The sequence below is a fragment of the Pygocentrus nattereri genome, chromosome 23, assembly GCF_015220715.1.
Source record: "Pygocentrus nattereri isolate fPygNat1 chromosome 23, fPygNat1.pri, whole genome shotgun sequence".
Taxonomy (NCBI): Eukaryota; Metazoa; Chordata; class Actinopteri; order Characiformes; family Serrasalmidae; genus Pygocentrus; species Pygocentrus nattereri.
This window is the reverse complement of record NC_051233.1, coordinates 9,550,440-9,838,797: the sequence shown is the minus strand read 5'-3', so window position 1 is coordinate 9,838,797 and position 288,358 is coordinate 9,550,440. Positions and strand designations below refer to the sequence as shown.

Sequence of the window (288,358 nt, the reverse complement as noted above, 5' to 3'; positions counted from 1 at the left end):
ATGCTTCATTTTAGAGAAACTTACCAAGTTATAATTGTTTAGAGTGGTGGTGAAAGGAAACAGATGTCCAAAATGTTTAACACCTCTAAAAGCTTCATCACAGAAAGTTTTATGCAGTGAATATGAATACAAAGCCTGATGCCTGAGTTTTTTAATTCACTTGTGGTGGAGAGTCACATCCAGGGCGTTGTAACGTAACATAGTTCTTATAGATTCAATTTAGATTCATCACTATTTCTCCTTTATCAACATGGACATGTGTAGGGTTGCTGGACATTTTGGATAATAAACATTTTGGCCCCTGGTTCCTATGAGCACCACTGTACAGATCAGTTATATCAGTAAATTTTTCTACAATTAACCATTTCACATCAAACCACTCTGAATGACTTTGTTTACATGTTACCAACTGAGTTGTATTGAAAATTTGTAAAATCGTTGCAATTCCTTTAAGACAAGGAGATGCATAACCAAGTATGATTCATGCAACTAATTTTTTGTCCAATGAGCTTATCAAAATGTATCATTTGATAAGTGTTGTTACAAAAAACAAGACAGTTACATATATTTACCTACTGCTTACAGGATTATTAAAAACATCACAGATGATCCTAGATCAGATATTGGCGCTTGATGTCCATGTTCTCAACTGTACCTGCATCAGCTTTGTCCCTCATACAGGAGTAGACGCTGCACTGGAAGTCTCCCAGGGCCGCTCCAACAGGGGTGTCAGCAGGGATTCCATGCCATGCTGAGCAGGTGCGTCCAGCTATAGATCCAGATTCCACAGGCACAGGCAATAAGTGCACAGGGAAGCCAGCACCTTTCAGTCTAATATTAAAAGATCAGACACAGATCAGAATCATCCGGCCTCTAAACCATCTGTTCAATATCAGTATGCGCATGAATCTTATATAAATGTAGCTATAATTAGTCAGCGTGTAACAATTTTAAGTACATTATTAAAAAATCTAAGAAATTTGAAACGGTATAAGTGTTGCACCAATCGAGTGTCTCATTTACCATCTTCCATGGAAGCCATGAAACATGAAAAAACACAAAAAACCCATTAACTAATATATTTCATTCTCAGTGCACATATTTTGCTTTTGTGGCATGTTTAATTTGACAGAAGGGCTATTTAAGGTATAGTTCAGATTTCTGTATTTCTAAAAGCCCATTTGCACTGATTTATAAGATTATGGGGGAGATTACTAACATTTTGTGCCATCACAACCATTTTCTAATTAAAAATGACTTTCCTATATAGGCGCTATGGGCCTTTAGTAAACCATAATAAGATCAAATTGGTGGACAATACTGTTTTTTTTGCCTCACTGCATATCATAGTACAGAATACTCATCAGAGATTATTGTACATATACATTAGACATATGTATTATAATAACAGGTTATTACCAGCCACTCATACTAATTTACCAGGATTGCTGCTGACTGGGTGCTCCTATGCCTGTGAAAAGCTTGTATTATTTTTGGTGCCAACAATGGCTGCTCTTGTTTTTGCTCAGAAATGGCAATCGAACTACATGGAAGCCACGAACCATGTCTCCACCAGATGAAAAAGTTGCCTGTTGTTTTTTTCCCTCATTTCTGGCAACAGTAAGTTAAATTCTGGCTTATGTCTGAAACCTTAATATTTTAATTATTGTGTCTCATATTCTCAATATTTGGACGTAGTTTGTTGAAATGACTTATTTTAAACAAAAAAGCATACCAATTCAAACCACTGAGAAGACAAAGCAATATTTTTTGGATGAAAAGACATGCTGCTACCAAAAAGGGAGGAAAAAATGAAATTGTGATTAAACAGATTTTTTCCTTCCTGGCAGAAACAGGCTTCCATAAAAAAAGAGCGTAAACACAACAGGATTTATACTGCATAATACTGGTCACGCCCACCAGCACAAACTGTATGTAGACCATTAGCAAGTACCATTTATTTGTAAATTTGCCCCAAAAAAGGTTAAAAGGGTTAAATGTTTAATAGCAAAAATATTGAAAAATATAAGGGTTTGTTTTTTTTGTTTTGAAATGAATTTGTATTTTTCTGAGCCAAACCAGTCTGTGTAGTTTACACATTCACATGCAAACGTTTAAACACCTCTTGAGAAATTACGTCCTGTTGATTTTCTAAGTGTTAACACGTCGTCTACAGAGAACACACCCCTGCATACTTTAATACACAGTTGCTGTTTACTTTTGTACTGAAACAGAAAGATAAAACATAAAACCTGGCCTGTGCGTAAGTTATATTTTATATATTAAACCTGGCAGATTTTGCACAAACTGTGCACTAAAGTTTGGGGAAAATGCCATATTTAAGTCTGTAGAGGATGTGTTAACTCCTGTTCACTTTGAAAATTCACCAAACTTTCACAAACAACTGCAATCAGAGCCCCGTAGAATCAAGAGAGTCAAACATAAACTTGAATAAAAAATAGAATCTAATTTTTAAAAATGTATTACACCCTAATAATTTGGTGAAAAGCACCAGAGTGTAATGATGAGCACCTTTTGATGAAGCTGTACTCCTTCATCTCTACAGCATATGTGCCTCATATATATTAACTGTGTTCCTTGCAAAATAATGCAATTGCAGTCTTACATCTCCATGTTCCATTGGTTGTTGGTGGTGTTGAAGTAGCCCCAGCTAGCAGCGTTCTGCCCAGTCATGACACAGTCCTCAGAGCCGCACAGCATAGAGACTACATAATCCTGGATGGTCCCTGCCACGCTGAACTCTGAAAGCAACGCTGGCCTGTATTGAGAAGGTGTAAATCATGCAGCCCAAAGACATGTAGTCAGGCCAAATGGAGATGCTAAATTGCCCCTAGTTGTGAAGATGTGTGCTAATGTCTGTGTGTCTGCCCTGTGATGGGCTGGCGACCTGTCCAGGCTGTTTCGTGCCTTCTGCCCAATGACTGCTGAGATAGCATCCTACTACTGCTTTCATAGCACAATTACTGCTTCCATCTGCTTCAAATCATTCCTGACAACACGGTGAAACAGTACAGAGCATCTCACCTGTGCTTGGTGTACCAGAAGATGGAGGCACAGCCAAATCCAGTGGCCACACTCAGGTGAGACTCCGGTTTGGGCAGCGATGAGAGGAAGTCACTGCTACATCGTCCATCCTGCCATGTGATCAGACGACTCACGTCTTGAGGTATGAACGTGTGACCTGCATCACCACTGGACCATTTACAACCTAATGGTGCAACAGAAGACAATACAATGAACACCTGAATAGATTTATCTATAGGAATGCTGTCTAAATGAAGTGTGCAAAAGCTTTATAGACACCATGTCCAAAAGTATCCAGACGCCCCATGTATTTAGTGAGTTCCTCTACTTTAAGCTGCTCCTATTGCTAACACAGGTGTTCAACTGCTCAAACACAGCCTATGTAATATCTATAGAAAAGCATCAACCAATAGAATTGGACGCCCTGGTTTAGCCACACAAGTCAAAGCTCGTCATGGCCAATGGCAAATATTGGCTAGTGTAGGAATGGGAATTCTAGTCACCTCCAGATTGATACTCATGCGGTTCAAAGATCATAACATGATTACAGCATGGTTCTCAATGCATCCTATTTGTTTTCATATATTTATGAACAAGTTGTGTTTACTATGATTTTTTACTATGACCTTTTATTTCATTTGTGAGTGTAAGCATGCCTATGTACATCTTCTCATCCAAAACAGGCAGTGCCAAAGTATTCTACTTTATATTGGCTCTTGGTAAGCACATGTTTGCTTTACAGAAGAAGAAATGCAGAGCCTATAAAAAAATCACTTATGAGGTTTTGTTAATTGATTCAGAACTGAAAAGTCTCTAAGACTCAATTTATTCTCCCATCCCTAGTATAAAACCCTCCAGTACTGGAACTGCATTCTCCCCAAGGACTCCTACTAGTGTATATACACCAAACAGCCATGAAATTAACACCATCTCTTTGTTTCTACACTCACTGTCCATTTTATCAGCTCCACTTACCAAATAGGAACACATGTATTTTCAATAACAGACTGTAGTCCATCTGTTTCTCTGCATACTTTGTTGGAGCCCTATTACCCATTAGACATGGTGGTGGTGTGTTAGTGTGTGCTGTGCTGGTATGAGTGGATCAGACGCAGCAGTGCTGCTGGAGGTTTTAAACACTGTGTCCACTCACTGTCCACTCTATTAGACATTCTGTCAGAGACTAATCTGTTACTGCATATTTTGTGTTGGTCATCCTTTAGTCCTTCATCAGTGGTCACAGGACGCTGCCTATCAGAGGCTGTTGGCTGGATATTTTTGGTTGGTGGATTATTCTCAGTCCAGCAGTGACACCGAGGGGTTTAAAAACTCCAGCAGCACTGCTGTCTGATCCACTCAGACCAGCGCAACACACACTAACACACCACCACCACATCAGTGTCACTGCAGTGCTGAGAATGATCCATCACCCACATAATACCCGCTCTGAGGTGGTCCTGTGGGGGTCCTGACCACTGAAGAACAGGGTAAAAGGGGGCTAACAAAGTATGCAGAGATACAGATGGACAGTCTGTAATTGTAGAAATACAAAGTGCTCGTATTTGGTAAGTGGAGCCAATAAATAAACAATGAGTGTAGATACAAGGAGATGCTTTTAATGTTATGGCTCATCAGTGTATATACCCCTATTTTCATTTCAGAAGAAACCTTCTTTGAGCAAGTGTCTACAAACCTTTGGACATATAGTTTATACTGACTTAGCACCTGTTCTAGACTTCCAGAACACGACCCCATGCATCTGTCCCGATACCCCAATACATATGACCTTATTCAGCTTCTCCTTGGGAAGGGCAGCCATGCACTGGTCAAGAGCGGAGACTATCCGTGCAGGGTCCTGCTCCTTGGCCTGAACGGGAGAGCTTGGGTCATTTTCAACACGAATACGGAAAGAATAATAAAGCTTTAGTCATCAGTGTCATAGCGGCAGCTGAAACGTACGTGTTCAGCGTCTTCGTTGCTGACATCTGAGCTGGCGGGGAAAGCGCGGCTGTCCGTTACGGTCTTTGACTGCGAATCAAGCAGCACTACCTTGATGGAGGTGGTTCCCAGATCCATGCCCAAAACATACTGAGCAGCCATGGTTGTTTACGCTACTAAACTGATCAAAGTACTTGAGTCAAAAATACTAAGTATTATTAGTTTTTTTTTCATGCAGTGTTTTTGTTAAAATAAAGACTGAGGACGGTTAAAAACCGGTTTGGCCACATCACTAGCTTCCAAAGTCCGCATTACGCGCGCATTGAGCCTTTGTGGCTGCCGTCGTGACGTAATTAACAACAACCGTCAAGTTCATTTTGTAGTTTTAACCAGAGCCGGTTCTCCGGTTCTCCGGTTCCAGCAGAGAACTAGTTTTACTTGGATTAGTGTTTAACTTATTTTAAAATGTCGTTTCACTTTTTTTTGTCTCCTTTTCGCTATTGTTATTTATTTAATTCTTTATCCTATTTTATTAATTTTACTCCCTCTCGTTTTAATTGCATTTTATTGCTGTGTCGCAACTACATTTCATATTTGAACAGCTTTATTATTATTATTATTAGTAGTAGTATATTTACATACATCTGTATTATTATTATTATTATTATTATTATTATTTCGCTTATTATATAGCTATTTAAATACAAAAATGCACAAGAAATTCTCAATAAATAAAGGTATGCTTTATAACTAAATATTTTATCAGCGGACAAGCGAACTATTTGATTCGGAAGGCGACTTTTATTGATTAACCGTTTCCCGGTAGGCAATGCGAGAGAACATGGTTGCAGAGGAGTGACGTGAGAGTCGTTTTGTGTGGGATGTGATTTTCTGTGAGAAATACATTCGGCAAAAACACACAGTTCTTCACTTAATTACTGTTACCGACGGCCAGAGGTGTGATGGGATTAATGGTGGTGTAACTTTGTAGTTGGAGCGATTGTTACGTGGCGTTTTCTCTGAAACGGCGCTCAGCGTCGGTAAGTCTGAGCGAGCTAACCGACGTTAGCAGAGCTGGTCGCTGGGCTGAATGGCGGCAGGAGGCTGTATTGCTTGCGTGTAAATGGGTTGAACGGCGCTATTAGCGCGTCTGATTCTGTCTCCTTTTCTCCCCGTAGCGGTAAAGCAGGGTCGTTCTTGCTGAGGAAGAAGGATGGCCACTCTGGCAGCTAAACGCGAGGGACCGCAGTTCATCAGCGAGGTGGCCGTGAGGGGCAACGCGGCGGTGCTGGAGTACTGCCGGACCTCGGTGTCCGCTCTGTCCGGGGCCACCGCGGGTATCCTCGGTCTCACTGGCTTGTACGGTTTCATCTTCTATTTCCTGGCTTCCTTCCTCTTGTCGGTGCTCCTCATCCTCAAAGCTGGTCGCCGGTGGAACAAATGCTTCAAGTCGCGACGGCTGCTGTTTACCGGGGGCCTCGTCGGGGGCCTCTTCACCTACGTTTTGTTCTGGACTTTCCTCTACGGCATGGTGCATGTGTACTGAGAAAGGAAAGGACTCTGCAGTCCACGGGCTTTCGGGGTCGAGCAGCCACGTTGTAGTGCAGTGGTCTCCAAACCTGCCCAGCACATTTTAGTGTTTTCCTTGATCTTATCATACCTGATCCAAATAATCTGCACATTAACAAGCCTTGCCTGAGTAAAAGGGTGTGTTTGAGCAAGAAAACACAAAAATAGGCAGGACAAGGCTGCATTCAGAACCACATACGACAGGGGTTCCCTATCCCAGTCCTGGGGACCCCACACTATGCACATTTGTGATTTCCCCTGTCTAGCACACCTGATTCAGCTTTTTAATGAAATGGTAATAGTTCCTTTTGTGATGGGTTTAGGTGTGTTCCTAGGACTGACTTTGGGAACCCTTGGCGTACTATTACGTCTGGATAGTACATCACCATTAGTATAATGCATATAGTAGTATGTTGTTTTGGTTGAAGACGAGGATCAGGGCCGGAAAACTAGTATAGCTTTAATGAAATAGAGATTTGCAAGTGCGTAGATTGGGACAGTGCTAAATGTAAGAATGTGTTGGCTACTAAATGTATAGGCATTTAATCTAAAGTTTTTTTTTTTCCCTGTTGATATCCAGAGTGTAGTCAAATCTACACTTCTCTGTTGGTATCTAATTGCACTGAACTTTTCTGAAATGCTGCCCAATCCTGAACTGCCTCAGTACATGGGCTTGGAGGCCAGGGGTGAAGCTCACAGCCCTGAACCATGTCCTTTCCCCTTTGGAAACTGTGAGAGCTGTGTAGGTCAGTTTGGAGTTTAGCATACTGGTTGAGGGAACTAACAAACTTTGAGTTTTGTGAGCGACTATCTGTCATGTTCTCATTCCACTGAGGGGAAATATACAAACCATGCACCATGTAAGACCTGAATTATGTAACTACAGATAATGTGTTCAAGTATTTCTTCTACAATAAATTAATCCCTCAACACAATTGGTGTAAATGTTTGCTTTTGCATTTTGGTGTTTTCTCTGTGTTTATAATATTCATATTTAAAGATATGTTACAGGTGCTGATCTTTCATTAGAAAATACTTTGCACAGTTCTACTTCTCCATTGCGCAAAATATGTAAGTCCAGATTGCAAATGCAGTGACCAACTGGTTATTGGAGCAGGCCCCAGGTTACATGTTTTCAGAAGGTTAGACTGTGAAGAGATACAACTTGTGAACACGGATAAATGACATGGAACTAAATGGATGTACTACACTTTAGCTTCAAGTGATGCACATTGCACTTGAACAGCATGAGTTTTATTTTGTAACCTTGACCTTTATATATTGCTCATGTACACTATGTCCAAAAGTATCCAGACACCCCTCCAACCACCAGAGCACTTATTGTTGAATTGTTGACACAGGCGTTCAGTTGACAAACGCCTTAATTTTCATAGACAAGCAAAAACTGAGGAGATGCTCTAGAGCACCTCTAAATGAGGTCTTCAAGCCCAGTGCCTAGCCTCGGCTAGAGGGATATAAAGCCCCCCAGCATTGGGCTGTGGAGCAGTGGAACTGTGTTCTCTGGAGTGATGGAGCTCCATTTAATATCTTTGCGATCTTCCAACATGAGTAACTGACCTCACTAATGCTCTTGTGGCTGAATGCCTCAAACGCTCACAGCAATGTTCCAATTAAAGGAGGAACAAACTCTTAACCTCAGAAGATACACTAGATGAGCAGGTGTCTAGAAACTTTGGGACTTTTTTCAGTGCATTCAACATCACATATTTCACATTCGTGAACTGTTTTTTCAGTTTTCAGACAGCACAATGTATGCGTAAAGCAACAGGTTTAAAGTCTATCCCTTCCATTGCTATTAATATTTCCACTGAATTGTCCAATTTTGATGGTGTCCTTGGACACAAAGCCTGAAACAGACTGACTCTTTGGTGTGAGTACATCTTAGGCAAAGCTTCACGTAATACCTGATGTCCACGTAGAAATAACTTATTTCTGTCCACTCCCTCACTTTCCAGTCACAAGTGCAGAAAACTCTTGGTTCAGGGTGTCTGCAGGCTCTTAATAAGTCATTTGTCTCACATTACGTTTTACAAATTAAAAGCCATTAAATTGTTCAATTTGAAAACGTAGCTTCTGATTTTAGGATGCTTTTGACAACGTATCGCACACATATCAAATAATACTGGGTCGCAGGGATGTGCATTAAATAATGTTACCTGCTACTGAGCTAGCATACACATATCCATAAATATAGATATGAATTACTTCAATGAGTGCTTTTATACCTGGTTTACGTTATGGCAAAATTTGGTCTTAAATTACATGTGAGGTGGCATTAAAAAACAAAAACTTAAAGGCCCATATCTTACATTCTTGTATACTTTTTCCCCTTCTGAAGTCTTCTTTTTTGTATTTTGTATTTTTTGAGGTTTTATGTAAATTAAATAATCATAATTCAACTTCAAATATCTTGGGTCAACCATCCAGAGCAATGGACAGTGTAGAAAAGAGGTGAAGAAGAGGGTGCAGGCAGGATGGAGTGGGTGGAGACGGGTGTCAGGGCTGATGTGTGACAGAAGGATAGCAGCGAGAGTGAAAGGGAAGGTTTACAAGACAGTAGTGCGTCCTGCTATGATGTATGGTTTGGAGACTGTGGCCCTGTCTAAAAGACAGGAGGCTGAGCTGGAGGTGGCGGAGATGAAGAGGCTGAGATTATCGTTGGGAGTGACAAGGATGGACAAGATTAGAAATGAGCAGATCAGAGGGACAGAGAAGGTGGAGCAGTTTGGAGATAAAGCCAGAGAGGCCAGGCTGAGATGGTTTGGACATGTGTTGAGGAGGAATAGTGGATATATTGGGCAAAGAATGTTGGAGATGGAGCTGCCGGGCAGAAGGAGAAGAGGTAGACCTCAGAGAAGGTTTATGGACGTAGTGAAGGTGGACATGGAGATGGTTGGTGTGAAAGTAAAGGAGGCGGTGGATAGGGCAAGATGGAGGCAGATGATCTGCTGTGGCGACCCCTAAAGGGAGCAGCCGAAAGAAGAAGAAATAATTATAATTCACCTAGATAACCACTTTCCAATCTCTCTTTTGGAATTAAACAGGACTTTAAGACTGATGCACATAAATGATCTTTGTTATGATTGGCATAACAGGCAAAGCACTCAAAGCTGAAACACTCCTTATAACTAGTGCAAATAGGCAGAGCTAAAGTGCTGTAGGCTGAATTTTGAATAAGAATTGATTCAAAATGGACTGTCCTTGCAGTTTAGTTTCCATATATGCACTGGATTGGGGGATGTTACGTTTTTTAAAATCAACAATGTTTATATACTACATCAAATTCTTTATTTAAAAAAGTGAGGAAGTTTTAGTTTTCCATAATATGGGCCCTTTAGAAAGCATCAAACTGAACTGCCAGCAGACAACCTGTTGTTTCCCAATGGTTCTGAAAGCTGATTGACAGGTGGAAGGACCTGCACGTGAGCTCAATTTTTCCTTCATTTCCTCCTATAAAGACAATCCTGAGGGTGGTGGCGACCGTCTCTTTGCTTTGTCCCTTCATTTCAAAGGGCTGCGTGGGGTTGTGGAAGACCAGACTGGAGACATGGCCTTTCTCTCAGGATTGCGGTGGAGTTTGACCGTGGGCTGTTCTCTTGTTTCAAGACTGTGAGGTTTCAGTGAAGAGTCTACAGCCACAGGCTGCCTCACTGGACTGTGAGCCGATGGGGACGACACTGGTGTGAGTGGTTGTTCCTCTGCAGCCGACTTGTCCTCTTTCCTGTGGTGTCCATCCTGGGTGTGTCGGTGGTGTCTGCCATGCTTCATGTCTCTGGGCCTTTGCTCCCTATTTCTACAGTGGGTGACATAAGCACATGTGACAGTATGGGTGGATGCCATTTACGCTTTACAGTCGCCCTCAAAAATACCTTTAAGTGAGGCTTACCTTCCAATAGGCTCAAATTTCCTCTCTCTGTAGAAAGAGCTTGTGCTCGTCATGTAGAGCAGGATCATGTCACAGATGAACACGCCCTAGTGAGAAATATAGAATTAACAGAAGAGTACAGCACATACACGCTCTTCTGTCAAGCTGTCTCCATTCCTATTGTTGTTCTATACCAAGTTTCACTAAAGGTGTGATATTCTGAAGCAACAGAAAATACTGAGACACTTCCTGTTGCTTACAAAGTGGTGTGAGGCAGGTGGGAAAACAGCAGATGGCACTGGCTGCCATTCTCTTGTTGATGGTGAAGAATGATAAAAGAGTGCCCTCTTGTGGTAAAAGCTTTAGTCAGCTTTTTGACTTCTGTAAGTATTTGGGTACCAGTGGGCAACTAGTATTTTATTGCCCTTTAGCAAAAAAGCATTTGTGTGAAAATTACCTACTCAAACTTTACTTCTGTTAATAATTATTTGAATTTCTGGCATCAAAAAACTGTGGATTAAAAGTTAAACATGTGAATAGATGAGCTACAACACACCCCCTCCTGCATAATCAAAGGAAAACATGGAAAAAAAGTACCCAAAACTGGACCTCCAAAAATTCTTAAAAGATTTCGTGAAAATGAGACTCCAAACAGCCGTATAAGACCTGGTAGACAATCAAAACTATGCCCATCATCTTTGAGACAGGAGAAAATCAAGCTCTAACAGCTTTCACTCTTCTGGGAAGCTTTCTACAAGATTTTGGAGTCAACAGCAATTTTTGCCCATCCATCCAGAAGAGCATTTGTGAGGTCAGATACTGATGTTGGACCAGAGGGCCTGGCTCAATCAATCTCTGTTCTAGTTCATCCCATAGGTGTTTGACGGGGTTGAGGTCAAAGCTCTGTGAGGGTCAGTCAAGTTCTTCCACACCAAACTCACCCAACCATGCCTTTATGGAGTTTGCTTTGTGCACTGTGGCTTAGTCAAGCTGGAACAGAAAATGGGTGTGACAGAAACACCTGAACTCAGTAATTAGGAGGTGTGTCCCAATACATTTGTCTATATAGTATATGTAGACAAAAAAGGAAAATTTGCAAATCAAACAAAGAAGCTGTAAACTATGAACTGACCACCCCAGAGTCCAGAACTCAACTTCATTGAATTGTAAAAAGCAGGAAATGGAACCACGTTCTAAGACTGAACTATAGAGGTGCGGAATAATATCCCTGCAGATTCTTGGCAAATCTGAAAACAAGTCGCCTGCGAAGAATGGAAGCTGTAATAAAGGCAAAGAGTGGACACACTGAATACTGAAAAAATACATATTAAATTTGGCTGTTGAGGCTTCTGTGCAATATTCTGTTAAATAAATTTATTCTGTTTTTTTCCTGACACTGAAAAGCGAGTAACTTGTACATCATGGCAATTTTGACTGGAAATGAAACAAATGAAGGGTGGCCTCTGATTTACTGTATGTCTTCAAGTTTAGTGCCAGTCTCAAGCTGTTTGATCACATATATGGTTTCCAATGTTGGAATCAAAAATTACCAACAGCTCCTTTGGTTCAACAAAATAATCCTAGCTTTTCTCTCAGGAAATGACTAGAGAAATGGTTTGCTGTAAAGTGTGAGACAAAAAAAAGGAAAAAGTAAGAAGCAAGCAAAAAAAAAAGTAGCAATTTTACAGTCAACTGACAAGTTACACTTACAGCACCCAATAAGGCAAGTCCAGATCCAATGTTCACCACCGTGGGAATAATATTAAACTTCCCTGCCTGGAAAGTAACCAAATAAGATAAGTAAGGACTGGAATAATATATTAATAGTATTATAGGTCATGAATAGCAGCCGCCTTCCTTACTTGCCCATTGACCATTATATCAAATCGAATGCCGTAGACTTTATACAGAGAGCGATACGTCCGTTCGTCTGCATCTCTGTAATATCGAGCAAATCTGCAAGACAAACAGCTGTGATCAATCAAAGGTGAACTGTCAATGTATAGATATGAATATTACAGGTTCTCTGTTCTTTCATCCAGAAAAGAAAACTGTCATCATTATTTGGACAAAACCTGCTCATCTTACCAAAAGGCACTGAAGCCGAGTGTTTTATGAAATATATCCATAATACTAGTAAGTAGCTGTGTTGTGATAGAGGAGCATTCTGGCCTAAAACTGAAGTTTAATGTTATTTGTCATGTCATGCAGTGTTCTGTAGCGCAGCATTGTGTTTCTCAGCCTCAGCGTTTTCACAGAATTCACAACTTTATATTCCTTTCATGTTCTCTCACTACAAATCCCAGCATGCATTATGCATAGAACTATTGTGTGTGTGTCTGTGGTGTCAACCATTCCTGACTAGCAGTCTCACCACAGTAAATACAACCAAGTTAGAATTAGCGGAACTCCTCCCTCAGTCATCGAACAAAACCACTAACACCAGAGACATTGCTTTTACCCTTTCAGCTAGAGAAGAGAAGCCAAACTGAGGTGCATTATCTAGACTTGTTGTCCACCTGATGAGTTATGTCTATTGTCCCAGGAATATATTCTTTGCCATAATGATTTAAAGAGGGTTACTACAGTTTATACGTCACAAACTAATGAAAAAGCAAACTTTTAAAACAGCCTGTGCCCAAATATCCACCCTAAAGCAGTTGTAGGTATTCAAAAGGTCTTCCCACCTTCAACATACATCATCAGAGAGCGGGGTTTCTATTCTTTAAACATGAAAATCTCACTCGAGAGACTGCTGCAGCGCTAAAGAGAGAAGCGAATATGCACATTTACAACAGATATCTTTTACATGCTACATAGCATTAGGTAAGCTAAGACTGAGGCGTTTGTATTTCATGTGCATGGGTGTCCTTGCTTGAAATATTATGCTGTATGTTGCTGCGAACTGATAGAAAAAAGCAGGGGGGGTTGTGGCTCCTTGTCAATTTTTTTTGGCCAACTCGGCATGTTAAAGCAAGCAGAGTTTTAAAGTATTTGAATATTAAAGAGAAAACAATTTTTTCAAAGGTTTTAGCTAAAATGGCGCACAAAGAGTTCATTAAACTAAGTAATGCAGAAGGAAATCGGAAGAGTAGCCTCTAGTAGTAGTATTGGCTAGTTAAGTGAACTTTGGTTCTAATGGTAGTTAATGCTGCATTCCCTGGTCACTTTAGTACCACCCAGTGGCCAGCTAATGGGTTTTACTTTCATTTTCTCGCTCTGGATTTGGCTTATGAGACGCCTTTAAAATGATGTGAGATTGGTTGTTTAAGATTGGTGCAGATTAGTTTGGGGTTTAGAAAAGAACATAGATGTAATGCCTTGCCACAATAAATGCAACCAAGCTAGCATTAGTGTAACTCCTCCCTGAGACTACGTTTTCCAGGGAAGTAATAAGCAAAGTGACCCCATTAGAGTTTGAGAGAAGTAGTCATTTGTAATGGAATATTTGATGGGTCAGCTTCTTGCTTTGGCGTTTAACCAAAGTTTTCTATTCTTGAAGCAGGTCATGTGTTTAGCTAAAAACTTTGAAAGGCTAATTTTGGACTTTATAATTCTGAGCTTGGTAACTTTCCTGTGGGGTGTGTTTGTTTATTGCTGCTCCAAGCACATATTGTTTTAACTGTAAAAATGCACATACTGCTACAAGCTAAACCTACAAGTGTGGGGTGTGGGGTTTCAGGGGTGGTATATACTGACAACTTGTGCCCCCCTCACTTTTAAAATGGCTGCTACACCCCTGGTATTATTTACAAAGTTGCAGAGGAGACAGTGTGTGGCCTACGCTTGCCCGGTCTTATTTAGCAAATATATGACACTGAACTGACTACTAAACTTTTACTTGAAATTGAAAGGTAACTACAAAAGACAAATATTACTAAAAGATGCCAAAGAAAACTTCTGATATTTGTTATTCAGTTCTCTAAATAAGACAAGCTTTCACTGGCAAGTAAGCACACCTGAAGTTGTATCCGGAGGTGACCGAATTGGTTGAGTCTTTGGAAGCGTCCAGGCGGGTGAAGCTGTACTCAGGGTTGCATTTGGAGTAATCTTTATCTAAATCACAGCTCCAGTTAATCACCACTCCAATAGATCCACCCTGTGCATGTGAAAGATAAAGAAAGAGAAGAAATTCATTGTTTATTCTTCTCCATACATTGTTAAAGAGCAAGACCATTTCATGGAAATGGCATTAGAGTGAACCTAATGTAAATTGACTGTAATGGGCTGTATACTGCTCAAGAGTTCTTCTGTGGACGTAACACAGGCCAAGTAATAAATGAGCAAGAGGAACTCATAATGAAATCACTTCCGTACTAATCGACCCTTGTATCCTCCCTCAAAGCCTCTCCCATCCTCTGCTTTGGTGTTAAGTTCACTGTTGTGATACTTTATCTCCATTTGTTCCAAACTGTAGCACACTGACGTCTAATGACATTCAAACACATTAGAACTGTACAGGGACACTTGCCTTGACAGCCATTTCTTGGAAGTTGTGACCAGTCCAGTGTACCACATCTCCAATGCGAAAGATGGGGCAGTAAGGGTTGTGGTCCTTGTTGTAGTAACATGTCTTTAGATATGTCTTGTTGGTGGTGGATAGAACATTGGATCTTAAGGGTGAAAGAGGAAGAAAAATAGTAAGTGTCACATTTCTGCTAGAGAAAGGATTCAAGACTATGTTCAAAACCATGCTCTAGTGTTTATACAGTATACAGCACTGATTTGGAAGTCTGCCAGTAGTTAATTGTGTCTGAAAGCATGTAGGCACAAACAATGTACTCCACAGAATATACAAAGTGCACTGTCTGGTTTAAAGATTCGCCACCAAGTTTCAACAGCATAATGTAAGTAAATTATTCTGTTTACTTGAATTCACAAATTCAACAATAGTGTTCTACACAATACGTCCAAAAGTATCCAGACACCCTGTCTGGTAAATTCGACTACCAGGCAGTCAATTGCACACATACATAAGTAAAAGTATTGACCAATAAAATGGAAAGCTCTTGAGCAGCCACTTAGGAGCCTAAGCGTTGGCTTGACATTTGTGATCCAGAACTAATCATCCAGCACCAGTACCTATCCTCACTAATGCTCTTGTGGCTGATTCCAATCAAATCCTCACAGCAATGTTCTAACATCTAGTGTAAAGCCTTAACAGAATAATAGAGAGACTCGTAACAATGCCTTAATATGCATTAAACAATAGCAGTAAACAGTACTTTTTTCGATCACAAATTCATTATAAAAGAACAGGAATACACAACAAAAGACATTTATATCATACACAATTAATTTTGGTCGCACCACATGAGGTTTTCAAATTCACTGAAATTTAACAGGCACAGCACTGACTGCCTAAACAAAAGAGGTCTTCATCCCACCAACGTTCACAATAAAAGTTATAATCCAAACGTAGATTTACAGATGCAATTTCACACCACATGACCTCCATATCTGGCAACTCCACAGCCCTACTTAAAATTTTTCCCCCCTAATTTGAGTCTTACAAACCTTTCAAATATTTCATATATTTCTAAGGATGATTGGCATTTTGGTGTATGATGTCATGTCCTGACATTGAAGTCTCAGAATGGTCTTGATGGTTGCACCAGATAATATTTTTAAAAAATGAACAATTATGGACAATTATGCTAGCATATCATGACAAAATTTCAAATACAAGTGCTTTGCAGTTCTGCTCAGTAACACTTCTGAAGGTATGCCAAACAGGGCAAAATAAAAATATGAAGAGGTTTTCAGTAATTTCAAACAAATTTTCAAAATTGCACTGATAGTAAGACAGTCACACCACATGATATTTTGACTCTTTCAATTTGTGAAAAATGAATAAACACACAGAAAGGTTTGGAAAAGATAAAGTGGCTATGTATGACAGATGTAGTAGATGTGATTAATGTTTGTTTTAACATATTATTTTATTAATTTTCTAAAAAACAAGCAAAAAAAAGGCCAAAAGATCCATGACATGCCACTGACCCACATTGTTCTCCTGATTTTCCAATTTAGGAAATAGTGTTAAGGGTACCATTTCAAACGTTTGTAGACTATCCCTCCCCAGGGGGCTGTATTAGCAGCTGCTGTCTAAGTGGTTATCTCAGCAGTGGCAGGACGAAATGCCTGCCCTGTAATCCCAGCTGCTCACACTGACCTTCTTCTACGTGAGTGCTGGGATTTGAAACACCAGTGCTTTGGACAGTAGCAGAGCTCTTTGATCACTACTGACCTTAATAGTGCAAATCACAAGATTATTGTAATTACTACAGATTTGTACACTACATCTACATCAATTACTACATCTCTTAGTGTTCTCCTCCAAGCGTGTTGAGCTGTACAGTGACACTACATATGCAGCACGTCTCGGAGGAAGCACATGCTAATCTTCACCCTCCCATACCTAGCTAGTGAGTGGGAACTGGTCACAACTAAATTGTGGTGTCACCACAATTTAATGCATCAATAACTAGATACCCCTTCTTAACCCTAATGTTAACCCTAATTTGACCCTTTGAACCATCCATGGTTCCAGCTTTAAGCCCAGTTCCCATGACTGACTATGACTGTAGGCCTCTTGTTCAAATCCATCTTTTAAATGGACTTTTCTCTTTTCATTGAGGCTCCCTAGATAAAACCAGTTATTTCCAGCTACTGTCATGCTGTGAATTTATCACCAAAGTACTTTGAATATGAATTATATTTTACATGGAAAACACAATTCTGATGTTGCCATACCAGTAATATCAATATAATGTCAACACTTACAAATATTTTATCAATTTTTTCCACTCCTAGTCCTTATGCAAAGTAATTCAAACCGAATAATATGAACATGACTGGAGGTGTCATGTAGGCTACTATTTGAGAGGAGACAAGGACAGCATTCAGAGAAGAAGACAATTGTTTAAATCACAAGAAGAATGCATGATTAACAGTACAAGAGGCCATGAAAGCTGAGTGTGAACAGTAAAGGAGGTCTTGTAGGTCTTTCAACAGTGACACCTGTCCTGGAGTGCACCAGGAGTTGCTGTCATAGCATCCCAAACAACAGAGAAGCAGCCTTGGTGATCCCATAACTGACGCTTTGTGTATAAATAGAGCGGGGTAAAGGCGATACATGCAGAGCGGTCTTATCTGCAGAGTCATCTGAGTCCAAACACAGCACTGTGTTTCCAGAAATCCCCCCTATAACAAGATCACATCATACACATACACACTTCACTGCTGCTACTTTGTATTTTTAAAATGGTAACTTTACGGGAGAAAAAACCATACTCTTCTTTTAATGTAAGTCAATGGAACCAGACTTTTCTCAAAGTAATTTTAGGCCAATTCTTTTGGTCCATTCATCGTAAAATTTACACACAATGTAAAGAGCAACAGGCATTTTCAAATTATGTCAAAAACTGAAAAACGGCAAAAATGGACATACAAGGTTTTATTCAGACAGCAGCGATTTCCATACACTAAGAGGGTAAACCTGCACTCTCTCACACATATGATCAAAACACAAGTCAGCTTGCCCAATGTTTTTTCTGAAACTAGGGGCATTGATAGGAAGTTACACCACCCCCTGTGCTGCAATAACTGCCTCTACTCTACTTTTTGTTTTCAAACAGTGCCACTGGGATTTGATTCCATTCAGCCACAAGAGCATTCAGGCACTGACGTAAGACCGATTAGATGTGAACTGCAAATGGTGTCCCAGTTAATCCCAGACCTCAACTGTTCCACAGAACGTGATTCTGCTTCTCCAGGGCTCAGTGGCAGGGAGCTTGATGCAACTCCGGCTGATGCTTATCATTCACACATATTGGTGCAGCCGCTCCAGAGCTCCATATTCTTTATTTCTTATATTGCAGCTTTTGCGCCAAATAGACAATCATGTGTGACTAACTATTCACTGTTAGCTTACAGTTGTAAGCAAATGTTTGGGACCCTGGCCAAATCACATATTTTGTTAATTTATGATGTGAAAGGTAAACACAACCTTTTTAAAAAGTAACTAAAATATAATATTTTTTCTGCAAATTTGGCACGTTATTTTATTTGATGATTATAAAAACAGAAAATGTTTGGACATCCAGTCAGTACCTCATTTGGTAGACAATTCTAGTTCTAGTCTTGAAGGCACAGCATGTTTAACCCCTGAAAATCCCAGGCCTATTACATTTTAAGGCTTATTATTCAGTAACTACAGGGATTTCAGTGCAAACCTGGTGAGCTAATCTAAGGTTACCGACATGTGTAACAGACATTGGGCCTGCTGAAGGGCCCTGGCCATGGTAGGGGTTAAGATTTACCCACACATTTTCAGAGATCAAGTCAGGGGATGGGAGGGGGCATTCCAAAAGCTTCAACCTGCATTTTTGAAGTAGGTACTGGTGGTTTTTGAGGTATGTTTTGGATCATAGTCCTGCTGTACAATCCAGACTCTTTTCAGCTGCAGTTTCTTCAGTGTACTTCCAGAAATTATTGATATTTAGTGAAATCCATTCTACTATCTTTATGTATGTATGTATATATATATATATATATATATATATATATATATATATATATATCCTTCCCTGCATCAATTAGTGTTATTTTCAGATTCTCAGCCAGCTGCTAGGACAAGCCCATGGTTGTTGAATGTTGAGCCCATAGTTATTTGATGACTCAAAGAATTAATTGCACTTTGGAATTGTCATCAGTTGAATATTTCTGCTTTTAACCAGTCCCGAGAAGTCAATTGAGGCCTTACGAGTTAAGTTTCGAGACTTTACATCTGGACGGAAGACCACATTTTTACTGCTATTACTACTTTATTTTTTATGTCCAAATATAAAGTAAATGTACATTAATATCAACAGGTTGTGTTTACTTCTTTCTACTTAAAAAAAACAACCAAATATGTAATTATTAGAAATTCAAATTAATTTCTTACTGGATAAAAACTGAATTACCACTTAAATTTCAAGTAAAACTTACACCATTCATTAAAATTACCTGTAAAAAACACGAACTCTTGCTAGTAAGAACTGAAATCAAACATATTAAATATATGTTACAATTTCATTTTTTACTTCTCAATCATATTTTTTTAACTATTAATAACTTTTGTTCAATTAGTTTTGTTCAAATAGAATTTATAAGGCAAAATTTTTGAATAAAAACAGCTTTTCTACAGACACTGATTCATCCTCCTAATATATAAACATATGGAATTTCTAATAGTGAAATATATGGGATTTTTATGAGTATCTTAGTGCAAAGCTAATGGTGGAGCACATGGACATATTTTGTAAGTCTAATTACACTCAGATGTCATCTGCCTACACACCTTTACACCTGCCTACCCAACAAGCGCATACGTGTCAGACTTACTTGGAGAAGTCAAACTTTGGAAATCTTATGAAGTTCTTGATGTAAATGGTGAAGTTTTCTGATTTTCCCAGCAAGGGCTTCCTAAACGATAAAAACAAAAGCTTCAGACACTTTTCAGAGGACTCCCATATCAGGCTGTAAGATGTCAGGTGTTGAGAGAATGTAAGCTGAGATCTTGCATAAATAATAAAAAAAGGCAGGTCATGTGACAGTTTAAAATGCCATTTTACTTACGAGGGTGTGTGACTGTGCTCGACAGGACACCAGCCATGAATCTCACACGTACCCGTCTCGTTCATACATCGCCCCGTCTTCACACCTGAGCCAGAACACGAGAAAAGACGGGCTTATTACTGAAATACAGACATAGTAACAAAGTTTGGAATCATCTGTTTTATTAAAGATTATACAGGGTGATTCAAAAAGATTCGTCCAATTTCGAGATGATTTATATCACTTGTAAGTCATTACAGAACAATGCAGTAAATTGTAAATGATTTAATTGAGCATAAAGTTTATTATGTAAATTTAAGCTGGCACTTTGTAATCCAATTAATCTTTTTTAATCACCCTGTATGTACAACAATGATGTCTATATACATATTAGTATTATAACATAGGCAGAAAAAGGTACTTTCGAGAGTTCTTATTAAATATTTCAAGTATCTTGAGAACAAGAAGGCCTAAAATCCTAAAACAATAAATACCATTTTGTTTTGATCTATTTACAGTCATCATTATGATTATCTGCCTGGGGATCTGGAAATTGAATGCATTGTAGATGTGTAATTTATTCTAACTTACAGCTTTCTCAGTTTTTCAATGATTGAAAAACAAATGACTGAACACATCTGAAAATCTTAATTAAGGCTTTTATCAAACAATATACAGTATTGCTCAAAACTCAGTAAGCAACCTTTCATTTATTTAAGTGCCAGGCAAAAAAACAGCAAACAGGAAATTCAACAGAACCTTAGCATGTCCTCCTGTTATTAATGCTAATAATAATTTTACTAATAATATTAATATAAAATTGTTATTGTTACAGCTTTTATTCTTTTCCTTAGACCTGTTTTCAGTTTTGCAAAGAAATCTAAAGAGATATTTTTCCACACCTCAAAAGTTCAGTCTTAGATGTTGGTTGCATTTCCTGCTTCTCATGAACTGAGAGTAATCCTCCAGATTCAACAGTCCTTAAAACTTTACTCCACATCTCAGTCCATTTTCAACACCCTAGTGTGAAGTTTCTTTGCTCATTCTTTCAGACTCATAACACGGACTTAAATGGGCAAAATGTGGCAGTAAGGTGCTCAAAAGTAAATGAAATTAAATACTGATTTAAATTGAATAAATTAAAGGCTGGTCTCTGGAGAGTAAATCCAGAGGGCATTTAGCTCCATTCCAGCAACATTTTACAATTATTTTACATGTATTTGCAATGCAAATGGATTTATAATACAGAAAACACCTATGCCAAGATAGAATATTTCAATTTAAACATTATAACATTAACATTAACATTATAGACTTCCCAAAACATTTGGTTTCCCAGACACGAATGGCCTAGTCTGGACTGCATTTTCCTCTAAATGGAGAATCTCTGTGTTGTGTAGTCTAGGACACCTTATATAGCTTATCAGATAATTAGCAAGCTAGCGAGATCTTTGAGTTAAAACTCTGACTTTTAAAGCTGGACGTTACACAGATGATAAAATAGTTCTAGAATGTCTTTTTACTAAATCTCTTTTTTACAAGCTTTTCTAACTTGTTGATGTAATTTGAAGTATATGAAGATACTGGCATGTCTTTGTTGAGACAGTTTTGGTGACTATTTACTTCCAGTGTTTTTTAGCACTGTTAGCCTAGCAGTCCCAGTTCTAAACTAAAAAAAAACAAAAAAAAAAAACTTGAAACTTAATACGTCTTAAGTGATTGAATGCATTTGGGGTAAGTGGAAAATCATGCAAATGTGATTTTTCACCAGACAATTCCCTTAATACTACACCTTAAACATTACAGAAGTTACGAGTCTGAGGCTGGTAAGACTGACCTGAAAAAGATTAAGCCACATCCTGCTCACTGTTTCTGAGGTGTGATTTTAGGTTATTGATGATCCACTGCAGGTTATGTGGGCTGTTAGGAACTTATTTACTCTTGTCATTTCATGCATCTCATGTCCAGATCACGTCCAGATATGATTTATCTACATTCTACATGTACATTTCATTAGCATCTGCGTCTTGGTTATGCAGTTTAAATTCCAAACAATCTTCTTCTGAAATTCTGGATTTCCCAGAAACAGATACATTTTATAAGAAGTAAAACCTGAAAAAACAGTTCCATGAGGTGAGAGGAGGTGTGAGGAGCTGACGCTTGCACCTTTTGTTTTGCTCTCCATGATAAATTTGGCTAAAAGAGCTCTACATGCAGTACATATTACATTACATACGCGGCTTGAAGAAACGGATAGATTTACATCTGGGACAGTTGCGTCTCCAGAAGTTGTTTAAGTAATCAGATGGCAATATTTCTCCAGTATATCCTGCTTGAGGCCACAAACTTACCTGGATCATTTTATTAGAGTGCTTAAAAAATCCCTCTATTGTTATCTCTCATACTTCTTATTCTTCTTCCACACTTTTCTGCGATTAATACAGACCGAACTGCTTAACGTACAGACTCCGTTCAAACTGCGTTTCGAAGGTCTAGGCGCTGTGACTTGTGCTGTGTATTTTTGGAGTTGATTGGATTGCTAGTTTTTAATAAAATTAAGTTTAAAAATTAAAACCTCCCATAAGAATGAATGGCAGAATGCTCTAGAACTTCAGATTCTAACTGACATCGATGATGTCGCAGCAGGCCACTCAGTCTCACAGACACAGCGGTCACACAGGGAATCTGCTTTAAAATCCTTAAACTTTCACCTAGAAACTCAGTTTCAGAAAAAACAATTCAGGTTTAAATGGTAGAGCAACTTGTCCTTTCTGAAACCTCAAAATATCTCATCATTTTATCAATTAGCTTTAGAGTTATGAGCATTTGTTTGGCACTAGGCACAGAAAACTGCCCGATTCACTCGCCTGTAAATTTCTCAAAATCAGAACCAGCTTATTTCAAGACCCCCCCCCCCTCCACACACACAGACACATACCTAAGGAGGTGTTGTTCACCTACACAGAAACACACAGAAACATACACACAATTGCAGCTCTTTTCAAGCACTCTTGCAGTTCCTTCAGAAAATGCACATCTAGTTTTTTATGCAATACTGGAAAGAAATAAGACTTCAGTCATTTTGATCAGGGACAAAAATATAAACGTTCTAAGGTAAACGGAATAAAACAATTTTTAACTACATCTTTAACAAAGATTTAGATTTAGAACCAGAACCATTTCATGCTTAAATAGTTCTTTGCATGGTGAAATGGCTCTTCAGGCTCTTCAGGAAATGGGATAGGATTATATAACAGAGGGAACACAGTGATCCACGCTTCTGTTTGTGTGATGTGTATTGTCTGTGGGATGGATGGACGGATGGATGGATGGATGGATGGATGGATGGATGGACAGATAGATAGTTGGTCTGCAGACTTTCAAGCCCCCTGACCGTCCATCCATCCATCCATCATCTGACATCTAAAGGCATCACAGACCTGTTATTGTTCCATCTCATGTGACTGAACACCACTTATCCCTATAAGAAGTTGGTGGTTGGGCGGGGGGGGGCTGTGTAACTATTTAGCATGAGAGAGTCTCGTTCATTACCGGAATTAACCAGACAAATCACTCCACCAACTAAGAATGGCCAAGCACCACCACCCACAGAATCGAGAAAGAGCTATCGATCTGTCAATCCTTTCCATGTCTGGGTCAGGTGAGGTTTCCCGTGTTGAGCCAAATGAAGCCACAGGCTCCACTCCTGGTGGTGCCATCAAGTCCATTAAGTTTCAGCTTTGCAACCATACTCCCCCAGGAACCCAAGGACCCATGGTTTCCTGCAACGTTGCCCAGCAGGTCTTTGTTGTAATGCCACCACATTGCGGGTTGGCAAGGTTTACAGTTGGAACTACAGCAGTATCTGATTGTCTTCGAACCTCCGACTTTCATTCCCGATTATTGAAAATATTCTTGGTAAAAGCTTTCGCTTTCGCCCCTCTTGTGCAGTCCCCCTGGTGCGAGCGACCCCACTGAGCTCACAACATCCGTGTGATTGGACAGATTGAGCAGATCAAGACCAGCTTTCTGAGCCTTTCTCAGATAGGTTCGGTTGGGCTTCGCCATTGTTGAAACCCTCCCTGGAAGCTGACCCGCAAAGATGGAGAGGAGCACACACGCCCATAGTGGAGTGTATTTAGCACTGGACGGTGTCCTAACCCCTGGTGGGTCGGGTATGTCATTCAATCTGAAGGGGCGGTGGCAGTGATCACGGAGCTCGTTACAGAAAAACCAAACCCTGCTGGGAAGGGACACTTGGCCACCACACCCAATGTCTTTCAGGTCGCTTGCACCGAGTATTCGCTTAAGCCAATCTTACCAAACAAACGGTCAGTGATCCATTCAGATTGTCTTTGACTTGTTAACATCTGCCGTGTACATGTCCATGTTGCTCAGAGTAAACAGATCAGCAGGTGGAATTGAGCTTTCTGTGTGCTACCGTTTTCTATTGCTGTATAAAAGAAGCTCCATACTGGCTTTGTTGTTGGACGTCTTGGTTTAGTTTCTGAGCAAAACTACACAATCATTCAGAATGCAATTCACACTGATGGGGAAACGTGCATTATTGATTTGCTTTATCAGAGTAGCATAAAAGGCCACTAAAGCGTGAAGTATATTCCAAATTTATAGCTCTGGCAACTTATCGCTATTGTTGGAGCAAAACCTCATAGGTTTTCAGTTTTTGGCACAATTTGGAAATGCCCTTTACACTGTGTGTGAATTTCATGATGAATGGATCAAAACAAATGGCCCAAAGTGACTTGGATAGAAGTCTGGTTCAATTGACTTACATTGAAAGTAAAGTGTGTTTTTCTTTCTCCTGTAAAGTTTTTGTTTTGAAGATATGAGGTTTTGTTCCGACAGCAGTGATATGTTCTCTACATATTAAAATAAATGTGACAACAGCAGTGGGAATCATGTTAATGCAGGTGAATAGTATGTACTAAAGCAGAAATATGCTTTAAAGGGTTTAAAGAACCATTTATTGAACGGTTCAATAATAAACCAAAGGTGGATCTTCTATAGTATCACTCATCACTCATCACAGAAATTCTAGGTTACCTTTACCTTTAAGTGCGTACATTTTTTGGAGTCTAGTTTCTTTGTTTCACTTTTGGTCTGAGTAGTTCAGAGCAAGCATCCATTTACTGTAAACCACATGATAAACAGAACTGTGTGTGGGTTTTTTTCCAATCTTCTGTTCAGTCATTTTTCTTACCGTGACCTGCTATGACTGTTTCTCCCTCCACACAATCAGCACTGCTTGAACAAAGACCATCTGGTACCTTTTGACTCTGAAATCATTCAAATCAACAAGACAGTAACCACAAAGTAGATCATGTGAACTGTAATGCATGCAAGAATAGCTGAAATGACACCAGCCAGAATCAAAATCATCCTACAAATCTTTAATGCTGGTTAGTCATCTTTTCATACAGTGACATACAGTAATTCAGCACACCTGATCTCAGTGTCACTGCTGGACTCAGAATAGTCCACCAGCCAAAAATATCCAACCAACAACATCCTTTGGCCACTGATGAAGGTCTAAAGGGTGACCAACACAAACTGTGCAGCTGCAGATGAGGTACTGTCTCTGACAAGGAGAACCACTACAGTAGGAATGTGTAATAGAGTGAACAGTGAGTGGATGCAGTACCTAAAAACACCAGCTGCACTACTGTATCTGACCCACTCGCACCAGCGTAGCACCCGCTAAAACACCACCTCCACGTCAGGATCACTGCAGTGCTGAGAATGATCCACCACCTGAATAATACCTGCTCTTTTGGGGGTCCTGACCATTAAAGAACAGGGTAAAAGGGGGCTAAAAAAGTATGCAGAGGAACAGATGGACAGTCTCTAACTGTGGAACTACTAAGTGCTCCTATATGGTATGTAGAACTTAAAAAATGGACAGTGAGTGCAGATACATAGAGGTGTACTGAAGTGGCTGGTGTGTGTATACTTCACATTATACTTGGAGATTCTATACTGAAAAAAGCTCACACAGTGTCCATCTTTCCAAGTAATGAAAGTAATCCTTGCCTTTATACTTAAAGGGGAATCCGACTGATCTTTAAAAAAGTCTGTATGATTAAACAATTAACACATAAAACAAAATCATTCAGAGTGGTTTGAAGTGAAATGCTCAATTTTAGAGAAATGTATAGATTCAGAATTGTTCAGAGTGGTGGTGATAGGAACCATATGTCTGAAATGTTTAACGCTTCCAAATGTTATCACTGTTTTATCTTTATTAACATTACATATAACAACTCAGAAGATGTGTAGGTTCACTGGTGGTTTTGGAGAGTAAATGAATCGGCTATATTAGTGTTGTAGCCATGGTGACCCCAGCCATGGTTCCTATCACTACCATTGTAAAGAAAGCTTAGTCTGTAAGTTTCTCTACAAAGAACAACTTCACATTAAACTACTCCGAATAACTCTGTTTACATCTCAGTGACTGGATCATGCAGAAATGTTTAAACATCTGTGGAACTCAGTTTTAAGCTTCTATTAAGCTTGTGTCCGTGTAAAATAACTTTTTGCATTTTTCGTGTATTTACCTCAGCACAGAAGCCCAGCCTTTGGTTCGGAGTCTCGAGGTAATTGGTCACTATAAAGAAGACTCTATCCCCCTTGCAAAGGAAACAAATACAGAGATATAAGTTTTAAAAATGACCAAACAATGCAAGGCTAGCTATATAATGGAAAACTTGAAAATGACCATTATCTTAACCTCTAAACTGTCTTAACCTCATGAATAGCTTATGATTTTACTCTGCTGAGTGCCTTCATCAGTATTTATCCTGAATATTTTAAACTCTGAAATTTTAGAAGTTTTAAATAAACATTAACCTTGTGGCCATGAAATATTCCCTTACACATTTAATTCAACAGTATTAAATTAAATAATATTACTTTGGCAAACGCCTCTGAACTCCAAGTGCCTGCAGCCTTTAGATTCCGCAGCCTGCTCATGAGAGACTTTTCAGATAAATCTAATTGTCAGTGCCTGCCAGAAATGAAATGAATTTCGTCCATTAAAAGCAAAGCCTCGGCAACAGTATGTAAGGTAGTGCAGGAGACGTTCTAGCTTCCAATTCAAGGACGAATTTACTAGTCGATTACAAAGACACTCCACACCATATCATCATATTGTGAAAACTCTCAATTATTACAGTTACATGTCTCATTTACAAACCTCCATTTCAGAAAAGTTGGTACAGTATGTGAAATACAAATAAAATAAAAAGCTGTGAATCACTGAACTCTGATCTGTATTAACTTGGAAACAGTTTAAAAACATCATATTTTTACCTCAACTTTTTTTGTGAATATATCTTTATTCCATATTTGAAGCTGGAACATGTTTATTATTGTGAGTCATCACTTTTTTCTTTTAACAACGCATAACAATCAAATAGGGACTGAAGACACCAACTGATCCAGTCTTGAAAGTGGATTTTTTCCTTCATATTTTGTGCTTCATAATGCAGCACACCTTTTTATTGAGAGTCAGACCAGTCCAGCTTCCGCATTCTCTAATTATGCAGCCATGCTGCTGTATCGAGTGCAAAATGTATTACAGATATCATTATAATTATTAATTATAGATCATTTGTCCACATGCCCTACTACGGCCTAACATCTGTTGAACATGAATGTTGCTGAATGACATTAACAGTGTGAGTCAGTGGTAAGGTTCACATAACTTTGGAAAACTCAAAGCGCCGAAGGTTCTAGTGTGTGCGTATGTAGAGATGACTGCACGTGAAACTTGCACTTAAACACACACACACACACACACACACACACACACACACACACACACACACACACACACACACACACACACACACAAAGCTCCCTTGTGGTTAGCACACTAGTAAATGATGCAGTTAATAATGATCCAAAGTTAATATTATTGCTGGTGGAATGTACATTTGGTGCCATGCTTAAAGAAATACTCCAGAGTTTTGCAGCATAGTCTGTATCTGTTGCATCTGTAGCTTATTTTTCATTACCAGTTACCATGCATTTTAATGCTATGCATAGACATTGACTGCTCCAATATTCCTTAATTATGTTATCATTATTCTCAAAATGTATAAAAGAGGCCAGGTCTGATTAAAATCAATACTTTCAGTTGTGTCTAGATTTTTGTCTTTGGCTGAGTTTGTGCTAACCACAAGATAGCAGGGTGTGGGTGTTCACCTTGCACAGAGGCCAAAGGAAGTTTACCTTGGGCCTGTGCAAAAAGATTTGCAGGTTTCACATGCAGTCATCTTTAAAATCACACACAGAAAAGACCAAACAATGTTTATGTGTATCCCAGTTAGCTTTATGCTAACATACTACTAGAATCCCATATGAACACTAACTATCCCCCCACCACTTTTTTAAAGTACATTTATGGCCTGAACTGAAGGTCTAGCTCTTACAGTCGAGGTTTGTCAGTATAAAGTCAGCTCAGGAATTGCACTCACCTGAGAAGGTATAACGTAGTCTTCGGCGCCCCATACCTGGATGCCTAGATCTGTGCTGTTGGTGAAGGCAACACCTTTAAGCTTAGTAAACACAGAGCTCTGGATGGCCTCTTCTCTCTCTTGGTACCCTTTCTTCCATAAGAAGACCCACCTAGAGAATAAACCCAACAATTCTGCAGATTAAAGGAAACAGAAAGATGTACATAAGAGGTTCTCAACCTTTTACACCTCAAGGTCCACCTATTTGTCACCAGAAAGCATGAAGGCCCACAGGAAAACAATTTTTTTTGCTTTAAAAACACACACACACACACACACACACACACACACACACACACACACACACACACACACACACACACATCTTCTAAGCCGTTTCTCCTTCTGGGTCGTGGTGGGTGCTGGAGCCTATCCCAGCTGTCACTGGGCAAAAGGTAGGACATACCCTGGACAGATCGGCAGTCCACTTTAAAAACTATTTTTTGGAAATTTTCAACACAGAATTTTTCCTGTGTCATGTGTACCCCTGAAGATTTAATATCAACAGATTAGGCAAACTAGTATAAGCTTGTTTTATACCTGAAATCAGGCAGAGAGGTGGCAAATTTAGCTACGATTTCACTTGCGAGTGGACAATTGATACTTCGGGGCAGCATTTCTTGTTTCTAGAGGCAAGAGGGGCAAAAAATAAATGAAGTTGCTTTGTGCACCATTGTTGGCATTAATATTCTTTTCTGTTTGAGACCATTTTACCATTTATTTAAGTACCATTGCTGGCCCACTATGGACCAGACCATTTGCTCCTCCTTAGTCTTGGCCCCAGACCACCTGAGGGGGATGATCTAGTGCAACCTTGAGAAACCCTCGTCTAGAGTCTTTACATAGTGCAACACTACTACACATTAAAGGAAAAGTATCATGTAAATGCTGTTAGATGCAAAAGTTATTAGTAACATGGCTTCAACAATTTTCTCGGATGGCATGAGAGATCAGAAATTCTCAGAAAATCGTTTGCATGAATTTGAATGAAGTGGTGTTTCAGCCAAAAAAATGAATTAACATAATTCCTCCTTCATCAAGGCACCTGATCAAACAAGACATGACTGGTGTCTGAATGTGGTTCTTTCTGCACTGGATCTAAGGCTAATGTTGCTAACAAGTAATGGAAGCTTATAGACACCTGCTAGCTTTATGAAAACTTCACAAAATCACACACCTGAAACCACACTGAGCTTTTAAATACTCTCAAACAGATGCAGATTCTAGATGTAGACATAGATGTAGACACTGTGACCACTACAAAAAGGGACAAAAGTACAGTGCCTGGCTAAAAACAGTACTGGCAGCCTAGCTAACAACAATAATAGCAGCCTAACTAACAGCAGTACTAACAGCCTGGCTAACAGCAGTACTTGAAGCCTGAACTTTGTCTGTAGTTTTGGACTTTTGGAGAAAATAGTGTAAATTTGGCCGCAGCACCACTTTAAAAGTTTTCAATGACACTACAAAGCATAAGGACACGGGAATGATGAGTGTGACTCAGCTGGCATCTGTACAGTGATGTAATGAGCACTAGTGTAATAGTAGAGAAAGGCTGGTGTCACATTCTAATAAATCTCTGCAGCACTTAATGGACTACAAGAACACAAATGTTTCCCTCTCCATGACAGAAGTATAACAAAAGTGTGACTAACCACCAGCAGTAAGATTACTCCTTACATTTGGTGAATGTAATGCATCCTTTAATCCATCCATATAGGTTTTGTAATTGAATACTAATCATACAGTTCAATATAGTCTATAAAGTAACATTGGGTGGGCTTGGCTGTATTATGTCATTGATTTTCTAGGTGAAAATAAATGAACTCTTCCTCTATAGAGAAGACATTGAAATATGACTCTTTTTTGCAAATATGAGTGCAAAATTTCTATTTATTCATTTAGAGTTTAACGGTTTAATATGTTTTTTGCTCAATATTGTATATCCACCAAGAAAGTAATAACTGTACATTAAAATGTGCAGAACTGTGTTCTCATTAGATAATATGTTTAATTTCATTAGACATGGAGTGCCCAAACTTTTGCATACAACTTTAAAGTTGTATACAAAATCTGCATTTGCTTTCATACAAGCATGCTTTAAAAAAATTGCACCCAATTTTTTCTTTGAAGGCTGGGAATCCACAGGATTTTGGAGCGTATTTGTGGAAATTGAGCCCACATGGGTAAATTGCTAATTGTGTCTAAAATGTCTTTGTATGCTGTAGCATTAATATAACACTCTGCTGGAACTAACAGGCCCATCGCAAACCCCGAATAGTAGCCTCAGACCATTATTCCTCCTCAACCAAACTTTACTGTTGACACAATGCAGTCTAGTAGGTAGTATTCTCCTGGCATTCTCTTAACCCAAATTCACCCATCAGACAACCAGATAGTGAAGCATGATTCATCACTTCTGAAAAGACACTTCTACTGCTCCAAAGTCTAATGGCAAAATGCTTTACACCACTCTAGTCAATGCATAGCGAACTTAAGCTTATATGCAGCTGCTTGGCCTTGGAAACCCATTTCATGACGGTCTCAGTGCATAGTATTTGTGCTGATGTTGCTTTCAGAGGGAATCAGCACTTGACAGCCCCATTCGGTGAGTTTGTGTGGTCTACCATTGTGTGACCAAGCTGTTGTTGCTTCTAGATGCATTCCATTTATAGCACTAGCACTTACAGTTGCCCAGGGCAGATCTAGCAGGGCAGAAATTTCATGGACTGACTTGTGGCAAAGGTGGCAATCTACGACAGTGCAATATTTAAAGTCACTGAATTCTTTAGTACAACCCATTCTACTGCCAGTGTTTGTATATGGAGATTGTGTGGTTATATGCTTGATTTCATACACCTGTTGGCAATGGGTGTGGCTGAAACACTTCGTAACCAATAATTAGGAGGGGTGTCCCAATGCTGTATATATATATATATATATATATATATATATATATATATATATATATATATCTTAATCTATTCTTCTTTAAATTAAATCAAGTGTTGCTGACAGAATTGAACAAATCCATGCAACAGCTGGAGTGTCAGAGAAATCAGGAATGAAAACTGCATTTTTCAAACTGTATTCTTCTAACTAACATAACAACCTTTTAAATTAAAGATTCTTCAATTTTTTAATTTATGTTCATTTGCATTTATTACAAAGCTATATAGTATTTTTACTATATAGTACTTTTGTTTCAGTGCTTGACTGTGAATCATGCAGGTCTAAGTCATTTGTTGAGTTCTTTTGTTTTTTGGTGTTAACCTTGTTACCGGTTTTGCCGGTTTCTGAGTGATGGATATGCTTGTGATAAGAATGTCTTCCTTCTATTTGACCCTGCCATCTGTGATGAAGACTTAAAGAAATGCCCTAAAAAATAATAAAGACTGCACAAATGTTTACAGCCTGCCACATGCTATCCAGACACTAACATTTATAAAAGCAACTACACAAACTCACCTCAGCTGCCTTACACATTCCTTTCTCATGAGCATTTAAATGGGCTAAATGAGATTTCTGAGAACAGATAAGATAATCCACCTGCGTAACGAAGGGTGAAGAAGTCAAAGGAAAGGTGATTTCCAAAAATATTAAAACATATTGTCATATTATGTTACTCCTCCTGTGGACCACCAGCTGGGCCAGTCCACTTCAGAATGGCTCTTTCCAGTTTAGGAAATGCCCTTTCCTTTGGTTTTCCCCTTCATTACAAGTGGATCATAGGTGGCCCTATGAGTCTGAAAGGATGTGCTTAAAAAAAAAAAGCTCTTAAAAAAGAAAATAGACAAAAACTGTACTAGAACTTTGTTATTGGGATTACTTGGAAGGTGAGAAGCAGAAACTACAACCAACTTCTAAGACTGAACTTTGAAGGTGTGGAAAAACATTCCTGCAGATTTCTTTGAAAACCCGAAAAGCAAGTCTCCTGAAAAGAACAGAGGCTGTAATAAAGGCAAAGCATGAGGACACCAAATTTAGTATTGATACATTTAGTGCATCCATCCAGTATTGAATGTTTTCCATTAAACCTTTTCTTGTTGTTGTCCAAAAAGATCATAATTTCATAGATATAAATACACATATTGCAATTATGTCATTGTTATACATTTTGCCATGTGTAATGTCACATATGTTGCAATGTAACACATTATATACAAAGAGAGAGCAGGAGCGAGGCCACCTTTTCATTCAGGTTTCTTGATTAATTACAAATAAGTTACAAACTTATGTTGTTTTTTTTTCCTGCTAATTTTAGTGCTCAGTGTCTATTTATTTGCTTGATCATAACTTGTACAGACAAAAATAAAACACAAAATGTGCCATAACTTTTGCAGTAGCTACATTTTAGATTTGTTTTGCTCAGGTATGTTGAGTTCAGCATATAAATATGACAGTAATTGCGTTTTAAAAGATCAAAATCTTTAGAGTTCAGTTTCAGTTTTTATTATTACAGCTTACATTCGTTTGAGACTTGCTTTCAGTTTTTAAAAGGAAGCTGCATAAGTATTTTTCCACACCTTTAAAGTTCAGTCTTAGAAGTTGGTTGCATTTTCTCTTGATCTGTATATTACATCTGTGTAGCCTATATTATAATATGTACTGAGTAAATGAATAAATATAAAAGTACAAACATTTTACATTCTGTACTAAAGCTAATAGACAAATAGGCAAATCAAACGCAAATGTGCACTCTGCATTAAAGTGCTTTGGCTTGTATTTGCATGTCGTAGTCACAGCTTAATCTTAAAGGGGAACCATTTTTTCAACATTTCTGGACAAATCAGTCCTTTAGACGTAAACAGATTCATTCAGGGTGGCTTATTGTGAAAGATTATGAAGAAACTCTTTACGGTTTTGGTGATAGGAACCAGAGGCCACCATGTCTACAACACAAATATAGCCATTTTATGCACTATCCAAAACCACCAGTGAACCTAGATGTCTTCTGAGGCTGTATACGTGACAATGATGATAAAATAAGCATGATTTTTAAAAAAATACGTTTTCTTTGGGTACTTTATTTACCTCACAGCGTCCTACATCTATCCCTCCACCATGAATGGATTCAAACACATTTTAAGCCATATATTAATCACAAAACTATCATAAAACAAAGTGTCAGTCATGAGCCATCATAAATCTAACCTTTAATGTAATAGCTATCTGTGAGGGAGCTTTTAGAGGTGGTCGTCTGGTTCCTATCAGCACCAACACTGTGAACAACTCTGACTCTTCAAGTTTCTCTAGAACAGAGCATTTCAGACCAAACCCCTCTGAATGGATTTGTTTACGTCTCAACCATTTAACTATGTAGAACTTTTGAAAAATTGGTGGAGTTCCCCTTTAACACCCAGTGCCTCGGGCAGACCCGCAGCCTGGGCTCCTTCATGGGCTGCACGGAGCAGCTGGCTAACCCTGGTCTACAAATAGCCCTACACGGTTATGGGCAGCAGGACGAGCAAGGCAGGCTGCTTTCGGCCAGAAACCGGACTAACAGAACAGCAGCAGGTATTACAGTGTTCAGGGTGTGCTGGTTGAGAAAGCAGCAGGAGGACTTACCCAATCAGGTATCCAATCACTCCCAGCTGGAAAAGCCTGAAAATTACCCCTACTTTCTTGTTCTTTGCGATCATGAACTTCTCGGTCTTGTAATCGAGAAGGGAGTAGAAGAAGCTGCCCCAGCTCTGTGCCATTCCCGCGGCTGCTCTGTGGCCGGTCACCTCTAGCGAGTCCGCGCGTTGGATCAGCTGTCATGAGCTCGCCTCAGCGCGCGTGCAGGCGGTGAAATAGGAAACACGTTCCTTTTTTCGTCCCCTCAGCTTTATATCTACGTCTTTTTCAGATAACGCTGTTTTTTTTATCTCAGTGACACGATCTATTCTGGGAAATGTCGAGAAAAAGCACGAAGATGAAATCAGCTTCTTATTCGCCAGCTTTCTTTTTTTTTTTTTAATTTTCCGTTCCATCTTAAATGGTGCAGCAGTTACGTTCTGATGCCTCAGGCTGCACCATTTAAGGTGGAACGGCGAGTTCGAATTCTAAAAAATAAGACGCTAACTATGAATAAGAAACTAACTTTAGCCTCGTCGGAGACTTTACATGATAAATACCCCCCTCCCCCAAGCGAGTCCAGGCGCTGTAGCTGAGTAGGTGCATCTAATCTGAGAGAAGAAAGCAGATTGAAGGCTGAACTACAGGTTGGATTATATTGCTCTTATCAGATAACATGTTTCTCCCTGCGTGGAGAAGAGCAATGGAAGTGCATGAGATAAAAATATACAGTTATTTGACACCTTATTCCTCCTCCTCTGGATGACTATGTGGCATAAACTCCTTTAAGGTGGTGACACCTGCCTGCTATGTAAATAAGATTTGAATGCAATTGCACTTGCAAATTGTGCATCTCTGTGCTTCTGTTTTAGCAGAGTTCAGCAAAGATTTGTGTGGAGCCTAGAAACAGGGTGATCATGGTATTCATCATAAAAGACCTTGCCTTTGGGTGCAAATGTCATGCAACATGGGGAAGGTGAAGACGTAAAAGTGAAGAAGCTTCCTAATGTTCATAAAGCTGCAGAACCACAGCAAACACATTAGCATCTCTGTCAGCATATTTGGTTCAATAATATACAAGTAGAAAGTTCACAGAACCGCAGCTTATCTTTTCCCGACAGGTGAGCCACGCAAGATTTCATAGCATGCTCTTAGAATAACGATAAGAAAGGTGAGCGAGAAGCCAGTGGTCACTCCAAAGGAGTTGTTGGATGATCTGAAAGGCAGGAACAATAATTCAGCTTATCATGTTTGGAGAAAGAAGAACTGCGCACAATGTCTCAAGTAAACCAGACCAACAGTGAAGTATGAAGGTGGGAGCATCATGATGTGCCCAAGGCCCAATCCTATTTCATCCCTTGCACTTACCACTTTGCCCTACCACTTAGCAAAGTATTAGGGCTACATAGCCCTCCAAATGGACATTTTTAAGAATCACACTCCAAACAGAGTGTTAGGACAAAAAAGAAAACCTGGCAAGATGGCTGAAACCCACAAATGTGAGTATTTTCTTGGTTAAGAAATTAGGATAACAACTCTATTATCTCAGTTTAATGACATTTCAAGCTATTATGGTCCTTCTCTTCATAACAAGCATGAAAAATCGCTTGTAGCATGCCAGTGTCTCGCTCGTACCATGCCGATGTCTCTAAATTTCCTGTTCCACCTTAAACTTGGTTGGTTAGTGTAGTGGTTAACACCTCTGCCTTCTACACTGTAGACTGGGGTTCAATCCCCACCTGGGTAAGTACCCTACACTATACCAATAAGAGTCCTTGGGCAAGACTCCTAACACCACCTTCGCCTACCTGTGTAAAAATGATCAAACTGTAAGTCGCTCTGGATAAGAGCGTCAGCCAAATGCCGTAAATGTAAATGTAAATAGTCCAGCAGTTCTGACGCCTGAAGCGTCAGAGCTGTGTTGCTCCATTGAAGGTGGAACAGGAAAATTAGCACAAGAAGCTGGTGAATATCTGACTTCAGCTTCATATCACCAAAGAACTGGCGGTGGGCGATCGTAAATAATTGCCTCAGCCCAACTCTTTGAAGCCATGTGATGCCCTAATTGTGACTAAAGCACAGCAGTGAGGAGCTGAACTTTACCCTCCTCTGCCATCAATGCAGGCTGGCAGGGTCATCTACAGAGCAGCCCAAGTAGCTGTTAATGAAGCAATGTTCTTTTATTTGAGGGTCCTGTTTCATAGGGGAAGATTTCAACCACTGCCTCTTGTAAATCAGCTCCAAGGGGCAAGGTGACCCTCGAAAACAAGGGGTAGGGATTGAACCAAAGACTGGTAAGACTACCAAGAGGAAAGTGCCTGAACTTCTTACCGTAGACATCTTGAAGCTGCCGAACTGCCAAAAACAGCTTTTCAAAGTGATAATTTTATTAATTTGTGGTGTCGAATACTAATCTATCAGTGAAATTTTATACACATGCTCATGCTTATATACACAAGTATATACACAAGTACACACACACACACACACATTTTCTAAACCGCTTATCGTTCTGGGCCGCAGGGGGGGTGCTGGAGCCTATCCCAGCGGATCATTGGGCGGAAAGCAGGAAACACCCTGGACAGGTCGCCAGTTCATCACAGGACAGGCACACAGACATATACATTCACTCACACATTCACACCTTGGGGCAATTTAGTGTCTTCAGTTGGCCTGAATGCATGTCTTTGGTCTGTGGGAGGAAACTGACGCAGACATGGGGAAAACAAACACGGTCCACACAGAAAGGATTCTGGTTGCATTGATACTAGGCCCTTTTTGCTGCGAGGCAACAGCGCTGCCCACCGCGCCACCCACCACATCAGGTAAAATGACTTTATTTTTGTCAGTGAGTAAGTTGGTGTGAAGTGGGAAAGCTGAAATCAACACAGACAAATTATTATACGGGTGTTACAGGAATGCAGGAAGTGGTTTCAAGACCGAAACCATTAAAAATAGTAATAATAATAAAAATAGTTCTAATAATGCTTGTTAAATTTATAATAATTTGATCGTAGTAAAGAGCCACATGTGCTTGTTTCAGAGTGAAGGTTGTATTTTTATATTTGAAATAAAATACATACTGCAGTCATACATTGTTTGAGCAAATGCTGGATTTTCATTATAGTGAACGGACAGCTGTTGGCTGCTTTGGAGCCACGTCGCTAAAACACACACTATTTGAGGTGCAAAGAGAAAAGCTGCAGAGTTATATGCCACTTCTAAGCCCAACACAGCCTAATAATGCTTTTTAATTAATTTAAAAAATAAATGAGAAAAAATAAAAATAAAAAATTAAATAAAAAGCAAAATCAATTTGCATGACACCACTGGTTACGTCACACATATTTACTGCTGAAAATGTCAGAGTTCGATTCCCCAGCCAGGTGAACAGGGTGCTTTCTGTGTGGAGCGTGCATGTTCTCCCCATGTCTGTATCAGTTTCCTCCCACAGGCCGACGACATGCAGTCAGGCCAATTCGAAATGCTAAACTGCCCCTTGGTGTGAATGTGAAGCACTGGTTTTTGTTATTTAAATTTTCCCTCCTTTTTAAATTGGCTTTAGGAATTGTCTGATCATAGAACAGCGGGGTACAGGGTTGTGGATTTTGGGAAACTGATGTAACCTTTAAGACCTGCCATGTTGTAACATTTTAAGTACATGAATTAATGTGCGAAATAGGGAAGGGAAGCCTGCTTCTGCTTAACAAAGGACAGCGTTGTCCCTGGAGCACACACACACTGTTGTGCTTTACATAGTATGTAAATTACATGGACCCATAGAAATTGCCCAAAATACTTGGAAAAAAAGTCTGGTTCCATTGACTTACATTGAAAGTGAAGTTTTTTTCCTTCCCCTTGTATACACTGCTCAAAAAACATAAAGGGAACACTTAAACAACACAATATAACTCCAAGTAAATCAAACTTCTGTGAAATCAAACTGTCCACTTAGGAAGCAACACTGATTGACAATCAATTTCACAGCTGTTGTGCAAATGGAATAGACAACAGGTGGAAATTATTGGCAATTAGCAAGACACACTCAATAAAGGAGTGGTTCTGCAGGTGGGGACCACAGACCACTTCTCAGTACCTTTCTGCTTTCTGGCTGATGTTTTGATCACTTTTGAATGTTGGTGGTGCTTTCACACTCGTGGTAGCAGGAGACGGACTCTACAACCCACACAAGAGGCTCATCCAGCTCATCCAGGATGGTACATCAATACGAGCTGTGGCAAGAAGGTTTGCTGTGATTGTCAGCGTAGTGTCCAGAGGCTGGAGGCGCTACCAGGAGACAGGCCAGTACACCAGGAGACGTGGAGGAGGCCGTAGGAGGGCAACAACCCAGCAGCAGGACCGCTACCTCCGCCTTTGTGCAAGGAGGAACAGGAGGAGCACTGCCAGAGCCCTGCAAAATGACCTCCAGCAGGCCACAAATGTGCATGTGTCTGCACAAACGGTTAGAAACCGACTCCATGAGGATGGTATGAGGGCTCGACGTCCACAGATGGGGGTTGTGATCACAGCCCAACACCGTGCAGGATGCTTGGCATTTGCCAGAGAACACCAGGATTGGCAAATTTGCCACTGGCGCCCTGTGCTCTTCACAGATGAAAGCAGGTTCACACTGAGCACATGTGACAGACGTGACAGAGTCTGGAGACGCCGTGGAGAGCGATCTGCTGCCTGCAACATCCTTCAGCATGACCGGTTTGGCAGTGAGTCAGTAATGGTGTGGGGTGGCATTTCCTTGGAGGGCCGCACAGCCCTCCATGTGCTCGCCAGAGGTAGCCTGACTGCCATTAGTTACCGAGATGAGATCCTCAGACCCCTTGTGAGACCATATGCTGGTGCGGTTGGCCCTGGGTTCCTCCTAATGCAGGACAATACTAGACCTCATGTGGCTGGAGTGTGTCAGCAGTACCTGCAAGATGAAGGCATTGAAGCTATAGACTGGCCCGCCCGTTCCCCAGACCTGAATCCGAATGAGCACATCTGGGACATCATGTCTCGCTCCATCCACCAACGCCACGTTACACCACAGACTGTCCAGGAGTTGGCGAATGCTTTAGTCGAGGTCTGGGAGGAGATCCCTCAGGAGACCATCCGCCACCTCATCAGGAGCATGCCCAGGCGTTGTAGGCAGGTCATACAGGTACATGGAGGCCACACACAATACGGAGCCTCATTCTGACTTGTTTTAAGGACATTACATCAAAGTTGGATCAGCCTGTAGTGTGTTTCCACTTTAATTTTGTGTGTGACTCCAAATCCAGGCCTCCACTGGTGTGATTTTGTTGTCAGCACATTCAACTTTGTACAGAACAGAAGTATTCAATGAGAATATTTCATTCATTCAGATCTAGGATGTGTTTTTTGAGTGTTCCTTTATTTTTTTTGAGCAGTGTATGTATGTGTGTGTGTGTGTGTGTGTGTGTGTGTGTGTGTATATATATACATATACCAACTGGCCACTTCAGGAGATCATATCACAGCAGCTGCTGAAGTTTTTAAACTGTGTCTACTTACAGTGTCTATTAAACAGAACTACCTTGTCTTAAGTTTTATTTGAGATGCCAATACACTCACACACTGTAGATCAGATTTGCAGAGATAATTATACTCATGATCATCTGCAGTTCATCTCTCATATCTCCTTTACCTGTCTGGTATTTCAAGTCTCTTTTTTATATAATTCTATTTTGCTATGAAGAGTTTTAGAAGAATCACCACAAGTCTCCTGAGACATCAAAGAGTAAATTTGAGCAATAAAAATGTTCTCTGGTTGACAATTACCTGATGAGCTGAATCAGGTGTTTTGGGGTGAAAATGAACATCAGCTATGAAAGTATCGGTGGCAAGGGGTCTGGAAGATTCAAATTGACCCCATTGATTATAATAGAAGGAAAGGGGCCATCAATACTGCTAAAATATTTACTTGGAAGAGTTTGCTTCAAAACTGGCTTAGATGTAAGCAATTCAAGTATGTCATTCAGAGAGGTTTGATGTGAAACTTCAGTATAGAGAAATTTAGACTTCTTTATAGTGGTGGTGAAAGGAACCAGGGCTCACAATGTCTATACCACAAATCTAGCCATTTTACTTACTATTCACTGAACCTAGTCTTCTGAGTTTTCTTTGGGGACTATTTTGCTGTAGAACACCGTGCACTTACCTCCACCATGAATAGATTAAAATACATTTATTATGTTTTAAGCCAAAACGTTAATTACAAAACTACTGTTAACCAATGTCTCACACATTAGACTGAGTATCCACACCCATTTCATCTAATGACCTTCTGTGAGGGGGCTTTTAGAGGTGGATGTCTGGTTCCCCATCACCACCACTGTGAACAATTCTAACTATCTGACAATTTCTCTAGAACTAAGCATTTTACACCAAAACCCTCTGAATGACTTTGTTTACATCTTAATTCAAATATGTATAAATTCTGAAAAAGCAGTGGAGGCCACTTTCAAGTTGTGCACAAATGCTTGATTGAACAAATGAGCAACGTCCATGAAACGTCACACTATGAGGAGCCATCAGAGGTTAACGTGAGCTAGCAGTACTCAAAATCTTGAGTTAGTAGTTATCTAGAACATGTCACTGTTCAGCTGTTTAACAAGAATTCCGCTGTGCATTTGCACTTTCTGTGCGACGTGAAGCTCCAGCACCCCCTACCCCACCGTGACCCTGGGAGAGAAGCGGCTTAGAAAATGTGTGTGTGTGTGTGTGTGAGTGTGACGTGAAGTCAGTGACACCAGAGAAGTTGTAGAGGAAACTGGCTGTGGTGAAGCTTTCCACAGCAAAACCTGTAGTGCTGTTTTCAAAATAAAAGTATATGTTCCACTTTACTTGAAAAGCTCCCTACAGATCTTCAGATGTTAAAACTATTACAGGTGAAATTTTGTTGACTATTAACAGCATTGGCGTCAATTAGGACTAGATTTAGACTTTTGACTAAATCAACTTTTAAGTTGAACTTAATATTTTGTCGCATGCAAGTCAAATACTAAAATTACAGAAGGCACCTGAAGTGGTAATCTAAATAGTTCTACTAGAATCTAAACTGTGTGCTGAATAAATGACAGAAAACAAAGTTGTGTTTTTGTATTGAATAAAATTACTGTAATTCATAGTATTTTATATATTCACTTAAACAATGTATTAAGAGCAAGTAAAATCAGTTTCTATTGCAGTCTCTCCACAAGTGCTAATTAAAATGAATTCCACAGACGCCCCTCTATTATAATAAAAACTCAAAAATACAGCTCATATATGTGACATTAAATATGGATATGGATGTACATTCCCTACCCTGTTGCACATCTCTGAAAAATTTCACTGTTTCCAGTTCATGGTGATCATGTTTGATATCACCCAACATTTGCACAGGCACGATCATTAAGAATATGGAAAATATTTTTTTTTCAGTGGAGAAATGAGTATCTCATCTTTTACACCATACACAAAGATCACATTTAATGAGGGATTGGTTTGTGCTGTAAAGTGATTGTAATGCTCAGGCACAAAGCCCATAAAATCTCCAATACTGGACTGTTTTATACTCCCAACATGGTTATTGGTGTTCGAATTTCAATTCAGCTCTAGCTTAATTTGTAAAGTAGTGACCCCCCCACCCCCACAAACACCTGTAATGCTCAGAATCTCCCACATGCTTACATTATATCTCTACATTTTGATTAGCAAGATTGACAAATATATATGAATTAATCAGTGATGCCTGTTATTATTACAGCACATATTAATAGATCATATTAAGAAAGCTTAGTCAGCTGTTCTAAAGTAAAGCCATGCACGTAAATAGAGGTTTGTAGTTTTTAGTCAGTACTATGAACGTATAGGTTTCCGTTTTTCACTTTCTTTATGCATCACTAATATGAGAAGTACAGAGAAAGCCTTTGATTACCCAGATTCACTTTCACAATGTAAGTAAAGGATTCTAATTAAAATCTTCCCTGCTGATGTAATAACCACATGAGATTCAATTAATGCTTCTGAACACTTTATTATGTCTTTATGGTTCAACATAAAAAAAAGTGGAAAAAGGATTGGAAACTTAAAAAAAGTGGGGTATAGGGAAAGTCAAAGAATTGGTAATGGGGTTGGCTAAAGCAAGGGCAACAGGACATTTACTGTCCGCCCCTGAGACGCAGCACCAGGTGGAGGGTGGACTCCTTCTGGATGTTGTAGTCAGATAGGGTGCGACCATCTTCCAGCTGCTTGCCAGCGAAGATCAGCCTCTGCTGGTCAGGAGGAATGCCTTCTTTGTCCTGGATCTTGGCCTTCACGTTCTCAATGGTGTCGCTTGGCTCAACCTCAAGGGTGATGGTCTTGCCAGTGAGGGTCTTCACGAAGATCTGCATGCCGCCCCTGAGACGCAGCACCAGGTGGAGGGTGGACTCCTTCTGGATGTTGTAGTCGGACAGGGTGCGACCATCTTCCAGCTGCTTGCCAGCGAAGATCAGCCTCTGCTGGTCAGGAGGAATGCCTTCTTTGTCCTGGATCTTGGCCTTCACGTTCTCAATGGTGTCACTTGGCTCAACCTCAAGGGTGATGGTCTTGCCAGTGAGGGTCTTCACGAAGATCTGCATGCCGCCCCTGAGACGCAGCACCAGGTGGAGGGTGGACTCCTTCTGGATGTTGTAGTCGGACAGGGTGCGACCATCTTCCAGCTGCTTGCCAGCGAAGATCAGCCTCTGCTGGTCAGGAGGAATGCCTTCTTTGTCCTGGATCTTGGCCTTCACGTTCTCAATGGTGTCACTTGGCTCAACCTCAAGGGTGATGGTCTTGCCAGTGAGGGTCTTCACGAAGATCTGCATGCCGCCCCTGAGACGCAGCACCAGGTGGAGGGTGGACTCCTTCTGGATGTTGTAGTCGGACAGGGTGCGACCATCTTCCAGCTGCTTGCCAGCGAAGATCAGCCTCTGCTGGTCAGGAGGAATGCCTTCTTTGTCCTGGATCTTGGCCTTCACGTTCTCAATGGTGTCACTTGGCTCAACCTCAAGGGTGATGGTCTTGCCAGTGAGGGTCTTCACGAAGATCTGCATGCCGCCCCTGAGACGCAGCACCAGGTGGAGGGTGGACTCCTTCTGGATGTTGTAGTCGGACAGGGTGCGACCATCTTCCAGCTGCTTGCCAGCGAAGATCAGCCTCTGCTGGTCAGGAGGAATGCCTTCCTTGTCCTGGATCTTGGCCTTCACGTTCTCAATGGTGTCGCTTGGCTCAACCTCAAGGGTGATGGTCTTGCCAGTGAGGGTCTTCACGAAGATCTGCATGCCGCCCCTGAGACGCAGCACCAGGTGGAGGGTGGACTCCTTCTGGATGTTGTAGTCGGACAGGGTGCGACCATCTTCCAGCTGCTTGCCAGCGAAGATCAGCCTCTGCTGGTCAGGAGGAATGCCTTCCTTGTCCTGGATCTTGGCCTTCACGTTCTCAATGGTGTCGCTTGGCTCAACCTCAAGGGTGATGGTCTTGCCAGTGAGGGTCTTCACGAAGATCTGCATGCCGCCCCTGAGACGCAGCACCAGGTGGAGGGTGGACTCCTTCTGGATGTTGTAGTCGGACAGGGTGCGACCATCTTCCAGCTGCTTGCCAGCGAAGATCAGCCTCTGCTGGTCAGGAGGAATGCCTTCCTTGTCCTGGATCTTGGCCTTCACGTTCTCAATGGTGTCGCTTGGCTCAACCTCAAGGGTGATGGTCTTGCCAGTGAGGGTCTTCACGAAGATCTGCATGCCGCCCCTGAGACGCAGCACCAGGTGGAGGGTGGACTCCTTCTGGATGTTGTAGTCGGACAGGGTGCGACCATCTTCCAGCTGCTTGCCAGCGAAGATCAGCCTCTGCTGGTCAGGAGGAATGCCTTCTTTGTCCTGGATCTTGGCCTTCACGTTCTCAATGGTGTCGCTTGGCTCAACCTCAAGGGTGATGGTCTTGCCAGTGAGGGTCTTCACGAAGATCTGCATGCCGCCCCTGAGACGCAGCACCAGGTGGAGGGTGGACTCCTTCTGGATGTTGTAGTCGGACAGGGTGCGACCATCTTCCAGCTGCTTGCCAGCGAAGATCAGCCTCTGCTGGTCAGGAGGAATGCCTTCTTTGTCCTGGATCTTGGCCTTGACATTCTCAATGGTGTCACTTGGCTCAACCTCAAGGGTGATGGTCTTGCCAGTGAGGGTCTTCACGAAGATCTGCATTGTTTAATCTGCATTAAAAAATTAAATTGGCTTATTTAATAAGTAATTGTAATCTAGATGCACATAAACACTTCTAACACTACTACTGAAAAACTAAAAGGCATGCTAGTTTAATGAGGACTCTAAATATATTAGGCAATATTAATAACAGATAAAATAAAAACATAACCTGAAATATTCTATACATATGCGAAGTAACGCTAGTCCAATGTTAGATGTCAATAAAACAGAAATAACCTTTATAAATTTAGGAGACATAAAAAAAATTAAGTCGTTATGGATTCATAATCTGACATGACGCATTTGCGAGCCTTTCAAACGGTTCCTCTCCCTCGCTCAGACGCCATTTCAGAACATCCGGGTTCTTTGTTCGAGAAGCGAAAATGATTCAGCAAAAATGACTCACAAAAAGAGAACTAACGTCACGGTTTCAACGAACAAGAAACGGGGGTGCGTCAAAAAAAGTATCCGAAACATGAGAAGCCGTTCGCGATACTAAAACAAAATTAATATCTTAAACATTTTTGTAAAACAGCGGCAAATGACAATGTAATTATAATAGGTTAGCCAGCGAGCTAACGCTAGCCTAGTCAGCTACATTAACCTAGCTCAGAGAGAACCGCGGTTTGTACATCACGTTAGAAAACAAAACCCGAGTTACAAAACACGCCACGCTTTTCTATTAGTTTGCATCGAAATCCTCAGGAAAAAGGACTTAAGTTACCTTTCGATGAGAGAGTTCTTGTAAAAATGTCTTCTCGTATACCTGCCGTATCTTCTCTCTGTGCTTACTGTAATGCGGCAAAATGGTGCGGCAACTGTATATATAGAAACCCTGCGCTGTGACGTGTATCAGCGTCACAAGCCAAGTCTCTTCCGCGCTTGAAACTAGTCCGTATTTGTGTTCGGCCAAAATGGACGTGTACAAAGAGCAAAGAGTTTTATCGGCGATTAAAACGGCATTTTTAAAGCGACGCGACGAGTTAACAGCGACCATTAAAATGTATTTTTCTGACAGTGTGGAATAACACAGTCGTTGTGAGAACAGAAGTCTCTGGAACATGCGAGATATGCCGGGTCTCTGCGGGACACATCTCGGATGGTGATTGGACGGTTGGGTTGTTTTTCTGCATTGCCATTGGTGATTCGCGTCTGTGGCACGAGCCTGGGGCGGAAGCAACAGCACACAGGCAGCAGCCCGGTATCGTTGCCAAGGGGGAAATATGACAAAGAAATAACGAGAAGGGACTGGATTCGGTTTCTAAATCGTGAAATGTTTAACTGTATTCGTTTAAGACACCCCAAAACGGTTAATCAGCTAGTGTGTGGGCATGTAGTCGAAGTGGTGTTAATTCGATCTGCTTATTTTTTATTTCTGTGTTTATTTTTGACTGATATGAGTCACCAGATTCTCGTGACGCTGTGTAACGGTGCGGAGAGGCATTTGCGAAGTTAGCTCGCAAATCTTTTGTATTTTTAAGTTATATGTAGCCTTGTGGGACTGTGCACTGAAAATAGGACGCAGTCTGACACCAATAGCCTGAAATTGTGTCGACCCTCCCCCCTCAAAACTGTGCTGTAATGTAGGTCACTGCAGCAGGCTGCCCGACGGCCTTATCATCAGTTAGCCTGAGACAGCCCAGTTAGCCTTCAGCGATGCAGTGCTTAGCCACAAAATGTGTTCAAAGTCGTACTCCCTTGTACAATTTACAGTAATATCTTTAGAAAAGCTGTTTTGGAAATTACGCAGTTCCACAGTAATTCCCCTAATCTGCTGCAGGGTGTATCCTACAATCCTTCCTGCTGAGAACAGTTGCTGGAACAGAACAGAAGGTTGACCAATGTATTGGCAGCCATGACCAGGGTTGGGAAAATACTTTGAAAATTGACGACTGAATACATTGTCCTGAATGTATTCAGTAGTGTATTCTGTTACAATACATTAAAAGTAAAATATAGAGAATACATTTAGACAAGCCACATGAGAAAATCTCTCTTGTCATGCTGTTCCCAGTTTGCAGTTTTCTTTCGTGTGATTTTTCTGTTAATGCGTTTAATAAACCGTTCACTTTTTAAGTTTGAAATGAAGGTACAAAATTCTTAACTTTTTTATTTTCCCTTCCTGCTTGAGTCCACTGCTACTCCCATAATCCCTCAAAGCAGGAGTCCAGTACAACACTGTTGAGGAGATTATTAATTTAATCATCCTTCAAAGGATCTTAGTAGTACTGAGGTAAATAAGTCTCTCGTCACATTGATTTATCAGTCTACTCAGGCTTTAGCAGAACTCGGTATCGCTGAGATTAGTAACTGATCATCACATTGATTTATCAGTCTACTCAGGTTTTAGCAGAACTCGGTATCACTGAGATTAGTAACTGATCATCACATTGATTTATCAGTCTACTCAGGTTTTAGCAGGAACTTCAGCGTTTATAAAGAAGCTGTTAATTTAATCTTTGTTTGTCTTATGGTGTTTTCTTTAAAGATTGTATGTTTTTTTTTTTAGTATAGTGGGTAAGAATTCTAAAAGTATCTTCCATAAATGTAAAACGCAACTCTGTTCTGAATATTGTCTTTACAAAATGTAACCTGGACTGAATACAGATACTTAATTTCTGTATTCTGAATACATATTCCCCAAACTTGCATTCTGTTACATCCCAACCCTGGCCATGACTTACTGTAATTAACTTAACATTTTGAATATTACCAAACCAAAGTCTTGTAAACATTTACAGTTTGTCTGAGACCTACACTGTCTCCATGTTACAAACCAACACCAACATTAAACTGGTCTAACCTGCTCTAAGGTTTCTTCATTGCTGCCTGGTCTATGAATTATTCATTACGTCAGACTGTATTCCCAGTCTTCACGTGTAAAGGTCTGAGCATTTATAAAAGAGTAAATGCTTAATAGGGAATTGTCTTGAGAAAACGTGGCTGTACTCTTTTCCACTGATTGGATTACTGTAATCAAGTGTTCAAACTGCTGTTCCATTCTTCAGCAGTAACAGCTGCTAGATCATCCTAATCACCAGCTGGAACCGGTATGACTAAGTGTTGTGGGGGAAGTGTGCCATTTTAACAGCGAGTTTCAGTCTCTCCTTCTCTATGCACACGCACAAAGTCTATTTAACCTACACTTATGTACATTTTCATGCTGATTTTAATCTGGTCAATGTAGCGTTCTAGTTCACAGAGCTAAGCAGGAGCTGCAAGGTTTGGTCTGAATTAGGCCTGGTCACATTTTTCTATTTTTAGGGTTACGGATAAGGCTCAAGATGGTTGCAAGATGAATTTCAGTGTTCATAATGACCTCAGGAGACTCAGCAGTCAGTACTGGAAGCGTTCTAATAATAATACCATCACTCAGTCTATTTTGTGCCCGCCTGATATATTTTGTAATCTGTCATGTGCTCACTTGTGCAGTGGTGGATGAAGTATACAAATCATGTAGTTGAATAAAGTATAAAGAATTAATATACCCAAGGTAAAATATTACTCCAGTAAAAATAGAAGTTCCTCCCTTTAGACCTCCACTTGAGTAAAAGTACAAAAGTATTTGCCTTCAAATGGACTTAAGTATCGAAAGTAAAAGTTTTACACTGCTGCACTGATGTTAATCTGTGTACTTGAACTGGGTCAGACAGTCCAACAGGTCAGAACAAGCTCAAAACAAAGTGTGCGCTGTGCCCTGATTGTTGTTCTTGCTTCACATTTTCATTTTGACATGTTATGTTTTTTATGTATGCATAAACCAAAAGGAACGACAGATTTCGCAAAATGTAGAGGAGCAAAAAGTAAGATATTTGTCTTTGAAATGAGTGGAGTGAAAGTAAAAGTTCACCAAAAGTGAAAATACTTCAGTACAGATACATGAAAAAACTACTTAAGTACAGTAAGTAATTACATTTCCTTAGCTACTGTCCACCACTGTCACTGCGTGTCAAGAAGTAATGGTGGACTGGAAAATGAATGAGCTCAAAATCAACATGGGGGTTTGCAGCACCTTACTCAGTTATACTTTGTTTGCCATGAGTCTTTCCAAGACATGATATATGATCACAATTGTTAGGTCAGTTTACTTATATAAGGATAATCATGCTAATGAAATTCAATGGAAGTCATTTTGAAACATATATACTTTTTTTTTTAGCATTTAGCAATTGATTCTATGATTGGGGTGCCATTTAGCCAGTGTAACTATTGAATATAAACTTATTTTAAAATAATTAAATCTAAGTCTAAGAAAACATGCACTTAACCGTTCAAAAAATGTTTTAACCCAGGAACCTCTCAAGTCATGGCAATAACTCAAATGAGTAACAGGGTGGAGTAATTCTAACATAAAACTAGCAAATGTGACTAACTAGCATTCATGCTGATTGTGTAAGGACATTTAGGACATTTAGTAATTTACTTAAAATGATTTTTTTTTAATTAATTAATTTACTTTCTATAATTTAGGTTTAACTTTCAAAGTGACCTTGCCAATCATTATCACAATGAAGACAAACAAAGAAGAACATTTACTTTCCTTCCTCCAAAGATCTACTGGAGATCAGGATGAGGCAAATCCCTGCTGAATATGTATTTACATTTATGGCATTTGGCAGACGCTCTTATCCAGAGCAACTTACAATTTGATCATTTCACACAAGTAGACAAAGGTAGTGTTAGGAATCTTGCCCAAGGACTCTTATTGATATAGTCTAGGGCACTTACCCAGGTGGGGGATTGAACCCCAGTCTACAGCGTAGAAGTCAGAGGTGTTAACCACTACACTATCCTAACCATATGTGTCTCGTGGAATATTCTATATATTTCATGGGGGTGAATATGTTCAGGTAACAGCACTGAGTGAATGTTGTGGGAAAAAAAACTATAATGGATGGCTCTTGAAAAAGGGCCAAAAAAAGTACAATATACTAAATAGATTCACATATTAATGCAGAAATTAATTTATTGATTATATTTCAGGATAAAGTTTAGTTATAATGGGCTGAGACTGGCTGTTTTATTAATGTTTTAAGTTATTTACCAGACACATGCACATAGGTTGTTGTGATGGTACCCCAATTGTGAAACCACCTTTTTAAATGTGAAAAACACTCCAATTCAGTAACTGTACCACTGGTCATGCTAGAGTTACAATACTATTCAGGTCATTTAGGCCTTATCCCATTAGATTTATCACCTTAACTTCCTCATATGACTTGTATTACAAGACCTGTCACGTTACTCTCCTTTCAGAAAGCTGTTTGTTCAGCATTGGACGTCCTGTACCTTGAACTGGGTGTTTACCCTTGTGAGCGATTTCGTGTATGTATGTGTTTGCTCCAGGAACCAATGCATCGCTTGTTTGTCAACATCCTTCTGTAATGGAATACTGGACCCTAAAAACAGAACATGGAAACATGTTACAAGGACTTTTTTTTTATCTGAGAAAATTGCTGTGTGACTCTGAGAAATGCCGTATAATTATTTATTTATTTATTTATTGCTGAGTCATTCAAATGACCTTTCACCAACATTCAGTGACCTATTATGAAGCCTTGTTGCATAAACTGTACTCATTCTTGGCTGCCACTTCTCACCACTTTAAGCCTAAAGCTGTAGCCTAAGCCTGAGACTGTAGTTCCTTTTTAACCTCTTCAACTCCTTGAGACCACCGGTGGTTCCAAAATGTCATCCACCCATCCATCCATTTTCTAAGCCGCTTCTCCGTCAGGGTTGCGGGGGGGTGCTGGAGCCTATCCCAGCAGTCTCCGGGCGAAAGGCTCCAAAATGTCATATTCTTTATAATTTTCATGTTTCATAAGCTCCATTCAAAAGGTGGGTTTCGAATGAGAGTTGGAACTGTGTTCTTTCCAGTCAAATAGATGGTGATGTAATTTGAAACCCTTATAATAAAGGGTTTTTTTTCTACTGAAAGTCGACCCATTTTTTCCCACAAAACTGGGCTATAAACTATAAACAGATGGCGTCTCTTCAGTGATCTGCTCTGTAAAAATAATTTTTATAAAATAATACAAAGTGTTTCTGAGATTTTTGGCTTTCAGCAGTAAATTGTAAGCATATAGTAATATGTGTAGATCATAAAGCACATTCTGTTAATTTGAGGGGAGCTTTTACAAACAAATAAATAAATAAATAAAATAGAAATGTGCATTTATTTTTACTGAATAATTTGCCTAATGATTTGACAATGTAAATTCAGACAGATAAACCAAAATATACCCTGGAGAATAAGAGGAATTAATCTCGCTAACTGTTTTCTTTACTCCTACAGCCAAAATGGCTTGATGATTCCCTCATGTAAAAATGATAGATTATTTCTGCCCTATTTGAAAAGGAAAACTGAAGTATTATGGCAAAAATATAAGCCGGCCTTTTTCTAGGCCTACCAGATTACTAACATGTTTGTTGAAAGTAGCGCTGGTATGTCCGGGTTTGTTTTATCAGCCTGAGCTCAGTGTCAGCCCCGTGATGTTCAATGACGTGTTGGAAAATTCAAACCAGTTCTTTCAAACCTATGATTCGTTTTGTTCTGCTATTACTGAAGTCAAGACAGCTTTCTTAGCAGAGCTTTCTTCTGCACAATTTGGGGGCCTTAAAGGATAACTTGAATCATTTTTTTAATTATACACAACTAAATGGCTAAGATGTAGACAGTTATTCAGAGTGGTTTGATGTGATATGCTCCGTTCTAGAGAAACTTGTTGAGTCCGAATTGTTCACGATGGTGGTGATAGGAACCGAACATCCAAAGAGTTTAATGCCTCTGAAAGCTCCTTGCAGAAAGTTATTAAATGAAATGGTTAGATATATGCTCTCTGATATCTGACACATTGGTTTATGATAGTTTTGTGATCATGTTTAGGCTTAAAATGTATTTTAATCCATTTATTTTAGCTCATTAATGGAGGAGAGGTTCTTGCCGGGTGTTGTAAGACAAAGTAGTCCCTAAAGAAAACATATTTTTTCAGGTTTATAACCATTTTACCATGATCAACATCAAAGATATTAACTCCGAATACACATGTTCAGTTCAATGGTGGTTTTGGATGGTAAATAAAATAGCTAGATTTGTGTTGTAGACATTGTGACCCCTGGTTTCAATCACCACCACTGAAATCTGAACCCGTAGGTAAAATTAACTTTCACATTAAACCGCTCTGAATGTTGTCATCTCGAGGACTATCTTATGCAGAAATTTTATTGGAATTCCCCTTTAAACAACAATGCCACTTCAGTTGATTTATTTAATGTGAGAATGAAAAATAATCAATACTTCATTCATTCATGGTAATGTAAATACAACAAAACAATAATGAATTATATACACAGGAAACAAAACTATTAGATAACTAAGTGATAAAAAAAAAGAAATCAACAGATTTCACAATTACACTATAACCTGATCACACTGAATGGAGCTGTTTGCCGTTGTTTTCCCCACCAGTTCGTTTTTCACACTCAATAAAATGCATTTATTGAGAATCATACTAAGTATCGATAGCCAGCAAAATGGCTAACCAGTTAATTTGGACACTTCAGTCTTGTTCTTTATTAGCTGCATTCAGTGAACAAAATGAGACGATTACTGTTAATCACAATTATTTATTAATCATCAGCTAAAATTTCGACTGTGGAAGGCCTAAAACCAACCACAGTGTATTTTGGTGTGATGTGTGTCACTTCTGCTCTCTTGATTCTTTATGTAATATCAGTCACAAATAATGTTTTATGAGACTTTTTTTGTGGATATGAATTAAAGCATAGACGTTATACAGTCGCGTTCAGCATTGCGTCTGTTTACCGAGAAAGCCCCGCCCTTCAGTTAAATAATAAACAAACACAAACAAACAAACAAATAAATAACAGCCAATTAGGTCGCTGTTACGCCACAACTGGGAAAGCCCCACCCCCATTTGTCGACATCTGCGCAAGCGCAGTAGCCAGAGCAAATCAATACGCTGTTTTTTTGTGCATTATTGAGCCAAACCCTACAAACTGTTCGTTTTTTTTGTCATATTTTACCAGTTAAAAATTCCTTCAGTTTCGAGTTTGTAGGTCTCTCCCCATTCAAAGAGATAGGAGTGTAGTTTTGCCTAAACACATGCTATGAAAATATTCATCAAAACACTACATAGATGCTAGCAATAGCGACTACGCACAACACCAGCTCTGTTGTTTTTAGACAGTATGTGGACGGGTTTCTAACGCAGGCTATTATACAAAGGATTTATAACAGACGACACGTTTAAGAAGTGGTGAAGACAAAACGACAGCGACACGTAGTCCTATTATTCAGCCAATAACTGAGGTAAACAGCAAGCAACTGCCACTGAAACGTCGATTCAGCTGAGCTTGTGAATCGGTTCAGCTGTTTACTGAACAGATTCGGTTGAAATTAATGATTCATTCGCGAGTGAGTCAGAGTTACACGTGACTCAGCTGTTCTAGATAATAGTGACTTCGACCTTTCGCAACTACAATCTGTAGATGTTTCTGGATGCCACGTCTTATCTGTCTATCCTGCCCTGTTGTTAATAAACCTAGACTCCAACCTTTACGCCTTTACTTTCTGTCCTTCTCCCCTGTTTGTAATAAAAGCAGCCATGGCGGGAGCTGGTGAAGAGCTAAGGTAGGGAGTGTGACTCACAGACGACGATTCACAAGTTTTTAACTCGCCTACAGCGTTTAAGATTAAGCAGAAATGCGCCCTTCTGAAATACTTTGATTTGAGAAAAAAAAACTCAGTGATTAAATGTGAATATGCAGCAGTTAAAATCCACATTTTAAATGACCAGCTTTTCTGTCCCTAAAAGTCACACTTAAACATGACTGTAGGCCTAAATAAGAAAACCAAATTGTTCCTGAATGATTATTATTCATTTCCAAACTCTACCTTTTTGACAACTGTCAAGAATCAAGCTATGAATTAATATGTCAACGTGTACAGTAATAAACAGTGGAACCTACCTTGCCTACTCTCAGTCAATGCAGTGGACATGAATGGGCATAAATCAGTTATCATTAAAGAGAAATTGCACTGATTTTGCAACATGTCTGTATAATTAAATGGTAAAGATGTGAACAAAGTCATACAGTGTGGTTGGATATGAAAAGCACAGTGTTGGAGAAACTCACCAAGTCAGAATTGTTCACAATGGTGGTGACAGGAACCAGACGTCGACCTCTAAAAGCTCCCTCACATAAAGTTATTACATTCAGTGGTTAGAGAGAGACTGATTCATAACTGATACTTTGAATAATTGATATTTTAAGATGTTAAGTCATTCAGAGTAGATTGATGTAAAATTTAGAGAAACCTACAGATTCAGGGTTGTACACAGTGATGGTAATAGGAACCAAATGTCGACAGCATTTAATGGCTGTAAAAGCTCCCTCACATAAGTCTATCAAACAAAACAGTTGTGATTATGTTACCTGATCCTTAATACATGGGTTTCCGTTAGATTTGGTGTAAGGTTTTGGCCTGAAGCATATTTCTTAAAATCCATTCATGGTAGAGAAGTACATGCAGGGTGCTGTAAGGCAAAATAGTACTTACTTCTTTACTATTATCAACATTACATATAAAACCACAGTAGATTTAGGTCACTGGTGATTTTGGATAGTAAATAAAATGGCTATATTCACATTGTAGACATCCCAACCCCTGGTTCCTATAACATGCACTATGAAGAAATCTGAGGTGGTAAGTTTCTCTATAATGCACTATTTAATGTCAAACCACTCTGAATGATTGTTTACATCTTGGCGATTGAATTATGCATACATTTTGGAATTGTCCCTAAATAATTCGAAACAGCATTATAATTAGACAGTCGTTAAGACTTCTGTTAAAGGTGCAGTGTGTAAGATTTAGGGGGACCTATTAGTAGAAATTGAATATAGTATACAAAACCATATTTTCATCAGTGTATAATAACCTGTAACTATCAATCATTGTGCTTTTCTTAGCTTAGAATGAGCCCTTCATATCTAAATAGGGAGCAGGTCCTCTTTTAACTGAAGCTGACACTTTGTGCTACTTATTATTTAGGACAGGAAAAAGCAAGGACGGCTCAATCTTCATCGTCAAAGGAGCGAAAACGTGAAGGCATAATGGCTATTTTAGACTGCACTATGCTAGGAAAAGGAGGTATGAGGGAGGGGTACTCAGATATTCACTCACTGCCAGATGCCCCTAAATCTTACACACTGCACCTTAACAACACTTTATTTATACATCTGTTTGTTTACTGTGGGGCAATGAAGAACATGCAGACGTTGCTTGTGTTGCAATCTGTTGCTGCAGTTGTCTGTCTTGTGGTGACCTCGGGATCATCTCTCTCTCAGGAAACAGGGGGACCTGGTGAGACACAGAGGTGGCTGCCACTGTGGTGCCGTTCGCTTCGAGGTGTGGAGTGCCCCAGATTTGCACGTATTCAATTGCAAGTATGGGCCTTTTGTCAAGAGGTGCAACTTTTAACACGCTCCCACTAAAGCTGGAAAGAGGAGGCAGCTCTGCACTCAGACCTTATTGAAGCCGTTCTCACATCATATGTATTGTGGAAATAGTTGGACATTAGGAAACACTTAATGCGATAAAAGCTTAGTGTAACTTAATGTCTTAAGCCAACTACCACATTTCTTTTCCACATTACTGGGCATAAGCACTGTCTGCTGCTAAAAGGATGAGACTGGAATGCAGAGATATTTGGTGCCACATTAACACTTTTCCATATTATTGATTTCAATGAGTTGAAGAGGAAAAACGTGATGCAGAAAATATTGTTTTATCTTTGTGGATTTCTGTATTCTGTCTCAGTTATTTCTGTATTGGGAAAGTGTTCATAATCAGAAAGTTGTGAGAGAAGTTTTGTGTGGCTTCAAAATGTCACTATTAAAGGATGACTTTCCACCAATTTTCAGCATTTTTTAAACAAAGCCTATATAATTAAATCATTGAGATTTATTATCCAGAGTTGCTTGATTAAATCCTACTAAGATTTTCTTTACAACAGAGGTGGGATGTCTACAGCACATATTGCTGTCCAAAATAGCATCTCCAAAATAGTAACTTTACAGGAGAAGGCAAAACACTCTTACCTTTCAGTGTAAGTTAATGTAAAGTGATTTTATTTCAAGTGATTTTTGAGTATTTTTATTTGTCCATTTAGCATGAAATTTTGCAATGATGTAGAAACATGAAAATGGGCAAAAATGGAGATACACTGTTTTCTTTGGACAGTGAGAAAATCTAGCTTTTTTATGTGCTATACAGAATCACCAGTGCATTTTTATATGCAATGTCAACAATGGTAAAATCCAAAATAATACACTTTTCTGGGGGTACATTTTTTTTTACCATTTTGGGTACAGTTCATAAACATTTCATATAAAAACTGTCTGTGAGGGAGCTTTTAGAGGCATTTAACTCTTTAGACGTCTGGCCTATCCCCACCACTGTGAAGAATTAAGATTAAGAGACCCTTATTAGTCCCACGACAGGGAAATTTCACCTCCGCATTTAACCCATCTGTGAAGTGAAACACCACATACACACTAGTGAGCACACATACACTAGGGGGCAGTGGGCAGCCTTATCCGCAGTGCCTGGGGAGTTGGGTGTCTTGCTCAGTCATGTACTGTCGGTGCTGGGGATCGAACCGGCGACCTTCCAGTCACAGGGCTGGTACCCAAACCTCCAGCCCATGACTGCCCCATTCTGACTTAGCAAACCACCAAACCACTGTGAAGGACCTCCTTTTACACCTTAACCATTTAATTATATATAAAGTTGACAAAGTGTGAAATTGCCTTTTAATGCCTTTTTCCTCAGTTGCAGCATCTGTACCAAGAAGCAAAACCGCCACTTCATTGTCCCTAAGTCCCACTTCACTTTGCTTCAGGTATGTTTCCCTCGTAAAATTCATAGACAGATGCTAAAATTTATAGTCATTAAAGCTAAAGTAGCATGTTTTGAGGATAAATTGCATATAATGAAGAGTTAGTTTAACTAAATGCATTCTGGAGATACACAATATGTCCAAAAGTATCCAGACACCCCTTCTAGTGAATTGAGCTACTTTAAGGTGCAGTCTTTGTTGGTGTTCAGTTGTGCACACACACTTTGTATAAAGCATTGACCAATCTAATGGGACACTTTGGAGTAGCTTCATATATTAACCATGTTCTATGCCAAACATCAACTAGAGGGGTTCAAAGCAGTGGAACTGCGTTCTCTGGAGTGATTGAGCTCCTTCCAGTACTTTTAGGATAAGTTGGAGTGATCTAGAACTGATCATCCAACATCAGTACCTGACCTCACTAATGCTCTTGTGGCTGAGTGCAATAAAATCCTCACAGCAATGTTCCAACATCTAGTGTAAAGCCTTCCCAGAAAGGTAGAAGCTGTTACTGCAGGAAATGGAGAGCAAACTGTTTATTACTACCATTGATTTAAGAAGAAAGGCTTGATGAGCAGGATGACTAAACTTTTGGGCGTATAGTTTAGTTACTGATGAAAACACCTGTGGGGAAAAAACACACTGTGGCAAGTCGGCTTTTAAGCTGAACAAGCTTGAGCAGAGACCTTTATCTGCCTTTCCAGGGCAGGCAGTAGGTGGAGATTTCTAGAACATTCTAAAGGAAGTTGAGCTGAGTTCAGATTGTTTCTGGTTCAGGAGTTCACTAGACTGTTGTGCATGTATTAATGAGAAACTTTATTGACATGACTGCCTGATGTCTTTCAGGGGTCAGAGAACATCACCACATATACGTTCAATACACAGACAGCCAAGCACACGTTTTGCAAGACATGTGGGGTGCAAAGTTTCTACACACCGAGATCTAATCCTGACGGATTTGGTAGGTCAGCCTTAGACATCGATGGCTTCTAACTAGGAAAATCACATGGTTGTCAGCAAGTCTGCTGTTTACACAGAGCACTTTTGTTTGTGGACCAACATGAAGTAGAGCACGGCAAAAAAAGTCTGAAAACACCCTTAATTCATTAATTTTATTATTTCCAGTTAAAATGACCATTAAGTACAAGGTACAATATGATTTATACACTTATATAAGGAAGGGTAAAGTCATAGGAATAAACAATATTTCAATCTTTGGGAGACTGGAAAACATCAATGTTCATTCTTGCTTCAGATCTGAAAAAAATCAGGTGTTCTGTCCATCGTTCCACATTGAGAAGACAACTGAGTTTGACAGAATGTGTAGCTGAAGCAAGAAAAAAAGGAAATGGAAACAAATAAAAGAAAGAAGCAGCTGGTCTTCTTAGAATAATGGACTGACCACTCCAGAGTCCTGACCTCAACATCACTGAATGTATTTTCTTGTGTGGGATTATGAGGATTGTGAGAACCTTAACTTCTAAGACTGAACTTTCAAGGTGTGGAAAAAACATCCCTGTCGATTTCTTTGAAAAACTGAAGACAAGTCTCTAGAATAGAATGGAAGCTGAGATAAAGGCAGTCGGAGTACCATCTGTGTAATTTTCTGTTAAATAGGTTTTATATTTTTTCTGACACTCAAAAATAAATAACTTATTCTTGATGTTTTTTTTAATTAAATAAACAAAATGAGATCTCTAACTTAGGCACAGTACAGTAATTGTGAGTGCTAGGTGATTTAACCACTTGGCTAATTATGTGAGATGTATAACAGATAGTGTTATTTCTGATATTTCAGTTAAGGTCATTTCCAATTGTTCATTTCCATACTGTGTTGTGCAACATGCCTGACGTATAATCATCACTATGCACCTTCCGACGTGTTTATTCCAGGTGTGGCTCCACATTGCCTGGACCCTGGAACCATTAAGAGTGTGACGGTTGAGGACTTTTGTGGGGAGAACTGGGAGGAGAGCATGCAAAAACACAAGACTATCAGGAGTATGTCCAATCCAACACCAGAGAACAACTGACCCACTATAGACCTCTGAGGTGTTGTGTCATTTTGTAGTCACCAAATTGTTCACATAATTGAAATTTTAAGATGTAAATAGTAATTCAGGCTGGTTTGATGTGAAATGTAAAGAAACGTAATTGTCATAATTGTTCACAGTGGTGGTGAATGGAACCAGACGTCCAGAGCATTTAATGGCTTTGAAAGCTACATCACAGAAAGCTATTATTGTATGGAATGGTTAAAAACACTTTTCCTGATAATGGAGACATAGTTTCATTATTTTTTAATTAAGCAAATAAAATCTAGCTACCTCTATCTACCTACAATGTAGGCATTGTAACACCTGGTTCCTGTCACCACCACTGTGCTTTAACATTGTTTTAAGGCAGTTTTACGACAAACTTTTGGCCTAAAACACATTTTCACACCACTTCATGGTGGAGGGGTACGCACTGGGCGTTAATAGTCACTACACACTAGGCAGAATAGTCCTCAAAGAAAAGTTTTCTGATTTTTTTTACTATTTTACATTTAACAACATTACATATAAAAATCTGAAGACATTTGTAGGTTCACTGGTCGTTTTGGATCGTTTCATTATTTTTAATCAGAAAATGAAATAAGTCTATATTTGTATTGAGACATTGTAACACCTGGTTCCTATCGCCACCATTGTAAAGAAATCTGAGTCAGTATATTTCTCTACACTGAACCATTTCACATCAAACCACTTGGTCTTGGTTAATCTCAGCAAATCAAATTATGCAGAACTGTCAAACTGCACTTTAAGTAAACTGATATTTAATGTTGAAATCGGACTGCATAAATCTTACACTGACTATACATCATATAGCTATACTTCCAAGTATGCTCTTTGCCAAATACGTGGTATTGTGCCATTTACAAAGTGCATCATGCAAGTTGTGAGCAAATAGCTCAGAACCGGTGGTGCTGGGATGGCCTGCTTGGCCACACGATTATAAAAATGAGTAAAGGGTTACTCAGAGCCATGTTGTAGCCATTCTGTGTAATGCATCTACTGAATTTATGAAATAAAAAACACACCATACATATGCTGGATCAGTGTAGAACTTATTTATTCTTTAAATCGCTGTACTTCATAGAAAGCATAAAGACAAACTATTTACAGAGAACATTCAGATTTACATTCAGGACATCAGTTTGGTACAGTATATGAAGATTTAACCTAATCATCATAATTAGGTTACAGCAGATTAAAGGGGAATTCTGTTGATTTTTCTAAATTTCTACACAATTAAATTAGTAAGATATAAACAAAGTCATTTAGAGTGGATAAACCGAGTCATAATTATTCACAGTGGTGGTGACAGGAACCAGACGTCCACCTCTAAAAGCTCCCTCACAGAAATTTATGACATCAAAAGCTGCTTTAGACATTGTTTTAACACAGTTTTGAGACAAGCCTTTGGCCTAAAACTTATTTTTATGTCCATTCATGGTAGAGGGATCGCAGGGCATGGTAAGACAGAATAGTCCTCAAAGAAATGTTATTTTTTTCAGATTTACTACTATTTTACCTCCATCAACATTACACATTAAAATCTGAAGACATTTGTAGGCTCACCGGTTATTTTGGATAGTATATAAAATATCTGTGTTGTGGACATCCCTGGTCCCAATCACCGCCACTGTAAATTCATTTTTGGTATGTTTCTCTACCCTAAATGACTCTGTTTACATCTTCATGACAGAATTTTGAATAAGCAATGGAATTCCCCTTTAAAGAACAGTTCAGAAAAAAGAAGCCCCTTTTTCATACTGGCACTAGCTGCCTTCAGCTATTTTGGAAGTTCAGCTGAATATGGAGGAAAATGTCTGACAAGAAAGCCTTGCATTGTAATTTAAGTGCACTTATGCAGTGTGAAAGTTATGCATGTTCATGGCTGGGAATTTATGTATTGGGATATAAGAATGGAGCATTTAAAGAATCAGAGTAACAGGACCTATAAACACTTTAATATATATAAAAAATAGAGCCTAGCTTCATCCATTTTACAGAATTTCAGCATGTTGACCATGTGTATGTTGGGCTGTTATCTCCTTGATTCAGTATGGCAGTGTTACAGCAGGGCTAATCAGTAACATTTTGCTTAAGTCCTGCTACATTGAACTGACATAACATTGACATAAACATGTCATGACAGATGTCATATGCTGTCATAGGTTGTCATGATAGATCATATCCACTTGTGTAACCTTGTGTTGTTATCATTACCAGTAATTATGTCATATACCATATGGTATATGTCATGACAGTTACTGGTAATGATAACAACACATGGTTATTTCACTGGATATGATCTGTCATGACAGCCTATGATGGGATATGACATCTATCAGGACATGTTTATGTCAATGTTATGAGGCAGGGTTCAAGTAAAGTCTTATGCACAAATTATAGATACCCCCTTACAAAGCCTTACAAAGTTCTCCACCTGTAGAAAAATATTGAATGAAATTCTGGAAAATATGTGAAGCTTTTCTTTAGGAGTTCAGTGCTTTTAATTCAGTCCTACATGACAAGGCGCAGTGTATAACAGTGAACCAACACTCATCTACTAATAGATCTTTACGTGCTTGGTCTCCACGGCGACGGCTCGGAAGGTGTTGATAAACATATAGCGTGAGAAGAGAATGTACAGCCGTCGAAACCAGAGGAGCTGGGAGCGGTGGCGCAGCATGGCTTCCTGATTCCAGAATGGACAAATAAGAAAAGACAAAGAAAGCCTGTTGTCACCTTTTTCATCGAGACCTACAGCAGAGCCTCACTACAGCCAACACATTCCTTTAAGAATATATTAAAATACCTTAAACATGGTATTACTTTTTGCCTTCATGTGTGAATCCATTTAACATCTCATGCTTGAAACATACCTTTTCCATGAATCACCCATTATGGGTTATGAAACGTGTTTCACAACATTGACTCAGCCTAAACACATTCACCCCTATGAAATATCTGGAATATGTTCAAAGGGTCACATGTTCAATAGGACATAAGAGAAGTATGAAGTGTACAGTGCCTTGCGAAAGTATTCACCCCCCTTGGCATTTTTTGTGTTTTGCTACCTCACAACCTGGAATTAAAATGGATTATTTGAGGGTTTGCATCATTTCATTTACAGAACATGCCTATAACTTTAAACATTGAATTTTTTTTTTTGTGAAGCAAACAACAAATAGGTCAAAATAACAGAAAACTTCAGTGTGCATAACTATTCACCCCTCTAAAGTCAGTATTCTGTAGAGCTACCTTTTGAGGCAATTACAGTTGCAAATCGCTTTGGATAAGTCCCTATGAGCTTGCCACATCTTGCCACTGGGATTTTTGCCCATTCCTCAAGGCAAAACTGCTCCAGCTCCTTCAAGTTAGATGGTTTCCGCTGGTGAACAGCAATCTTCAAGTCTGACCACAGATTCTTAATTGGATTAAGGTCTAGGCTTTGACTAGGCCATTCCAATACATTTATACATTTCCCCTTAAAAGACTTGAGTGTTGCTCTCAAATCACTGACAGACCGAAACAGTTTTTGCTCAAGAATATCCCGGTATTTAGCACCATCCATCTTCACCTCGACCCCTCCCAGTCCCTGCTGCTGAAAAACATCCCCACAGCATGATGCTGCCACCACCATGTTTCACTGTGGGGATTATGTTCTTGGGGTGATGAGATGTGTTGGTTTTGCACCAGACATAGCGTTTTTCTTGGTGGCCGAAAAGTTAATTTTTTTTGTCTCGTCTGAAGAGAACCTCCCTCCATATATTTGGGGAGTCTCCCACACACCTTTTGGCAAACTCGAAACAAGCATTCCTAAGTAAAGGCTTTTTTCTGACCACTCTTCCATAAAGCCCAGCTCTGTGGAGTGTACGGCTTATTGTGGTCGTATGGACAGATACTCCAGTCTCTTTACCATTGGTCTCTGTGCTGCCTCTCTGATTAATGCCCTCCTTGCCCGGTCTGAGTGTTTTGGTGGGCGGCCCTCTCATGGCAGGTTTGTTGTGGTACCGTGTTCTTTCCATTTGAATATAATGGATTTGAAGTCCACAGGTTCGTTTCACTAAACATGTGACTTCTGAAGGTAATTGGTTGCACCAGAACTTTTTAGGGGCTTCATGGCAAAGGGGGTGAATACATATGCACAATTTTCAGTTTTTTATTTCCAAAGATTTTTTTTTTAATATATATTTGTTTCTCATTTCACTTCAACTCCAACTTAGACTATTTGGTGCAGATGCATCACATACAATTCAGATAAAAAAAAACAATTACATTACAGGTTGTAATGTAACAAAATAGGTAAAAAGCCAAGGGGGGTGAATACTTTTGCAAGGCACTGTAAGTAAGGGACGTAAGAAAAGTATGTTTTTTCATTCTTTGTTCTTTATTATCATGATTTTTTTCATATTCATATTTACTGACAAGGCCACTTTGACAAACTGAAAGCAAATTATTAGTCTATAATTTTAATTTGAAAGGACCCATATCCTACGTTGTTCACACATTTCCACATTTGATGTTTGTGTGGGTTTATGTATCAAATACAGTCATAATTAATCTTTTCATGACCATTTTCCAGCCTCTATATCTCTTAGAACTAAACTGGCTGTTTTGTTTCTGTGGCTTTAAGAATGATCTATGTAAACAGCTTCCATTCTGATTGGTTGTACCGTGCCTTGTTCAAAAAGCAGTCCAGGGTAAAACACTCCTTATAACTTCAGCATGAGTGGGCGGCGCTAAACTGCCATAGTGGATTGAGGGAAGCTTTAAGGATGTAATTTTACAGTAAACTATTTGGGCTATCTGGGTGACTATTAAGAACTGGGATTTGCTAAGTACATTAGCTTCGGAGAACTAGTTTGAAGCAAAATAAGTGGATAACTGGGTTAAGTGGGGAAAACTAGGTAAGAACTGGGTAGAAGGATACATTAATGTAGACTGCTTTCAGTTTGTATGCTGCAAGCCCCACATAATGTATTGAGATGTTGAGGTAGATGAGTTGAGATAGGTGGTTATAACCCACAACCACAGTCATTGCCCTGCAGTGATTATTGCACGCCTGAATCTGTTAGGGTTGCACACAAGTTCAATGGTTGAAATGTACACAAAGTCATTCAGAATGGTTTGATGTGAAATGGTTCACTGTAGAGAAACATACAGACTGAATACAGTGGTGGTGATAGGAACCAGGGGTTGCAATGTCTATGACACAAATGTAGCCATTTTATTTGCCATCCAAAACCACAATTAAACCTAGACATGCCTCATGAGTTTTTATATGTAATGTTGATGGAAAATAGTGGTAATTCAAGAAATACATTTGCTGTACAGGACTATTTTGCCTTATAACACTCTGAATTTAAACAATTATGTTTTAGGCTTAAATTTAATCTCTATATTATAGTAAAATAATCAGGCATCAGGCAGTGTATTAGTAACCATTTCATGTAACAACTTTCTGTGAGATCGCTTTTAAAGCATTAAACTCTTCAGAAGTTCAGACTAATTCTGATATGTGAGTATTTGTAAGAGTTAATGAATGGACAATTGGTTATTAAAACAACAGCCTTAGGCTGAAATTAATGTAAGGTTGTATCCTACTTTTTTTCAATCAAAGTACTAGTGTTTCACAAAATTACATAAGCCCTAAAAAAAAAAAGAAATTGTTTTCCAGAAGTTACACTTCTCCCTCACATCTTTTTCCACCACTGATATGTGTCAGATGAGTTATAGACCACTGTAGTCGTGCCGTCATTTTATAGTCGGCACCATGTTCTTATGTCCATATTAGGAACTCTGGGTCTAAGCATAATTTTTCTATGCGCAGCATGAATAGGGTTTTCAAAAAAGCGCCTCTATAAATAAAATTAAATAAAAATGTGCAGAACCCGACTCGTTTTGTCCTGTCAACATTCTTCTCTCGAATATGACTGGATCTCCAGTACAGGCTCAGCTTAATATCACTGCTCACTGATCAGCTGGTTTCAGCTCACAGAATAGCCTAGTCATTATTTTAATGCCAGTAACATTTTTCTGATCACATTTTCTCAGGAGCTTTTTGTTCTACTTTTCCTGTTCCACCTTAAGTGGTGCAGCAGTCAACTGCTAATGTTTGTGATAGCTAGTTACAGCTGCGGCACCATTTAAGGTGGAACGGGAACATTTAAACAAGAAGCTCTGAAAAAATAAGCTACATTCAGCCTCGTAGTTTTAACACAGGTAGTATAAGGAGTTTTAGCATATCAAAATATCCCACCCAGAGCTTTTATTTATGAGTATACCTGTAATCATGCGCTACGGTACAACATTTTGACAAGATAGCACAGCTCGCCTGAGCACCACCACAGCCCACCTTAGTTTCATGTAGCTTAGTAACATCAAATTGATGTGCAGTAGCTTTAGCTCACATGTAGAAATATTAGTATTATAGCTCTTTAATGATCTCGTAATTCAGAGGATCCAGTGGAATTCAAGAGATGAATGTTGACAGGACAAAACGAGTCGGGTTCTGAACATTTTTATTTAACACAGGGGGCGATAGAGGCGACTTTTCGAAAACCCTATTCATTCTGGCCATAGAAAAATGGGGCTTAGACCCGGAATTCCTAATATGGGCATAACGAGCACTACAGAATGATGCATGACTACAGTGGTCTATTAATGGAAAAACACATGCTAACACCTAGCATGTTAAGTCTTTAGTGACCAGATGAAAAAACACTGGGGAGCAAACTGGCTAACAATTAGCATGCTAATGCTAATTATCTCTGAAGGGTCTATAGTCCCAGATAGTTCCCATATATCAGTCCACTGGCTTGATAAGGTTAACACCCCACTGACTGTTTGCCACTTCTGATCCACCCTCGGACCACCTAGATTACTGCATACAAGCTCTAACTCGTTTTTTTTTTAAATATTACAAACAACTGGGAGAAAAAAGACTTATATAAAATGATTTTATAGATGTTATTGCTGATATTGTTCTAGATATAAATTATTTACTAAACTAATTTACAAAGTAAAACTAAAGATCGTTAGAAAAAATAAGGTAAAATAAGTAAATTGGACTGGGAGAGGAAAATGAACCATAAGTGGAATTTGTCTATTACTCTGCTTAACCAACGGTGGGCTGCCCAGAAAACACTAAGCAAAACGCCAGGGGACCAACCAGCTTTGCCATCAGCGGGCCGACCGTGGTCTGGCTATCAGGGGTGTAACATATGGGATGTAACAAATACACAAGTAGTGATTTTAGTAATCAAATTCTAGCACTTGAGTACCTGTGCTCTTCCCTGGTTCCTATCACCACCACTATCAACAATTTGGATTCAACAAGTGTCTCTAGAACTGAGCATTTCACACCAAACCACTCTGGATGACGTACATCTTAAGAGGTGAATTATGCACACGTTTTGAAAAATCAGTATAAGTTCCTAACTAAAAGAAAAGCAAACACAATGGATTTGACATCACTTTGCCACTTGGTAGATTCTGTGAAATGCCATTACTAGAAGAACCTCCTCTAGGCATCAGAACCAACAGGTTATTCATTAGCAAAAGCAGCCTGACATAGACAGAGTGGTATTCACAACATACAAAACACATCAGTCATACAGATGGCTGCGTGCACCAGCAGGTTGTAATGAGGATCTGGCTCAAGGGTGCAGAACGTACAAGTACAAACACACACAGGCTAAACATACGACCATCTGTAATGTTCTGTGTCACTGCCAGACTCTCTTCAGCAGGGCCAGATCAGGCTTTAGCAGCCTCAGCAGGGTACAGACGTCACTCACACGTGGCTAGACAGAACCCACAACGGGAGATGCTGTCTAGCATTAATTGCATTAAAAGCATTGTAGACACCGCAGTCTTACACTGTATAAAAGGCCATTTGGAGTGAAACTGAGCTGTATGAGTTTTACGGTATGTAAATGTAAGCATTGGATAATGTATGCAACCATTATTATGTTTTCAAAACACTTTCATACTTTAAATATATATATATATATATATATATATATATATATATATATATATATATATATATATATATATATATATATATAAATAAAGCTACAAAAACAGTCCATTTTGAATTCATTGCTTTAGTGACAATATTTAGGGAATAGGGAGCCGTTTGGGATTCAGCCTGGGTTTGACACTACTTCTGACTGAAACATATATATTTGAGTGTAATTTAATCAAGTGACATTTTTAGACTTTTATACTGCCGCTTTACAGTTAATCATACCGTAAGTACTTTAAATTCAAGCCTGTGATTTTAGTGATGGAGTTGTTTAGCTTGTAAGCTAGCTGTCCAGCCTAGCTCTAGTTAAGAACACAGTTAAGAAGTTGTCAGCCTTTTAGTTCAAACCAAAAATGAATGAAGTACAACACAGGGCGGCCAATCAGAACAGAGCTTAATTACATTTAGTAGTAACAAAAAGCAGCCTGTTTAATTCTAATGTATAAAGAGAGGCCATGTGAAAAGAAATTAGGACTGTTTTTGGTACATAAAACTACATAAATGTCACAAGTGGACATCAAGGGAAAAATGTAGGATATGGTCCTTATAAACAGAACACTAATTCACACATTTAATGCTTTAAAGTACAAAGGTTTACATAGAATTTCATAATGTATATATTAGTTTGACAGTACTTACTGCATAACTGATAGTAGCTTTAAAATTCAATGCGCAGTTTGGAGCTATGCTGGCTATAAGAAATACAGTCTGAACATGTTTGCCCCCCCAACACAGTAGTCAGGTCCCTTTTAGCAAGGCATTAGACAAACTATTTAAAAGCTTGCTTTACTAACCTTGGCCCTCTTGTATTCCTCTCGGCCTATGACACAGCAGAACGAAGACGGTAATAACCAGCTGATTGGCAGCTCTAAGATGGAGAGGTACTTTCTTAAGATGCTGATGGTGTGAAGACTGAGGACACGGCAACCTGTGAGGTAGACAGATAAACAGATGGAGATCAGCGTGAGATACCTGTATGAATGGGAAACGTTATATAATTCTGTAAAACAGCCTCAGGATAAGCTGATATATTGTTCAGCAGACAGCGTGGGTCACCAAGAGTAGTGCAAGCACAGGGTTTGAGGTCAGACTATTACATAAGTCAAGCATTTGGCACGGTCAACAGGAAAGAGCAAGATTACCCTTGAACTGACCTGCCCACCGTGAGAGAACGAAAGAGATAGAGGGAAATTGAAGATCTGATAAAAGAAGCCTGTTTTTAGTGCTGGTTCTTTCCAACAAGGGACTCAATGCCCACATTCCCAGTCATTGAGCACTAGAGGTGTAAATCTCTCACAATCTGATGAGGATTTTTTAGGAAACAGCCCAGTGTATCATGTGAGTCTGAAATTTCAACACGACTCAATTTAATTCAGCTATTTTGGTGTAAGTTTGAAGTATTGAAAAAATACACTAAGGGCACAAGGGATGTAATGATACACCGTAATGATACAAACACTTTCAGGTTCAATATGACTTTATTCTAAGGTTCAGATGTGATTTTGCAGATGCATGAAGATGCCTAGTTTTGACAGTGGTTTTCACAGAAGATGGTAAATGAAAGATGCTTGGAAGGCACCAAGGTAGTAGTGGGCACTGTGGCCAAAAATGTACATCATAGTATAAATACAATTTCTGATGGTTTGAGTGTGCATCATGGGGTGTGTGTACATACATGCAGTGGGATTCAAATGTCAAAGTAAAAATGCTTCTATTTTCTAATTTAATGCAAATTTAAGTTTGTCATTACAAATTATGCTATCAGCATAATAATACGAGTAAAGAGTAGAATCTCTGAAACACTGCCATTAATTTCAGAATTTCAGAGTATTTGGGGGTAAGGAGGTATGTCCCCCTTTGGCTTTAATGATAGTATGTACTCAAACTCTACAGGTTCAATTAGAGGCCTCTGAAGAACAGATCAGATCCACCTGAACATCAGCTTCAATAGAAAGAACAACATTAAAAACAATCTTACTTTTTTTAAACATGATCAGTTCCACAAATCTGCTTAAATTAAACTAGATGAAATTAAACAGTGCTGAATTTTGAATATTTCTTTTTCATTTTACTTCAAAACTTTGTAATTTCCAGATTTAAATAAAAATTCCCAAAAGTGGGCTTAGACAAATGCCTTTTTTTGCCATGTGAAATCAAAGCTAAAGTTGGCTTCTTATTTGTCAGCTTTTTGTCTTGATTTTCCATACCACCTTCTATGGACTTCAATGTAACTGCTGCAACTTTTAAGGTGGAACGGGGAATTCCAATAAGAAGCCAACCTCAGCTTTGTCGAATTACTTGCGTGCATCCCATACCATACGCTCATGCCTCTGACCTAGAATTTGGAAAATATTACAGTCATTCACCTTATCAGTACTAGTTGGTTCATGGCTTGTTGTGGACTGTGGAGTTGTCTGGTGCAGCTGAACAAGTTAGGCAGCTTCTCAGTTGGTATGAGAAAGAGCAAATACACAGCAATAACCCCAAAATACCAGCCATACATTTATGTCTGCTGCCTTGAAACAAAGTGGACTACTTCAGATGAAACGGACAAGATGGGGGGGGGGGTTAATTGAGGGTCTGTTGTGTTTTCATTTTCACTTGAAATTTGACTGAAACATCCATCAGTCACCTAAATAGGATAACATTAGCATAGTTTGCACTGTTTATACAGAATAATATACCAAATTTATTATTTTTCTTCTTTTTACATTAAAAAAAAACAAGTATTTTATTTTGGTTCCTCCCCCAGTCCAAAGACATGCAGTCAGGTTGATTGGACAAGCTAAATTGCCCCTAGGTGTGAGTGACTGTCTGTCTGCTCTGTGATGGACTGGCGACCTGTCCAGGGTGTATCTTGCCTTCTGCCCGAAGACTGCTCGGATAGGCTCCAGGCCCCCCCGCGCGACCCTGATGGAGAAGCGGCTTGGATGGATGGATGGATGGATTTTATTTCGGACAAAAAGAGCATATACATTCCATCAAGTTGCACTGATGCATTTTTACTTTTCTGAGATCCATCAGAGCAATGTTTCCCAACACTGGTCCTCTTACATCCACTGTCCTGCAGATTTAAGAGATTTCCCTGCTTTAACACACCTTCCCTGACACAGTATGGACTTCTTAATGAGCTGATGAGTTAGATTAGGTGTTTAGAAACCGCTAAAATGTGTAGAGCAGTGGGGTCTCCACAACCATAATTATGAACCACGGCCTCTGAGAGGTTTAAGAAGCCTTTCTTAAGCAGAACTTAGAATGACTCAGTGCTGCCCCCTTAGTGTTCTGCATAATTACCGACATAATTACCGTATTGCTTTTCTCTCACTTCAGGACAAAGTGGTCAGAATGAATGCAAACGACAGGTGGCGCCATTTACCAAGAAAATGTTAGAAAAGTTTGGCTCTCTGTGCACATCTATGCACAGCTCAGTCAAACTTTGACAGAAATATGTAATCAGTGCAAACTCGGATGGAAAACCTACCTTCTGGTATTCTGCCGACAGAGGCCAGATGCCTGGGGACGAATGAAAAAAGCCAGGGTTAGCTGAAAGATTGAAAACACTTGCTATAAAAGCTTTTAGCAATGAAACAAGACCACTTGTGATGAACATGCTATAGCAGAATTGACATTTTTTACAGTGTACTTCATAAAAGATCATATTAATACACTTTAAACAACTAAAAAAGTTCTATATAGAACTCTAGAGTTCACTCCTCTATAAAAAAGTCAAATTTAGTAATTAAACTGTTCTCATCTATAATGATTCTCTATAAGATTATATAGTTGAATAGTTATTCATTTTAAGAATGACTATTACTAGAACCCTCTTTTGTTTCTTAGGCCTAAAAATGTCCATTTTATGATATTGATAGCACCTTTTAGAGCAGACATGTCAAACTGGGTATCATCTGGGCCAAAGTGTTGCAGAGATTAGCGTTTACCCTCCTTTGTCGCTCTGAATTCAGTTCATGAAAGCCTTGCCAATTAGCTAAATTAGGTGTGTTTAATGTGGCAGTGTGCTGAAGACTGCAGTGTTTTTGCCCGCAAGGACTGGAGTCTGACACATTTGTATTAGAGGTTCTTCATATAAAGCAAGACATTGAACCTTTAAAGTGTAATGGCTACGTAATTAAATTGTTAAAATGTAAATAAACCTGTTCAGAGTGAAATGATGGTGAATGTTGTGAATTGCCCCATTTTAGAGAAACTTGCAGAATGAAAATAATTCACAGTGGTGGTGAATGCCAGATGTCTGAAAAGGTTACTCTTTCTAAAAGCTACCTCACACAACATTATTGCGTACTATAATGCCTGATACATTGTTTCACGATAGTTTTGAGATAAGATTTTGGCTAAAAATGTATTATTAAAAATCTAATTTTGGCAGAAAAGTACATGAAGGATGTTGTGAGGCAAAAGAGGCTTATTTTTTCCAGATGTACCCTGATTTTATCATAACATTACATATAAAAACTCAGAATTCATGTTTAGGTTCTCTGGTCATCTTGGGTAGTAAATAAAATGGCTATATTTGTGTTGTAGACATTGCGACTCCTGGTGCCCATCAGATAGTTTTGCATTCATTCTATCAAACTTAAAGGGGTGGCTCTTAAAGGCAGTGTTTTTTATTTAGAACCATTTCATGGTTCTTTGCATGGTGCCTTTACTAAAGAACCCTTGAAGGACCATTTTAAATGTGTACATCTGTTGTTTACAATGCAAAATAGGTGACAAATTGAAAAGGTTAGGACATTTCAGGCATGTGTTTAGACAAACTGGCTCTATGCAGAATTCCTGGTTCTGAACAAAACCACCGCCTTTTACTAAAGAACCCTCGAAGGACCATTTTTAAGTGTGCACAATGCAAAACAGGTGACATTTTTAACCATTAGGACATTTTAGGCATAACTTTAGATGAAATGGCTCTATACAGAACACATGGTTGTAAACAGAACCACTGCCTTTATTAAAGAACCCTTGAAGAACAATCTTTAAGTGTGCACATCTGTAGTTCACAATGCAAAATAGGTGACAAATTTAAAGGCTTCGGACATTTTAGGCTTATGTTCAGAAATAATGGCTCTATATAGAACTAATGGCTCTAAACGGAACCACTGTCTTTACTAAAGGACCATCTTTAAGTGTGCAGATCTGCTGTTTACAATGCAAAACAGGTGACAATTTCAAAAGGTTAGGACATTTTAGGCATATGTTTAAAAGAAATGGCTCTATACAGAACGTCTGGTTCTAAACAGAAGCACTGCCTTTACTGAAGAACCCTTGAAGGACCATTTTAGATTTGCACATCTGTTGTTTACAATGCAAAACAGGTGACAATTTCAAAAGGATAGGACATTTTTGGCATATGTTTAGATCTGGAGCCAAAAATAGGAATCCTTTCAGAGGCATGAGCTCTGTCTCCCTTCCTGACACACATACATAAATCAAGGTCTGGGCTTTTCTCAGATTAGAGGGAGTTCTAAATCCATTCCCAGTTCCTGGAAATCTCACTGGTGCCCTGGCCTGGCCCTCTCAGCGCCGCCACCTGTGCAGGCCAAAGAGCTCTGCTCAAAACTGCCAAACCCCTCTCTCCATCCGCTGTGCTCTCCAGGCTGACCAGCACTGAGGTCAAATCTGACCCACCAGATGTCGTCTTCCGTAATCGCATGCGTTTAACGCGGCATGGCAAGGGCGTCGTAGACATCGTCTGTACAGACGTTTCTTGGCGAACCACAGCAAAAAACGACTGCTATTAACTTTAATCACATCTCATTAACTGCTACAGACGTGGCAGCCCTCCTTTCATTCATCTGAAGGAAAAAACATCTTTAGCCTTCCATCTCACTCTCTCACCCTCTCGCTCTCTCACTCTCTCGCTTTCTCTCTCCCCTCATCTAACAGCGACTTTATTCCTGGCAACAGTCCAACTAGGAGAGAGGTCGGAGCAGCGGCAGCGCCTCTGCTGCTGGAACACTACGGGCTCAAGGGATACATAGTTCAAATGAAAAATGATCGATGGAAAGGGGGGAAAAGGGTCATTCACATATTCACAACAGTCACATACACACCAGGTTACACCACCACGCGTACACGCTGCCATTCAAAAGCTTGTACATAAATATCAATAATTAAACCAATAGGTCATAGATGTATGTATAGAAATTATTCTTATTTGTATATATGCAAATTTCCAAACAATAAAAAGAAGCCAGGAAGCTGTAAATAAAAATAATGATGAACTGATGTGAAATGCTCTGTTCTTAAAAAACTTGGGTCAGAATTGTTTACAGTGGTGGGGACAGGAACCAGACAACTGAAAAGGTTAACACTTCTGAAAGCTACACTGCAGAAAGTTATCACACCAAATGATTCTGAAAATGTCGCCTGAAGCCAGATACATTGTTTTACCATAGTTTTGAGATAAGATTTTGGCCTAAAACATTTATTCGTACATGCAGAAAACATATTTTTTCAGATCTACCACTATTTTACCATCATCAGCTTTACATATAACATAGACACGAGTACATCCCATGGTCCATAAAAATGACCAGTATGTATACATAGTGACCGCTGGTTCCTATCACCACCACTGTAAAGCAATCCATAACAAAAAACCTTCTGTAAAGAAATTCACTGTAAAGAAAATAGGATTTTCTTGCTGTCCCCCTAAATAAACTTGAAATATGGAATAAAACATCTAAAACACCTTCAGTGTCTAGTTTATAATATTTAAATTCACATTGTGTAAGTTATTGTTACTTTTGGACTTCACTGTGTATTCCAGTACAAAGGCCTATTTCTCAATCTTCTAACTGTGCCTGCCAAAATGGGTTCACTCTCCTCCTGATTTTAAAGTTGTGGTGTGTGTTTGTGTGTGTGTGTGTTTGTGTGTGTGTGTGTGTGTGTGTGTGTGTTTGTGTGAAGGGGGGAGAGTAATAAAGTTGAGAACACGCAGATGGCTCTATATTATCACTTCTCCACATGGCTGTAATGAGGACAGGGCTTGGATGAGACAGAGTGCTTGGCAGCCTCATCGAGCATTGCTCAATAACTAAACACGGATTTATTCAGTGTGCGATTTGTTCGGGGAGTGTCACGGGGAACCTTAGCCGATTTTTTATCTGTGTTTGTAATTCCGCAGAAGTGACCTGTGCTTTTGGCCACTGCTGCCTTATCTTAATGGACTTTACTGGTGATCTGATCTCACAACCTTGTACAGAGGGCAATACAGGGTGTGAGGATATGTTTATTTTAGGGGGGCAAAGTGCCTGTGAGGGTGTAACAATTTGCTTAAAGCAATACTTTGTAGAAAAATCTAAATTACACAATTTTCCCCTTAACTGAAAGACATTCAGTCAGCCAAATCATGTTAGTACCGGAGCTACAAGCAAAATGCATCTGACAAGTAATAGAAGCTTATCCTCACTAATTAGTAGATGACATGTATCTTATTTGCACAGAGAACGGTGTCGCTCTAAAGTCTTTAAAATGCATAATCGAGTGCTAATCGTTTGTTTTAATGTCAGCTAAAGCTACTTGCCTAGTGACATTCTATTTCACATCATATCTTTTAGCTGGAAAACAGTGAGTTAGTTATCCAATACCAAACCAGATACAGTCACGAAATGGTGTTCCATTAAATCTGAGTACAGTGTTAAATGAGCTTTAAAAATAGATAAGAACAGATCAGAAGCATAAGGTGGTGGCTCTTCACAGTGATAACGTTAGCACCCTAATGCAGTTCTCTGCTACGTTAGCACCTAGCCAGCAGTGGTGTATGAGTAGATTCCCACAGTGGGTTTAATGCTAGCTGAAACACGGACACTTAAAACTTGTAACAGCTATTCTGCTAACTTACTTAACTTTGTATGTTGCACTTTTACAATGATTCATTCAGCAAAACATCAAACATGAAGCCCGTTTCAGAATATTATTGGAGGAACCTGTTAGCCTGTTAGCTGACTGGCTAAAATAATGATTTTCCCACAGTCAAGTGCCTGATAGATGTAGTTGTAGCTGCTGGATTAGCATAACTCTCAGCTAACTAGGGATTTGTAATGTATAGTTAGGCAGACTCTAGCTAGCTAATTCTAAAAATAGCTGGCTAATGTTAGTGGCCTGCACTGGGTATCGTTACGCAAATGTTCACAGATTTGTTGACTAAAATAGTATTATTTTCACTGACTAGAACTATTAGCCATTTTGGTCGGAGTAAATCAGACTAAAATGATTCACTATATGACTAAAAACACTTCTTTGTTCAAAACGTGAAAACCTTAACATGCTACTGTTTTTAGCTTATGCTACATACTTTTGCCCATTTTCACAGAGAGAGCTGCATAATGTCAGAAACCATATTATCAAGCATGTTTGAGATTACTTGATGCAGTTTGTGGCATGTTTATGATGCAGTTCATGCTAATTGAACATATATAAGTTTCCATTATTTGTTAGCTACATTAGCCTTGTAGCTCCAGTGCAAAACTAAATAAGTAAACTGGCTGGTGGGCTACATTTGCGGTAAGGAGAAACCTGTCGACTGAACTTTTGCTTAAAAGGCTACGCACTTTAAAGAATTTTGTGTGCTTGTGACGAATTATGCAGTTTGCTGGAAAAACAACTGCAGCTGTCTGATCCAAGACTGAGGCTCACTGCAAATGTATGTGCAAATGCAGTAAAACCAGGAGATTCAAACCAGAATGCTTATATAAAAAAGGAAAGAAAAAATGTCAAGTTCTACCCCACAGGCTCGTTTTGTGGCTAAATATCCGTAGTTCAATAAGTGGTCGCAGCCCTGACTAAAACTTGTTATATTTGAGACAAAGACGTGCTGATGATGTTTCAGATGGACAGGCTTTGCTGAGGCATAATGGCCAGTAGCCTAGCAGAAGACGTGATCCAGCAACTGGAAGGTTGCAGGTTCAAATCCCTGAACTGACTGGGTGTACCTGGTTATTGTCTTTAGGCAAAGGTGCCCAATCCTGGTCCTAGAAAATTCAGATCCAACACAACTGGCAGTAATATTCAGATGTCCATGAACAACTTAATTACCTGGATCAGGTGTGCTAGATTTTGGTTGGAGCAGAATGGTAGGTCTCCAGGGCCAGGACTGAGCACCCCTGTTTTTGGGCAAGGCACCTAAACCGAAAGGCACTTAACAGAGCTGCTCTACTGGCAACGCAGTGCTGCTCCTAGACTATGCATAGTTAGGCAGCAAAACATGTTAGGCAGCATGACATAATGTTAAGTTATGTAATAAGGCTCATCCATTTCTCACATACACATTAGAGGTCTGCTGCTCAACCCAAGCCCGATGAGGAAATATATGTTTTGGGGCATGTTGAGGACTATTTTTCACATACAATGTTGGGCTCAGGCTAAAATTCACATAAATTTTCTTTGTCTCTCTCGCTCGCTTGCTAACGCTCTTGCTAACTGTTCTCCAAGGACAAAATAAATCTCACTAAAGGGGAACTGTTCAAAATTCCCAATGACTCACAAGTTATTACATCAGATAAAAAGCTCACTGTTCACATATAAAGTAAAGCTTGTGATAGCAGTTTGAGCTATGACAGCAAGAGGACCAGCACATTGTCTTTTCAGTAAACACTCTGACTGTAGATGCAGCTGCTCTGCAGCTGTGCAAGTGGGCTCAGGTTTCAAATTTAGCAGTACTGAATGGCCCTGCTTGGGTCAGGTCTCGTGTCAAAGTCACAGGTATAGGTCGGGCTTGGGCTTCAATTTCATGCATGTGCAGACTTCTAAACCAGACGCAATGTCTATGGTCACTTTGAGTAATACAGCTTATGTTTCAAAAATTAACTTCAGTATCAGAGAATGCAGAATTGCATTTGGTTTCAATAAAATGCATCTACATGCAAAATATAAGCTTTCTGCGTGCCACCATGCTGAGTACTGTCTTTAGAGATGTAATATACTTTCATATATTTTAAAAGATACAGACAAGCACTGGAAAGCTGGACTAAGTGAGTGGGTACCTGAGAGCTTTGTAAATGGCGATGTGATTGGCGTGTCCACTAACACCTCCCTCATCAAACGTCAGCACCTGTAAAGAAGTTCTAAACATTAAATATGAGGATAAAACAGGTTCCAAACATTTTCAAACCTGATGTTACTTAGCAGTGACAACAAGAAATTCATTCTACAGCAAGATAATGATCCCAAGCACATTGCTGAGATCAGAACATATTTATACATAAGTTGCTGCTGTTCTTAAGTGTAATGACTTAAGTGTAATTTCTTTGCACTTTTATCACCTCTGGTGTAAAGATGTGGTTTTTGAGTAAAATGTATTTTCTCAACAATACATGGAAGCAGACAACTGAGAATAAACTGAACTACACTTGGCATGTGAGAACTGATATTTAAGGCTTTTTGTGTCTCCATTTTATGTTCTCGTGCTTAACAATGTGTGGGTTTGGTGTGGGGGGGCTGGAAAACAAGAAACATTGGAATTAGGTATTTTTTGGCAGGTGTGGGTTTGTCAGGGAAGCAGAATTTGCTGTAACTTTGTTCTTCTTCCTTTACGCCGGGGAAACCCCGTCTATACCAGACTGTAAGATACTACTAGGCCTTCCTACTGTGCTTTCAGGACGGAGTGTGTTCTCTGGCCTGCTGCACAGGGAGAGAAAAGCAGACAGAATACCATAATTTGGTGGAAATGTCCAGGGCTGCCAAAGCAAACAGGGCGAGTGAAGTGGGCTCTGCAGACTGGAGGGACATGAGGTGGGCTTTGAATGTCTGAAATCCAAACACACACACTCAGCGTGAGCAGTGGAGCTGAGTAACGGGAGGATATGAGAACGACAAATGCACACATTCTCACATGCTCACATGGACCATGGCCAGACTTTTTTTTTTTTTTTTTTACATGGGCCAAAGAACTACCACTAGTGCTTCGCTATTATTGTACACAATCTGTATCTGTTACACATATAATGTTGGTTCGAATGTATCCTACTAACTATTCAGTTCCATTGGGGAATGGTTTGGCAAAAAAAAAAAAAAACAACATAATTTTCCACTTATCCCAGATATAGTTGATCAGCCAAGGCATGTTCTTAGTTTAGCACTGGAGCTATGAGGCCAACACGGCTAAACACTAGAAGTAAATAGTCACCCAAATCTCTACTCTATGTACATAACCAAAACATTACTCAACGTGTGTAAAATGCATCAAGGTCATCTTTAAGCTTGAGCAGACTTCTCTGTGTAGTTTAGGGCACAGTGTGACTTACTGTGGTTAATAAAAATCAACAGAACTTCACTGTGTAGCTGAACGCTGTAATCAGTTTAGACAACCCAGTGTTGTGCAGGTTTGGTTCTGGTTTAATCTGCCTAAATCAAGCAGTCCAACTCAACATAGAGTGCATACATGTCACACAGGTCACGACACATAAACAAGACACTAACTTCTACTTTAAAAAAAATATCTTTGGTCTGAAAACTAAAAATTAATAGATGATTACATGGTTAATCGTTTGTTAGTTTTATAATTCACAGCAAGCTATACTTTCTGTCCTAAACCACACCGACAAGTCTGCTCAACCTTAACAAAAACGTGGATGTGGTTTGAACAGGTTGGGAGAAGTCTTTAGGATATATTTAAGAAAAAAATATGGGTGACTATTAACTTTAGGTGTTTGTTAGCCTCATAACTCAAGTTCTAAACAAAAGAAGCAAAATGTGGACACTAAACAGGTCTTGGCTGATCAAGTACAACTGGGCTAAGTGGTTAAAACTGTGTAAATGTGATTTATTCCTTTAATGTAACATAGGACTATGGGGTTTACATGTATATTTGTAATTCCCTTAACTGTCAAAGTTTACTTTACCTCTGCTTCTTTACAAATGATTGGGATAAATAGTATAAATATCTCAAAATGAGGAAACAAAAAGCATACCTTTATGATGATGCTAATTTCAGCTGGTATTTTTAATAGTATGCTAGTGCTAAGCTAATGATGGTGTGCACAAACATTTTCTTGACATTCTAGATTAAACACTGACATCTGTAGCTTGTTTTATTTGAATCTTGTACAGACATTAATATACATTGTCGCTGTCCAACAAAAAACAAATATCTTCATAATCTTAACTTTATAGGAGAGAGCAAAATGTTCTTTACTTTCAATGTAAGTTAAGGGCAAAAGTTTTTATTTTAAGCAATTTTGGAGCATTTCTTTTGGTCCAATCATCATGAATTTTTCACACAATGTAAAGGACAATTGCTGAGCTCAAATGCTGCAGAAAAGTAAAAATCGCAAAAAATGGAGATACATGAGATTCATAGCACAGCAACAATATATTCATCATACGGAGGAGTTTTACAGTGACTCTTTCAGTAAAGAGCCCTGACATAGAACTGCTGTAGCTGCTTTCTACTTCTAACAACGAACTGATACCACTTGTATTTACAGTCGTTGTTCATCAGGACTCTCACGATGTTATTCCCAACCACCGCAAATCAAAACATGATTGGTTCACTGTCCACTGTTACTTCCTAATTATGTTAGTTAATCAGACATGTTAGGCCTTCTGTCCAGCTCCTGAAAGACTAATCAATGGGAGCACTCGCTTGGATGTATCTATCTATATAGCACACAGAAAATCTTGACCAGGCACTTTTTGTTTGCTTTTTTGAAGACTTTAACACTTTAGTTTTTAATCAAAACTTAAAAATGAAAAGAATAGTAGTATGTGCAGTACTTAAATACAAACAAGCATGATGATGCTATCAAATTAAAGTTAACTAAAGATTACAGACAAAAAATAATTTCTCTGAAGCTTAGAAGACCCTGAGGTTCCTCACTGGTTTTTATTTACATTTAATCGTTTGTGTGTATGAATCTTTCCTTTTCCTAAGGAATGCCAATACAGCCACATTTTTTGAATGCTATTAAAAACTTTGTGTACAGTGGTTTGTTGTAGTCCTACAACTGGTTCAGCAGGGCGAGTTATGCTTTGTCTAGCTATCATGCAAACACAGACATAAGCTAAATCAGCGCTATTATGACATTATCTCAGTCATTTGCTTCACATATACAGTCATTGGTGTGCTGGGGGGGGGGGGCAGAAGTGTGATGCTAGTCAACGTGGGCATCTATTAGCTGATGTAACAGAATTTGCAGTTAGTGTTCTCCTCCAAGTGTGTTGAGCTGTCCAATGATGATGAGCATTTTGAAACTCTGTGGTGGCTAGCCTCAAATGTTGACTAAATTGGGGGGAGGGGGTAAAAAAGTGGTCATCACCCCGGGTCACGAGGCCCGCAGACTGAGGTTAGGGTAATCCTAGTGATTTGAAATCTGCATGTAAAGTTATACTTTAATATCAACCTTTCCCACCAAACTGCGTCTTCGCTGAAATCAAATAGGCAGGAGAAAATAATGGCCTGCCTCGCCCGCGTTGAATAGTTTTGGGGGGATTCGCTACGGTTACGGCTACGGTTTATGCAATCATAGTCATTAAAAGCTTCTTTGGAGAGGGACCGCGGCCCAGGAGGATGGGAGGGACAGCGCTTGGCAATGGCAAGCTCGCGTGTTTATACATGCTGAGGAAAACATCAAACCGGAGCTGTTTTGCAACAGCACTCGCTCTTTCCCTGCCTGTTTGTTTGCTGTTGTTTGTTTATGCAAGTCTTCAGTGCTTGAGATTTATCGAAGACTTAATGGCCTGTGGGGGGAAAGAGGGAGAGAGAGAGAGAGAGAGAGAGAGAGAGAGAGAGAGAGAGAGAGAGAGACAGAGAGAGTGAGCATGGGGGAGGGAATGGTGAGAGAGGGGGAGAGAAAAAGAAAAAGAGAAGGAAGGAGAGAGATGGATAAAGAGAAAGAAAGAGAAAGAGAGAGAGGAAGAAAAGAAATGGTAAGAGAGGGCAAGAGAAAGAGAAGGAGGGAGCGAGAGGAAGAGAGAGGAGAAAAATGGAAAAAGAAAGAAAGAAGAGAGATGGATAGAGTGAGGGATAGAGAGAGAGAGAGATAGAGAGAAGGAGAAAGAAAACAGATGAAAAGAAAAGATGAAACATCTGGAAAGAAAAAGACAGAAAGGAGGGAGAAAGATTGAGAAATAGGGAGTTATGTAGAGAGTGAGACAGAGAGATAGAGAGAGAGAGAGAGAGAGAGAGAGAGAAAGAGAGAGTCAGTGAGAGAAAGAGAAAGTAGGAGAGAGTCAGAGAAAAAGGATGGAGGAGGTGTAAAGGGAGGTGGTGGGGGGGGTGGTTTTTTCAGATCTCGATTTGAAATTCCATTTGGGAAATTTCCTGGAACTCTTCAGTGGGTCTGATAAAAATCTCTGGGTTTAGCTGGCCAGCACTGGCCCCAGGGAGCCAGGCTTTGTCTGCAGTAACTGGGGCCAGGAGCACTGTGGGATATTAATGCTTGTGTAATTAGGGATAAATACAGAGGGTGGATGACATGTTGTACTCTGTGGATGAACCAGACCAGCTTTAAGTGAAACAACCTCATCAGTCCATTTGAAACATGTACCCAGTCCAAGCCAACAGCAGGCCGAAGGGAGGTGGAGCTGTTGCTTTGAAAATGTGAGTCTGTCCCTTTTAACAAGTGTGTAAATAGATGACCTATTTCTGAGACTGAAATACTGAATCATGGACATGATAATGGACACTTATGTTTTAAGAAGTTATAAGCAGCATTATGGAACATAATTCTTATTTATTAAATTTTATTTTATCTATGAAAGTTATCTAACTCTCTTAGTAGATGAGATGCGTTCTACCGTTGACTCAACTGACCTATCCAAGCTCCGCCCACAAACACATTCTTTCTACTGTCTATATGGTGTACATATACAGACAAAAGTATTGAGACACCCATACATTACACCTACAGGAACTTTTATGACATCCCATTCTAAATCCATTGGCATTAATATGATGGTCCCGCTTTGCAGCTATAACAGCTTCCACTCTTCTGGGAAGCTTTCGACATGATTTTGAAGTGTGTCTGTGGGAATTTTTGGGTATTACACTATGTACATGTCACTGTGGAAGCTTTCAAACAGATCAAAAGTCCATAACTGACTTTGAGCTGATTTTGGAGAAGCTAACACTACAGGTGACAAAACAGTTCTTTTAACTTTTATTAAAAAGTCCTAGCTGCTGAGACACAGGCAACCTGTCAACCTGGTTGTCGCCATGCCAACATCAGAGACAACAGCAAACAGAGTTCAAGTCGCCTGTGAAAGTTTTTGAAAATCACGTTTGATGTACAAGATATCAGCAGTTCTAAATGTGTTCAAATTGATTTACTGATGTATGAGTAAATCACACAAGTAAATCATGCTTGGTGTGTAAAGACATTCATAGTAATTAATAAAGAACCAAGATTCTAGAAAGTCCAAGAAGATTTTTAACATGTTGATAAAATGTGTTGCAGCATTCTTTAGATCAATTAGATAGGCATTTTAGATCAATTCTCATAAGGTCTATAGATTGGGTTCTAGGACTGGGAGTTCTAGAAGATTCTCACCAGGTTAATGGAACAAGTTCTGATTTGTTTAAAGATCAGTGATGAGGTCAGTGCTGTGCTCCACTCGGCCTTTGGATCATCTGGCAACTCTCTGGAGAAAGAAAGACAGAAAAGAAAACCTTCTATGTCACAGCCACACAGTGTATGCAAAAACATATAAAACAGTGCACAAAATATTGTATCAAAATTTTTCACATCTGTGATAATCAACGTTAGAACCAAACTACAACTTACTATGTGACACTTGGGCACATCCAAAATGTTTCCATTATTTGTCTACCCTGGTACAGATCACAGATGAAAATCACCTGACCATAATTATTTGAGATAATCCCAATTATTTCAGCTGACCACAATTATTTTTAGTTATTTTCCATGCAGCATCACAACACACAGAACATGACAGGGATGTGTTTTCATCAGTCCAGTTGAAACAAAACCAGAGAAAAAGAAAAACCTTTAGCTGGGTACTATAATACATTTGTGGAAATGTTTGTTTTTGTGTGTTTATTAGCTATACAGTTAATGCAAAGTTTTGCATGTATATTTGCAGAAGTGTTTTTCGCTCATATTTTCACAACCTCAAGAAGAGCACTGACATTTTGTGTCAGTGTGACTGTAAATGTAAAGCTGGCTAGGGAGCAAGATGGTTAATCTGCCGATTTAGCTGCTTTAGTCGCATGAAATGAACAAAAAAGACCATTCAATTATTAAATTGAGTCAATTGCTATTATTTATGACTATTACTCACCAGCCACAATTTTACAATCATGAAAGGCCTACATTACATTTCTTAACACATACACATTCGTTTTTATACAATCTTTAATTCTTCCTAATTTTGTAAGAAATGGGTGCGCAAAGTCAGGAGCTCTTTATTGGTCCTGTTGACTTAGCTTTGTTTTTCTCTGGTTTTAATAGCCAGTATGAAATGGAGGAAAACAAAAAGATGGTACACACTGAAGGGATGTGCATTCTGACTTGAAATTCAGTTAGCCATGAGAGTTAATGAATGGATATTCACACAGAAGGAAAAAGCCTACATAAATAAATAAATAAATACATACATAAACATAGAGCTGTGGTCTGAACATGATAGCTGTGCATGTTAAATTTGGAAACATATTTTATTATTTAACCACCGCCAAGGAAATAGCCTAGATATTTATGTTGGATGAGTAACAGAAGTAGCCTCTTCAGAGGAGCTAATGAGCTAATGTTAATGAGCTAATGGTACAGTGTCGGAATCTGATGAAGTCTCAACGCAAGGTCTTTCTCCTCCCTGATTTCCAACTTGATATTCGGAATGTGTTCACTGTTACAATGTTGCATCCAACATTTTTAACCTTCGCCAGATTTTACTATTTCCAGACCTAGCTAACATCAGCTAGAGTAGTTAGTGATGAATCTGCGCAATCTCTGACATCTCAGTGACATTCTCATTAACCACGCATTGTTGGTGTAGAAGCAAAGTATAAAACACTTGCATTTTTCAGTTTTGTTAAAACATTAAATTGGCATTTCCCTGAACTATGTTGAAATCCAAACAATGACTTCTGTATTCGGGCACACTGTGCATCTCTAATACATGCCTTGCTGGAAGAAAACAGTACAAACCAGCAGGCATTTTATGCTAGTCTATGCTGGTTTAAGCAACATATGCTGGTTTTGATGGTGATGAGCATATTAGCTTCCACTGCTGCTGACCAGCATACCAGCATCCAAAGTCCAACATATGCTGGTTCTGATGGTGATGAGCATATTTGCTTCCACTGCTGCTGACCAGCATACCAGCATCCAAAGCCCAACATATGCTGGTTCTGATGGTGATGAGCATATTAGCTTCCACTGCTGCTGACCAGCATACCAGCATCCAAAGTCCAACATATGCTGGTTCTGATGGTGATGAGCATATTTGCTTCCACTGCTGCTGACCAGCATACCAGCATCCAAAGCCCAACATATGCTGGTTCTGATGGTGATGAGCATATTAGCTTCCACTGCCGCTGACCAGCATACCAGCATCTAAAGTCCAGCATATGCTGGTTTTGGTGGTGATTAGCATATCAACTTCCATTACTGATGACCAGTAAATTAGCATCCAAAACCCAAAATATCACTGTTGTCAGAAGAAATGGTAAAATGGTAAATTTACAGGAGAGAGAAAAAACCCACTTTACTTTTAATGTAAGTCAATGGAACCAGTTTTTTTCTCCAAGTCATTTTAGACCATTTCCTTTGGGCCATTTTTCATGAAATGTAAATACAATGAAAAGGGCAATAGGCATTTTCAAATTATGCCAGAAAATGAAAAATGACAAAAATGGAGATACAAGGTTTTCTTCCGACAGCAACGATACGCTGGTTCTGGGGGTGATTAACATATCAACTTCCATTGCTGCGCATCAGTAGACCGGCATCCAAAACCCCACCTATGCTGGTTTTGATGGTTATTAGCATATCAGCTTTCATTGCTGCTGACCAGTATACCAGCATCAAAAACCCCACATATGCTGGTTTTGGTGGTGATCAGCATATTAAATTACATTAATGCTGACCAGTATACCAGCATCAAAAACCCAACATATGCTGGTTTTGGTGGTGATCAGCATATTAAATTACATTAATGCTGACCAGTATACCAGCATCAAAAACCCAACATATGCTGGTTTTGGTGGTGATCAGCATATTAAATTACATTAATGCTGACCAGTATACCAGCATCAAAAACCCAACATATGCTGGTTTTGGTGGAGATCAGCATATTAAATTGAATTAATGCTGACCAGTATACCAGCATCAAAAACCCAACATATGCTGGTTTTGGTGGTGATCAGCATATTAAATTACATTAATGCTGACCAGTATACCAGCATCAAAAACCCCACATATGCTGGTTTTGATGGTTATTAGCATATCAGCTTTCATTGCTGCTGACCAGTATACCAGCATCAAAAACCCAACATTTGCTGGTTTTGGTGGTGATCAGCATATTAAACTGCATTGCTGCTGACCAGTATACCAGCATCAAAAACCCAACATATGCTGGTTTTGGTGGTGATCAGCATATTAAATTACATTAATGCTGACCAGTATACCAGCATCAAAAACCCAATGTATGCTGGTTTTGCTGGTGACCAGCCATGGTGGTCTATGCTGGTTTTTCTAGCAGGGCAGTGCGTAACTCTGTCTCAACAGGCCCTAGTTACAGCATAAACACACATTCACACAGTGCAGGCATGTGTGTTGAGGCTGCAGTTGAAGCAGCTCTTCACCTACAATCCTCCACAGAGCGTAAGGGAGCTACTGACTGAGACAGCGGACCGCTGAGACTGTGTGCGCGCAGTTTGGCCCAGTGTGGGTGCGCAGTGATTTAGTGCCGCTGTCCCACTCAGCGCAGCTGGAGCACAGCCTACAGACCCTCTCTCTGAAGTCTGAGGTCAAAGGTCACCTGGGCCTTTGGCTCCCATTCATTTGAAAGTGCAGCTCAGGGAAAAGAGCACACACACACACACACACAGCTCTCCCTTTCATCCGGACACCACACACAGTCGGCGATGTATTGTAGGTCAGTGAACCCCTGTCTCAGTGACCAATCTCTCACACTACCCCTCCTCTCTCTCCTTTTCTTACTCTCTCTCTTTTTCTCAATCCCTATCTTCTGTCTCTCTCTCCTCTCCCTCTCTCTTGTTCTATCCAACTCCTCTCTCTTTCTCTCTCCCATCTCCATCCCTTTCTGTACCTTCCGCTCACCCCCACCTCTTTCTCTCTTTCCCTTTCTCTCTCCTCTCTCCTTCCCTTTCTTTCTCTAACTCTCATTTTCTTTCTTTTTCTTCTCTCCCTCTCTTTACCTGTCTCTCTTACTGTCTTGCTTTCTTTACTTCATGTCTCCTTTCTATTCTCACTATAAACCCTCCTTCCCTCCCCCTCTCTCTCTATCCCTATCTATTTCCTGTCTCTCTCTCCTCTGAAGTCTCTTTCCCTGTTCTACTCTTTCTCTTTCTCCCCTCTCTCATTCTAACCAAATCCTCTCACTCACTCTCTCCCATCTCCATCCTTTTTTCTGTTTCTCACGCTCTCCCCCACCTCCCTGTCCCTTTCCTTTTCTCACTTTTTCCCTTTCTCTCCACCCCCCCAGTCTCCTCCTTATCTTTGCTTCCTTTGTCTCTCTATTCCATTCTCACTATCATCAGTCCTTCCCTCATTCTTATATCTCTATCTTTATCTCATATCTTCTCTTTATCTCATATCTTATCTTTATCTCTTTCTTCTCTCCCTCTCTCTTGTCTCTTTCCCCTTTCCACTCTCTCCTTCTTTCTCCCTCTCATTCTATCCAACTCCTCTTATTCTTTCTTTCCCATCTCCATCCCTTTTCTCTCACATTCACCTCAGCTCTCCTTCCCTTTCCTTCTTTCCCTTTCTCTCCCATCTCCATCCCTTTTCTCTCACATTCACCTCACCTCTCCTTCCCTTTCCTTCTTTCCCTCTTTCCCATTCTCTCCCCTTCCCTTTCTCTCCTTTCCCAACTCTCCTTTTCTTTCTTTTTCTTCTCTCCTTTTTCCTCTTTCTATGTCTCTCCTCTTTTTCCTTTTTATCCTTCATGTCTCCTTTCCATTCTCGCTATCATCCCTCCTTCAGTCTCTCCCTCCCTCTAGCTCTCTCTCGGCCTTGTTTCTCTCATGTCTTTTTTTCTCTCTCTCCCCATGGACACCAAACATGAGGGGGGGGGGGGGTGAAGAGAGATAGCAATGGAGGGGAGAGAGAGAGAGAGAGAGAGAGAGAGAGAGAGGCAACCAGGCGTGTAGAGTGTTTCAGACACGTCGGGGTCACTGCAGTTCAGCTGAAATCAAAGTGCTGAGGGCGTCATTACACACAGAGCGAGCAGGGCAGCTGCTTAACCATTTCCACCCTGCCGCTCCGACTGCCACTCCCTCCACAGCAGGGATGGCATTTTACTGTTGTTGTTGTTATTGGAATATCTGCATTTTTTAACCAATAAGTTTGACATTCGTTCACTGTGCAACTTGTGTGTGTATTCGGTTTAATTTAAAGGGGAATTCCACTAACTTTTCAAAATGTCTACATGATTGAATCATTGAAATGCAAGTAAAGTCATTCAGAGTTGTTTGATGTTAAATGTTTAGAGTAGAGAAACTTACAGACTTATTTCCAGACAAATCAGCCATTAAGTACATTTAATACAAAATTACACAGAAACCCCAACAACTAAATATAACATTTTACGGTCTTTAATGTGTCCACTCTTTACCTTTATTACAGCTTTCATTCATTTCAGGAGACTTACTTTCCTTTTTTGATAGAAAATCTGTAGGGATGTTTATCCACTTCTACCAAGTGCACCAACGTCTAAGTGTATTTTCTGCTTCTGAAGATTCTAAAAATCCCAGAAATGTACAACGTAATAGTCCATAAAATCTTCCTGCACATCTCAGATGTCCAGATTCAGTTGCACATTCTTTCATGCCCACAGCATTGAGTTGTCTTCTCACAGCAAAAGGAGGGAGAGATACACATGTGGAGTTAGAAGGTTACATCTCTGCCTTCCACGCTGTAGGATGGGGTTCAATCCCTGCCTGGGCAAACACCCTACACTATACCAATAAGAGTCTTGGGCAAGACTCCTAACACTAGCTTTACCTACCTGTGTAAAAATGATCAAATTGTAAGTTGCTCTGGGTAACAGCGTCTGCCAAAATGCCGTAAAAGTAAATGGAGCTTGATATATTCACCTCTCTCTCTCAGAGATGAAAGCTTTTCAAAAAGTTTTGCATAATTCCGTCATTGTGTAAACAGTCATTCAGAGTGGTTTGAGGTGTAATGGTTAATTGTAGAGAAACCTAGAGTCAGATGTCTTTACAGTGGTGGTGATAGGAACCAGACGTCACAATGTCTACAACACAAATATAGGCATTTTATTTACTATGCAAAATGACATGTGAACCTACATGTATCTTATAAGCTCCTCTGTAATGTTTATGATGGTAAAATAGTCATAAATCTAAAAAAAAGATAAGTTTTCTTCAGGGACTACTTTGGTTCACAAGCCCTGCATGTACCCCTCTGCCATGAATGGATAAAATAATAACACTTTTTAGACCAATAACTTTTCTCAGAACTATCCAAAAACAGTGAGTCCTAAAACTCTTAACAATCCAGTAAGTGCAGAAATTCAGATTTTGTCAGTAATCCAATCAACGTGTTTATATACACTTTAGTACTCTCATTAACAGGAACCTCTATGTCTACATGAATCAGACAGTAATCAGATTGCTGCTTTGCAACCAGTCAATAAACTCACAGAAGTTGTGACGTAAACATGATGTAAATCTCGAACTTCATCCCACTTTTTTTTAAACATCGCGTTACTTTAGCTGAACAAACATCTTCTAGAAAATAAAGAATATTTAAATCCCTCATTTCATCAAGCATGTAGTTGTTTCAGTGTCATCAAACTCATCAGACCCAGTTTCCTATCACCACCACAATTCTAATCCAAGCAGTTTCTCTAGAACAGAGCATTCACAGCAAACTGACCTGAATGACTTCACGGAGACGGAACTACACAGTTCTAATATGAATATCTGATTTAATAAACTACAACATTAAGATGAGTTCTGATATCCGCATATTCAAACAGTCATCGCCATTTCTAGTGCACAGCCCCCACATCTGACTCTCAGGAGTGGAGACCGCTCAGCCGGCTGGCTGTGTGTGCGTGTCAAAGCAGAGAAATCAAACCTTGCGTGCGTTTGTGAGTTACATTAGTGGGGTGCATTTGTAGGATATGGGACAGTTAAAGCAGCGAGGGGCTGTGAGGAGAGCTGGAGCGCTTTGCTGCTGAACGTGTCAAAAACAGCCTGCAGTAACAAACCAGCTCAAGGTCAGAGGGGCAAGACAAGAGAGAGAGAGACAGATAGAGAGAGAGAGATAGAGAGAGAGAGAGAGAGAGAGAGATTGAGAGAGAGAGAGAGAGAGAGAAAAAAAGAGAGAGAGAGAGGCAGACAGAGAGACAGACAGACAGAAAGAAAGGGCTGGATAAAGAGAGAAAAGAGATGGAAAGAGGGAGAACAAAAAAGAATGATAAAAAGAAACAGAGAAAGAGAAAGATAAAGAAAGAGAGAGACAGGTAAAGAAAGAAAGAAAGAAAGAAAAAGAAAGAAAGAAAGAAAGAATGAAAAATACGTGGAGAAAGAAAAAGAAGGAGAAGGAAAGAAAGACAAAGATAGAGAGAAAGACAAAAAGAAACAGAAAGACAAAAAGAAATGGAGACAAAGACAGACAAAGAAAGAAATAGAGAGAAAAACAGAAAGACTAGCAAAGAAAGAAAGAAAAATAAAAAGATAGAGACAGACAGAGAGACTGAAGTAAAGATAAGGCAGAGAGACAAAGAATGAAAGAGAGAACAATAGAGAGAAAGGAGGGAAAGAGAAAGAAAGAGATGGAGAGAGAGAGAAAGAGAGACAGAGAGAGAGAGAGAGAGAGAGAGAGAGAGAAAGATTATTAGTTAAAAAGTTCTGCATGTTAGAGGAAGAGAGAGAAAGACAGAATGGTGATGGAGAGAAAAACAAAGGGAGAGAGAAAGGAGGGAGAGATGAGAGAGTGAAAACTGTAAGGAGAGTAAGAGATAAAATAGAGAAGAAGAGTGAGATAAAGAGAGACAGATATAGAGAGAGGAGGGTGAAAACAAAAACTAGGGAAAGAGAGAGATGAGAGTGACAATGAGGGAGAAAAAAATAAATTGAGGGAAAGAGACAGAAAGGAGGGTGAACTAAGCCCCCCTTTCTGTCCTCATTCTCTTTTCATCCCCTCACAAGGGGGTCGGACAGTGGTGGCTGTTCTAGCTTGTGATGGATCTGGCCACAAATCAAGCGCTTGCCAGGGTTACCGAGGTCAGCTGGAGGGGGATACCATTCCACAGAGAACGGGGGGCTCGACAATGATAAGGTGTCTCAAATAGACTGGTTTATGTATTTTTTGATAGAGATGCATGATATGGGAATCATCATCAGCAGATAATGGTTTTAAAACACATTTATTAGTATCAGCCTGACTAATAATTCAAACTGATATTTGTTCTCACATTTAATGTAGATTTCTGCTTGGGACTGTTTTTTCAGTCCCTCTCCCACCCACTCCTGCAAGATTTCCTCCCACTCCTGCCCGCTGTTGCAGAAAATCAGAATAACATCTCCTACTCCCGCCTGCAGCCAAAATATTTTGTCCCGCTCCCGCTTGCACAGTTCCATCAAGGTGAACTGACATCCAATATCTGACACAGCCTATTCACAAACGCATTATCCTCTGCTGAAATAACACAGCAGTCATGGCTCACTGTGAAGTAACTTCACCAAACGCCATTTATTCCCAGTACACAGAAAGCAGGAATTAAACAACAGAGTGGTTACTTTTGGTGTTTTGCTGGACTCAGCAGCTGTGACCGTCAGACTGAAGCCTCTGTGGTCTCTGTAAGCTATGAGAATTTGCATGTTGTTCACCTGACTGGTTGGAATGGTTAGAATGACTATTGAACTGTATACACACACACACACACACACACACATATATGATTTAATGATCATTCTATTTTATTTAGGCTACTCATTAATTTACAGGATTTCTCTTCATGCGTACTTCGGCTGCTCCCGCCTGCAGTGGACTGGTTTCCTGCCCGCACCCGCCCGCAACTCTGATAATTAGTCCCAGGCCGCAAGATACGGTGTCAGGAGTGCAGACCTCTGAACGCTGGGCAACTAGGCTAAAATATCTGTATTTTATTAATTTTACTGAATTTGTAACCCAGTACCAATAAATATCACAATTCTGTTCTATTATGTAAGGTGCAGTCACGTTAAACAAGAGTACAATTTGCCTGGTGATAAAGCCAATTTGAATGAAAAATAAGATAAACATGATAAAACATGGCTTAAAAATAGATGAGACCTATCTGAGGACTCATGAGGGCTAATGAGAAGCTTGCTTGACAGCTCTCGGTCAAACAATGCTAGCCTGCTCCACCACTCATGCAATCATCCAGGATTTATATGATGTTAACTGAATGAAAAAGTCACAGGTTAACAGATGTGCAGACGGATGGATGGACAGACAAAGCAACACATAAATGAAAGAACGAACAATGTTGGTGTATGGACAAATAAATGAGTGGGTGACAGGAAGATACAGAGAGGTGGTCTCACTTCCTAGCTTTATGCTATACAAGGTTTACCGTAGCTCGCTAAGTTAATTTGACTCAGAAACATTTTTGTGTAGGCAGGGCAAGAGACGTCAGCCTTGTGATTGGTCTGTGGAATGCTTATTGAAGCGTTACCCAAGATTAAAACCACCGAGAGGAGAGAAACATGAAAAATATTGGTCATTTATTGGTCATTGGAACATTACTCAAAGGGGATACTTAGAACATGTCTACTATTTGCCTGCAAGAACAAGACGAACCTAATTAGAAAGAAAACATTAATATTAACATTAGTATTTAAGACTTGCAGAAACAAAGACAAACATAACAGGGCTGTTAGCGAAGCGCTACCTGCGGTGAATGTAGTATTGAAAGGAATGTGGAGAAACAAATTTGCTAACGATTGCCTAGCATTTAGTTTGGATAGCATGTATCCTAGCTAGCGCTAATGTGGTTGAAGTTTCCAGCTGATCTAGCAGAAGTTTATGTAAATTTCAGACCACACTGCTTTAAAACGTACTAAAACTTCAGATGGATTAGCTATTTTGCTAGCTAGCTAATACACTAGCTATACAAACTACAGACTAACCAGCCATTTTTGCCTCTTTTATTTAATAAACACCACGTTTCCTTCATGTAGCGCTTCGTTCTCTCTTTCAGACTGAAGGTTTTCTATGAATAAACGCTTGTTATTTGAAACCATGTTGACTCTGACAGGTTTGTTGTACAAACTGACTTTTGTATGATGCAGTGCCTGCAGCTAATAATGACACTAAACCAAAAATTTCAACTGAAGACTTGAGACTTGAATGAAGTGACTTGTGAACATCTCTGGTGTATTTGTATCCATATTACCATATATGTATATATAAAAAACATGGCCATCAGCCTTGAAATCCCACACTGGTGCCTCTTATTGTTTGACACCATATGACATACTGTTATCTGTAAAAATTAACATGAGTACATAGCACAGCTAAAAACAGTATTAGCAGTTCTGAAGGCAATGTGCTTTTGTCTATCTTCGGTTTGTTCATTTCTTGGCTAAGGGAAAAACTAAATTCGCAGACTAATCAATCACTTTAAAAGAGGGAAGGTAAGAGGGAAAGACTACACATTGGTTATGGACGAGGGAGAAGGAGGTGATGGTGTCTGATTTGGAAGTTAAAATAGGGGAAGGAAATGCAAGATTTGGATTAAATTGAAAAAGGGAGGGTCGATGTGAGAGTGGTTTGGAATGAGGTCACAGTTTTTTAACATGCACATGCTTCTTCAAAACCGGTCTGGCCGCACTCAGAATGCTGCAACACAAATGCAGTCCCTCAGAGTGACAACAGCCATTCACTTTAAAACTACTGGAACGGTATATTTTGTCCCAGGTTGGTGCAGGTCAGCTAATTCTGCAGAATCATTGTCAGAGCGATGACTGGAGAAAGAGACTAAACGTCTGCAACAGCTCGGTTACACTGCAGTGTTTATGCCAGCTGAATGGCTGGAGTTTATTGTTGTTTTGTCTCCCTGATGTTCGGTTTTCACATCGATTTTCGGATCCGATTGGTTTTGTTATCTCAGGCCTTTTAAGGAGACGTTTGGGGAACTGGCAGGAGAGAGAGAGAGAGAGAGAGAGAGAGAGAGAGAGAGAGAGAGAGAGAGAGAAACAAAACAAAAGACACATGATCTACCTGACCTTTCTCAAGCTGGATAGTGTTGGCTTCGCTATGGCAACAGTGCTAAATGGCCCAGAGTAACCTTTCCCTTGCTTTTTCTCTCTCCCTCCCTCCTCTCTCCCTCTCTTTAGTCCTTGCATGTGGATGTGTAATTGCTTGCAGGCATGTGAATGTCGTGGTTGAACTTTGGCCTACTGGAGAAGTGTGGGAGTGTGGGTGGGTGTGCGGAGGTGGGGGCATCAACCAACAGCACTTGTTTTGTCTGGTGACATGGGGCAGAGGCCCTCCTGTCTGTTCTGCTGCCTCGATGCATGCTGGGATATCTAAGCTGCTGATCCACTGTTCCACTGTTAACTCTTCTAGCACACAGTACTGCACACACAGCAGAAGGTTGTGTGTGTGTGTGTGTGTGTGTGTGTGTGTGTGTGTGTGTGTGTGTGTGTGTGTGTGTGTTTGGGGAAGGGGGGGGGTCTCTTAAAGGAACAGTTCAGCAGAATATCTAACATACTTAATTCCCCAGCTTATCTGAGACTTGTCTGCCTTGTTTGCTTCTTTACTTTTGCTCTAGTGCTACGAGGCTAATGTAGTTAACATAATAGAAACGTACTAATTAGCACTGTGCAAAGTGCATGCGTGCTTTAGTTTTTACAGTTCTGTTGAGCTGTTAAATAATTTTCAAATGGACATGCTTATGTGGTTTCTGACACTGCATGACACATTGTAATTCATAAAAATGGACAAAAGATATACCATAAAGAAGGGGTATGAATTTGGTCTGACAAGGGACCAACACCCAGAGGCAATAACTGCCACTGCAAAATGGCTGTACTGAATTTACACACAACCCTAATGCATTTTGGGTTTTGCCAAATAATACTTAAGCAAGTAAAAAATACTTAAGCAAGATTTATATCACTGCTGTCAGAAGAAACCTCGTATTTCCATTTTTGTTGTTTTTGAAAATGCCTGTTGCAGGTTGTTGATGCCTTTATATTGTATGTAAATTTCATGCAGAATGGCTCAAAATGACTTGAAAAAAAGTCCATTGGTTCCATTGACTTGCATTGAAAAGTTGTAAAGTTTCCATTTTGGAGGTACAAGGTTTTCTTTTGACACCAGCAATATATAGTTTTATAAAAGCAACCTACAAATTTCTGCTACAAATGAAAACATAATTTCCAGCATGAGTGTAAATTCAACTAAATTCAGCTTGTTGTAATGTTAGCTAAAAAGCCTGGCTAGCTCTCACTCTTTTTTGTCTATTTTGCTTTTAAATAGAGCTTTAAAATGTATTAGAATAAGTGCAAAAATCTGTCAGCTTTACTGCGGCTGAACAATTCATCTATTAACTGAATATTGATACCAAGCAGAAATATGTTCTTGCTAGTAGACATTTGCTGAGAAGCTAACGCTCCATATGTGGAGACTATTTTGTGCAGACAGACAACAATCATGTGACGTTGGTACAAATACAACGTAGTGAACTTAGCTGTGGGATTAGCTGTTTGTTTAAGCACTGATGCACATTACCAGACTTTTATAGCATGTATATTTAATCCAACAGCCAGTGTTGCTTGTAATGATAGCAATATTGCTGGTATGGGAGATGGAAAAATCTTTCTCAAAAATTTACTTTTTTTGACCATCATCCAGTGACCCTGATTCTGCACCATCAGCATATAGCTAAGAAGAGCAGTAGCATCTTGAAGCCCATATTTTGTCCGTCCACTTTTCTACTGCATCTTATACAGTGTTAGAAACTGCATAAGCAAGTCTATTTGGGTTTATTCAACAACTCAACACAATTTCAGGCAAGCGTGCGATGATTTATGCTAACTGGTAAACATGAGCTTTTACCAATTAGCCTTGAACCTCCAGTGCAAAACAAAGGAAAAAAATTTACACCAATTGGCTATGATATTAAAACCACTGTCTACATTCACTGTCCATTTTATCAGCTCCAATTACCATACAGGTGTCTATAGTAAGTATCACTGTAATGCTGAAAATGATCCACCACCCAAATATACATGCTCTGTGGTGGTTCTGTGGGGGTTCTGATGAGTGAACAACAGGGTGCTATCAAAGTATGAGGGCAGCAGATGGACTATAGTCTGTAACTCTACACAAAGAACTACAAAGTGCATCTATATAGTAAGTGAAGCTGATAAAATGGACAATGAGAGTAGAAACAAGAAGGTGTATCTTGCTTGACTGACTACCCGGCCACATTTGCAGTATAGAAAAATCTGTTTAAATTTGCTGCTACCTTAAACTATCAGTTAACATGCATATAGTTTTAAGTAAATTCATCATTACGGAAAACAGTAACTCTGAAAGCTAAACATGAGTGCATGTTCTATGCCTCATTTATCCGCAAAGGAAGTGAAAGAGCCTCCTTCGCTTACACACAAAGCTGCTGCTAAAACAGCACCATACTTTAAAATCCTCGCCACATTATAATTTAAAAGCTTCCCACATTTAACATACCGAACATTGCTTAAGGACAGCAAGAGGAAAAAAAAAAGAAAAAATTCTTGGCACGGCTGAGTGAGTGTGGTTGCCGAATGTTTCTCTCCTGGAACAGACAGAAGTTCCCTCAAATGCTTTGGATGGGGAGGAAAAAAGAGAGCTTAAAAAAAAAGAGATAGTTTATCTTGTTTTCTCGTGACAACTTCTTGGCAAGAAGTGTGTTTCCCGTGTCGTCTGGCGATTGCATTAGCTGAGCGCTTCTCTTGACCCCAGCCTCCAGCCCCCAGTGCTAGATTGTGCCCCTGACTTCCAGCCAATAAATCAGACAGGACTTATTTTCCTCAGAGGAAAGGAGGGAGAGAGGTGTGAAAACTCAGTCCACTAATGGTTTACACCGTCCTTCTTTTTGCCAGCGTGTTGCAGGTGGCAGAACTTTGGATGCTTCCAACATGGGTCATACATCTATCTTTTACATAGCGTTTCCTCTACAGTACATTCAAATCTGGTTATGTGTAACTCACACACTTTATTAGAAACACTTACTGTCTAAGTCAACCATGCTTGTGTACATCTGGAGAGACAGAGAGATGAGGTGGTCCTACACTGGTCTCTTTCCAATGATGGATATGGTGGCTGATATAGTACTGTGCAAAACACAGACCACTTCTTATATTTATTTTTTTCCCGGTCAAATCGGCCCTTAAGCACCTTTAATACAAAATTACACAGAAACCACAACAACTGGATATAATATACAATTTTACAGTATTTAATGTGTCCAATGTGTCTTGACCTTTGTTACATTCTTACATTCAGCACACTCACTTTCACTTTTCAAAGAAAAATGCAGAGATGTTTCCACACCCAAAAAGTTCAGTCTTAGAAGTTGGTTGCATTTTCTGTTTCTTAAGATCCTAAAAATCCCAATTACAAAATTTCACTCATTAGTCTGCAAAATCTTACTCTACATCTCAGACATCCAGTTTCAGTTACACATTCTTTCAGACCCATGGTATTGAATTGCCCTCTCACAGTGGAAGGAGTGAGAAATACACAACTGGAGCTTGATTTTCTCCTCTCTCTCAGAGATGAAAGCTTTATAGGGGGATGGAACCTCCCCTATTCAGAGTGGTTTGATGTAAACTGATTAACTGTAGAGAAACCTGCAGACTTTGATTTCTTTACAATGGTGGTGACAAGAACCAGGGGTCTCCATGTCTACAACATCACTCAGCAACTTTCTCTAGAAGAGAGCACACACACACGCGCACACACACTCAGCACGTAGAGGTGGTCAAGACAACTTGCTGAAGTGCAGACCGAGCCTCAGAATGGGGAAGAAAGGTGATTTAAGTGACTTGGAACGTGGCGTGGTTGTTGGTGCCAGACTGGCTGGTCTGAGTATTTCAGAAACTGCTGATCTACTGGGATTTTCATGCACAACCATCTCTAGGGTTTACAGAGAATGGACCGAAAAAGATAAAAATTGTGGAAGTTGTGTGGACAAAAATGCCTTGTTGATGTGAGAGGTCAGAGGAGAATAGGCAGACTGATTCGAGATGATAGAAAGGCAACAGTAACTCAAATAACCAACCAAAATCTCTGAGGAACGTTTCCAACACCTTGTTGAAAGTATGCCATGAAGAATTAAGACAGTTCTGAAGTCCTTTTACTAGCAATGTGTACCTAATAAAGTGGCCGGTGAGTGTCTATACATACACACACACACACACACACACACACACACACACACACACACACACACACACACACACAGGGGGAGAAACAGAGAGAGACAGAGAGAGAAAGGGGGGTAAACCCTTGTGTTTTCCCAGCAGACAGGGGGGGCCAAACAGTTTGTGCGTCAACATCCACACAGACATATAGATAGACAGACAGACAGATAGATAGACAGAGAGAGATAGAGACAGAAAGAGATATATGGAGAGAGACAGACAGAGATATAGAGAGTAAGAAAGAAAAACAGAGGGAGAAAGACAAAAAACAGATATGGAGAGAGAGAAAGAGCGATAGACATCGAGAGATGGGGGTCGTCTTGGAGCGTGCAGCAGGGGCAGTGGAGTGCGTTCAGATGTGTGCTGATCATAAAAGATTTCCCTGAGTGCACCGTACAACAGAGGCTGTCAACACAGCTGTGGTACTGTATGAGATATATATATATATATATATATATATATATATATATATATATATATATAGAGAGAGAGAGAGAGAGAGAGACAGAGAGAGACAGAGAGAGAGAGAGACAAAAAAGAGGAAAGTGGGAATACAGACAAAAAGAGAGAGGAATAAGGTAAGGAGAGTGGAGAGTGAGAAAGAGTTAAAAGAAAATGAGAAAGATTTAAAGGGAAAAAGGAGGGAGAGTTCAAAGAGGAAGGGAGATAGATATGGAGAGAGAGAATGTGAGCATGAGAGAGCAAGAGAGGTAACAGAAGAAAGGAGGGAGGAAGAGTTAAAAGAAAAAGAGAGACAGACAGACAGACAGACAGACAGACGTGACCTGAGATAACAGCAGCTCCTGCTGTCGGAGCATATGTGTGCATGTTGTGTGTTTGTGTCCTGAGGCTGAACAGGACACAGTGGTTGCAGTGTGCACTCATCCTGCTACTGATCTGCTCTGTAACCTCTAGTGACACAGCCCTGAACTATACACACTCACACATACACACATGCACACATACACACACACTCACTCACACACAAATATGCATGCATAGTGAAAGATTATGACGGGCAGTAGTTGCCGAGGTCATGCTGTGTAAACACAACAGCCGGACCCGTCTGAGCCCTTTCCACGGCAGCGTGTATGAGCGCAGGTCATTGTAAGTCAGTATTATTTGGTCAGCAAGTAAGAGCAGGGCAGAGCGAGGATAGTAGATATACTTTACACACAAGCAGCTCCACCATGGGCACAATCTGCCATCAATCTCTAGCCAAATACATAGAGCTGATTCAAAACTACATGGCTTCCAATTCTGAGGTTAAGATTTAATCCTATTTTCAATATTTTATGCATCACAAATGATGTCTTGATTCTACAGCGCTCTAATTCTATCATCCATCCATCCATCCATCCATACCCAGACTTATCAGTCTCAGAAAAATAGATATGTTTGCCACCTCTGCAACAAAAGGAAGGAAGGAACAAACATTCTTAACTTTTAATGTAAGTTAACATACCAAGTTTTTAATCCAAATAAGGCTGTACCATTTATATTCATCCATTCATCATAAATAAATGATAATAAATCATTTGTGTATCTGTGCTTTAGTGAATTTTTTCCATTTTGGGTGAGCTTTTACTTTCAGTCCACTACATTTTGTGAAACCTGTCGTTCCTTTTGGTTTCTGTGTGTATAAAAACTTAACATGTCAAATAGAAAGAAGCGCAAAGAAAAAACACCAATCACACGGTTCAACATCAGCGCAGCGGTGTAAAATTTTGGGAGTGTCTATTCAGCATAAATGATGGAACTAAATTTATTTTTGCTAGTTTATGTTTATGAACAGAGACCTACAGATGCAATATAGCAAAGGAAAACTCATTTGTGATCCTGAGTTTAAAGCACACACACACACACACATTTTCTAAGCCGCTTCTCCGTCAGGGTCACGGGGGGGGGGTGCTGGAGCCTATCCCAGCAGTCTTCTGGTGGAAGGCAGGATACACCCTGGACAGGTCGCCAGTCCATCACAGGGCAGACGGACAAACATATACAGTCACACATACACTCACACCTAGGGGCAATGTAGCATATCCAACTGGCCTAACTGCATGTCTTTGGACTGTGGGAGGAAACCGGAGAACCTGTAGGAAACCCACGCAGACATGGGGAGAACATGCAACCTCTACACAGAGAGGACCCCGGTCGCCCGGCCGGGGAATTGAACCCAGGCCCTCCTTGCTGTGAGGCGACAGCGCTACTCACGCCACCATGCTGCGCACCCACCGTGCTGCCAGTTTAAAGCAAGTTTTTATGAAATTTAAACTTGTAACTAAGTTGCATTAAGTTAATTAATGTTGTTTTACTTTTACTTTCGATACATTTGAAGGCAAATACTTTTGTACTTTTACTCAATTGGAGGTCTAAAGTGAAGAACTTCTGCTTTTACTGGAGTAATATTTTACCTTGAGTATCATTACTTTAACTCAAGTACATGGTTTGTGTACTTCGTCCACCACTGTGGACAGTGTACACAGCAGCTCTTTTTTTCAGCTTATGTAAAAAGTAAACTAACAATAAAATAAAAAATAGGGCTGTTAAAGGATTAGATCAATCTAACTTGCTCAAATTTGACCCTAATTTGATGCTCCATTTAAAAAACTATGTATTTTGTTACAGATATAGAAGCGGACAATATATACATAATCAAAACATATATTAATTTCCATTAGGGGTGGCAATATGATATTTTATCGTTATCATTCGTACTTAAAGAACACTGACCACCTTTATGTTTCATTAAAAAGTGCATCTGAAACTACTTTTTGATGTTGTTTTTCAAACATGCTACTGGTTCTACTTTGCCTGTTCTAGATGTTGGAAACATAGCTGTGAGGATTTGACTGCATTCAGCTGCCCAATGCTGGGGCTTTATACCCCTCTAGCTGACAGATGGCATTGGGCATGGTGACCTTAGGCACATATGCGGCTGATCCAGCATCCCATTCTATTGACAGTGCATGTCTATGGAGATTATACAAGCACTGTGTGTGTAATTGAACACCTGTGCAGGTAATTGGTGCACTTTAAAGCAGCTGAAATTTTGGCTGTACACAATATATGCAAACACATCGCAGTGACCCATGTTGGAGCTGTATGTGAAGTGCTTTGCGCAATGCCAAAAACTTGCCCAGAGTCCTCTGCAATCTTGGCCTTGGCGGAGAAGTGTGGGGAAAGATAAAGAGCTTGTGTGTATGTGTGTTTGAGTGTGCATGTATATGTATGTGTGTGTGTGTGTGTAGCTAAGCAGCCACAGAGGAGGGACTAGAGGAAAGGGAAGTGATTACAAAGATTAAGAAGTGAGTTCATGGGTATGAGCTGAAAATACTGGCCAGAGAGAGAGATAGAGAGAGAGAGAGAGATAGAGAGAGAGAGAGAGAGAGAGAGAGAGAGAGGTCTCAGAACACAATCTTATTCAATAAAGAACCATGAAAACTCAAAGAACCCTTGGCATCATGAAATGGGTTCTTCAGATTGACTGAAAATGTGCTGTAGATGGTTCTACATAGAACCTCTTTGAAATGCATTCTATTCAGCTTCTTCTATTGTAACAAGCTTAATATCATAAACATAGAAGAACCATTTTGGTGCTATACAGAACCCTTTTAAAAAGGCTCTATATGGAACACAGAAAATCAGCAAAACATACCATTTGACTGAGGGTTTTCAAACCTTTGCATATGATAGTATATGCCTACTCAATATCTTTCCAATCAAAATTTAATTTCACTTTTTCCTCAACACCCTTCACAATAGCACACTCAGCAAAAACAAGTGAGGAGTCAAATTGTTGACCTTGTGCTGTTGCTGTGTCTGAGCACTCTAGGGGCGCGTCTGGAGGAAGCTGAGCTCCATTTTGGGCCTGGTGTGTATTACATCAGGGCCATGATTCTCCTGGGGTAACTCACACCGCTGTTGCTGGATTTGGGGTGGGCCTCGGCTGATGGAAAAACAGCACCAGAAAAGTATCTCCCATGACAGTGCACATTTGTTGAGAACGGGAAGCATGCTCAGCATGCTGTCTGAATTCTTGACTACCGTGCATTAGCATGCTTGATAATACTACTGGAGACTCCCTCCAGCTCACATCTAGAGCACATGCATACTCGTACAGTAATCCACGAATATAAATTTAAACATGCATACTCATAGAAGGATTTACTTTATTTTTTCTACGTTTCACATTCTTGAATAACATGAAGGACATACCACATTCTCTCTCAGTACTAATTCTGATATCTGAACCAGATCCTCTGTAGTGGAAAGGTTTAATTGCAAACAATGCATCGAAGAAAATTTTGTATCATGGGTTGTGCTTCGGACCCCTTCCCTGAGCGGATGAATCTGATGATCGTGAGCAACTGAAAACTGTAATCAAACAGAATTCTGTCAAAATTCAGCGACACCACAGCAATGCCCTAGAAACACCTTAGCAACCACCTGGGATATCATAGCAACAGAACAGGTTTCTGTCATGATTTTTCTGTTGGGGCTGCCATATTTAAGACCAAATTTCAAGCTGTGCTGCTCCACATGAACGTAACTAGAGGTGAAAGGTGGCTAAAATTACTCACCTTACTTTGGAAGAGTAAAAACGTTCTCTTGACAAAGCCGACAAAATAGGCTGTGATTCTTATACTGTTTCCCCCTGAACTCCTGGAGTCACTTAAACTGGCGGAAAGATACCAAATTTGTGTTTTCCTGATATTTATATTCTCATATCTCATACACAATCCCTCTCGCCCTATTCTGGAGAGTCTCTCAAAGCATTTAAAAGCACAGAAGCCCATCGGCTCTTCACATCAGGGTGGGTAAAGTATCTCATGGTGTTGCATAAAGAGAAGAAAGCACTTTGTCATCATAGGAGGGTGATGCGACATCAGCTAATCAACACAGATTTGAGCAATGCCTTTAGATAACTTTAGCTAATGTTAACAGCCAAAAGATAAACAGCTGTCCCCCTAACGGAGTTGCAAGCAGCCGGTATAACTTTACTTTCTTTGTTTCTGAAGATTTAAATGTTCATTTAAATGTTCATTTCAATGGAGAAACATAAATGTTAAATATAAGACTGAATATCATGGGTCGGAAAACTATGTTGTGTTTTGACAGACGTGATTTTATAAGTTTGCCAGTACAGATAGGGCAGAGTTCAGCTCTATTCCTGTAACACCCTGCACTGCATAATTGTGGTTTCCCTGGTTAAAATACCTGATATTATTAGGTAATTAATCCCTTCATGAGCCAAATGAGGTTAACAGCAGAGAAAAACACTAAACTAGAGTGCAGGGGCTCCAGACCTGGAACACTGAATTAAAGGTCTGTGTAGTCTCATCATTATCAGCTTCTGCCACGTCTTGCAGGTGAATCATTCAAAAAGCACAGCAAATTAAATGCATCGTGCTAGCATAGTCACTCCCCGATTCAGTTGTCAAAAGGTCTGTAACTACACAGAGTGACGTCTCGCTAAACGCGAGAATAGGTGAATTATTATTTAATTACTATACTATTACTACATTTGTGACCTAAACATCGAGCCGGATGTTCTGTTTGGGCCTGCGCACATGATGTTAACACATAAAGGTGCACGATGCGGCCCAAAAAAACGGCAAATTGGCTTTACAGAACGACTCAGACACACCATATTTTGTCATATTTTAGCCTTTTTTCCCTCCTGACTCAATAATCCTGCTTTCAATTTTAACAAAAAAAACTTACAACCTACAATCTTACAAATGTAGATTTTCAAAGAGCAAAAATGGTTAAATTGAGCATCATCCTGAAGGAATTTCTGAGGTCAGGTATTGTAGGACTTCTTTCAGCAATGCAGGAGGCGAGAGAATTGAAGTGACCATTTCGGACACAGAGGTTTGGAACTTTGCTTGTGGCCAGAGTCCTTCACCATGAACGCTGGAGCCACGCTCCCAACATCCCACATTCCAGAAAACTGGAGCAAGCAAGAAGCTTTTTTTCTTTTCTTTTCACTCTTACCACAAAATTTCAGTAATGGTTAATGCAGTTGTTCTCAAAGGACTTTGTAATATAGGACTGGACTGTTGTCTGGGTATACCTGATACTCGCTCACTTAATGGAGTGTTAGGTTTGCCAGCGGATTTCGAAGAGACAGCACAGGAGATTATAATCACGACTGCAGGACTCGCGCACGCACACACAGCTGTTTTATATAAACGCTACCATAGCACATTGCTTGGCAGGATGTCAGGTGATATTCTTAGAACATCTGACTCTGATCAGAAAAAGATCCAGTGATATCTGAAGACTGCAAATAGAGACGTCTTGGACTTGGACACTGCAGATTCGCAGATGGAGGAATGATACAGGAGGTTACAAACAAATTTGATTATTTAAAAGTTTGTTTGTGTAAATAAAACAATGCTAATTTGGTGGTTCATGTTGGTCTAAATAAATGCTAAGCCATCCAGTGCAGAAATCTAACCGAAAGGCCATTATACATTATAGTCCAGACCCAAACCAGGCTGGCTCCCATTGCCCCTGGCTGTCTGGGGGCTTGGAAAGGCGTGTCCACTCATCTGCCCAGCTGATTTATTTGCCCAGGGGTGGTCTGGCCCCTATACAACTCTGGGGTTCTATTCTCAAAGCATCTTATCTAAGCTCTGATGGTGAATGAGTCTTTCTTATATGCCTAAAGTGTGTGCAAGTGCTTAATTTTTAAACGTTCCTCCATTTTCAGGTGTTTTACCGCTCATTTGCTTTTTCAACACTTTAAAAGAGTTCACACCACAATTAAGTTGGCTTGAAAATTGAAAGAAAAAATAGCAACACTACTCCTTCTACAGCTTTTAAGCTAGACCAATGAAACTTGCAGTTTCAGTACAGTGTTCGTTCAGCATTTATTCATTTTCCATAGGAAGCTCAATATTCTGATACTACATCGTTCCACTCATATATAGTGCAAGTATGCTAGCATTATACAAGTATTAAGCAACCACATCAGCTAGCATAGCAATGGCTTAGCATCACTTTAGCAACCATCTGGAAACCACAGCAATAGCCTAGCAACACAGCAACCACCTGGAATATCACAGCAATGGTTTAGCAAGACTTTAGCAACCACCCAGAATACCATAGCAACAGACGAGCAACATCTTTACTAACCACCTGGGATAACACAGTGACAGCCTAGCAACACCTTAGCAACCACCTGGGATAGCACAGTAATGGCCTGGCAACACGTTAAAAACCACCAGGGACACCACAGTAATGCCCTAGAAGCATCTTAGCAACCACGTGATATACCATATCAACAGCCTGGCAACACCCTTGTAACCAACTAACAACCACTAAGCAATGCCACAACAAGCTGGAATACCATAGTACTTACTAACCACCTGGGATAACACAGTGACAGCCTAGCAACACCTTAGCAACCACCTGGGACACCACAGCAATGCCCTAGAAACATCTTAGCAACCACCTGGGATACCATATCAACAGCCTAGCATTACCCTCACAACCAGCTAACAACCACTAAGCAATGCCACAACAAGCTGGAATACCATATCAACCTCATAGCAACATCACAGCATCTGTGAGGAATTACTATATAAGCCCAAGTTGATGAAAACAATCAACAGTGTTCTGCAACTGCTGTAACTTTTGGATTGTAAACTGAACTGCGTATACATTCTTACAGCAGTGTTTGAGCCTCATGTATCAGGCATATACACCATGGAGGACCTACGAGGGTTAAAGGTGAATGTAAAACCCCAAACGGTCGGTGCTCTTTCTCTGCAAAGCCTGATCGCAAGCCTGGCTTTCTCCATTAAACCTGCAGTATCTCTTTAAACCCACAGCTGGTGATGTGGACCTCTGTTTCAGCCTCTCAACATCCGAGACATGGCCAAAGCATGACATCATTTCTGTTCCCATCCATTTGCATGAACGAGGATTTGTCCATTCGACTTTCAGCACGGGCGGGCTAAGGAAGAAGCTGTGACTAGCCTGGTGTTCTGAAGGTCGGAGAGACTCTAGGGTATAATTTCTGGTTCAGTGAGATTATAGTGAATGAGGAAAGACAAATGATGGCTCAGGAAAAAAAATGAACACAGTGCCAGCAAACACGGCATGTAGGAGAGGGAAAACTTAAAATTAGGACCACGAAAACATTGTGGACGGCACAGTACTAGTGAGCAAAAACACATTTAACAGCAGCAGGTCAGAGGGTAATCAGTTATGCTGGCAGAAGTGTTTGTTCAGATAACACTACCCCAGTGATCTTTTCTCAGGTCAGGTCGTTGTGCTCCTGTGTCTGGACTTACAAATAACTATGGCTGTCACGATGAATCGATAATTCAATTCGTCTACAGTTCCCCCTTTTTTTCTATATCTTATACTAATGATCAAATCTCATTCTCTGCTGTTATTGTTTGCTATCTGGTGTTAACCAGGAGGATGAGTTCTCCTTTAAAGTCTTGGTTCCTCTCAAGGTTTCTTCCTCTTGCTCTTAGGGAAGTTTTCGTTGTTACAGTCACCATTGGCTTGCTTTTGGGAGCTTAGACCCAGATTTTTCTGCAGGGCTACGTTGTAAAAAACACTATATAAACACACATTGACTTGACTGATTTGACAGTGCAGTGCAAAAGTCAGAGACCCTGCATTATTGAATTTCCAGTCAAAATAACTAATTATAAACAATAAATTTTTCTGTGAAAACACAGAAATCTTAAAAACTAAACGTAATCGCAAATATTTTAGTACTTAGTATGTCAACTCTTGCTTTTATTACAGCTTCGAGCCTTTTAAGAGACTTGCTTTTGTTTTTTTTCTAATAAAAACCTGCAGGGATATTATTCTACACTTCCAAAGTTCAGTCTTTTCTGCTACACAATCCAAGTAAACCGAGACACATTCAGTGATGAGGTCTGGGCTCTGGGGTGGCCAGTCCATTGTTCTTATGACTTCTTGGGAGCTACACATTCTTTGAGAGCAACATCACTCTTACAGCAGAAGGATGGACAGAAACAAGGTCTGAAACAAGAGTGGAGCTTGACTTTCTCCTCTCTCTCAAGGATGAAAGCTTTAACTGCTGTTTATCTAATGGAGGCAGTTTTGGTGGGCTACCAGGTCTTGCATGGTTGTTAGGAATTTCATTCTCTCATGTTTTTTCACTTGTTTTCCTTTAACCCTTCAGGTGCCTGGTTCCTATCATTACTGCTGTGAACAATTCTGCCTCTTTAAGTTTCTCTAAAACAGAGATTTTCACATCAAACCACTCTGAATGTCTTTGTTTACATTATAACCATTCATTTATGTAGACATTCTGAAATTCTGGTGGAATTCCCCTTTGAATGAACACGCTGATATGAAGCGGGTCAAACACATTCACTATCAATACCAATGCCTAGACTTCAAACCTAGACTCCTGAACTATACCTTCTTTTGAATGATTAGAAGTGGGTGTGGCCTAAACCACAAATGCATGAGGTGCTCGAACTCAGTAAAAATACTGACCGCAGCGGATCACAAACTAATCAAGCAGCACTGATGTTTTAACATGCATTAGGAATAATTTAGCCATTCACCGTCTACACTCTGAAACATGCACTGACTGACTGCTTAGGCAATGACACTGACTTTTTTGATTCTCAGTAGTACTGAAGTAACTTGGTCAGTACTATAGTATAATATAAGTATTGGAGTTTGATACATATCCCCAAAAGCAACAACATTCAAATACAGCAGGCTCGTTCACATTATTTACATCATAGAATTTGATTAAAATACCCCAAAAAACAAGCTGATTTCCAAGTGCGTGTTAGGAGCAAATATGAGTTGATTCTGAACATGCATCCCTACTTGTTATGTCAGAAACATCACTTCTACCCAGAGATGCTTTGAGCATCCAGGCCACTGACCGTTTACCGTTCCAGTGACAGAAGGGCCCCATACATCAGCCCAGTTGGACTGCAGCCCTGTTGTGGAGAGAATGGACAGGCTTGATTGGTAGCCTGACCACTGTTTGCTCTGTCAGTAGCTGGGGGAGAAGAGGAGGGGCTCAGGCCCAGCATGGCACGCCCTTAATGGCAGCGCTTGCTGGGGTTGAGGCCTTAGGGGTGGGGCATGCTGTGTCTGACTGTTTATTTTCAGCAAGAAGAACAGAAGGAACGGCCCCTCTGGGAGTAGATCTGCTTGCATTGTGAGTATCAAAGGCTGAAGGATGAAGAGGCGCTTGATTAGCCTTATGGGACAATTTTGAGGCCCATGTGCTCTGTACTACATGCTGAATTCCGAATGCTTTTAGTGCTCCCAGTTATCCACTCTTAGATACATTAGTGAGCTGGCTATAAGATATTTACTCAGAAGTAGACATGTGCCAATATACCTAGGTAATATTTTGGTTATTACCAAACTTTTTTATCGCAGATTATAAAATTATTAGAGTATTGCATTAAGATATATATAGTGTTCTGAGTGCTAGTTTGCAATAGATACCATGTGTTCTGAAAACAGTAGTACCAAATATAGGTGCACCTAAACAGAATATTTAATTTTTTGCAAAAGTAAGTTAGTACAGTATAGAAACCTAAAAGTGTACACACACACACACACACATATATATATGTGTGTATATATATATATATATATATATATATATATATATATATATATATATATATATATATACACACACACACACACACACATATATGTATGTGCGAAAAAAGGAATATGCTCAGTAGGCAAAATTGGCTGTCATGTTGATGTTCCTTATAAGATCAGTTTAGGTTTCTTATAGTAATTTTTTTTAACTGTGTTCAAAATATCCCACTACAAACTGCCATATTGCTCTGGCCAAATATTCCAGAACACAACTTTTAATAGCTCTGAGTTCAGCCTTTCCATAAGTTAACTTACTAAAGTTGGTCTCAGCCTTTCAAGATGTTGTGTGGAGTCACTCTGCCTATCAGGCAGTCAAATATGCTCATTTTACGAACTATTTTACGAATGTGACAAGAATAAAATGACTGAACTTTTAGCAAATGGAGAAAAACAGGTGTGTTTGAAATCCACACAGGTTTACCACACAGACCCATCCAAAGACAGTTTCTAGGTTTGGAGATAGGCAGAAAACAAGATCCTGTCCTCCTTCATGGTATGGGGTCTGTGTCATGACCAAAGTACAAAAGTGCATGCTGAAAAGCAGCTAGCAATGGTGACTAAGCAGCAACTGGGGGCTAATGAACAAGGGGAGGGTCTTGAGACGGGCTGATTGGTGCGTTCTCTCATGCTGGCTGGCTACTCACACCCCTTCCCTGTAGCACAGCACATGGCTTTTGTTGTCTACGGGATACTGTACTCTAGTAGTATGGTAGCCCTATGCTAACTGCAATTCACATTAATTATTTTCCACATTTATATTCACACGCTCATGGACATATGAAGCTTATTTGAAGTTGGAACAGATGTTGACATATGTTTTAACTTGTAGCCATTAAAGAGCCCTGGCACAGAGTGCTGCCACTCGTACTTGCTGTCAGTGATTTGTAGACAGAAACATGTTCTGCTGTTCTTACTTGTTCTCAACAATGGTGACCCGGTTGGCTGGAATTCCCAAAACTGCACAGCTGTCAAGGAGCTCCTGTCGGCGTTGGGCACCTTGGTTGTAGAAATTCCCTAAATATAACACAAGTCATTTCCAATTTAGATCAACCCCAGATATGTTGACTTTAATTTAGAGAGAAAATGTATAGGCCTGAGTGATAGATTATCTATATTGGTATACTGATATATCAGAATATTGCTTTTCAGTTTTAGCAATTATTTGATAAAAAAATAGAAATATATTATATATTGTCACTAAAATAAAGTGCTTTTATATACTAAAACCGTACAAAAGCACCAGTGAACCTACATGTGCCTTTGAGGTTTTTATATGCAATGGTGATTACAGTATAACAGTCACAAATCTGAAAATAAGTTTTCTTTGGGGACTATTTTTGCCTTATAACAGCGTGCATGTACCACTCCGCAAGGATTAAATTAACATGAATGGGTTAAAGCCAAAGCCTTATCATAAAACAATGTGTCAGCCTTCAGGCAGCATATATCTAACATGTAATATTCATGTAATAACTCTCTGTGAGGGAGCTGCCAGGCATTAAACTCTTCAGACGTCTGGTTCCCATCACCACCACTGTGAACAACTCTGACTGTAGAACAGAGCATTTCAAACCAAACCACTCTGCAGGAGTTTGTTTCCATCTCAGCCTTTTTTTCCCTTGTAAGTTCCATCTCAGCCTTTTTTTCCCTTGTAAGTTCCCCTGACTTACATATCATTTTAAGCCGTGCTATATTTCGATGATATAGTTGGGAAATGTGATGTTGAATTTCAGCAATATCGCCCAGGCCTAATAACATGGAAAGGTTTAGACGTTGGTCTGTTGTTATGGAAACCTTACCAGGCAGTACAGCAACATTAGTACATTGACTTGAAATGGAAATGCTTAGACACGTAGCGTTAATACAGTTTTTGGTGAATTTTTCGAGCAAATGATGACGTACCTGATGACAAACATAGTAAATGAACGGACGCTTTTGACTCAACGAGTTTTAAGACTGAAGGTGCGAAAAACATGCACTCGTCGTCGGGATGCGCGGTTACAAAAAGCGCCCGAACAGCATCCACAGCGGGCGGGTTTCCTCCCTCTGGACTCTCTGAGCTCATCGAGAGAAAGCCTTGAGCTCTGTCCCTGGGCAGAGGACGAAAAACGTCCCTCCGTTTCAGTCGATCATATAAAAATTTTACAGAAATAAAGTAACCAAGGCAACAAAAAGCCACACAGACCAAAACAAGCATGTTTACCGCTTCGAAAAATAATCCGGGCGGAAAACGCCCTGTCACAAAAAAGGTTCCCACTGTATTTGCATGGCGGGTTCCAAAACAGAAAGTGAAAAGAAAACGCGCAGATAAGCTCAGCGCGAGTAAAGGGGTATTAACTCCGCGCACCTGCATTGAGGGGCTGGTTTATCTTAATAAAAGAACACCTCGTTTCAAATAATAAAGACACGGAACCCCTAAGATAACGTGGTGATTAGTCTTTTTATTAGGCGTGGCCACGATTTAATATATTGAGGACACAAGTTAAGTTTCTCATAACTCATGGCCTCAAAATATTCCTAATTTTTGCCTTTTATGTCTTAATTTGTGGCATCCATATATTGATTCGTGACCTGAATATATGAACTTGTGCACTCAGTATAGTAATTTATGGTCTCAATGTAGTCATTTGTGGTCGCAATGCATTAATTGGTGGCATCAATATATTAATTGTACCCACACCTTATTATTAATATCCATATACAGATGTTTATGTGGGGCGTTTTCTACGGAGTGCGCTTTTAATCAGCTAATGTGAGAGTTCTTGAGAAACGGGTTTGGCTAAATCTTTTAGTCGTACGTGTTGGTTTATTAGGCTACACGGATGGGAAGGGAATACTTTAAAGGTTTGGGTGGGGAAGGTTTGTAGGAGCGATAGGGCTGCCTGTGGGGAAACGTTTCACGTCACACCGCGTTGGTCCTAGCTGGTACACACAAAACAAATTGCGCTACCAACAGTTCAGGGTCGAGTAGAAAGTACGAGTGCTCGTAAAAGTGCAGAGTAGAAAGCAGTTAAGGCTGAGGAGGCGTGTAAATCACTTGCTTTGTTGTGGGGAAAGCCTAAAATTAATGTACACCTCCTTTAGTTGTGTTAGTGCTGCTAGGACAAATAGTACCATAGAGGTTGATGTGCAGCAGATCAGTGTCTGCAACACTCGCACAGTCCGTCAGCGGCGGAAAAATATCACAATTTATTCATATAAGTTCGTCTTTTATACGTGTCCCTGGGATTTATACAGACATGAGGTGAGTTGGATATTTTTTTCAGATGTTTTCTAGCAAGTGGATTTTGAGAAAAATAGTTTTGCAGTCCGGGTTTTGAACAACGTTGCTGTAGCGAACGAAGCTTATTCGCCAGCTTCTTGTTCCATTTTCCCGTTCCACCTTAAATGGTGCAGCAGTTACATTCTGGCCTTATTCGCCAGAATGCAACTGCTGCACCATTTAAGGTGGAACGGGCGAATTCGAACATGAAGCTGGCGAATAGGAAGCCAACTTCAGCCTCGTCTGTAGCGGCGGATTTAGCGTTATCTCTGAAGTTACAAGGCTCCGTTAGCTTAGCTGGCTAAATATGGCGACTCGGTTTGGAAAGCAAAGGTGAAATGTGAAGCTAGCCGAGCTAGTGAGATATATTTCTTTCAAGTGCAGCATATTTTCCAAATATTGTACTCCTGCGGTCGAACGCGTAGTTTCCAGTGTATAAAAAAACGGCTGCCTTTTTGTGTCGCAGTGGGTTTGGAAGCGCGTTATCCTTCAGTACACCAGCAAGCTAAATGTTAGCATTAGCTCACGGTAGAGCGTAGCTAAGCTAAGCTAGGTTAGCTATCTCGCTAACGTTGGGCTGCCAAATAATGTCTCTAACGCTAGCTGGTTTGTTGGCTTTCCGTCTTGATAAGTCTTGGTAGATAGTTGTTACTTAGCTAGGTTAGTTAGTGGGTTGCAGAAGGGGAATTACGGCGTTTTACTCTCCACGCGAGCCTATAAACGGGCTAGAATAATTTCTCTTCGTTTTTCTTCTCTGCATGGAGAAGGTTCGGTCAGTGCCATGGTTTTTTAACAACTTTTAGGCTCTCCGTCGGTTAAAACAGGCAAGTTCGACCATCCTTATTGCTCTTGGTTCTAGCTAGCTTGAATGTGTTTTGTAGGCTTGTTTGTTGATGCAGCTAGTACGTTAGAGGTGCTACTGAGAGCCCTCACCAGACAAGCTTCTTACATTTTGGTAATAGTTCTGCTTGAAGATGAATTTCACCTTCTTTTTTTTTTCAAAATCTTTGCATCAATTCAGTGGTAGAGATGCAAACAATAATTGATGTGAAACAGTTGCTTACGACTCAGATTTCTTAACAGTAATAGTGATAGGAACCCGGGGTCACCATGGCTACAACACTAATAAGACCATTGTATTTACGGTCCTGAACCACGAGTGAACCTACACGTGTCTTCTGGGTTTAATATGTAACGTTGATGATGGTAAAAATTGTTTTCTTTAGGAACTATTTTGCCCTAGAACACCCATCATGACCCCCCCCCCCCCCACTATGAATAGATTAAGATAAATTAATGACTACTTTTTGGGCTAAAACTTTATTCCGTGTAAAACATGCCTCAGACATGAGCATTCGTGCCCATTTCATGTAATAACCTTTTGTGAGGGAGCTTTCAGAGGTGGGCATCTTGTTCCCATCACTACTGCTCGGCAGAAGTGATACTCTATAAGAAAGCTTTTCACACCAAACCACAGTGAATGACTTTGATTACGTCTTAACCATTGAATTATGCAGAGATTTTTTTAAAAATTCCCCTTTAATCTTTGTTTATTTTAGGGGTGCTTTCATTGGTCGTCGGTTAAACATCCATGTCGAATCATAAAGGCATTTTGGAGCCATATGGTTTGTGGTCTGCATTTTGTTTTGGTTTGGTTTTTACAGATGTTAAACTTCTCTTGCTCAGCCCAGCAAAGCTTGCAGTAGAGACGGTCTGATATGTTCATAGTAGCTGTTTAACCTCTCTGTTGAACTGTGCTGTTCAATAAAGCTTAACTTCTGATAATGTGCAAGTCTTCTCAAGTTGTCTGCGTGGTACTATGGTAATCAGTGTAATTACTTCATATTGTGATCTTTTTTAGGTTATGGATTGATGAATGTTTAAGTATTGACATAAGTAGATATCTGCATGAAAAGGGCTGAATATTGACCCAGAATTCTATTATTGGTGCATCCCTAATGTAGGTTGGTTACTTCCATTAATGCAGAAACCTTTAGTACACTATAACCGTCTAGTTATAGTATAGTACACAATAACCAGACAGGGTCTGGTTTTGGTTTTGTTTTTTTTTTTAAATATATTAATCCACCATTTATTATTAATCAGCCATCAATCCGGGGTCAAGGGCAAAAGCTTACAACAACTGCCAGCAAATGAATTACGTAGTTTCATCTTTCCATGTAGTTATTCAGCTCATTTAGAAAAGATGCCTTGGTTTTAAGCAGACCCTAGAGCTTAAGGACTGACGCACATTCAAGAGTTTTATCCGTTTTATATTAGGCATTAGATGATTTGATGATACTTGGTCTTAGATTCGTATTTTAGCACAATAGCCTTTGAGGAGCGTGTTACCATTGGAGTCATAATTTTTCAAGTCACCAACACTACAGTATATGAATTACGATTTTAAACACAGTATCTGAATATTCCTTGAATTACTGAAGGACCGCTGATTCCATTTCTCTCAAAATTGTTGATTTAGGATCAATTCCAGCCTGTCTCAATCATCATATTAGCCTTTTGAAGTATCTTATTAATTGTGCTTTAACTTGCGATGGGGTTTGCTAGTGTCCTTCACAACACAGAAAGTTGACTCCTCATTATCCCCAAATCTGCCTTTTATGTACTGTCAGGTTACTGTAACACTGTGTGGCCTCATGTGTGACCTTATTGACCTTGTAAAGTAAGCTGTGCTTTCCACACTTGAGTGTGGATAGTAACATGATGGTGACATTGCAGAGAATCGAACGTCAATCAGAATTAATTAGTGCTTGAGGAATTTCTTAGTTAATTGAACTTAAACTACGGCGGCTTTAAGAATTGAAAGGCAACTAGCCCCCCCACCCGCCCCACCCTACGCACACACATTTCTCTCTCTGCTTTTTACTGTGACAACTAACTACTTTGTTCATGTGATAATGAGGTGGCCAGTATGTTACCGTTATTGCTACTGAGATGGCATAACTGTAGTGTTGAGTGTCAGGTCGATATTCATGGAAAATGCTGGATATTGAAGGGGGGAAAAAAATAATAAATTTAATTCAGAGTTTTAATAAATCTGTCTGGGTGTAATGTACACATCCACACTGTGATGTAACGTTTTTACCTGTGTAGTTCTTCCTGTTCGGAAGTAGTGTTTGAGTAGTTAAGCATGTTAGTCTACTTTTAGATGATCAGCTAAAGGGTAGTGTTTAAATTAAACCAAGCTTTTAAAGCGAAGCAGTCTTTAAAGGAAAGTATCAGGCTACCTGATGCTCAAGGTTTGGATTATGTATCGGAAAAGTGGCGTTATTGTCTCTAGTTATCGCGACCAATTCCATCACGTGCTTTTCTGTGTATGTCATAGGTATGGTCAGTACTTCCATCGCACATCAGGGTTTGACTAGATACGTTGTTCTTTGTGTTGTTAAACAGTTCTCCACTATAATGTAAAAATTGCTCTTAATGGTTCAATAAAGAACCTTTTAAAAAGTTCTATATAGCACCAAAAAGTGTTCTACTCTTGTTACAAGTCAGAGGAAATCATTTTCGGTACTATTGTGTAGAACACCTGAATAATTGCATCATAAATTCATCATAAATCATAAAAAAAGAACCTTGTCTGTAAACAACAACTAGCATGTAATGACTGCATAGTAACAAGTCACTGATTGAATGCCAGGCCATTATGCATTTAAAAAAGTTTAGTTTTGCTGAATGTTGGCTGTTTTGCTTAGTTTATCATATCTGATTTAAACAGGTGTTATGCTGATGTTTTGTCAGTTTGCAAACTTCAGATAAACTTAAGTATCGTGTTGTGAAAACGTTTTCGGAGTACTGCAGTGCTGTTTTTGTCATATCGTCTATGCTTACTCTGAATGAATTTTTCACCATGGTAAAGCATCGTTCTGTGTGTTTCTGAATGGACATGCTCCCCCACTTGCAGCTTAACCAGTCCTGCCATCTGGAGAGACTGTGTGAGTGTGTTTAAGGGGTACAATGCTTATTTTTCATTTGCACGTTGCCTTTGGTTTTTATAAGAATTGCTTAATCTGCTGGCAGCGGGACACTGGTAGTCTAACACAGGGCGTATAATTATTGTGCTGCGTCTGTGGCCAGGCAGAGCAGGGAGCATGCAGAAAAATCCTGCAGGGGCAGGCTGCCACGTTGACTCAATTTTCAGAGGTTTATGTCAACTAGATGATATTATGTCCTTTCCATCTTTCTTTGTATAGAAAACAACATGTCAAGTTCATTATACTTTCAGTATTGCGTTGGTCATCACAGAACTGTTTCCTGGGCTTTAGCTTCGGCTGGTGCTGAATTGTCAACAAGACATGATATTAGAGTTATAACATTTGTTGCTATAATGCCTTCTAGCCAAGTCTACTGTGACTGTAGTTAGAGAGTTAAGTTGGGTGAGAGATGGAATGGGTGCGTTAAAGGGGAATTCCACTGATTTTTCAAAGTGCATAATTCAGTCAGTAAGCTATAAAGGTAAGTAATTTAGAGTGGTTTGATTTGAAGTGCTTATATTTAGAGAAACTTACCAAGTCAGAATGATTCAAATTAGTGGTGATGGGAACCAGACGTCCAAAGCCTTTGTCTCCGAAAGCTCTATAACAGAACATATTTTATGAGAAATGCTGATTACTATGCTGTCTGATGCCTGGAACTAGGGTTGCACTAATACTCATACTTAAAGGCAGTATTGTTAGTGCTGATGGGCATACACCTTTGATCAATACCACAAAGCCATTAAAATGCTAGTAGACTGCACTTTAAAACTTGACAGGTAGTAAATAAGTAGTAGTAAATAAAATTGAGTAGTAAATAAAATTGAAATATTTGTGTTGTAAATGTCATGATCCCTGGTTCCTATTGCCATCATTATATAAAACATCCAAGCTAGTACCTCCTCTACATGAACCATCCATTTTAGATCAAAGCACAATAAATATCTTTACAGATCCCATTCAAATCGTTGAGTTGTTTATTTTTTTGCAAATAGAAAATGTGATGTGAGATTCCTGGCCTAGGAAAGTGTTGCGAACAGAGAATCGGCACATCAACTGAAATGTGAATAGTTCTTAATTTCCATCAGCTTTGTACAAAAGAGTAAAATCTCTGCATCTCATTGGTAAAAGCACTTTTAAAAACCTTTTATAATCCTACGGAGAAATCTGTAACGTGGGGAAGCTTTTTACTGCTGTTTTGCTCTTGTAAGAGTGCCAAGACAGAACACAAGGGGTTATATAATGAGAAATCAGATGCAGGCAGTTTGGGAAGATAAGGGTGTAATGATTCACAAAAATCATCATGATTTGGTTTGATGCTATATTGTTGTCTCAATTCAGTGTGTGTTTTTTAAACACAGCAAAAATAAGGAGCGGCTGAAAATCAGCTTTTTGTTAATATTGTAATGTTTACATTTTCATTTTTAGAGCATACACTTGTAAAAGTGCAGTATTTTATAATATTGTCCTGAGCGCCAGTGTGCTACTCCTTCCTGTTGCTGATTTTCAAGGTCAAGAGGAAGTGATATTTTTAGAGGAAGGAGGGTCTGCCCTTGTTGTGGCCTTGCTTTTGTAATTTTAATTATTATGTGTGCAGCATAAACATTAAAATGAGTGCTTGATTTGCTCAAGTTGTTTGCATGTGTTGTTTGATACCTAGGCATATTGAATCGAGAGGTTTGTATTGAGCAGTACAGAGCCTTGTGTTGTTATGCTCATACTTGGAGGTTGTGGTGTGTTGTGTGTTTTTTTTTTTCCCTTTTAAGAAGATAAAGGTGCATTTTTAAATCCCCCAGGTGGCTTGTACCTGTCGTACCTGTCGTACCTGTCATCCTTTGTAGCTGTAATACCTCTACATTCTGTGACAGTTTTTTATTTGCATTTACGTCACCTATTGACTATTGTTTTTCTATTACAATCTATCACTTCTCTTTTTATTGGCAACAAAGTTTATTCTCTTAAAGTGAATGTACAAACGTCTATGCAAATTTTAATTCAATACTTATCTTTTCCTTCAAGTCATTATTTGATGCCTAAGTTCCCATATAAATTCATGGATGAAAACCAAGCTACGGAGTCAGAGACTACTTTTAATATGTGTCTGAACCCTTAAAGTTAAATTCGCTAGTCCTTGCAGTCCTGGCAGCGCCACATGGCTTATAATTTAAGATGTCGCCTTTGGAGCTGTGCATGAGCTGAAACTCTGTAAGAGGCCCACAGGTGCTAGAGGACATTTCACTGATTCTGTGCCCAGCAGACATTGGACACGCTCCTTGCCCTTTTGTACTGATCCACGACCAGTTTCTCTTACCTCAGTACTGACTCTAGTTGAACTGGTAGACCATTTGCAGATCAGCAAAAGGATGCAAAAGGATTTTTTTCAGTTAGCATCTAAATGTCTACACTGTTGGCTGGATGTTGTTCAGAATCTTTCATCTGCTGTTATTTCAATATTATTTAAGGTGACTGCAATTATTATATGTTTTCACGCAGTTAGCTTTCACACATGTACATATGTTTTGCTGCAAACAGTATATGAATTGGTCATTGATTAGGCACGCAGCTTCACAACTGTATAAACACGATATGATTGATTATTAGCTTACAGTGCTTCAAAGTGTTCATGTTCAATGCGCTGGCTTGTCAGAAAAATCACCTATCTGAAGCAGATCATTTGGTTACCTCACCTGAGAACACATTTTATCCCATTGAACGTTATTCAGTTAACAGGTGAACATATCGTCGTCATCATCCTCCTCCTCCTCATCGTCCTCAGGATAACTGAGCTGATGAACCTGTTGGATGGTTCAAAGATCCCCATAGTATGTAAAACCCCAATTTTAGTAAAGCAAGAATAAACTGTTATGTTGTTTATGGTCTGCAGTGGTGTGTTCTTTCCTCTGTTAGCCGTCATTTGCGAGCTTAATAAATAATTGCCCTGAAACATACTAGGAGCCACGGCAGAGGCTTTAAACATTACAGTTAATGTTTTCTGTCCTCAGATGTGTATTTTTCATAAGTATTTGAATGTAATTTTATTTTTGACAGCTCTAGTTTGATTAAGTCAAATACATGTAAATGAAAAACAATTTGTGATACCTTTCAACAGTTATGCCTTTAACTGTGCTCTAAAACTGAGAACAGTTGTCAGTAATGTTTGTATATTTAAACAAGACCTGTCAGTTGTTAAATGTTAGCTACTAAGTATCGACAGCTAGGAAGGCTTATAGCTAATCAGCAAGCTGTACACTTTGGGCTTTTGCTTAAATAATTGTCAGTGAAGAAATTAAGACAATTCAGATGAAAATAATCATCAGCCAAAATGTGATGTTTGTGACACAAGCCTACAAGTATCACATTGATGCTGATTCTGCAGGTTGAAATTTTCCAGTACTTTTTTTTAATATAAAATACATGTGCAATTATATGTAAACATTTAATCTCTATATTTGAGTGAAAATCCAGTTTTACTAACAGGAAATGGAGACATACTCCCTGCTCTTGGTGTTTTTGTTGCAGTGTCATACCTAGTGAATGCCTATATTTATAACATGCTTCTCAGTCAATAAGCAGTCTAAATTTTGGAACAAGTGTGTTTCTTGGCTTACTAATGCTGATAAAACTGACTACGTTTACACAGCAGGTAAAAGTGGCCCAAATCTGATCTTTTTCTTCACATGTGACGCGTGTATCTGTGTGTCAGTGTAAACAGCAAAAAACGCAATGAATCTGCCCTTTCCAATTCCGATTTGAGACGCTTTCATATGTGGTGCTGAAATCCAGTACATATCCGATCTGCTGCAGTGCAACTGTCTGAATAGCCAGATCGGAATTCATGCAACTTTTACGTCAGTCCAACTCTACATTTGTCATAATTTCGCACTGCTGAGACTCTGTACCAAAAAATTAGAAGAGACTAATCACAACTGCTCAGTGTTCGAACAGGTTACGAAAGAAATGGCCGAGCGTGGCCTGAGGAGCTGCAGTGTCAGAGTATAGTTTAAAGAATCCGAGGACACAGAGGAGACAGAGAAGTGCCCATTGCTGAATAACGTGCCCTTTTTACAGCAAACTCAAACACATTCTGAGCGATGAGCCCAGCTGTCCACCATTGGAACTTCATAATCGCTCCTGTGATACTGGCGAAGATGAACCTGAAAGCTCCGGGAGCGACAGGCGTTCACTGGACGTCAAGACCGTTTACCTCTAGATGAGTCTCGTGAAGTATTGTTCTTTAGCGCATGTGGGTCCGTTTAGGAGCTGATCTGTTCAGACTGGTGTCGCATACAGGTCACATTTAAAAGATAATGTGAACAACCAAATTAGAAAAAAAAAAAAACAGATTTGGTAAGAATTTCTTCAGCAGATTTGGGCCACTTTTACCTGCTGTGTAAACGTAGCCCAAGTATTGACATTTGTTGTGTAATATCGAAGTTTCCGTTGTCACTATACAGGTGCTGAATTGCACGACCCAGCAACCTGTGCTACATTTAAATGTGTTTTTCAGATTTGTTGGGAGCGTCAAGTGCTGTGGCATTTTTATTTGGCTGTGAAATCATGTCCTAATGTTGTGACCGAAGAGGGGAAAAAAAGGGGAAGAAAAACAGGCGCCATTTTTGTAATTCCTCTCTGCAGTGGCGTCTGAATGACATCAGTGCAGCAGATGTTTTTGACAAATCCTTGATTTTTGTAGGAGTGACTCTCACCACCCCCTTCACTGCTGCTTTCATATGTTTCTCTTCACACTTCTCTATCACTCTGTTCTCTCTCTCTCTCTCTCTCTCTCTCTCTCTCTCTCTCTCTCTCTCTCTCTCTCTCTCTCTCTCTCTCACAGGTTGTCTCACTCAGTTTCAGAGTATTGTAAGCTCATGTTACAGCCATAGCCCCCATCTGTTAGGCAGGATATGAATGATTTGGTGAACGAGTTTGAGGTGAAGTGAAGGAATAAATAGAAGACTGCCGTAAGTTGACGTGGACTAGGCTGGATAGGGTGCACAGATGGATGGAGGGATTTAGAGATGTAGATTACGGTGTAAGAGAACACTGTGTCTTGGTTTATTGTTTTGGAAAAGACCTGTGTGCAGAGCCTCTCTTGTTGAATCTGCAAACCTAAGACCACATTTAGCCTCGTCATAACAGCCCGAAGAGTGACTGCAGTTTCTCGATTTGTGTGTGCAGCCGGAAATGGCGTAATAAGGGCGAGAAACCTCTGCATGCATCTGAACAAAGCCTAGTGAGGTTTCAGTGTTATGAAGTGAATAAAATGATAAATGGTCTACTGTAATTATCAATTTACTTGTTGTTGTTGTTGTTTTATTTTTGTTTCTTTATTATTGAAATTAATATTATTTTATTTATTGTTTATATTATATTATTGTGTTTATTAGATGTTAATTTACTAAATTACTAAATTTACTAATTACTAAAATATTAATTTTATTAATAAAATTAATTGATTTAATTTTCAATGTTCTACAGCTTTCTCCTTAATTTTAGAAATTTCTATGGCTCTGTTCATCACGTCCAGTTTGTGGTCATTTTTATTTCTAGCTTTCTAGTGTCCTATTAATTATTTAAACCTTTCTATTAAAATGTTAAAATTAAACCGGATAATTTTTAAAAATTTGTTAGTTCAGACTTTTGAGCGGTGAGCTTTTGTACTACGCAAACATCTGAGCAGTAGTGAATCTAGTTTTGATTGGACTGTTTTGTTCTGTCTTGCGTCTCTTAAAATTGCACCAAAGTCAGCTTTGGTGTAATGATGTATTGTGAACATTAACCAGACAGAAACCACATTTCAGGAAGGAAACTATTTTCTGTTCATGTAAGAGTATTGTTTTAAATCAGTGTGAAGCCCCCAGCAAATGAACTCCGTTGCAATTACTGTTATGTTTAAATTGGACTAGATGGAATAATACAACCAGAAAGCAACAGCTTGGCAGAGGAGATGCTGCAATTTTGTGGATGTTGTATCTGTATCAAAAATATTGTTATTACTGAAAAACAATATCACAGTGTGTGAAAGTAATGGTAAACTGGTACAGACGATATGTTGGCCAGCTCTACTAGAACAAAAGTGCATGTCTAATGGGCTCACCAGACAGCAGCTTTCATGCATAGTTTATTATAAACCTCTCTGAACTTGTGATGTCATGAAAAGATCAGTGAGATCTGAAATCGCAAAGCCCTTTGCCTGCTGTCAGTGTGCTAATGTCTCTCCTCCCCTCTTTCTTCAGGTGCATTGGCAGTGTCGCTATGCTGGTGTCAAGCCCGTGAGTGAGCCCCTGTGCCTTGGGCTTCAGGCCTCCAGGCTCTAGGCCCAGTCTGAGCCTCCAGTTTCCAGCAGCAGCATGTCCAGCTCGGGCTTTCCCCCCAGCCAGGGGAACTTCAGCAGTGAGCAGAGCCGCTACCCATCCCACTCAGTCCAGTACACCTTTAGCCCTGTGCGCCATCCGCCGGTGAGCACTGTCAGTTTTCCTCCCTGCTGTGTCAAGTCTGCACCATCAGAATAAGAATCGTGCTTATTCACAGTGATCCCAATGATACGTTTACCACAAATTAGAAATGTCTTCACTTTTTTTCTTCACAAAATGCTACGTTCAACACAATGCCCACACACTGTAAAAAGAACAGGGCAGGATTTTTGTGAGGTTTGAACCTATTTACTTTGCATTGCTTTAGGGATGCATGATGATATCAGAATCAAATTGAAATTAAAAGGCGATAAAGAAATGTGATAAAAAGATCAGCACCAGACAGATGATTGCATTTAACGGATGTTTCGAAAATGTAATCACTGTGATGTGCTAAATATTTTAAAAAGCAGAATTTTTTTATGTTACACTGGGCATTGTCGGACAACAGAGGCATAAATAATTTGATTTATGCGAGTTTTCTGCCCTGTGCTTTTGTTATCTGTCAGAATATTAAGGTCAGTAGAATTAGGATGGCTAGTGCTGACTGTTCAAAATGGGCAGCTAGCGTCGACTAGTACATGTTAAATACAAGCTTATTACGTTGTAAATACAATGAATTTATAAGTAGCTGGCTTTATTAGTGCAGATTCTTGCTGATGATCAAAATGAAAGTTTTTCTGTCCAGTAAATCCGACCAAATCATTCAAATAATAATTTGAATTCTCTAGTGTTTGTTCACATACTGCTAATCTTTTCCTCTTTATTATTCAAAAGCTTTATCTTTCGTTAGTTGTGTAGACTTCACCAGAATTCTTAAACACTCTTGTGGAGTCCTGATCTTTTTCAGTTAGAGCTAGAAGCTTATTTATCACGGTTTTAAACGAGACATTTTTATCATAAAACCAGTGAAGAAGCAGATGGACAAGACATTAGTCTATAACCCCCCCCCCCAAGTTTTTTAATTCAGTGCAAGATATTAAAACAAAGAGAATTAGCCAGGTCTTCAGATTGAATCCTTATTCCTGAATTAGATTTATGGTTGCATCTTAGTTTTCGGTCTCACTTGAAGTGAACCTACTACTAGTATCTACTAGTGGGCTAGTGTGTTTGTAATTCAGTTTGTACATGGCCATATATTCATGAGACCATCTAAACTGCCGTTTAAAACACATCGCTAAACAAAGATTTCGGTCTTAAACTGTTTTTTTTTTGTCATCACTGCTATTTAGGTAAACAAAAATCTAGTCACGCTCTTTTCTCCTTATCTGAGTTGATGTTTGACCTGTCTCTCAGCATCTTTGGGATGTCTAGCGTTAAAAGTGATGTATTAATGTGTAACTATTTGCAGCAAAATAACTTTTTTATTTTTAAAAACTAAGACAGATGCATGCTTATTATGGTTGATTGTGAATTTTAGTATTTAATTCCTCATTTGGAAACGCCAACAAGCCAGTCCTAATGAATAAAAATGATCGCGTTAGTGTTACGATGCAGAACATTTATGTGCTTTAAAGGCAACTTGAAGTTACGATTACTGCTTCAGCATAACTTAAAGGGCCTGTATTCTATATTTTTCTGTCAGCTTATAAGGTCTCTGTTAGTTTATGTACTTAAACCAGTTGTCATTTATTTTTACATAATCATTTCCCAGACTCCCTTGATACCCTTGGAAAAAAAACAGGCTCTATTTGTTGCTGTTCCTTTAAGACTCACATATGTAATTATCCTCTGTTGTGATTGGCTGCACTGTCTTGTGCCTGTATCTCATTCAAAAAGCAGTCCAAGCAGAAACACTCCTTTTAACTTCAGTTTGAATGAGTGGGGTTAAACTACTGTAGGCTGAATGGGCTGGTGCATTGGTTTTCATGATATCACAAAAACAAATTCAGAACGTGCTAATTTTGTAGCTTTGTTTTTATAGATTTCATAGATTGGGAGTGAATACATTTTGAAACTAACGATACGTTTACATACTACGCAACCTTTTTTGAAAAAGAAGATAGGAGCCTTTAAATCCCCTCAGAGATTCCAAGGAGTTTGTTGGCTTTCTTTGTGTTGTCTTGCACTTGTTTTCTGAGTTGTACTGTGTATACAGTGTTCAGCCAAAGTGTTTTTCTGCTTTCTACCAGGAGATGTGCTTGGAAGAGTTGAGAAACAGCAAAAGGAGAAGGGCTGAAATAGCCTATTAAGCATGCACAGCTGTCCCTTTAATTTCAAATAGCTGCTGCATCTGATGTCAACTTTTTGCCTTATCTTTACTTCCCCTGTTTGTCAGATGAAAGAAGCCTTAAGCATCAGGGCATTAATGCTATAAATCAGTTTCGTTATCACTGCTCTATGATCCTTAAGGCTGTAGAAACGAACTCAACAGACCTTAGCTGCGTTCACTCGCTCTATCTTGCTTGCTCTCTCGTTTTCTCTCTCTTGCTTGGTCTTGTGTTCAGGAAGATTGAGGTGATGTTTATGAGAAATTGTTTGTAAATAATTTGGGGTAAGAGGGCTGAGACCTAGATCATGAGGCACATTCAGTTTAGCTAGGATTCCTGTCTTGACAGAAAAAAACAGCCATTCATTTTACAACTTTCCTTGTTAACCGAGGTTTAGATACGGAAGCTATGATTAATCCCTGTGTATCTATAAGGAAGTGTATACTTAAAAGTAAACATACTGCTGGGTATGGCTGGGCAGCATAACATTTTTTTATCGTTATTATGATGAATGGTCTCACTAAATGCTTTTCTGACTATCATTGGTATAGCCAGTATTTAAAACAAATCCCAACTGCATGTTTACATGAGTACAAAAAGAGCATATTTAGTCCTGTTTAATTGAATTTAGTGCAGGAAAACAGTATGTGAAATGTTGGAAGTGGTTTTAAATGTCTTTTTCAACTGATCGAAACCACGAAATTATTTATATATATATATATATACACGTGACATCAGATAGCATTAGATAGCAGCATCGGCCCGGAGCGTCTATATCGGATACTGGAGATTCCCTAGTAGTACAGGTGGGTGATGTGGCAGAAAGGTAATACCACAATACTAAAATAAGTTTTGCGTGATGCACATCATATTTTTATTTTCACGCTCCGGGCCGATGCTGCTATCTGATGCTATCTGATGTCACGTGTATGTCAATCAGTACTGAGATACGCATGTTTATAAAATGTAGAAATTGAGAGTAAATTGACCTGGTTGCCTGGATGTGCCTTACCAGTGAATTGGTAAATGATTGCATATGTGGTGCAATAAATAAGGCTATGTTCACTTTACCAGGTTGAAGTGACACAAATCAGATTTTTTGCCCTCATGTGACTCCGATCTGCTGTTTTCAGGGCTGTGTTGGTATGCAAATCTGATCTTTTCAAATCCGACCAAAGGCACTTTCATATGTGGTCCTAGATTGGATACGTGTCTGATTCGTGGCCATGCGACCTTAATGAGACGCTCAAATCGGAATTCATGTGTTTTTTTTCCCACTGTGCGTTCAGATTTAACCAGTGTAGCATGTAGTGTGAACCAATGTGTCACAATTTGGCTATAATCGTACATCACTGCATACCACACTAATGTGAAGATGGTGAAGCCATTGTAACAGCATAACATGGTATTAGTTGTATTAGCAGTGCTGCTTTTTGCTGTTGTTTTACATGTTTAAAAAATTTGTGTTGAGATGATGAGATTTAGTGATTCAAAAGGTCCACACACAAAAAAGCGAGACACAAAATCCAAATCCTGAATCCTGAAACCAACTCATGGCCCTTCTTTTCCCTTATCGCTTTCATTGATTCTTTAGCTTTAAAAGTTCCTGTTCAGGAAGCTGTGATGTAATGCAGACTGAACTGTAAGGCCAAGCCTTGGTCACTCACTGATGACATAGCTTTTTATTGAGAGAGAGAGAAGGAGAGAGAGAGACTGCTTCTGTTGATTTGAAAGTTGTGAAATTGCAGTCTCTAGGGCAAAAGCCTTTTAATAAGTCACTGAGACACGAACATGAACTCTGAACGTTTGAAACTTTGATTATAAAATTGAAGGTCATATGTCCATAAATTCTCGAGTGTTATAATCATTTTCCAGGTATCCGTTTAATCTCTTTAATGTTTTTCTTGGAAGTTGGAAAGTTGTGAGCCTGAATAGATGTCAGTGTTTTGTTGAAAATAGCAAAATATGACATTTTGTATACATTTTATTAATAATATTTGGCTATAACAATCTTAGTCCGACAACAGTGCTTCAATTATGGAAAGAAAAGTTGATAAAAGAGTTGAAAAAAACATTTTTTTTCTTTGAATCTTAACTTGCAATAATAAGAATAAGAGTCACTTAAGGTGGAAAAAATCAGTTTACAGTAAATTAAGTCATTCAGGTTTTATATTTAACTAGACGATATTTTATATGTCAATTAAAACGCATTACACAAGCATTAAATTTATTGCATGAATTTTTTCAGGTCCCAGTTCTGTCATGTTCCTGAGAATAATCCATACACTCAGAAATGCACATTATGACGTTATTTATCATGATTGTTATATCACCACACATTATTATAGCTTGCATATATCTGTCTGTTTTCATTGTATGCTATTTGTTTCCTCACTCATACTGCGAATGAGACTTTGGTCTTTGTAAGGTTGTTTAACCTGTGTAAATGTGTGTAAACTAAACAGGTTCTGTTTAGTTTTTCAGAGTATCTTACCTGAACCCTGACGAACACCAAACCCAGGGCATAGGAGACATGTCAGAGCAACTGGCTTAGCAACTTGAACGCTTGCCATGAAGGTCGTTTGCAGTTTATTTGCTGAATTTGATTAGAGTTCTGAGAACAGGACTTCCACAGGAAGGTTGGGTCAGTGAATGACCACGCTATCTCTTCTGTGTGTTCTGACTTTTTGCTCCTTCAGTTCCTCACTCTCTCTCATAGCTGCATAACTCGCATATTAGTTTTTAGTTACTGAGTAACTTGTAGTAGTTACTGTGTACTTTTAATATTGATAGTGCTGGTTCTCAAATTTAACCAACATATGCATGAACACATTACCTGAACCTTTTATTAGTAATATCCAACTATATATGGAATAATATTTTAGTTGCTTGGCCTTCTGCCATTAGGCAACATTGTTTGGAGGATACCACTTTTTCGTTTCTGATATTGAGACCTTGAGTTTTGACTGATGCAGGATGGGCTCCTATTCCTTTTTTTTTTTTTTTTTTTTTAATTCACCCTCTGATATATATTTCAGCATTTGTTGCTGATATCAGCCTGATACCATAGATACTGATGGCGTTTCTAAGTTTTTCTAACATACCAAAACCTTCATGAATTAAAGAGTTAAAAAGCTACACGTATATTTTTAGCTGTGCCTTTAAGACTCCTTAAGCAGGTGCACGTTGCTATTTATTCTGTTTAATTTGTTTTTTTATATTTTAAATAACTGTAACGCATGTTCAGGTACCTTGTGTTTGAAAATGAAAAATAACTTGCCTTTTTATTGTTGTTTTACAAAAGCAATCAGCCACCCAAGACCCATTAAAGTGATTTAATTCAGCATTGTGTTTAACAACCTGTCCCTTATCTGTGGTAAAATTAGGAAGTCATTGCCTCTCGTGGCTTATTGCTTTTAATAAGCCATAAAACTAATAACTGAATATTTGGTTTAGAGTTAAAAGGGTTAATGAGGAAACCCCTGATATTATTTTTAGTCCTGTGACAGTTTATTCCTGAGATTTTAACCATGATGTGGTTGTCTGACCTCGACTTGCTGTGTCTAGTTTTGCTTCCTTGTTTTCCTGCTGCTAGTTCTTGCAGTAGTTGTTGCTAAACCTGATGTAATGGATCAGAAGATAGTAATCAACGTTCTTCATGTCAGTTGAATGTATGTGTGTGTGTGTGTGTGTGTGTGTGTGTGTGTGTGTGTGTGTGTGTGAGTCGTTTATGATCCGTGTTCTATTTCAGTGAGTCGCTACTTTCACTGGTGCCTAAAGCAGGTTGAGTATGTGTGTGTGTTTGTAGTCAGGTAGAGTGTGCGTGCTTGGCTGATATACAGATTGCCTCAGGGTTTCAGAGTAAACTTCGCTGACCTTCACTGAGAGATTGCTGTTGCTCAGATTAGCTCTTTCTCGTCCCGCCTCTGTCGCTGCTGTACATATGAAAGTCTTCTGAGAAAAATATAACTACTTATGAGTATTTTGGCAGTAAACATTTATGTGTTCAAAGAAACACCAACATTAAAATAAGCACAAATAAGTTAATATATATACAATGCATTGTGATTTGATATGTGTGGTCTCCTCGAGGAAGACAAGTACTTAGTTACTATTCAATGCCTAGTTTATACAGTCAATCCTTCATTAAATTAAATTGGGTGCTGCTGATGGAACTAATTCGATCCGTGAAATTGCTAGAGTGCATTAGAAAGTCAAAAACCAAACATGTATATTTTGTATTCTTCTGAATAACATAGTAATAATCTTTTTGAGCATAAAACATTCTGGTTATGTTTTACTGTTGTGATGTTCATTTGTATTCTGATGTTCTTCTTAGTGCAAAGATAAGTGGTTTTCAGAGCATTTGCTGTGACTGCCTGAGACTTGAGTACAGTATCTCTCTCTCTCATGTCTTTGTAGGCCATTTGCTCCCTCATCCAGGAGTGCCCTTATGTTTTTGTTTTGGGTGTGGTTTACTATCTTTCTGATTGCATGCCCATCTCTTTTGTATGTGTGTGTAGGAGTTAACAGTTCCAGAATACCGCAATACTCACCTGCAGGACCAGCAGCAGCGTCGCAGACCCTCATTGCTGTCAGAATTCCACCCTGGGACTGAGAGGTAATGTGCGCGCACACACACACACACACACACATGCACCAACTTGCACTACTATGATGGCTAAGGCCACACACAACTACAAAGACATACTGATGTGACCTGTGAGCAGCTCACAGGAATTTGTAGCTGTCTGCCTCAGTCAGGTTAATTTTGTAGTTTTAAAGCCGTTCTTTACTCATATTTACAATTTTCTTGTTATGATTTGATACATCGTTGCAGTGTAGCTAGACGCTGCTTCTTACTTGCGTGAACCACTTGTTGGAAGATCCTATTGTTAACTTAGCTTACAAAAGTCCAATAGCTACCAGTCCACAATAACTGTAGGATTAAAATGACACGTTAGCTCTCCCTTAACTTTAAGACTCACAGCATTTCCATGCGATTGTACTTTACAGGTATGACGTACAAAAAAGGCAACAAGAAATGCATCCACTGTGTTTACGTAAATGACAGTTTCAGAAGCAGAATTGTAGCTAGCTACAAGCTACAGATGGCAGTGCTGAGTTTTCAGATATCAGATGCTGTATGTCCTTGATCCACCCGAAATCATGAGCAGCAAAATATAATTAGATCTCCAGCTAAAATGAGCATTAGCCAGTTTGTTCTTTGTTTTACACTTTTTGCTCACTGTTCAGGGACCGACCGAGAACTTTGTGTATTGTGGGAGAGGCTCAGATGTGTAGAACCGAACCACATGGGTTATTTAATATGCCCCAAATTTTTTTTTTTTTACATTTTAAACCATGTTCACATGTGGGTTTTAATGCGATGCTGTCTGTCTGTTTTGCAGGCCTCCAGAGCGCAGGCATGGCTACGAGCAGCAGTTCCACACTATGCCGATCCAGACTGAGCACGAGGCAGTGGAGGCCAAACGGCCCCGTGTCGAGGGCACTCCTGAACCCCACATGCCTCGTCCTCCACCTGCTGGCATCGTTCTTCCACTTCCTCATACTGTACAGGACGGCCTGAGAACCTCCGGAGAGGTGAAGAAGGTGAGACACTTGCACACCTAAACACTTAAAATCATATGCAAACGTTTGGGCACCCCTGGCTCAATTGCATGTTTAGTTGATTTTCTAAGCAAGTTCTTCCGAATAAGCACATTTCTTCTCCAGAGAACACTCTTCTGCTCATTTTATATTCACCATTACAGTTTGCTGAATTTATCATTGGGGGAAAAACAAACATGAATTGTGGCCTGTATTTTGTTCTCCAATATGTTAAACTTAGCAAATAAGTACAAATTGTGCACTAAAAGTGGCAGACTGCCATAGAGCTGTAGAATGCCTTGCTGCAGAGCATATGCTAACTTATGTTCTCTTAGAAAATCAATAAAATGTCGTTTGACCTGGGGTTTTCAAAATTTCGCATTCGACTGTGTATCTTTTTTTAATTTATTTATTTATTTTTGTTTGGTTTATATCACATCACTATATCATAATGTAGACATTATCCTGGTGGAAAAGCTCACAGTGAAACATGTTTTCAGAATTTAACAGGTGTGAACATGCAACCATAATGCTTCAAGTCTGTTTCCTGTAGTTTTCTCTGAGCAACACTAAATACATATGTAAAATAAAAACCATGTTTTTCTCTCTAGTCGTGGTGACTTCAGCATTACTCCAGCAAAACTCCAGCATTAACTGCATCCAAGTAGTCATCACTCAGTCAGTATTTGTTAGTGTTGAATCACACTTCCTGCGGAAAGTTTTAACTGTATGCTTGATTTTTAGGTTGTATGCTGCAGTCAAGCTGCCCCAGAGCGACAAACAAGCATAGGCTTAAGCTACGTGTAAGAAACTGGCCTTATTTCAGGTCTTCATTCTCTCTTTCCCTCCTTCTCCAGGAGACCCACTTCAGTATGAAGGTTGAAGCATCATCCCCTGGAGGAGGCATGCAGTCTCTGGGGGAGGAACAGGACGCATCTCCTTCCAAGCTTTCCAAAGAGGAGCTGATCCAGAGCATGGACCGTGTGGACAGAGAGATCGCAAAGGTCGAGCAGCAGATCTTTAAGCTCAAGAAGAAGCAGGTTAGTTGACTGTGCTCCTGTTCCAGCCTCTGGCTTGGTTGGCTGCATGAGGTAGCTAAGGACACCTGGCACCAACCAGGGTTCATCCATGAGCAGCTTTGCTGTCCCCATCCAACCCCAATACAGCAGGCTGAGTGACCTCCCATGAGGGGATTACATTTAGCACTAAGCCTTGTGGGCAATGTAGTCCTCCCAGAAGGAGCTTATCGCCCCTCCTTGTGTGTGCCAATTATCCCAACGCTGTTTAAAGGCAAAGCGAATACTGAAGCACCCATGGCTGTTGATGCTTTACATTACTTAATAACCTCCATGATAATAATTTTATCCTTAGTTCATTGTTTTATAACATTTATATACATGTACTTTCTCTCTTTATATAAAACATGAGAAAAAGTTAGAAGTGTGTGGCTGGTGGCGTGTTGGTTGTATCTGTTCTTCTGTTTTTTATTTATTTATTTATTTATTTATTTATTATTGCTATCTTGCTTTGGAATTCTGCCCTCATTAGGCATAGAATGCCAAGCCAGGGTTTGGCTGGAAAAGAGCGAGTTGTGTGTGTGTCCCACAGCCCCCCTCCCTACTATGTCTGTTTTGTGAAAGGTTTTCCCAGGATCTCACTCTTTCCTCTTTCTCCCTCTGTCACGCTTACATACATTTGATCTCTCTTTTGCATGCTCGAACACAGACGAGTGCTGAGACTACACCAGCTTTACCTATATATAACTAACACTAAAAAGCTGATCAGATCTCTGTGTGGAAGGAGCAGCCACAAAATTTTCTTCTCATACTAAAGAGCAGTTAAGCGGTGTGTACAAGACATATAGTAGTCAAAGGCATGGGTTCGGGTTAGGGTTAGCTGATTTCAGATTAGACAGAAGCCACCATAGCAGAGTGTTGTCCTTGTGTTTTGAATTTCCACAATAAACACACTGCAAATGGGTGAATATTGGAATGTCCAAGATTTATGAAATAATAATGTTCACAGAGAGCCCTGATGCAATTACATGATCCTGCGACGATATCTGTGGGTGTCTTTAGCTAGGCCCATTTCACACCAAACATGCAGAATGTCTTTCTTCAAATCACCGCTTGCATTCGTCAGTAACTTTGTGCTCAGTGTTGCTTTTGCGAAAAGTATTTATGCATGTGTGGGCTGTTTACTTAAAAAAAAAAAAATTATAAACAGTTTATAATAGCCTAATTTTAGATGTATCAACATTCACAATGTAATCAGTGTAAAATGTACTAAACTACACATACATCTGTAGACGTATAAAGTTAACTGTGTTACTAAATGTGTAGAATGTGGTTTGTTTTAAGGATTGGTTGTGGTTTTATTTATATTACATCTATTAAGAACAGTATTGTAACTATTGTTCGTAGTTAACTGTTGTTGAAGTATAATCTATTCCACTGGTGATTTGTGTGTGTTTTTATTTCTGCTTAATTGTTGAGATACAAACTGTAATTTGTAGTGGATATACGTGTACATAGAAACTTGATGGACATGCACAGATATGGGAGTTCTGGGCCGATGCTGAAATCCAATGTTTTCCATTTACATATGTGGCCATGCTGATAAATAAACCAATATAAAGTGTTGATAATGGTACCATATGGGTGAATCTGAAACAAGGTACCCTGCTTGTAGCTCTCTACTTGAAATATAAAAATACTAGACAAAAAAAAAAAAAAGAAAAAGTCAAAACATCATCTCAAAGTATCGTAAAACGTGTCTCAGATATCAGGCAACATATGTGTAACCATTTCATGTAATAGCTTTCTGTGAGGGAGGTTTTGCTTCAGATGTCTTGTTCCTATCACCACTGCTGTGAACAATTCTGACTGAATGGAGCCTTTCTCATCAGACCACTCTGAATGACTTTGTTTACATCTTAAACATTTAATTATGTTATTAAAAATGTTGGAATTTAAATACATTTTAAAAATGTAAAAAAGAAAAAAGCTACTTGCAGTTTGTGCATGTCTGATGATGATGATGCATGTTATGGGTTTGTGTGTCTCCCAGCAACAACTGGAGGAGGAAGCAGCTAAGCCTGTGGAGCCGGAAAAGCCAGTATCTCCGCCCCCCGTAGAACACAAGCACCGGAGCATCGTTCAGATTATCTATGATGAGAACCGGGTATGGTGTCACCAGGAAGAGACACACACACCTATACACACAATCAACTCTTACACAGTAACAGTTGGGCAGAACCTTCCTAAACTCTGACCTTGTTTTGCTGTTGCCTTGTAAGCCTTTTTTATACATTTGTAACGTTCTCGGAAAGTACCAGACCACAAGTTGATTTGCTCTAGGTGTGACTTAGTCACAGCTCCACCACATTTGAAAACCTCTTCCCCATTCAATAGCACACTAGACCACTGAGCTGAGTATAAGGGTAAGTCAGAGAGACACGTTTGGTCTCTGCACACTGCTTCTTTAGTTTTGCACTGGAGCTATGAGGCTCATGTGCTTAACGAGTAATGGAAGCTTATCTGTGCTCAATTAGCATTGTGCAAATTACATGCATAAATCATCACGCATTTGCCTCTGACCACATTAAGTTGTTAAATAATCTTAGACACACTTTATGTGGTTTCTCTTTGGTGCACTGGCATGTGTGAAAATGGACCAACGGTTGTTTCATGGTACTACTACCACTACTACTACGGTTTTAACTAGGGATGCACTGATACAGCTTTTTTCTTTCCGATACCGGATTGTTAAGTATTTGCTGATACCCAGTGACTATACCAGTACTAACTCTATCTAACCTATACAACTCCACTTTTTACTGAAATAAAATATTTGAAAAACTGATGGATAAATCCTCATTTAATAGTTAAAACGGTATTTTACAGCTGAGGTACGTCTCAGATAATTGTACGAAATGGTTAAAAACAGAACCAAACAATATAAATATAGATAAATCTATGGTTTGTACAGGTAAGCACGCAATAGGTTCTTGGCTTAGCAAAAATGGTGCTAAATGTTGGTTCATGTCCAAATACAGTACTTTGCTGCTGTGTCATGTCTAAAACATTCATTTATTCATTGTCTTAGCTGGATGCTAAGAGCCTATTCCAGCGTTCATTGGCCTAATGCAGGACACACCCTGGACAGGTTGCAAGTCTATCACAGGGCAGACATAGAGGTGTACGTTCACAGCTAGGGGCAATTTAGTGTCTCCAGTTGAAAGTACCCTGATCATCCCAGGGCCAGGGAATCAAACCCAGGCCCATTTTTGCTTTCTGTGACTGTGCTACCCACATGTCTGAAACAAGCTTGAATCTGAAAATATTGAAATAAAACGGGGTCCAACTACATATTAATGAAGTTGTGTTCATATATGAGGGTGAGAGGGTTAAATACGTGTTATTATTTTATTATTTTTCTATCCTGCAGTCTCACCAATCTAGGCCTCTGCATGTTTCATTGTTTATTCATGGTATGCTATTGTGTTTGTTGGTGGAAATAACAATGTTGAGGAAAAGTGGGCTAAAAGTTTAGCACTCTTCACTTTGCAGAATATTTGATAGGTCAAAAATTAGAGAACCCTTGGAATAGCTACCAGTCCTACAATGAGCAAGTATATTTAAGACATAGTTTGAGCAAGTATGATTTAAGCATGCAGTTTCCATGCTAACTATGTTAAGTTGCTTATATTAACCCAGTTTAGTGCAGAGCTGAAGAAGTAACCTTCAGACACCAATCTTTGTGATAAAAAGAAAAGTACAAGACTATTCTTTTAAGTCTGTCTGGGTCAACATCACAATCCAGATGTCCCTCACGCAGGTAAACTCTGTTTATGCTTCACCAATGTGTTCTGCAGTCAGTTCCCTGTGGAGGTTTGTGTGTGTGTGTGTGTGTGTGTGTGTGTGTGTGTGTGTGTTTCTTCGCGCTCCATATGTTGTATTTAAGAATTAGAAGTTACAGTTAGAGGGACACTGACTTCCTGTATGTATTTGTGTCTGTGTGAGGAAGATGGAAGTCCCTTGCAGCTTCAGAAATTTGCAGAGACTTGAGAGGAATCTCTGGGAAATATACAGTTGTATCCAAATGTTTTGGAACCCGAGTCACATTAGTTAGAGAACACACTTCTGCACGTTTTAATGTTCAACTACTGTTTATTTGCTGAATGTAACATTTTCAAACCTAAAAGGTGGCCAGCATTTAAACTTTAAAAGAAACTCAAATAAACACATTGTACACTAAAGCTTGTAGAGAAAGGCCAGTTTTAAGTGTGTTATCTATAGAAGATGTGTTAACTTGTTGTTGTTGTTGTTGTTGTTTTTTTTTTACTAAAAAAAAAACAAACAGCAAAACATGTAATATGACCGGGGTCCTCTCTGTGTGGAGTTTGCATGTTCTCCCCGTGTCTGCGTGGGTTTCTTCCGGGTTCTCTGGTTTCCTCCCACAGTCCAAAGACATGCAGTCAGGCCAATTGGACATGCTAAATTGCCCCTGGGTGTGAGTGTGTGAGTGACTGTCTGTGTCCGTCTGTCTGCCCTGCGATGGACTGGCGACCTGTCCAGAGCGACTCTGACGGAGAAGCGGCTTAGAAAATGGATGGATGTTCCAACACATGGTGCATGCAGCTGAATGGACTCTAGAGCTTAATGGACAAGAAGAGTACATCAGTACATCTGCTCAACAGAGTGGTGTAATGATATAGGTTCTAAACCTCATTTATGATTCTGAGGACAAGATTTCATGTGCCTTTTTATTTTTGAAGGGTTAAATGTCTTTTACAGAGCTCTAATTTTGTTTACAGACTGAATTAGCTTAAGGATGAAATCATTGAAAAGCTGAGTATTAGTATCATTTTGCGAAATAGTGATCTTACAGCTAAGCTGTACATTAGAAAATAGATGGATTTCACCCACCTGCCATTGATCACTGATGGTTTTTTGCACAAAATATGGCTAATAGGGAAATCCTTGAAAAAGCAAACGTTTTTAAACCGTTATATTTCCGTGCACATTTATTCTTTAATTTTTTGTTACTATATCGAAATCCTCGCACCTTTATTGGCTTACTCAATAACTAACGTAATCAATATTGTCAGTCATACTCTACTCCACACAAAAAGTAAACGGAGTTCTTCTCTAAGTGGGACCATCCTACTGGGGATTTCCCCTAACGAGAGCAGAGGTTGAAGGCAGTGGGGGAAAAATAGTGAAATTTAGCATGTGTTGCAGAAGGGAGGAAGTGGGAGAAGGAGGGTGTGTAGTGGGTGTTTGAGGGGGGATTGTTTTCCTGCACATGTTGGGTTACTATAGTTCATCTGTTCGTCTGGTGTGGCCTCAAAATTAATCTGAGACTCCGCCTCCTACTTTACTGGCTGTAGGAACTGCATGAAGCTCAAAATGTACCCATAAATTAAAGCAAAGGTTTAGCCAGACATATACGCAGAACATGTTTGATTTCTGAAGTTTGTTTCTCTGGTTTTGTGCTAAAGCTGTAAGGTTAATATAGCTGACATGGAATCTTACAGCCAAACACCAGTTTAAGCTAACATTAACTACATGCCTAAAGGCCATTATACACAGTGTGAGTCAAGTCAAGTGGTCTTTGTCATTCTTCAATGTAACGAGTATAAACTGGAACAAATGTCAATCTTCAGGCCCCATAGTGCAATAGTAACACATTACACAGGACTATATAGAGTGTAGATAGACAACATTGAGTGCCAAGTATACAATAAAAATGCCAGACAATAAATATACAGAACAATTAATGCACAAAACAACAAATACTGAATATACACAAGGACTGGCCAGTCTGTGCTGGGTGTTGGAAAGGGTCTAGATTTGTCCAGGTGGATGTTTGGGGGCATCAGTGCGTTCAGTAATCTGACTACCTCAGGTAAGAGTCTGGAGGTGGTGGAACAAATGTTCTGACACTTTCTTCCAGGTGGCAGGAAGGTAAAAGGTCCAGGAGAAGGCTGGGAGTGTGGGAGCATTTTATAAAAGCAAAAGGAGACTGGAAAGTTTCACCACCTCATTCAGGAGCTGAAAATTGGAGTGGTTTTGCACGCAACTCTGATGTCCAGGACTTTGAGCTTAGAACTTAGAGACACAAGCACCACACATGACAAAACAATGGACAAACCTTTTCTTTTTGACATTTGTCAGTCAAGTAATTGCCTTAGTTGTTACCATGCTGATGCCACACAGCAGTGATTGGTCGAGTGAGTTGACATCACTTGCGGAAGTTTGCATATATTACATTACATTACATTACATTACATTACAATTTAGCAGACGCTTTTATCCAAAGCGACTTACAAATAGTATATTAAATGAGGACTAAAATATTATCGACTGAAATATCTTGTTTGCGGTGCAAGGTATCATCGGTTACTCACATGTTCTTATTACATTATTGAATTTGTAACGTTGTTGTTAGCTGTGTATTTCTTTATGTGGGCTAGTGGGTTGTTTGAGTAGTCGATATTTATGTTGGGTGAAGTTCTTCAACTAAAAATAGCTTATTTAAAAAATCTGTATTGGTATGAACCAAAACTCAAGGTTTCAATATAAAAAAGAAAAAGTGGTATTGCGTCATCTCTAATGAAAGTATGTTGAATAGCTGAAAGTAGTATTGGCAGGAGTCTAGGAGTCTGTATTTTTGTTTATTTTTCTGAACAGAATGTGGCAACTAAGCTTCCTTTATAAGCTTTACTTATTAAATTAGCCTTGTAGCTTCTGTGCGAGACTATCGAAGCAAACTTCAGACACCAAGCATTCCTTGGCTGATCAACTACATTTGGAGAGAGTAGGAAAAAAAAGTGTAAATTAGATTTTTTGGTCGAACCATTACGTTAACTTCGTTTTATGGCTGCGCTTAGGTTACATGCCTAAGTATTTGACCCTGCTGTACAGTTTGCGCTAGATTGATTGCACGGTCAGAGATACATAATTCCTTTGCTTATAGGCTGCGGTAGCCGTTGTATCCTTCCCATGTTTCACGTGGCTGAAAGACGTTTTTATTTCCGAGTTTCTCCCTCCCTCCTTTTCTGTGTCTCTCTCTATTTAAACAGCTGCTGCTGCTCGCTGTGCAATGCATCATTCACACCGAAGACCAGTCTACACTGTTACTGTAATAATATTCACACTCACTCACACATACACATTCTACTTTTCATTACTGCCCTGGCAGACAGAGCATATTTTGTTATATAGGCCACTCACACGCGCGCACACAAACCGCACACATTCATTTTTCCTCCACTCACACTCACTCAGTCGGGTCTGAGTTTTGAGAGTCCTATGGCGAAAGTGACCATGTGTGTACATTGAGAATTTCTCTGGCTCTCTCTGTGATTCATTAATTTTCCCTATAGTAGAGCAGGGCCTGGTCTAGATGCTGGTTAGGTAAAGAGTGCAGGAGGTGGACAGACAAAATGGGCAATAGGGCCTCAGTGATGTTGTTTAAGTTGTTAAGATCCCACTGTCTTGTTTTTATAATTTTGTGTAGTGTAAAAATAATTTTGTGTTCATAACATTACGTATAGTTTTGTGATATTTTTGCTCTGAATTGGCAGAGAAAGAATAATGTTGGTCTACTCTGTTGAGAGATTTTTTTCTTTTTTTTGCTGCTTTCTTTCATTGGGACACACTAAATTTTGTAACTTGTGTTCCTTTCCCTCAAATAAAGTGACTGCTCTCCTGCTGTTCTGACTCCCTGACAAAATTCCTGGCATGTAGGTTATTTATGCTTTTCTAAGTGCTTTTTTATGAAGGTCTGTTGCATCGTTGTTTGTAGCAGCACTGCTGTGTTTGATCCACTCAAACCAGCAACACACACTAACACACCACCGCCGCATCAGTATTACTGCAGTGCTGAGAATGATCCACTATTCAAACAGTACCTGCTCTGTGAGGCTCCATGGGGGTCCTGACCACTGAAGAACAAGGTGAAAGGAAGCTAACAGAGTATCAGAGAAACAGATGGACTACAATCTGTAATTGTAGAAGTATAAAGTGCACCTATATAGTAAGTGGAGCTGATAAAATTGGCAATGAGCGTATAAACAAGGAGGTGGTCATAATGTTATGCCTGATCGGTGTATAATGAAAATAGAGGTGCAAATAAGAATCAACCAAAATTAGATTCAGAAATTTTTACTCTGATTGGAAATGGTTTAGAAATTTTTAGTTGGTGCATAATGAGTAAATGAGGCTGCCCTTTATGAGCTAAAGTGGACTCTCTGGTCTTCTAAATGTGGTATTTTCTGCCAGCGTGTTTATCAGAGAAATGCACTTTCACTGTTTCTGGACCTAGCTAACGTCACACAGCCTGGTTAGTGATAAAGTAGTGCTGCCTCTAACTTCTCAGTCATGTTCTTGGCAACGCACCTATGTTAAGGCACTTATGTTTTGTAGTAGCAACGTATAATGTAATGTAGTAAAACAGTCACTTTTTACAGTTCTTTTAAAACATTTTGCTGATTTGTTGGTCTGAGTACTTTATCATGCTTCCCCATGATGGAACAAGTACCTGAATAGTGATTTCAGTAATCGATTGTTGACATCATGCACATCCCTGTTGGATGTTTTTTCGTTCATGTGCAGCTTTTAGATTGTTGTCATAGTTTTTCAAACATTCTATGGAACTCGATGAGCAATGAAAGGGACATGTTCAGCATGCACAGGATTGGAAACGGCTTTTTGCAGGTTCTGGCAGAGTACATGAACACACATAAATGCACACTCATGACTGCAGCCAAACAAAAAAAAACAGGAACACTCTGAATGTATTTCTCTAAATGATGCAGAAGTTTTTTTCAAGTATTTTAAAATATTTTTGCTGTTTGTCTCTGCCTCTCCTCTTTAGAAAAAAGCAGAAGAGGCCCATAAGATCTTTGAAGGACTCGGTCCTAAAGTAGAGCTGGTGAGTCTGCTATTCAGATGAATTATACCATGTGTGCGGTGTTTCTGTTACAGACATGCTAAAACCAGACAAGATGTCTGTCTCACAGTTAATGATTAACTATTTCTGTGTCTCTTTGTCTTTCTCCAGCCCCTGTATAACCAGCCATCAGATACTAAAGTATATCATGACAACATTAAGACGTGAGTTTTCTTCTTCTTCTTCTTCTTCTTCTTCTTCTTCTTCTTCTTCTTCTTCAAAATTTTCATCAACATGAGCAGTGTTTCTTGGCCTAAGACCAAGTAGGGATGAATTTTTTTATTGTTTTTATTTATTTTTTAAATGATTTCAGCCCTTCAAAAGAAACAAAGACACCTTTTAGGATTTTTATCAGTTCTGTGAGGTAGTGACGGACAACAGTGTTGTGGTTTCTTTTCCATAAATCGACGCAAGCGACGCCGTCTAATGAGTTTGCCTTTATTTCCACAATGGTCAGATACAGTCGATTTCTGCATTCATACTTTTCAGCCAGGTGTGTAAACCATGTAACGCTGAAGAATCTGAGTTTTTCCTCTTACTTCATCTACCTCACAGTTGCAGTGCAAAGTAAAATGAATGGCATGTTGCTGCATGTTGTTGACTTGGCACTGTGAACTATATAATAGAAGCAAATTGAGCTAAAACAACTGTTTTGTACTCAGGCTTAAGCTTCAGCCTTCAAGGCACTCACAGATGCCATATGGGAATGGGCACATTTGGTTTCATAATTTGTTTTTGATGATAAAATAATCAACATTTTTGTTCATTTTAATAAGAAAAATAATTAGAAATGCACTTTATATAAACTTTATATAGTATTATCCAGTTTCACACTGCTTATACTTACTGTTATCAAGTGATGTCAAGTGGTTACTGATGTGGCTTATTTTACTTTTATGTACATTTTTCAATGCATCTAGTTTTCCAGATATCAGTACAATATTGATACCCAGTAGCGGTTTGGTGACTCTCTAAATACAAATGAATAAATTCTCATTCATGTACAGACAAGAGGACACAGTTCAGAATTTAAAAATCTTGTTCCATGAACTATGTTAAAGACAAAGGAAAAAACCCTACCGAATGATGACAAAGTCAAAAGGCAAATCAGATATTATTTTATATCCTTAAGTCCTAGCCCGTGCTTCAGTGGTTGTTATAGATCATAAGAAGTGAGACGTGTGAAACAGATAAGATTAGACTTTAAGGTGCTCTTTATAAACGAAAGACATTAAAAGGCCATAAAATCAGTTGGGATTATTACCTGCGTAGGTCATTGACATTTATCTGAATGATGTTTGTCTCAGTGGCTGAACTACTTTTAAATGAAGTAGACCAGGATGGAAATTTAGATAGCCACTCTGTGTTCTCAGTGAACGTGCTGATCTTTTGCTTGGAGGGAGGGGTTGTTTAATGTTTGTGGGCAACTAGATAACAGAATGGATATGTGTTACTGTATGGTTGTAAACAGGCTGGTTGAGTTTTTAGGGAGGAGGGGGGTCACTATATGTGTGTTTTTGTCTACACAGCCAGGTGAAGGTCAGGTTGTCTGGGCTCTTATCAGTTTCATGAGTAAGCAGTATGTCAGTCAGGTTAGACTTTTATCTCTGTGCCCTGTTCTCATACACAAAGCAGAATGCCCTCGGAGATGTGGTTGTTTGCGATACAGAAGGCTATTTCAGTGGCATCTTAATATTGCCACAAATTTTACATTAATAAGCAAGTATTTTTAGTAGTAGTTGGTTATTTTTTTATGAGTAATTCTAGGGTTAGACAGATATAAAAATTTGCATTGGCCTCTTGGACCACCAGGCTAATGAGTCTTCTCATCACAATTAAGAATTTGTAGTCAGAATAGTGGAAACATGTTTATTGAATATGCACAAACTCAGAGTGCCATTGCTGGGTGCTGTAGTGCATAGAACTTAAAACTGCCTGTCCTGTGTTGCATTGCTCACTACAGACTTCTAAACTGCCTGGAAGCAAAACCAGCACAAGAACTGTGCTTCATGGGCTTCATGAAGTGGGTTTTCACTTGACCACCTGATAGTCTGATAGATAAATTTGAGTTTGGTAGATGCTGGAAAACATAATGCCAAAAGTAAAGTTTGGTGGAGGAGGGATGATGGTTTGGAACTGTTTTTCACACTTTGGGCCCTTCCCCTCAGTTTCAGTGAAGGGTAATGTTAACGCTACAGCTTACAAAGACATTTTAGACAGTTACATGCTTTCAGCTTTGTGGCAGCAGTTTGGGGAAGACCTGTTCCAGCATGACTGTGTTCACAGTGAATAAAGCAAGGTCCAAAGCAAAGATGGATGGATGGATGTATGTCTGTCAAGGTTTGGTGTGGAGGAACTCCAGTGGCCTATGCAGAGCCCTGACCTCAGCTCCATTGAATAGCTTGGGGATGAATTGCAATGTCACTTGTGAGCCAGGCCTTCTCTTCCCACATCAGTGCCTGATGTAGGATGTGCAGCACACTTACAATAGGTGTGATAAGGTGTTTGCATACTTTGAGCAATATAATGTACAACCACAATTCCAATAAAGTTGGGACATTGACAAGATATTTAATGTTCAAATGGATAAACTTTATTGTTTTTTGCAAATATTCACTAATTTTTAATTTGATGCCTACAATACGTTCCAAAGAAGTTGGGACAGGGGCAACAAAGGACTGGGAAAGTTGAGGAATGCTCAAAAAACCACCTGTTCGGAACATTCCACAGGTGAACAGGTTAATTGAAAACAGATGAGTATCATGATTGGGTATAAAGGGAGCATCCCTGAAAGGCTGAGTCATTCACAAGCAAGGATGGGGCGTGGTTCACCACTTTGTGAACAACTGCGTGAGCAAATAGTCCAACAGTTTAAGAACGTTTCTCAACGTTCAATTGCAAGGAATTTAGGGATTTCATCATCTACAGTCCATAATGTCATCAAAAGATTCAGAGAATCTGGATGCAAGAATCTCTGCAAGTAAGCGGCAAGGCAGAAAACCAACATTGACCTGTGACCTTCGATCCCTCAGGCAGCACTGCATTAAAAACTGACATCATTCTGTAACGGATATTACCACATGGGCTCAGGAACACTTCAGAAAACCATTGTCAGTGAACACAGTTTGTCACTCCATCTACAAGTGCAAGTTAAAACTCTGCCATGCAAAGCGAAAGCCACATATCAACACCACCCAGAGACACCGCCGGCTTCTCTGGGCCTGAGCTCATCTGAGATGGACTGACGCAAAGTGGAAAAGTGTCCTGTGGTCTGACGAGTCCACATTTCAAATTGTTTTTGGAAATCATGGACGTCGTGTTCTCTGGGCCAAAGAGGAAGAGTACTGTCTGGATTGTTATCAGCACAAAGTTCAAAAGCCAGCATCTCTGATGGTGTGGGGGTGTGTTAGTGCCCATGGCATGGCTAACTTGCACATCTGTGAAGGCACCATTAATGCTGAAAGGTACATACAGGTTTTTGGAGCAACATATGCTGCCATCCAAGCAGCTTCTTTTTCAGGGACATCTCCCTGATGCCGTGTTGCAGGCATCAAATTCCAAATGACTGAATGTTTGCAAAAAACAATAAAGTTAATCCATTTGAACATTAAATATCTTGTCTTTGTAGTGTATTCTATTGAATATAAGTTGAAAAGGATTTGCAAAACATCATGTTCTGTTTTTATTTATGTTTTACGCAACGTCCCAACTTCATTGGAATGGGGGTTATATATATTTACAGTTAATGTACCTGTTTCAGGACCAAAAACCAGTCCAGCATTGACAAGAACATTGTCATTGTGCCAACTGTGGTGGTCCCTCCTGCCAGGCTGAACCACCCTGACATCATTTGATCTATGCTATTTCATTAGGTACTGTTTAGCTATGGTAGTGACAAACTTTCAGTATAACACCAGCTTATTTAGCACTTCGTTCTATTCGTATTTAAGACCTGATTTTATACAGTGAGATTCACAGACCTTAAGCCAGTAGAACAGCATCTATGACACTAGACGGACCAGCACAGCATGGGGGACCTCTGCTGCTCCTCCTGTCATATTAACAATAACAATGACTTTGTTTATACCTATCAAAATCGATCAAACTAGAGAAAAAGTTAGCTACTTTCATGCGGACCAATCAGGGTGTAAAATAAAACAAATGCATTGTACAGAAATGTTTGTAGACCTATAACTTTATTTTAAGAGGAGAAAACAATTGGACCAAATATTATAGATGACAAAAGCATGAGGTGATATGTTGACACATGAACATGTTATTTTGTTTGTAATTTTCTGTTTCTGTAGTAACAGAGTTTTGGTTTCCTTATATACAGTATGAGCATTGTTTCAACAAATGCATGAATTAGTGAATGTGACTGCATTCTTTCTTTTCTCTCTCTGTGCAGAAATCATGTAATGAGAAAGAAGTTGATTCTGTTCTTCAAGCGGAGGAACCACGCACGCAAACAGAGGGTAAGCGAGTTCATGCGTGGGTGTGTGTTCCCCTTACACAGGGAACTTCCAGGAACATACTTTTTAAAGAGCAAGCAGACAAACCATGTGCATGAAGGCGTCTCTTCAAAAGTGTGTACACATGCACAGAGAAGGCGCTTGCATCATAGTGGCAGGCTTAATATACGTAGTATTGTTCCCGTGGCTTGGAAAACCTGGAGCATAGGAAGTTCTGTTCAAGGTATTTTTGAGGAGTGTAAATGAATTAAATTCCAGGATGGGCACTGCGTGACGCAGTGGGTTTTTCTCTGACATTTGCTGTTGCCCAGCAACTGGGACAGAAGCATCAATCCAGTAACTTAAAAGGAATATATACTGTGCTTTTCTTGTTTTCTTGGGTTTATTTTTATTTATTTATTTATTGGTTGATTGATTGTATCAATGCAGTTATACATTTTGGCTATATGGTTACTGTACCTTTAAGGCATAATGGATCCATATACTACACCCCCCCCACCCCAACAGCCCACTTCTGTGGTTATTCCAAATGTACCAAAAATGACCATAATTTGTTTTTTCCATGACCATTTTCCAACTACTCAAACAGGCTGTTCTTTACTGTGTTTTTAAGACTGATGAGATTTTTGACCCCTGTTCTGATTGGCTGTCCTTCATGGTGCATCATTCATTAACACTCTTTATAACGTCAGTGTTAAAGTTTTATCATTTTGACAATATTTCCATATTACCTGAAACTTCATTGCAGAGATGATTTTTACAATTTTCTATGATATGGCCACTTTTAATATATTCTCGCTGTACAAGAAACATTTGAGTCCAAAATGCTAACAGAGGTAGAGGTAGAATGTAAGCTAATATAAAAATATTTTATTCCAGCTGATTGCATTGAATTTCTGTTAGCCATAATGTTTGCACACAGTGTAGATGAAAGCTGCCGTGTTCAAATTTTGTAGAATAAAAGTATATAAAAAAAAATGATTACATTTTTTTTGGGGGGGGGGGGGGGGTGTGATGTAAATGTTATGTAAATATGTTCTGACTGCCTACCTATTTTGTGCCTCATTTAAAAACCAGTCCATGTTTATACTCTTCTTATAACTTTACTGAGAATAGGTTAAACTAAACTGCTGTATAGGTGAGTTTATGTAAATGTGTTGGTCTTTCTGACATCACAAAAACAACAAATTCAAAATGGGCTTCTTTTTTTTTAGGATTCATTTCCATATATGGACTGGAAAATGAATAATATGGTTTGAAACTTGAACAGTGCTTACATGTTAGATCTTGAACACTTGAACAGTGTTTGCATGCTGGCTTCTTTAAAAGAAAAAAAAACGAAGAAAGAGCAAGCTAATTTTATTTTTCTTTGCCATTGACCCTTAAAAGTTCAAGGCACTGTAGGCTTTGATTCTCCTCCCCCACCCCTCCCTCCTTTTGCTTGGCCCATAGAGTAGTCGAGTACAGTGGATGCTTTCCTCTGTGCTATAAAGCCTGGTCTAAATATACCACTTAGACCACATGTGGAAGTCATTTGGCTGTAGAAGGGGTGTGTATGTAAGGTAGTGCTAGTTGCTTTGTAGTATGTTGTGCTGGTCAGACATTTTGGACCATGAACAATAGGGTTGGGTGAATATGGAAGGAGGCCAAGTAGAAGGTGAACTGCTTGCAGGGTGAGCGTGAAATATAAGGCTCTATTGTCATCTTTGTACTGTAGTGTTTGCAGGCAGACACATACACTTACTTGTTTATTCCCTGTCCCACTTCCTGTCTTCGTCTTTTTTTTTTTTTTGCTGTTGTACTGGCACACTACCAAGCCTATCACTTGCAGCCTATTTTAATTTGCTTGTTCTTTGCACAGAATAATGGGCAACATTGTAATGAATGTTAGACGCATCGGTGCCCAAAGGTGGTCATTTGGGTCAAACAATTAACACACCCTGGAACCAAAGAAAAAGACATTGTAGAGATGGGCAGCGGGGAAAATTTAACGTCACAGTACTTGATGTTTTCACAGTACACAGTATGGCATGATATTTATTTTTCTGACATTTAAATTGGAACTGACAAAGTAGTGCCATGTTTAAAAAAATCCATCAAAACTATTCATTTATACTCAACATTTTACACGATGTGCTGCACTAGATCCAATTAAACAGGACTAGTTATGGTCTCTGTTATTAAGCACGCAGTTGGAAAGTTTTTAAGTAGTGACGACGATATAATCACGATAATGATACATCGAATGAGTTATTTAAAATGAAATGTACACACACTCAGAGCTGTATTAGATACATTTTCCTTCTATTTGTGCTTATTGTCCATTTTATCGGGTACCCTTACCATATAGATGCATGTCTTATTTCTACATTTACAGATTGTAATCTCATTAACCTGTAGCTCCCTCAGCAATAGCAGTTGTGTTTGCATTGTCTACATGGTAATGTAATTACCAACCCTGATAACAGTCACAACTGTGTGATGTGTTATTTTTATTGGGTGTCGCGCCAGCCATTTAATGCAGGTGTGTATGTCTGGGCTGTGACATATCTGTCTAGGCTATCTGTAGTAATTTGGGAGAAGTCACACAGATACTTTATCTACTATGAACTGACAAATGAACAGTCAAATCCCAACAAATTACAGTACTCAGCTTCTTCTGGAATAGTGCTTTTGGTTGTCAGATGATATGTGCTGGGTAAAGACTTAGATTATTTACTGTTCGCTATAACTTGTGTATTTATTTGGAATGAACTTGCATTTTCTGTTCTGCCTTCTCAGGAGCAGAAGATCTGTCAGCGCTACGACCAGCTGATGGAAGCATGGGAGAAAAAAGTGGAGCGGATGGAGAACAACCCACGGCGCAAAGCCAAGGAGAGCCGCACTCGCGAGTACTATGAGAGGCAGTTTCCCGAGATCCGCAAACAACGCGAGCAACAGGAACGCTTCCAAAGGTCAGTCTCATTACTCTTGTTCAGAGTTTTCTGCATTACCTGAACTGTTCTAAGAAATGCAAAAATAGGCCAAGAACCTTGTTTGGGGGACATGGAGTCTCCCACAGACACACATCGGTCATCATCTGCTGTGATGTAACTCACTGTGTATGCAGTCTGGGTGCCGAAAAAAAAGAGAAAACAAGTAGGCTGGTCAGAAGCTCGCCAATCAGAAGTGGAGTGTGCTGGAGGTGAGGTCAGAGGTCCTGTCAGAGTGATTCTTAGTACAGTGGCAGTAGGGCTTCCCTGAACTGAGAACAGCAGACGACGGCAACACACTAGACCTGGCAAAGAGGCTTTTTTTCCCATAACTAGTCAGACATTAACAGTTTAATCAAGGTTGTTCATTAAATACAGTTGAAAACAACTGTAATCATTTATATGCAGCAGTCAGTGTAATGAAGGACTTTGGCTTCCTATCCTGAAGTGGCCCAGGCAGGTATTCTTATCACTCACTTTTAGATGTGTATTTACTTGTAGTCTTTTCATTTTTTCTTTACCTGCTTATTCATTAAACAAAGACATTAAGACTTTTATTTGTTTATTTTTTGTGTTTGCACTAGACCTCTGATGTTGGTTCCGTCTTCCTGTGTCCGGGCTCGTTTTTTTTTTTTTTTGTTGTTTAGTTTTTTGCTCTGCCATTAAGGCCTAGCGGGCTGTATTTCCGGCCTTTCATTCACCAACTCCCATCCTGCAGGTACTGTCAGTTACCTTTGTGCTGTTGTAAAGAGGAGACAGCGCATGGTACGGTAGCATTTTCTCAGAACTCTGGAGTATCTTGAGCAGCCTAACATATCCGGAGTGGTCCTAGAGGAAGTTGGGAAATAGCAGGCTGCTTGCTGTGCTTCTCTGCGATGGCCTCTTCAAAGGCTTTTATTTGGAACCAGAAAGCACCAGTGGAAGTTTAGTCAGTTCTTGTTATAGAGGCAAAGGTGAAGTACAGACAGAAAGAGAATGAATGATTGTAGAGGCCATTTTGTGAAAAGCCACGGGAAGACTAGTTTGTCGCTCATTGTGTTTTTAATCTTTTTGAAAAACAAAAAACTGAGAGCTCTTCAGGAAAGACCTTTTTTTCCCCTCTATCTCTATACTTTTCTTCTAACTCCTTCATCTCTCTCCTTGTCCCTCAGAGTGGGCCAGAGAGGGACGGGGCTATCGGCCACCATAGCAAGGAGCGAGCATGAGATTTCAGAGATTATAGATGGCCTCTCGGAACAGGAGGTAAGTGCCCGATAGACCCACTCATGTACTCATATCTCAAAATCACTGGAGCTGCTTCTCATCCTCTTTTTTCAGACCATAACTGGAAGAGTCCTCTGTTCCCAGAGTGCAATGCAGTCTGTTCAGCCTGCCTTAACTCTGCAAGATTATTTGCCGGTTTCAGTGAATTCTATAGGGGTTTAAAATTGCACTGATTCTATGTGAGGCATCTTTCTGAAGGTTGCGATTGAACTACATCAGATTTGGAATGTTTTTTTTTCTTTTTTGTCAAAATAAAATTATTGAGCTATTTTGAAACATAAAATCCAAAAAGGTAAAGACCGACAGAGAGAGAGCAATCTATCGATCTTGGGTTATTGTTTTAACAGTGTATTTCTTTCTACATTAATTCCTCCAGTCATATTCGGACACTCATTGTAAATAATCTAATCAGACCCTGTTGAAATGTTAGATTTCATGACACGTTGGATTATTTCCTAAAGAATCATAATCAAATTGTTGTGGGTTCAAACATTTACACCCCCACACCTCCGACATGCCTTGAACTTAGAACAAAGCCACACATACTGATTGTTGCTGGGAACTGTGTGGGAAGACTTATTTTATTTATATATTTATTTATTATCATTATTTTTATCTCACTCTCTCCTGGTTTCTCTCCATCCACCCATCAGAATAACGAGAAGCAGATGAGGCAGCTGTCGGTCATTCCTCCCATGATGTATGATTCTGAGCAGCGGCGCGTGAAGTTCATCAATATGAACGGGCTTATGGATGACCCCATGAAGGTCTACAAGTCCCGCCAGTTCATGAATGTGTGGACCGAGCATGAGAAGGAGATCTTTAAGGATAAGTGAGTATCTGTGATCAGGGTGGTCATACAAGCATTTCAGTATGTAATATATGTCTATACTGACATATTGTGGTATTGACATACTGAGATATTGCTTTTTTGTTTTACTGATATTCATTTGATACATAAGGAGTATTACATCCATGAAACCCATAGTTCTGTTGCAGTGGGGTTGTTTTAGTCTAGTTCTATTTTGTGCACTTTACTAATGCTATACATTATCTGGCACTTAACTATAGTTACACTAGTGTAATTTGCTGAGTGCTTGAGAATGGCATTGATTTTTTTTCAAATTTCTACGCAATTAAACTGTTGTCATTCAGAGTGGTTTGGTCTGATTTGCTCCTATCAAGAGGAGCTTACAGATTCAGACTAGTTCACGGGGATGTCGTAAGAACCAGACATCTGAAGTCTTTAATACCTCTGAAACTACTTCACAGACAGTGAAGAGGTTATGAATATGAGAAGAAATTTAAGCTTTTCACCTTTACACTTATTTGGATCACTGTTTTGCCTTCACTATTAGATGTAACAACTCAGAAGATGTGTATAGATTCACAGGTCATTTTGAACAGAAAATAAAATGTCTATTTTTGCATTGTAGATACTGTGACCCCTAGTTCCTTTCACCCCCAATGTAAAGAACTCCAAGCCAGCAAATGTCTGCATCATTTCAAATCAGACTACTCTGAATTTTTCAGAAAGAATTTCCTTTTGAAGCGAAAAATGCTACACAGTAGATTAATTAGAACAAGCTATGGCTGCATTCTAAGATGCTCTTTTAGCATAGAATAGCAGCAGTTGGGAAGCATGTGATCATTAATTTTAGTAATGCACAATTTTTTTTTCTTTTTTTGTAATGAAATGTTCTCTGTATTGTCCAGCTCTAGTGTTTGTCAGCTGTAGATATGCAGTACTGGCACAAGGGACAGGTTGTTATTTTATGAGCTGTGTTTGAGTGTTTTTCTGTTACAGAATGTTTCAAGTGCTTGATGTTCTGTTTTTCTTGCTGAAGTGGCTGTATGACGTTTTTACGTTGTCTTGAACTTTTAAAGGTCCACATAGTCTGACTAGAACTTGGCCACCATCCCTACCTAGTGATATTAAGGCCAGTCATGCACTTGCAGACTGCAGATTGCCACTAAATAGCAATATACAAACTCTACACCAGAGCTACAGTGTAACAACAAAGCTGGCAGATTGCTGAGCTACCTGGATAACAACTCAGAAGATGCGTACAGATTCACTGATTGTTTTGAACAATAAATGTCTATTTTTGCGTTGTAGACATTTTGACCCCTGGTTCCTATCGCTCCTACTGTAAAGAACTCCAAGCTAGCGAATTTCTCTGCACCATCTTCTGAGCAAGATGATCTTTCCAGTTGGAGATGTGCTCTGATCTTCAATATTGTATTGTAATTATCATCTTTTGGCGTCACCACCACTCCTGTGCAGACAGTTATGAACGTGAAACAGTGAAGACGGTATGGCCAGCCAGGAGCAGCCTTTGAATCCCACAACCACACGGAAGCTTCCATTCCTTGTTTCACCGCACTGCTGCTTTCTGCCCATGTCACGTGGAAGGAGAACAACATTTCCTGCTAATAGCTTCACAGAAACCACTTTAATTTTCTTCCCACAAATCATAGCTCCTATGGGACAAAGAGCCGGTGAAGCAGTTAGGGCTCCAAAGCTAGGAAAAAGAGTGGAGAAGACTTCAATGTAGATCATATTGGCCCTGTCGAGGGCGGACAGAGGACCACACACATACGTGCACTAATTGTTTTCATCTCTTGCTTGTGTCTGCTTTGTAGCAAATTGGTTACCTCTTCTGTGCTTTGTGTATTTGATGTCCTGTTTGTTCATTAAAAAAAAAAAAAAATCCCCTCTCTCTGGGTTTGCTTTCCAGGTTCGTGCAGCACCCAAAGAACTTTGGCCTGATCGCCTCTTATCTAGAGCGAAAGGTGAGTGCTTCCTGTCTCTGTGGGCAGGCTTCCTGTCTGTGGTTGTGTGTACTCTCACACACATACACATAGGCTTTGACAGAGCTGTTTTAGATGCAGCCCACCAGCAGCTCTCAGTTCCCTTTCATGCCAATCTGAAACCCATTTTGGGGCTTCTTTTGTAATTTATAGAATTGACGTGTTGGGTGTTTTTTCTGTCATAACTATACTTAGATGTAGGGGTGTGGCAAAAATATAGCATCATAATGCTTCACAACTATTTCATTTATGTGACTTTTTTTTTTCTGGCATCAGACAAAAAAGACCTAGATGTGCCATATTTTTGTGAAATACTTTCTGAAACTGTAAATACAATGATGATTATTTAGTGTTTTAAACACTATGCTGCAGTAAATCCACTTAACAGGATTAATTCAAATTATACTGAAACTGGCAGTTTGTCAGTGTTACCCGAAGGGTTGACAATATCCATAATGTGGCCAAAAGTATGTGGACGCCCCTCCTAATGAATTCAGGTATTTCGGCACAAATCTATTTTCAAGAGTTATATGCATCCAACTTTGTGGCAACAGTTTGGGAAAGGCCCCTTCCTCTTCAGTATGATTGTGCCTACTAAGGTTCAAAAAAGCATAGTTTGGTGAGTTTGGTGTGAAGGAACTCTGTCTTGACCTCAGCCCCACCAAACACCTTTGGGATGAATTGGAACGTCGATTGTGAGCCAGTACTTCTTGTCCTACATTCAGTTCTTGACCTCACAGATGCTTTTTTTTTTTTGTCTGAATGGGCATACATCCCCCCCCCCCCACACACACACACACACACTCCAAAAGCTTACAGAAAGCCTCTCCAGAAGAATTTGAAGCTGGTATCCCTGCAAAAGGGGTCAATTCTATATTAATGCCCATGGTTTTAGAATGGAGTGTCCAGTAAAGCTCATAGAAGTGTGATCAGATGTCCACATACACATTTTGCCTATAAAGCGTGTTGTAAAAAATTATAGTATGTTTCGTGGTGGAGTCAGTAGTTGACAAAGATTTTGCATGGTGTTCAAAATAATATCCACTCGACTGTTATGTACAACATTTGGGACTTCGATCAAAATCGGCTTCTTCTGTCTGCATCTATTACTTCCTAGCATATAGTGCAAAAAGCTGCTAGTTTGCAGTAATTATGAAAGCGCTTCACTGGTTTATACCTTTAACGTGTAAGTCACTTACTCCTCACTTAAATGCTAACATTGTGTCCATTGTGAGTTTAATAAAATTGATTATTTTAAATATTACCTACTTTCAGACTGCTTAGTAGGACTGTCAAGAATGACCAGTGTCCTAAGCCGACTGACTCACTCCCTATTGTTAAAATGTGCGTGCTTAAGAGTTTTAAGGGTCTTTATGCCGTGTAGGCAGCAAGACCTTATTAATGCTGTTTGCTGTCCTTGCAATGACCACAAAATTAAATGGGCTATTATTTCAATACTGAATGCAACAACAAATAACTTGCTGCCATAAAGAGGGACCACTGTTTTCTGACTAATCATTTAGTCTCAGATAGCTGGTTAGACATAAAGATCACATCAAATAAGGATGACTTTCTGTAATATTAGTTAGCAAGATGACTGTTTCCCACAGGTTGCTTTAGAGGTCTGTCTAAACCGTGCTTGCCTAGTCTTGTTATTTGCATGTTTAACAGTTACTGAATCTGCACTGGTGTCGCATGTGCTTGCTCTCTTGCTCATGCGCGCTTTCTCTCTTTTCTCTGCAGTGCGTTTCAGATTGTGTACTGTATTACTACTTGACCAAGAAGAGCCAGAACTACAAGACACTGGTTCGGCGCAACTACGGCAGCCGCCGGCGGAGGAACCAAGTAAGCCACAAATTTGTGTTTGCACGTGTGTCAGTGACACGTGAGTACATGTCGTCGCTGTCACTGTCTGGTTTTGGCTCTCTCACGCACATGCATATGCTCAGTTTCTCTGTCTCACTCACTTCTGTGCCCTGCGGTGGTTTTGATGTTGTGAGATTTCCCCTTCCTATGTCTGCTCGTGTGACTTCACCTCGGCCCACTCATTTCAACAGTTTGAAGTTCGAGTTTCCACCTTAAAGAGGATTTTTCAGAAATTCTGCATAATTCAGTGGTTTAGATGTAAACAGTCATTCAAGATGGGACATTAGAGAGACTTTTTACAGTGGTGTTGATAGGAACATATAATAATAAATATATAATAAAATATATAATAAATATATAATATTTATAATATAATATATAACATATATAATAAAACATTCAGCACCATCAGTGAATCAACATGAGTCTTTGCAGTTCTTATATGTAGTGTTATGATAAAATAGTGATAAATTGGGGGAAAAAATACATTCTTTGGGGATTATTTTTTCTTACAACACCCTGCATGTGGTTTTATGTGGTTGCTTTCTGTGAAGGAAGTATTGTTGCAGTGTCACCAAGTTCCTCTAAAGTGGAGCATTTTATGTCAAAGTAGTCTGAATGACTAACATTTAATTAAGCAGAAAACTTGAAATATTGTTGGCATTCCCCTTAAGAGTGGCAAACAGGCCATTCTTTTTTTCATCCTAGTGCACCTAACGCTCTTGTGCTAGTGCCTGGTGACTTTATCCTCACCTGGAAGAGTAAAGAGCTGGAGTTTGTGTGCAGACAAGTAAATTTCTCATCATACCTTCTCCAGAATTGTAGAGTTGCTCTTGATTTGCAACGTGCAGCACATTGTTTAACAAAATCCACATGTTTATCTACTTAATACTCTGTCAAGAAAATAGATTAAGTAAAAGCAGTTCACACTGGTGCCTCTAAATCCAGTGTTGCCTTCTTTTCAAAATGAAGAAGCAAATATGAGGGTAATTATCTAATAAGCATGTATGTTTATCTATGTAAAAGTTTTAACATGCAACACTCTTAGGGGAAAAAAGGGATTAAACAGTACTAAAAGGGGTTCTCTGACTCGTGAAACGCTTTTTGGTGACCTAGAACCACTTTTAAAAGGGTTCTTTTACAAAACCATACACGTTTTCCCATCATGGCGAAGAACCATTTGACCATAGAAAGAACCATTTATGCATTCAGATGGGTCTTTGAGAGTTCATGGTTCATGTAAAATCATAGTTTCTACGAAAGGACCTTTTAAAGAACCTTTTATTTGAAGAGTACAAGAAATTTAACTGTAGCGCTGATATGCCACTCTTGGTTTCTTTCATTTGCCGCCTTTCTTAGAAACTACACTCAGTGATCAAAAATAGGCATCTGTTGGATCTAATAAGAGAAAAGTTAATGAAGACTCTGTTGACAGGCTTACCAGCTGTGTGTGTCAGATATTTCCCGGTGGATGTCACAACATTTTCTGCAACTAAATTGAGAAAAAAGCTGAAATACTGATATTTGGTACTGAAATTCATGGAAAAATGATTTATGAAAAGCCAGGTTCTTTAGTTTCATATACTAAACCTGAAATAGGAAACCTGTGTTTGATCTTGGATTCTGGGCTCTGAATCTTTTTTCCTGCTTTTAAACGCAGTTTCTAAAGCAATTTATTTTATCATAAAGTAGCTTTGTGTCATTTTTTTTATCCTGCTGATAAAATTTGGCCTTTTCTATCCCAGAGTGACAAGAGAAACATGTTGCTGCATTTATTACAAACAGGATTGTTACAAAGCAATCCATCCTCTACAACATGCAGGTGTATGGGGAAAAAAAAAACTCATCACTCTTTTTTTTTCTTTCTTTTTCTTTTTTTTTTTTGATTTTTACCCAATTTTCTCCCCAATTTAATTGTTTCCATTTCCACTCACTAGTTAGGACTCCCCTAATCACACTCCCCTAATCAATAATAGGAAGGTGAAGGTGAAGCTTTTCAAACTGCCGCTCACGCAACGTCACTGGTCAACCGAACACGCTTGAAGGAAAGCGCCAACCGCCAAATCTGTTGTGAGCACAGACATCTGTGCTAAGTAGCATCATGTTGAGTGATTGCGGGAGGAGGGGTGAGCATTATACCGACCCAGAGAGAGTGAGACCAGTTGTGCTCTCTTGGACCCCTGGCTACGGATGGCTGTAGCATCACCAGGGATCAAACTCGCGATCTCCTGATGGTAGGGCCAACACTTAGACAGTTGCACCACTCGAGAGCCCCAGTCAAGCTCAAGTTCATTATTGTCTGTAAAGCACTTTGAACTGCCACCATTATGTAAAGTGCTGTATAAGTAAAGATATTATCGTTATCATTAAAGTGGGTGGAGTCAGCACAGGGCCTACACTGTGGACACACCCACTCTCTGTCCGATAAATTCTTGGAGTTGTGATTTTTGGGCATTTATTTTGTTAGAGAGCTTTGCGGCACGGCAGATGTAGAAAAAGCGTATTTTTGTACGCTGTGTTTGTCATTGTCATTGATCGAGACGTTGCTGTAGGTCTCTGAAAGCCCTCTGGTGTTCAGAGTGCACTACTGCCAGTAATACTTATTCCAGTTTTTGCACCCTCATTAACTTACATCAGCTTACATCAATGAGCTGACTTGACTAGTTGATAGAGGGTAGTTAATAGTACGAGGGGAGGGGTGTTAGGTCAGATTATGAGATTAAGGTGCTTCAATCAGAGTTATCTGTAAAGCTAATAGTGATTAACTCTTATTTTGTTTGTGTGTGTGGGATAAAATGAGAAGCAGACAGTGTTCTCCAGCACTCCACCCTCCTCATTCCCTCATCCCATCTCTCTCTCTCTCTCTCTCTCTCTCTCTCTCTCTCTCTGTGTGTGTGATTTATGGAGCGCTGCTCAGCTTACTAGGAATCTGTTTCATCTGCCTGCCACAGATGAGAGGCTCCATGCTGATTTCCAGGGACTAGAAAGACAATAAAGAGAAGGGAGGGAATGGAAGAAAGAGAGAGACTTTTCAGGCCCTCCAAATTATTTTCTCTGTCCTTGAATGGTAACTAGTTTAAGTGTAGCCTACTGTGCTCTGGAACAGCTCTGTTCACCCAGACATGCGGAAAGAGGAGAACTTCAGTCAGAACAGATAAAGCAGTCTTGTGATGCATAGTGTCAGTTGGTAAAGGTATCTGTGGCATAATTGTATAATTAAAGGGCTCATATCTTTAATTTTTCTAGTATGTTATTTTCTCCCTGATGTTTGTGTTTTCAAATACCCGAACATTTATTTTTATGTGACCATTTGCAAAATCTTTTTATCCCTCAGAATTAAACGGGCTGTTTGTTACGTTGCCTTTAAAACTGATGTATGTAAATGACCTCAGTTGTGTGTGGCGGCCCTGTGTTGTTTCTTATTCGAAACGCAGTCCAGGCTGAAACACTCCTTATAACTTATATGAATGGGAGGTGCTGAACTACTTTAGGCTGAATATGTAAAATGAACAAAAATATGCATACTTTTTACTAGAAATGTATTATTAAAACCTGTAAAAGGAAATGGGGAGTGTCATGAAACAGAATTCCTACGTTAGTAACTTGTGACCAGAAGTGTTGCATTTATACTTTCATTCCGCATCACAAAAACAATGAATTCAGGCTGTTTTTGGGCCTTGGTTTTCATATATGGACCTCAGGGTCTGTGATGCAAAAATTGAAACACCAGCAATAAAATACAAAGCATCGCAAAAACATTGCAGTTTGCCAGCTGGTGTTCAAGATGTCATTTTATATGGACTGATTTCAGTGCGCAGGAGTTGTATCGGCTCTTGTACAGGTAAACTGCTGCATCAGTCTTACTGAGATTTTTATTCTGACTTGTGTCCGAGTCACAATAGGAAATTGTTGGCTCTTTATTTCCACTTATACAAATCCAGGCTCTGTCTTTTTTAATTTGGAGAGACGTAGAAACCTGAAATTGAAAGTCACATTAACATTCACATTAACACTAGTGAAATCTGACAGAATAAAGAAGAGAATAAATAAGAGAAGAGAAATAAAGACCCCCGCATACGCCTTTACCAGCAGGGTGATTCACACTTTGTAATGGAAGGGCAGGACTTTCCCTGTAAACAACCCTTTCCCTAAAACCTATTCACTTTTGAGGTTAATGCAAAAGGCAGGGACATAAAATAAATAATAAACCTAGAAATAAACCGAAACTTGTGGAAAACATGACCTAAAAGGGAATAAAAAGCCAAAAGTAAAAATAAAAGGAAAAGAATGAATAAATAAGAGACAGATTTCCTGTTAATTTCTCAACCACTGAACTGTGTCCTCCTCTTATCACTCTGCTTGTTTTCACTTTAAAACTATGTCCTGTTTTACCATTATATGCATGTTCAGCAGACACTAGATTTCTTCAGCATCTTTTTGTCATCAGACCTTACTAAAAGTTGCATTAGATTTGTCCAGTTCCAAACATCATTTAACAAATTCAGCACGTTGCACCAAAATGAAAATTCCTGGCTGAAAAACTGGATGAAAGGTTTGTGTGTTGGTTACTTTTACTAGTTTTTTCCCCCAAATCTGCTGTTTTTATTATGCATTTGATACGAAATAAACAATGAAAAAAAACTGTTATTATTAATGAAGTATGCTTTCAATGGCACTAAAAATCAGTTAAGTTATTTTGGTATGTAGGCTACAGTGAAGATACTAAGTACAATATTTACCAGTTGTTTGATTCATTTTTTTTGGAAATAGCGTTTTATTTTAAGAAAACCATTGTACTCATTTCTTCAGTCTTTATGTGAATGTGACAGTAATTTTGCTGGTGCATTCCAGCTAAATATTGTAATACGTATCATGTATCGCAGTGTTATAACTTTACCATATTGCTCACTCCTACTCGCTTGTATTTCTCTCTAATACTGTGCTTTTAGTGGCAGCGTGACTCTGCTAGCTTGCTCTCCTTCTTTTCGTCCTCTCCCTGGAGGCTACTGCTGGCCCAGCCACATCCTCTTCTGCTCTTATCTCTCGCTCCTCTTTTCTCGCTGACCTTCCTCGTTCCTTGCTGTATGTCTTTCCTCCGCTTCCTCTGTGATTCTCTTTTATCAATGGTTAATGGAGCCTTTGCCAGTGTGCATGTTTGAGTCTCTTACTCTTTGTCCAGAAGTTTCTGTTTGTTGCTATTTGAGTGGTCTGCACGCAGCATCGGCACCACCACAGTATATGAAGAGTGTTGATGGCGTATAATTACTTTACTGAGTCATGCTGGCTTTGTTCCAAAGCCCTGAAGCTCTCTTCCATATTGCATGCGTTGTTCAGCTTGAGCAGAATTGCTCATTTCTAGTGTTGAATGCAAAGCACATTTCGCACGAGGAGAGATCACATCCTCTATTGTTTCCTTCAAGGAAAATAAAAGCCCTGTCGGCTATTTGCATGCGCACAAAGAACAGACTCCCTGGCAGCGTTTGTGTGGTAGGGTCGCACAATATATCATTCGCTAATGGTTAATCGCTGCACTTACATGATGAACTGCATAAATATCAGCAAAAATACAAACTTTATTATACATGTATTGATTTCCTTGACCAATCAACATTTTTATAAACCATCTAGGACAGTATAGTTTTAAAAATTGCATTATCCTTGAAAGAATGATAGTGTGTAACTGTTAAAAACACTGATTGAAAAATATTCTGTACAAACAAAAGTGTTAATGCAGTCCCTTGCTTTGCTTTTTACTGAATTTAGCTAAATTTGCAAGAGAAATAGATATTATGTACTGTTGCAGCTAGGGATGACCACTGCAGTGGCAAAAGGCCTTACAAGTATTTTAAACGGTGATGAACGTGACAAAGATTTTAAAAAACACTGCTACAGTTTTACCAACAGCTTATTAATAGTATGGGAGGCACCCACACTCATCTCATTCCACCACGCTGGATCTCTCTGCTCATCACTAGTGGGCGTTTCTATGTCATTATGAAAATCAACCATATTAACACAGTATTAACCATATTAAACACATCTGTGGCGGTAAACAATCTAATACACTGCTGTTGCACAGAAGCTTACTATGAGACTAAAATATAGATTTATGGCTTTGATGCTTTTATAATTGTCAGATTCAAACATCTAGACTGTGGGATTACATCCTTTTTTTTTTTGGCCAGATGGTTTTATTCCTGTGTATTCACACATTCATTTGAAGGGGGCAAGTGCAGTGTATAACTGATGGAATTCATTGCCTTGAATGACCAGTCAACTTCTGCTGCCAGAGACATTTGATCTTGTTTCACATACTGTAGCCTACATTATATTAGCATGTTTATTCTATGTAAACTGTTTTTATTTATTGTCAAGGTTTCAGTTTCAACCCAGCATGTCTTGATTATCAGTTTCATTTTCGGGCAAGAATTAATTTCGGTGCAGGGGCCGAAATGGGGTCTACACTGCTATATATGATGATACTACTACAAGTTGTGGTTGTTTTAACAGTGCAGTGGTGGCTGATCAAGGTCAGTATCAAGAGAGAAATATGTTTCGTGTGTCCCTAGTTGTTGCAGTATTGCAGAAATCTGTGATATGCAGGTGGTCTCTTTAATAAATCACAAAAATGTTGGTGTTTAACATACTTGTTATTTAACATAAATGCTATTGTAATATGTAGCACTGTAATTGCAATATGCAAATTAAATATTTTGTTCATATCGTGCAGCTGTGTGTGTGTGTGTGTGTGTGTGTGTGTGTGTGTGTGTGTGTGTGTGTGTGTGTGTGTGTGTGTGTAACAAAGTAGCCTCTTTGTATCCTGCTGCAGCATTGATCACAAGAGTGTGGGGTCACTGGATGCATGTGGCCCAATGTCAGGAGTTCAATATCAATAATTAAAAAGATGATTTGAGTCCAAGCCTACTCACACACTGACCTTCTCGCACTGTGGAGGACACCAAGAGAGATCCATTGCCTGTTTTGAGAGTGTGCAAATGTGTATGCGTGTTGTGGTGAATGATAACCCATAAATATTGAAAAATCCTTTGGTGTTTTTTCAGTGATGCAGTCCTGTCCCTTCATTTTATTAATTTATGATGAGTGGCGGCTTGTGTTTGAGTGGATGTGTACTACTTGGGGCATCTCTGCAATATTCAATAATAAAATCACAGTTCTAGTGAAGTTGGGCCGTATGGCAAAAATATAACATTGTGGTTCTTAAAGGCATTTTCATGATACACAATATTTTAATATTGTATTTTATAATTTTGTTTTTCTGGCACTTTAGCGAACAAGGTTGAATGGACATAAATGCATCAGCTAAACAGGAGTGGAAAGTGAGTGCAATGATATTCAACATCAGGATGTGATTGTTCATGAAAAGCTGCTGTTTTTGCTCGATGAAAGGTAGTGGTAGAGAGAGAGGGAAACATGCTATTATTATTATTGGTTAGTATAATTTCCCCCTGCTCCTTGTACAAGTTGACGTAACCAGACATTGTCTTTCAAGTGGTATATGACACAATGGATTGTGCTTAAAATGGGTAAAACATCAACGATATGGTAAAAAAGGTTCATTTCAATTTCAGGTTTCTAGGAATTGAATAGAGGATGACATTCAGTTTAATAAATGGTATACCAGTATCCCTACAGGAATAACAGAGCCAGCGTCTCCCCTGGATCCCTGTGGGATTGGATGCTACAGCAGTATAAGCCTAAAGAAGCCAGCAGCACAGAAACTGCTTTTTGTGTTTAGCAGGCAGGAATTAACAAGAACAAATTTAGTTACTTGCGCAACAAGAGATGTGCTTTCTTGCCATAATTAATGTTATTGTTTCTGTTATTGTAGGGTTCAGCTCTTTCACAAATGAGTGTTTTGGAAAGTGCTTTAGAGAACAGTCCCAAAACTAGTCTAGGAACTTATTCATGATTACAGTGTCTGTATTGAAACTGGCCCAGTTGTACATAGTTGCAGTGTCAGTCAGTGTCTGATACAGGTTTATAGGTTATTCTGTTTTATAGTCCGGTCATCTGGTTTGATACATATGTTGTGCATATGTCTAGTCGTGGTGATCTGCCACCCTGGAGAGTTTAGTATTGAAAAGCCTGGCTCTAATAATCAGATGCTGCTGAAGGCATTAGCAAATATATTAGATTACAAATTCTGGGATGTCTCTTTACTTTTAAATACAGGAGCATGAATGTAACTGCTACTTTATTTAAGGTGGAACAGGAAATTCAGATAAGAAGCCAACTTCAGCTTCATTGAATTTCTCAAGTCATTTGCCTCATTTGCGTCCCATACTTTCATGCCTCCAGCTGTCAGACACTGCTGGAATTTGGAAAATATTAGTCATTTGCAATATCATTACCAGCTGGTCGATGACTTGCGTGCACAAACCCTGAGAAATGTGTCTGATGCAGCTGATCGAGTCAGACAGTTTCTTTTTAGGTGGTGCAAAAGGAAACAGAAGTGCTCTGGAGTCTGTTTGGCTAAGGCTAACCCTAAAAGACTGACCATTACTTTGTTCGCTGCCTCTAAAGTAAAGTGAAATACTTCAGATGCAACGGACTAGACAGTGGCTAGGGCTAACGTTTACTTGGTTTTGCTTATATGTCACATTCTACATGCTTATTTACTATATACTGACCACCAGTACATCAAGCTAGTTTTCTGACTGCTTAGCAAAGAAACTCCACCCATATGGCAAGAGGTGCTGTACGTTCATATTGTGTTTTTGTCACCTTCTTGAGATGTTTTTGACAAAGCAGCCCAAAGAACCAAACCAATGATTGCGCCTGACTCTAGGGAGGAGGGACTTTTTGGCTTGAGGAGATAGGGTAGCGCGTTTGCTTCAGTGCGTCACGCTCCAGTTGAGAATGTCCATCCCCGGCTCTCTCTAAACAGGTCTACAGAAACAACAGCGGTGTCAGTTCTCCTCAGCTCAGCTGGAGCCCCTGAGTGCTGACACGGCTCCGTTCCAAACAGACTTCTGGCTGGAGCTTTTTGTACTTGCTCAGAGTCCCCTGGGACCACTTCAGCATGCAGGAGGAGGGGTGAGGGTGGAAAGGGAGGAAACAATAGGCATTGATGGAGAGGGGAAAAAAGGGAGGGAGGAAGAGAAATGGCCCCTGCTGGTAGATTGTGTATGTTGTACTGTAAAAGCTTAATACATACCGAATACAGCATGTGTGCATTTGTATGGGGGTGTTAGACACCCCTCTACATAGACAGCACAGTGGTATCTCCCACTCTCTCCAACAGGAGCTAGAAAGTTGCCGAGCGGCTGTGAATGCCAATCAAAAACAGCGCTTTGCCGGGTCTGGGCTGCGCTCCAGTCTCTCTCGCTCACTGCCCATCACCTGGCCTGACCCTGTCACCCAGATTAAAGCCGACTAGCTTGCGTGCATGTGTGTGTGCGCGCGAGAGAGAGATGTATCGTGCTTCTGGAGCTGGCCTATGTGGGCCAATAACATGCCGTGACAGTGAGGAGCGTAAGAGTTCTCCGGCTGCCTGCAGCTCCAGATTAGACGAGTGGCTCTGCGGCCGTCACCATGCTGCGTGCGCATGGTCCTGCGCCGCTGCTGCTTTCCCCGCTTCCATTCCTTCTGCACTCGGCACGGCTGAGCTCTGGAGGATACCGTGCCGGGATTTGTAAACGGGCCAAAAGAGACTTTTCCTGAGTGGAGGGTACTGACAGATGAGCGTGAAGGTAGTGTGTGTGTGCGAGTGAGAAAGTAAGTTTAATAGTTGTGCTCTAGAGCCGTCCCTGATGCCTGCTTTGCTGTATTATTTCCCTTTTTAAGTCCCGTTTTCTCCCCCACTCTCTCTCTTTCTCCCTCTCTCTTTCACTTTGTCTTGTATGTTTTGTCACTTGAATTCTCTCGTTTATAAACCATCCATCTGCCCCAGGCTTGCCCTGCCCACGTCCTTCTCCCTCCCTCTTTTGTCTCTCTCATGTGGACATAGCCTAGCATGAAGCTAATCTTTGACACGTTCTATGACCAGGGCAGTGTTGCTCCAAGTCAACCTTCTTTCTCTCTGAAATGAAAAGCCTCTGCCACTTTCTCTGAACTTGGACAACCAGCTGTTTGTTGCACTTTGGGTCAGGGAGAAAAGATCAATAATCAGTCTTGTTTAAAGAGTTGTTAGTATCTTCAGGAACGTTTGGCTCTCGCCTGTGTTTTTCTCTCTGCACTGCTCCGTGGCTGACCCAGCTGCCAACTGAAATTCAGGCCATAGGCCACTCTGGAGTTCCCTTACTAGTTAACCTTTCGTAGGATGAACCTTGCTTTTTAAAACTTCTGCTGATCTGTGCTCATAGTAGGAAGGTAGCAAAGAGGTTTACTGTAATGGGACTAAATTCTCAATTCAGTTTTCAAAGTTTATATTATTATTTTTAACAGAGCTTTTACACACTCTTGCTTTCTTTGTCTCTAATGGGGGCTAAATATTCAAACATGTCATTGCAGGTTGCTTTAGAGGGGTGTGGCTGGATTAGGCAGATCCCATTAGAGATCTCCAAGCCACTGGCACAAATGACTTAATATAACAGTTTCTTAAGTGAAGGTCTTTGGTGTGGTGTATTTTTTTTTTTTCTCTCTCTCTCCTTCATTTCTTTTACTTGAGTACCATAAAGATACATGAAAAAAGTATCTGTTTACTTAAGCGCTTGTTCTATCCAAATGTTAAATATTAGTAAGGTTTTTAATTGAGTTTATTAGTGTGTAAGGGTTTCTTCAAACAGACGCCTTTTCAGACTGGAATGTGGATTTGCAGTAGAACCAAGTCTTTCCAAAAGCCGTTTGGAGGCTTTTGGCTTGTGAGCCTGTCATTTCCTAACTCAAATATGTGCATGGTGAATCAGCAGAAAAGGGAGAGACTCAGAGCCTCCAACCGAACACTGAGGGAGAGGGGAGATAGTCTCTTAGCAGCATTCAGAGATTTAAATCCTCTTTCACACTTATACAACTTCTACTTTGACTTTTGTATTTGTAATAGCTCCTAGAGGTTAGATTTCTGGATTCAGACTAGTTTTAGATTAGGATAAATCAAGATTCTCATTTCTCCAAGTTTCTTAGCCTTTGACTCAGAATTTCAGTTAGTTGAAACTGGACCTCAGTGTTTGGGGGGGATTTTTTTTGCTAGTTGTGTATGACTCTTGTTCGAGAACACTGAGGCCATTTGTATCATGTGAAAGGTGTTGCCAGCATAGTGACTCGTAAATTGTGTAGTGTGAAAAGGGCTTAAGCAACATCTGTGTGGAGGAACGCTGGCAAAAGCTGGGAGTGAGGAAGAGGCCAGTTGGAACATCTTGCTGTTCCAACACAAATACTACCATTCCAGGTCCTGCACTTAACCAGGACTGTGACCAGAGATACAGAATCAAGAATCTAATCCTGTGTTTAGACTGCTGGAGGAGTTATTTTTTTTCCCTTGGTGGGTTTAGGCAAACTATTAGCATGTTATCGTTAGCTGAAAACGACGTGTTGGAATATGAAAGCTGTCCAAATCAGGATCCAGCTCTTGCAGTTTATTACTTGTAACAAAATCTTACATATATATTGGCTCTATAGAAGAGAACTTGGAATTGTCTATATGAAACCTGTGGTCAAAGTTAAAAGGTTTAGTCTTCAGATAGTCAGACCATTTCTGATGTTATTTGTCACAATTTTTTGTTTGATTCAAGTTGCTGTGGTTGAATTAAAGGACAGTACATGTATTTGTTTTTAGTTTGAGAACGTTTTGGGCAAGGTACTGGGCATCTTTCATGTGACCCACTTCCTTGTATGGAGAAGAAGCTGTGAAGTTGAAGAACAAGATTGAAGATTGAAGGTCTTTTAGGGTAGACGAGTCCTATGACATTGGTTTGTTGACCTCTCTGTTGACCTCTAATAAATGATCTCTGATAATTTATTATCTCTAATGTGCTAGTTTATTAATGTGACCTAAGTGGTGGTAAAGGGTTCAGGAACATGAATACCCACATATGGATGATGTGAGCACCATCACTGCTCTGAGGTTCCGGAGAATGACATTCAGACTCTCCATTTCTAGCACTTTTATTATTACAGCTCTTTACTTACTTGGACTTTTTCTGCTATGTATCAAGGTCCTCTTTAAATATTTGCTTTTTGTTGTGATTTCACAATTTTCACTTCTATTTAGTGTCTTACTTTTTGTCTCTCAGTCCTATTCTCCTATTCACTCTCTGTCCACAGTTGAGCTTTTGACATTCCTTGGCCCCATCTGCTGTCCGCATGGGTTGTTTGGCTTGGCTGAGGCAACCTAGTTCCCTTAGTTCTCTCTCTTTCGTGGAACAGCCGGAGGAGGGGTGCAGCTCCCCCGTCCCATCGTCATAAACCATGATAAAGGACCTGTGGCTGTTACTGCATGCTCTCAACACTTGCAAGAGGAAAACATCCTCGCAGCAGGTCGCTGTGGACTCAAAAGTAGCTCTCGATGTGGAATGCTGGTCTGCAAACATGCAAGATCTCTGTCAGACGTTTGTTTCAGTATCTCCTGTGGGTATGCCTCTCTGTGTATTACTGTGCCCTTTTGACAAGCAGACGAGTTGTATTCGTTGGTGACCTGCTTGTCCCCCTCACAGTCATTCAGAAGCCTTTTCTTGCTTCAAATCTGTACTCTGTTCCTTGACACAACTGCTCTGGGTGCTAAGCTTAATAGTCCATAGCTTGAGGTGGCAACTTGTAATGACCTCCTGTCTTCACCATACAAAAAATTTTTTTGAGGTCTGGTTGCCTTTAATGATCCAACTTGTTTGGCTTTCTGTACAAACAGTTGCTCTCTGTAGTGGCTGACATCCAGATAAGTTGTTTTGCAAAGGTTTGGCAAATTTATTTATTTACACCCCCCCCACCCACTTTTAATGGAGCATGGTGGTTCTTCCAACTCCCAGGAAAAGGGGAAGCTGCCATCACATGTGTACTGATATGGCATCAGGTAGCCAGGGTGCTGGACAGAGTAAACGAGGAAAAAGCTCAATTTCCCTATTTTTTATTACGGGAATTTTTTCTCTTGCTTCCTGGTAGGAAGACCATGACCTCCATTGGCCAAACCTTCACCTCAATGTTTGATAACTTCCAATCTTCTGTCTGGAGTCCTGTCACTTACATGTTTTTGTGGGACCCCCTAACTCAGGGGTGTCAAATTCAACCACTAAAATAGATTTTTTAAATATGGTCCAGAAAATCCATGGGCCAGCTGTTAATATTTAGTTTTTGCTTAAAATTTTGCCACAACCCGGACGGGCCATTATTCATTCAAAACATGCCAAAAGTGCAACAGCACAATAGCTGTTGAATACTTATTCAAGAATAATTAGAAACAAAAATAACTTGTTTTAGGTTGTCTTTTCTTTTTGTATGATCTCTGGCTCATAGACTGTCGTTGGGGGAATGGGGGTTGGAACACTATACTGTATTGGAGTGTGTGCTGGGGACTGTAGTGCATCTCATGGCAAAACAGGCTAATAAAAATAGAACCTTATTTTATACATAATTTTACAGTCTGAATAGGCCTTTCTGTAGGCCTTGTGTTTGATGCGCATCCTGCTGTCTCCAAACTGCTGTCTCCACAAGGACAGAGACTTGGTGTGTATGTTGTTTTTTTTTTTTTGACCGGTAGCCATGTTCAGGAGCCCTTGGGTGTTTAGCTTTTCTTGCACACACTCATATCTGCTTGCACTCATCTCCCTTTCTTTTTCTTGCTCTTATTTGCACTCGCCCCATGCACAAAATACCTTTAACACACCACAAGCTGAAAAACACATTAGATGAGGACTGTCTGTGACCCTGTGTGCCCCATATGTTCTCCAGTCATTTGTGGCAAGCTTTCCAAGAATTAGTTTAATCGTAACCACGTTTTTTCCCCCCAAACTAAATAACCCTGCTAATGAACTGCCGCTCAAACCAGTGCTTGTTCTATGCATCTTACTCACCTGATACTGTGCACTGTGAACTCCTGTAACCAAAACCAAATTCCTTGTATCCGTAGCATACCTGGCCAATCAAGCTTAATTCTGATTCTGTTTCTGATTCTGAATTTTCTTGTGCATGGTTAACAGGCCTGATGTGCTAGGCTGGAGTAAGTTGACATTGCAACTCCTAGAATGGTTATCCAGTGTTTTTGTGCTTCTCCCAGATTCTCTGTTCCCATCCTCTCTTACTCAGGGTGTGAGCTTGGCCATTGCCCTTCCCCAGCAGCCTGTGCACTCCAGGAAGGGAGAGGTTGTGTTTTAAGGCTAGGCTGTGTCACAGCATCAGCCGTGTTGTTTTTGTTTTTCCTTACGGGGTCATCTGAGCGCGTGTAGCTTTAACCCAGTCACTGGGCCGCCTAGCGCCTCATGTTCCTCTGATCTGCCCCGAGCCCTCTGTAAAGCCTTTGCTTTCTTGGCCTCTTTGAACTGAGTATTGTCAACAATGAGTCTATTGTGATTTGGGAGCCTCTGTGAAGTCTGTCCTTCCAGACAACCCTGTCCATGTGAACATCATCAAAGGGCCTCATAGCGCTAATCTTATCTTTTTGTAGAGTGCACCAACTGGCCATCCCCTCTTTAGTGCTCTTGCTTTTTCACTTTTTTCCTTCTTTTTATATTTATCACCGTCTCGCTCGCATTTACTTTCTAACAAGTCTGAGGACCAGACCAGAGTCACCTCAGGGCATTCATTGTTCCTCCATACTCATTACATCTTGATGAGCCTGCCGTATGTGTTTGTGTTCCTGTCCCTCTCTTTCTCGTGAAATAGCCGTTAATAGCATCATCCATTTTTATTTACCTCAGATTTGACCTTTTAACACACACATTCTCTGGGCTAAGCTCATTGGTCACCTGGCTGTTAAAGTTGATCCCTTGTACCCCGGACACTGTGTGTCTCCAAGTCCTGTAGGGTCCTGGACAATAAGGCCGGAGATGCACCGGCATGCTTTCCTCACAACTAGATTAAGTCTAATCCCAGGCCATTTTCAATACACACTCACCATTCTGACTGCTTTGAAGGGCAGAACTGTGGTTCTTCTAGGTCAGCTAAAGTTGCCTCTCATCTTTGCCCTTTTTCCAGCAAAGGAGTTTACAAGATTCTTGTCTTGGGTTTTCTGCTTGTGTCGAAGCGCATTTTTTTAAAAGAGGAGAAAATTGCTCACTGCAGCATTTATGTTGCCTTAAAAGGGAAGTGGGATTGGGCAGATTTAACTTGAGGGAGACAGGAGAGAAAGAAAGAGGGAGGGAGGTGACACCAAATCCAGCCATATTCATACTTGAGCCATATTTTAAGTTTTATTTAGTGCCTTACGCTGCAGATGATCACCTTCAGTGATCTCCCTCAAGTTAAATCTGCCCAATCCCGCTTCCCATTTCAGTGCTGATATGAGACAATAATTGCAATTTAAATAAATACTATTACAAATAAGCAGTTTTTTCATTGTGTTCAACTGCTATAGTACAAGCTTTAAATGAATTGAATAGCTATCTTGCTTCCTAGCTGTTGACATGTAGTAGCTTCCAAAAATTGCAGTCACAGCTCAAGCTCAAATAAACAAACATTACTCACTGCTGCCCTCTAAAGGCGTTCTAGCACCAATCATGCCTAATTGCATATGTATACTGTATAATGCATATCTGTCAGTCAGTGTGGAGTGGAGTAGAACTGCCATCTAAATATGCTCTATTTTGTGCTTTCTTCTTTCTCAAAAGCAGATAACACGACCATCACAAGAAGAGAAGTCTGAGGACAAAAACGAGGAGGAGAAATCTGAGAAATCGGAGAAGAAAGAGGACGACGAGAAGAAGGAAGAGGAGGAGAAAGATGAAAAAGAGGACTCAAAGTGAGTGGCTGCACTGATATGGGAATTCTTCTTCAATGCTAGTTTCTAACCTTTTTAATGTACAACTGTGTTAGCGATTAGACATTATTAGACATTTTTAAAAATTAATTAATTCACAAAATTGTCCACTGATACTGGTATGATTCTACCATCATGCATCCATCTCCCATAAATTTCAATTTTTTATTTAACAAAAAAACAAAAAAAAATCCTGGGGTCTGGCCTTTGCCTTTGCTCTGACACTAATCCAACAGAAGGGCCCAGCGTAAATTCAAGCCTTCAGTATTGGCGGCAGGAGTTCTGCGGGTCATCCCAGGTCAACACATCTTACCATAAAGAACCTCTTAAATTATTCCAGGTCACAGACCTTTTTTTAAGATGCCAATAGGCTCTGTATAGTGGAGTTTGGCTTTTGTTGCTCATACAGGACTAGCTTGTTGTTTTTCTTTTTAGTGGAGAGAGGAATGTGAGCCTAGACCACTTATTAAAGGCTGTTAGGCCTCTTGCCATAGCCAACCTCTTCAGTTCATAAATGAGATTTCTTCTGAAGTGGTTCCAGCCCATCTATGTTCCTTTTTCTCTATTCCCTTTTTTCTTGACCACTCTTTTCCTCCATCCTGCTACATCGTTTTCTGGAATAGTGGTCTTTCACTAACTAGACAGCTTGTGGTGTGTTTGCCACTTATTAAAGGACCTTCAAACCCAGCGGATGAAACCCTCAGTAGCAGTGCTGGGCTGTGGTCCACCTCACTGTTGTTTTTCTGAGAATTCACTTGGAGAAATGCTGAACGCCCGTGAATGTACGCTTGAGGATCTGTCCGACGTAGGCTTCCTGGAATTAGGTTGGCCCTGTATGAATGAAATGGAGGAAATTTTAGGTAAACATGCAGGGAAAAAAATCTGTTATGTCATTTATGAAGTCAAAGTTGAATTGTCTGAGAAGTTGTAGATAAGACCTTCTGTCTAATTGCATCAACTCGTTTAGAGTTCACATTTATAGTTCCTGGTATGAGTTACGTCAGTAACTTGGGACTCCATGCAGCTTAAGAGTAACTCCTGATCTGCACTTTGTATATATTTTAGGCCTAAAAGGCTCCAGGGGACAATCATAAACTCGGTGATACCCAAAGATAAAACCTAAACAAAGATTTTCTGTCTCCGTTTAAAAAAAAGAGAGAGAGAGAGAAAGAGTCACTACTTTGTACACTGTACTTTATATTACCCAAAGCGTAATGCTTTTAGAACACTAAGCAGCCTCCTATGCTGCTGAGCTGATTAGCTTGGGCAGTTAGATCACAAGAATTTATTGTATTTTCTTTGTCTGTGTTGGTCTGTTGAGAATTGAAGGCAAACAAAGGCAGAAACTATGTAAGGGATTGTGTGTGTGTGTTCATACTTGGCTGTGTTCTGTGTTCAGGGACATTGGCAAAGACAAAGAGAAGTGCGAGGGGGAGGACGAGGAGGGCAAGGAGCAGAGCACGCCACGGGGCCGCAAGACGGCCAACAGCCAGGGCCGCCGTAAGGGCCGCATCACAACCCGCTCCATGGCCAATGAGGCAGCTGCTGTGGCTGCAGAGGAGCCGCCACCACCCCCACCTGAACCAGGTAACTGTCCATCTAAGGCAAAAGTATAGGTTCACAAAAGTAGTTATTTAATAAACCATGCATTGAAATGTGCTTCCAGGAGCTTTGTTGTCCTTCTGTAGGTTAAGTTATTCAATACAAGTTCACACCACCTCCTCACCAGTAAGCGAACATGTTTGGTAAAATTTTACCTGAACCCTGTTACATAACATTGACATAACCATGCCATAAACATGCAGTGGCTGGTGTCGTATGTTGTCATATGTTATGACACTTTTAACATGTTTTGACATCATGACTGCTAACTTGAGTACACTTAGGAAAAATAGCAAAACTGTACTGTACAGTGGTGTACATAAGGCTATGTGATATCTACATAAGCCCTTCATGACAATGGAAATAAACCTACATAAAGAAAAAAAATTCCAATAGGTGGTGTTTGTTAAAGTTTACATTTGCCAGTTTTAATGTCAAGTTGACAATGTATGTCAGAGGGCTGATTTCTTTCTTTTCTGACATGGGTGTCAAGACTCGTTCTAGGATGAAATGGCTTTGTAGCTCAGTGTTTCAGTGTTTCAGTGGCACAGTGTTGATAAATTGACAGCTCACCAAGTCAGGCCAGGTTAACAAGAGTGAGCGCTCGATGCTACAAGGCTAGTTATTATAACAGGCTTTCAGCCAAAAAAAAAGTGACACACAAACAAATCAATGTCACCTGACCTGACGTCAAAGTTGACAAAAACAACCTTTATGGTCATTGATGTCTGTTTTGAAAAAGACTTTATAGATGGTTAATTATGTTTATTCAAGTTGTCCTGATGCTTATGTAGGGGCGAGTGATATAGTAAAAAAAAAATCATATTGTGATATTTAAAGAAATTCACACTATACACAGTACACATGACAATACTTTCACACAGGCACAGTGCATTAGTAATGACGTTTAAAAACATCAAAAACTCAACGGTACAGTGGTTTTATTCAACATTTTGTACTGTACACCGAACACTAAATCCAATTAAACAGGACTAATTATGCTCTCTTTTGGATTAACCCTGAAGTTGGTCAGTATTCTTTAAATACTGGTAACATCCGTGATATCATGGATGTTACCAGTGTTTAAAGAACACTGACCAACTGCAGTTACTGCATGTTGTTTGTCATGGTGATAAAATATCGTCATATTGCTCACTTCTGAGCTTATGCATGTCTCATGTGGCATTATGAACCTTGGCCTGAAGTCTTACCTTAAAAATTAATATGTGACAGAAGCTGTCATAACCTCAAATATTGGCATCTGACATGATGGTAATGCTGCTGTTATAATACTGAACAAAACTTATGGTGGCAAAAGACATCTACTATGGCATGTTAATACATTCTTATTACAGCCTGTATGAACCTCTGTACATTCATTATTACAGCCTGTATGAACCTCTGTACCTTCATTATTACAGCCTGTGTGAACCTCTGTACCTTCATTATTTGTGTATTGTTTTATTGTTTTGGCCCTCGGCCCACCACAGATATTGCACTTTGGCCCCCAAAGACAAAAAGTTTGGGCACCCATGATCTGTGGCATTGCACCGAAGATTCCTGCAGCACTGTAAACACACATGAGCACATACAGACTTCCTCCTCTGTATGCCTCAGAATCTGAGAAAATGACTTATGTACATAACATAAACGTTTTCTCCTTGGCAGTTTTGCCGGAGCCTGTCCCTCCTCCCAAACCGGAGCCGGTGCAGAAGCCTGTGCGAGAACTTGCTAAACTTGCCCCTGTGAGCACCATGGATGCCCAAGCACGAGGTGCGTGCACACTTATACACAAGAACAGACTCATCACAGATGACACAGCAGACTTTCAGTTTGTCCTTGGAGGTTTTCTGACAGAGCCTCATTCTTCAGGTTTACCTTTGTTCAATACATTATCTCATAACGAAGGAAGCCGTAAAGGAACTGGTTTCTGGTTCACGTTAACAAAAGAAGTGGACTTTGCTGGGTTGTCCAGTGGTGTGCGAGTTAAACCGGTGGTGTTTGGACGGAGCGGCTGTTGAACCTCAGGCCGAAAAAGCACAAGAACAGACAAAACAAACGTGAGCTCGCTTTGAGTCGTAGCTCTGTGCACTGACCCACTTCTGTGCTGAGATTTTACAGCCAAGCAAATGAAAGAAGAGCTGTTTACATAGAACGTTTTTTTTTCTTTTTTCATTCTGTTCTTTCAGAAACATGTCTGTTAGATCCATCAGCACTTCTGGCTTCAGCCTGCGTCCTCTGACATTTGAGGGTTTTCTGTCTTTCCTTCATGTTCTTCCCCTCCCTCCCTCTCAAAACAAGCCATTGCTTACTCTCTTCTTGTATTTCGTCCTCGCTGCTCTGTCCGTCCATCCATCTGTCCTTCCCTCTCACTTTCCGTCTATCGAAAGCCAGCCTGCTTGAAGTTGGTGTGTTGCCGTGGTGATAGAGCATGTCTCAGGTGGAAGCAGTTGTCATGGGGATAGTAATGGGAGGCAGGTAAACCCGCTGACTTCTGTCTCTCTCTCTCTCTCTCAAGCTCTGTCTCTCTTTGGAAAAGTTCAAGGCACCTGTGTTGTGTTTACATGCCCTTTTGTTTGCAAGACTAGAATGCTCCTTGCACATTTACAATAGCTGTAGATGTCTTGATGCCGCAGATCTGATATTTAAAATGTTTTAGTTATGAGTAGAGTTCCAGTGCATAGTCACAGAGCAGTCCACATAAACACTGAGGATTGGTCAGGCTTTGTCACCTCTTAATGACAATGTTGAGAGGACATGACATATGTTGGTCAGTACTCTTGTAGTTCTGGATCACAAATGCAACTCCAGTTCATCCCAGAGATACTGGATGGAGTCCAATGCTGGTGAGCTTTATATCCCTTTAGCCAATGCTTGGCATTGAGCTTGGCGACCTTAGACATATGTGACTGCTCCAGAGTGTCTGATTCTATTGACAGGACTTTTCTGTGAAGATTATACAAGCTGTGTGTGTGCACTTGAATGCTTGTGTAAGCAGTGGAAATAGGAATTAGACCAATTTCTATCTGCACAAATGCTGCATATCGCTGCTGTCAGAAGAAAACCTGGTAACTCCAAAATGATAACTTTACAGGAGATGGAAAAACAACAATGATGCTAACATGATTTATCCTAACATGGTGACTTTTCTCAGGCATACATAGAGTTGTTGGCAAGATTTTATCATTACTTTATCATAAATAGGATTCTATTTGCCAGAGTTCTGAAAGCTTGTCCAGCCTGGAAGCTATTGCTATGAAAGAGAGTGTTTGTGGGCAGGGCATCAATAGGTCAATTTGGGACAAGTTGTGCTTTTTGGAACAGTCACAGACCAAAGAGGCTTGTTTCTAGTCCTGCCCAGTGTCCTCTACTCACCTCTCCGCTACCCCCCATGCTGTAATTGGACTGGCCTTTATCTCCATTAAACCACAACCTTTGGCTGTGTGCGGTATGTGTGTGTGTGTGTGTGTGTGTGTGTGTGTGTGTGCGTGCGTGTCAGAGAGAGAGAGAGAGAGAGCGAGAGAGAGAGACAGAGAGAGATATGGATGGATTTGTGTCATGCCCACTCTGTGTGAGGGGATGTGGGCTGATGCCATCTGTTTGTTTCACCCAGTTGGGCATGTGCCAGCCCTGGATTTTAGCTCTTGTCATGTTTGCGCGATACTTTATAAGAGGTCCAGAGGTCACTAGAGGAGAGAAAGAACTGTATGAATAGTTATGTGAACAAGCTGGTGAGGGGTGGGGGTGTGTGTACAACAGGGCACTCAGAACTTTCAAATGTTTGAATGTCATGAAATTTGAAAAACATTAGTCTTGTAAATTAGCTTCTCTTTAATTCTCTTCAATAGCTTCTCTCTAACATTATGTGTCATTCACTGGTCTCTACATTCCACCAGAGGGCAGTGTATAACTTGAATTTTGGTCAGAGTTTCTAACCTGACCAAAGAAAGATGCATAGAATGACTACTGCAGCAGCTAAAGGCTACTGCACACTAGAAGAAAAGGACTGTGCTCTGCTGCTGGAGAGCCTGTGCAGCAGATGGTACAAAGCACAGCTATAGCACATAGAAAGCGTTCCAGAAAAACAGCAATAAACAAGATTCTCAAGCTCTTTTTGCGTACTACTCCTATAGATTTGAAGAAATCAAACGTTGTATATCATGTAGGCCCGTGGTCCAAATCAGGCCCACGACACAATTCTATCCAGCCCGCAGAAGTATTTTAATTTTCTATTAATGTTGGCCCGTTTCACCATGTGCTGCACTACAGTCCCCAGCATGCATGGCAACGTAATGTGCTTCATAAACCTACTCTTTTTCCAGTTGAAAGGTACAAGCTGAAGTACGATGTGGCTGGGCTTGTAACACTGATGAGAAGCAAAAAAACAAAAACAAAAAAACACAAGTTACTGATGCCAGGTGTCAGTTTATTTGACAGACTTCAGATTATCTGCCTTTCTAGGTGTAGCATTTCAAGCCGAAGGTCATGTGCTCTTGATTTTTGGTCTGGGTTTCAGCAGTTGTCAAATGCTAAGTCGGAATCACACCTTGTTTGGAATAATGCCTTTGAAATTTGATTCAGATTTCACTGAAATGTCCATCCCAAGTGTCCAGCATATCGATTTAGATATAATGCATATAGTGTGTTTTGAGTGACATACAGTTGAATTATGTATAATCTTGTTTAGTCTTATTTGGAAGGACTGTGTGTGGATTTTTTTGTTAAAGTTGAGGAAACACAAACACACACGATCAGAGGTGACAGGGTGACACAAACAGTAGCCAGTAGGTCAGCAGAGAGGCATTTATTACAGGAGGTTTAGTTGAAACATTCTGTACAAAACATCTAAACACAGTGCACGCACACACACACGCGAGCAAGCATTAATACACACTTGCGTAAATGTCAGAGGTTCACACTGGGCTAAATTTGTCCAAATGTTTGGTCAATCTCAAGGAGGCTCTGAGGGAGAGGGGTGAGATGAGCACAGCAACCCCCCCCCCTCTCTCTCTCTCTCTCTCTCTCGCTCGCTGAGTGGAAATTAAGAAGGGAGGGGCAGCTGCAGTGTTGCTCTGCTGAAAAAGTGGAGCTCAGCTACTGTTATTAGCCACACACTGACTGCTGATATGTGTGTGCGTGCGCCGCTGTTTGAGGGGAAGAGGGAGGTGCTTGTGTACTCCTCCAGTGTCTAGCCTTGTATCAGCTGACTAGAGAGAGAGAGAGAGAGTGAGCGAGAGAAAAGGGGGGGAGGTGGGCTGGTTGTTGAAAGAGCATGAAAGGAACGGAAAGAGACACAGAGCAAAGGAAACAAGCGATAGAGTGAGTGAGGGTGGAGAAAAGTGTATGTATGAGAAAAAGAAGGGAGGGAGAGGGAAAAGGGAGGGAGAACCATAGCGGAGGATATGAGGGGAGGGAGGGGGCAGCCTCTGAGTGTAAACAGATTATTAGATTAAAGACTGAGAGAGAGAGAGGGAAGGTGGAGGAAACCCAACCAGCACAGCATAGCCCGGTCAGTCAAGAGTTTCTCTCTCTCGCTCTCTCTCTCTTTTGCGCTCCCTCTCTCTCTCTCTCTCTCTCTCTCTCTCTCTCTCTCTCTCTCTCTCTCTCTCTCTCTCTCTCTCTCTCTCTCTCTCTCTCTCTCTCTTGCTTTCATTTGCTCATTTTCTCTCTCTCTCTCTCTCTCTCTTCTGTGCTGTCTATTTCTCCATAGCTCTGACGCTGTATGTTGTGCCTGCAGGATCTGTGGAGGCTGGAGAGACTTCTCGCTGGACCGAGGAGGAGATGGAGGTTGCCAAAAAAGGTATTGCTGAGGTTTTTCTACTTTTCTCACTCTGCTTTTGCTCTAAGGGCACCAGCTTCTTGCATCTCACTGTCTGTAGTGTAATTTCTTTTATTTTTTAATTTTATATATATATATATATAATATATGTGTAATATACATTTTTTTTGTATAATCACCCCCTGACATTACCCCCTCACACACAAACACAAACCCCTCTGCGCTCTCCTTTCTGTCTGATCTTTATCTCCTTGGCTAACCTCGTGCCTTTAGGGAAGCTCGGTGTTCTAGTTTGCATGCTGCTAACTTTTTGGCTGCGTGCATTGTGTGTGTGTGTGTGTGTGTGTGGGGGGGGGGGGGTTGGGGGGGGGGTGATGCACTAAGGCCTAGTTTGCAGTAAGAGAAGTTAAAGTAGGTGACAGTTTTGTTCTAATGTACAATTAACAAAACACTTCATAAGTTTAAGTACTCTGCAAAAGAAAAGTAAAGAAATTTAAGTTCAGATACTTTTCTTTTTCATAAGTTGTATTAGTTATTGGATGTTTGTTATTTTATGTCTAGAATTTTAGGCATGTCATTGTTGCATGACTTTAATACTAATTATATGAAAAATGTAGTGAGAATTTTGCATTGTGCAGTGTGAGTTAAATCACTTTATCCTGTGAGTGTGTAATTACATACCTTCATGGGTTTTTTGAATCAGCAGAGGACACTCAGACAGCTCAGACTGACTCGACAGATTAAATAAAGGGATTCATTAGGATTAATTAAGGTGTTATGTGTGTTTGTGTGGGTGAGTAAGGGGCTGTGATAGTGAAGGTGAGGTTGATGCCTTTAAGGAGAGATGGTGAAAATGAGGTTCCTGTTTTGTTTTTAGAAAGAATGCATCAATGTGAAATTGACAAGCATTATTTAACACCTTGCTGTGGCTGATGCTGATACCATTGATGAGCGTAAAACAGCAGTGAGCGTAAAACTCTACAGCTGGATAATTAATTACACAGCTATAACATAAGTATACCAGTCATGACGAGTTGTGTTGACAGGTGAGTTCACACCTGTGTCACAACTGGTTTAAAACTAAAGTGTAGTTTAGCACAGACCAGCCATGCTGCATTACTTCGGATTTTAAATCTGTGTTGGCAGTAACAGTGTGTTCTGAAATTTTAGCATATGCACTATACTATAAAATAGACACTATATATAGACACCAGGCATCAGACATGGCAGTACTGCTGGAGTATTTAAAGACTGGGTCCACTCACTGTCCACTCTATTAGACACTACTACCTTGTGGTCCACCTTGTAGGTGTGAAGTCAGAGATGATGGCTCATCTGCTGCTGGACAGTTTGTGTTGGTCATCCTCTAGTTCTTCATCAGTTATCACATGTCGCTGCCCACAGGGCGCTGTTGGCTGGATATTTTTGGGTAGTGGTCTGTTCTCAGTCCAGCAGTGACACTGAGGTGTTTACAAACTCCAGCAGCACTGCTGTGTCTGATCCACTCAGACCACCGCAACACACACTAACACACCACCACAACGTCAGTGTTACTACAGTGCCAAAAATGATCCACCACCCAAATGGTACCTGCTCTGTGAGGGTCCATGTGGCTCCTGACCACTGAAGAACATGGTGAAATTGGAGTAACAGAGTATGCAGAGAAACAGATGGACTATAGCCTTTACAGTGAGCATAGAAACAAGGATGTGGTCATAATGTTATGCCTACATATATATGTGTGTGTGTATGTGTATATATATATATATATGTACATATATACATACAGCCACACACACACATATGTATACGTATGTATATGTGTGTGTTTAATTAAATTAGTCTATCAATGTGCTATAAAAGATCTGTGAAGATTTGTCCGACCAAAGTATCACATTCTCATCCTAGAACTGATGTGATAATTCTGTAGCATGCTGTCTTTCTTCAATTGTGTCGATATATCAATATTGAAAAAATAAATAATAGATTGGTAACTTGCATTGAATCAGGGGTAAAAGAATGAATCAGAACCTCTGTAATTCCAAAATTGGACTTAAAATATTAGTTTTCCCCGATTCTCAGTGAACAGTGAGTGATCTTTTTAAAAACAGGAGAGTATTAGAGTGACTTTCAGGATGGTTTTAGTGATACTTGGATGACTCAGTGATTCATTTTCTCTCTCGGCATGCCTAATGCTCATTAAGGTATTAGAGTGGTAATCTTACTCACCCAGTTACACTCACACGTGCACACACTCACTCAGCCATCTACCTTCTCAATCTCTCACATGTATGTGGGTACATGAACCCAGTAACCTACTGAAATGCACTTCTGCAGCAAAACAAACACATTCTCACACACAGACACAAAGCAAATGAGCTTTCTTTCATTCTAGATCTGTTATAGTTCCATTTGACTGATTACCCACTGTTTAGCTTTTGAAAGATTCCAGATTCTTCTTCCTCTCCAAAAAGGCCAGAAAATCTGACTTTTGTAAAAGTTTCCTATGGGCCGGTTTTAAAGGGCTACCTGAATGTCCACACACACACATACATAGTGCTTCCTCAGTGTGAGTTGGTTGACTGGACTGATCAGAGGGTAGACTGTGGTCATTCTTTTCCTTCCTCTGTCTTTTTATTCTTTTTCTGTGTACTCTGTAACAAAGGAGAAGTGTGAGGCAGCCAGGAAAGGAGGAAGTGGGGAAGACTGGGTTGTGTGTGTGTGTGTGTGTGTGTGTGTGTGTGTGGGGGGGGGGTATAGATAGGCATGTGCTGTAGCTGCAGGCTGTATTGCAGTGAGGAAGGCTTTTCTGAGAGGGCTACACTATCCGAGGTTGGTAAGAGGAACACTGAAGGGAAATGTTTTGATGAAGATAATTTATTCATGAGGCCAAATGACAAGGGCGAGGAAGTTACTATGCAGAAAGTGGTGTAAAGTTTGGAATGAGGCTCTACAATATATCGTTCCTTAAATAGTTATTGCAGCATTGGCCTTCACAATACTAATATTGCTGAAATATACAATGGGCCTAAGTTGTTTTTGTGTGCTGTGAACATTGTGAGCAATCATGGATGATTCATACGATTTTAGACACGACAAATAGAGGGCAGTCTTTGTCTCATCAAGGTTTCATCAGTTTGCTGTATATTGGCGATAAGGGTTGGGAAATATTACCATGTTTTTTCATTATCATGATAAATTATGATGCACAATAAGTTTTCCTGAGCGTATTATGGGTAGTGTCAGTACTTTAAGAAGCATGTTACTGATGCTGTAGCACAATGTGGCTGAACAATTTGAAGAAAAAAGTACATTTCTGTCCAATACTGTGACTGTAATTTAAATTGCAGTTATTTTATATATATTATGTGTCAGGAGAGTTTGTTACCTGAGAAAACGTTAAGTCTTGAATACTAAATGTAGTGCACCAGATCGCCAGTTGGTTGTGGTTGTAAGTTAGGTTTCAGTTCTTGTTATTTTAAATTGCATTCTTGCAAATTACAAATTTACTAGAACAAACTACTAAAATTTTTGTATCTTGAAAATGTCTTCGTGTTATATTTTTCCCATATATTTTACCTTTTTTACCATTTTCCCACCCCTAATTTGAAGGTGTATATTAACAGGAATATAATTTGTATGGTATTTTGTCCATGTCATGCATCCCTAACCAAAGTATTGAACTACTGGCAATGTCATACTGCAACTAAAAGCCACATTAACGTTTGAAGGAAAAAAAAAAACATACTTGAAATCACTGTTAAAATCTGAGAAAAGCAGAAAAAATCTGCAGTTTTTCAGCTTCTTCTGGCTACTGCAGATGCACATACCTCCACAACGGGAGCGTTTCCAGCTTACACAGCAAGCTGATTGTTTCATTTTATTGAAGGGTTAGGATGTTTCTCTTAAACAGATGCCATGTAGAATGTTATGAGCGTTCCTATTCATATTTCAACCAGTGACATGTCTCTTTTATAACATCTCTGCTACTGCCTTAGTTTAAGGGGCAATATAGCAAAAATGACATCAAAATATTTGCCTTTTCTGAAGTTTAGCAACAGTGATTTTGTTCAAGATTCATGTACTGTACTAAATCCAGTTATACAGGGCTGATAATGGTCTACATGTAATGCAGCATGCAGTTGTTTTATGTACTAAAGATATTCATCATATTTTCAATAAAACCTACTGTGTTGTGATGCCATTTAGCACAACGGCAATGAATAGTCAGTTTGCCCACCCCTGCTTTAAAGCCCTCTCTAAACACCCCCCTTTTTATTTATTTTTCAGTTATTGCTATTTCAGATATTGTTTTTGTTGCACAAACTTAAAACGTCGCTCTGTGATGATCCCTAATATCTTTCAGGCGTTAAATTAAAGGACATGTCCGACCCTTGTTTATTTATTTTCCTGACGCAGTTCCAGCCAGGCTGTCAGCTCTGTAGGCTAGCAGGCTTAAGACCCCTTTGTGGAAGTGCCCCAGTGCCACTGCAGTTTACTTGCGTTTCAGTCATGGTTAAACATCCGGTGGTGACGCCTGTAGCTGTGGCAAAGGCCAACATATAACGTAAGGCTTTTAAGCTAATGCAGCAAGCTGCTGTACCCTGCTTTTTCACTTTTAAATGGCTGTAGTGCTTTCTTTGACTGTGTGTGTAGCTGTGCTTCACTGACTCTACCAAGTCCCAGTTTTAAATTCTGTTAACACTGGAACTGTTTTTTTTCTGTTGGAGAATGAACAGGTAACAGTCATTTCAAAGCACAAAGGAGTAGAAGCCTCTTTGTTTGAGCTAGAGGTGTGCATGGGCTTTTTAAGTGCTCAGTTAATTAAACCAGATGCCAGTATTTGAATACTGAGATCATTGCTTAAGTGTTATTTAGGAAGCATTCAATTCAGGCTATTTGAAACTCCCTCAAGCTGCTTGTTTTCATTAGTGTCTGACCCCTTTAACCTGCACAACACTTATCGCATGATGTTAAGGATGCTTTCTTGTTCTTTCAAATTGCTGTTGTTCACCTTTTTTTCAATCAAATGTGTTAACTGAACGCTACGTACTGCATCCTGGTTCTTTTTAAATGTGGGTTGTGGTGTGCCACACATTTAAACAGGTGTTGTCTGAAAGTCCCCTTATGCGGCGTCACATGAAGAGAAAGTAAAAGGGGTCAACAATTCAGTGAAGCACCATTAAATGTTAACATGGCGATAAAGTATGACGGTTTTGCTTTGTATTTATGATTATGATTATTACTTATTATAAGTTTGTTATACTTATAGATGACATGAGCATGTTCCCATGGAACCGTTTACACAACAAACTGGAAATTTATCATTTAGCTTTTGTATAATTTGCCTGTAGGACATTTTTTCTGTACTCTTGGACTTTCTGGCTGGATGTTGCTTGGAGTTAGTCCTGTGTAATCTTTTTTGGGCTTCTTTTGTAGTGCTTAAGCTCATTTGGGTAAATGGAGAATAGTAACTTGTATTTGAGAGTAAAGCAGATCAGGCTTTTTTGGCCACGTGCTGGCGCTACCTAAACCCTCAAGTTAACCAGTGCACCCCCAGCTATAACTGATTGGAGGATTAGCATTACTGGAGGCTCTCAAGGGGTCATGAGTTCACTGCTGTCCATGATGTTAGATAACTGACCTGGTGGAGAAGTGCGTTTACACCAGAGAGAGAAAGAGAACGTTTAGCTTCTGTTTGTCCTCTGTGCTTCTTTCATTTGCATGTACTAAAGGTTATTTCAGCTGGTTTGAGACGTACCAGAGTGGTCCAGTTTTATCTGAGGACTATGGAAATCATGTCAAGTGTATGCTCTCTCATGAAGCTAAAGTAGAACAAGGATAGTATCCAGTTCTCTTTTTAATTTGGTCGCTCTGCCCTCATCTTCATTCTTTTTCCAAATTACCAGCATGCATGCTTTCTTCTTTGGCATCGCACCTCAAACCCTTCTCACTCTGTCTCTGCAGGGCTGGTGGAGCATGGGCGGAACTGGTCAGCTATTGCTAAGATGGTAGGCACCAAGAGTGAGGCTCAGTGCAAGAACTTCTACTTCAACTACAAGAGGCGCCACAACCTGGACAACCTGCTGCAGCAGCACAAGCAGGTAACAAGCAGCATTTCAGGCACTTAGGTGTCCCATCTCGGAAAATGACCTAAGGACTGTGTTTGCCATTTATTTATATTTCAATTAATCGGAAAACACGGACAGCTGATACTAGGACAGAAAGTGTTCTTCATGGGCTCACCTAGAGATGGCACCATACTACCTTTTCAAGCCTTTCTGATGTTTAGTGACACCTTGTTTACATCTAACATCATATTCATATTTTTAAGAAGTGGTGAAACTATTTTAGAAGGCATCACTGTGTGTGTGTGTGTGTGTGTGTGTGTGTGTGTGTGTGTGTGTGTGTAGGTGACCAGACGGTTACGTGAACGAGACGCATCACAAAGCGACAGTATGGCCACTGCTTCAGCCGATGATGATGAGGAGAACCCAGATGACAGCGAAGGTAATCACTGAAATACTCACAAACAAACACGACCAGTTGTTGGACCATTGTTTTAAATTTAGAAAACGACTGCTTAATTAAAATGTTACGACTGTCCCTGGATGCATAACCGGCAGTCAAGTGATTAAGAACCTTACCATCTTCAAGCCGAACCATGTTTTTTAGCAAGCCATGAAAACAGCAGAGTAGTCCACCACCTGCACAAGTAGAAGCCATATCCCCCCTCTACATGTGATGTTTTTAGTTCTGCTTCAGGATGGTAGTGTTGGTCTGAGGACCGTCAATCAAAGATGCTCATCAGATTATTAGGACCACACACAGACTGTTCTCAGATACTTCGTACCACACAAACATTTTTAATGTTTTACATTGTGTTTCCTGGGACATTAAAGCTACACTAATTTAAGTTTTGGGCCTTTAGAAACCTCTCACATGCAAACATAATTGTATGCAACATGGAGAAGAATATTTTGTAGTGTAATTTTTGCTTTGGACCCCTTCCCTAAGTGGATGAAAATGGTGATTGCAAGCAAAGTTAAAAATGAAGTGAGAATTCAAAAAGAACTTGGTGAAAATGTGTTTTCCAGGGATGTAGGTGAATTATCTGCTATTGTCATCATATCAGTATAATGCTGATTTTGCATGTGCCTGTGACGTTAATACATAAAGACATATGATGTGGTTTAAAAACTCTCATCAAATCCAGCCCTTCTTTCATTTTAACAGAAAAGATCTTGCGGAAAAAGTGCAGCTTTAACTGAAGTTTGGTCTTTATTTGATAGTTATTTGATAGATGATTTTCCACATAAGCATATCGTAAACTTTTTATATGCCTTACATGTTGTGGTGTTATTTATTTATTTGTTTTATTTATTTTTAAATGGACTAGCTATAGGAAACTAGTAACTTAGTGGTAAGACATGTTCATCACCCAGTTAGTTAGAATTTCTAGTATCATATATTTAACAGTTAATGGCCAATTTATTCTTCAGCGTCTGTGAATTCACATCACACACAGATGTTCTTATAGGCTTGTCCTAACATACTAGCACATTGTGCGTGAGGTAGTAGTGTCCGAAACAGAAAATGAAGAGGAGAGTCCTGTGCTTTTTCAATCTCTCTCCAAGAATGAACTCACTGGTTTTGTAATATTTTTGGGGATGGTTCATATAAATGTTTGTGAGGGGCCACTTCTGCTAACTAAACCTGTTCTGTTTCATTTCGCATTAGTTTTGGTTCTTGTCCAGTATTATTTGGGTCTCGTCCCATCCCTAATTCTACTGGATAGCCAGTCAGCTTGTTGCACAGCTCTGTCGAATCACATCTAAAGTTAACATATTGGAGAGGTGCACATTTTGGCTTCTGCAAGCCTTTAGCCACCCAATGTACAACATTTTCCAAAATAATCACTTTTGTTTTTCACAGTAACTGAATATGTAACAAGGAAGACAGTCTGGAACCTTATATGAAATGATATAGTCCTTTTGAACACCTCAATGTAGTTCTACAGTCACAAGTCTTTGTGACACAGCCGGAGATATTTTAGTGTTCACGTTTAAAATAGTTTACTAGATGTGATTCTTAGGAAGCCTTCCTCCAAGCCTTCTTGTTGTGTTTACTGCCTTTAGGAGAGGTTAAGTCTTTTTTTTTTAAAAGGGGGTTTAGATTCCATCTAAAACTCTATAATTTGCACTTTGGTGCAGAGAAGTACAGGCTTAAGGAATCACTGTCAGAGATTGTGAGAGTGTTACAGGCAGCACTGACTTGCTTCATGGCAAAATGTTTGATTAGAGCTGACAGTGAAACCACAATCTGAAGTACAAAGCCAGCAAGTTCATGGCCACTACTGCTACTGTCTATACTTCTAATGAGAGGATCAAATGAGGAGAGAGAGAGAGAGAGAGAGAGCGAGCAAGAGGGTGAAGAGAGAGAAAATGGATCTGGACTAATTCTGAGTGCCAGGCTTACTCTTATGTAAGTGTTCTTTGGCTTTGAAGACTGAAGAAGTGCGCTTTAAGGAACGCAGAGTGCCGCCACTGCTTGTTTGATCCGGTATGATGCTCTCCCTTCATCCCACTCTACCCTCCCTCCCCCTGCCACACAGCTCTACAGTACCCCAGTCCGACATTTCTTATGCTCTCCTCTCGACCCTCCTAAGTCATTCCACCGTAGCATGCACTTGCTCTCTTGTTTTAGCTCCCGTTTGTTTCTGATGTCCCAGAGTACCTGGTTTGCACTGCTGTGACATTAGCAATAATGAGGAAGGACCGTGATTTGTTTTGACAGTTCAAATGGATCAGTTGGACACAGGAAGAAGGTTGAGGCTTTTTCATGTTTTTCCTCCTATAATGCTTTTTCATGTCTATTATATGCACCTCCTTTTTTTCTTTTTGTCTTTTAGTCTCTCTCTTTCTGTCGGTCAGGGTGCGACTGTCACTATCTCACAGAAGTGAGTACACCCCTCACATTTCTGCAAATATTTTATTATATCTTTTCATGGGACAATACTATAGAAATTAAACTTGGATATAATGTAGTCAGTGTACAGCTTGTATAGCAGTATAGATTTACTGTCCTCTAAAAATAACTCAACACACAGCCATTAATGTCTAAATAGCTGCCAACACCAGTGAGTACACCTCCCAGTGAACATGTCCAAATTGTGCCCAATTGTGAACTTGTCCCTCCTTGGTGACATGCGACTTGTTAGAGTTACAAGGTTCCAGGTATGAATGGGGAGCAGGGCTGTTAAATTTGGCGTTTTGGGTACAATTCTCTCATACTGGCCACTGGATCTTCAATATGGCACATCATGGCAAAGAACTCTCTGAGGATCTGAGAAATAAAATTGTTGCTCTCCACAAAGATGGCCTAGGCTATAAGAAGATTAACACCCTGAAACTGACCTATGGCACGGTGGCCAGGTTTTCTAGGACAGGTACCACTTGGAACAGGCCTCGCCAGGGTTGACCAAAGAAGTTGAGTCCACGTGTTAGTCATATCCAGAGATTGGCTTCAAAAAATAGATGCTTGAGTGCTGCCAGCATTACTGCAGAGGTTGAAGAATTGGGAGGTCAGCATGTCAGTACTCAGACCATACACTGCACAATGCATCAACTCTGTCTGCTTGGCCATCGTCCCAGAAGGAAGCCTATTCTGAAGCTGACGCACAAGCCCGCAAACAGTTTGCTGAAGGCAAGCAGTCCAAGAACATGGATTACTGGAACCATGTCCTGTGGACTGATGAGACCAAGATAAACTTGTTTGGTTTAGATGGTGTCCAGCATGTGTGGCGGTGCCCTGGTGAGGAATATCAAGACAACTGTCTCTTACCTACAGTCAAGCATGATGGTGGTAGTGTCATGGCCTGTGGCTGCATGAGTGCTTCCGGCACTGGGATTCATTGAGGAAAACGTGAATTCCAACGCGTACTGTGACATCCTGAAGCAGAGCATGATCCCCTCCCTCACCGCATGCCAGTTTTCCAACACAGTCACGACACCAAACACAGTTAGAAGATGACAATGTGAAAGGTGGTGGACTGGCCAAGTATGTCTCTAGACCTAAACCCAGTTGAGCACCTGTGGGGCATTCTCAAGTGGAAAGTGGAGGAGCGCATGGTGTCTAACATCCACCAGCTCTTTTATGTCATCATCCAGTAGCAGCCTGTGCAGCTCTGGTGAATTCCATGCCCAAGAGGGTGAAGGCAGTGCTAGACAATAATGGTGGTCACACAAAATATTGACGCTTTGAGCAAAATTTGGACATGTTCATTGTGAGGTGTACTCACTTGAGTTGCCAGCTATTTAGACATTAATGGCTGTGTGTTGTTATTTTCAGAGGACAGTAAATCTATACTTATGTACTGCTGTACAAACTACACTGACTGCTTTACGTTATATCCAAGTTTCATTTCTATAGTGTTGTCCCATGAAAATATATAATAAAATATTTGCAGAAATGTGAGGGGTGTGCTCACTTAAGTGAGATACCGTAAGTAAACCAAGTTAGCTGTGGCTCTAGCTTACTCTACTGCTGCCTGAGAGAGAGTGACTGAGATAAAGAATGGCAGATGCAGGAGAGGCAGTCAGTGCACTTTTACCGCAAGGTCCTTAGCTAATCGAGAGACTTTGGGAGACATAAAAAGTACAGTGTTGAGAAGGAATAAGAAATAAAAACAAGCAAGTGCCAGGAGTTCCCTGCTGTTCAAAAGCCTGGCAGACTTATGGCCAGGACATTGACCATGCTATGCATGTGAGTGGCTTAAACCGTCACTTTGATGGTTATACTTCAGAACAGTTCCATGCAGTTCTACCTTGTGTGCGATTTCTGTATGGTCGCAGTTCACTGCCTTTAGCCATGGTGCGGGTCTTCTTCCTTTTTCTGTGTCAACGGCTGAAAGCAGTCCAGTGGATGGTCAACCACTAAGGCTATGCTGTCTCCTGACCAGCAGAAGAGGAAATAGGCTCTTTAGCTGCATACTGACTGCTGCCTGTAAAACGCAAAGAGAAGAGTGAAGTAGATTAGCATTCAACAGTTGCCATGTAAAAAAATATTTTTTGGAACGCAGTCACGTGGTTTGCTTAAAGGGGAAATGAGCCTCCCCTCCATTTTGCCCAGACAACAGAGAAATTAACCCCATTCACACCCGCGAGAAATTCTTCCCATTTCACTGTACTTCATGATTATAGCTACCTTTTGGCCCATTTTTTGTGATTGCTAGGCTCTGGTAACTAATCCTAAACAGGCATTTTCTGATGGGAAAAAAAAATTTCAGCCAGCTAGCAAGTGTTTTTATACACAGTCTGCTGCTGTTGCCCCTACAGACTAAGGTGGGTGAAATGGATGATGCAAGATTTAAGCCTACAGGAACTGTTCAACATTTTGCCCTATTGACTTGAATATGCATGTATCACCTTAGTTTACCTTATGTTTTATGTTTATGATTTATGTCTTGCACTCTAGCCCCAGCTAATCAGGACCTATTAGTTGGACTGGGTATGGCGGATAAAGGCCAGAGTGCCTGGTGATGGTTTAATGAGTTACTACAGTAACACTCCTCAATAACAGTAAACACTCAGTTACTGCCAGTTTAAAGAAAATGTTAATTTATTGATTTCTTTTTTGACAACCATAGCAAAACAATAGCGTACCCACATGTAAACATAACTGTGCTTTTAAATGTTGGGTAATGTAATATACTCCATTAATGCCACATTTAGTGCACTTAGCAGATGAGATGTTCTAAAAGTATGCCACTGGTTCAACACCCTCTGTGCTGCTGGCAAGTATCTTGCCTATATGGTTTGAGGCAGATTTAAGGACATCCTCACACCACTGCAGCTTTCAGACCGAAAAACAACTTTGGTCTCAAAGGTAAAAACAAGTAGAAACGTCTCCGCTGTCGTTTATCAGGCAAAATGAGTTGTTTCAAACAGCCTCAGGTGAAATGGCTTCAGAAAAGAGGGCAAGAGCTAAGCTAAGCGACCACAAACTCTCAAAGTACATTGAGGTTGTGTGACAATCTCAATTCCAATTTAATCTTGCTAGATTAGTGAGGTTGATTGTGGCCAAATAAAGATGACACATACTGCAACCACAACTACTGTGTTCTTTTATTTTACTTTGCTCACATTTCATCACTGAGTTTTGTCCCATGTCCATTTCAGGACAGGACAAAATGGAGAAAAAAAATAGAAATCTTTTAGCAGACTTGTAGTGATTGCATTATGTGATTAGGATTGTCATTAGCTAAGTAGTAGACAGCTAACAATCAAAATTGTCTCATAAAATCAAACATTAAACAGTAAAACATTACTGACAAAACTGATTCGGACAGGACTAAACAGAAATTCTTTAATAATAATTAAAGTAAATTAAAATAAATAAAATTAAATTAAATAAATTAAATAAAAATTTAAAATCCAGTACTGTAGATGTAGAATGTTATGGGGTGCCTTATTCTGATGAGCTCTCTCCATTGAACCAGGTGCAGACAACAGCTCGGACACAGAGAGTGCCCCATCTCCCTCTCAGACAGACCCTTCCAAGCCCTCTGAACCACTGCCCTGCTCCGGCACTGGTGAAAGTGCTTCAGAGCAAGAATCCACCTCTGCCAAAGGGCCTGGCCCAGATTCTAAAGCCCAGGAGCAGCCCTTTGAGGAGCTTAAGGTTAAGCTGGAGAAGAGTCCAGAAGGTGGGGTGGTGGGTGACGGCACAGCTCAGGACGAACGGGCACGGCAAGCCTTTGAGGGTCAGGTGCACCCTAAAAGTGAGCCACAGGACACAGATATGGCTGCAGGGGCTGGGGAGAGAGGAGACGTCCAGGTGAAGACAGAACCAGAAGCCAGGGAGAAAGGCGAAAAGCAAGGTGATCAGGTGCACTCGGACAATGACTCAAGTGCCACATGCAGCGCTGACGAAGATGTGGAGGCCGAGCCAGACAGACCAAGGTAAAAAGAGTGGGATCGATCCTATAGAATGAACATTTTGTAGCAAAACAGGTTTTGCAGGACTGCACATGGAGCCTGTGGGGTACATTTGTTTGTAACGATCTAGGTAACCATAAAAAGAGATATTTGATATTAAATCACTTTGTTCTTTGTGGCTGCAGTAACAGCAAATCAACAGTATTGTTTATGTTGCTGCAGGCTGGTGGCCAAAATAGCCCCAGCCCCACCAAATCACAAGTGTCACATAAGGTAGCTGGTGTTTTTAATTTGAGTATTACCTTGTCTGTTTGTTCTACCTTTACAGTAGGGAGGTACTAATATAGGAGTCTGTAAAATACCTGTTTGAATACGTTAATATATAACCTTAAGTTCACTTTGAGAGGTCACAGTAGTTTATAAGAAAGTATTTAAATATTATTCTTGAACCTAGACACTTTGATGATGTTAAAACAATCTTTTTAAGGGAACTGAGCCTTGATGTACTTTGACAATATGTTCTCTCTCTCTCTCTCTCTCTCTCTCTCTCTCTCTCATATTCCATAGGATGTTTTCTGTGGAGAAGCCATCATTACTTGGAGGCCCCCCAAGTGCCTCTGTGGTAGTTTCTTCAGCCCAGCTCAGCATGCAGCAACTCCAACAGCGGGCAGCCAGCATCCCCCCTATGGTCAGTTCCCCTAGCTCCATCCCCCACTTACCTAGCAGATATGCCCCTCTGGCCAGGGCCAGGCCAAGTGACTGGGAGAGGCTCGAATCCAGAGTCAGGGCCCAGAGCCGGTCTCCCTCAGCCCAGCTGCCCCGCCACGTGAGTCCAGGCCACGCTTGAGCCCACCTCTGCCAGAAAATGATAAACCTGGATCAAAAGCTGCTAAATCAACATCATTGATCTGAAGTGATTTGAATCCTGGTTAATTTTGAATGTTTTCTGAAAAGAAATATCAATGGGATCTTTCAAATCTGTATCAAATTGACTGACCACTGTCATAGATATGAAGCACCATTCTTGAAGTCTCTAATGCAGTCCAGAACAGTTTGATAGTTCACCTACTCACAGATGAATGTAATCAGGTGTGTTTGAGCAGGTAAATCACCAAACTGTGCTGGGCACCAGCCCTCAAGGACTGTGCACCCTTGCCCTAATGAAACCGCCTGAGCAATTCAAGTGATATGATGAAGAGTGTAAGAGATGCTAGAGGGAGTATGTGGTTAAAAAAAAAAGTCTTTACTGAAAATGATTGTTAATTTAAAAAAAAAAAAAAATGTAAGCTTTTATATTTTTATTTCTGTCTTGTTCAGCTGATAGTACTTTATTTGGAGGGAAGAGTTGTAAAGTTGTGCCCCTCCACCCAAGAATTTAACCTCAGGTGCAAACTGTAAACATTAGTTACACGTAAGATTCATGTGGTGCTTTGCATCTAAGAAGTGCGATAATTGTGTACAACGATGCTCTGTGGCTGTGGCTTCATCCAGAGCTTCACCTTGTATTAGTAATTAGTGCTTGTGTGGTGTGGTTACAGCAAGCGGAGGTCTTGGTGATTTAGCTCTGTGCAAAGTGGGCACTCAAAAAAGGCATCAAAGCGTGGCTCTTCTCAAATTGTTGCTCTGAAATATAGTCATGTGAAGATGTAAGTACATCCTATAAAAGTTCAGACTTCTTCAGCATATTGAAATGCAGATGTCAAATCTTCATTCACATAGTGCTGATAGATAACAGTTGACACATTTGTTGTCCTATAACTGAAATAAACATTAATACAGTTTTCTTATGTGGAAAACGTAAGTACACCCCTACGTATATTACTTATCACTACTTCAGACGTGTCAGATTGAAATCAGATGCACCCAATCAGGTGCTAGTGATTAGAACGCTGTTATAACTTAGAGGAACTTGTCTTTTTTAAACCTCTCCTATCTGACCTGATTTGCTCTTAGGATTTGGAGTGTGTAGTATCAACATGCCTAGATCAAAAATTCTCTGAGACCTTAAAAAAGAAATCTGTCTGGGAAGGGGTTTAGGAAGATATCCAATGTATAGGAAATCACTTGTCTATAAGTGGAGAATATTTAAGCGGAGAAGATGCCAATTTGTCCAGGCCATACTGCCCCAGCAAATTTAACCTGAGAGTAGATTGACGCTAGATGCTAAAAGAAGTCTGTAATTTCTTTCTTTTTTTTTTTTTTACTTAGATCTTTATTGATTTCCAGAACTTGACATTACAGGATATTACAAACACTAAAAGAAAATTATGATAACACAAATGAATAAATGAAAACAAAATAAGAAAACAAAAACAAGCTGCCTGGGTCCAAATGATTACAATCTTTATACGAAATGTATCATCATAATAAAGTATTATACAAATATAGTTCAATTTAGATGCATATAGTAATCCGAAGAAATAAACAAAGGTAGATACATATGTATACACACATATAAAAGAGATTTAGGCTGGTGGAAATCTTATGGTTTGGGACTGTTTAATTGCAATAGGGCCTTGTTGGCTTGCAATCCTAGAATTGACAATGAATTCTCTTTTGTACCTGAGAATGCTTTAGGAGAATATGCGACCATCTTTGAATGAGGTGGAAGTTGTAGAAGTGGACCTTCCTACAGAATAATGATCCCAAATTCACAAGTAAATCTACCTAGGAAGGAAAAGGAAGAAAAATGGGGGTGGGGGTGGGGGGGTGGACAGGAGTGGTAGACAGTTACAAAAAAGGCCTTTTTTTTTAAGGTGATAGCAAAATCTAATTTCCATCCATCCATCCATTTTCCAAGCTGCTTCTCCGTCAGGGTCGCGGGGGGTGCTGGAGCCTATCCCAGCAGTCATCGGGCGGAAGCCAGGATACACCCTGGACAGGTCGCCAGTCCATCACAGGGCAGACAGACAGACACAGTCACTCACACACTCACACCTAGGGGCAATTTAGCATGTCCAATTGGCCTGACTGCATGTCTTTGGACTGTGGGAGGAAACCGGAGAACCCGGGGGAAACCCATGCAGACACAGGGAGAACATGCAAACTCCTCACAGAGAGGACCTGGTCACCTGGCCAGGGAATCGAACCCAGGCCCTTTGTACGATTACTTTAAATTTAACTTAAACATACTGTTTAACTGAAAATCAAATGCTGAAAAGTCCACTTGTGTCAAAAAAGCAAAAAAATGTCAGAGGTGTGCTTATTTCTTCACATGACTGTAAATAAGAATGTAATTGGATATGTATTTTTGTATTGTAAATACTGGGGGTTTGGTCTGGCTGATATGGTAAAAAAAACAAAAAAAAAACAATATTATCACAATATATTTTTTGCATGTCCTTCAATAATTATGGACAATTATCCACAGGTCCTTTTGCTCTGTTTGATTGATGTCTTAATACACAAATTACTTACGTTCTCTGAATACTAAAGTTTTACATTTATTTACATACAATGTGCATTTTTACTGTTTTAATAATGCAATATGTGTTTTGTCCATATAAAAAAATGGAGTTTTATGATTATTATTGATTTTTGCTCAGGCCTGTTAAGAGTTCTACCTAGAAGCTGTAGTGCAGAGAGGTTTTAGTTCTGACCTGGTATTTTCCCTCTTCAGGTATCTGGTCCCTTTGGGCCAACCGGTGTCCCTGTGGGAACTTCTCTCAGCGGCTTTACCATGTTCCAGCACCAGATCAAAGCGGTCCATGAGTCGGCTCATCTGGAGGACAACCAGCGGCAAGAGCCTGGGGATGCAGAGCGCCGCCCACGCTTTACTACCCGCAGCCCCACCATACTCGACAGAGATGGTAGAGTTTTGCTTAATGTGAAATATCTCTCCAAAAGTATTAAGACACCTTGTCTTTTTAGTGAGTTCAGCTGCTTTAAGGTGCACTCATCACTGACATAGCCATTCACTGTGTATTATGTTACTGACAAGATGAGGCTGTGACTGCTCTGCTCAGATCAGCTCAGGATTAAACCAGCTAGTCATCATATAAATAATAAGGACAAGTAAATTTTTTCTATTACATTGACTGTGATGCGTGATACACACCCAGTGTGTCTCTATAGCAGAATGGGTAGGATTAAAAGTTTACAAGGTTTATGTGGGAATATTTTATGTGGGGCTGGTCTGAACTGCATTTTACAGGCTTTGTTCTGAGCTCCCCGGTTTTATTGTCACAGAGCCTCATAATGCTCAGATAAGAACTGCTGTACTTACATATTTCAGATGATTCCTTAAACATGTCATGCCTTTATGATATACCAGCCCACGTTGTGCACTGAACGTAATTCTCATTGTCCGATAATTTAAAGTGCTGCCATAGTTTTGTGTATATCTATACTCTTTTAGCTTAAAAGGCCACATGGAAAACGTGAAAGAAGACACAACTTGCGAATACTGTGTAAAGAACAGAATACCAATGTGAAAAATTAAGTTGGTGCATTCTAGTATTCAAATTACTTGAGACAGCCCTCCTTTTTGTAATCTGTGTTTACAGAAAGAGTGAAGGGTACAGGAAAAATGAGGCTGAATTAGATTAATGTAACCAAGTGGAAAGTGATGTAGAGGGAAAATAGGTAATGGAGATGCTGCTTTAAAGTGAGCATTTTGAAGAAGGAAAGTGTAGTGAAGATGAAGTGGTGAATGGCCAGAGACTAAGTGGTTGTCTCAAGCTGGTGTTTTGTGTCCTTTTCTCGACTGTCTGCCGTCTTCTGTTTTGGAAAACTTCTGACCAAAAAGCGCTGACCCTGAGAGTAGGGAAGTTTGTTGTTCTAATCTGGTTAAAAAGAAAAAAAAGAAGTTTGTTGTTCTAATCTGGTCTTTTTTCTTCCATAAGAAGTGGACCTAGAAGTGGTTATGAAACCGTTCTACTGACACTCATTTCGCAGATCATCTGGAACATTGTATATCAGTGTGCAGTACCCTACCCTTGGAAACTTACACTCCCCCTTTTTTGTGCTGGGCTGTGTTCTTGTGAAGTATGCAGTGTCTCCTTCCTTTCCCAGACTCCTTTGGGACAGAGGAGAGCATGTGTCACTGTATCTGGAATGATGGTCTGAAGAGACAGGGCTTTGAGGGCAGAACACGAGGGCTCAGAGCAAAAATAAGACAGACAGAAAAAGGCTGCCATTTTAAAGAGCCAGACAGAGGCAGTCAACCAAAGGGAACATTGGGGCAGTCTCACATAGTGATGACCATTAGCCAGAGTGCTTGATTATTCACACAAAGCTTTTCTCGCCCTTCATTTGAGTCGCTGGATTCCGCTGGCTTAGTACTGTTTTGGTGTGTTTGGTATTTGTGGCATTAAATTCACAGCACTGACTGGATATGTCAGATCTTCTTGTGAGCTTTGTTTCGGTCACTTCAGGATTCAGACTTCTGAAGGTAAATTTGGCAAAGTATACTAGAAATAGCAGATGGGCACAGATGTTTTCATGTGTATGTCTTTTTGTGATGTGTTTTATTTCTGTCTCCCTTTCTCCCTCAGGTAAGCCATTTGCCTACATGCCTTATGATATGAAGCTGATGGAACAAGAGGCTCATGGTGGACCAGGAAGACCAGGCTCACCCTACAGACTGTCTCCTCGAGAGCCCAGCAAAGCCTCCCCCCAGCCAGACCCCAACAACCCTGCACGCTACAGTGTCCCACCAGGTGAATACACCTACTCTCACCTTCACAACCTCTCACTAGATAAAGTGTGGCAGTGGTTATTCTGGACCAAGTGGTTGGGAGTTTGGTATAGTTCATTGTTTTTTTTTGTTTTTTTGTTTTTTCTTCCTTGCTCAAACATGCCTGAATCAACTTCTTAATTAAAAACCACCCTAGAGCTGGAAATGAAAGTAAAAAAAATGTAGGTTAGTCTTGTTGTGGGCACACAATATACATGTATAAATTTTCCAATGCCCAATTAATGACCGATGTATTTTGCCAACGCTTTTCTATTTCCATGTAAACTGGATATGGGTCACATGCTAGTAACCCGGAACCTCACTAATTGCAAGGCTTATTTGGCTTTTCTCACCCACACAGCTTTCACAAAACTGCTCTCGTGCCGTCTGTTAGAGTAGGAGAAACTTCCTGAGAGAAAGCCAATTAACAACAAAGCCAAAACTAACCTAGCAAGCATAACTCACCTATTTGCCTGTTGTCTGTCCATCTGTTTGTCCATTTGTTCGTTTGTTCAACTGGCCACCCCAGCATTTTCTGGATACACAGGGAATGCTGGCGTAAATAAAAATAACTGAATAAGAATCACCACATAAAAACTGGAGAATGTTTTTAGTGGGTGGACACAGCAGGGATAGTCTGCAACACCACTTGCATATTTAGAGCCTGTTTAACTAATTTCTCCAGGCTCACACTGTTGTGTGTCGTTCTCCTTTAGTGGCATAGCAGGCTGGGAGTTTTGACTAAGGGCTGTCAATCACAGATGCTCATTAGAATGGAATATTATTATATTCTTAGAATATGTAAAAAGTGGTGTTTAAGCCACCTTTTGTTATATTTCCTGTTTTGTTTTCATTTGAGCATTGCTATATTTTTATATAACACCCAATATTAGTATCATACCACCATTTAAATATTTTACATTGTTTTCTCTGGGATCAGTGGTCATCAGTGGTAATGTTTAACCCCCATGTACACAGTATATGAATGAAATGAAAATTAATAATTCACCAACCTGTGCTGTAGGCACCTGTGATGGAGTAAATTATATTCCTATCTGTTACTTTGTCAGTGACCATCTTGGTGCGTAGATAAACACACACACACATTAACTACCACACACTGAGAACTAGCTACTCTTTCCTCCCATTTGCATGTTGCGCTGCTGTTTCCAAGTCTTGTTGTCTGAGTCTGGTCCTAAAGGAAAACAGTGAGCGGTCATGTGGCTCACAGTGCACATGTGAACTGGTCCAGAGCTCCACACATGTGACTTGTTCCACTTATCAGCCTTTTGAAGGGTCTGGAAACTCGCCTCACGGAACTGAACCATGGTAGTCTGGACGTTTATATCAAAATGGAAAAAAATTAGATAAGCCAGCAAATGGAACATCCTGGTCGTATTGCTTCACCAAGTCGATGTGATAGGAAGGTCAAGAACGATTTAACAGTTAAATGTGTTGGAGCTTTTAGGTGCATTATAATTAACTTTTGGCCCTCAGTCTAGGCATGAGAAGTCAATTCTTTCTTGCTGGCTTGGGAACCGTCTGTAGTGGTGCTTTGCATAACTGACCCATTAAACATCGGCTTTTGTACTTTTAACACAGTAAGTGAAAGCGTACTCCTTGACTGACATAATGCACAGCTTTTATTAAACACTCTCTGTATTATGCATGACACTATAGTCAGTTATCTCATTGTAGCTGCTGCTTTTTGCATTGCGCAAGTTCACGTCTCAATATTTTATCAGAGCCTGTGCATAAGACCATGTGAATGGTAAAAGAAAGGGACTTGGGTGCTTTTAGTGCTTGTGTGGATCTGAAGCTTTTAGGAGCTATGCGTGGGTCACACTTGGACACAGCTGTGTGAATGGAAGAGCGTATGTGTGCCTCTTGAACCCAAGCTCCTTTTTTCCAATGTCTTTGCACCCATGTTGGGTTGTAGAAGTGGGGTGCTTCTTTGCACTTAGGCCTCTCTTATAATGCCTTCTTCTGCACTTCTGTCACTCTGTAAAAATAGATGTATGAAACTATTCTATTTCAGCTGTTAAGTAGGTCATGTTTAATGGGTGTTATCAAACTTTTCAAGTGTTCTTGGATCAGTGTTTGCCCTGGACAAGGCCTGCCCAAAGAATGACCCAAAGTTGGCTTGTGAGAACGTTTGATTTGGCCCAACAGAATGTGACCCTAACCCTACCTCCTCACCCAGTGACAGAACAAATACACTGTGTGTTGATGCAACGTGTAAATTATTTAAAATTCTGTTTAACATAGTTTATTAACAGTTCTATTGTTATGTTATAAAACAAGTTAAATTAAACCTCTGTCTGCTTTATTTGTGTACAGCAGGGGTGTGTAATCATTCACAAAAGGTTAGTATGGCTGCAGGTTTTCATGCAAACCAAGCAAGAGAACAGATGTTTGGTTGTTTGTAGATTGATTAAACCAGTGAAATCTGGTGTGCTCCTGCTTGTTTGGATTGAAAACCTGTGGTCACACCAGAGACAGCACAAGGGGGGCCTTTCCAATTTTTAATTCTCACATTGTGAACATGACCACAAAACACTAAGGTTTCTATGAGTCCTCAGTTAATGGGGTTGAATAGTGTCTAACATCTCCAAACGTAAAATCTTAACATTTTTATTTTGCCTGTGCAGGAGCTCCCTTTAATTTTTAAACTAAAAACAATGTTATCTTTAGGTGCTTCTGAGTGCTGATTAGTTGGTGGGCAAAGCAGCTCATTGGCTGAGTAAACCTGTTTGCGCTTGTTGACGTGAATGTACATAAGACAATTTTAGAAAGTGGCTGGCGTTTTCCTCTGAGCGCGGTCAGCTGTTCAATGATGTTGCTTGAGCGGCAGTTGAAAAAGATGCAGTCGCACTTCACTAAATTGGGCAGAAAATTGTCATAGCTGTGTGAAATGAATCCGTATACAATGTTTAGAGGTCAAACGTCTTATACCCACTGTTCTTCATGTTCTTTATATCAATCATGTGAACCTGTCTCAATGCAAAAATGTTTACGTTAGCAGTTATTTGTATTTGTAGGCCTTAGTTGTAGGTTATAGGCCCAGATGCTTCCCATAAGTGTATCCCTACTAGAGAACATGCAGCACTGTGTCACTGTGCTCATCTTTATAATATCTCCTTCTTGTCCTCTCTAATATCCACAGTTCTGCAGCCAGCTCCTAACCAGGTGGTTCAGAACCTTCCAGATGGAATGCGTATGACATTCTCCCGCCACAGGCCGGCAAACATTCCGTCTCCCCCTCCTCTCATTCCCACCTCTAAACCCTCAGACAAACCCGCCTTCATCCAAGGAGGATCTATTTTACAGGTACGTCAGAGAGAAAAATAAAACCCATTTCTAGTTACTGGCATCGTTATTGTTATTACATTTAAAGTATTAGGCAATATCAAAATTTCCATTAATAGACCCTTCTTTCTTTCTTCCACCAATTTTTCACATTTTTTTATACATTTGCTAGACCATTACTGTACCCAACAACACATATCAAATACCTCTTTGCAATGAGTAATAGTTCGACTGAAGGAATGGCATCCGCTCTCAGGGGCAGGGGTGTGACGTTGTTTTCCTGGTATTCTGATTCCTGGCTATTCCTGCTCCCATAGGGAACACCGGGCACATACCTGCCCTCACACACGCACGCTGTGTATGGGCCAGAGGGGGCCAAGAGCGCTGGAGGATCCATCTCACTCGGCCTGCCAAGACAACAGGACCCTACCAAGCCTGGTAAGGGAGAGAGAGTGGGACAGGAAGGACGTGCACATTGTGTTTCTGTGTGGTGGCTCAGTGTACTTTATTTCTGTTATTTATTCTTTACACACAGACACCCTGTCATAGAGAGGCTGCGTTAGATGTTAGCTATTAATCTTACATGCTGTCAGGTAATTAGTTGAGTCCAAACAATTAACTTTATCACACACACCGATTTTAAGGGACTAAAATCATGATAATCTGTTAAATTGCCTGATATAATTTTCTGACTTTAGCAATTCTGTTTCAAGTAGCTTTGATGACACATAAGTGAGTAAAACAGGATTGATGGTCTTAGTTTAAATAATATCCAAATATAAAACAGAAATCTAATACCTTATTCTCAGCCTTTTGAGATTTGAAGAAGCTTTTGTTTTACTTAACAAGAGCACCTTAAAGTTATTTTTCTTAGGCTATGTTTGTAGTCCGATTCCTTTGTTCTAGACCAGAGCAGAAAATGATACATAGTTGCATTTTAGTTGTGATGTTTTTGACATTGATCCAAAACATGTAAACAGAGACATACTGGTAAAAAAAAAATCACAACTGATTAGACAGAAAAGATATTCATTTGGTAACAGTAAAATTAGAAAATATCTAACAAACTATTTGAACCATGCTGCCTGACCTGTGTAAACCAGAGTAAAATCCCTGTGAAATCACTTTGAAAATAAACAACCATTAATTATACTGCTTATATAGAATGCCAAAACTTCGAGCATTAGTATATGACTGATCTGTTTGCAATTGTATGTGTGTATATTAAGCATTTTATATTTTGCCTGAGCAATCTGTTTAGTTAAAAGAGATGTTAAAAGTATAGTTTGGGCCATAGTAGTTGGGTAAATGTTAGGTAAATTTGTTAGAAATGTGCTGAATTTGATGTCTCTCTACCCTCAACAGTGTCCTATATAAAGCAGGAGGAGTGTTCTCCTCGTGGGCAAACTGCTCAGGCTGAAGGACTCCTCTCCAGGGCACAGTACGAAGGAGTGGTCAGAGGTGAGATCACGTGCACATACGTGCACACTCTTACACACTTGTACTATACCTGAGAAATTCTATATGACGCACCTTTTCTTTCTGTGAAATAAAAGGCTGTCCCTACCTTTAGTCCAAAGGACCATCTCTGCATCTTGCATATTGGGTTCTGTTAACACCAACCTGAGAGAATGTGCTATGCTGGTGAGAAAGAGCCAACTAAAATGAGCTGCCACAAATCAATCTCCTCTAAAAGCTCTGACCTGTTACCTCTTTTCCCCTGCTCAGATCAGCAATTCTACTCGCTCAGAGATACTTTACTTCCATGGATGCAAATCTGTATTTATCATAAACATTTTTGAGAAACATTGTAGCTGTAACATTTTAAAATGTTTGTAATCAGTGATACACTCATGCCCCTTAACTCTGCTCTGCCTTTTCTCAAACATGTCTTCCTATTTCTTGTCTTCGCTCTTCTGTAGGAGGACCGATACCTGCCATCCAGGACCTGGGCAGAGGCTCTACAGGAAAGGGGCCTGAGGGACTTCCCTTCAGGGGAGGGTCAATTACACATGTATGTGCGCTTCATTATTGTTTATTTAATACATTCAGTTAGTTGAACTCAGAGGTGTTTTCCTTGACTGAAGTTACTTATATTGTATACAGTAAAGGACAACTAAAAGCAGTTGAATGTACTGGACGTTACAGTGCCAGTTGCACTCTTCTAGTGGTGTTCTTTGTGCCTTTCTTCTTATTTGATGCCTCGTTGTTTCCTGGGTTCAGGGCACCCCAGCACTGCAGCAGTCCAGCATAGCTGCAGACCTGTTGAAGGGCACCATTGCCAAGCTGGCCTCTGAGGATCTTTCCAGCCCAGAGAAGAGCCGTGCTGAGGCAATGTCCAAGGGCCATGTCATCTATGAGAGCAAGAGTGGACACCTTATCTCTTACGACGGTGAGATATGGATCTCTCAAATCTGCTCTGTGCTCTAATTAAACAGCTGATGAAAGTGCTAAATTTATTTTGTGCACTAACGCATCTGTTTGTATGCCAGAAAAGTAAAGGTAGGCTCAAAAAGTCTAAAAATTGAGTACTAAATGATTTTTTATTATTATTTTATTATTGTTATTATTTATTTAATTATTTTTATATTTGCTGCTCACTGATGTTACGTTCTTCTCAAAGCAGGAGTATGCTTTATTAAAATAATAGTAGCCTAAACAAAAAATCTGGAGGCTATTGCCAAATCAACTACCACATATGCATTCAGTTATTACCGTTAAATATTACTGCTGTAGTATTATTACTACAGTTCCAGTAGGTATGTACCAGACCTTTTCCAGCCCTTCTGTCTATAGCGATTAAAAATGTCTATATTTTTTTTAACAAATACAATTGAATTCAATCTAAAAGAATGTGTTTTTGTGTCCCCAGCCATAAAGAATCCCAGAGAAGGTACTAGAAGCCCCAGGACTGGTCATGAGCTCAAACGTACATATGATATGATGGACAGAGGGCACCCTGTACGGGAGGCTGCACCTTATGAGGGTAAGGAAAGCCTAAGGATGGACTGTTGTTCTTCCGTTACAAATATTTCAGGTGTGTTAAGATTGCTTTTCGTCCTTTTTTTTTTTTTAGGTTTAATTAGCAGAGCTCAGCCCAGAGATGGTCCACATGCTGATACCAAGGACAGGTCCATACTCACAGGATCCATCATGCAAGGTGGTGGATCGCTCCATTCATCTAATGTCTGATCATCTGGCAAAAATGTGGACACAATACAGTTAATTTCAGTAGAACACAGAGAGAAATAATTTAATATATTATGTGACATATAGTAAACATACAAGGATGATATCGATATTTTTGTGTGACCAGGTTAACAATAATCTAGATTGTTATTTATTTTTTATTTTTTGTCTTGCTTATTTCAGGGACACCACGAGCCTCTGCTGAAGCTTTCGATGAAGCCAAGTATGGCAAACAGATTAAGAGGGAGAGTCCACCCATCCGTTCATTTGAGGGTGGGATCACCAAAGGCAAACCCTATGAGGGCGTGAACACAATTAAAGAGATGGGCCGCTCCATTCATGAGATACCCCGCAAGGAGACACAGGATAGCCGTAAGACCCCTGTCATGGAAGGATCTATTACCCAGGTAAGATATTTAAAAGTAGAGTTGAGTGAAATGCCTAATTTTTCAACAATTACATTTTTCTTATAAATCGACATTGACAATTATCGCTAAATAGCTCATGCGTATGTATTGCTTGTGTTGCTCGTTTTCCATCCCGCTGGTTTGTGCTGTTTAATATGAATGGTTGGAGAAGACTTCTCCCTGCCCACCTACACTGCCACCTGGCGTACAGAAGTAGCAGTTGTTCAGAATTCAGGCATTTGCTACCGGATTCAACCAAAGCACAGCTAATTGTCAAAAATACCTTTAAACTTCCATCACAGATGTTGTTTTGGATAGTTAACATTAGTAGTGACCAGACCCATTTAAAAGCATCTGTGTTTAAAACATTTGAAAAGCCATCCTTGATTGCTTTGTAGGGCAAAACACAGTTCCTCTCACCTGTTTGTCCCTCCCCCCGCCCAGGGCATCCCTCTAAAGTATGAGAGCAGTGCTGTAAACCAGTCAGCCATCAAACACAACGTGAAGTCCCTACTCACCAGCCCAGGAAAACTGCCGCATCCAGCAATGGAGGCAGCAGAACGTGAACGTGTCAAGTACGAGGATGCCAAGGGCTCAGAGCGAGAGCGTCTGCGCCACACATCCGTGGTCAATTCTACTTCGGTGCTGCGCTCCACACACCAGGAGGCCAGCAAGTCACAGCTAAGCCCTGGCATGTATGAAGATGCCAATGCCCGCAGAACCCCCAACTACACCACCAGCTCCATCTCCAGGGGATCACCTTTGCTGCGAGCGCAAGAAGGTATGGTAGTTCTCTTTCTCTGCTGCATTTCCTTATTGGACTTTACTTTTTACATTAGCATTAAGACTGTGGGTGGACATCTCTTTTCTCATGCGTTTTTACTTGGTGTATTCTGCTTCCATATTTACATCCTTTTTTCATAACGCTCCTTTCTTTTCATTGTTTTTTAAATTCTTTTTTAAAATTTGAAATACCTGCCTTCTAGAGTGAGAGTGATGTAGCCTAAAATCCTACTGAATTTGGCCAAATGAATAATATGCAGAAATGTTTAATTATTATGATGTGCATGTGCTCAGCTTTAACTGCTGTGCTTTGCTTTAGCATTTCAATTCCTGATGAAAACAAACGGCATCTTATTTAAGAAAAGAAAACCAAATACAAACCACAGAGGACCTCTTTTCTCCATAATTTAAACACTGATTATTGGTAGCTACTCAGTTCTCTAAAATGTCCAAACTTAAGCTTTTTTGGCCTGTTGTGAGTAAATGCCTACACTTCTACCTCTTCATCTACTAAGTAATGGTGCACATCAAATGAAAGATCACTGCTGTTTAGTCATGTGTTTTTTGCTCTGTTTGATAGGAGGTATAACATCAGGAAAACCTGTCTCTCATGAGAGGAAGAGCACCCTGACACCAACCCAGAGAGACAGTGTCCCAGCCAAGTCTCCCGTTTCTGGGAGTGACCCACTGGCCTCGCACAGCCCTTTCGATCCCCATCACAGGCCTGTGGTGGCTGGAGAGGTGTACCGAGCCCACCTGCCTCATCATCTGGATCCCAATGTCTTCCATCATCGTGTTCTTGACCCAGGTACTGCACATGACCCAATAATAACATGAATGGAAATTCACATGCTGTCCACTAGTGCTGGGATATATTATAGGTGCAATCCTGAGGTAATAAAGACGTCACAAACCATGAGATGAAAAGATAATACTTTCCCAGAGTGTAGGTTAAAATGAGGGACTGGATCATCATCTCTGTAAACACACGATTAAAAGCTATGATAAATGTCCTGCATGTATCATGAAATTTGATGTGAGGCCAGTTGTGAATATCATACATAAGCATAGTCTCCTGTTTGGCCTCATGAGCAGTTGGGTCAGAATGTCTCCATTGACGTCAGCATTTGGACGATAGCACCGTATCTGTTAACCTCTCATGCTGTCCTTTCCCTGCAGCTTACATGTTCCAGCGTCAGCCGTCCCCGACCGGCTACCCTAACACCTACCAGCTGTACACAATGGAGAACACGCGGCAGACCATCCTCAATGACTACATCACCTCTCAGCAAATGCAGGTCATCCCGAGGCCCGACGTTGCCAGGGGCCTGTCGCCACGGGAACAGCAACTCACCATCCCGTACCCTCCTGGAGCCAGAGGTGAGGGCATGCCGCGTTAAGAGGGATAGGTGTAGTTTGTAGACCTTGTGCTTGTGTGAACTAGTGGCAACCTTTTCCAGACGATCAGAAGCAAATGACCCTAAGGACAAAAAAATTTAAAAAATAAAATAAAATCAATACTTTCAAATTGGATTCAGTATCTGAATCTAGGGCTGAGGCTGCTCCTTAGATTAGCAGCAGTATCATGCAGAATAAGACTTCATCTTGTATAGAGCATTTTTAATTTAATACACTGTGATTCATGGTGTATTAAATGTTATAGTAAGTAAACCATTTGCTGCAGTATGTAGTATTCAAATACAACAAATACAACAAAAATGCGGGTGCAGTTACTCAAGAGTGGATTCAATTCTCTTTTGGCTCAAGTCCCATTGCCTAAAACCACTATTCCACACTGCACCATATCTAACCACATGCAACAACCTACTAATCGCAATTTTGTAGCATTATTAACAATGTCACGCTCTCAGCATTAATGCCAAGTTTGATCAGCTTTCAGCCCTAACTGATTTCTGTAATTGATCTAATTTGTGAAAATCTCTTGTATCAATTTGTATTAGAATTTACAATTCAATGCTCGCTCCAAATTTGAAAGCCTGACTCTAGTCCAAAAGGCTGCTGTGCTTTTCTAAGCTTCTAGAAGCTCAGTCGAGGGTGTTGGCTCTTGAGTGGAAGTTAATAGTGACCCTGGTTGTGATTGCTCACCCTCTGGCCCTTTGCTTCTGTCTGTAAAAGGTATAATTGATCTAGCCCAGATGCCTCCCACCATCCTGTTGCCTCACCCTGGGGGGACAGGTTCCCCCACCCTGGACCGCATCACGTACATCCCAGGACCTCAGCCCTCTTTTCCTCATAGGGGTTTCAACCCAGCCTCCATATCTCCAGGTGAGGATCCCCCGTCTACACTCCCAACCCTGACCCTTCCTGAAATCCCCCTGCTATGTGTGTACCGCCTGACCTAGGTCACCTCCACCTGCTGTTTCTGCTCTGCCTGCTGACTGCTCCTGCCCACCTCTTCATGTTCCTGAAGCCAGCCCTCGCTGCTTCCTTCCACCCCAGCTGCTATGGTGAAAAAAAGGGAAAAAAGACACCACTTGCCCCACAATACTGGTCTAGAATCAGCCTGATCGGTCACCTCCAGATGATTCAGGCTGGTATAAGGCTAAATAAAGCTGCTCCTAGATCTGTATTTATGGGTGACTGCAACTTCAATCTGTCTCTAAGGGATTTCACTGCTATCTCATAATCATGGTGTTGGTATTATAAGGGTTTGATGTGGTTTCTGATGACTGATAAGATGTTGGCTTCACTTACCATGGCTTCACTTCTTGGGTTTTCTTATTGTTACAGTGATTTACTGTAATTTTTGAAGCTCTGATGCTACATGCTTATGGTGTAGGTGTACAGTCTTGTAAGATTAAGTTTATGGATCCATTATGGAATCATTAAGAGTTTGTATTCAAACTGGAATTGAGCTTAAATTTTCAAATTTTGAACCTTCCCCACTACACAGTGTGACATGAATTTAATCATTACGTTTATTTTCAACTAAATTTAATGTAACGTTTTTAATTTCCAGTAGGAATATTATTGGAAATTTCATGCCAGTCACATTGTTTGTCTCTTGTGCCTCCAAAAACGTTGAAGATGAGCTAAGATATGTTGTCCAGTATTTAAAGGAATGGTGCCGCCAAAAATATCTACTGCTAGCAGTGAATGAAGCTAGTACCAACTAATAAGCTTTCTACAAATTACATGGTTGGTGGCTGCCAGCAACTGTTTATTGTTAATTTAGTTAGCATTTTTGTTAGCTTAGAAAAGCTCTTCCTTCAAATCGGAGAACCCTAACAATCATTTAATTATCATTTATTCCTTATCTAATGTCATCTAAAGTGTTAGATGTATGTGCATGAAAAAACTAACTGTTGGTCAGTGCATCCTAATGTATTGCAGCAAAAGGTAAAATGAAAGTGAACGTATTATGGAAACAGTTATTATGCTCTTCATTGGCGAAGGTGGTGCTCTGTTCGTCTCCCCTTTGCCTGTTCCAACTTTTTCACAGGGGCCCTTGTTTAACTGTGATCTAGTGGGTGATCATCATTGTCGAGTTTTTCCAACTTGACTTAACATTATGACCACTTATATGACCACAATCCTATGTTCTTGTTTGTTTGTTTGTTTGTGTGTATGCATGTGTCTTTGTCACAGGACATCCTGGCCATCTCGTAGCCAGTGTGGAGAGGGAGAGGGAGCGAGAACGAGAGAGGGAGAGGGATCGCGAGCACAGAGAGCGAGAGAAAGAGAGGGAGAAGGAACGGGAGAGGGAGCAGAGGGAGAGAGAGCGGGAACGAGAGAGGGAGCGAGAGAGAGAGCGTGAACGTAATGAATACATGCGTGGAGGTGAGGCCAATTAATAGCTCCACACTTCTTTATTTTAAATACTCTTACTGCTTCATTGTATTACTGTGATTAAAGTATGCTTTGAGCACCTCTTGATATAATCAGTGCTTTAAGACTGAATAATTGCAAGTCTCATTACAGTGAGATTGAATAAAAATCAGGTCATAGTTTCTTAAGTTTTTCAACTTTTTCTTCTGTCACAACTGATCAACCTTCATAAAAAAACTGTTATGACATATCATGTATGGAAATATCTCTATCTCAAATCTCTGAAGTGCTGTGATAATTTTTTTTTAACCGTAGTCATCCCACCATTAAAGGTTTATCATTACTTCATGCCTCAGCTTAATTAGTTAATTTGTTACATTAAAAATGTGTGGAAGCTTCAAATAATTGTGTGTTTTTGTGTGTCTGTGCACCTCAGCTGCAGAACAGCCTGGCAGGCCTGGTAGCCGTGGTTTCCTGCGTTCCCCCTCCCCTTCGATGAGGTCACAGGAAAGTGTGGTCCAGCCGAGGCCCAGCATTTTCCAAGGAACCAAGAGTGTCATCACCCCTCTGATGTAGGTTCCACAGTATATACTTGGATACTTTCTTTTATGTTGAACATGATTACATTTCTTGAGTCCCTGTCCCACCAAAATGTCTGTGCATAGGCCTGGAAATGAGTATTTTTATTTGTATGGACCTACTAAATTAGTGTCCTGATAAGTCTCCCAATTTATTAAGTCCTGTATGTGTTGGAGCATTAAAAACACTAAAATGTGCAGAGTAGTATATAAACCAGGACCAGGAACCACAGTTTATTTGGAAATGTTTCATTTCACAATGTTTTAATAATTAGTTTCTTTATTTTCATTTTTAACCTTGTTTACCTGTGTCAAACTCCGTCTCTTGCTCTTTGAACTCTGAGCAGGCAGATGCCCTCGGCAGCAGCCGCAGCACAGGCGAACTCTCGCTACAACACTGCTGCAGACGCTTTGGCCGCTCTGGTGGATGCTGCCGCCTCTGCCCCTCAGATGGACGTGGCTAAGGTCAAAGAGGGCAAGCACGAGGGCACTGGCCCTCGAGACAATGATGTGAGTGCGGCACGACGGGCAGCAGCTGAGCAGCAGGAGGCTGAGCGCCGCTCAATGCAGTCCCCCTTCGGAGCCGTACCACATCCCAGTGGGAAACAGTCGCTTCCTGTGTACACCGATGGTGGAGGCGGGGGTGACAAAGATAAAGCTCTGCCAACAAAGTCGCGCATAGAGGAGGAGCTTCGCACACACGGAAAGACCACCATCACTGCCGCCAGCTTTATCGACGTCATCATCACGCGCCAGATTGCCTCAGACAAAGACTCCCGAGCAAGGGGCTCGCAGAGCTCGGACTCCTCCGGCAGCTGTGAGTGGCAAATATGACAGCCTAACTAACAGTCCTGTCTTATCTACACTATATAGTGTTGTGCAGAAGTCAGAGACCACCCTTCAGTTAATTAGATGTGAGATAATATACTCGCATAAGGAAGTGGAACGCCAGTGGAAAGTAAGTGGAACAGGAGTTCCAAAACTAAAGGTTAAAAAATGATTGTGTTTCCTAAACTGTGACTTGTGACATGCACACAAACTGCAAAACGGTATTTGAAGGTTTCATCTTTGAAAGATGGGAGAAAATCAAGCACTACTTTAGATCTGAAACAATCCACAAGTGTTTCTGTCTTTCCTTCCACTCTAAGAAGACAACTCACTGCTAGCTGTCAGGAAGCTATTACTGAGAAAAGAAAATGCACCAAAAAAAAAGAAAAAAAAGAATTTGGACATTAAATAAAGAAGCTGCTGGCATTCTCAGGACAAGTGACTGGCCTCCCCAGATTCCAGACTTCAGCATCATTTAATGTGTTTCTGGTTAGTTGTATTGTGAGAAGCAGAATATCCGAGCACCTTCTAAGAATGAACTTCAAAAGTGTGAAAAATCCTCTGTGGAATTTTCCTGATAAATATGTGTTTTCTGCTTTCTTTTCCTGATGTTGAAAAATGGATAAAGGAAGGGTGTTCTGTGACTCTTGCACTCCCACTGATGTAGCATTTTTTTCCAAAATGAAGTGTATTAATAGGGAGCATCAACCACATAATGCAGTGGCTAAATATAGAAAGGGATACAAATATTGTCTGTTCATTTTTTTCTGTACTTTATTTCTCAGGAGTTATACTCTTGAATTGTTTTACTGTGTTTAAAAAAGAATTAGTGAACTGGCTTATTTGTAAGTTGTCTTTTCATTAGGAGTATTTGTCAAGTTTTGCATGAGAACTGAGATTGTTTGAGTTCTATCGTGTTCTGTTGCAACAACTGCTTATTATTGTACATTGATTTAATGCAGTGTTCAGTATATAAAGGTTTAATGGTTTACCTCTCTTTCCTGCAGTACCATCTGGCCGTTATGAGGCACAAGGCAGTGGAGCCATTGAGGTAATCAGCCCAGCCAGTTCTCCGGCACAGAGAGAGGAGAAGAATGACTTCCCACCAGAGAAGAGTTCTCAGCCAGCAACAGGTGAGAAACTCACTCTTGTGGTAAATGTAATTGCATAGTAGGAATAACCAGCATTCATTTTTGACATTTAGAGTGTTTTGTACGATTTGTGTGAACACATTGTGTAAAATGCCTAAATATTTTTTATTGTTGTTTTAAACTAGGACAAACAGTTTCTACCTAAGTAGATATCCTGACACCTCGTCTGTATCAGAATATATTAATTTTTTTGTTTATTAATTAGTTTGTTAATGCTCCATATGTTCTTCCTTTTGATTGCACTTGGAGCGGAAATGGAGGAAGTTCTCTCAGTTCTCTCAGGAACTGTTTGCTTTTGATCTGTGAGCAAATATAATCCAGTCTGTCTGCCCCCCCTCCCCTCCCCAGGAGCTGTTAGAGGGTTTGATATGAGTCGGTACAGACAGCAGTTGGAATCAGGACCTGCAGCACCCCAACCACCACCCTCCACCCAGACCCACCGTGTCATGACGCTGGCTGACCACATCTCGGTAACGCAGCAGTAGTCGCACACTTTCTGCTGTTGTGCATGAATTTGCATTGATAATTTTTAACACACAATCTCCTACCTTTACTTGAAGGAGCCACTCAGTATTTCTGCAATGGACAAGCTACATCATTGGTTTTATAGGGTGTATTGCCCATGTTGCAGTAGGATGTAGTGTACTGAGTGAGTGCCGTGGTGTGCCACAAGAACAAGTTTTGACCACTACTGTGGCCATCTGGAGCATATGTCATCAGCATCAGAATGGTTAGGTGCATGTGCTTGCAGACCACTTCTTAAACTATGGTCACACACACAAAAGTCTTCAACTTGGTGTCCTTTTAATATGTGCAGTCCTGTGCAAATGTATTTATTTAAACTATTTATATGGACAGTAAGTGTGTTTTTTGCTTGAAACACCACCATACATCATTAGATTGCACAAACACACACAGTAAAAAGTAAAAATAATTTATTTTTAATTAAAAAAGTAGTTTGTGAGCTAGTTTGAAGAACAGTGTTCAGTTTTATATTCTCCTCAATGCCCTCAGTCATTGCATGGATATGTTTAAATTCCATCACCAGCACACTTAACAATTAAGTGCCTAAGTATTTATTAGCCAAACTAGATATTAAATGATAACTATGAATAAAACTAGACTGCAACAGGGAGCATTTTGGAAATGGTTAAATGACCATTTTGATATATATTTTATTGGTGTTGTATTTATTCTAATGTTCTTTTTCAGAGCAGGGTCTTTAAAACTTTCAAAAGAGCCTAAAACTTTTGTCTCTGTTTTTATCCCACAGCATATCATAACCCAAGACTTTGCCAGGAACCAGGACCCTCCTGCCTCCAGCTCACTGCCTTCATCTTCCTCCTCTTCCTCCATGTCCTCTACATTCCAAAGCTCTGGTGCAGGAGGTGGCGTGGGTCGACCCAAAGGTCCGAACCGCTACAGCCCAGAGAACCCTGTAGCCCCTGCCCACCATCAGAAACCATCCAGCAGGGTGTCCCCTGAGAATGCCCCTGACAAGCCCAGATCCAGGTATGTGATATTACCTACAGGGAACCATCAACATCCTAAAAATCTGTCTTGGGTTGTTTGAGGATATTGTTTTTGACCCATGATGTTTTGTGCGTTAATAGAGATTGAGAACTTTGGCGTTTAATTGCAGACATTTGAACAGTTTGGAGGAAAGCTGTTCACAAATTAGAATTTTTAATCATCACGGCCTTAAATTCATGAACTTCCAGCTCTGAAGTCAAGGCTGATATGTCTTAAGGCATGTCTGTTTTTAAATTTGTTCTCTGTGTGTGTGTCAGGCCAGGTAAGTCTCCGGAGCGTGCCGGTGGAGTAGGTGGTCGGGGCATAGAAAGTTATGAACCCATCTCCCCCCCTCAGAGCTACTCAGGCCTGGACAAACAAGAGAGCAACCTGCTCCAGGGCCAGAGACGTGAACAGGACCTCTCAGAGCAGAGGTACACTTACATACATGTGTGTTTGTTTAAACATGTACATTTCCCTGCTGCAAGTCTGAGGACACTTTCCCCTGGATGATTTTTCACTGTTACTTTTCCATTAATTAAGAAGAAATGGTTGGAAAGGTTTCATGTTAAAAAACATAGTAGACTTAGTGTTTCTTTCTAAGCTTTTGGTGGGCAGTGCAAATCACTGGATACAGGACATGTCTTGTTGGTTTTATATTCTTTGATTTAAGACAGCAGGTTATTGATTACATAAAAGCATACTTCAGAGCACAACAACACTGATTGGTGTGCTGTTTAAGTGTGTGCTTAGAGAGGAACTGAGAAGGTGTAGAGCCTCTCTAACAGCTGCTTCTGGGTAACCCCACCCTGGCATTAGATCAGATGGACATCATTTTGCATGAGAGCAATGTAATCCCAACCCCATCAGCCAGTATTGGCATCTCCCTCTCTAGTGGAAACTTGGCTTACACCCAAACATTCCCACAACTCCTGATCAACTCACTGATCTTTTGACCTATAACCCCACTCAACCATGTGCCCTTTCTCTGGTGTCAGGACGGACTCACGCTCCCCGGGCAGTGGCAGCTATCTGCCCTCTTTCTTCACCAAGCTGGAGAGTACCTCTCCCATGGTGATGTCCAAGAAGCAGGAGATCTTCCGCAAGTCTGAAGTTGGTAAGGACGTGTCTTATTCCCCAAAATGTAATAGTTGAATATAATTATTTACCCGTTATCACTGTTTTCCCCTTATCAGGTGCAGTGATAAACCATTCAGAACTACCAGTGTCGTGTGTATGTGGTGTCCTCAAAAAAGGCTTGGGGCCAAAGTAACATCGTAGCACAGAATTATTTATTTTAATTCACCAAATGCATTGAACATATGAATACACAGTTTTACATTCTCTGTTCATTAATTATCAAGAATTGTAATTGTGATTAGTTAGCAGTTTGTTCATTTGCAGAATATCATATCTGAAGAATTCATCTGCAGCTGAAAGTTTTGCAGTTGAGACTTGCCCAGAGAAAATTGCATATATTTCTATAACAGTGTATATTAATAGGATCTATTATTAGATCCTTATACCAACACTGACTGCTATTTGGGTTGCCCAGTCTATAAGAGAGGCCAAATAAATCTGCATTTCGTTATTAGGGCTTGAAGTATTCCATAGGATGTCAATTACTTATGTCTGCTAACATCCAGAAAGGGGAGCTCTGACTTGTCGGGCTTAAGTTTCAAATCTTTTATTATCCTCTAGTCAGGGTTACTGATTGTACTGTGTTTTAATAAAACTACCAGAAACTGATAATTAAGTCTTCATGAAATTATTTCTTTAAACACCAAGAAATTCTTGAAGCCTATTGTATCTAGAAGACTAGAGTGAGACACTGCTCTTCTGGTACTAGGCCACCTCATCTTTGCCACACACATTATCAATTAATGCATCTTAAAATTTGAAAATAGACTGTGAATTTTATTTTAGCTAAAATACCATATAAGAACTGAATGCTAGCAAGCAAACATTTAATCTGCTGTTATATCTGTATCTTATCCAAGCTGGGCAATGCTTGTTTGATTGACCACCCGGTGGGGATAAACAGTGCAGCAAATATATGATAAATAATGCTCAGAAATGTTTTTATGATGCACAATCTGCAACACAATATTTGTCACAGTGCATTAATAGTGCAAAATTTAAAAACTGCTATCAAAAAATTGTGTTATATAAATGATCAACACTTCAAATTGTTAAACCTTCTGCCTGTTTTCTGTTTCTCTCTTTCCAGGCAATGCACAACCCGGCACAGAGATTTTTAATTTACCTGCAGTAACAAGCTCAAGTGAGTACACATTACCTTGGTTTGACTCTGGTTAAAGTTACCTTGGTAAACGAAGGTCATGTATTAGACGCCTTGTCTCTTTAGCCCAGTCTGCTTTAGCATTATTTGTCTTTATGGATTTATGATCTTCTAACATCACATTACCTCCAGAAGGGCTAAAGAAAAGTTGTTGATACCAGTAGCCCTATGTATCTTCACCATTCTGTCCTATGTGTCCCCCTATACAGGTAACGTGAACCCCAGGAACCACTCATTCAGTGACCCGGCCAGTAACCTGGGTCTGGAGGATATCATCCGCAAGGCGCTGATGGGGAATGTGGAGGAAAGGCCAGAGGAGCAGACACAGCAAGCTCAGCTTGGAGCTGCCGCAGCAGGCAACGCAGCTGGTGTAGGGGGTGTCTCAGAGGGGAGACAGGAGGCCACTCCTTCCCCCAACACAGGTAGATATTGTAAGGAAAACTCCTTGGCCAACCTCATCATTACTCAGACTTCTGTCTGTCTCCATAACCTGACTCAGAAAAAGATTTCTTGGTTCCAAACAATAGCTGGACTGCAATGTTGTGATTTTATGTTTCACCATAGCAGAAATTAGTTCTTGCTTAAAAATGAATCAATTAACAATTAATTAACAGGAGCAATTGAATCATGCATTGATTTCATTTTCCTATACATTATCAAAGGAACTAATGTCTTGCATATGAAATTAAGTTAATAAATAGTACATTTGTATTATGAATAATTCATTTATTTGAAATTTGACTTAATTTCACGTGTGATTTCTGTATGATGTTAAAAAAAATCAGGTAATGTTGCATGCAAAAGTTTGGGCATCCTTGGTCAAATGTTGGATTTTTTTTTTTTAAGTGAAAATAAGCTAGCACTTTTTTTTTTTATTTTATTTACAGATAAGACACTTCACAGTGTAATGCAGAATTAGTGTTTATTTTCTGTATTTAACACATTGGGGTGAAAGAAACATTAAATGTAGCCTGTCCACAAAATAATGGCACATTTGTTATGTTTGTAAGGTTTTTCCGGTATGTTAAACTGAGCAAATGAGTAGAAATTGTGCACTAAACATAGACATGTAGAGGGCGTGTTAAATTTTAATAAGATAATGAACATAATATGTAAAGAGTATTTGAACTATAGCATTATATACCATTCAGCTATATAAGTTATTGCTGAAAGCATGTCTCCCTTTGGATGAAAAATTCGACTCATTAACACATTCAGTACTATGACATGAGGGTCCAGTGCCTCCTGTAGTAGATAGTAATGCATCACTGACTTTTGTATCTAGCAGTATCTGAGCTCAGGACTGTCTTTCTCTCTAATCTATTGGTAACTAGCAAAGATACTTTCTCTAGATAGACAAAGCACTTCTTGTAAGTTGCTCTGGATAAGAGCGTCTTCTAAATGCTGTAAATGTAAATCACTGTCCCCACAGCTGGGAAGCAGAAGCTCCAGAGCAAGGCCAGCAGCAGAAAGTCCAAATCACCCAACCCAGGGCAGGTGTACTCGGGTGGGGAGCGGCCCTCCTCTGTCTCTTCGGTGCACTCTGAGGGAGAGTACCACAGACAGGCCCCGAGCTGGACCTGGGAGGACAGGCCTTCATCCACAGGTGAGATGTTCATTTGGTGTTTTTTTGAGGGTCTGCTGGTAATACTTCAGTTTAGTTTGAATGGACTGACTTTGGTTTTTCCTTCTTCTCTTTATCGTTTCAATCTCAGGTTCCATGCAGTTCCCCTACAACCCACTGACGATGCGGATGTTGAGCAGTACCCCTCCCACCTCCATGGCCTGCCCTTCTCCTTCCATGCAGTCCCAGCAGCAGCAAGCAGGAGTTGGCAGTGCTCCCGTTGGTCCAGCCCGTGCATGGGAACAGCCACTGCTCTCAGAACAGTATGAAACCCTGTCGGATAGCGACGACTGAGCCTAGCGATGAACTCTTATCTCCCTCCAACCCCCCCAGTCTTTTGGGTCACCACAGTAAAGTGTCCCTCCCACCAGCGACCCACCTTCCCAGCTTCTACAGGTCCCTCTCACTGCCACTCTTGTGTGTGGGGATTAGCTGGGGAGGAGGACTCCCTTCTGGTGCTCTGTCACTCTCTGGTGGTCAGAGAGAGCATTGCGAGGGGGTCACTGATCGGCTGGGTCTTCAGGATTAACTTTGTAACGGAATCCGGAAGCTGCGGCCTGTTTGTGGATAAGAAAACATAGAAAACATTGAAAAGCGAGAAAGGATAAAGAACTTGCTATGTAAAGAAAACTTAAAAGACTTATTTGCTTAAGATTTTGTTCAGTTTCTGTAAAGAAATGCTTTTTTGTCTTTAAAGAAGAAAAATCAATGTATGTAAATAGAGTAACCTTTTGCAGTGTTTTATTTTTCCCCCTCTCTATTTCTTCGCATTTTAATGTTGCTTTTTTAAATCCGACCCTGCTGGTTTGAGATTACATGGAAGTTTTCTCATGCTCTCAATGTGAAAAGTGCTGGTGTTCCTTCGCCCTACAGCGGCAGGAGCAGGGCGACCTGAACTGATCAAGCTGATCAGTGTTCTGACTGACCACAGCACAGAATCCTTCAGAAAAACACCACAGGAAGAGAGCATTTCAATCAGAGATGCGGACCCTGCCTTCATAGCACCGTGGAGGCACATGCGTAACCATAGAAATAGATTCTGCCTCTATGTGGGCGATGTTTATAAAAGGATCGTATGACCTGTTACCCAGGTGAAAGTTTAAAAAAAAACAAAAAAACAAAGTTTGTCAGGCCTGCAGGAAAAGCAAAGTTTACGAAAGAAATGACACCATCTCCTTTTTGGTTCATGTGAACAAGTTGAGAACACTGGTGTTGGAGCCGTATGATTTTTAAAAAATTTTTTTTCTTCCCAGTGAAAGAAGATATATAAGCTGAATGTTTCTTTAATTTTTTTTCCTTCAAAGTTATATGTATTATTTTTATTTTAGGTTGTTATTTCCTGTGCTGAACAGGGGCCCATTGTGGAACTGGCCATGGGTTTACATCTAACATCCTGAACTGCTTCTGTGTGGTTGCTAACAAGTGCTAAATGTTCTGCTGTTGTTTTGTTTTACCCCCCCCCCCCCCCCCCCCCACTTCTTTTTAGAGGAATCTTTGTCATTTCGGAGAGGGTCTTGAGAAATCAAACTGTGACCTTCAGTTCATTCTTTCATTTGTTATTTTATCTTTTTTTTTAAATTGCTGAAGAACATACTGATGACCTTCCTCCCATCCAAAAGAAAGGAAACAAACGTCTGTTTGATGCATCTCTGCACCATTGTTGCACTTTTTTTTGCTTAGTAACTTTTTACAATGATTAAAAGCATACTACCTGTAATGTAAGTTATTCAAGCTTGTGCAGAGGTTTGGAATATTTGGTTTTGTTCACATTTTGCAGACGCCATTTGGAAAACTTGGATGTTTTTAACTTTTTTTTTTTCTTGCCACCGTTTTCAGGCTTGTTTTGACACATCACTTGATCTTTGCTCTAATATATGGTACAGTAAGGCTGTTGAAGTTGCTGCTTCATAGTGGTGGCTTTTCACATTTCTTGATGTCTAACAGAAAATGCACTCAGTTTTAGTTACCTGCACAAAAACAAGCTGTCTGTTCTTTGGCAAAGGTCTGTCTAACAGTAATGCTGCCTTGGAACATATTGCAGCTGTCAAGACCTTTTAAAAAAAAAAGTTTTAAAACATAACCTGCTAAATGTTTTGGTTTTCTTTGCTTTCGCTTCGCTCCAGTAACAAAACCTGTCTGCTTTTTGTTTTGATGTATTTAATTAATTTCACTTCTGAAATGGAAAAAAAGCTCATGTTGAGATTTTTTTTTAAAATTATTTTCAACATCGATGTTATTCATCCTGTTTTAATGGGATGCCAAGTGTTTACAATGGCGTTGACAAAAAAAAGATGGTGAAACTTGAATCTTAAGAAAATGAAAGTCGATCATTGCATCATTTAGTCTATTTTTTCAGTCCGACACCTTGCAGTGGTAACTTTTTTTTCTTTTGTCCGTTCAGAATCGAGACTTGAAATAACCCGTGTATCCCATGATGTTGAAACGCAATGTTTGTATCGCACAATGTCTCTTAAGTAGCCAATTACAAAAAGTTCAGACCAATCAATAAAGTGGATTAGCGCTCCACCTTTCTGAAAGTTAACCTTCAGCCTCCTGTTGTTCCTCTTGGGAGTGTGAGATGAGCCGTGTGGAAGGGGGACTTCCAGTCCAGGTCTTGAGGAACATCATTCCACCAATGATGCCACAGCCATCTGTGGCCAGGAGTCCATTACAGCATTATTGGCCTCTTGTTCTCTCTGGGTGGGTAGGTTGACCCTCCCTCTTCCTCATCACTCTGATCCCTACCCTTTGAAACGGCAGATTCCCAACCAACACAATAACTGTGTATATGTATGTATGTATGTATGTGTATATATATATATATATATATATATATATGTATGTTTATATATATGTATGTTTATGTATATATGTATGACTGTGTGTGTGTGTGTATATATATATATATATATATATATATATATATATCCATCCATCCATTTTCCAAGCCGCTTCTCCGTCAGGGTCGCGGGGGGGTGCTGGAGCCTATCCCAGCAGTCTTCAGGCGAAAGGCACGATACACCCTGGACAGGTCGCCAGTCCATCACAGGGCAGACACACAGACAGTCACTCACACACTCACACCTAGGGGCAATTTAGCATGTCCAATTGGCCTGACTGCATGTCTTTGGACTGTGGGAGGAAACCGGAGAACCCGGAGGAAACCCACGCAGACACGGGGAGAACATGCAAACTCCACAGAGAGAGGACCCCGGTCACCCGGCCGGGGAATCGAACCCAGGCCCCCCTCGCTGTGAGGCGACAGCGCTACCCACCACGCCGCCATGCCGTGTGTGTGTGTGCGTGCGTGCGTGCGTGCGTGCGTGCACGCACACACACACACACACACACAAAAAGTGGGATATTTGGCTTTCGGGTGAAATTTATAGAAAACGTAAAAAGTTCACGCTGCTGTGATGTTATATCATGAAAGTAGGGCATTTAAGTAGAAGCATGCAGTGATTTCCTCATCTCCAACAATTTATTGAAACAAAAGACAACAGTGGTGGGTATATCCCAAAAAAAGGTCTCAATAACTTCATGTGCCCTTGAGCATCAATTACAGCTTTACAACAACGTGTCATGCTGTTCACAAGTCGATTTATTGGCTGCCGAGTCATGGCATCCCACTCTTCTTGAATGGTGGCCCTCAGATCATTGAGCATCTGCACGGCGACTCATCTGATCCCATAGGCACAATGACTGGATTAATGATGTTATTGAGTATTATGGGCTTGTCACTGTACCATTCACAAAGTATAGGGCAGTTCTGTATTGACTAGACACATCTGCCCACACTGTAACACCACCAGCACCTAAGGCTCGTCTGGTGACAACAGTGGCTGATGCATAGCGCTTTCCTTGACGTCTCCAACATTACTGGCGGCCATCATTTCTCCTCAGCATGAATCGACTTTCATCAGTGAGCAGCACTGAGGCCCACTGGTCCCTCGTCCAGCATAAATGCTCCATAGCCCATGCAAGACGATGACGCCGCCTGGTGGTGTGGTCAGGTACCCTTGCAGGTCGCCTAGCACACAGACCATGCTGATGTGACACTTGGGCGCCTCTCACCTCCATTAAACGTGCCTGGAGTTGTGTGGCATGTTCACAATAAAGCAGTCATCAGTGTGGGATATGGGCAAAGGAAATCCACTTCACTGCCTTTCTGTGCCTCTTCCAGTCTCTCTGTATCTCTGTTGCAAACTGATGATGACACTCTGCAACACTCTAAGCACAATGGCTGCTTCCGTCTGAGAACATCCTGTTTGAAGCCTCGCAATGGTGAGGTAATGTTGATCAGTTGTTAGGTGTCGTCTTGGTGTCATGATGTCAAAATGTGAACAGCATAATGAGGAGCACTGTTTAAATATCAATTCTTACTGAACCCGGAAATATATTGGTTGATTCATGGATCAAAAACCTGTTGTGAATTTTGTGGTTAAGCTCCTTCTTAGAGAACAGCAAGTTGTGCAAAAAGTACTGAAACATTGAACAGTTGGACATGTGCATTCAAAAGTTTAGAGAAGGTCACATTAAGTTCACCTATAAAGGCTAGAGTGCATTTTAGGTTCATCCTGAAATTTCACCTGAAAGCCACATATCCCAAATTTTTTGTGAGTAGTGTATATGTGTATGTGTATGTATGTACAACCCCAATTCCAATGAAGTTGGGACGTTTGTGTAAAACATAACTAAAAACCGAATACGGTGATACACTACAAAGACAATATATTTAATGTTCAAACGGATAAACTTTGTTTTTTGCAAATATTCACTCATTTTGAATTTGATGCCTGCAACACATGCCAAAGAAGTTGGGACAGGGGCAACAGAAGACTGGGAAAGTTGAGGAATGCTCAAAAAATAGCATTCCTCAATATTGGAATATTCCACAGGTGAACAGGTTAATTGGAAACAGGTGAGCGTCATGACTCGGTATAAAGGGAGCATCCCTGAAAGGCTCAGTCTTTCACAAGCAAGGATGGGGCGAGGTTCATCACTTTGTGAACAACTGCGTGAGGAAATAGTCCAACAGTTTACAGACATCCCAAGTGTCCCAGAAGCTCTGGGAGTCACCCGCATATTATACGATTATACATAGCGGCTCCCTGATGCCCACAGGCCAGATAAAATCTCCTGGAATCTAGAACGAGCGGCCAAGAACGCACACAAACGCACACGTAGGCGACACAGACTTTTTTTCCCGATCACGAAAAAACTTCCGGGAGACTTGGGATGTCTGAGTTCAAGAGCAACGTTTCTCAACATGCAATTGTGAGGAATTTAGGGATTTCATCATCTACAGTCCATATTATCATCAAAAGATTCAGAGAATCTGGAGAAATCTTTGCAAGTAAGCGGCAAGGCAGAAAACCAACATTGAATGCCCGTGACCTTCGATCCCTCAGGCGTCACTGCATTAAAAACCGACATCATTCTGTAACGGATATTCCCACATGGGCTCAGGAACACTTCAGAAAACCATTTTCAGTGAACACAGTTCGTCGCTCCATCTACAAGTGCAAGTTAAAACTCTGCCATGCAAAGTGAAAGCCATATATCAACAACACCCAGAAACGCTGCTGGCTTCTCTGGGCCCGAGCTCATCTGAGATGGACTGACGCAAAGTGGATAATTGGTCCGACGAGCCCACATTTCAAATTGTTTTTGGAAATCATGGACGTCGTGTCCTCCAGGCCAAAGAGGAAAAGGACTGTCCGGATAGTTATCAGCGCAAAGTTCAAAAGCCAGCGTCTCTGATGGTGTGGGGGTGTGTTAGTGCCCATGGGTAACCTGCACATCTGTGAAGGCACCATTAATGCTGAAAGGTACTTACAGGTTTTGGAGTAATATATGCTGCCATCCAAGCAACGTCTTTTTCAGGGACATCCCTGCTTATTTCAGCAAGACGATGCCAAGCCACATTCTGCACGTGTTACAACAGCGTGGCTTCGTGGTAAAAGAGTGCGGGTACTAGACTGGCCTGCCTGCAGTCCAGTCCTGTCTCCCATTGAAAATGTGTGGCGCATTATGAAGCGCAAAATACGACAACGGAGACCCCGGACTGTTGAGCAACTGAAGTTGTACATCAAGCAAGAATGGGAAAGAATTCCACCTACAAAGCTTCAAGAATTAGTGTCCTCAGTTCCCAAATGCTTATTGAGTGTTGTTAAAAGGAAAGGTGATGTAACACAGTGGTAAACATGCCCCTGTCCCAACTTCTTTGGAATGTGTTGCAGGCATCAAGGCCTGGCTCGCAGTCTCTGCTCTTAATTCATCCCAAAGCTGTTCTATTGGGTTGAGATCAGGACTCTGTGCAGGCCAGTCAAGTTTTTCCCACACCAAACTCGCTCATCTATGTCTTTATGGAACTTGCTTTGTGCATTTGTGCGCAGTCATGTTGGAACGTGAAGGGGCCGTCCCCAAACTGCTCCCACAAAGTTGGGAGTGCGAAATTGTCCAAAATCTCTTGGTGCTGAAGCATTAAGCACCAAGAGGTGCCCCTTTCACTGGAGCTAAGGGGCCGAGTCCAACTCCAGAAAAACAACCTCACACCATAATCCCCCCTCCACTACACTTTACACTTGGCACAAATCAGTCAGACAAGTACCATTCTTCTGGCAACTGCCAAACCCAGACTCATCGATAAGATTGCCAGACGGAGAAGTGAAGAGAACATTTCTCCACTGCTCTAGAGTCCAGTGGCAGCACTTTACACCACTGCGTTCAACGCTGTGCATTGTGCTTGGTGATGTAAGGCTTGGTGCAGCTGCTCGGCCATGGAAACCCATTCCATGAAGGTCTCTTTGCTGTTCTTGAGCTAATCTGAAGGCCACATGAAGTTTGGAGGTCTGTAGTGATTGAGCAAGGTGTTGACCCTACCATCTGAATGTCGCAGCTGAAATCGAGACTCGTCAGACCAAGCAACATTTTTCCAATCTTCTATTGTCCAATTTTGGTGAGCCCAAAAATACTGAGAGCCCAAATACTCAGACCAGCCCGTCTGGCATCAACAACAATGTCACGTTCAAAGTCACCTAAATCCCCTTTCTTCCCCGTTCTGATACTCGGTCTGCACTTCAACAAGTTGTCTTGACCACCTCTACATGCCTAAATGCGTTGAGTTGCGTCGTTGAGTGTTTGCTAGGATGTTCGGACTATAAATATCTGTGGGGGTGTGTGGGAGTGTTCATAGATTGAGAAGAGGTGGTACAGGTCAGTAAATGTTTTGTTTAATGTGTGGAAAATGGGTCGCAGAAAGGGTGATTGCATTTGGGCACCAAAAGCGTATGAAGGAAATAGCTGAATTGCAGGTGCATACAGTCATATGAGTCTACCAGCAGTGGGAAAGTGTGGCTCAAGCAGGAGGGGCTCTGTGCTGTTCTGGGGGTGTTTTAATTCAACAGAAACAGCTTCTTTGTTTGAGGTGACAGTAAATTTGAACCACAGTGCCTACACTGAGGTGCGGGACAACCAGGTTTTACTAGGGAAGGCATCCATAAAGCCTGGACAAACTGTGAAATTCCTTGATGCAAGAGTTGAAAATTGATGTCGCGTGCATACAGAAATGTGTCCAGTCCACGCCAAATCATTTATTCATGCTTGTGGAGAAATAACACACTTTTAAGTGTGTTTTAGCCACAGTTGACTAATTTTTTGACTGGTGAGCTTGTATGTAGGTGTTGTATGTTTCTGTTTAATTTTCTGTTAAATGTAAGTTTTGGAGACCTCTGGTGGAAATGTGTAATTGTCGCAACATGCAGAGGAACGCTTCTTCCCGGAGTAGATGAATCTGATCATTGTTGAAAAAGAAATCAAAGAGAACTCAGTCAAAACTTGGTGAAAGACGTATGGTCTGAGGATTTGAGTCAGTTATCTACTATTGTCATCAAATCTTTCTCGGTTGAATTTGCATTTAAGACCTAAACATTGAGCCAGTCTTTCTTTTTGAGTCTGGTCTATGAAACTCTCGACTCCATGCCTCTGACTTTTAAATTATTTATTTATTTATATTATTTCAGGCTTTACAGACTCACAGCAGCCCACTCAGACTTTTTTCTCCAGACTCAGTGACACTAAAATCTTGCATGCTGTAGATTTAAATGTTTTCCGTTTTTATTTTAACTCTGAAAAATAATTAAATCTACGTTCCTGTTTTCACTGGAAATTTTGCACAGTACTGTGTGTTTCTAGGTTCTTGTGAATTTGTGATTAAAGTTGTTAAATAAAACAGGTGAACCAGAATGACTTTAATCAGCTGTTTGTAAACTGTTTATCACTGTTTATCACATCTGGTTCATTTTCAGATAAACTCACCGAGCATAAAGTGTTAATGTCTTGTATGTCATTCCAGGGTGTGAGAATAAGAGCTTGTACTATTTCTGTCAACCCTCAACTCTGTGGTAACGTGTTTTTGTGCAGTTTGTTATTTTAGCCTTTTTTCAGGAAGTGATGTTAAGAGCAACCTCTCACCATCATTTTCTCAGGCTGTTTTTCAGATACTGCGGTGTGAAGAAGGTGAATCACACAATGGTTCTGCTCTTTGAGCTGAGATTCTTTGGTTTGTGGACGCTTTGGTGGTGCTGTTTGGTTACAGGTGAGCTGAATTCTCATAAACATCTACATTAGCTGTTTCTTCATGATGGTTATGGTGGTTTTGATGGCTGATGGTTTTCATGCTTTCACACAGGATCTACAGGATGTCAAATGCAGTACGTTGGCAGAAGCAGCGTAACCACTGATCTGCAGTCTGATGTTCTGCTGCCATGTAACTTTGAAGCGACCCTCCTCGGATCAAACAAGACGGCAGATATAGTAGCAGTGTGGAGTCAGACGACTATACCAGCAGATAATCTACTGGAGATCAGTCTGCAGGGTGGAGTAATGTTCTGGAATAACAGAGATAAACGTATTAAGACGTTCCCCAAACTCTCAAAATCTGGAAACTTCTCCATCCTCCTCCGTAATGTACAGCAGTCTGATCAGGGTCTCTACCGCTGTGAGCTTCATGAGGGAATCAACTGCCTGATCGCCTATCAGGAGGTGCAGCTTGGTTAGTTTTTTGCATTTTCATTCATGTACACTACATTTATGTCTGACCTTAAAACAGAAAAATAGTTTTGTACTTGTGGCTGAACTCTTTACTACATAGTTTCCATGTGGCAACTACAATGTTTTCATTATTTTTTGTTTAACTACTACATAAAAGTCATTTTTTCCTTTTCCTTTGGTAATCTAAAAATTTTGTGCAAGATTGTATCTGAACAGCCTTCCTGTTTGTCTTATTCACTTCACATACTGAGGCCTGACTGCTGAAAGTCTCTCAATGTGTGCATGAGTAAATATTTATTAACACACATAATACTTGAATGAATCCACTGTAGGTGTTACGGCTTTAATATGACAAAATGTAACCATTGCCATGTCAACAGCATGTGACAATACAGTCCACAGTGCAAATAAGTGTTAATGAATGCAATGTTTAGTGTGTCCACTCTTTATTAAAGGTAAAGTCTTCATTCTTTTTAGTAGATTTACTTTCAGTTTTTCAAAGAAATCTGCAGGGATATTTTTCCCACCTCCACAGTTCAGTCTTAGAAGTTGGTTGCATTTTCTGCTTCTCACCATGCAAGCAATCCCAAACACATTGATGCTAAGGTCTGGACTCTGGGGAGGTCAGTCCATTGTTCTGAGAACACCATAGTAGAGAGCAGTTTCTCCTCTCTCTCAAAGATGAAAGCTTTTAGTGCTGTGTGTCTGATGGGGGCAGTTTTTTTAACTAAAAAACATTAAAAATGCATACATGTTGGTTTTATATGTTATTTTTCATGCATGGGTGACGAATGTGACAGCGTCCTACGGCAGTGTTTGCTCAGTGCATGTATTACAGATTGCACTGTCATTGTCACGTGCTGTTGCCATATGGCAACAAAGTCCTCCTTTCACTTTTTGGTTATATTTTTTATTAATTAATATAAAAAAAAACATGGAAACATTTGAGGTATTTATAATTGGTGCAGTTTTGCATGCATTTAAAGAAAGATTTACTTTCACAACTGAGTGTATCGTTTATCTGCAGGTCTTGCTGCTGTTTCTGAATACCAGAAAACCATCATAGCAGGAGCATCAGGAGGAGCAGTATTACTACTTCTGTTCACAGCATGTGTTTGCTACATAGTGACTAAACGTGAGTATTTTAAAATGGTTTATTATTTCAAATTGCATCAGATATGACTTTCTATCTCTATTTCTGTTTTTTTCAAGCCATATGTCTCAAAGGTAGGAGTGTTCATAAGAGATCAGCCTTAGCAGCATATTGGACTCCATACTGGATTCTCTGGGAGTTCAGTTTAAGACTACATTAAAGGTTAACTGACAACAGAGCTCACTGAAAGTTACTTCATCTGTTGCAGGAAAACACCGACCGAGACAAGACAGGGTTAAAGGTAGGCTGTGTCACAAAGTTGTGAAGATACAACGTGGCAGCACATTTTACTGTTTGTATAAGTGTTGGATTGCTAGTTTATTAGATAAACCTACCTTATAGCTCCACTCATTGGCCACTGTATCAGAAACATGTACGCTACTGGTGCATTTTACATGTTTACAGTATATGACTGGTCATGTCTGGTTTGGATGTCCAAATATGTGTCGGGCTCAGTTTGGGGTTAAATTTCAGGTTTTCAGAGCCGTATCCCACTTTAAGAGATTTCAACCTGCATTATCCCCTGCTTTAGGCCCAATCCCATTTCTTATTTTTACCCCCTGTCACCTTGACGGGGGAGGGGGTGGGGTGGCTTGGGGCATCGCCCACCCCTAATTCTTCAGTGATATGAAGCTGAAGTCAGCTATCACCAGCTTCTTGTTCGAATTTTCCTGTTCCATCTTAAATGGCACAGCATTTACATTCTGGCATTTCAGGCGTCAGAACTGCTAGACTATTTAAGGTGGACCAAGAAATTTAGCCAGTTAGCTAGAGAGACAGTAGCATGCTATTAGCTATTTTTAGTGCTTGTTATAAAGAAAACGCCCATAATACATTGAAATGAAAGTAAACTAAGATGATATATCCATCCATCCATCCATCATCTTCCGCTTCTCTGGGGTTTGGGTCGCGGGGGCAGCATCTTAAGCAATGAGGCCCAGACCTCCCTATCCCCAGCCACTTCTACTAGCTCTCCGGGGGGATTCCGAGGTGCTCCCAGGCCAGCTGGGCAATATAGTCATGCCAGCATGTCCTGGGTCTTCCCCGGGGTCTCCTCCCTGGTGGACTTGCCTGTGACACCTCACGAGGGAGGCGTCCAGGAGGCATCCTAACCAGATGCCCGAACCACCTCAACTGAGAAGATGATATAATGGTTATCATAATTTTCTTAATTCAGACAGACAGTTGTGGGTTTCTAAGGTCGCTCGCATAGCCATCTTGGCAGTTTTTCTTTTTTCTCATAACACTTTGTTTGGAATGAGTCTCTGAAAAACCTTTATTTGGAGCGCCATGTTGCCCTAACACTTTGCCCTACCCCTCTATCTCAACAAAAAATTGGGTCACCCTAACCCTAGATCTGAATGTCACTATCCTTTCAAAGTGGGCTAGCTGTAAGGGGCTGCTATAACGCGTTGGGGTCTGAGATGCTGTACTGATTCCACTCACTCCTGTCTCTTTGTGGATCGATCATTTTGATGCCCTCTTTGAATGGCGCAAAGATGTAACCCCAGATAGCCATGTAGACAACCCTGCCTGTGAGTCTCCTTCAACAAAACAGACAGGCAGTTTCTGTCTGGCTCTTTATTCTAGATAAACACTGTTTCCTCACAGCTGTTCAGCTGTTTCAGCTGTTTCTTTTACTATAATAGGCTGGTGCTGATAGTTGAGGAGAAACCGGGAGACTGAAGGTGGCCCAACAGGTTTTAGTGTGTAAAAATGCCAGGAACCCATCCCAGCACAACACAGATGAGCTATATTGGTGTCATTGCTGTGCTGAAAATGGTCCACCACCTACACGTCTGCACAGTGGTGGTCCCCTTTCTCTGAAAAACATGGTAGTGGGTAAATTGAGTCTGTAAACAAAGTGTTTACTGACCACTTTATTAGGTACATTCTGTCTACACTCATTGTCATTTTGATCAGGTCAACAAACCATAAAGTTAGAGAATGATCCATGAGCCAAGTAATACCTGCTTTGTGGTGGTCCTTTGAATGTCTTGACCACTGAGGAACGGGGTAAGGGGGGGGGGTCTAACAAAGTATGCAGAAACACAGATGGACAGTCTGTAATTGTAGAACTAAAATGTACCTGTATTATGAGTGAAGCTGAAAAAATGGACAATGAGCATAGAAACAATGCAGGTATAGACAACAAAGTTGCAACTCAGGATAGGTAACCTAAAGTAAAATGTGCTGTCAAATTAATCAATACATTATAAGACATCCTGGACTAATACTGTAATATAAATTAAACATGGTTGATTTGTATGTGTTGTCTTTCCCTCCAGGATTTACACTTACTAACCCAGTGTATGATTCTGTCAAACATACACAAAAGGATGGCCAAAGCAGACACGGTAAATATCCACGCTTCAACAATCAAATGTTGTTGTATTTCTTTATAGAAAATCTGCTCAGTGTTTCATAGTTTTCTGTTTATTACAAATAAGTGTTTCCCCTTTCAGAAGGTCCACGTCTTACCACAGTCTACGCCAGTGTTGGGTTCGCAGAGACCAGCACAGAGAAGGTGATATATGAGGAAATCGGCGTTAGAGCATCAGAACATAATCCAGACATCTAATGGATGAGCTCAGCTACTTTGATGTGCACCAACTTGTATGATCTTTATGGAAGAGCATTGCCAATAGGAAGGAATGTTCTGTAGCAGCAAGTTCACCATGCCCAGTGCCAAGCAACTGCTGAAAAGGTATGAAGCCCAGGGCTGTGGAGCAGTGGATTGGATTGGAATAGGTTTGTTTAAAGTATATCTTGGAGAAAACATGGAATGTCTTATATACTTCAAATATCTGCGTTTAAAAAACGGCCCATGTTAGCTTAACGTTAAATACTACTAGAATCCCATAAGGCTGCTAACAGAAATTAGGCTTCGAGAGAAGTGCAGAAGAGGTTTTTTAATTTGGTTTGTTTGTTTGTTTGTTTTTACTAGTTTGACTGAGTTTGCATTTTCATGACTTGAATTTAAGGTCTAGATCTGATATTCATGTTTTCTGGCTGTGTGTCTGCTGTATATTACGAATGAAATGTTTTCTTATTAAATACTTTGAAAGTTTGTTCAACAAAATAAAAGTTGTCACACACATTTGGAAGAGCAGAAAATCCTCCAAATAAAGTATGTGATCTTTGGTAACAAGGACTCGTATATCAATGCTAAAATTTATCAACAAAGCAGTCTTATATATCGCTGTTGTCTGTAAAATCTAATCCTTCATTCAACCCAGGGAGCTCAGTAGACATCAACCACTAAATCCAGAATGTTGTCATGTTGAAATGCTTCAGTTTATCACCCTGCAGATACTCTACCATCTCTGGACCGGCACTCTTAAAGATGAAGCATTATTCTGAACCTTTTTGAAAAGGTTCTTTATAGAGCCATGAACAATGATGAAGAATGTATTACGGATGGTTCCATATAGAACCTTTTACAAAGGAAAATGTAGTTGTGTGTTAGTGGTGAATGAGCTTTAGGCCTGGTGCTTATTTAATAAAAGTTAAATGAATGAAAGCTAAAATATTATGCATCGTGCTTTATGCTGCACTACTACAGGCAGATTTAATGACAATGCTTTTAATATTTATTTTAATCAGTTTGGACTCCAACATACACTTGTAGTATCACAAGAGATTGCATGATAATGACTGTGGCTGGAATACTAGGTGGCTTCTCTTTTAAGCTGGCAGGCCTGACTAGATGTCACTGAACTCAAACTTCTTAGTTTAGTCAAAAGTTCTCCTCACACTGTAATATGTAGCTCCCATCAGGCATTTTCTCCTCCCAGGTTCCCAGGTATTGAAGTCTCTCACATCACTGGGATTCAAACTCATAGTCTCCAGATGTTCCGGTGAATCCTTAGTCTGTTGCAGCACTCAAGTGCCTTAAGTTATGCAGATTTCTGTGTCCATTAATGTTTCATACACTACAAACACATTTGAACTGAAAGGTAGAATGTAGTAATGCGCAGCAAGTGTCTAATTCACTCTGACATCAGGAGATCATGAGTTTGAACCCCAGTGATGCAACAACCTTCCATAATTGGGAGCCCAAGAGGAGAAGGTGTGTGGTGGGACTACGTGATGGAAAGAGCTCAAAGAGAAATGAAGCCAAAAGCAGTTTGTTTTCCTAACTGAGATACAGTAGTAAAAATGTGAGTAAGGAGAACATCTGACTAAACTATGTGGTTTGAGTTGGATGAACTTTAGTACAACAACTTAAAAGCTGTGTAATCAGTTAGTTTTTTATGGTAGAGGCTCTCCTAAAAATGACCTTTGGTACCAGGTTAACTGTGAGTTTGGAATAGTTATTGGATTTAATTTCTGATAAACAGGATTTGCGTTATTGTGGTACACACTGTGGAGTAGTTGAGGTCATTGTTAAAGTGGGAGTGAGTGTGAAGGTAGGTTGATGCCAAAAAAACTACTAGAGTGCGTCTGCACTTGTCATGAGAATAACACCCTGCAGCTATGATGGAGCACACACTTCCTTTGGTTAACACCTTTTTGCTAGCATGTGGATGTAGGTAAGTGTAGTGTGCCAGTATCAGTATTATTTTTGTGACTGACATCAAACAAGATGTGCAGTGCTTATCGTGTGGACGAAGTTTATAATAATTCTGTTGATAATAAAGTCGCATTGCACTACTGTCTCTATAAAAACCAGAGTTTACCATAATATTTGACACAAATAGCCTAATAAGTCTTAAGGATTATGTCAATTTGTTTCAGCACAGTTTCTGTTGGTCATCATCTAGTCCTTCAAACTCCAGCAGTGCTGCTGTGTCTGATCCACTCGCACCAGGGCAAGGCACACTAATACAGCACCACCAGGTCAGTGTCACTACAGAGCTGAGAATGATCCACCACCCAAAAAGTATCTGCTCTGTGTCGGTCCAAGAAAATGCTGCTTGTATATTGGTGGTGAATAAGTATTAGACCTAGTGCTGAAAGATTTGTGGGAGCTCATTACACAGATATACAGGACAGCAATGACATGCTGGTCTTGCTCCACCAAATGCCAGGTTACTGCACCTTGAGGAGAAAATGAAGATAGTTGAGCAGAGCATCACTGCTGCTGTCATTCTCCATAATGCTGGTCTTGACACAGTGAGCCCTGACGAGTTCTGTCCAGCTAAAGAGGACGATTCCAAACTCTGCTCTGGCACACCCATGGCAAGAGTGACTATGGACATCCTGAGTACCTTCCCCACTACTGATGTCAGGAATCACTACTTCCTTGTGGCCATGGACTATTTCACAAAGTAGCCCGAGGCGCATGTGGTCCCAGATTAGAGTGTGGGCACAATGGTGGATTGGCTAGTTGAGGAGTTCTTTACTGATCTAGAGTACCAAAGAAGCTCCACAGTGACCAGGGACACAATTCGGCAGTCATGGCCGAGGTCTGTAACCTGCTCTGATTGCTCTTTTTGTCTGTACACAATCAAGACTTGAAATTACCCGTGCATCCCATGATGTTGAAATGCAATGTTTGTACTGTTTGTCTCTTAAGTAGCCAATTACAAAAAGTTGAGACTAATCAATAAAGTGGATCAGTGCTCCACCTTTCTGAAAGTTAAACTTCATCCTCCTGTCATTTCTTTTGGGAGTTTGAGATGCCATGTTGAAGGGAGCTACCAGTCTACTTGAAGAATCCCATGGTTATTTCCGGACTGAAATCTATTTCGACATATTCAGCAGAATTTTGAGAAATATGGACAAGTTATTAATAACTTTCAGCAGATGTGTTTCTCCCTAGAGGCATTTTGAGGAAGCTCTTGGTTCCCTCTTATGTTTTTAAATGGCTGAAGAATATGCCCTCTCGCTCCCACCCAACAGAAACAAAGCAAACAAAAAAACAACTCCAGACTTCTGTTTGATGCAGCAAGAAGGTTGCACTTTTCTTTTTTTGCTTAGTAACTTTTGACCATGTTTAAAGTGTAGTACCTGTAATCTGTTTTTCAAGCTTGTGCAGAGGTTTGGAATATTTGGTTTTGTTCACATTTTGCAATCACCATTTGGAAAATTTGGATGTTTTCAGGCTTTTTTTGACACATCACTTGATGTTTGCGCTAATCTATGGTACACATTTCACAGTTGTATCACTGTAACACTGCCCATCTGCATTTCAGGCAAAGTATTCTGTAATGCAACACTAAGACAAAGTGTGTGTGAGTGAGCAAATATTCGTTATAGGAGCCTATGAATGACGCACAGGTGTGGCTTATTAGTATTTCAGTGAAGCTGATCTCAGAAACACTTCATGATTGGTGGAAGGTATCACGTAATCTCCAGATGGATTCTAAGAGTTGGAGCCCACATGAGCAGAACCAGAGAGTGGCATGACAGCACCCACTGATAAGTCAACTGATAAGTCACATCATTTATCTTTTTCAAAATCTTAAATGAACCAATACATTTAGGACTGAGCTTTTTACACCCTTCTGCCAACGTCAAGTTGCTGGTTGAAAACCAAAGGCTGATAAGAGGGGTTGTCACTTTGATGTTGGTCTGCCGTAGTCTTTTGATGCTTCCCAATGAGTCTTTTCTCAAACCTCCTCATTGCGCCTCAACCACTGCAGGAGCAGCTGATGTAATTGCTGTCCATGGTGCGAGAGGAGGGTAAGAACGTAAAACACACTGATATGGTGGGGCTCATCAGAGAGTTTTGGGAAATCTCAGCCCATAGAAGGAACTGGAAACAGTCTAATGGAATATTGGGACAATATATTCTAAAAAATTTCCCAAGTTCTTGGTTCACTCACTCACACTGACCATTAGACTGGGCATAGTAGCCTGAAGTAACATTACCAGTCACTCTAAATACATGGTCGAAGAGGGCTTCTGCAGTTTGAAATGTAGTAGATATGGCAATAAAGGTCACAAAGAACTACGGGAAACTATACTGTTTAGCAAATCATGAGAAATATAGTTCTTTCACTAAAGAAGGTATTAGCCAGTAACTGCCTCAAACTTGCAGTGATCCATGACAATCCCATTGGCGCCAATAGCACATCCCAGGAAGGAAGTGGTTTGGAGATGGAACTTGTATTTCTCTCCTTTAGCAAATTGTTCTGTCCCAGGTGTTTGTGCACCTGATGAACATGTTTGAAATCAGGAGTTTTTTTCAAAATGTCTTTGATACAGGCAATAGCAAAGTGTCCTATCATATCCGAATAGCATTTCTAGATACTCGTAGTGCCCTGACAGATGACAAAGGCAGTTTTCCATCTCCCTATTTAACCAAGTTATATAAGCACTGTGCAAGTCTAACCTGGTGAAAATGTTCGCTTAACACAATTGTAAGGCCATAGGGTTCAAAGGGCCTCCTTGAGCCTCAGGTAAGAAGACGCCTTAAGAACTCACTTTCATGTCAGCACATTGCACCAAACTCTACTGCCACTCTCTGATCTCCAGTCTTCAGCTTTATGCTCGGGTATTCTTCGGCAGTGAAAGTTTTTCTTTTGAGCCTTTTTTTATTATAGCTGTCAATAAGAACAGTATGTGAGGTTAATTTAGTCAACTATTACAAAGGACTCTGGGTTTAGAATTGTTGGCCTCACTCTTAAGATGTTTAAGACATTTTACCTTAAAGGGAGGTTTATATATATTTTTTTATTTTCCTAATGAACTGTAACCATAATGAATTGATGCCATAGCCACCTGTGGCTGGATGTCTAAAAAAAGCATTGGTTGGGTGAGATGACCATTAAAAATTTGACTAGTAATCGTTAATAAAGTAAAGTAGGTTGTCGAAATGTAAACACAGTCATCCGGTGTTTTGATGTGAAATGGTGCACAAAGGAGAAACCTACAGACTCTTCAGTTTGCTTTACAGTGGAAAATCTTTCCCTGCAGATTTCTTTGAAAAAATGAAAGCAGGTCTCCTGAAAAGAATGGAAGCTGTAATAAAGGTAAAGGGTGGACACACTATATATTGAAACAATAAATATTTGAGCGCTGATGTTTATGTGTAATTTTCTGTTAAATGTATGTTTTGGAGACCTCTCTGGTGGAAATGTGTAATTGAAGCAAAGAATACTGTAAAGTTGGCTGTGCTTTGGACTTCTTCTCTGAGCTCTGAGCAGATGTGTGTTGTAAGAAAATTCCAAACTTCCTCTGTGTCGTCTGAGGATGTGAGTGAATTGTCTACTGTTGTCGCCATATCTTCATCAGGATAATGTTGATTTTGCATTTAAGACTTAAGCATCGTCCTGGACCTTCTTTTTGAGTCTCTTTTTGAGAAACCCCGGCCCGGACGCCTCTGACTTTTTTTTTACTTACTGGGTTATTACCTCAGGCTTTACAGGGTGACAGCAGCCCATGCACACCATGTTTTCATGTTTTTTCCTCCTGAATCAACAATGCTACATCTTTCAATTTCAAATAAAAATTCTTACATAGTGCAGCTGTTTTTGTCCTGAAAATGAATAACTTGTACTTTGCTGTTTTGACTGGAAATGATATAAATGAAAGGTGGACTTTTGCACAGTACTGTGTGTTTCTTGGTCCAAGTGAATTTGTGATTAAAGTCATTAAATAAAAGTTTTGAACCAGAATGACTTTAATCAGCTGTTTGTAAACTGTTTATCACTGTTTATCACATCTAGTGACTTTTCAGATAAACTCACTGAGAATAAAGTGTTAATTCCAGGTTAATGTCATGCACTATTTTTGTAAATCCCCGACTCTGAAGGACAGCTTCTGGGTATCTGTGGTTTGTTAGTTTGAGTTTTTTTCAGGAAGTGATGTTAAGAGCAGTCTCTCACCATCACTGCATTTTCTCAGGCTGTTTTTCAGATACTGCAGTGTTAAGCAGGTGAATCACACAATGGTTCTGCCCACTGAGCTGAGATTCTTTGGTCTGTGGACGCTTTGGTGGTGCTGTTTGGTTACAGGTGAGTTGAATTCTCATAAACATCTACATTAGCTGTTTCTTAATTGTGGTTGTGGTAGTTTTGATGGCTGATGATGGTTTTCATGCTTTCACACAGGATCTAGAGGATGTCAAATGCAGTACGTTGGCAGAAGCAACAAAACCACTGATCTGCAGTCTGATGTTCTGCTGCCATGTAACTTTGAAGTGACCCTCCTCGGATCAAACAAGACTGCAGATATAGCAGCAGTGTGGAGTCAGACGACTATACCAGCAGATAATCTAGTGGAGATCAGTCTGCAGGATGGAGTAATGTTCTGGAATAACAGAGATAAACGTATAAAGACGTTCACCAAGCTCTCAGAATCTGGAAACTTCTCCATCCTCCTCTGTAATGTACAGCAGTCTGATCTGGGTCTCTACCGCTGTGAGCTTCATGAGGGAATCAACTGCATGATCGCCTATCAGGAGGTGCAGCTTGGTTAGTTTTTGTATGTCCATTCATGTACATTATAGAAAAATGGTTAGATATTTGTATTTTACTACATAGTGTTTCCATATGGCAACAGTTACTTTCTTTTCATTTTTTTGCCTAACTACAATAGAAAAGTCCATTTAAACATTCATTTCCTTTGGTAAACTATAGGCTTTATGTGTAAAACTGTGCTTTTATCTGAACAGCCTTCCTGTGTGTCTTTTTACTTCCCATAGTGAGGCCTGACGGCTGAAGGTCTCTCAAAGTGTGTGTATACATACATTATTCATATTCATATATATGCATAATAGATTAGTCCACTTTAGGTGTTACGGTGTTAAATGATGAAACATAACTGTTGCCATATGTTAACAGCATGTGACAATACAAACTTGTTAATGTTAATGAACACTGTCTTTGAACACATTGGTCACATATAAATATATACACTATATATCCAACAGTATTCCCTCACCCATCCAAATCATCCAAATTTCTTTCGCAGTTAACCTCCTCTGTGAGATCTTAGGTAGGGTACATGCTGGCGATACATACCCAAACTTATCAAGATACTTTTTTCATACCTACTCTAAAAAAACGTGCGTATATGGTGGTTTTGACTGTTATTTTTCACGCATGAATGATGAATGTGACAATGTTCTGTAGCAGTCTCCACCTGTTGTATTTACTGCAGATTGCAGTTCCATTCTCAACTGAGTAGATCATTTATCTGCAGGTCTTGCTGCTGTTTCTGAATATCAGAAATATGTCATAGCAGGAGGATCAGGAGGAGCAGTAGCACTACTTCTATCCACAGCATGTGTTTGCTGCATAGCGAGTAAACGTGAGTCTTTGACCACAGTTTATTATTTCAAATTGCATCAGATATGACTTTCTATCTCTATTTCTATCTTCTATCTGTGTCTCTCTTTTGTTCTTTTTTGAAGCCATATGTGTCAAAGGTAGGAGTGTTAATAAGAGTCTTAGCAGCTAAAATGTCTCAAAATGTCCTACTACTGACATGTTTTCCCTGTTGAAAAAAACAGCTTAGACCAGCATGACTTTAAGCTGCTTTATGCTTGTCTGGTGCTGCTTTAGCTGGCCACCCATTATGGTCAGTGTGTCAGCATCCAAAATACAACATATGCTGGTTTCTCCAGCAGTTCAGTTTCAAACTGCATTGTGAAGGTTAACTGACAACAGAGCTCTCACTGAAAGTTAATTTGGGCGCTGCAGGAAGACATTGTATGAGGCAAGAGGGTGTTCGAGGTTGGCTATGCGCTTTGCAAAATTGTGACGATACATCTTTGCAGAACAAGCATTATATTTCTAGTTTATTAGGTAAACCTACCTTTTAGCTACACTCATTGGCCACTTTACCAGAAACATCTACCATACTAGTGCACTTTATATGTTTACAGTTATTGACTGTAGCACATCTGTTGTGTTACAATTTCTCAGCCCCCCTTTACCCCTTCCATCAGTGGAAAGGACCCACCACAAGACCACTTCTCAGCATACTAATGAGGTGACATGGCAGTGTGTGTTAAGAAAACTGATGTGTGAAGTGTGGTTAGAAACTGGCCACTGATGAAGGGCTAGCATAAGCTGTGCATGAATAAAGGCGTTATAGTAGAGCTTAAAATATTTTCCAGTCTCTACTGGACCCAACCGATCACGTCTTGTTTGGATGTCCATTTTCAGATGTGTGTTGGCCTCGGTTCAGGGTCAGATTTCAGGGTTGGGCTGTCACAGCCCACTTCCCACTTTAAAGGTGCCATAGAGTGGAACTGTATTTACATTGACATAGTTGAAAAACAAGATCTTACATATTGTAAACCTCAAACGCGGTTGTCTCCTCCTGCAAATGCAAACCCCACACTTGCAATAGAGGATGTTAAAATGGGCTAACTGCAAAAATGGTTATGTGATAGTCTTAAATCATTAATATTTACACCCCCAAATTTAACACACACCGGCCCACATTCTAGCCCAACAGGTATTGTGAAGAATGAAACAACAGCAACAGCAGTGAAAATAGCATAGTATGTGAAAAAATGTACTGTTCTAGGCTGTAAAGAGGCTGTTGGCACTTTCATACCTTTCCCAATAAGCCTAACTGTCAACAGGCATGGTCGATGTTCATCTTTAAAGGAGGCTGAAGTTGGCATCTTATTTCCTAGCTTCATAATCCACTTTCATCCACTTTAATTGATATGCTCCAGAATGTGACACCTGTGGCACCATTTGATTGAACGGACAATTCGCAAAACAAGCTGGTAAATAGGAAGCCAACTACAGTTTCTCAAACCATTTGACAGTATTGAGCAGCTTCATTTAGAGTTTGACACTGAAGACACTAAAGAGAGCATGAGTTCCAACTTTATTAGCATCAATAAAGTTGCAACTTGCAAATTGTAGCCAAGCCGTGCGACTTTATCCACTTTTTGACAGTTAAATCCAGATCATTTTGAACTGAAAGTTTCATAGTGAGCTGATAACTTTAGCTACTAGCAAGCTCCAAGTAACTATCAAAGCTATCTAATTTGCTTCATTACTTCGTACAGAACAGAGCTAAAAGGTGTTCATATAAAATCTGTTGCTGTCTCTCAATATGAGAGCAAAGAATATCAATGCCAATAAAGCAAGCATTTAGGCTGATACATCGGAATAAAAAGCCAAAACTTACTGGTATATTATTAAAACTGAAGAATGCATTGATGAGCTTAGCAATAGCAAACAATCTGGTAGACCACAGAACAGATGAACTCCGTCATGCAGCCACATTGATATGTTAACATAGTCTGTGATGCCTCTGGAGCTGTAAGTGCACACATTGGTATAGGCAACCTGGAGTGAAATTTGGTGTAGAATTTGTTGGATTAATGAATAAAATCATTAGACATCCTGAACTAAAGATAATATATATGCCATATTTTTATTTTAGGACCTGCAACTGATTTCTCGGTGTACACCACTGTCAGCTACACAGTGCTGGACAACTATTACAGAGATGGTAAATTAACAGTGCTTTTCTGTTTACTGATGATGAGTGGATGTTACATTTCATATATTTTATGTTTGTATGTGTATATATATATATATATATATAATATAATTTTATATATATATAATATATATATATTATACATAAAATAACAGAAGGTTTATATATATAGGTTTATATATATATATATAATATATATATATAATATATATAATAATATATATTATAGATTAATTAATAAAATCATAAGACATCCTGAACTAAAGATAATATATATGCCATATTTTTATTTTAGGACCTGCAACTGATTACTCGGTGTACACCACTGTCAGCTACACAGTGCTGGACAACTATTACAGAGATGGTAAATTAACAGTGCTTTTCTGTTTACTGATGATGAGTGGATGCTACATTTCATATATTTTATGTTTGTATGTGTATATATATATAAAATTTTATATATAATATATATATATTATACATAAAATAACAGAAGGTTTATATATATATATATATATATATATATATATATATACATATAAATAACCTTCTGTTATTTAATGATTATCTGTTATTAATTAATTAATTGTTTAAAATAACAGAAGGTTATATATATATATATATATATATATATATATATATATATATATATATATATATATATATACATACATATAAATAACCTTCTGTTATTTTCTATTCATTCTAAATAAACTTTTCTTCCTCATCAGGAATGGCCTGATCTATATCACTACTGGCAGATTGGAAGAGGAGACGTGATGAAATCTCTGGTGTTTTTTTTTTTTTTTTTTTTTTTTAAACCTGTCATGTCTGGCCATTTTTGCAATCGGAATGGTAATCCGAATGTACTGATGTACCAAACATATTTGTTTTCACAAGAAAAAGCTCTATAGGTTACTAAAGCCTATTCTTGTTAAAGTTTTTATTTTATTTGTTTGGCCAGACCTGACAGGCAATAAAAAAGAGGACAGGAAAGAAAGAGAAGAAGGGAGGAGAGAGAAAAAAAAAAAATAATAATAATAATTATAAATCATAATAATGATAATTAAGTAAATAAATAAATAGAAAAAAAAATAATAATAATAATAAAAAAAGAGAGAAAAAACAAATAAAATAAGTAAAGTAAACAGACAACTAAATAAAAATAAATAGATAAATAAGTAAGTTAAAAAAAAAAAAAAAAGGGAGGGGAAAAAAACAATTATACAGATATACATACATATACATATTCACATATACATATACATATATACACCCAGACATAATTCTACTATTTGCTGCTACATACATACACATGTTTACATATCTATACATATGCCTCTATACATATACACCCACCCACCACACACAATTCTACTGTTTGCAGCAATGTGTATATGTGTGTATATGCGTTCACGTGTCATGTGTCATGGAATGTGCTCAGCAATGAGGGCAAGAAGCCGCAACCATGCCCCCGTGGTCCAGAGACAGATAGGGAAGGACCCGGGGGACCCGGACCATCCACAGCCCATTAGGAACTCAGGAGACCTGAGGCCACATGCTCCGACGGCCACCGCGTGCACGCCCCAGAGGACGAAGAATGGAGGCCCCAGACAGAGCGCCCACAGACAAAGGGCAAGTGACCGGAGAGCCAGAGGCAATGAGCAGCCCACCCCCCCGGCAGGCCAACATCCCCAGCATGAGCTGAGCATGCGGCCCCCGAGGGCCCAGGCGCCCGAGACCGGCCGACCCCCGGCAGGACCCCCCCCCCATGCCAGAAAGGCCCAAACCACCCTCAGGACACAACCGCCAAGGGAGCAGGGCAGGGACCACGCCAAGATGTCTAGCCATGCACCCAGGGACCCACAGGGCACCCATACCCCGGGGGGGGGGCGGAGTCGGCAAGCAGCGGGGAGCGGTGGGGAGGGGTAACTCCTGCCCACCACCATGTACCACAGATGTCCAGGCTCAGCAAGTCATAGACCCAGGCCCAGCTGTCCACACACACATGTTCACATGCACCCAGACACACCCACACCCACACCCACACTCGCACACACCAGTCACCCACTCATGCATACACACGGAACATACATGGACTCACAGTATCGGCGGGCGGACACCAGCAAGGGTCAGCGGTAACCCAGGGAGGCAGCCACCCCGGCCCCGAATGACCGGCCGGTCTCCCCACCAGGCAGGGTGCACCAAACCGGGGTGTGAGAGGACCTGCCCACCCCCCCCCCCCCCCCCCCCCACCCCCACACACTCAATATGTGTGTGAAATGAAAAGAATGTGTGTGAGCTACAGTGCAATTAAAATTGGAGGGACAGAGGCAATGTAGTACTGAATAACAGCACACTGCCACGCTGCCCCCCAAGGCCCTCAATGTCTAATGTGTAAATAAAATTGAGGGGCAGGTAGCAGTGAGCAGATAAGTGAGGTCACATCAGCAGCGCCACCCACCATCCACTGAGTGACACCTGCCCCCCAAAGCCCTGTGTGTACTGTACTGTGTCATGAAATGTGCTTCACTGGTGTTGAGATCAGAGTGTGAATCTTAAATCTGCTGTTATGTTTGATAGTTTGGGTGTGAATTTATTGCTTGTGTGTTATGAATGTACTTTTCCTCAATAAATGCTTTGAAAAAGTTCTGTAAAAAGATTTGTGCTGTATTATGCTGTAGACCGTTTTGGAAAATATGATTATATAACATTGTTATGATTATGAAAACATTGTGATAAATTGCCATGATTATGCTGGTATGTATGTAATGCAATAGCTATTACTAAGAATACTTTACTCTGGTATGTTTTTGGTTCCTCTAATAACCTCAGACACAGCGGTTGGAGGAAAGACAGTAGAAGCCTAATCTGTAAATCTGCTCAACCCAAACTTTGTCTGTCTGTCATAAACTGAATCAAATTAGCTACTAGTGTAGATTATAATCTGAAATTATTTAATATTTCTGTAGTTGAACACTGTGTCATTCCACTTACTGCCTAATCTTGAATGCTGCATTATATATCCTATATCCTATAATCACATATATGAAGTATATATGTAACTCTACATCTTGTGGGAACCTTTATGTATTTATCTAATAATAATAAAACTGTATCAGTCATCTTATCTATGCCATAGAGGGAAGAGGGGATAGTTTCCAGGCATATCTCACCTGATATCAAAAGAATGTCATCTTAAGAATGCTGACATAAATAGTTATATATATAGTGTTTTAAATGTGTTTAGTGCTTTAAATATGTTCAACGTTTATTCTTATTATGTCAGTGCAATGTCATTTATTTCATAAAACATCTTATGTCAGGTTGCGAGAACTGACATAAGCACTTAATAAATGTTCAAGTAGTGCAACAAAATGAACGTTGGTCAACAGGGCAGCCATTTTTGAAGTTACTTTTTTTGTGTGACTGCCCCCTACTGACCAGAAACAAACACTGTGCCTACCAACCCCATTCCTCCCTGCAATCTCTTTAGTCATTTTAGAATCTTCCATAGCTTATCATGTCAAACATTTCTTAATTATTTATTTATACATTCTACTAAATTTCCAGTCTTCCAAACTTTTACCTATGGCTGCAGCTTTAAAACAGAAAAATGGTTAGATATTTGTATTTTACTACATAGTGTTTCCATATGGCAACAATTACTTTCTTTTCATTTTATTTGCCTACAAACTACTAACTACAATATAAACGTCCATTTAAACATTAATTTCCTTTGGTAAACTATAGGCTTTATGTGTAAAACTGTGCTTTTATCTGAACAGCCTTCCTGTATGTCTTATTTTACTTCACATAGTGAGGCCTGACTGCTGAAAGTCTCTAAAAGTGTGTGTTTGTCTATAATTCACTGTTTATACATGCAGATAATACATTAATGAATCCACTTTATGTGCTTTGGCTTTACTATAAAATGACAAAATAAAACCATCAGAAAAAACAGAAACATATATTAAACAGAAAATTAAACAGTTTTTTGCCTTCGCCTTTATTATAGCTTCCATTGTTTTCAGGAGACTTGCTTTCAGTTTCTCAAAGAAAACTTTAGAGATATTTTCCAGTCTTAGAAGTTAGCCACACTTTCTGCTTCTCATTCTCTAAGTGATCCCAAACATATTCAGTGACGTTGAGCTCTGGACTCTGGAGGGGTCAGTTCTTTGTTATAAGTACATCAGCAGTTTTTTTCGCAGTAAGGGCTTCTTGGCAGCAACACATCTTTTCAGTTGTCTTCTCACAGTGGAAGGATGGACAGCACTTGTTTTCAGATCTGAAGTAAGAGTGGAGCTTGATTCTCTCCTCTCTCTCAAAAGCAAAAGTTTTAAGTACTGTTTATTTGATGGAGACAGTTTTGGTGTTTTTCTTAATTAAGTTTTGTAAACTGGATTTTTCTTCAGCTTTCCTGTTTCTAACAGTTAATCCCCTCTATGTCATCATAGATGGGGTTCATGTTGGCAGTACATACCCACACTTATCAAGATTATTGTTTTCTTACCTTTGTGTTTTCTAAACAAACATGCATATATGGCTGTTTTGTATTACTCTTGCATGGGTGATGAATGTGACAGTGTCCCATGAAAGTGTTTACTTAGTGAATGTACTGCAGATTGCAGTGGCAACAGATTCTATATGACAACAAAATGCAATATAAAATCCTTCTTTCACCTTTTGATTATTAATCATTTTATAACTGATATAGTTTTGCAAGCATATAAAGACAGATCTTTATATTTATATCACTACATTCTCAACAGAGTGGATTATTTACCTACAGGTCTTTCTGCTGTTTCTAAATACCAGAAAACCATCATAGGAGGAACATCAGGAGCAGCAGTTCTACTACTGTTCACAGCATGTGTTTGTTACATACAGATTAAACGTAAGTTTTTAAAAATAGTTTATTATTTTAAGCAGCATGAACTATGGCATGGGACGGTGCAGTGGGTAGTGCTGTCACCTCACAGTGAAGAGGGCCTTCGATTCCCCAGCTGGATGACCAGGGTTCTCCCTGTGTCTGCGTGGGTTTCAGCCAGGCCGACTGGACACGATAAATTGCCCCTAGGTGTGAGTGAATGTATATGTCTGTGTGTCTGCCCTGCGATGAACAAAGAATTCGTTAAGGAAAACTACATTCATTACACACAACTAATAAAGTCTGTACCAAAATTGTCAGATTTAAGATTCACACTCTGATCTCGACCCAGTGATGCAAAGATTTCATCACATGTTCTCTTGTCTTGTGAGTGTCTTCCACCCAGTGACAGCTGGGATAGGCTCCAATTTCCCCTGCGACTCAGAAGGAGAAATGGCTTAGAAGATGTGTGTGTGTGTGATACGACATATCTCTTGTTTATTTTTTGAAGCCAGAATATGTCTCAGCAATAGCAGTGTTCATAAGAGTTTAATAATCAGTCTTAGCAGCTAAAATGCCTCAAAAATTCCACTACTGACCTGTTTTCCCGGCTGGAAAAAAAAATCATAGACCAGCATGAATTCAAAGCTGGTCTAAGCTGGTTTAGGCTGGTTTATGCTGATGGAGTTGGTTCAGCTGTGCATTATTACCGCGTACAGAACAGAGCTAAAAGGTGTTCATATAAAATCTGTTGCTGTCTCTCAATATGAGTGCAAAGAATATCAATGCCAATAAAGCAAGCATTTAGGCTGATACATCAGAATAAAAAGCCAAAACTTACTGGTATATTATTAAAACTGAAGAATGCATTGATGAGCTTAGCAATAGCAAACAATCTGGTAGACCACAGAACAGATGAACTCCGTCATGCAGCCACATTGATATGTTAACATAGTCTGTGATGCCTCTGGAGCTGTAAGTGCACACATTGGTATAGGCAACCTGGAGTGAAATTTGGTGTAGAATTTGTTGGATTAATGAATAAAATCATAAGACATCCTGAACTAAAGATAATATATATGCCATATTTTTATTTTAGGACCTGCAACTGATTTCTCGGTGTACACCACTGTCAGCTACACAGTGCTGGACAACTATTACAGAGATGGTAAATTAACAGTGCTTTTCTGTTTACTGATGATGAGTGGATGTTACATTTCATATATTTTATGTTTGTATATATATAAATAACCTTCTGTTATTTAATGATTATCTGTTATTAATTAATTAATTGTTGTTTAAAATAACAGAAGGTTATATATATATATATATATATATATATATATATATATATATATATATATATATATACATACATATGTATAACCTTCTGTTATTTAATGATTATCTGTTATTAATTAATTAATTGTTGTTTAAAATAACAGAAGGTTATATATATATATATATATATATATATATATATATATATATATACATAAATAACCTTCTGTTATTTTCTATTCATTCTAAATAAACTTTTCTTCCTCATCAGGAATGGCCTGATCTATATCACTACCGGCAGATTGGAAGAGGAGACGTGATGAAATCTTTGCTTCACTGGGGTTGAGATCAGAGTGTGAATCTTAAATCTGCTGTTATGTTTGATAGTTTGGGTGTGAATTTATTGCTTGTGTGTTATGAATGTACTTTTCCTCAATAAATGCTTTGAAAAAGTTCCATAAAAAGATTTGTGCTGTATTATGCTGTAGACCGTTTTGGAAAATATGATTATATAACATTGTTATGATTATGAAAACATTGTGATAAATTGCCATGATTATGCTGGTATGTATGTAATGCAATAGCTATTACTAAGAATACTTTACTCTGGTATGTTTTTGGTTCCTCTAATAACCTCAGACACAGCGGTTGGAGGAAAGACAGTAGAAGCCTAATCTGTAAATCTGCTCAACCCAAACTTTGTCTGTCTGTCATAAACTGAATCAAATTAGCTACTAGTGTAGATTATAATATGAAATTATTTAATATTTCTGTAGTTGAACACTGTGTCATTCCACTTACTGCCTAATCTTGAATGCTGCATTATATATCCTATATCCTATAATCACATATATGAAATATATATGTAACTCTACATCTTGTGGGAATCATACTTCATAACAGTGTTATAAATTAAGCAAATATCCATCACTTTAGTTTAAGGGTATGAAATTCTTTCATGAAGTCGACAAACATACTTCTAAACAGGCAAGCGCTATCCTGGTGACACTACTGCAAGTCCAAGACTTCATATATGTAATTTAAGAGAGGAGAAGAATGACATGAAGCAAAAGCAATACTTTATACATAAACTGTAAAAACAACCTTTATGTATTTATCTAATAATAATAAAACTGTATCAGTCATCTTATCTATGCCATAGAGGGAAGAGGGGGTAGTTTCCAGGCATATTTCACCTGATATCAATACAATGTCATCTTAAGAATGCTGACATAAATAGTTATATATATAGTGTTTTAAATGTGTTTAGTGCTTTAAATATGTTCAACGTTTATTCTTATTATGTCAGTGCAATGTCATTTATTTCATAAAACATCTTATGTCAGGTTGCGAGAACCGACATAAGCACTTAATAAATGTTCAAGTAGTGCTTCATGAACACATTATTCAGTGCTTATGAATGCGTCATGAAGCCCTTATGTAGGTAGCCTTCAAATAAAGTTTGAAGTTTAATTAAATTATTTTGCGGGCCAAGAAGGATTGTGTTCCATGTCCCTTTGGGTTTCTTTAGGGTCCTTAAGGTCCCATGTGTCAAACACAAGGCCTGCTGGCCTGATCTGGGACCTAAAGGACCCTAATAGTACTAAACACAAACCACGAATGTGCAGAAAATGTGAAGAGTCCAATCCTGGTGGCAGGTCCGTGCTAAAGTATGTGGAGAGAGATTACTGTAACAAACAAAATTGAACCCACACCCCCAAGAGACAACATCTGTTGCTTTGACAGAAAATAAACACCCAAGTTAAAAAACACCACATTCCTGTCTGATATGGAAATTAGGCCATATCAGTGGAAGAACTGCTTGATGAAGGAGCAACAGATGAACTGCTTACACTGCACAATGTATGCAAAAGGTAGCCAATTACTAAAAGTTCAGACCAATCAATAAAGTGGATTAACACCCCACCTTTCTGAAAGTTAATCTTCCGCCTTCTGTCGCTCCTCTTGAGAGTTTGAGATACTCCATGTTGAAGGGGATTCCCAGTCCACTCCTTGAAGAATCCCAAGGTTATATCAGAACTGAAACATATTTAGACACATTCAGTAGAATTTTGAGAAGTACTAGTTATTAATACATTTCAGCACATAAAGCCAGAACAGCACTTGCTTGTGTGAGGAAATTCCCCTCCTCTACTTTTTATAACACATTTTTTTTTAGTATTTCGATGAAGGTCGTGGTTCCTTTAATGTTGGGTAGAAATAAAACTGACCTTCAGCAGAAGAACACTCTGTAATGTTGACTGTGCTTTGGACTTTCCCCAAGCAAATCTGTCTTTGCGAGTGTGTTGTAAGAGAACTCAAAGAGAACTCACTGAAGTGTGTGTTGTCTGAGAATGTGAGTGAATTGTCCACTGTTGTGATCATAATGTCATCAGTATAATGTTGATTTTGAGACCTAAACATTGAGCTGGACCTTCTTTTTGAGTCTGTGCGTGACAATAATAAATGTAAAGACATTATGACTTGATTTGAAAAACTCCTGACTCTACACACAGGGGTGCCTCCCAGCAGCACATACACACCAGATTTAGTGCCTTTTCTCCTGACTCAGTAATGTTACTTCTGTTTAATTAAAGAAAAAAATCGTATGTAGTGCAGCTTCAAATGTTTTGTGATTTGTCCTGACTGTGAAAAATAAATAACTTGCACTTTGCTGTTTTGACTGGAAATGATATAAATGAAATGTGGACTTTTGCACTCTACTGTGTGTTTCTTGGTACAAGTGAATTTGGGATTAAAGTTATTAAATAAAAGTGTTGATCCAGAATGACTTTAATCAGCTGTTTGTAAATCACTGTTTATCACCTCTAGTGACTTTTCAGATAAACTCCCTGAGCATAAAGTGTTAACTCAGCACAATGTCTTGTATGTTATTTCAGGGTGTGAAAATAGAGCATGTACTTTTTTTGTGAATGAATGTAGGAGCAGCTTCCGAGTATCTATGGATTGTTATTTTAGCTTTTTTCAGGAAGTGATGTTAAGAGCAGTCTCTCACCATCACTGCATTTTCTCAGGCTGTTTTTCAGATACTGCAGTGTTAAGCAGGTGAAACACGCAATGGTTCTGCTCTTTGAGCTGAGATTCTTTGGTTTGTGGATGCTTTGGTGGTGCTGTTTGGTTACAGGTGAGCTGAATTCTCATAAACATCTACATTAGCTGTTTCTTCGTGATGGTTGGGTGGTTTTCATGGCTGATGATGGTTTTCATGCTTTCACACAGGATCTGGAGGATGTCAAATGCAGTACGTTGGCAGAAGCAGCGTAACCACTGATCTGCAGTCTGATGTTCTGCTGCCGTGTAACTTTAAAGCGACCCTCCTCAGATCAAACAAGACTGCAGATATAGCAGCAGTGTGGAGTCACAGGACTATACCAGCAGATAATCTAGTGGAGATCAGTCTGCAGGGTGAAGAAATGTTCTGGAATAACAGTGATAAACGTATTAAGACGTTCACCAAGCTCTCAGAATCTGGAAACTTCTCCATCCTCCTCCGTAATGTACAGCAGTCTGATCTGGGCCTCTACCGCTGTGAGCTTCATGAGGGAATCAACTGCAGCATCGCCTATCAGGAGGTGCAGCTTGGTAAGTTTTCACATTTCCATTCATGTACATTATATCTATGTCTGGCTGTGCCTCTGGAACAAAATAGTATTTCCCTAATTCTGGTTTACATCCCCAATTCCAATGAAATCCTTTTCAATCTATATTCAATTGAATACACTACAAAGACAAGATATTTAATGTTCAAACGGATAAACTTTTTTTTAAACAATAAAACTCATTTTTTAAAACTCATTTTAAATTTGATGCCTGCAACACATTCCAAAGAAGTTGGGACAGGAGCGTGTTCACCACTGTGTTACATCACCTTTCCTTTTAACATCACTCAGTAAGCGTTTGGGAACTGAGGACACTAATTGTTGAAGCTTTGTAGGTGGAATTCTTTCTTGTACAACTTCAGTTGCTCAACAGTCTCCGTTGTTGTATTTTGTGCTTCATAATGTGCCACACAGTTTCAATGGGAGACAGGTCTGGACTGCAGACAGGCCAGTATAGTACCTGCACTCTTTTACTACGAAGCCACGCTGTTGTAACACGTGCAGAATGTGGCTTGGCATCGTCTTGCTGAAATAAGCAGGAACGTCCCTGAAAAAGACGTTGCTTGGATGGCAGCGTATGTTGCTCCAAAATCTGTATGTACCTTTCAGCATTAATGGTGCCTTCACAGTTGTGTCAGTTACCCATGTCATGGGCACTAACACACCTCCACACCATCAGAGATGCTGGCTTTTGAACTTTGCTCTGATAACAATCTGGACAGTCCTTTTCCTCTTTGGCCCGGAGGACACAACATCCATGATTTCCAAAAACAATTCTCGTCAGACCACAGGACACTTTTCCACTTTGCGTCAGTCCATCTCAGATGAGCTCGGGCCCAGAGAAGCCGGCGGTGTTTCTGGGTGTTGTTGATATATGGCTTTCACTTTGCATGGCAGAGTTTTAACTTGCACTTGTAGATGGAGCAACGAACTGTGTTCACTGACAGTGGTTTTCTGAAGTGTTCCTGAGCCCATGTGATAATATCCATTACAGAATGATGTGGGTTTTTAATGCAGTGCTGCCTGAGGCATCGAAGGTCACGGGCATTCAGTGTTGGTTTTAAACTGCCGCTTACTTGCAGAGATTTCTCCAGATTCTCTGAATCTTTTGATGATATTATGGACTGTAGATGATGAAATCCCTAAATTCCTTGCAATTGAGAAACTTTGTTCTTAAACTGTTGGACTATTTGCTCATGCAGCTGTTCACAAAGTGGTGAACCTCACCCCGTCCTTGATTGTGAATGACTCAGCCTTTCAGGGATGCTCCCTTTATACCCAATCATGACACTCACCTGTTTCCAATTAACCTGTTCACCTGTGGAATGTTTTTTGAGCATTCCTCAACTTTCCCAGGCTTTTGTTGCCCCTGTCCCAACGTGTTGCAGGCATCAAATTCAAAATGAGTGAATATTTGCAAAAAAACAAAGTTTATCCATTTGAACATTAAATATCTTGTCTTTGTAGTGTATTGAATATAGATTGAAAAGGATTTGTTTTTATTTATATTTTACACAACTTCACTGGAATTGGGGTTGTAAATCTTTATTGGATATTGGTTCCATATGGCAACAATTACTTTCTTAGTTTTTAGTAGAAGGATGGACAGAAACACCTGTGGATTTTTTCAGATATCAAGATGGAGCTTGATTTCCTCCTCTTTCTCGAAGATAAAAGATTTTTTGGAAACTGAATTTTTATTTATCTTTTCTGTTCCTCATAGTTAATCTCAGTATCTCATCTGTGTGACCATAGATAGGGGACATACTGATGATACATATCCAAACTAATCAAGATAATTATTTCAAACATTTCTGTAAAAAAAACTAAACGAAACAACACATGCATATACGGCTGTTTTGTCTGTTATGTTTCATGTATGGCTGATGAATGTCACTGTGTCCTATGGCAGTGTTTATGTATTGCAGCGTATTCAATTGCTGCATACGGTTGCCATATGGTAACAAAAAGCAAAGTAAAATCTTTCTCCCACTTTTGTCATTAATCACACATTTTACTGATTTTCATTTTAATTCCATTTTTCATTTATCCACAGGTGTTTCTGAATACCAGAAAACCATCATAGCAGGAACATCAGGAGCAGTAGTATTACTACTGTTACCAGTATGTATTTGCTGCACAGGGATTAAAGGTGAGACTTTAAATATACAGTTTATTATTTTAAACCACACCAAATATGACCTGTCTATTTTGTTTTGATGCCATAATAATATGTCTAATAAGTAGGTGTGTTCATAAGAGATCAGTCTTGAGCAGCTTAAATGCCTCAAAGGTCTTACTACTGACATGTGTTCCCAGCTGAAACAGTAGAATTCTGAATGCTGGTTTAAATTAGTTCAAGCTGGTTCATGCTGGTCTATTAATTGAACAGCATACCAGCATCCATGCTGGTGCTGGTTTAACTGGTCACTCAGCATGTTCATATCGCTGTTGTCAGAAGAAAACCTTGTATCTCCAAAATGTGAACTTTACAGGAGAAGGGAAAAACCTACTTTACTTTTCATGTAAGTCAATGGAACCAGACTTTTTCCGAAGCAATTTTGTGCCATTTCTTTTGGTCCATTCATCATGACATTGACAGAGAATGTAGAGGGCCACAGGCATTTTCAAACCATGACAAAAACTGAAAAATGGAGATATGAGGTTTTCTTCTGACTGCAGCAACATACTGGTTATGCAGGATTGTCTAGCAGTTCAGTGTCAAACTAAATTTTGAAGGTTAAATGACAACAGAGCTCTCAATGGAAGTTATTTTGTGTGTTTTACAGGAAGATTCTGTATGAGACAAGAGGGTGTTCAAGGTAAACTATGTGTCATGTAAAGTTGTAAAGTTACAGTGTTGTAGTACACGTTTACTGCTTTACAGCTTGTATAAGTGTTTGGTCACCCCCTTTAGTTCATCCATCAGTAGAAAGGGATCACCACAGAACCACTGGAGCCCATTCTCAGTATACCAGTGACATGTGGCATCATAGTTGTGTAGTGCTGGTTTCAGTGTATTAGACACAGAAATGCTAATGGAGTTTTTAAACACCTTACCATCACTGCTGGGTTGAGTGGACGTGTGGTTAGAAACTGGTGAAACTGGCTTCTGAGGCTAACACAAAACATTTTTTAACAAAGGTGATATAAAGTAGAGGTGAGATATTTTCCAATCCCAATGGACCTCAACTGCTCATGTCTGACTTTCTGAGATGTGTGTTGGGCTCGGTTTAGGGTTAAATTTTAGGGTGGACTTGATACAGCCCACTTTCAACTTTAAGATGCCATCGAATCGAACTGTGTTTGCACTGGCAGAGTTGAATTAGTAGTTTGGTACATGGAACTAACATACCATGAATCTCAAACACTGAGGTTGTCTTCTCCTTCATAAATCCTACATTTGTATTTGGGGGATGGGCCAATTCTCAAAATCTTTAATTGGTACATAATGGTCTTGACTCAAAATTTACCCCCCCGAAAAATTACATACACCAGCCCACATTCTAGTCCAGCAGGTACTGTAAAGAATGAAATGACAACGGTGGAGCAGCAGCAATGAAAATGGCAGACTATGTGCAGAAATGTACTGTTCCAGGCTGTGAAGGGGTTGTTGGTACTTTTCATACCCTTTCCAAGGAACCTAACTATCCATGGGCATAATTGATGTTAATCTTTAAACAAGACTGAAGTTGGCTTCCTATTTTCCAGCTTCTCGATTGAGCATTCTGTTCCACCTTAAATGCTAAAACTTGTACAGGTGCTAGAATATATCTGCAGCAACATTTAAGATTAAACAGAAAATTCACAAAGAAAGTTGAGAATGAAGCCAACTATAGCTCCTACATATTTACCAGCATCCCAGACAATTTTAATTCAAAGTTGTTATTTTGCACATTTCACTCCGGACAGTTTCTCAAACCTTTGACAATATTAAGCAGCTTCGCTCAGAGTTTGACACTGAAGACACTGAAAAGAGGGCCAGTTCAACTTTAGCATCTAAACATCAACCACAACCTGTAGGTAGTAGCCATGCTGTGTGATTTTGTCTAGTTTTTTACGGTTGAAACCAGATCACCTTAAACTGAAAGTTTCATAGTGAGCCAACAGCTTTAATTTACTTTACATTATTGTTGAGATGGAAAGTAAATAGCTAGTACAGGTAATGTGAGCTACTAGCAAGCTTCAAGTAACTAGCATAGCTAATTAAATAGTATGATGGCAGCTTATTTACACAGAGGTCCATTTTATTTTCCTGCCTGTGTCTATTTCAACACGTTGCTTCTTTCTGAGCTGTTATGGTGCCTCACTGTAAACCATCCAATCAGAGCAGAGCTCATCAGATTATTCATGACTCACCAAAAAAGGGAAACAGCTTGTTTTATTCTAAGTAAAACCACATTGGAGCATTTTTGACCTCGACCAAAGTGACATACAACCCCAATTCCAATGAAGTTGGGACGTTGTGTAAAACATAAATAAAAACAGAATACGATGATTTGAGGTGGAAATCCTTTTCCACCTATATTCAACTGAATACACTACAAAGCCAAGATATTTACTGTTTCAAACTTTATTGTTTTTTGAAAATATTCACTCATTTTGAATTTGATGCCTGCAACACGTTCCAAAGAAGTTGGGACAGGGGCATGTTTACCACTGTGTTACATTACCTTTTCTTTTAACTGAGCTGAGGACACTAATTATTGAAGCTTTGTAGGTGGAATTCTTCCCCATTCTTTCTTGATGTACAACTTCATTTGATCAACAGTCTGGGGTCTCTGTTGTCGTATTTTGCGCTTGGGGTTGTATCTTCTATGCAGACATCAGAGAACAAAAATACTAAATGAATGCATTCTATGGCACCTTTAACAAATTCCCCCCACTGCTTTAGTTTTACCGTTTACTTTACTCTTCATGACTTTCACTATTTGAAATGATTCTTGGGTCTGGCATGCTGGAGTCCCCCACTCAGCATTAAGGTCCTTGCTTGATACAAAATGGGACAGTGAATTGATTCAGGAAAGTACTTTAATAGTGGAGCCAAAAATATGTTTGATTTCTTTGGCCAAATATATTCTACGTTCAACTATGTCAGCAGACCCTTTATATACAAACATTTATTTTCATCAGAGTAAGTCAATTTATTTTTCCATGCTGTGTATCATACCAACATGACCAACAGTGTGATTTTTCCTGATCTAAGCTTCAGGCAAAAGAGACACAAAAGAAGAGACGATTTATGGTAAAACACAACTCACAATACACTGAATAATTTATAACACAATTAACAATTTACAATTCAATGCTGGAATGAAAGATGTTATTCGGTTTCTCCTGCTCAGAGAATGACATGGAGCTCAGATCAATGAAGAGTGCCTGCAGAGGTTGCTGTGAGTATTTCAATAGAACTGATATGATTGTAAGATGACTGTATCTGGTAGGTGTGGTCTACTATTGTGATCAATAAGATGAACGTTTTAGCTAAAAACTAGGGCTGTTGAAATGAATGAGATAATAAAGTATTAATGCAGTCTAATGCACTGCAAAAAAAATTGTTCATTAACACAGATACTTTTTGATTCTGTGACTTGTAGGTCAAGCTGCTAATTATATATGTGCCAAGCCAGCCCTCAAGTGAATCAGACAGAATTTGCTCTGAACTCTTTGAATCGTGAATGGTGGAGAGAGGCCTCTTGCATTTTTTTTGCCAGACGACTCGCTCAACAGCACTAAGGCTGTGTGTAGTTATTGTCAGGCTGAGTTTAGTCACCACCAAAGTACATCCAGCATATGATATCACATGCAAGCCAAACACACAGCTAAGACCAACAGTGTTAGCCCTGCTATATAACAGGCCTCACTCAACAGTGTTTTACAGAAAACAATGGACACGTCAGCCTGGGGTTGGGGACACGTCAGCCTGGGGTTGGGGACACGTCAACCTGGGCCCCAACATGGGGTTGGTTGGCATGTACAGTGCTGACATATATTGACATTACATGCTGACATGTGCCAACCAACCTCATCAACATAAAAACTCTAGCATTACATACCAATGGCATTCCAAGCATATAGCAAAACCTAACTGATTGAACCTTCTACTAACAAATATGACTAAATTTCCAGCACACGCACATTTTCTAGGCTGTTTATCCTGCTGGGTTATAGGGACAGCTGGAGCTCATCCTAGCAGTCATTGGCTGAAAGGATAGAAAAACCCTGGACAGGTTGCCAGTCCACTGCAGGGTGGTTAAAAAAAAGAAAAATTATTCCCACCTTAACAGATTATAATATTCAGAGCTCTTGACAAAATGAACGTTGGTCAAGAGGGCAGTCATTTTAAAAGTTAAATTTTTTGTACTGACCAGAAATGAACACTGTGCCAACCAACCCCATTTCCACTACAGTTTCCTAAGTCATTTTAAAATCTTCTACAGCTTCAGCACATCAAGCATTTCTTGATTTTTTATTTATATGTCCTACCAATTATTTGAAACCGGTAAAGTTGTACAGGACTAACATATTAGGATCTTTTTAATATTTGCTTTTATATTACTGAAAACATAGATTCAAACTTTTGAACAGCGATTCCAAACTTTTCAATGCTACTGTATTTCAACTCACTTTAACCTGTAATGATGAAAACGCTGTTGAGCTGCCAAACTAACTCTGCTCTCTCTCTCCTTTCCTAGGTCAAAATACAACACAAGAAAACCCAATCTATGTCAACTGTGAGAGAAATAAGACGTGGCTGTGAAGAAACTGTAAATTCAGGCTTTATAAAGCTCAATAACATCAAACAGCTTTTTATGTATGTCACGATTGGCCCCTCCCAGTCCTGTCCATGTGCCTTTGTTTTGGTTTTTAACTCCGCCCCTGATTGTTTTCACCTGTCCCTCGTTTTCCCTGTGTACTTAAACCCTGTGTTTGCCCTTTGTGTTTGCTGGTCTTTGTTTGATGTATCGGTCTTTGTTTGATGTATGCTGTGTTTTGTTCTGTTCTGTTGTATTCTGGTTTGTCTGTCATGTCTGCACCCCGTTCTATCCGTATTGGCTCTATGACCCTGGACCGTTATGACCCTGATTCTGGATTTGCCCTCAATAAAAGTCGCTTACCTCTGCACATGCGCCCGCTACCTCGCTCCACGTTACAATGTATTTTATATATATGCTTATTTTCTTTATTATGATAGTAGTGAGAACTTTACAGTCAAGACTATAACCACACCTCTTCTGTAAAATATGATTATTATATTATAATTGTGCTGTTGTTTTTGTTACATCACAGCTGTCCTGTAAGCCAATTAAAATGCACTGAGAAATGTGTTGAGAGTGACAGATCCTTTTCTTAAAAACTAAAATCAAAATAAATGCCTGGTTCTTCTTTTTACTGTCTCTTTATTACTGTCTCTTTACATTTACTGTAAATGTATTTATTTGATCAACCTGAGCTTCTTTTCTGCTGGCTGTTCTAAATTAGAGCTGCAGCAATTCTCAACAATGATAAAATCATTGGCAATGATTATTCTTGATTAACTGTCTTGATTTTTGAGCTCATCATTTACGTCCCTTGAGTGAAAGAGGGAAAATACAGATAGCAGAGAATACAGTACAGAGTTATGAATGTGTTATTAAACTAAACATACACTATATTGCCAAAAGTATGCACTCATCTGCCTTTACATGCATATGAATTTGAGTGACATGCCATTCTTAATCCATAGGGTTTAATATGATGTCGGCCCACCCTTTGCAGCTATAACAGCTTCAACCCTTCTGGGAAGGCTTTCCACAAGGCTTAGGAGTGTGTTTATTGGAATTTTGACCATTCTTTCAGAAGCACATTTGACTCTTATCTTGACTCGCAGTCTTCGCTCTCTATCAGGTTGAGGTCAGGACTCTGTGCAGGCAAGTAAAGGTCTTCAACACCAAACTCGCTCATCCATGTTTTTATGGACCTTGCTTTGTGCACTGGTGCGCAGCCACAAAGTTGGGAAAATTTTATGCTTTGCATTGTGCTTGGTGATGTAAGGCTTGGATGCAGTTGCTCAGCCATGGAAACCCATTCCATTAAATGCTCTATGCTGTTCTTGAGCTAATCTGAAGGCCACATGAAGTTTGGAGGTCTGTAGTGATTGACTCTGTAGAAGGTTGGTGACCTCTATGCACTATGTGCCTCAGCATCTGCGGACCCCGCTCTGTCTGTTTTACATGGCCTACCACTTCGTGGCTGAGTTGCTGTCATTCCCAATCGCTTCCACTTTGTTAGAACACCTCTGACAGTTGACTGTGGAATATTTAGTAGTGAGGAAGTTTCACGACTGGATTTGTTGTACAGGTGGCATCCTATCACTGTACCACACTGGAATTCACTGAGATCCTGAGCGCGACCCATTCTTTAACTAATGTTTGTAGAGGCAGTCTGCAGGCATAGATGCTTGGTTTTATAGACCCGTGGCCATAGAAGTGATTGGAACCTAAATTCAATGATTTGGATGGGTGAAAATACTTTTGGCAATATAATGTATATGTTTTAAGTGTTTGAGGTCACTGAAACTGAGCTTTTAGAAAATGCTCTTAAGGGTAGAGATTTTGTGTTGTTATTGCTGTTTGATGAGTGGTGAACATGCTTTATAGTAGTGCTGTAGTCAAGATCAGAGTTTTTCAAAATATAACAAAGTAATATGTGCTTTTATGAGATCCCATATCAAATCAAATCAAATTTATTTGTATAGCGCTTTTTACAATGGATGTTGTCACAAAGCAGCTTTACAGAATTTCAGAAAAGAAAAAGTTTCAAGAGAACTGTAAGAATGTACAGAAACCCCCCGGTGGGCAAGCCAGGGGCAACAGTGGCAAGGAAAAACTCCCTCAGAAAGGGAGTCCCTGAGGAAGAAACCTTGGGAGGAACCAGGCTCACCAGGGGGGGACCCATCCTCCTCTGGTCAAACTACCTATAAGTGATTATATTACTAATATTAACAGCATTAATATTGGTATTAGGAATAACTAGGAGTCTATGAGAACATCAGCGAAGGGTGGGCAGCTCATCCAAGGTAGGTGGTGGTAGCTGGGGCGTGGGCAGCTGGTCTGAAGTGGGTAGCAGGAGGGCTCAGCAGTCAGTCGTCCTTCAGTCTCCAGCCGGATATAAGGGTGATTGTATACTCGGAAATAAAGCAGGGAGAGGGAATTAGTTTTGTTCTATCCGTTTGTACATAAACAGGGTATGTAAACATTTACAGAGTGTGGCTAACGACTCCGGCAGATCTGACTATGACAGCTTAACTAACAGGAGAGAACCAGAAGGACACACAGACATGGCAGCACTCTGAAACAGTTCGGCATCCCTCCGCTCCACCGTCCACAAACCTGAGTGACCGCGTGCGAGCAGCGGGACGACAGCAACAGTGTCTCAGTTTACTATAATTCCCTGTGTCCATGGACCCCTGGATCTGCTGCCTTTATCTAAGGGGGAATATTAGCTACCAAAAGCTAAACTGAACAAGTGAGTTTTCAGCCTAGTCTTAAAGATTGAGACTGTGTCTGAGTCCCGAACAGTTTCTGGAAGATCATTCCAGAGTTTGGGGGATTTATAAGAAAAAGCTCTTCCCCCAGCTGAAACCTTCTGAATTCTGGGGACTATTAATAAGCCAGCACTCTGGGATCTGAGTAGTCGTGATGGCTCATAATGATAAATAAGGTCTTGCAGGTATTCAGGAGCAAGACCATGTAGGGCTTTATAAGTCAATAAAAGGATTTTATAATCAATACAGAATTTAATAGGTAGCCAATGAAGTGATGATAGCACTGGACTAATATGCTCAAATTTTCTAGTTTTAGTGAGGACCCTGGCTGCGGCGTTTTTGGACTAGTTGGAGTTTGTTTATACATATAGCATATGTATTTATGTATTTATGACATCCCATGATGAGTATTTATGAGGTCAGACACTGATGTTAGGCGAGAGGGCCTCCTTCCTCAAACTGTTCTGAAGTTGGAAGTATACAATTGTCCAAAATGTTTTGGTCTGCTGAAGCATTAAAACTTCCCTTCACTGGAACTAAGGGCTCTAGGCCAACCCATGAAAAACAACCCCCAATCAATATCCCTCCTCTTTACAGTTGGCACAATTCAGTCAGGCTGGTAATGTTCTCCTACCATTCGCCAAACCCAGATTTATCCATCATACTGCCAAATAGAGAAGCGCGATTTGTCACTCCACAGAATGTGTTTCCACTGCTCCAGAGTCCAGTGGCGGTGTTGCTTTATCACTTATTAGCAATGGGTGTGACTGAAACACCTGACCTCAATAAGTAGAAGATGTGTCCCAATACTTTTTTCTATTGTGGACGAAACCAGTCCTGCGTGTTCGTTGATGCAAAACAAATGAGACGAGTAGATCAGACTGAAGTGAAACAAACGGTTTTATTACAGAATTCTGGAGAGGTTACAAACAGAGAACATGCATCATGTATCTCCCAAGTAAGCTCTGACCCCTTCTCATCTGACTCCCTTTTTATAGTCGCATGACCGCTCCTTCCTTACCCAAGATATCAGTAGATTCCATCAAGCCTCCAATGTGTGCGTTAACCCAGCTCACCAATCTATACCATAAAAGTTTAAGGATGTGCTCAGACGTGAGTGCGTCTGCAAGGTCAGCTTAAGGTATTCCCTGTGTTTACCAACTCCCCCCGTTTTCCAGACAATGGCTCTGCTTATCTGACCAGATGAACCACATGTGTGGTGTGCTAATCCCAGGGTCTACTACTATTAGCTTCGAGGTATTTCCTGTTATCTGACGTCCTTGTGTATTCCACCGTTAGTCAGCACACAGCCTTATGTGCTGACTCTTAGCTCTTAGAATTGTACAATATAACCATTAAGCTTTCAATGCTAAACATAATACATCTTAAAAAGTAATATGAACAATACTAAGGCTAATAATTCCACAATTCCCCCTTTTGACCTTTCACCCGAAAGGTCAACATTCAGACATAGCATCGTAACCTCTATATGTTGAGTTCTGACCTGCGCAGTGAATGACAAATCAAATATCCATGCTGTGGAGCTGCCTAAGGTGTAGTCTAATTGTATTCCCCCATATCTACTAATACAACGGTCTTTGTTCGTAGTTGATCGTCTATACACCTCATATTCCCCCCTTCGTGGCTATACAGGGCCTCAAAAAACAAAAGATGAACATGAGTGCGACTACACATATAACACATTACATTTGCTTAACAACTGGACATTGTCTGGAGTGTGAGAGCGAAAAAACCTGTCAGGCAGCCAACTTTCCTGAAATATCCATCAAACAATTTGGACAGGAAAAATTCTCTCACGGTTCTCCTGCCACAAGCAACCTCCTTTATGGAACTCCAGTCCAACGTTAAAAGAAAAATTCAATATGTATGAAGGTGACTTAAGCTAATACATATGGAACCCCAAAAATAAACAAATTAAAATAATGTTCGTTAGCGGGCTAGTCGACCTATCGGACCCGATAACAAACCTAAAACCCATTTCCCTAACTCGTGAAAAGAAAAGAAAAGAAAAGAAAACATCTGAGGTCCCAACGTATTCAAGCAAAGACATATGAACACATCAGTGTATCAGACTGAAACTCTTCCACATGTCGACTCCCCAAGTGGTGTTGATGGTGTTGGGTGTAGACCTTCTTATTCAGAGTCTCTCAGTCCATTTTTATCGTCCATCCGTGAAGGTGTGCACCCCTTCAACGCATCCCGATTTCCAAACACTAAACCCTCTTTCTTTCTAAAAGGGAAAGAAAACAACAGCGAGTCCTTGGGAAAAACAACAGACACATCATATGCGAATCACAACTCCATAAGATAATGCCAGATCCACTAAGAATGAATATAAAATGATTAAATATTCAAAAAGAATATTCTTCCACCAGTTCACCTTCTTCCACCTCATCCTCGTCTTCATCATTAATGTTAATGGGAGTGCTGCTACCCAATTTAAACCTGTCTGCTGACAGATTTTGGCAATGCGATTTTTCAAACTAGCATTCATTTTTTTCACAAATCCCTTGACTTTATGGGTGGTAAACTGCTCCAAGATGTTGTCTAATCCACAATTTTGCAAAATCATTCTTGCTATCTTATCCACAAACTCTTTCCCATGATCTGAGGAGATCTGGAAGTCCCTATCTACCTATGACTTCTTTACACAAAATTTAGGTACTGATAAAGCTACTACCACTAATAAATATCTTTTCCCTTCAACTGGTTTTATGATGCCAATAACAATCCACAACAACTCATGCATAGGACCCCTTGGAGTCGGAATGTGACCAGGAGGAACTATCATACCCTTCCGAACATTATTTCTCCAACAGATTGTGCACCTACCTATGACATAATCAATCTGCTCAAGTAAGTATGGTGCCCAAAACCCATACGCCTTTGTGATTTTACTTCTAACTTCCCCTCTTGCAACATAAGCTAACCCATGTGCTTCATCAGAGCATGCAACAGCTGGAGGTATCAATGATAGCTGAGATAGTTAGAGCTGAACCTGACTCAGCTATTGTTGTGATGATAGCTGATTTAGCAGAGACTGACTCTATTTGACCAAAGCCTGCTTCTTCTCCTTCTTCTTGTCATCCCCACCTGGTTGGCTATATGATCTGTATTCACACCTTTTGCCATACTTCCAAGGCCAACCACCTCTGCCAGTTTACTCGTCACTGGTAGGGGCAACCTCTTCTGTATTTTGGCTCGCAAAATGGACTGTTCCATTTGATTCAAATCCGGATCATTTCCTGTAACATTTCTCCACACTTGAAGGGCTCTTGACACATAAGCTCTCGGGTTTTCTTCCAGTCCCAGTGGCTCAATCAGAATATTATCAGGATGCGCATTTGTCGGAAATGTATCACTCAATGCTCTCTACATTCGTCCTCAAACTGCAGAAAACAGCTCTGGATCATTCTCAGCAGTCCCCACATATCAATTTAGTCCAGCTTTCTGTAGAATCTCGTCCATAGCTGGAACCCCTAGGAGATTAGCTAAAAGTCTCCTGATACCTCCTATGGCAGGCTGTGTTCCCACCATAAACTCTTCCGCACAACATCAACCGGAGTAATTACATTTGACACCTTAGTTTGCTTTTTGTCTTTTTTAACAGTTCCCTTATTAACCCTTACTGTTAATTACAAATTTCTTTATTCATCAATAAATGAACACACACTGAAGATTTATAAACAATGCTAGCTAGAATTAAATGCACTTACATCTAAATACTAATTTCTAAGTTTGTGAAAGAGTTTGTGGATAAAACAGTAGCCTCTTAGTCACCCACAGATGTCTTCACTGGAGCTCAGGTTAGGTAATGCACTGGTTCTCCACCCACAGTCATCTGGCTCTCTCCTGCTCATTCAAACAAAAGAGTTAATCCCAATCCATTCTTTTAACAATGCACAAATTTATACACTTATCTGTCAGCACAGTGGTTATTTACTTCCTCAACTATTCTGTCCTTTACTGGGAGCTCATCTCATTTATATATATATTTTATCGACGTCTCTGAAAAGAGGTTCATAGATTTTACTTAACTCTTAGATGTCCACGATATAATCAAAGGTCCTCTTTTGTCTCCCAAAGAAGACTCATTGTTGTTTATAACCATATAAAGATAAAACAAAACATAGGACTCCTCATCTATATGACTTTTCCTCCTCACATTAATAATATTCAAATTTTATAAACATTACTTACTTTAACTAGTGATTTTAAGTTTAATTGTCCTCCATATAAGAGACTCATAAATCTATTTATTTATTTATTTTAATTTTTCAGCAAAGTCCCCTACAAAGGCTCCTTAGGTTTTAACTAAATAAAGCAAATATCATTCCTTATCAATCCTCAACTCTCATAAAGTTACTCTATAGACACACAGCAGGTCAGAGAACATAAACGCTTCACCCCCAGAAAGAGAAGAGGGAGGGGTGGCGCTCAGACACACACACAGACCCAAATCTGCGCACACACACATTTCTTACTCAGAAAAGGAGGGGCTGACACACAGACGAAGTCCAGCTTCGTGTACACCCACACACACACACACACACAGAACGAGCTCAGCATTTTCCTTAAAGTCGACTCATTCATACATTACTATAGCATGCTTTTGCCACCATTCACTTTTCTTTATTAACTTTATCTACCAAATTCCCTGGGCCCGGGGTGTTCCCCATATTTTATCAAGCCAAATCCGACTATTTCTCAAAGCCAATTTTCACACAGTGGCTAATCTACAGATATCTTACCATTTAAGAAGCTATAGGCCTAGTACTTGTTCTACCCATGCCAAGGCGTTAAGTGAGTATTAAGTGAGTACCATTATCTGAGTGAATTCTTTTGGGAAACACGTGTTGGGGAATCCAGTGATTGATCAACATTTTACGGACTGATTTGCTATCTTTCCTCATAGTGGGGAACGCTTCCACCCAATCCAAAAATACGTCCACGAACATTAACAGATACCTGTACTTCCTGACTGTCTGAATCATATCTGTATAATCTATCTGAATGCCTTAGGGAATTTTCCTACCCCTGGTTTGCAAGTTTTTTGCCACATTATTTACATTACATACTTCACATTCTTTTACATGTGTGGCTATCATAGCGGTTAGAAATGGATGCCACCATCCTTTCAAGTTTTCCCTCATCTGTACCTTTCCTACTTGTGCCAACCCGTGAGCTTCTCCCAGCCCTGCTTTTACCAAAGTCCAGTGGGACCTTCCCAGACTAATTCACTCTTTCTACCACCTTTATGCAGCCACATAGACTTTTCTTCTGGGCTAGCCTGGTCCTGCACTTGCCTGAGCTTTTCTCCTGTCGGAATTGGTTCCCATGGTTCACCTTCCTTCAACACCATCTGCCAACTTCGTTCTTTTATAACCTGCTGCTTCCTTTGCTGCCTTGTCTGCTGCCTCATTACCTCTTTCCACCAATGAGTCCCCTTTCTGATGTCCCTTGCACTTTATGATGGCAACCTGTTTTGGTAGTTGTATCGCTTTCTCTGGTGCTAAGAACTCTTCCTTGTGTTTTACGGGTTTGCCTGCACTGGTGAGATAACCTCTCTCCTTTCATGGTGTAGTCTGGTCTAGCAAGGTCAGCCGCATGCACTAGTTCCTGCTTTAGTTCAATGAACGCCTGCTCTAGCTCAGGTGTCCATGTCAAAATGCCTGGCGTTAGGTTATCGTAGGAGGGTGGGGATACTCGGGGATACTTACCATTCTATCCAGGTTGCCATTATATGTGCACTTCAACCTTCTGACCTTAGCTATTTCCTGTTCTGCATCTGATAACCTCTTCCTGGCTTTTCCCTTCTTAAACATTCCTGCCTTTTCATGTTCTGCCTTAGCTTCGTCTAATTCCTTTATTGCTCTAGCTGTAAAATCATTTAACGCCTGTCCCAAGGAAATCTGGTCATGGGGAGACAGTTCTTTATCCAACATCCATTTTCTCAACAGTTTCTCCGTTTCTGCCTTCACTTTTTTCCACTTTTTTTGGGTCTATCTCTAAGTCATAAACCGCTTTAGCCAAAATGATTATCTGTCTCTCCAATGTTTTCCATTGCCAATTCCCCACTCCAACTGTATTATCCAATTCTTTTCTAAATCTCTTTTACTGTATTCAGCCATGTTGATCAAAAACTGGTACTCACCAAGACGTCTTCGAAGTTTTACTTGCTCGACTCACAATGCTCAGTTGTCACCGTTAGGTTTGCTGCATGTGAGGAACTTCAAACTTATCACGAATGGGCGCTTTAGAGGACCACCCTCAGGGACTCCAACCCGGTACTTTAGAGGACCACCCTCAGGGACTCCAACCCGGTACTTTAGAGGACTCAAACCTCAAGGACTCCAACCTGATACTTTTAGAGGACTTGAACCTCAGGGTCTCCAACCTGGTACTTTAGAGGACTTGAACCTCAGGGACTCCAACCCTGTTTTAGGGAGAGCCAATCCCAGGGACTTTCAACCCAGTCCTTATCCCATTCACTCGTCAGATGACGGGAGGGGTTCACCAATTCCCGGCAAAAAACCACAGACCCAATACCTTATTAATCACTCAGTATATTTTTACTTTATGTTTGTTCCAATTCAGTCCTTTAAATTTAATCACTTGATCCAACCTCTTTTACCCATCCATAATTTAGCAGTTGTCAATATGCAGAATTTATTTAAATCGGTTTCTGCCAACCTGAGTAAATGGCGCGCCTGTGATGAGTAATGGAGGAGAAAGATCAAGCCTGTTTTTCCAATGGTCTCCTTTGCATCACGTCGGGGTCACCAAATTGTGGACGAAACCAGTCCTGCGTGTTCGTTGATGCAAAACAAATGAGACGAGTAGATCAGACTGATGTGAAACAAATGGTTTTATTACAGAATTCTGGAGAGGTTACAAACAGAGAACATGCATCATGTATCTCCCAAGTAAGCTCTGACCCCTTCTCATCTGACTCCCTTTTTATAGTCGCATGACCGCTCCTCCCTTACCCAAGATATCAGTAGATTCCATCAAGCCTCCAATGTGTGCGTTAACCCAGCTCACCAATCTATACCATAAAAGTTTAAGGATGTGCTCAGACGTGAGTGCGTCTGCAAGGTCAGCTTAAGGTATTCCCTGTGTTTACCAACTCCCCCCGTTTTCCAGACAATGGCTCTGCTTATCTGACCAGATGAACCACATGTGTGGTGTGCTAATCCCAGGGTCTACTACTATTAGCTTCGAGGTATTTCCTGTTATCTGACGTCCTTGTGTATTCCACCGTTAGTCAGCACACAGCCTTATGTGCTGACTCTTAGCTCTTAGAATTGTACAATATAACCATTAAGCTTTCAATGCTAAACATAATACATCTTAAAAAGTAATATGAACAATACTAAGGCTAATAATTCCACACTATATAGCGTATATGTGTGTTTGTGTTATTTTAAATAATTGAAATATAGAAAAGAAAAGAAAAAAAAAAGCTTAGTGTAAGTTATAGTAGAATTGTGTGATAAAACTTTAGGCTCACCAGTGGGCCCTGCCTATATAACGGGTTAATTAATTTCAGTTCTGATCTGGAAAAAACTTACTTTGAGATTTTTAAAAGCCATTTTAAACACTGATGTTTTAGTGGGTTGCCAAGAATTTGCAGTAGCGTTAATAAATAAATAAAAATAGTGAAACTTGAATCTTGATAAAAACAAGTCAAATACTGCATCATTTGGTCAAAAGTTTTTCAGGCCATTGCTTTGCAGTGTCGATTTTTTGTCAGCATCGACACTTCAATTCAGCTTTATGCCCTGTCAGTCTTTGACATTCACAAGTTATTAATAACTGTTAATGAAAGTGAGAGGAGGTATATTTTGACAAGCTTTAGGAAGCAATCTGACTGAAAAACTGATGGCCTCATTTTTAAGACGTTTACCTTAAAGGGAAGTTTCTATTCTTTTTTTCCATTTTCAAATTTCTGCATAACTGGTGATGCCACAGACATCTGTGACTGGCAGTCCAAGAGAGCATAATGGACCCCTTTCTCTCTCATTGTGTAGGATGACCTTCCCTCTCCTCCATCACTCTTGGTGATGCTAGCCAGTGCAGGCGCCTGTTAGCTGATGAAACAGAATTGATGGTTCTCCTCCAAGCATGTTGAACTGTCAAAAAGATGTGGTGCTGCTTCACATGAGGAAACACATGTGCCTTCACCCTCCTAGTGCTGGTAGTATTGTGTCACATGCTTGTTGACATGGCAACAGTTACATTTTGTCCTATAAAAGGCATAACATCTAAAGTGGATTCATTTATGTATGATGTGCATGTCTAAATAGTGAAATATAGACAAACATGAAGGTACAGATAAAGTTTTACACAAAAAAAGTTTTCAGTTTCCTGAAAGGAAAAGAAAGACTGGACTTTTATACTATACTTAAGCAAATATATATGTGTATAAAATCTGTTTCAGTGCCACAGTTAAGTCTCTATAAATATAATGTACATGAATGGAAATGCATAAACTAAGCAAGCTGCACCTCCTGATAGATGTGAATTAACCACTACTGTCATCATATCTTTATTTGAATTTGTGATTAAAGTCATTTAATAAAAGCACTGAACCAGAATGACTTTAATCAGCTGTTTGTAAACTGTTTATCACCTCTAGTGATTTTTCAGATAAACTTTTTGTAAATCCCCGACTCTGAAGCAACAGCTTCTGAGTATCTGTGGTTTGTTAGTTTGAGTTTTTTTTTCAGGAAGTGATGTTAAGAGCAATCTCTCACCATCACTGCATTTTCCAAGGCTGTTTTTCAGATACTGCAGTGTTAAGCAGGTGAAACACGCAATGGTTCTGCTCTTTGAGCTGAGATTCTTTGGATTGTGGACGCTTTGGTGGTGCTGTTTGGTTACAGGTGAGCTGATTCTCATAAACATCTATATTAGCTGTTTCTTCATGATGGTTATGGTGGTTTTCATGGCTGATGATGTGAAAGGACCGGCCGTTTTTGGTCCGTTTATGAAGAGGAACCAGAGAGTGGATCACACCTGTCCTGTTAGAATCTCTCAGTCTCAGCGGGCATGCCCGGTGCAGGAAGACAGAACCACTCTCGTAATCAATCAAAGAGTTTATTAAGTCTTCTGCACAAAGAAAGAAGGGCACTCCTTCTTTTATACAAACACGTCCTGCCCTGTTGCGTACAAGCAAACAGGGTGGACCCAAATAAGTTGTCTAACAGTCATGAAATGCTAAGCTGACAGAAACACACTCACGGACCACCGGAACTGCCCAAGGGAGGGGGGCTTCTGCTCTGTGTACGATAATCTTACTTACAAAAGGGAACAAATGGTTCTGGACGGAATGTTTTCCGATAAGAGGAGCAAGTTGTTTGTGCAAACTGCCAAGGACAGCAGCTATACTTGCTGCAAAATCTGCTTAGAGCAGAGTTGGAGCAGAGTTAGCCCTTTCATTCCCCTCTTTTATGCCTCACCAACTGGTGGGGCATAACATGGCAAGTTACTGTGGTGCGTGAGAGCACACATACATATTGTTGGTGCTGGAGATGAGAGGCTGGTATACGGGCCGCGGGGGTCGCATCGCGGAGGCCAGCGCGTAGACCCTTTCCATGAGGCATCTGAAAAAAAACAAGGGCCCAAACACAACAACAGTTTTCTTGCTTTCACACAGGATCTGGAGGATGTCAAATGCCTTATGTTGGTGGCATCAACCTAACCACTGATCTGCAGTCTGATGTTCTGCTGCCATGTAACTTTGAAGCAATCCTCCTCAGATCAAACCAGACTTCAGATATAGTAGCAGTGTGGAGTCACAGGACTATACCAGCACATAATCTAGTGGAGTTCAGACCGCAGGGGGTGATAGTGTTCTGGAAGAACAGAGGTGGACGTATAAAGACGTTCACCAAGCTCTCAGAATCTGGAAACTTCTCCATCCTCCTCCGTAATGTACAGCAGTCTGATCTGGGCCTCTACCGCTGTGAGCTTCATGAGGGAATCAACTGCAGCATCGTCTATCAGGAGGTGCAGCTTGGTTAGTTTTTACATTTCCATTCATATTATACATTATATTTATAGATACTTAACTGTGGCACTGAAACGGATTTTATAAACACACAAATATATACACACATTGATATGAAGGCTGAGGATTTGCCTTTAGTTTCCACCCGGAACGCAGCAGAAAGGGAGCACGCTGCTCAGACAGAGAGAGAGAGAGAGAGAAAAAGAGAGAGAGAGAGAGAGAGAGCTGAAGGCCTGAGTTAGCAGTTACGGTCATTATGTAGCTTAAGTTAAACGTAATGTAAGTGATAACCTGTGAGAGAGTTCATTGTTATACGGAGTGAGGTAATGCTTAGCAGAGCGTTAGTTATGTGCCTTGGGCACATCATTTTAGGTGTTCACTGAAGTTGTGTAGCTGGTACGAATTTCAGCTGTTTTAGTGCATGTTTATGTAGAAGCTCATGATCGTTGTTCTCTTCTGTTTGTTTCCGTAGACCATATCAGTTTCATATCATTTCAAGTCATCGTACCAGCTCATATCAGCCTTATATCAGCCTAGCGACTAACACCAAGTTACATTCGGACGCATGCTTTGCTGCCAGTTCCATGAGTCAGCTTAAGAGTGCACAAGACTGCATTGAAGAAGCATGAGAGCTATGGATGATCTGCTGTCGTTCAGTAAAGCACAACTAAGTTCACACTGACTGCTGCGTTTTTCCTGGGCTCTAATAGGCCTTCCCAGTTTGATGTCCATACAGTTTTGCATGCATATAAAGACAGATCTACATTCTTAACCTAGTGGATTATTTATTTACAGGTGTTGCTGCTGTTTCTGAATACCAGGAATCCATCATAGCAGAAGCATCAGGAGGAGCAGTATTGGTACTTCTGTTAACAGCATGTGTTTGCTACATAGGGACTAAACGTGAGTGTTTGAATATAGAGTTTATTAGCTCAAACTACATCAGATATAAATGATCTGTTATGTTTATTTCGTTATTGAAGCCATGTCTTAAAAGTAGGAGTATTTCTTATCAGTAGAGATGCCTCAAAACTCCACTACTGACATGTTTTCCTTGCTGAATAAAAAAAAAAAACAGCTTAGTCCAGCATGACAAGGTGGTTTAATCTAGTTTATGCTGCTCTGGTGCTGGTTTAAGCTGGTTTATGCCAGTCTGGTGCTGGTTCAAGCTGGTTTAGGCTGGTCTGGTGCTGGTTTAGCTGGTCACTCAGCATGTTCATATGCTGGTTCTGTTGGATTTTCTAGCAGTTCAGTTTCAAACTATATTGAGAAGGTTAACTGACAACAGAGTTCACTGAAAGTTATTTTGTGTGTTGCAGGAAGACTCCATATGAGGAAAAAGGATGTTTGGGGTAAGATATGTGCTATGCAAAATTGCAAAGTTACAGTGCTGCAGCACAATTTTACTGCTTTACTGCTTGTATAAGTGTTGGATTGCAAGTTTATTAGGTAAACCTACCTTGCAGCTCCACTCACTGGCCACTTCAGAAACATCTGTAATACTGGTGCACTTAACACGTTTACAGTTACTTGAAAGTAGCCCATCTGTTGGGTCACAATTTATCAGCCCCCCTCTACCCAATCCGTCACTGAGAAAGCACCACCACAGGACCACTAGAGCCCTTTCTCAGCACGCACATAACATGTCGCATGGAAGTGTGTGTAGTGCTGGTTTGAATGTATTAGACACAGTGTTGATACACCGCTACGTCACTAACGATGGCCCAGTTCAGGTAAGATTAGGGAAGAATTTTGTCATACTCTGGTCAGTTTCAGAATCAAAACATGATAATGTGCCTCAGGTCAATTTTAGACTGAATTTTGAAATTTTCATTTTCCAAAAGCAAAATACCAACATTTCAGGCCCGGTTAAAGCTCTAAGCTATAATGTCTAAATGGATGGCTATATGGTGGACCAACAAGGAAACTCTTACCAGCACTGCATAGACTAACATACAGTATCACTGATATCACTACTGTAAATGGTCCACCACCCAAATTCCTGCTCAGTGGTGGTCCCTTCTTCTGATGAACAGGGTAAAACATTCTTTGTCCATTTCATCAGTTTCACTCACCATATAGGAGCACTTTGTGGTTCTACAATTACAGACTACAGTCCGTCTGTTTCTCTACATACTTTGTTTAGCTCTCTTTCACACTGTTCTTTAATGGTCAGGACCCTCACAGGTCTGGTTTAGGTGACCTGGAGTGAATGCTGCTGTAGAATTTGTTGGATTACTGAATAAAACCATAAGATGTCCTAAACTAAAGATAATATATATGCAATCTTTTTATTCTAGGACAAGCACTTGATTACTCGGTGTACACCACTGTCAGCTACACAGTGGTAGACGACTGTTACAGAGACGGTAAATATCAGTGCTTTTCTGTTTACTGATGATCAGTGAATGTAAGATCGTTGTATTTCTTGATGTGGTGTGTTTGTTCAACCTACTGTTATTTTCTTTTCACTGTAAATTTCATCCTCACCAGGTGTGTGATGGCCTGATCTATATCACCACTGGCTGATTGGAAGTGGAGGCAGCATGCAGTCTTTGCATCACTGGTGTAGAGATTAGAGTGTGAATTTTAAATCTGCTTCATGTTTTGCTCAATAAATGCTTTGAAAAATGTATTTGTGCTTTACTATGCTGTAGACCATTTTGGAAAATATTGTTATAAGAACATTATGATTTGTTGTGATGTTTATGAGGGTCTGTGTGTAATTGCTATTACAAAGAATACTTATATATATATTTTTATAATACTTTATATATAGGTATATAATTATATAATAATTATATAATAAGTATGTAATTTTAATATTTCATTAAATTTAATATTCACTTTGCCATTCCACTCACTGCTTAATCTTGAATGTTGTCCATCCATCCATTTTCTAAGCCGCTTCTCCGTCAGGGTCGCAGGGGGGTGCAGGAACCTATCCCAGCAGACATCGGGCGGAAGGCAGGATACACCCTGGACAGGTCGCCAGTCCATCGCAGGGCAGACAGACAGACACAGACAGTCACTCACACACTCACACCTAGGGGCAATTTAGCACGTCCAATTGGCCTGACCGCATGTCTTTGGACTGTAAGAGGAAACCGGAGAACCCGGAGGAAACCCACGCAGACACGGGGAGAACATGCAAACTCTGGAATGTTGTGTATAACTGAAATCAATCGCTTCCTATAACCATCAACAAGCATCTTACACCTCTCAACTGGAATTCTGCACCACTCTTCTTTTGCAAACTGCTCCAGGTCTCACATATTTGAAGGGTGCCTTCTCCCAACAGCAATTTTAAGATCTCTCCAAAAGTGTTCAATAGGATTTAGATCCGGACTCATTGCTGGCCACTTCAGAACTCTCCAGTGCTTTGTTTCCATCCATTTCTGAGTGCTTTTTGAAGTATGCTTGGGGTCATTGTCCTGTTGGAAGACCCATGACCTAGGACGCAAACCCAGCTTTCTGACACTGGGCCCTACATTGCAACCCCAAATCCTTTGGTAATCTTCAGATTTCATGATGCCCTGCACACAGTCAAGGCATCCAGTGCCAGAGACAGCAAAACAACCCTAAAACATCTTTGAACCTCCACCATATTTGTGCCAGTGCCATGGGTTGTAAACTTCTTGATTATGTTGCGCACCGTGGACAAAGGAACATCAAGATCTCTGGAGATGGACTTGTAACCTTGAGATTGTTGATATTTTTCTACAAATTTGGTTCTCAAGTCCTCAGACAGTTCTCCTCTTTCTGTTCTCCATGCTTAGTGTAGCACACACAGACAGACAATGCAAAGATTGAGTCAACCCTTTTTTGGAGTTTTGCGTGAAATTATGTTAAATTTGCCTTTTTTTTTTGTTCCGATACACACAAAGGAAATAAACATATTTCGTATAACAAAACGTATAACAAAACTTGTGTAATTGCAATAATTTTCTGGGAGAAATACTTCATTTTCTGGAAAAATTTCAGGGGTGCTTTTGGCTATGACTGTATATGTCTGTGTGTCAACCCTGCAATGGACTGGCAACCCATCCAGGGTGTTTCCTGCCTTCTGCCCAATGGCTGCTGGGATAGGCACCAGCCGACCCAGAAGAATAAGCAGCTTAGATATGTTTGTGTGTGTGTGTGTGTGTGTGTGTGTGTGTGTGTGTGTGTGTGTGAGTCGAGGTCAGTCACTTCATTCACTCTTGCAATGGACAGTTGTCTGGTGTGCAGGTTCCTCTGACTTCGGAATACCTAGACGCTGATTTCTTTGACGCCAATGAATAAGCATATGAGGAATAAGTCCACCATAAATGTCACAGCTGTACTACAACTATGTACTATAAGAGCCTCTGTACTGCAGTTGAGCATGAATGCTGCTGTGGTTTGCAGAAATACAGATGCACAGAGGGGACAGGGTGTTAATTTATTCTTATGTGAAATATGATACAGCACTATAAATTATGTTCTGTGTAAAGCTAATAAATACGGTCACTTAATAATATTAGAAGCTTGTATTAAATTTCTACTGTGATTAGATAAGAGCATCTTAAGATATGTCTTAAAAGATAAGACATAAAAGTTGTTTGTTTTTTTTGGTGAGGGGCATTCATGGGTTGGAGGTTAGAGAACCGGCCCTGTAACTGGAACGTCACCAGTTCCCACAGAGCCGATAGCACATGACTGAGGTGGTGTGTAGCTCACTAGTGTGTATGTGGTGCTTCACTTCACAGATGGGTTAAATGTGGAGGTGAAATTTCTCTACTGTGGGACTAATAATAGTCACTTAATCTAACCTAATCTTTCAAAGGCATTCAGTATCTTGACAGATCATCAGCTTTGGATGAATCTGCCTGTGAGCCTCATTATCAGCTGAACTCCTATATTTACTAAAAGGTGAGTATCCCTATTCATAGTTTCAGTGAAGTCTGCACCAATTTTTTGATGATTTATACTTTTATTTCACTTTGCTTTATTTCACTTTTGCCTATTGTGGTTTCCTTAACGTGTCTAAAGTTCTTGATGTAATAATGGGATGAAATAGGCCAATAGGCTGAATCTCATATGCTAAAGTTGATTTGTGAACTCCTTGTTTAATCAGTCATTTAATCTGCATCAGTAAACTGGACTGAACCTTTCTTCTAAATAACTAGTTTTAATGTTACTGGGCTTGTTCTTTAAAAACAATGTGTAGTTGTTAAATCCGTTGGAAAAATGCTCTCTGGATGTCGTGGGGTTGTGCTCAGTGTGAGGCTTCTCTGTTAGCGATGATATACTGTATAATACAAAGACATCGTTCTATTTTATCATTATAATCTTGTCTCTGTGAAGATTCTGCACTATTATATCAGGCCTTGCTGGATTTGTCAGTTTGTGTCTAACTTAAGAGGGCCTGGCCCAATATGTCTGCATACAGGTCCAGAGGTGACTTGTTGTGCCATTGCTGTGATCTGATGACTTGCTGCCATCTTGAGATCAGATGAGAGTGTAGGCATAGCACTACTGTGCATTCAAATTTATCAAATTGATTTAAATAACAAACAAAGCTTATTCTCTTTTTGTTGATTGCTGTGTGATTTCGAAGCAGTTTTGTAAGGGTTTGGTTTGTGCCATATTCTTCTGTCTTTGTGCCATTTATATACACAAAGGTGGGCAAAATTTTAAAAACTAGTTTCTGGTAGAAATTCTTGGTACAGCACTGAATTTTACAGTTATTTATCAGAAATTAAGTCTATATTGAGGAAATGACTTGAATTGATATTAAAGATTCATTGACTCATTTCACATACATTTTGCTGGTGGTATCGCTGATGTTATCAAGAGTTGAACAATGACATGTTGTCACCTGATAGTACATATATATATATATACATATATATATATAAATAATGTTCATGTAAAGTTATGAACAGTGGATTCAGAAAGTTTCCAGACACCTCAAATATTTGCACACTTTATTGTGTTATGGATTTGTATATATCTGCAATTTTCACACATCAGTTTACTTTAATTTAACCCTAATGACAAAGTGAAAACATGGTTTTAGAGTTTTTTGAAAATGAATTAAAAGATGGGACTGTGGAAGGAGCTCACAGAGAAACGGAGCAAAGTAAATTTACCTAACCGAGATGCACTACTAAAAATGTGGATAAGGCCAACTTCTGATTAAACTATGCAGTTTGAGCTGGGTGAACTCCAGTATCATCAAACTGATTTAACTCAAGAAAACCAGTGTAATCAGTAACTTCAGTATTTTACTTCATTCCTTTTTAGATTTGAGCAATTCTGTCTTTTATGGTAAATGCTGTCCTAAAAACAACCTTTGCTACTTTGGAAAAATAATTCCTTCAAGATTAAGTGTGAGTTTGCAAGATTCATTGGTGAAAATGCATCTAATTTCTGATAAACAGGATGTGTGTTAGTGTGGTACGCACTGTGTAGTAGTTGTTGCTTTGGGTGGGGTTGAGTGTGAAGTTAGGTGTTAGGTTGATGCCATCACAGTAAGTGCATCTGCTTTTGCAGTGAAAATAGCTGTCATGCAGTACACATTTGCAGCACTATGGTAACAGCTTATTTAATAAACCCTAAGGCTTATTTTCATTCCATTTCCACAGTAAACTGTGTTTTATTATTATTTGCAGTCCTCTCTGTGAGACTGAGCTTTAGTTTGCATAGTCAGAGTACAGTGTCCAGGCTCAAAGTTAGTGATATGGTCTGTTAGCATTTTGAGTCCTCTCTCATTATAACCAGAAAATACTGGTTGTGTATTAGCAGTGAATAAGCATTAGGCCCAGTGTTTATTAAATAAAAAGCTAAGAATATTTAGTATTGAGTTTTAAAAAGGCCTTTTTTTTTTGTTGTGGTTGGTTAGTGTAGTGGTTAACACCTCTGCCTTCTCCACTGTAGACTGGGGTTCAATCCCCACATAGGCAAACACCCTACACTATACCAATAAGAGTCCTTGGGCAAGACTCACCGCCTTGGCCTGCCTGTGTAAAATGATCAAATTGTAAGTCGCTCTGGATAAGAGCGTCAGCCAAATGCCGTAAATGTAAATGTATTTATTTATGCTTGTTGATGCTGAATTTTGTCAGTATGACACATGGTGTAGAAATTATGGGCCGAATATTTTAAACACTGTGCTCTTCTGCTCCTGTTTGGCTGATCTGGCTCGTCATGCTTACTTAAATAGTTTTCATATCTTTTCATATAAAGATATGAAACTTGATCAATGGGTAGCAGATTTACCAAGTTTCATGTCTTGATGACTTATGATTTGGTCTGAATGATTCATTTTAGAGAAGAAAAACAACAATAAAAGTTCTTAAAAAAGAATAATAGTGCCTTCAGTGCTTGGTCCCCTAATAAATCCCCCAAATTTTGTAGGCTGTGTGTTCTCTTGTCAAATTGTCTGATTGTACCTGCAGAACATTCATGTGTGCACTGTAACAGCAAAAGGTCTGTCACAGGATTTCCTTTATCAACCCCCAGACAAAGCCAGATGTATGTTAAAGAGCAATCACCACGGATTCAGGTGACAAGTCACTCTTTGTGTTTCACTTGTTATTATGTTTGAGCTGTTAGTGAACTAGGGAAAATGAAATCAGCGAGTGAATTTGGGGTCCTGGGGCTGCTCCTGTCCACTCTTATCAAAGGCAAGTAACTATTTAACAGCTGTACTTCCTGTTTGTTACTTTATAAGCCTTCTCCTGTGTCTTCTCCGTCTGCTCAGCTAAGAAAACATGGCAGAATCTGGTTTGCGACCTGTGCTGGAAGGTTCTAATCCTGTAGGGGAAAAAAACTGTTCTGGCAAAACATATAACAACAAGCATCATAACAAGAATCAACATTGAAAGCACTTTTCCAAGAGAAATATTACACGCAAAGGGGATTTAGATTTAGTGATGTTCCTACTAGACGGGTATATAAACATAAAACATTAGTGTTGAACTGTTTGAATGGATGGCTTTACAAAACAAGCCAAGTGGAAAAAAAAGGTTTATTACTTAGAGAGTCCCATAAAGTAATGCTTTGAATGAGCCACCTTCATAGTGATGTAGGCAATGCTGGTCAATTGCATTAAACTCTTGTGCAGGTAATGGAATTAACTACACGAGGCTGAAGTTAGCTTCGTATTCAACCTTTCTATTCCACTTTACATGCTGTTGTAGAGACGATATTTGGCCTGGTAGTAGTCACAGTTCACTGAAAAACGTCTGGGAGCTTATTACAAAGAGAAACAGTAAAGACGCTTTATTCTGGCAGCAGCAAATCTAAATGAACCAAGTGTTTATAGGCTTGTGAATTCTCCACTGCCCAGGACAAAAGAAGCAAAGCAATTCCATGCCTGCTTTGGCCAAATGGTGCTGATGTACAAAGAAGTATAAGGAGTAAATAAACTGCCTATTTCAATGCTGGAAAGTGAAGTCTTGACCATCCTTGGCCATGCTAGCAAATTCTAAAAGAACTCTGGAGTGCACTGTCGATTCTAGGGGCATGCTTTGTGTTGATAGGTGTTATTGTAGCTCACCTATTTAAGTGCTAGAGGCCGAGTATCTTCAATTTTGACTAATACACCTTTAAGATGTGCATAAAGAAACATAAAGGATTAAATAAAAATGTGAAAATGTAAGTTGAGCAAACAGGAACATAACTGAAAGATTACAGAAAACCTTCTGGAAAATATATATGAAAAATATTCCATGAAAAATATTCCATAGACTTACATAGAAGGGCATCTGATAGCTGAGCAACAGTGTAGTAATGGTTTTTATGTGCTCCAGTTTCTGCAGGTTTGAGTGGGAAGGGCTGGAAGGGAGCTGGTTTCCAACACAACATTAACCACTGAGCTGATGTCTGGTGTGATGTTGCCTTGTTACTTTAAATCAGCCCTCTTCAGATCAGACAAGGCTGAAGATATAGCAGTGGTGTGGGGTCAGATAAATACGGCTCTGTTCAACTTGCTTAAGATTGAGATTCGTGGCGACACCAAACACTGGGAACTGAAAGACAGACAAATTAGGTCGTTCCTTGAACACTCCTTATCTGATAACTTCTCCATTATCCTTCATATAACTCAATTATCAGACCAGGGTCTCTACTGCTGTGAGCTGTTCAAGGGTTCACCTGCTGGAGTTCAATCTCAGTAGGTTTCATGTTTCTTTAAAGAGCGATCACTTGATGGATAATTGTATTTTTGTTGTATATTTTGGCTCAAATATCTGTGCCGTGGAGCAGTTTCAGATCATTTGAGGCTTCAAGCCAATAAAAAAGCTCTGACTGTGTTTGAAAAAGCTTACTACACACTGCTGACTGGTGGGTTTACTTAGTTTGTCTATTTAATAAAGTTAACTTACTGCAAAGATAAAATGGTTAAAACATTAGCTTAATAAGGTTTGTTTCAGCCAAACAGTCATACTAGCTCATATTTCCACCTACAAATAAGTAAGGCAGTTTAAATGACTGTCCTTGTAGCAAAAGTTGGAAAACATATTTAAAAACTTTATTATATATATATATATATATATATATGGCGGTGGCAGTATAATTAGCATTATTATGCCAGGAGATGGTGAGTTTTTGTGGGAAACATATAAAGCCTGGCACATAAATCATCTGATCAGGGTGATGTGGATTTAATTTCATTACTGTTGCTAAAAATGTTTGGATTAAAACATATAAACTTTTAACAGGCAGGCTTATTCTAACTCTAAAGTATGCTAAACATTTACAAGAAAGAACTGAGATCAATTACCTGACTTGTTAGCTTTTCTTAGCTTAGCTGCAGACATTAGCTTGATAAATGAGATTAAACAGGACTAGCTTGTGTATATGACACGTCTCCTTATCATAAAGTGCCGCTGGGCTCAGCTCTGCATTTGGGCCTGTTTCAGTTCAGAGTCAGTGGCCTGCACTATAGCACACTGGCCTCTAGTGTTAGAGGCCTAGGTTTAAATTACACACCGCCAGCCAGCCCCGTTACACACAAGGCTTCATTTATTGTTGGATTGCTCAATTTGGATTGCAAGTGCTCATAACAAATGATTGATTTGTTTTTTAACACTAAGAATAAAATATGACTAATGTATTAAATAAAGTACATTGGTGTTCAAGAGTTGTTCAAAATATAATTTAATTGTTTAAAAATATAATTTGTGAGACAAACTAAATACACACACACACACACACACACACACACACACACACACACACACACACACATTTTCTAAGCCATTTATCCTCCTGGGTTGTGGGGGTGCTGGGCCTATCCCAGGACTCTGTGGGTAGGCAGGAAACACCTTGGACAGGCCACCAGTCCATCACAGGGCACAAACTAAATAAACATCTTTAAATTTTCAGCTGTGTTAGATCATTTTCTTTATAGATCAAATAAATGCAGCAACATCTTTCAGAAATCACTTTATTAAACGAGAAGATTGGATTTAATAGCATAAATATCCATGGCCTTAAAGGGTTAATATTTACTGACCTACTGAATTAGCTATGGTTAGAAGATAGCCTGCAGTTGCTCTAGTTTCTCTGCCCTCTCCTGAATATTTATTATACTACCCATGCTTTGTGTCATGTCTCTTGATATTCAATTCATTACAGTCTTTTAACATATGAAGCACACGCATTTGCTTTGGCCCTCATTGGAAAAAGTATTAAAATCTCACCAGAATCGACAGTTCTTAATGTTAAATTTGTGCTTTATGGCTGTAGCCTTGACTTAATGTCATTCAGTAAATAAAGTGCAGGTCTAATCAGAGAAGAAAGGCTCTTTACTTGCTTTGGCTTACTTTGTTTTCACATTACGGTGCACTACACAAATTTTATGGTGCTGCCACCATCAGGAGAAAAGAAAAACTGTGACGTACTGGCTGGTGGGCCACTTACAACACACTTTAAAACAGAAGTCCGTGCCCATTAAGATCTCACCGCAGGCTGGAATTTGGCCATCCCTCTTGTTAAAGCTTTCCTTTTCCTATGTTAACTTGTTGATTTACATTAAAAATGTTTGTGCTTGGCTTGTACAGGCGTCACTTTGTGTGGGAGCGAGTCGCTCACCAGAATTAACATGGTCATCACGCTACAGTCTGATGTTCTGCTGCCATGTTACTTCAAACCAGCCACTCTTGAATCAGACAAGACTGCAGATACAGCAGCAGTGTGGAGTCACAGCAATATAACAACAGATTGGAGACTACTGGAGATCAGTCTGCAGGGTGAAGTAAAGTTCTGGAACAACAGAAATAGACACATTAGGCCGTTCCCTGAACACTCAGAATCTGGGAACTTCTCCATCCTTCTCCATAAAGTGCAGCAGTCTGATTTGGGTTTCTACCGCTGTGAGCTGTTCAGGGGGAACAGTTGTACACTTGCTTATCAGGATGTTTATGTAAGCACAGGTAAGAAGCAAATGATCCATTCTAAACCATTCTGCCTGCTAGCACACACTGAGAGTTGATAAGAAGTGATGTATAAACCACTTTTATCTCTTTGAAGCGTACAGCTCCATGAAATACTGGCATTTCTTGCTCGGAGCAGCAGCCGCACTCTGCCTGTTGTTGGTGTCTTTGTGCTGTATACAACGGAGAAGAAGTATGTGAGCTCCATCCCTTAATGCTGGGCCTTTTTGAGGGATATATTTCTTTCCCAACATGTTCTTAATAGTATTTTTTTCACATTTCAGGAGATACAGCAGATCCTTTGTATGTGAATACTTATTTTCATGAAAGTAAGTCTCTTGCTTAATTCACATTTCCTTATTGTGTCTACCATACCAAAATTACACAGATTTTTTTCTGATCTAATCTTCAGGCAAAAGAGACTCAAAAGAAGAGGCTATTTACGGTAAAACTGTTAAACGTATTATGTATTATGTTCTACACTGTCTAAAAGTATCCAGACACTCTTTCTGATTTGCAAACTCAGCTACTTGAACAATCTCCAGAAAATATATGGCAACAGATTTGGAGTGGTCACATGTGAGTCTAAGGTCACCACCAGGCCCAGTGCCATGCGTTAGTTCACTGGAGTGATGGAGCTCCATCCAGTACCATGAGCTGGAGTATCCAGAACTTACACTATGTTGCCAAAAGTATCCGCTCGTGCCTTCACACGCATATGAACTTGAGTGACATCCCTTTCTTAATCCATAGGGTTTAATATGATGTCAGCCCACCCTTTGCAGCTATAACAGCTTCAACTCTTCTGGGAAGGCTTTCCATATGGGTTAAGAGTGTGTTTATGCTGGAATTCACTGAGCTCCTGAGAGCGACCCATTCTTTCATAAATGCTTGTAGAAGCAGTCTGCAGGCATAGGTGCTTGGTTTTATACACCTGTGGCCATGGAAGTGATGGAACGCTTGAATTCAATGATTTGGGTGGGTGACTGAATACTTTTGGAAGTATAGTGTATCATCCAACATCAGTACTTGACCTCACTAATGCTTCTGTGAATGAATGCAATCAAATCCTCACAGCAATGTTCCAATATCTAATATAAAGCCTTTCCAGAAGAGTAGAGGCTGTTACTGCAGTAAACAGGGTCAAACTCCCTTGATTTCAGAAGAAACACTGGATGAGTGCTGTCTAAACTTTTGGGCACACCGTGTATTTGCAATGCAATTAAAGCTGCTTTTGTTATTATTATCAGAGGTTGTTGTTCTGTTTCTCCTGCATAGAGAACGACATGGAGCTCAGAAAACTGAAGAGTACCAGCAGAGAGTGCTGTGAGTATTTCAGTAGGATTGATATGACTTTAAGATGACTGATGGTATCTGATGGGTGTTGGAGGCTTTTAATGGACTGTGAAATGTCATACCCCTGAAGTTGCATATTAACAGTTTTTTTCATTTTATGCTCAATAATAACTTACATAATAATAACACAGTGTGTATTGGACTATCTGGGCAATGAAAAAGTCCAAAACTCATTTATGGGCTCCAGGACCTAGCTTGGAAAAAATGCTGGTGGACTTTATCTTCTATTTTTCCACTTGTAAAGTTTGTTTGTTGGCAAATTATTTAGCTGTATGTGTGTATAACTGTATCTCTGCTTAGGATGTCCATGAAGCTCCCACTGTTTTTTTTTCTGTTTATGCATTTATGTATTTTAGTTGTTTTCTCCTTAGTCTCCTTAGTTATTCAGTTATTTTTAAATGACATTTTTTGTGAGAGTTCCCCCTACTGACCAGAACACTGTGCCAACCCCCCCCCCCCCACCCCCCGACAGTTTCCTCCATCATTTTAAAATCTTCTTTAGCTTCTGATCAATTTAAAAGTTCTTATTTTTTATTTACACTTTCCTATCGTCCTACTAATTATTTGAAACCAGTAAAGTTGTACAGGACTAACATTTTAGGATCTTTTTTATATTTGCTTTTATATTACTGAAAACATAGATTCCAAACTTTTGAACAGCGATTCCAAACTTTTCAATGCTACTGGATTTCAACTCACTTTAACCTGTAATGATGAAAACTGCCAAACTAACTCTGCTCTCTCTCTCCTTTCCTAGGTCAAAGTACAACACAAGAAAACCCAATCTATGTCAACTGTGAGAGAAATAAGACGTGGCTGTGAAGAAACTGTAAATTCAGGCTTTATAAAGCTCAATAACATCAAACAGCTTTTTATATGTACTTTATGTTTATTTTCTTTATTATGATAATAGGAGTGAGAACTTTACAGTCAAGGCTACAGTAACAATTATTATATCACAGTTGTACAGTTGTTTTTGATACATCACAGCTGTCCAGAGCAGGAACATGTTGAGAGTCTTAAAAGCTAAAAAGAACCTTTCTTTTTACTGGATGTTCTTCAGTCAGTCACATTAACTGTGAATATATTTGTTGTAACAAGCAGTGAACTGAAACTTCTTTTCAGTTGGTTGCTCTGAATTAAGGCTTCACCTGTTAATCGATGTCATTGATAATGAAAAAAAAATGTTGGCATTGAATCTTATCAGAAAATACAGCACAGGGTTCTCTATTACTGAAAAAGTCAAAAATATGGGAACACGTTAACATTGCCTAACGTCATCTGTCTGACGTGGCTGCCTCAGTGTGCTTACTAAAATCAGGTTTGATTACATGGTACTGACCACACAAACGAATTAATTTATCTTTGCTACATCAGTCCATTTAGTCTTTTTTTCATTCTGACACCTTGCAGTGATAACTTTTTCTTTTGTTTGTTCAGAATGGAGACTTGTAATAAACTGTGTATCTCAAGATGTTGAAACGCAGTGTTTGTATCACATTATTTCTGCCAGAAGAACTTTGAAGTTGAAAGATAAAATTTCAGTAGAAAATAAAGAGACTTTGGCATAGGCCCCATCCTTAGGCCAGGTCTTGGAGTGTCCAGACCCTCGCTGATCCTGCTGGATAGAGACGGCCGGGGCCGGAACCTACCCTTGGACAACCAGACGGGGCTCCAACTGGTGGGGAGGAAGAAGGGGAATATCAAAACATCAGGTAGACACCTGAGAGCAGCAGAATATGTATGTAAGTCAAGTCATTTTAAAAGACAGTTGTAGACCCGTGATTGGTCAGGAGTAGTATTAGAGTCTTCCTGGCTAACTTTTTCAAAGCTTCCATGTCTCTTAAGTAGCCAATTACAACAAGTTCAGACCAGTCAATAAAGTGGATTAGTGCTCCACCTTTTTGAAAGTTAACCTTCGGCCTCCTGTCGTTTCTCTTGGGAGTGTGTGTTGCACCATGTTGAAGGACTTCCAGTCAGGTCTTGAGGAACCCCAACCTTGTTTCCAGACTGAAATCCATTTAGACAGAATTTAATAGAGTTTTGATAAACATGGACTAGTTCAGCAGAAGATGCCACAAGAGCTCCTGTGTATATCAGCACTTTGCACCATTCTCTGCTGCCACTCTTTAATTTTGAGTCTTCAACTTAATGACCTGTCAGTCTTGGGCAGTCTAAGCATACATTATGTTATTATAGCTGCTAGTGAGATGATAAATTTAGTCAAAAATTACAGAGGGCTCTGAGTTTAAAATTGATGGCCTCACCTTTAAGACATTTGAAACATCTTACCTTACAGTGAAGTTGGGAGGGTAGAATGACCCTCTGTCTCCCCATCATTCAGTACAAACCATGCTAGCCCATGCATACATTTGTTGGATGATGTAACAGAATTGGCAGTTGGCTTTCTTCTCCAAATGCACTGAACTGTGCAATTATGTTGCATCAGTACTATATTTGGTGCCACTTCACATGTCTCATGGGAAACACATGTGCCTTCACCCTTCTAGTACTGGTTGTATGGTGTGCCTGGCAGAGACATAGCTAGGAGGTGGAACTGGATGCAAATACACAGGAAAGAAAATGTGAAAAAGAAAAAAGTAATTGAATTATCTACTATCATCATCACGTCTTAATCAGCAAAATGTTGACCTTCTTTTTTTTTCGGACCTTCTTTTTGAGCCTGTGTGACATTAATATGTAAAGATATGTGATGTGGTCTGAAAAAGTCCTGTGAAATCTAACTTTTTTACAGGGTATCTCACAGCAGCAGATACACATCAGATCTCAGTGTTTTTCTCATGACTCAATAACGATTCTGCTTTCAGAATAATAAATACAATAAAAATCTTACGCAGTGCAGCTGTTTTTGTCCTGAAATGAATAACTTGTACTTTGCTGTTTTGACTGGAAATGATTTACAACCCCAATTCCAGTGAAGTTGGGACGTTGTGTAAAACATAAATAAGAACAGAATACAATAATTTGCAATTCCTTTTCAACCTATATTCAATTGAATACATTACAAAGACAAGATATTTAATGTTCAAAAGGATTAACTTTATTGTTTTTTTCAAATATTCACTCATTTTGAATTTGATGCCTGCAACACGTTCCAAAGAAGTTGGGACAGGGGCAACAAAAGACTGGGAAAGTTGAGGAATGCTAAAAAAAAACACCTGTTTGGAACATTCCACAGGTGAACAGGTTAATTGGAAACAGGTGAGTGTCATGATTGGTTATAAAGGGAGCATTCCTGAAAGGCTCAGTCATTCACAAGCAAGGAAGGGGCGAGGTTCACCACTTTGTGAACAACTGAGCAAATAGTCCAACAGTTTAAGAACAACTTTTCTCAATGTGCAATTGCAAGGAATTTAGGGATTTCATCATCTACAGTCCATAATATCATCAAAAGATTCAGAGAATCTGGAGAAATCTCTGCAAGTAAGCAGCAAGGCAGAAAACCAACATTGAATGCCCGTGACCTTCGATCCCTCAGGCGGCAATGCATTAAAAACCGACATCATTCTGTAACGGATATTCCCACATGGGCTCAGGAACACTTCAGAAAACCACTGTCAGTGAACACAGTTCGTCGCTCCATCCACAAGTGCAAGTTAAAACTCTGCCATGCAAAGCGAAAGCCACATATCAACAACACCCAGAAACGCCGTCGGCTTCTCTGGGCCTGAGCTCATCTGAGATGGACTGACGCAAAGTGGAAAAGTGTCCTGTGGTCTGACGAGTCCACATTTCAAATTGTTTTTGGAAATCATGGACGTCATGTCCTCCGGCCCAAAGAGGAAAAGGACTGTCTGGATTGTTATCAGCGCAAAGTTCAAAAGCCAGCATCTCTGATGGTGTGGGGGTGTGTTAGTGCCCATGGCAAGGGTAACTTGCACATCTGTGAAGGCACCATTAATGCTGAAAGGTACATACAGGTTTTGGAGTAATATATGCTGCCATCAAAGCAGCGTCTTTTTCAGGGACGTCCCTGCTTATTTCAGCAAGACAATGCCAAGCCACATTCTGCACGTGTTACAACAGCGTGCCTTCGTAGTAAAAGAGTGCGGGTACTAGACTGGCCTGCCTGCAGTCCAGACCTGTCTCCCATCGAAAATGTGTGGCGCATTATGAAGCGCAAAATATGACAACGGAGACCCCGGACTGTTGAGCAACTGAAGTTACACATCAAGCAAGAATGGGAAAGAATTCCACCTACAAAGCTCCAACAATTAGTGTCCTCAGTTCCAAACGCTTATTGAGTGTTGTTAAAAGGAAAGGTGATGTAACACAGTGGTAAACACGCCCCTGTCCCAACTTCTTTGGAGCGTGCTGCAGGCATCAAATTCAAAATGAGTGAATATTTGCAAAAAACAATAAAGTTTATCCATTTAAACATTAAATATCTTGTCTTTGTAGTGTATTCACTTGAATATAGGTTGAAAAGGATTTGCAATTAATTGTATTTTGTTTTTATTTATGTTTTACACAACGTCCCAACTTCACTGGAATTGGGGTTGTAAATGAAAGGTGGAGTTTTGCACAGTATTGTGTGTTACTTGGTCCAAGTGAATGTGTGATTAAAGTAAAAAGTGTTGAACCAGAACGACTTTAATCAGCTGTTTGTAAACCGTTTATCACTGTTTATCACCTCTAGTGACTTTTCAGATAAACTTACTCAGCATAAAGTGTTAATTCCAGCTTAATTTATTGTACGTTAGTCTTGGGTGTGACAACAGAGTGTGAACTATTTTTGTAAATCCCCGAATCTGTGGCAACAGCTTCTGAGTATCTGTGGTTTGTTAGTTTGAGTTTTTTTCAGGAAGTGATGTTAAGAGCAGTCTCTCACCATCATTGCATTTTCTCAGGCTGTTTTTCAGTTACTGCAGTGTTAAGCAGGTGAAACACACAATGGTTCTGCTCTTTGAGCTGAGATTCTTTGGTTTGTGGACGCTTTGGTGGTGCTGTTTGGTTACAGGTGAGTTGAATTCTCATAAACATCTACATTAGCTGTTTCTTAAAGATGGTTGTTGTGGTTTTGATGGCTGATGATGGTTTTCATGCTTTCACACAGGATCTACAGGATGTCAAATGCAGTACGTTGGCAGAAGCAGCGTTACCACTGATCTGCAGTCTGATGTTCTGCTGCCATGTAACTTTAAATCAACCCTCCTTGGATCAAACAAGACTGCAGATATAGTAGCAGTGTGGAGTCAGAGGACTATACCAGCAGATAATCTACTGGAGATCAGTCTGCAGGGTGGAGTAATGTTCTGGAATAACAGAGATAAACGTATTAAGACGTTCACCAAGCTCTCAGAATCTGGAAACTTCTCCATCCTCCTCCGTAATGTACAGCAGTCTGATCTGGGTCTCTACCGCTGTGAGCTTCATGAGGGAATCAACTGCAGCATCGCCTATCAGGAGGTGCAGCTTGGTTAGTTTTCACGTTTCCATTCATATACATTACACTCATATACATGTCACTTAATTAGGTACACTACGCTAGTAAAAGGTTGGACCCCCTTTTGCCGTCAGAACTGCCTTAATTCTTTGTGGCATAGTTTCAACAGGGTGTCAAAAACATTCCTCAGAGATTTTGTTTATTTATTTGAGTTACCATTGCCTTTCTATCATATTGAACCAGTCTGCCCATTCTCCTTTGACCTCTCACATCAACAAGGCATCATTTAGTCCACACAACTGACCGCTCACTGGATATTTTCTCTTTTTCGGACCGTTCTCTGTAAACCCTAGAGATGGTTTTGCGTGAAAATTCCAGTAGATCAGCAGTTTCTGAAATACTCAGACCAGCCAGTCTAGCACCAACAACCACGCCATGTTCAAAGTCCCTTAAATCACCTTTCTTCCCCGTTCTGATGCTCGGTCTGCACTTCAGCAAGTTGGCTTGACCACCTCTACATGCCTAAATACATTGAATTGCGGCCACGTGATTGGCTGATTAGCTATTTGTGTTAACAAGCAATTGAACCTAATGTACCTAATTGTACCTAATACAGCCTTCTTGTTTGTCTTTTTCACACTACACATGTGACTGTCATTTAAAGTGTGTGTATTATTCACTACTGATACATGCACATAATACATGAATGAATCCACTTTAGATGCTACAAATTTTATATAGAATTACAAAATATAACTTGTCAACAATGTAAGTTAATGCACTGCCACTGGACACACTGGGCACTGCCTGAATATTCTAGTCAAAATTGTTGCTTTTATTACAGATGCCATTGTTTTCAGGAGATTTGCTTAAGGAAATCTGCAGGGATGTTTTTCCACTCCCCCAAAGTTCAGTCTTAGAAGTTGGTTGCATTTTCTGCTTCTCAGTTTTCAAGAAATTCCAAACGTATTCAATGATGTTGAGGTCTGGACTCTAAGGGTGGTCAGTCTATCATTCTAATAGAACCAATAGCTTCTTTATTTCTCAGTAAGGACTTCCTGTCAGCTACACATCCATTCAGACTCATAGTGCTGAGTTGTCTTCTCACAGTCGAAGGATGGACAGAAACACCTGTGGATTTTTTCAGATCTGAATCAAGAGTGGAGCTTGATTTTCTCCTGTCTCTCAAAGATAAAAGCTTTAAGTGGTGTTTATCTGAAGAGGATGGTTTGGTGAATTATCAAGGTCCTGCATGATTTTAGGAGTCTCAAATTTTTAAACTCTTTAAAAGTTTTGAAAACTGGATTTTCATTTAACTTTCCCATTCCTAAAAGTTAACCTCCTCTATTTCATCATAGTTAGTCTACATGCTGGCAATACATACCCAAACTTATGGAGATAATTATTTCCATACCTACTTTAAAAAAACATGCATACACTCACAGGCCACTTTATTAGGTACACTTGTTAGTAAAAGCTTGGACCCCTTTTTGCCTTCAGAACTGCCTTAATTCTTCATGGCATACTTTCAACAAGTTGTTGGAAACATTCCTCAGAGATGTTGGTTGGTTATTTTGTTGAGTTTGATTAGCTATTTGTGTTAACAAGCAATTGAAGTGTGAGTGAGTGTATATGGCCGGTGAGTGTATATGGCTGTTTTTTATGTAACTTTTCATGCATGGATAATGAATGTGACTTATGGGTATGGTTACTCAGTGTATGCATTACAGATTGCAGTTCCATATGGCAACAAAATACAAAGTAACATTCTTTTTTCACTTTTTTGTTATATGTATATAATATTTTGTTATATATTTGTCATTTTTAATCAATATTAAAAATATTATTTAATATGAAAAACCATGAAAACATTTTGTTTTATGGGTGTTTCATAACCCATACAGTTTTGCATGCATGTAAAGACAGATCTACTTTCTCAACGGAGTCGATCATTTACCTACAGGTCTTGCTGCTGTTTCTGAATACCAGAAAACCATCATAGCAGGAACATCAGGAGGAGCAGCAGTACTACTACTGTTCACAGTGTGTGTTTGCTACACAGTGACTAAACGTGAGTCTATTAATAAGAAAATATTATTTCAAATGCATAATATATGAACAGCCCTTTTTGTTTATTTTGGTATTGAAGCCATAATATGTCTCAAAAGAATTCCTAAAAGTTCTATTTTAAAAGCTAAAGTTCCTCAAAATTCCTGCCAGTGACATTCTGCCTGCTAAAAAAACAACATCCTATGAATTTTATGTAGGTTCAAGCTGGTTTAGGCTGGTTTATGCTGGTCTGGTGCTGGTTTAGCTGGTCTGGTGCTGGTTTAGCTGGTCACTCAGCATGTTCACATGCTGTTTTTCTGGTCTAGCAACTTAGTTGCAGACTACATTATGAAGGTTAAATGACAACAAAGGTCTGACTCATTGAACGTTATTTCATCTGTTGCAGGAAGACTCTGTATGAGACAAGACAGTGCTCAAGGTAAACTATGTGCCATGTAAAGTTGTAAAGATGCAGTGTGTCTGTACACCTTACAGCTTGTATAAGGATTGGGTTGCTAGTTAATTAGGTAAACTTCCTTGTAGCTCATTGGCCACTTTATCTGAAACACCTACCATACTGGTGAACTTTATACATTTACAGTTACTGACTGTAGCCCATCTGTTACTTCACAATTTATCAACCCTCCTCTAAACCGTGAGTCAGTGAAAACAGCACTCACACTCATTCTCAACATAGCAATGACATGCCACATAATAGTGTGTGCAGTGTGCAAACAATACCTGTTTTGTGTGGGGGTCCTGATCATTGAAGCACAGGGTGAAAGGGGGCTAGTAAAGTATGCAGAGACTGCAGTCTGTTATCGTAGAACTACAAAGTGCACCTCTATGATAAGTGGAACTGAAACAACGGGCAAAGAGTGTAGAAACAGAGGAAACAAAGGCCCGATCCCATTTCACCCCTTGCCCGTCCTTAGACCTCTGTTTTGCATATTCATATCTAGGGGTAGGGTGTCCCAATTTTTGTTGAGATAGAGGGGTAGGGCGAAGTTTAGGAGGTTTTTCAGAGACTCCAAACAGACTGTTATAAGAAAAAAGGAAAAACCGGCTAGATGGCTGTGAGAATTTTCTCAGTCAACAAAATACGATAAATACGACACTGTGTTATCTTAGTTTAATGTAATTTCAGTGTATTATGGTCATTATCTTTATAACAAGCATAAAAAATTGCTAATAGCATGCTAATGTCTTGGTAGCTAGCTAGCTAACTTTTCTGTTCCACCTTAAATTGTCCAACAGTATTGACGAACAAGAAGCTGGTGAATAGCTTCAGCTTTGTATCACCAAAGAATTAGCAGTGGGTGATAATAAATAATCGTCCTATATCCTCCCTTTGAAAGCATATGATTGCCTAAATGTAACTAAAGCCCAGCAATGAGGAGCTGGACTTTACCCTACTCTGCCATCACTGAAGACTGAAAGGGTTGCCTACAGAGCACCGCTTGTAGTCTGATAATGAAGTAATCTTTTTTTTTTTCATTTTTGACGGTCCCATTTGGTAGGGCAAGATTTCAACTGCTACCCCTTGTATCTCAGTTCCAAAGGTTAGAGTGACACTGATGGGTAGAAGAAATGGGATTGGGCCAAAGCAGGTGTAGAGGTTAACTCAGAGTAGGTAACCTAGAGTAAGCTTTCAAATGAAGCATTTAAATACTATATATACATATAAGCAGAGCAATGCTTGGAACCCCTTCAGTGTTGATGGAAATGTGGCAGAAGTCTGACGTTTGCCCCATCGCAGTCACTGTTTGCTCACTGCCTTTGCTGTTCTTTTTGTTTTGGCCAGCATTCATTTGTTTAACAGTGATCTACACTATTAAAGGAGATGAGCAGCTTACTTCAGGATTTATGTGCTTTATTAAAGGCTGTGTTAGCCAAAGCCATGCTGTGCAAATAAACAAGTCTTCATGCTAATGGCTAGCTTTAGCTTAGCTCAGGTAAGCACTGAGCTATGTAGAGTAAAGCAGCTAACCCTGCCTTCACGTTAAAAGTCCTTATCATAACCCAACATAAATGTATGCATATATATATATAAAATAGTTCATTTTAATGTGTTGTTTTTTCTTCCAGAAGGTACACGTGAAAACCCAATATATGACTCTGCTAACTACAAAATGAAGGACAGCCGAAATACAGATGGTAAATATTCAATACTCACAATGCAATCAAATGTCATAACAACTCTTTACAGAAAGCCTACTCAATGTTCCTATAATATTCTATTGTTTACAAAAAAGTATTTCGTCTTTCAGAAGGACAGTGTGATAACCCAATCTATGCTGAGTATTCGGCGATGCCAGACCAGCACAGAGAGAGCAGCGTGAGATGAAAACTCACTATGATCACTATGTAAACATTAGAGCACTAGAACAGAGGCATTAATTTATGCAACTATCATTTCCACACGGAAAAGCATTGCCAATAGAATGGGACAAGCA

The 288,358-nt window shown here is 39.9% G+C and overlaps 13 protein-coding genes across 25 annotated transcripts in view; 9 read left to right on the top strand and 4 right to left on the bottom strand.

The window, feature by feature from the left end:
* shpk (sedoheptulokinase) overlaps window positions 1-5,304 on the bottom strand; it is a 10,034-nt gene extending 4,730 nt beyond the window's left edge. The window contains exons 1-5 of the mRNA XM_017714861.2: window positions 5,005-5,304; window positions 4,771-4,912; window positions 3,046-3,229; window positions 2,627-2,779; window positions 656-831 (exon numbers count right to left, since the gene is read on the bottom strand). Coding sequence (XP_017570350.2) covers window positions 656-831; window positions 2,627-2,779; window positions 3,046-3,229; window positions 4,771-4,912; window positions 5,005-5,145 — 796 coding nt within the window. The 5' untranslated portion in view covers window positions 5,146-5,304. The remainder of the gene's footprint in view (window positions 1-655; window positions 832-2,626; window positions 2,780-3,045; window positions 3,230-4,770; window positions 4,913-5,004) is intronic.
* Window positions 5,305-5,791: 487 nt separating this feature from the next.
* On the top strand, window positions 5,792-7,487 carry emc6 (ER membrane protein complex subunit 6). Its single transcript, XM_017714898.2, has 2 exons — window positions 5,792-6,023; window positions 6,162-7,487. Exon 2 carries the CDS (start codon window positions 6,197-6,199, stop codon window positions 6,527-6,529), a length of 333 nt encoding a protein of 110 aa, XP_017570387.1. The 5' UTR covers window positions 5,792-6,023; window positions 6,162-6,196; the 3' UTR covers window positions 6,530-7,487.
* A 2,357-nt stretch (window positions 7,488-9,844) lies between these two features.
* p2rx5 (purinergic receptor P2X, ligand-gated ion channel, 5) lies at window positions 9,845-34,715 on the bottom strand. The gene is made up of 12 exons (XM_017714897.2): window positions 34,147-34,715; window positions 28,540-28,690; window positions 26,617-26,688; window positions 25,263-25,338; window positions 20,063-20,147; window positions 19,829-19,909; window positions 14,910-15,051; window positions 14,398-14,537; window positions 12,301-12,394; window positions 12,149-12,214; window positions 10,460-10,545; window positions 9,845-10,366 (listed from the first exon to the last, which is right to left on the bottom strand). Exons 1-12 carry the CDS (start codon window positions 34,278-34,280, stop codon window positions 10,075-10,077), a joined length of 1,419 nt encoding a protein of 472 aa, XP_017570386.1. The 5' UTR covers window positions 34,281-34,715; the 3' UTR covers window positions 9,845-10,074.
* A 7,440-nt stretch (window positions 34,716-42,155) lies between these two features.
* On the bottom strand, window positions 42,156-45,231 carry ubb (ubiquitin B). Its single transcript, XM_017714860.2, has 2 exons — window positions 45,082-45,231; window positions 42,156-44,365 (listed from the first exon to the last, which is right to left on the bottom strand). Exon 2 carries the CDS (start codon window positions 44,355-44,357, stop codon window positions 42,300-42,302), a length of 2,058 nt encoding a protein of 685 aa, XP_017570349.2. The 5' UTR covers window positions 44,358-44,365; window positions 45,082-45,231; the 3' UTR covers window positions 42,156-42,299.
* A 7,607-nt stretch (window positions 45,232-52,838) lies between these two features.
* On the top strand, window positions 52,839-59,379 carry cenpv (centromere protein V). The gene is made up of 5 exons (XM_017714858.2): window positions 52,839-53,010; window positions 54,732-54,830; window positions 56,218-56,287; window positions 57,131-57,245; window positions 58,178-59,379. Exons 1-5 carry the CDS (start codon window positions 52,985-52,987, stop codon window positions 58,315-58,317), a joined length of 450 nt encoding a protein of 149 aa, XP_017570347.1. The 5' UTR covers window positions 52,839-52,984; the 3' UTR covers window positions 58,318-59,379.
* A 2-nt stretch (window positions 59,380-59,381) lies between these two features.
* Window positions 59,382-109,858, bottom strand: pigl (phosphatidylinositol glycan anchor biosynthesis, class L). Its single transcript, XM_017714857.2, has 7 exons — window positions 109,515-109,858; window positions 108,527-108,626; window positions 81,877-81,967; window positions 76,372-76,439; window positions 69,852-69,883; window positions 67,165-67,298; window positions 59,382-61,030 (listed from the first exon to the last, which is right to left on the bottom strand). The coding sequence occupies exons 1-7, from the start codon at window positions 109,807-109,809 to the stop codon at window positions 60,902-60,904; spliced, it is 849 nt and encodes a 282-aa protein (XP_017570346.1). The 5' UTR covers window positions 109,810-109,858; the 3' UTR covers window positions 59,382-60,901.
* Window positions 109,859-110,563: 705 nt separating this feature from the next.
* Window positions 110,564-216,321, top strand: ncor1 (nuclear receptor corepressor 1). 12 transcript variants are annotated; one of them, XM_037533623.1, is made up of 48 exons: window positions 110,564-110,856; window positions 121,106-121,327; window positions 128,016-128,113; window positions 128,904-129,105; window positions 129,960-130,142; window positions 132,172-132,285; window positions 138,988-139,044; window positions 139,174-139,226; window positions 143,471-143,537; window positions 146,316-146,488; window positions 147,658-147,748; window positions 148,423-148,601; window positions 150,511-150,565; window positions 152,327-152,428; window positions 168,166-168,293; window positions 169,711-169,898; window positions 171,582-171,686; window positions 175,651-175,713; window positions 181,660-181,796; window positions 182,106-182,202; window positions 188,192-188,654; window positions 189,198-189,456; window positions 192,250-192,439; window positions 194,126-194,290; window positions 197,474-197,637; window positions 197,934-198,054; window positions 198,982-199,077; window positions 199,539-199,630; window positions 199,840-200,008; window positions 200,489-200,602; window positions 200,693-200,776; window positions 200,989-201,212; window positions 201,657-201,993; window positions 202,576-202,803; window positions 203,175-203,375; window positions 204,132-204,281; window positions 205,605-205,796; window positions 206,221-206,356; window positions 206,707-207,179; window positions 208,198-208,323; window positions 208,690-208,811; window positions 209,615-209,853; window positions 210,132-210,287; window positions 210,852-210,970; window positions 212,084-212,137; window positions 212,365-212,586; window positions 213,588-213,761; window positions 213,871-216,321. In XM_037533623.1, exons 2-48 carry the CDS (start codon window positions 121,220-121,222, stop codon window positions 214,071-214,073), a joined length of 7,473 nt encoding a protein of 2,490 aa, XP_037389520.1. In that variant the 5' UTR covers window positions 110,564-110,856; window positions 121,106-121,219; the 3' UTR covers window positions 214,074-216,321. The 12 variants fall into 12 exon arrangements, with proteins under 12 accessions (XP_037389520.1, XP_017570343.1, XP_017570339.1 ...); XM_017714850.2 differs by having other exon boundaries at window positions 110,565-110,856; window positions 168,163-168,293; window positions 206,710-207,179; XM_017714851.2 differs by having other exon boundaries at window positions 110,565-110,856; window positions 168,163-168,293; window positions 212,365-212,577.
* A 1,621-nt stretch (window positions 216,322-217,942) lies between these two features.
* Window positions 217,943-226,606, top strand: LOC108437658. The gene is made up of 7 exons (XM_017714895.2): window positions 217,943-218,068; window positions 222,269-222,378; window positions 222,472-222,834; window positions 223,861-223,968; window positions 224,195-224,227; window positions 226,275-226,343; window positions 226,452-226,606. Exons 1-7 carry the CDS (start codon window positions 218,061-218,063, stop codon window positions 226,565-226,567), a joined length of 807 nt encoding a protein of 268 aa, XP_017570384.2. The 5' UTR covers window positions 217,943-218,060; the 3' UTR covers window positions 226,568-226,606.
* On the top strand, window positions 226,606-237,164 carry LOC108437631. Its single transcript, XM_037533669.1, has 7 exons — window positions 226,606-226,693; window positions 232,783-232,892; window positions 232,989-233,351; window positions 234,082-234,189; window positions 236,293-236,361; window positions 236,648-236,716; window positions 237,084-237,164. The coding sequence occupies exons 1-7, from the start codon at window positions 226,641-226,643 to the stop codon at window positions 237,092-237,094; spliced, it is 783 nt and encodes a 260-aa protein (XP_037389566.1). The 5' UTR covers window positions 226,606-226,640; the 3' UTR covers window positions 237,095-237,164.
* An 8,596-nt stretch (window positions 237,165-245,760) lies between these two features.
* LOC108437636 lies at window positions 245,761-252,972 on the top strand. The gene is made up of 6 exons (XM_037533685.1): window positions 245,761-246,106; window positions 248,180-248,275; window positions 248,913-248,945; window positions 251,330-251,368; window positions 251,469-251,516; window positions 252,819-252,972. The coding sequence occupies exons 1-6, from the start codon at window positions 245,761-245,763 to the stop codon at window positions 252,881-252,883; spliced, it is 627 nt and encodes a 208-aa protein (XP_037389582.1). The 3' UTR covers window positions 252,884-252,972.
* Window positions 252,973-264,469: 11,497 nt separating this feature from the next.
* Window positions 264,470-268,320, top strand: LOC108437635. Its single transcript, XM_017714847.2, has 6 exons — window positions 264,470-264,558; window positions 265,332-265,694; window positions 266,481-266,588; window positions 267,005-267,037; window positions 267,986-268,054; window positions 268,179-268,320. Exons 1-6 carry the CDS (start codon window positions 264,492-264,494, stop codon window positions 268,184-268,186), a joined length of 648 nt encoding a protein of 215 aa, XP_017570336.2. The 5' UTR covers window positions 264,470-264,491; the 3' UTR covers window positions 268,187-268,320.
* A 4,889-nt stretch (window positions 268,321-273,209) lies between these two features.
* LOC108437632 lies at window positions 273,210-279,928 on the top strand. Of its 2 annotated transcripts, none has more exons than XM_017714844.2 (7): window positions 273,210-273,337; window positions 276,719-277,090; window positions 277,188-277,283; window positions 277,375-277,419; window positions 277,503-277,535; window positions 278,369-278,416; window positions 279,204-279,928. In XM_017714844.2, exons 1-7 carry the CDS (start codon window positions 273,280-273,282, stop codon window positions 279,266-279,268), a joined length of 717 nt encoding a protein of 238 aa, XP_017570333.1. In that variant the 5' UTR covers window positions 273,210-273,279; the 3' UTR covers window positions 279,269-279,928. The 2 variants fall into 2 exon arrangements, with proteins under 2 accessions (XP_017570333.1, XP_017570332.1); XM_017714843.2 differs by having other exon boundaries at window positions 278,341-278,416.
* A 3,180-nt stretch (window positions 279,929-283,108) lies between these two features.
* Window positions 283,109-288,358, top strand: part of LOC108437634 — a 5,419-nt gene continuing 169 nt past the window's right edge. The window contains exons 1-6 of the mRNA XM_017714846.2: window positions 283,109-283,427; window positions 283,524-283,886; window positions 285,817-285,924; window positions 286,309-286,341; window positions 287,991-288,059; window positions 288,173-288,358. The exon at window positions 288,173-288,358 is cut by the window's right edge and continues 169 nt beyond it. Of these exons, the coding sequence (XP_017570335.1) occupies window positions 283,361-283,427; window positions 283,524-283,886; window positions 285,817-285,924; window positions 286,309-286,341; window positions 287,991-288,059; window positions 288,173-288,249 (717 nt within the window). The 5' untranslated portion in view covers window positions 283,109-283,360 and the 3' untranslated portion in view covers window positions 288,250-288,358. The remainder of the gene's footprint in view (window positions 283,428-283,523; window positions 283,887-285,816; window positions 285,925-286,308; window positions 286,342-287,990; window positions 288,060-288,172) is intronic.

What these genes read in the sequence shown, in the direction of transcription:
- emc6 (XM_017714898.2), top strand. Translation starts at nt 6,197, where the DNA reads ATGGCCACTCTGGCAGCTAAACGCGAGGGACCGCAGTTCATCAGCGAG.
- LOC108437632 (XM_017714843.2), top strand. Translation starts at nt 273,280, where the DNA reads ATGAAATCAGCGAGTGAATTTGGGGTCCTGGGGCTGCTCCTGTCCACT. An exon ending in GGATGTTTATGTAAGCACAG is followed by an intron (nt 277,091 to 277,187) that starts GTAAGAAGCAAA and finishes ATCTCTTTGAAG; the next exon opens with CGTACAGCTCCATGAAATAC. An exon ending in GAATACTTATTTTCATGAAA is followed by an intron (nt 277,420 to 277,502) that starts GTAAGTCTCTTG and finishes TCTAATCTTCAG; the next exon opens with GCAAAAGAGACTCAAAAGAA.
- cenpv (XM_017714858.2), top strand. Translation starts at nt 52,985, where the DNA reads ATGGCGGGAGCTGGTGAAGAGCTAAG. An exon ending in GGAGCTGGTGAAGAGCTAAG is followed by an intron (nt 53,011 to 54,731) that starts GTAGGGAGTGTG and finishes TCTCTCTCTCAG; the next exon opens with GAAACAGGGGGACCTGGTGA. An exon ending in ATCTAATCCTGACGGATTTG is followed by an intron (nt 57,246 to 58,177) that starts GTAGGTCAGCCT and finishes TGTTTATTCCAG; the next exon opens with GTGTGGCTCCACATTGCCTG.
- pigl (XM_017714857.2), bottom strand. Translation starts at nt 109,809, where the DNA reads ATGCTTGTTTTGGTCTGTGTGGCTTTTTGTTGCCTTGGTTACTTTATT. An exon ending in GTCACCATTGTTGAGAACAA is followed by an intron (nt 81,968 to 108,526) that starts GTAAGAACAGCA and finishes TTCTTTCTCCAG; the next exon opens with AGAGTTGCCAGATGATCCAA. An exon ending in AGGAATACAAGAGGGCCAAG is followed by an intron (nt 61,031 to 67,164) that starts GTTAGTAAAGCA and finishes TTCTGGAATCAG; the next exon opens with GAAGCCATGCTGCGCCACCG.
- p2rx5 (XM_017714897.2), bottom strand. Translation starts at nt 34,280, where the DNA reads ATGGCACAGAGCTGGGGCAGCTTCTTCTACTCCCTTCTCGATTACAAG. An exon ending in CCAAAGTTTGACTTCTCCAA is followed by an intron (nt 15,052 to 19,828) that starts GTAAGTCTGACA and finishes TTCACCCTTAAG; the next exon opens with ATCCAATGTTCTATCCACCA. An exon ending in TCCAAGAAATGGCTGTCAAG is followed by an intron (nt 14,538 to 14,909) that starts GCAAGTGTCCCT and finishes TCACATGCACAG; the next exon opens with GGTGGATCTATTGGAGTGGT.
- LOC108437635 (XM_017714847.2), top strand. Translation starts at nt 264,492, where the DNA reads ATGGTTCTGCTCTTTGAGCTGAGATTCTTTGGATTGTGGACGCTTTGG. An exon ending in GTGGTGCTGTTTGGTTACAG is followed by an intron (nt 264,559 to 265,331) that starts GTGAGCTGATTC and finishes GCTTTCACACAG; the next exon opens with GATCTGGAGGATGTCAAATG. An exon ending in CTATCAGGAGGTGCAGCTTG is followed by an intron (nt 265,695 to 266,480) that starts GTTAGTTTTTAC and finishes ATTTATTTACAG; the next exon opens with GTGTTGCTGCTGTTTCTGAA.
- LOC108437658 (XM_017714895.2), top strand. An exon ending in CTATCAGGAGGTGCAGCTTG is followed by an intron (nt 222,835 to 223,860) that starts GTTAGTTTTTTG and finishes GTTTATCTGCAG; the next exon opens with GTCTTGCTGCTGTTTCTGAA. An exon ending in GAGACAAGACAGGGTTAAAG is followed by an intron (nt 224,228 to 226,274) that starts GTAGGCTGTGTC and finishes CTTTCCCTCCAG; the next exon opens with GATTTACACTTACTAACCCA.
- LOC108437636 (XM_037533685.1), top strand. Translation starts at nt 245,761, where the DNA reads ATGCAGTACGTTGGCAGAAGCAGCGTAACCACTGATCTGCAGTCTGAT. An exon ending in TTGCTGCACAGGGATTAAAG is followed by an intron (nt 248,276 to 248,912) that starts GTGAGACTTTAA and finishes TGTGTTTTACAG; the next exon opens with GAAGATTCTGTATGAGACAA. An exon ending in AAAAGAAGAGACGATTTATG is followed by an intron (nt 251,369 to 251,468) that starts GTAAAACACAAC and finishes TCTCCTGCTCAG; the next exon opens with AGAATGACATGGAGCTCAGA.
- LOC108437631 (XM_037533669.1), top strand. Translation starts at nt 226,641, where the DNA reads ATGTTCTGTAGCAGCAAGTTCACCATGCCCAGTGCCAAGCAACTGCTG. An exon ending in GTGGTGCTGTTTGGTTACAG is followed by an intron (nt 232,893 to 232,988) that starts GTGAGTTGAATT and finishes GCTTTCACACAG; the next exon opens with GATCTAGAGGATGTCAAATG. An exon ending in CTATCAGGAGGTGCAGCTTG is followed by an intron (nt 233,352 to 234,081) that starts GTTAGTTTTTGT and finishes ATTTATCTGCAG; the next exon opens with GTCTTGCTGCTGTTTCTGAA.
- ncor1 (XM_017714848.2), top strand. Translation starts at nt 121,220, where the DNA reads ATGTCCAGCTCGGGCTTTCCCCCCAGCCAGGGGAACTTCAGCAGTGAG. An exon ending in CAGCCCAGCTGCCCCGCCAC is followed by an intron (nt 189,457 to 192,249) that starts GTGAGTCCAGGC and finishes TTCCCTCTTCAG; the next exon opens with GTATCTGGTCCCTTTGGGCC. An exon ending in ACAGGACCCTACCAAGCCTG is followed by an intron (nt 198,055 to 198,981) that starts GTAAGGGAGAGA and finishes TACCCTCAACAG; the next exon opens with TGTCCTATATAAAGCAGGAG.
- ubb (XM_017714860.2), bottom strand. Translation starts at nt 44,357, where the DNA reads ATGCAGATCTTCGTGAAGACCCTCACTGGCAAGACCATCACCCTTGAG.